The sequence below is a fragment of the Plecotus auritus genome (assembly GCF_963455305.1).
Source record: "Plecotus auritus genome assembly, chromosome: 7".
In the NCBI taxonomy this organism is placed as follows: Eukaryota; Metazoa; Chordata; class Mammalia; order Chiroptera; family Vespertilionidae; genus Plecotus; species Plecotus auritus.
In genome coordinates, this window is record NC_137774.1 from 67,574,666 (window position 1) to 67,851,605 (window position 276,940).

The following is a 276,940-nucleotide window of genomic DNA, read 5'->3' on the forward strand; positions in this document are numbered from 1 at the left end:
ATAGGGAAAATCTAAAGCAGGAATAGGGTAAGAGAAACAGGGCAACAAAAGGGGAAAAGTTAGGAAGAGAGTGATGGCATAAAGGTAGAGTTGAGATAGAGTAAAATGATGCTAAAGGAAAGATGAAAATAGAATGTAGAACACTAATCCCAAAGTAAAATAAAGAGAAAATAAAATGACACTTTAAAAAAAAAAAGGTAAAATAATAGTAGTAATAATACTGATTGAAAATAAAAATGTAATAATTAAAAAGGTAAAATCAAGTGTGGAAAAAAGAAAAAAAAATAGTTTCTTAAGTAAAAGATGAAAAAAATAAAAATGTGAAGGTCATTCACTTCCTCTACTGTTCTGTTTGGCACGCCTGTTTCCTAGTCAGGACAGTATTGAAGTTCCCTGCATTCCACTACTCCTCAGTGTTGTAAGTCAGTCCTGATTTTTAAGCAGGCAGTACCTCCTTATTTCTTCTATTCCTTTATTTGTGTTTACACAAGAGTCAATTTGTGATTCAACCCCTGGGTGGCAGTGTTTCTGGATTGACCTCTGGGTCTATAGGTCCTCTCTAGCTAGTGTTTAGGTTTTGTTTTCCCTGTGGCACTTAATACTGGTTTGGGGGAGTGGGTTGCCCCAGAGCTGGTTCTCTGATGGTTATTCCCCGCTCTGATCCCCAGGTTCCAGAAAAACAACTTTCCCCTGCAGTTTCTTAGAGTGTCCCCAATTGGGTGATCCTATGTATTGGGCTTGATAATCAGAAGCAAGGATTTAAAGAGGAAAAAAAAATAAAGTAAAAATAAAAAAAGAGCCAGAGTAAGTGTGCGAACTCTGGGGCTGCGCACAAGTCTGTGCAGTCTTTTTTCCCCTTGGGTCTAAGCAGCCGGCACACTTTTAAAATTTTTAGGCTGTCCTTTTGCACCCAGATCAAAATGGGTTGCTTTTTAGAGTTCCCTTCTGTTAGCAGCTCTGTGGACCCACTTCCACATTCATAGATCACACCAACCCCAACAGCCACAGATTTTTCTAGGCACAGACTTCACCCAGTCCTCCAGCTCGCCAGGACTAAGACCTCACCTTATCTCAGGCGAAATCTGATCTTTTGTGAGCGAGTGTAGAGCTCCTCTGAGTCCGTGTGCTTGCACCACTTGGGGACTGGTGTGGTGTTCTTGGGCTCTCAGGTGTTCGGTTGGTGCCCAGGTTGTAGATTCCCTGGGCTTTTCAGGCATCTGATAACATCCACTTTCCCCTTCAAGATGGTGCGGTCTCTGAGTCCGAGCCGGTCGCTCCATGAGGGAACCCAGCAGCAGTGGGGGCTGCCCGGTCAGAGGAGCCCCATCCAGCAGTCCCCCACAGTCTCCTGGAGTATAGCTGTTCATTGATGTTCTTATCTCCCTCTCCCTTCCACTCTGAAATCAATAAAAATATTTTTTTAAAGGAGCAGGAGAGGAGAAACCAAGATGGCGGCATAGGTAAACACCTGAACTTGCTGCCTTGCACAACAACTTCAAAACTACAACTAAAAGACAAAACGGACATCATCCAGAACCACAGGAAGACTGGCTGAGTGGAAATTCTAAACTAGAAGGAAAGAGAAAAGCACATTGAAACTCAGAGGAGGTACGGAAGGCAGAGGTACGGAGGCACGCACGTGGAGAGGGCTGGCAACTGAGTACGCAGCTGGCTTTTTCAAGCCAGAGGGAGACACAAGCTCCTGACTGCTCTGAACTTAATTACAGGCCAGACTCTGGGGACCCAGACTCATACAGGGAGAAACTGGACTGTCTGAGCAGCTTTCTCTCAGAGGTGCTTGCAGGGATTACCGTGGGACACTGAGACCTGGGGTCTTAGGGCAGGGCTGACAGGAAGCCATTGCTGTTTGCTCCACCTTGAGACTCTGCCCATACAAGCTGTGTGCAGAGGCTTTTGCATATGAATGGCCTGGTCCTTTGAAATCTAAACTTACCTATCAAACTGCAGCTGAGTCAGAGAGACCCAGAACATCCAAAAGAAGGCCCAAGGCCCCACAGCAACTTGCATTGCTTCACAGCTGGGCCTCATCTGGGCACCTCCAAAGCCCAAAGAAAGAAGAGGAATCTGCAGATCTCTCCATAGCTCCTGCTGGGTGGCCTCAGGCAGGGGCTAAATTAGCACCTCCTTGGAGATCGAAGAGCCAGTGTACCCAGGGGTCAAGGTAGGACCATCCAGATTACAACTCCTCAGATCCATAAGGGACACACTCAGGGGGCAGACTCAGTGAGCACCAAAGCCCCACTGAATCAAGTCTTGCCTCATAAGGGTGTCTCCAGCACAGAAGTTCTCCCAGCGTAGACACAGCTGATCCTCACAGCCAATTGGCCTGGAGATCAATTCCTCCCAGTGATACCAACAACAATCAAGGCTTAACTACAACAAGACTGTGCACACAGCCCACAAAGGGGTGCACCAAGAGTGTCCACGTCAGGTAACTGGGGAGGCTGAGCCACTGGGCCCTATAGGAAACCTAGCACACAAAGCCACTCTATCAACTCAGGGAAGCAGCCAAAATGCGAAGACAAAGAAACAGGTCACAAATGAAAGAAATAGAGGAAAGCAAATGACTGGATATAGAGTTCAAAACCACGGTTATAAGGTTTTTCAAGAATTTCCTAGAAAAGGCCGATAAATTTAGTGAGACCCTCGAGGATATGAAAAAGGACCAACTAGAAATTAAGCATACACTGACTGAAATAAAAAATAATATACAGAGATCCAACAGCAGACTAGAGGATCGCAAGAATCAAGTCAAAGATTAGAAATACAAAGAAGCAAAAAACACTCAACCGGAAAAGCAAAAAGAATCCAAAAATATGAAGATAGTGTAAGGAGCCTCTGGGACAACTTCATGCATACCAACATCCGAATTATTGGGGTGCCAGAAGAAGAGAGAGAGCAAGATACTGAAAACCTATTTGAAGAAATAATAACAGAAAACTTCCCCCACCTGGTAAAAGAAATAGACTTACAAGTCCCGGAAGCACAGAGAATCCCAAACAAAAGGAATCCAAAGAGAACCACACCAAGACACATCATAATTTAAATGCCAAGAGCAAAAGACAAAGAGAGTATATTAAAAGCAGCAAGAGAAAAACAGTTAGTTACCTACAAGGGAGCACCCATACGACTGTCAGCTGATTTCTCAACAGAAACTATGCAGGCCAGATGGGAGTGGCAAGAACTATTCAAAGTGATGAATAGCAAGAACCTACAACCAAGATTACTCTACCCAGCAAAGCTATCATTCAGAATTAAAGGTCAGATAAAGAGCTTCACAGATAAGGAAAAGCTAAAGGAGTTCATCACCACCAAAGCAGTATTATATGAAATGCTGAAAGGTATTCTTTAAGAAGAGAAAGAAGAACAAAAAGGTAAAGATAAAAATTATGAACAACAAATACATGTCTATCAACAAGTGAAACTGAAAATCAAGTGAATAAAAAATCTGATGAACAGAATAAACTGGTGAATATAATAGAATCAGGGGCATAGAAAGGGAGTGGACTGACAATTCTCGGGGGGAAAGGGGTGTGGGGGGTGTGGGAAGAGACTGGACAATAATTGTACAGAATAAACGGGTGAATATAATAGAATCAGGGGCATAGAAAGGGAGTGGACTGACAATTCTCGGGGGGAAAAGGGTGTGGGGGTGCGGGAAGAGACTGGACAAAAATCGTACACCTATGGATGAGGACGGTGGGGGGGGTAATGGCATGGGGTGGGGTCAGATGGGAACCGGGTGGAGAGGAGCTATGGGGGGAAAAAAAGAGGAACTACTGTAATAATCTGAACAATAAAGATTTAAAATAAAATAAAATAAAAGGAGCAGGAGAACACTTTCGGGTGTGATGGGTGTGATTACTACCTTAATGTGCTGATGGCTTCTTTGATGCATACATATGTCAAATATCAACCAGCTTTATTCATGAAAAAGGTGTTATTACATATAAATTATATTACAGTTGAGCTATAGGGAAAAAATCTGATACAAAAACTAGTAAGGATTTTATGTTGTTGGCAAACACATTGCATATATTTTTTACATAGTTAATAAAGCTTAACTTATGAATTTATAAGAAAACATAAAATTAAAAAATAAATACCAACTTATGGTAGAAGGGAAGATTACTTTTTCTGTTGTATATTCATGAAGTATCTGGATTAAATCCTTTGGAACATCACCAAATATATGATTAAACTCTATAAAAAATGGAACACAGTAACAATAAAAAAATGTATGTTAAATATACAAATGAGAATAATACATATAAAGATGTTTATAGCCCTAACCGGTTTGGCTCAGTGGATAGAGCATTGGCCTGTGGACTGAAATATCCCAGGTTCGATTCCGGTCAAGGGCATGAACCTTGGTTGCAGGCACATCCCCAGTAGGAGGTGTGCAGGAGGCAGCTGATCAATGTTTTTCTCTCATCGATGTTTCTAACTCTCTATCCCTCTCCCTTCCCCTCTGTAATAAATCAATAAAATATATTTTTTTAAAAAATAAAGATGTTTATAGATATGGACATAATGGACAGAGACAGACAAATATTATAATATTGGTATTGTGATTTCAATAAAAAATTTATCATAGATTTTTGGGCAAGATGGTGGCATAGATAAACACTGTGCTCACCTCCTCCCACAATCACATCAAAAATACAACTAAACTATAGAACAGGGGTCCTCAAACTTTTTAAACAGGGGGCCAGTTCACTGTCCCTCAGACTGTTGGAGGGCCGGAATATAGTTTAAAAAAAAAAAAAAACTATGAACAAATTCCTACGCGCACTGTGGGCCCAGGACGAGTCGGCTGCTAAGCAGGACAGGCAACGGCACCCGGTGGGCCAGATAAAAGTCCTCGGCGGGCCACATGTGGCCTGCAGGCCATAGTTTGAGGACGCCTGCTATAGAACAACCATTATTTAGAATGTCCTGAAATCAAGCTGAATGGAAGTCCTACAATTAGGGAATTAGGAGAGGCCAACAGTGTAACAGGCCAGTCATGTACCCATGTGTGGTGGATAAAAATTGAAAGGAATACCTCAACTATTGAGGTAGCAAATGGGTCTTAGCCCCCACCCAGGATTCCAGTGCCAGGGAGAGAGGTCCCTATAACTTCTGGCTATAAAAACCAGTGGAAATTGAGGCTGAGGGAAACACAGGTTGCTGGAGTCCCAGGCAGTTCCTCTGAAAACACCTGCACACATGGTAACTCAGACTTTCTCCCTCTGAGCTCCAGCACTGGGGCAACAATTTGAAAGGCATCAGAGACATATGGTGAGGAACTGAATTGTTGAGCATCAGGGCAAGACCTGGGGGCAGAGGCAGCTTTCTGCCAGATTGAAGTGCTGGCAGAAGCCATTGCTCCTTAGATAAGGCCCTCCCTCCCCCAGTTGGCAGGCAGTTGCCATATTTGAGACTTCATCAACCTGGCTCGCACTGTTTGCCCTGCCCTGCGGATTCCAAGGCCCCATCCCAGCCAACTTTCAGGCCCATCCAAGCTGTCTCCATTTACTTTTCCATATAAATGGTCTGTCTTGGTTCATGCTTCAGACTTTCCTGAAATCTCTCAAACAAGCAGCATCTGGCCTCAGCATGCCCTGTGCCTCTTACTAAGTGGCCCCAGCCCTGGCACTAGCAGCAGCTGGCCTTGGTTCTCAGCTTAGCCTTGCCCAGGCACCTCCAAGCCCTGCACAAGTAGCAGCCACCTACAAATTGCCTTGTAGCAACAGGTATTGGGTATGCATAAGCCAGATGATACTAATTTGGTTTTGTGAAACTTTAAGAGCTTTTAGGAAAGTCCAAAGCATGATACAAGACAGGCTGATTATAAGGAAAAGTTAGTTACCTACAAAGGACCTTCTATAAGATTGACAGCTGACTTCTCAACAGAAGCATGTCAGGCCAGAAGGGCTTGACATGAAATTGTCAAAATGATGAAAAGCAAGGACCTACACCCAAGACTACTTTACCCAACAAGACTATCATTTAAAAATGATGGAGAAATAAAGAGCTTCTTAGGCAAATAAAATAAAATAAAGGAGTGTGTCACCACCAAACCAGTATTACAAGAAGCCATTAAAAGGTTTTCCTGAAGAAGGAGGAGGAGGCGGTGGAGAAGAAGAAACAGAGGAACATAGTTAAAAGAATAAAATAGCAATAAATATGTACTTCTCAATAATCACTTTAATTGTAAGTGGCTTAAATGCTCCAATCAAAAGACATAGGGTAGCCCAGCTGGTGTGGCTCAGTGGTTGAGCATCAACCTATGAACCAGGAAGTCACAGTTCGATTCCCGGTCAGGGTACATGCCCAGATTGTGGGCTCAGTCCCCTGGGTACAGTGTGCAGGAGGCAGCCGATCAATGGTTCTCTCTCATCATGGATGTTTCTATCTCTCCCTCCCTCTTCCTTCCTCTCTGAAATCAATAAAAATATTTTTAAAGATATTTAATGCAAATGGGAAGGGGGAAAAATCCCAGTAGCAATATTTATATCTGATAAAGTAGACTTTAAAACAAAGGCAGTCGTAAGGGACAAAGGACACTACCCAATGACAAAAGGATAAATCCAACAAGAAGATATAACCCTTGTAAATATTTATGCATCCATAATAGGAGCACCTAAATATGTAAGGCATATCTTGATGAACATAAAGGGAGAGACTGACAGTAATACAGTCATAGGAGGGAATTTTATTTTTTTAATATATTTTTATTGATTTTTCATAGAGAAAGAGAGAGATAGAAAACATTAATGATGAGAGAAAATCATTGATCAGCTGCCTCCTGCATTCCCCCAATGAGGATCAAGCATACAACCCAGGCATGTGCCCTGACTGGGAAGCAAACCGGTGACCTCTTAGTTCCTGGGTTGATGCTCAACTGCTGAGCCACACCAGCCAGGGAAGGATAGACCACATTGTAGGACACAAAACAACTCTCAATAAATTTAAGAAGATTGAAATTATATCAAGCATCTTCCCTGACCATAATGGTATGAAACTAGAAATCAATCACAAGAAAAAAACTGAAAAACACCCAGAGACCTGGAGGCTAAATAACATATTACTAAATAATGAATGCATTAACAATGAGATCACCATAGAAATGAAAAAATACCTTGAAATAAGTGAAAATGAGAATAACCCAAAACCTATGGTTCATGGTGAAAGCAATTCTGAGAAGGAAATTCATAGCATTACCAGCCTACTTCAAGAAAAATCTCAAATAAACAATCTAATTTTACAATTAAAGGAACTAGAAAAAGAACAATAAACAAAGCACAAGTGAGTAGAAGAAAAGAAATAATAAAGATCAGAGCAAAAATAAACCAAATAGAGTCTTAAAAAACAATACCAAATATCAATGAAACCAAGAGCTGGTTCTTTAAAAAGATAAAGATTGACAAATCTTTAACCAGACTCCTGAGGAAAAAAAAGAGAAATAGCCCAAATAAATAAAATTTAAAAAAAAGAAAGAAAAATAACAACTGATACCAAAGAAATACAAAGGATTGTAAGAATATTACAAACAACTATATGCTAACAAATTGGACAATCTGGAAAAAATGGATAAATTCCCCGAAACATAAAATCTTCCAAAACTGTCAGGGAGAATCAGAATATCTGAATAGACAGATTATAACTAATGAAAATGAAGCAGAAGCCCGGCTGGTGTGACTCATTGGTTGAGCATTGACCTATGAACTAGGAGGTCATGGTTTGATTCTCGATCAGGGTGTATGCTGGCTCGATCCCCAATGGGAGGGGTGTGTGCAGGAGGCAGCCGATCAATGATTCTCTTTCCTAATTGATCTCTCTCTCTCTCTCTCTCTCTCTCTCTCTCTCTCCCCCTCTCTCTTCCTGTCTGAAATTAATAAAAACATATTTTTTTAAAAAAGAAATTGAAGCGGAAAAAAAAACAACTCCCAAGAAACAAGTCCTGGACTGGATGGCTTCACAGGTGAATTTTACCAAACATTCAAAAAACTAACACCTATCCTTCTCAAACTATTCCAAAAAATTCAAGAAGAGGGAAGACTCCCAACCTCATTTTATGAGGCCAGCATTATCCTAATTGCAAAACCAGATAAAGACACTACAAGAAACAAACATTGTAGGCCAATATCCCTGATAAACATAGATGCTAAAATCCTCAACAAAATGTTAGCAAACCAGATAAAGCAATACATTAAAAATATCATACGCTATGGTCAAGTAGGATTTATTCTGGGGGGTCTAAGGCTGGTACAATATTCACAAATCAATAAATGTGATATACCACATAAGCAAAATAAAGGGTAAAAGTCATATAATCATATCAATAGGTGCAGAAAAAAACATTTGATAAAATCCAACACCCATTTATGATTTTTAAAAACCCTCAGCAAAGTGGGAATAGAGAGAACATACCTCAATGTGAAGACCAATTATGACAAACCCACAGCCAACATCATACTCAGTAAACACTAAGTTTTGATCACTATGGCCTTGTGATATAGTTTGATATCAGGGAGTGTGATTCCTCCAACTTTTTCTTCTTTCTCAAGATTGCTGTGGTCTTTGGGGGTCTTTTGTGGTTCCATATAAATTTTTGGAGTATTTGTTCTAGTTCTGTGACATATGCCATTGGTAGCTTGATAGGAATTGTGTTGAATATATAGATTGCATTAGGTAATATGGATATTTTAATGATAATTCTTCCTATCCATGAACATGGTATATGCTTCTACTTTTTAAAAAATCTTCTTCAGTTTCTTTATTCATTGTTTTATAATTTTTCAAGTACAAGTCTTTTACATCCTTGGTTAAACTTATTCCTAGGTTTTTGGGTGTTTTTTTTTGTTTTGTTTTTTTTTTTTAATGCCATTGTAAATGGGATTGTTTTCTTAGTTTCCTTTCTGATAGTTCATTAATGGTGTATATAAATCCATCTGACTTCTGGATATTTATTTTGTATCCTGCTACTTTACTGAATTCTTTTATCAGTTTAGATCTCTTAACAGCAGAAAAATCCCTGATCACGGAGACAAGCTGATAGGTAAGGAGAAGAGGTGGACTAAAGGGTATGAGATTCCCTTTCCCAGTTCCACGCTCCAAGCTGAGAGGGTAGTCGCCATGGCGCTACCAATAAGGGGTGACAGATGAGTGATTGAGATTGTATTGCAGTGAAAGTGGGAGGGAATGTTAGAATGGGCTGTTATCCAAGGGAAAAGAGAAAGGGAATGAAAGGAGCAGTGGAAGATGAGGCTGGAGAAAAGGCAGGGGGAGGAGGGAGTAGGCCCTGCAGCCTGTTCCCAGACGTCTAGCCTCTTGGATTTTAAAACTGCTGCATTTTTCCTAGAGATAATGATCTCAGTTTCTGATAATAGCCGGACTGTTAAGTAAGCCTGTGCAGTCAAGGAAGTAGTTCTTTGGGAAGGGTGGAGTGGGGGAGGGGGGCGGGGTGAGAAGGCGCTGAGGTCAAAACAGTTTTCAGAGCATTAAAGGGGTGAGAATGTTGGCCTTGAGATCTAAAGGCTCAGTGAGGGGGTCCCTTCGCCATGTCATGTCATAGAGGAGCTTTGCAAGAAGACTAAAGTCGTGAACCTGGAGGCGAGAGTACCCAGTGAGCCTGAGAAAGGAGAAAATTTCTTGTTCAGAGGAGGGGACAGTCTTAGAGGAGATAAGGAGATAAGGCGTTTACAGTCCAAGGAATGGCTCGGCCTTGTGGGGTGAGAGAGTGAAACTGAGGTAGGTAACTGTGGTTTGGGACAACTGGGCTTTATGAGGGGATGCATGCTAGCCCTGGCCGGGCACCGAGGTAGAATGAGAAAAGAGTGAATGGGGGAATTTAGTAAGATGCAGTGTAGACGTGAAGTGGCTAATGGCTGTGAGACTAATCCGTCAACCCCCATAATAGAGACTGAGGAGTGCACAAGGGTCCCAGCGAATTCGGAGCGGGCAGAATAAGTGGCCCTGGTGTCAATTAAAAAGGAGATCAGCTTACCTACCACTAGTCATTACCCGAGGCTCTGCCCTGGTGATGTAAGTCTGTGGGGCCCTGTCAGGGCCTGGGCAGCTTCTTCGGTGGCCAGTCCCAGGGAGTCTGGGAGCTCCAAACCAGATCCAAAGGGCGGCCATGCTGGACTGACTGAGGTCCTACCCAGAGGGGCCAGACTACAGTCTGATTTCCAGTGGCCTTCCCTTCTGCACCTTGGGCAGGGCCCAGGCGGGGTTTGAGCAGGACTTGGCTCAGTGTCTTTCCTTGCTGCATTTGAAGCCTGGGCCCGGAGGAGGCTTAGCCCCTGACTTACCCGCAGTTGGAGGACCAGCACTTTGTTTGGGGTTCATGAAAGCGGTGGCTAGGAGCTGGAAGGCCTCCTTCTGGGCCTCAGCCTTGGCCTGATCTTGCTTTTGATTTTGGATTTGGGTTTCCTCATCTCTATTATTAAAGACCTTAAAGGTCAGGTTAACGAGGTCCTTTTGAAGGGTTTGTGGACCTGTATCTATTTTTTGAAGTTTGTGGCATATGTCAGGGGAGTAAAGGTGGTCAGGTCAGTGGAAAAAGAAACCTGAGATGCCTCTCAATCTGTGAGGCTGGACATAGAGAATGGGACATGGACTCAGACTATGCCCTCCATTCCTGCTGCCTCCCTCAGGGGTAGAATGGACGTGGGAATAGAAGAGGCTGTTGAGGAAGGCAGTCTTTGGGTGGCCTGAGAATGAGTGTTAGATGGGAAAGGCTGTTTTGGAGCTCATGTTCTCAGGATTTGGGCTCTCAAGGACTGGGGAGAAGGTGGCTGCTGGTTAAGAGGGTCTGAAGAGAAAGAGCCGAGGAGTTTTTCAATTTGAGAAAGATCAGAGAGTGAGAATTCGGTTGCTGGCGGTCACGGGGCAGAGATTCGGTGGAGAGCGCACAGGGGAAGGCAGGCGATTAGAATTCTCAGAGGGTAGAGCATGGGAAGTGGATTCTGCGGCAGGGCCATAAGGGAGCGGCAGGAGCAGGAGAGATGGAGATGAATGATCAGCTGGGTCGAAAGAGTCAGAAGACAGAGAAAGGGGCTGAGGACCGGTTTGAGGGGGTGAAGAGGACTTTGGGAGGAGGATCTGATGAGTGGAACATGAGGAGCAAAGCGAGGGGCGTGAGCAAGGCGGGAAGAGGGAAGAAAGCCTCTTCGTAGGGATCTCTGAGGCCTCCCTGTCCGGTTCCAAAAATTACCTAGGTCTTGAAGGATATTGAAATCGAAAGTGCCGTTTTTGGGCCACTGAGAGCCATTGTCGAGTTTACTGTGACCAGGTAGAGCTTCTTTGGTTTGATGTAGCCAGAAAGACCAAGGGTCAAGAGACTGGCAAGGAGACACCCTAAGGGTGTGTTTCAAGGGGGTTTGTACTGAGAGGACCCCATGAATGGAGGGAGGGCCACCAAAGTTGGGGAAGGAACAAGGAGCGTCCTCCTTTTCCCTCAGCCAACCTGTAGAGAGAGAGAGAGGAGAAAAGGTTCCAAGGTCGTCACCCCAGACCTTTCCCGTGGAGTAGAGCAGAGTTTCCCAGCCAGGCGCCTGGGCTTTCCTAGAACATAGAACGTGTAGCCGAATAAATGGGAAACTCTGAGGCTCTTTTAGGTCAAGGGAACGATGCAGGGTGGGGGGGTTGGGAAAGTCCCTGAAGCCTACCAGTGAGAAGGAAGCGACGAGATCCCCACGTGTCCTGGTACCGCAGAGTTTGAGAGATGTCCAGAGTGGGCCAATCAACTCAGAACCATACCACCAAGCAGAGCCAAAGCAGGAGTCAGAAGCTCAGAGCTAGGTTCGAGGATCGTCCACGCTCCCGTGCACCTCTCCTGGGTTTTGGCACCAAATGAAAGATCAGACAGAGGCAGAAAACCAGGACTACAGGCTTTATTAGAGGGGAAGGACCTGCTGGGCTGTCTCACAAGGGGAGGACAGCAACACGTGCAGAGGTGAACACACCTTTTGAGGGGAGGAATGGGAAGGAATGGGGGCTTAGTGTACTCGGCACGTGCTGATTGGTGGCTTTGTCATGGTCATATAGGGACAAGGGCTTAGGGTATTTGGCAGGTGTTGATTGGTGGTTCAATGTATAGTCCATATAAGGTGCCTGGTTAGGTACTCAGGTACGTCCAGGCCACAGGTGCAGGTTACATCATACTCCACCCACCAGTTGGGGGAAGGGAGGATCTATCAGGCGGACATCCCCTGAGGGGTCCCAGACTGCAAGAAGGTGCAGGCCGGGCTAAGGGACAAATCTCATGCACCGGGCCTCTAGTATAATATATATTATACATATCTTCACCTAAGGATATGTTTTTACTGATTTTAGAGAGAGGGGAAGTGAAAGGGAGAAAGAGAATAAAACATCAATGTGAGAGTGAAACATTTCCTCTTGTATATACCCTGAACAGGGATCAAACTCTCAAACTAGTATGTAACCTGACCAGGAATGGAACCCACAACCATTTTGGTTCATGAGATGATGCTCCAACCACCCACGCTGCCCAGCCAGGGCACAATATTCTTTTGATATGTCACCTCAGGCAAGGGAAACAAAAAAACAATAAACAAATGGGACCATGTCAAACTAAGAAGTGTTTGCATCTCAAAGGAAACTATCAACAGAATGAAAAGACAACCCACTGAATGGGAGAAGATATTCACCAATGATACATCTGATAACGGGTTAGTATCCAAAATTTATAAAGAACTTATTCAATTCAACACCCCCCAAAACAACCAATCTAATTTTAAAATAGGCAAAGGACCTAAACAGACATTTCTCCAAAGAAGACATATAGTTAATAGTCATATGAAAAGATGCTCAACATCACTAATCATCAGAGAAATGCATATTAAAACCACAATGAGATAGCACCTCACACCTGTCAGAATGGCTGTCATCAATAAATCAACCAACAACAAGTGCTGGCTAGGATGTGGATGAAATGGAACCCTTGTGCACTGCTGGTGGGAATGCAGACTGCAGCGGCCACTGTGGAAAACAGTATGGAGTTTTCTAAAAAAAAAATTAAAAATAGAACAGCCTTATGACCCAGCGATTCTACTTCTGGGAAAATACCTGAAGAAGCCTGAAACACTGATTTGAAAGAATATATGCACCCCTATGTTCACCAGAATTTGGAAGTAGCCCAAGTGCCATCAGTAGATGAATGGATAAAAAAACTGTGCTACATTTACACAAGGGCATACTACTGGGCAGTAAAAAAGAAGAAAACCTTACCTTTTGTGACAGCATGGATGGACCTGGAGAGTATTGTGCTAAGTGAAATAAGCCAGTCAGAGAAAGACAAACACCATATGTAGATTCTAATGAACAAATAAACTAACAAACAAAATAAAATGACTCATGTATACAGAGAACAGACTGATAGCTAGATGCCAAAGGGGAACTGGGAGAAAAATGTGAAGGGATTAAAAAAAAGAAAAAACTCAGGCACACAACAGAGTGGTGATTACCAGAGGGAAAAGGGTGTGGGGGGAGGTAGAAGAGAGTAAAGGGGAAATAAACAGTGATGGAAGGAGAGGTGACTTGGGGTGGTGAACACACAATATGAGATACAGATGATGTTTTATATAATTGTACACCTGAAACCTATATAATTTTATTAACCAATGTCACCCCATTAAATTCAATGAAAATTTAAAAGGTAATTTTTTAACGTTTATAGATTTACACTATTCTTAGTTATAGACACACTAGAGGCCCGGTGCATGAAATTCGTGCACAGGAGGGATGTTCCTCAGCCCAGCCTGCACCCTCTCCAATCTGGGTTTAGGCCCAATCCCACCCGGGATTGGGCCTAAACGGGCAGTCAGACATTCCTCTCACAATCCAGGACTGCTGGCTCCCAACCACTCGCCTGCCTGCCTGCCTGGTCATCCCCAACTACCCTCCCCTGCTGGCCCAGTCATCCCTAACTGACCTCCCTTGCCAGCCTGGTCGCCCCTAACTACGCTCCCCTGCTGGCCTGGTCCTCCCTAACTGCCCTCCCCTGCAGGCCTGGTCACCCCCAGCTGCCCTCCCCTGAAGGCCTGGTTGCCCCCAACTGCCCTCCCCTGAAGGCCTGGTCCCCCCCCCAACTGCCCTCCCCTGCAGGCCTGGTTGCCCCCAACTGCCCTCCTCTGCAGGCCTGGTCGTCCCTAACTGCCCTCCCCTGCAGGCCTGATTGCCCCCAACTGCCCTCCCTTGCAGGCCTGGTGCCTCCCAACTGCCCTCCCCTGCTGGCCTGATCACCCACAACTGCCCTCCCCTGATGGCCACCTTGTGGCGGCCATCTTGTGTCACATGGGGGTGGCCATCTTTGCCACATGAAGGCGGCCATCTTTTGTGTTGGAGTGATGGTCCATTTGCATATTACCCTTTTATTATATAGGATGGCCTTTCATTCTCCACAGGGGAGTCCAGGAGGTGGTGTCAGGGTTCTAGGAGAGCAAGGTGGCTGTTGCAATGCTTCCAAAGGCCACTCTCTGGGAATTCACCCCATGTCACTTTCTCCACATTTTATTGGTCAAGGCAAGTTCCAGGCAATGGGATTCAAGGGAGAGAAAGACTCTCTCAGCACCGGGTAAGAAAGGGGTTGGTTGAGGATCATTTCAAGTTGGGGTAGGGTACTCAACACAATCCGAGGTGGGGGACACAGAAAGAAGAAGGAAAACCTTGTACTCAGAGTCCTAGGAATAGCTGGGGTGTTGCTGCAAGTGCACTGGGCACCTCCCACCCTAAGCACCATGGGAAATAGGGTTTGCTTAGGAGGCTGCAAAGCTCAGTCCTCGCCCATCCTAGGCCATCCTACCCTTCCAACCTAAACAAGGAAAATGCAGGGAGAGTCAAAAAGAGTAGGAAAAGAAATAACCTACTGCTGCTGGGTAGGGGTTGGAAACCAAAATGATGTTCTAAACCTCCCCCTGAAAATCCACACCTGCCCTGTGTGGGCCGTGTTTCCGCCTTCTTTAAAGTAGACATTCTCAAATTCCACTCACTGGGAAGTTCCAGTGGCTCTTAGGTTCTTACTATTTTTAGAGCGATTCCACCTCTGCTTTGGGTCTGTCCTCTTTAAAATGTTCTGCAAGAATTTATAACTTGTTCATGCTCTTTTATTTTGAAAGGGCACCTCTTTACTACTGCTTTTTCAAAAGCTATTCACCATCATTTTCTTTGTAAAGAGATGGTGGGCTGGGGTGCTTTGCCCAGCATAAGTGGATCACATACTGGCAAGCTGGGGGTGGGGGGCCTACAATAGGCACCATTTTAATACTTATATGGAAGTGTATGTTTGGTAAGAAAACTAAACTTTCATAGTACTTCACTTAGCCCTAAAGGTGGGTAATAAAATATAATGCTTAACTACCTAAGTTTATTTTGTATTAAGATTATATTTGTAAAAAGTCCCACTGTGAGCACCACGAAGCCTCCAGTGCCCTGCATGGTCCCCAGTGCATGGACCCCAGTGCATACCTGTAGTGAAAGGATGAGCATCATCATCATCATCCTCACAGGCAGAGGTGGGAAAATACCCAGATCACCGTGAAACGCATTATAACAGGAACGATGCCTGGATCCTTGCATCAAGACCCTAATTGTTTTGGGGTTCCTGTTGCCACGTGTGAGAAACAGTGAAAGAGAGAGGAGTATTTTAGACAGGCCTGGAAGTTAGGTTTAGAAAAAAATCTTAGCAGTCAGCATCTGGCCTTTCCCGTCACACACCTTCCTCTTCAGAGTGTCATTGGAGGGGTTACTCCCTGAACAAGTGTGAGTGAGGCAACTTTCTTCTGCACCAGCCATTCAGTTCCTTCTTTTTAAAGTTAACCTATTTTATTCTGATTTTTCAAGTTGTAAAAACACAACTTTAGACCCTTATTCTGTGTTCGGCACCAGACAGACCAAACCCATACTCTGTCACGCAACACTCACTCAAATCATTGCATCTCCCCCGTTGTTGAATATATAACAAAAATTGATTATTCCCTAATGCAAAGTCAAAGGAACATTTTTTCTTCAATAATGACATCACAATGAATGGGAAGTGTAGGGACTACCCATCTGATGGTCTTGAACTTTGTGGGTAAAGACTGAGAGGTGACAGATTAGCCAGGGATTGGTCAAGAGTATTAATTACAGACTTTGAAATCTTGGACGGTGAAAGTTCATCACAGTGCCTCTTGCAAATATGATCAGTCTTTTCAGTACTGCTTTGATGGTGCTTAACCACAGTGCATAAAGGATGAGGGTTTTCATTAGAAATTACTGGTGTAATAGAGCGCATCCGAAAGGAAGAGGTATCGTTGGACTATTATTAAAATTTACAATCTTCCCCCACGCCACCTCCCCACTGAACACCTGAAATGGAATTTTGGCTGCTGCAAAGGAACTGTTCTTAACGTCATTCGTGTAGACCAGGGATGACCACTCCCATGAGGGCAAAGGTGCGGCTGGTTAAGTGATTGATGTGTTTAAAACCATGAACGTAAAACTTGAAAACCTGGGTGAACTATAATTGCATTAGTGAAAGAAATTTATGGCTGACTGAAGACGTTAAAAATGGAAGATGCCCGGCCAGCATGGCTCAGTGGTTGAGCGTCGACCTATGAACCAGGAGGTCATGATTCAATTCCCAGTTAGGGCACATGCTCAGGTAGTGGGCTCAATCCCCAGTGAGGGGGGTGAGGGACATGCAGGAAGCAGCCCATCAATGATTCTCTCTTATTATTGATCTCTCTTTCTCTCTCCCTTCCTCTCTGAAATCAATAAAAATATTTTTTTTAATGGAGGAGCATAGTGTTTAGCTGGTTATGGGAGACCAGTCCCTCTATTGATCCTTGTTGATTTTAGAACAACCTATTATTTTTGGTAGTTGTTTTTTGTGTGTGTGTTTTTTTTTTTCTGGAAATAAAAATGTCACTGACATCTAAACGTGGGAAATGAAATAAAACACACCCAATGCAGCGTCCCCAAAATCACTGGCCTGCATCTTCCCTTCCTTCTGCTGTGATGCCTTCTAGTGTTTGTCAGAATACACCTGGGGAGGGGGGCACTGGGTGTCCCTTGCTGTTAACTGAATGAAGGTGGTGGGTTCCACCTTCAGGTGGAAGATGCACAAAGGTGCCAATGCCTTTCTCACCCCACCCCCACCCCAGCAGCCGCCCCTCTGCTTGGCGTTTAGGGCGCGTTGGCCTGCTGCCAGTTTGGGGGGATTAGAGGGGGAAGCGCTGCTGGGGAGAACCAGGCGGGTCTCCGAAGTTCACCTGCTCCCACCTTCCACCAGTTCACTTGCTGTGCGCGCCGGAGGGTGGCACCCCAGGCACTTCGGAGGGTCGGGGCAGGAGAGGGCTGACGGGTGGGAGAGGAGGCGAACCGAATACACGCTGCGGCTGCGGAATGGAGCTGCCAGCTGCTTTGGAGCCCACCCCCACCCCTTTATGGAATAAGGGGGCTTCTGCCAGGCTAGGTGTCTCCGAGTTGGGAATTTCTAAGATGAATAAAGCCTTGCGAGGGTTATTCAAGATCCAAGGCGTTTACCCTCCTGGTCCCAGGAAACCCGGCGGCCGCCGGGTGTGCGGGTGCTTGAGTGCATCAGCCGCTGAGCGTGGGCCAGCGTCGGACTGTCCCTGTGTCGCGTTTTGCAGTTGCTGGATGTGTGTCACACGGTGAAGGGTGGTGCCCTGAGGCTGACCTCCGCCTCTAACATCCCGCAGGCCTCCCAGCGCGCGGGTCACCGGGCTTCTATGCCGCGCCGCACAGCCCAAGGCCCCAGAGAGGACGCGCTCTCGGCGGCCCAAGCCCGGAGCCGCGTGGCAGCTGCGTGGCGGCAGGTGGCGGTCCACCCTCATCCGGCACCAGTCGCTTCTGGCGAGGCGCGCGCCCTCCTGTTGCAGAGGCGGGGGCTGCGGCGCCGCGTCCCCTCCCCGAAAGCCGAGCGCCCGCGCCACCTCTCCGCCTCGGCGGGACACCTGACAGAGTGGGCTCCCTGCGGGTGTGCCCACGGCCCGGCCCCCTCCCCCCCCCCCGCCAGGTCTCCCGCTGGCAGGTGACTCAGGTTCTCACTGACGGTGAAAACCGGTGGTGCTAGGCGGGGGAAATCAAAGCACAGAAATCAAACGCCCGGCGGCGGACGTGGTTCAGCGACGCGGCTCCGTGAGTCAGAGCCTGCGGACGGACGGCGCGCGGGAACGTTTCCACAGCGCAGCTGTACCCTTTCCTCTAGAAGCGCAGAAGCCACGTTCAATAAAGAAATGAAGCGACGCGAAGGCTCTCCCGCGGCCTGCCAAGGCGGGAAGGCGGGGAGGCGGGGAGGCGGGGAGGCGGGGAGGCGGGGAGGCGGGGAGGCGGCCGGGCGATAGGACACGCAGGCGATAAGTAGGCTCGGAATTTGGAGAGACCACCGGCCGCGCCCATGCGCCTGGCTAGGGCAGCGGACTGACCACGTCTCAGACCCCGCGACCTATTCGGTCCCAGCATCCTCGGTCCTGCCGCTCCACACGTCTTGGAGGAGGCACCGCTCCTCCGGTGTCCAGAGCGCCCGCTGTGGCACAGCGAGACCTGATGCCCAGCGCCCTCCTCACGCCGCCCCTCCTCCGGCTCGGGCCGGGTTCGGGAGGGCCTCTGGGCGCTACGGGGCTGGACCGGAAGGGCTCGCTGTCACCCGCGCGGACCCTCAGCCCAAGCGCCCAGCACAGCCTGGGTCGCATGAGCAGCCATCGACCTCGTTAGAGCGTTTTTTCAAGTGTTCACCGGGTCGCTGGAGCCCAGAGCGCGGGGACAGCGACACTGCACGGGAGCAGCCAGCACCACCAGGGCTTCGTTCTGCGCGTCTCTTTTCCGCCCCGGCCTGCCTCGCCCAGCCCCACGGAGATCGCGAGCACCAGGGCGCACCGGGCCGCAGCCGGTTCCGTGACTGGTTCCCGGTGCCACACCCAGCGGCGACCACGCGGAATTCACCTGCGACCGCCTCCTGCGATCACGAGCGGATGCTTCAAGCCGGGGTCAGAATAGACCTCCCGCCTCTACATCCACCCCCCTGCCCTTTCCCTCCTGCAGCGAAATCGCCCGCCCCCAACCCCTGGCCACTGCTCAGGACCCGCACAGGGTGCGCGGAGACTTTAATCTGGGCTGTGCGGTCACCAGACGGTTCTTCATCTCTTTACAAACAAAAACTGACCCGGGTGGCCAGACAGCCGGACTGCACCGAGTGTTACCCGCGGAGTTGGCAAAGAGATTTCAGAGCCAAGAACTCAAATTATAAGAGAAAGTTTATTTAGAAAGTTACAGGGGTGGTAGAAATAAGCTGGTTGGGCTGCATAGGCTGGGGAAACAAGTTACAGACGCAAAAAAAGGGGGGGTGGTGGCCTGGAACTTAGGAGAAGGAGGGGCAAAGGTACGGCGCCACGCGAAAGCTACAATGCCTTTCTCCATCCCCCAACCCCTCCCCTCACCCCTCACCCCCTCCCCTCACTCCCCTCACCCCCTACCCCTCACACCCCGGCTTCTCTCCAGCACAGAACCTCTACTGAGCGGTGATCCCTTAGTGCAGTGGTCCGCAAACTGCGGCTCGCGAGACACATGCGGCTCTTTGGCCCCTTGAGTTTTTAGCAAAGGCCAGCTTAGGAGCACCCTAATTAAGTTAATAACAATGTACCTACCTATATAGTTTAAGTTTAAAAATTTTGGCTCTCAAAAGAAATTTCAATTGTTGTAGTGTTGATATTTCTCTCTGTTGACTATTGAGTTTGCCGACCACTGCCTTAGTGGACAGGGACCAGAACAGGGCTCCCAGTGAGCCCCCTTACGAGGCTAGAATCTAGCACGCACGGAGCAGGTAAAGTAAGGAACTGAAAAGAGAACTCGAAAAACAATCCTCTTAAGAAAAGAAAAGGATCGACCTGACTGGTTTGGCTCAGTGGATAGAGCGTCGGCCTGCGGACTCAAGGGTCCCAGGTTCGATTCCAGTCAAGGGCATGTACCTTGGTTGCGGGCACATCCCCGGTGGGGGGTGTGCAGGAGGCAGCTGATTGATGTTTCTAACTCTCTCTCCCTCTCCCTTTCTCTCTGTAAGAAAATCAATAAAATATATTTAAAAAGGTTAAAAAGAAAAGGATGTTAAGAGGGCGGTGCCGTCGCTGAACTGGGACACTGGGGTAGATAGTTGAACTGCCAAGCAGTTCACAGCCATCTCGCACTTCTCCCCAGCTCCCCAGCCAGAGGGTAAATAGCTTAAGTCACCCCAACTCAGGGAGATAGGGAGCAGAAATCCAATTAGTGCCATTTGTGTCCTAGCCGGTTTGGCTCAGAGCGGCGGCCTGTGGACTGAAGGGTTCCAGGTTTGATTCTGATCAAGGGCACATGCCCAGGTTTCAGACTCCATCCCCAGTAGGGGGCGTCCAGGAGGCAGCTGGTCAATGATTCTCTCTCATCATTGATGTTTCTATCTCCTTTTCACTTCCTCTCTGAAATCAATAAAAATATATTTAAAAACAAAATGATTAGTGCCATTTGCCAACCACACCCAAGGACAGATGAAGTTAAGGAAATAAATCTCATTTTGGCACATCAGCATATAGCTAATGAATATTCTATTGAGAATCTCCCTAAGACACGCCCCCCCAACTCCCAGCCTTTAAAACCCCTCAAAGTGAAGGTCCCAGTGCCTGCTCTCCCTCCCAGGAGCGCACCTGCCTCCATCAGCCCCATCATGCTGCTTACCAGGTTCCTTTTATTAATAGAAATAATTTAGTAGGAGAGCTATAGTAAAATACAGTTTTGAAACTATGGAAGATAAATCACTTAAATGTAACTAAGACATTAATTCTCAACCCACTCCCCAAATTTGTTCCTAATAGGCTATGACCTAGTTTCCTTACAGCACTGAAAGTATAAATCATCTTTAGGAAGGGGCACTATTATGGTGATTTCCTCCACGAGGACGTTCTTCACATCTAGCCTAAATCATTGTTACTTTAAGATGGGCCTAATATCTTTTATTCTGGCCCAAAAAGAGAAAGGAAACTAGCTTATGCCATTGTGATGCTTTGAGAAAAGAAAACCAAAAGTCTACTCAGCTGAACTTGAACTTAGCAAGGCTACTTGTTAGAATAACCACTTAGATGTCTTTTGTGAGTAAAATTTCCTGGGTGGTTACCACATGTCAAAAACTGTACTACATTCTGGGGATAAAATGAGAATGAAACTCGATTATCTGCTTAGTCATGTCAGCTGGGGTCACACCTTCTGAATACCCTGCCCTTCTTGAAACAGAATATGGGACTAGAACTCTCTTTCCTCTGCCAGCTTCTGCTTACATACACTCCTACAAAGTATACAAACACACTCACCTGACCACGCATACCTGCCTCTACCTTCATATGCATACACACTCATGCTCCGTTCACCCCGACGTGCACTGTTGTAGATGTACGTGTGTGTTCTCTCTTTTCTCAGCCTGTGGACAGGCCTGCAAGCCTCAGACCTAATATGGAACATGTCACAGCTTGGATATTGAACACCTTGAGCTCATTTCTGGAACCCTGGCCATCAGGAGCATACATATTTATCCAGAGAGAGAAAAATATCGATTAGCTGCCTCCTGCATGCCCCCTACTGGGGATCGAGCCCGAAACCTGGGCTTGTGCCCTGACCAGGAATTGAACTATGTCCTCCTGATTTATGGGTCGATGCTCAACCACTGAGCCACACTGGCCAGGCCTCCTTTTTTTATTTGAAATATAGCATAGATTAAAAGTAAAGTGCATAGCCAAAACCGGTTTGGCTCAGTGGATAGAGCGTCAGCCTGCGGACTGAAGGGTCCCAGGTTCGATTCCAGTCAAGGGCATGTAACTTGGTTGCGGGCACATCCCCAGTGGGAGGTGTGCAGGAGGCAGCTGATCGATGTTTCTCTCTCATCGATGTTTCTAACTCTCTATCCCTCTTCCTTTCTCTCTGATAAAATCAATAAAATATATTAAAAAAAGTAAAGTGCATAGAGTACTATTTTTTCTTTTTTTATTGTTTAAAGTATTACATATGTTAGTGCATATATCTCCTTTTTTCCTCCCATTGACCTTCCCCCAGCATCCCCTATCCCCTGTTGCATGCCCTCATCCCACCTCCCCAGTGTCTTGTGTCCATTGGTGTGTTTATATGCATGCATACAAGTCCTTTGGTTGATCTATTTCCCTCCCTCCCCAACACTCCCCAGCCTTCCCGCTGTAATTTGACAGTCTGTTTGGTGCTTTACTGCCTCTGTATCTATCTTTTTGTTCATCAGGTTATAATGTTCTTTATTTTCCATAAATGAGTGAGATCATGTGGTATTTTTCTTCATTGCCTGGCTTATTTCACTTAACATAATGCTCCCCAGGTCCATCCATGATGCTGCAAATGGTAAGAATTCCTTCTTTTTTATAGCAGCATAGTATTCCATTGTATAGATGTACCATCGTTTTCTAATCCACTCATCTGCTGATGGGCATTTAGGCTGTTTCCAAATCTTAGCTATGGTGAATTGTGCTGCTATGAACTAGGGGTGCATATATCCTTTCTGACTGGTGTTTCTAGTTTCTTGGGATATATTCCTAGAAGTGGGATTACTGGGTCAAATGGGAGTTCCATTTTTAGTTTTTTGAGGAAACTCCATACTGTTCTCCACAGTGGCTGCACCAGTCTGCATTCCCACCAGCAGTGCACGAGGGTTCCTTTTTCTCCGCATCCTCTCCAGCACTTGTGGTTTGTTGATTTGTTGATGATAGCCATTCTGACAGGTGTGAGATGGTACCGCATTGTCGTTTTGATTTGCATCTCTCGGATAATTAGTGACTTTGAGCATGTTTTCATGTGCCACTTGGCCGTCCTTCTGTCTTCTTTCAAAAAGATTCTATTTATGTCCGTTGTCCATTTTTTTATTGGATCATTTATCTTCCTTTTATTAAGTTGTATAAGTTCCCTGTGGATGTTGGAGATTAAACCATTATCAGTGATAACATTTGCAAACATGTTCTCCCATACAGTGGGCTTTCTTGTTGTTTTGTTGATGGTTTCTTTTGCTGTGAGAAAGCTTTTTATTTGCATAGAGTACTATTAAGTCTACAGCTTGCAAATAATTTACCTATGTTAAACCCCGTATTACCCAGTTGGGACTGCTATAACAAAATACCATAGATTGGGAGGCTTACACAACAGGTCTCACAGGTCTGGAGGCGAGGAGCGTGATTAGGATGTGTCTCTTTCTGATTTACAGACAGCTGCCTCCTTGCTGTGTCCTCCTATGGTGGAGAGAGTGAGCTCTGAAGTCTCTTTCTCTTCTTATAAGGGCACTAATCCCATCATAGGGCCCACCTCCAAATACCATCACATGGGGGTTAGGGCTTCAACATATGAATTGGGAAAGACACAGCATTCAATATATGACAGACACTCAGGCAGCCACCACTTTATCAAGACATAACTCCAGAAATGCTCATGCCACCTCATGCCCTTGTCCACACTCCATAAGTTAACAATCATTCTTCTGCCCTCCATCCCCATAGGTTAATTTTGCCTCTTTTTGATCTTCATATAAGTGGAATCATACAACATGTAATACTTTGTGTCTGGCTTCTTTCACTCAACATATTCTCTGTGAATGCTCTCCTTCTTGTTGCATGGATGAGAAGTTTGTTCTTTTCGCCTGCTGTATAATACTCCATTCTGTGTATCAATCACAATTTGTTTTTCCATCCTATTGTTGGTGGGCATTAGGGTTATTGCCAGTTTGGGACTATTATCTATGAGGAGGTTGAAAAATAAACAAGAGTTTCTCCTGTGGAACTTGGTAGGGCAGCCATTAAACAAAACCTGCAAACGGCCTGACCTAGAGCAACAAAGCAGTGGAAATGGGCTCATTTTGTTTGCAAGGCACACCCGATGTTGGACACCATTTGTGATGAGGAGCTGGGCCATTGACATCCTGGGGCCTCCAGATCTCTTAGAAGTCAAGGGTCCACCCAGACTTCTGTTTGGCTGTCAGTAGATACCCCAAGAGCAAAATGAGGCATAATGACATCCTCAGGGTCAAAGGTCAGGCATGGGTTCTCTTGGGAAATTCTCTTCAAATGATTCTTTCATTCTCTGATTTAAACAAATTCTTATTCTGTCTCCTTTCAAAAACGATTTGGTGTGGTTTCTATTAAGTGTCACAAATAGAAACAACAATAGGAAAACCGATTCAAAAATTATAAAACCTAAAGGAGACAATAAAAAAATTATAAAACCTATTAGGAAAATATAGATTGGAGTTGTGGGGCAGGGAGACTAACAAGAATAAAGTACAGCAAATTGCATATTGAGCTTCTTGTAAGGCAAGGCAATAAGGGAAATGTGATAATTTCATCAAGAGTATTGGAGGAGCTCTGGCCGAATGGCTCAGTTGGCTGGAGCATCGTCCCATACACCAAAAAAGGTTTCAGGTTCGATTCCCAGTCGGGGCACATACCTAGGTTGCAGGTTCTATCCCTGGTTGGGGCATGTATGGGAGGTAGCCAATCGATGTTTTTCTCTCTCTCTCTTCCCCTTCCTCTCTCTCTAAAAAAATTCAATAGAAACATATCTCAGGTGAGAATTTAAAAAAAAAAGAGTACTTGGAGGAAATAATTGCATGATTCAATAACTTTCTAGCTAGACATTTTTGCTTAAATCGTTCTTTTTTTTAATATATATTTTTTTATTTCAGAGAAGAAGGGAGAGGGGGAGAGAGATAGAAACATCAATGATGAGAGAGAATCAATGATCAGCTGCCTCCTGCATGCCCCCTACTGGGAGTTGAGCCCAAAACCTGGACATGTGCTCTTATGGGAAATCGAACTATGACCTCCTGCTTCATAGGCCCTAAGTCATTCTTTCTAATAAATTCTGTACATAAAATAACTTCTGTACAAAGCAAAGCATAGACCAGTGATCGGCAAACTCATTAGTCAACAGAGCGGCAAACCGCAGCTCGCGAGCCGCAGTTTGCCGACCACTGGCATAGACCAAGGAGGTGTTACAAGCAGTTAAGAGCACCGGCTGCAAATGCTGGTTCCACTCCCGACTGGTTGTGTGACCTTGGGCAGGTTACTTAGTCCTCTGTGTCACAGCTTTCCCTTCTGCAAAGTGGGGGTGATCATGCAAACTCCATGAGGTTACAGTGAAATGAATGAGCTAGCACAGTGTCTGGCAAGTATTGAGTACCAGCTACATTTTAGTAGCACTTCTGAAATGTCACTAAGGCACTTTTAACTTTTCAAAGCACTTTTCTGTCTGAGTTAATCTATTACAAGGCTGGTCTAGGTTAAGGGACTTAACCAATCCCACACAGCCTATTTGCAACGGTGGCTGATCTCCTTCCCTGGGTGACTGGGGGTTTACATAACCCGAAGATGTGGATATGAGGACAAGTCATTACATTGGCAGGAATAGGCAGCTCAATTTGACAAAAATGCCACAAATTAACCCTGGACCTTTCCTCTGTAATGATAGGTGGTCATTTCTGTGTTACTTTTGGCTTGAGAGTACATGAGAATTGGGCTCATCTGGCCTGAAACAGACACAGCAAATAAGCTGGGGCTTAAACTCAGCCCCCACAGCACCAATGCCCATGCTGGGAACCACTGTGCTGCTGGTGAGTTCAGCGTCTGACCTGCTGACCAGTGTCTCAGCTGGCTCTCTTCCTGCAGGTGCTGCCCAGCTACCCAATTCACGACACGGTAGGAGCACCCACCGTTTACTCAATGTTGGTACAACAGGTGATGGGTTCCCAAAAGTCCCTTCTCTCCTGGCCACCCTCCCTCTACCCAGCCCTCCCCCAGGGTCTGGTCTTCCCTCTCCTAGCCACCTGCCTGACCAAGGCCAGGGAGACCTTCTTCCCTGGCTCTGTGGATGACGCCACAGTGACTTCACAGTCCAGGGGGTGGGGGGAGGAGCCCTAGGATTGAGCGTCTCCATTCCCTCAGAGCAGAGCATCTGGAAGCTGAAAATGCAGTGCCAACCATAGCATAGCTTCATGTACTCGACTAGTTATTTATTAAGCGCTGACTGTGTACCAGGCATTGATGATACAACAATGATAAGATAGATAAGATTCCTTCCCTCATGAATAATAATAATAATAGCTAACATATATTAAGTACTTACTATCTTCTAGGGCTGTGACAAGCCTTTATGAGAATTGGTATTTTATTTTTTTTTAATTTAATAAATCTTTTTTGTTCAGATTATTACAATTGTTCCTCTTTTTTTCCCCCATAGCTCCCCTCCACCCAGTTCCCACCCCACCCTCTGCCCTTACCTCCCCGCCACTGTCCTCATCCATAGGTGTACGATTTTTGTCCAGTCTCTTCCCGCACCCCCACACCCTTTCCCCCCGAGAATTGTCAGTCCACTCCCTTTCTATGCCCCTGATTCTATTATATTCATCAGTTTATTCTGTTCATCAGATTTTTTATTCACTTGATTTTTAGATTCACTTGTTGATAGATATGTATTTGTTGTTCATAATTTTTATCTTTACCTTTTTCTTCTTCTTCCTCTTCTTAAAGAATACCTTTCAGCATTTCATATAATACTGGTTTGGTGGTGATGAACTCTTTTAGCTTCTTCTTATCTGTGAAGCTCTTTATCTGACCTTCAATTCTGAATGATAACTTTGCTGGGTAGAGTAATCTTTTTTTTTTTTTAAACATATTTTTATTGATTTCAGAGAGGAAGGGAGGGGGAGAGAGAGATAGAAACATCAATGATGGGAGAGAATCATTGATTGGCTGCCTCCTGCATGCCCCTTAGTGGGGATGAGCCCGCAACCTGGGCATGTGCCCCTGACCAGGAATCGAACCTGGGACCCTTCAGTCCACAGGCCGACGCTCCATCCAGTGAGCCAAACCGGCTAGGGCTGGGTAGAGTAATCTTGGTTGTAGGTTCTTGCTATTCATCACTTTGAATATTTCTTGCCACTCCCATCTGGCCTGCATAGTTTCTGTTAAGAAATCAGCTGACAGTCGTATGGGTGCTCCCTTGTAGGTAATTAACAGTTTTTCTCTTGCTGCTTTTAATATTCTCTCTTTGTCTTTTGCTCTTGGCATTTTAATTATGATGTGTCTTGGTGTGGTCCTCTTTGGATTCCTTTTGTTTGGGGTTCTCTGCACTTCCTGGACTTGTAAGTCTATTTCTTTCACCAGGTGGGGGAAGTTTTCTGTCATTATTTCTTCAAATAGGTTTTCAGTATCTTGCTCTCTCTCTTCTTCTGGCACCCCCATAATTTGGATGTTGGTACGCTTGAAGTTGTCCCAGAGGCTCCTTACACTATCTTCAAATTTTTGGATTCTTTTTTCTTTTTGCTTTTCCAGTTGAGTGTTTTTTGTTTCTTTGTATTTCAAATCTTTGACTTGATTCTTGCGGTCCTCTAGTCTGCTGTTGGGTCTCTCTATAATATTTTTTATTTCAGTCAGTGTATGTTTAATTTCTAGTTGGTCCTTTTTCATATCCTCGAGGGTCTCGCTAAATTTATCGGCCTTTTCTAGAAAATTCTTGAAAAACCTTATAACCGTGGTTTTGAACTCTATATCCAGTCATTTGCTTTCCTCCATTTCTTTCATTTGTGATCTGTTTCTTTGTCTTCGCATTTTTTGCTGCTTCCCTGAGTTGATAGAGTGGCTTTGTGTGCTAGGTGTCCTATAGGGCCCAGTGGCTCAGCCTCCCCAGTTACCTGAGGTGGACACTCTTGGTGCACCCCTTTGTGGACTGTTGCACAGCCTTGTTGTAGTTAAGTCTTGATTGTTGTTGGTATCACTGGGAGGAATTGATCTCCAGGCCAATTGGCTGTGAGGATCAGCTGTGTCTATGCTGGGAGAACTTCTGTGCTGGAGACACACTTATGAGACAAGACCTGCAAAAGCCTCTGTGCTCAGCTTGGATGGGGCAGAGTCTCAGGGTGGAGCAGACAGCCTTGGCTTCCCGTCAGCCCTGACCTATGAGGCCCCTGGGTCTCAGTGTCCCTCGGTAATCGTTGCAAGCACCTCTGAGAGAAAGCTGCCCTTGAGTTCCGCCCACTGCCAGACAGTCCAGTTTCTCCCCGAATGAGTCTGGGTTCCCAGAGTCTCACCTGGAACTGGAGTTCAGTGCAGTCGGGAGCTTCCGTCTCCCTCCCGCTTGAGAAAGCCAGCCATGCACTCAGCCACCAGTCCTCTCCACGCGCATGTGTGTGTCTTCGTACCTCTGCCTTTTGCAGCTCCTCTGAGTCTCAGTGTGCTTTTCTCTTCCCTTCTAGTTGTAGAATTTCCACTCAGCCAGCTTTCCTGTGGTTCTGGATGGTGTCCGTTCTGTCTTTTAGTTGTAGTTTTGAAATTGTTGTGCGAGGCAGCAGTTTAGGTGTTTACCTATGCCGCCATCTTGGTTTCTCCTCAAGAAGCCTTCGAGAATTGGTATTTTAATCTTCACAACAACCCCACTAGGTAGATACTGTTATTCATCCCATTTCAGAAGGAAATGGAAGCACAGAGAGGCTAAATAAGTTGTCTAAGGCCGCACTGCTAACAAGTGGAGGAACCAAGCCTGGTCTCAGGCAGGCTGCCTGCCACGTCTGCTCCTTTAACCAAACCAAACCAACCATGGCATCCTAGTGGGGACAAATCCTGAAGAAGTACACAAATAAAAAAGATATTTCTAGCCCTGGCCAGTGTGGCTCAGTTGGTTGCAGCACCATCCTGTACACTGAAAGATTGCGGGTTCAATCGCTGGTCAGGGCACATACCCAGAGGCAACTGGTCAACGTCTCTCTCTCACATCGATGTTTCTCTCTAAAATCAGTAAACATGGTTCTCCCTCATCCTTGATGTTTCTCTCTCTCTCTCTCCCTCTCCCTTCCTCTCTGAAATCAATAAAAAAAAAATTAAATAAATAAATAAAATCAATAAACATTAAAAAAAAAAGATATTTCCATTAGTGGTAACTAATCCTATAGAGAAAGTAAGGTAAAATCAGGTGATGGGTGAAGGATAACCAGGGGCATGTGTGGTATTCTGGACAGCAATGCACATGAAGTTGCCAAAGACCCTCCCCCCACAGGGCACAGAGCTTGCTCAGCACTCGGCCTGGTCCAAGGCAGGCACCAAGTGTTAGGGATGGGAAGAAGGGAGGGGAGGAAGAGGGGAGAGGGAGGGAGGGATCCTGGGCAGGCGCCTCCCCACACACCTGCCCGTGTTTGGCCAGCTGTGCTGATTGAGAAGGAGCCCCAGAAGAAGGTCAGGTGCGCCGTGGGAGGGGCCTTCACCATTCACCAGCCACCTGACCTTGAGCAAGTCACTCTGAGTCTCGCTTTTCCTTCCTGGAAGAACTGGGCTGGGGCAGGGCAGGGGGCAGGGCAGAGGGCAGTGCATCACGTGCGGGCTCTGGACGAAGCCCTGTGGAAGCGGCTCACACTGAGCTGTGGCTGTCTTCACTTTACAGAGCAGCCAGCTCAGAAGTGAGCCCAACATCTCACCAGTAGCCGGGGTTCTGGTGGCAGAGGTGAATAAGTGAAAGACCACCCTCGGGGGGCAGCTCTGGAATTTGTGGGGGGTTCTTGGTCGTCACAAGGGAGGCAGAATAGAACAGTGGCACACAGAATCACCCGACATCCTGCACAACGTTTGACGGTCCTGCTAGAAATTCATGAAGCTAAAACACTAACAGTGACGACCTGAGCCTCCTCCTACCCCACCTGATGCCATGACGATGGAATGGCACTGAGCGGTAAAGCCCACCACTTCGCAAGAACACCTGTTTCTGCATTTTCTCCACCTTGAATTTGCCTTGGTGTGATCTTTGTTTAAATTAAGGTTATTTTCCTCTTTCTCTTAACACCTGATCTGCTATCAGCCCAACTCTGATTTGATTCGAGTGTGGTCTAATCTTCACTTTCATTTCCTGGGTGTTAAAGAACTCACAAATCACCCAGATCTGGGAAATAAAAGCTAAATTTAATTCTGCTAGCAGAAATGCAAGCAGAAGCACTGCTTCCTGTTAAACAGAGGACAGCAGGGTTATTGCTGGGCTGGGGAAGATGGAGCTCAGGTAACTGAGAGAGGGGATAACGCTTCAACAGGCTCACAGCTCAGGGGGAATGTGAGCGGGAACCAGCACCTGGCCTGGCAGAGAAGTTCTGTCCTTGGAAACCACAGAGATAAAAAACAAACAAACAAACAAACAAAAAACTGGGGAGCTGGGAGCTGGTGCAAAAGCACCCCAGCTGAAGGTGGGGCCTCTCTGGGACAACTCGACCCACACAGATCCTTCAGGCAGGAGTGGAAAATTCCACTCTCACACATTTCGTATCTGAACCCCCTACTTTAATTCATATTAAATCGCTACAAACATCTGCTTGCTCCATAGCATCTTCTGCTTTGGTGTATCCATATTTTGCAGTACATATTATTTTATGATGAATTAATCTCTGATGGTTCCTCTATATGACAGTAAGACTCGCTCTACCGAGCTGTTAGGGGCGTGACTGACTCTCACCCAGTGCGGTGTGCACGGGCCAGGCCGGGCACTGCTGCGAGTGCCTTCCCACATGATCCTCCCACCAGCTCTACGCAGCTTCAGTTATTACCATCCTCATTTGCCAGAGGGAAACACCAAGGCACAGAGAGGTGGTGACTTGTCTGGGGTCACACAGGAATAATGGACCAGGGGCTTGAGACCCGTAACCACTCGGGTAGCCTCCTTCTCAGGGGAAGGGAGTGACCTAGGGGCCCCAGTTCAGGCCACTCAGGGGGCTTTCCAAGATGTTTCTTGGAAAAAAGGAGTGATAGGGGTGAGAACCACTGACCTAGCGCTAGTATGTTGATATCCTCTCCCCATATTCCTTACTCCGTATGCTGCCACACAGTCCTGAATCGGAGCCACAACTTGGGTGGGAGTGAGGGTCAGCTGTGTGACCATGACCCCAATCCCAGAAGGGGCACGGGCAGAGGGCAGCAGATGGACAGGAAGGAGTGAGCTGCCCTCAGGTCCCTGCTGGCCATGTTCCCAAGGACTGTTTATGGCCAGACCTTGCCAGGCTCCTCCTCCCTGAGGGGCAGGGAATCTCCTCTGTGGAAAACACCGGAGGGGGTGGGGGTGAGCCCCAGGGAGGGGGGAGGCAATGGGCTGGGACTCAGGAGACTGACTTTTCCCCCCTCATGCCGGGTGTTTACCGCAGTTCTGGGAAAGGGCCAGATTGCATCAGTCAGGGCCTGCGGGCTGGGCCACTGCCACTGAGGAGGAGACGTGGCCTTATAAGTCAGATCCAGTGAACTGGGAAGTGCCAGGAAACCAGACACAAACTAAGCTTTAGAAGGCAAGAGAGACAGCGAGGGTAAGCCAGCCATGATGGCCACCTTCCCCAGAGCAGCCAGCTCGGCCCAGCAGCCCTCGGGCCCACAGGACGAAGACCCCAGCCTGGATGAGTCGGACCTCTACAGCCTGGAGTATTCTCAGCTGGGTAAGGCCTGGCCCTGCCCCCTCCCTGGCCCCTCCACTCTGACCCTCCTTCCTCAGGCAGGGAATAGGGACTATACCCCAAAGCTCTGTAGTGACAACCCCAGCCTCCCGACTCCAACCTGAGCTCCTTCCACCACCGCCTCCCCACCCATCTCCCTGTGAGCCAGCTGCCTCCAGCCGCTCACGCTGCGCTCTTGCTGGGTTCCCAGGAGTGGGAGGCCGGAAAGGTCGCACCAAGAGAGAAGCCGCTGCCCACACCAACCGCCCCAGCCCTGGTGGGCACGAGAGGAAGCTGGTGACCAAGCTCCAGAACACGGAGCAGAACAAGCGAGGGGCGCGGCCCTGAGACAGCGGGAGGTGAGGCGCCAGGGGCCCAGAGCCCGGAGGCCCCTGCCTCGAAGGGCCAGGACTGGAGGTGCTGGTTGGGTGGGGAGGAGGGATTAAAGAACTGGTGTCTCAACACAGAAGAAAATGAGACATACATTTGACTCTGAGTTTCCTAGTGCAAAGGGGGACATACACTGAGTGGCCAGATTATTATGATCTCTGAACACATAACAATCTGGCCATTCAGTGTGTGTGTGTGTGTGTGTATTAGAGGCCTGGTGCATGAATTCATGCATGGGTGGGGTCCGGCCAGCCTGGCCGGGGGAGGGGACATGGGCGGTTGGCCGGCCTGCCTGCTGGTCGAACTCCTGGTCGAGGGGACAATTTGCATATTAGCCTTTTATTATATAAGATATACACTGAGTGACCAGATTATTATGCATTCAGAGATCATAATAATCTGGCCACTCAGTGAATAGACCCTTTCCTACTGGAGGTAAATCTGGTTTACAGAGAGGGAAACTGAGGCCCAGAGAGGGTAGGGTCTTTCTCTGGAGTCACGGAGCAAGTGATGGCAGAATCACCTAGGCCTCTGTCCCTTGCACCAACTGCTTTCCTTCCCCAGATGAGGCTGGAGCATGCACCCCACACGGAGATGTTGGCGATGTTAGCAGGACCCGGGCCCACCCGCCCACACCACTCCCAGGACTCCCCCACCTGCCTCAGGCTCTGGGGGGCCCCCAAGGGAGCACCTGCAGAACAAGGGCAAGATAGGGAGCAAGAGGCAGTGCGTGGAGTGGCAAAGCCACGGAGGTGCCCCCAAAAGAAAGATGCCGAGGAAACCGGAGCTCCTGGGGTGGCAGCAGCAATAAAGCACAGCAGCAGCTGTGAGTCTTGTCCTCTGTGTGGCTCTGCTTGTGCCGCTCCCCTGTGTCTGCGGCTGCGTGGACCAGGAGCTTTTGTTCGGGTCTGTATTTGGTTACTGTCCGGGAGCGGGTGTTTCTGACTTTGCAGGGGCCTGCAGCGGGGAATGTGTGTTGGTTCTGGTTTGGTTTGGGTGTGCGTGTGCTTTGGTACAGACAGTCCTGTGGTCTCTTCTGGGTGCAAGCACGATCCTCTGCTTCTTTTTGATCTGCCCATGACACAGTCCCCTCCCCAGCTCGGAATTACAACCTTGCTGATTATGCCGTATTCATATAAAACCTCCTTTTGGAGTGAATTATTTACTGGTGCCAAAACGGAATAAACCGAGACTTAAAACATTAAGGAACTTGCCCCAAGTGCCACAGGGCTCCCAGGATTCTTATGGTCCTCAAGTGAGGGCGGGGGCGGAGGGGTCCCTTTGCCCGGGGTTCTGGGAGGTCAGCCGGGGGAGGGAGATTCTTACCTGGTGTTACCCGTCTCAGAACCAGGTTCGAGAAGAATGTGGGGCAAATTAGAGGAGTGAGGGAGCTGAGCAGAAATATTGATTGAGATACGAGTTTGGGCCGCTGTCATGAAGATTCAAACAGAATGGGTAGAAAGGCATCGCATTGGCACAGATCAGCTCCCAGGGCAAGCACCATTTTGCTGGACCAAAATGGCAACGCCACGTGTCAGGGATTCCAGCTCCTTTAGCCCTTGGTTCTGCCACCTCAGAACATGGTTTCCACTTTGAGGCCCAAGCTGGCTGCTCCGGGGCCAGCCTGTGGGAAGAGAGCAGGGAAGGGGGGAAGGGCCACGGCAGGCCATAGCAATTCGTTTTTAAGGCCATAACCTAAAAGTAGAACACATCACATCTGCTCAGAACTTAGTTACATGGCCACACCCAGCTACAAGAAAGTTTCGGAAAATCTAGTATTTAGCTGCTTCGCCACGTGTTAGCCAAACTGGGGAAGGGCGGGTTTTATTTATTAAAGAAAGCAGGAGAGAGTGAATTTATATATTTATAAATAAATAAATAAGTGGCACCCAGCCCAACCCCAGCTGCTCCGACTGGAGTCACCTGCTTGCCTGGCTATCACTGGGACAGGGAACTTGCTGCCTGGAGCTGCCTGACTCCTTCTGAAACCTGACTCCCACCTACCCCTGAGCAAGCTTCTGTTTTCCTGGTCCTTTCTGTCTGAGCTGCCTTTAATCCTACCCATCCCACCAGGCTCAGCTCAAATGCCTCCTCGTCTTCAGTCATCCCTGACTTGCCCTCACCACCTGTCTCCTCGCCTCCCACACAGCCCGCCCCCTTCTCTGGATCTCACCCATGAAGCCTGTGCCCAGAATTCACCATCATTTGGCATACAGCTCCTTGAGATTTCCCCTCAAACTCCTCTTCCCACGTGTCACTTATTCATTCAATTAATGTTTATTGGATGCCTACTGCACTGCAGTGGCCTGGCTCAGTGGTCGGCAAACTCATTAGTCAACAGAGCCAAATATCAACAGTATAATGATTGAAATTTCTTTTGAGAGCCGAAAACCAACTTCTGCGCATGGGCCACGAAGTTTCAATCGCACTGTACATGCGCGCCCGCACGTGGTATTTTGTGGAAGAGCCACACTCAAGAGGCCAAAGAGCTGCATGTGGCTCGAGAGCCGCAGTTTGCTGACCACTGGCCTGCCTGAAGGCAAGCACTGCACGGAGGGACAAATGGGAGCCTGGTATGATTGGAACCAGACCTTAAGGCCACTTGTGAGCTCTTGAACTCAGGAGGCAAATGGCAGGGGCAGCACGAGGCAGTGAGCTCTCAGCCCAGCACAGATCTGCTAGGTCAGCTTCAAAAATCATAGCCAGCAGCTTCCATGTACTGGGCTATTACTCTGTGATAGGTGTTCTATAGGCATTGTATCATTTAATCCTTACAATAACCCTATAGGTGTACTACTATTGATCCCATTTTATAGACTAGAAAACTGAGGTTCAGAGAAGACAAGTAACTCCGCCCAAAGTCACACGGCCAAAACCTGCAGAAGCTGGGATTTTGAACTCAGGTCTACCTGATTTTCTACCTCCAGGCTTTTCCCTTTATACTACATGCCTGAGAAGAAATGTGAATACTGACAAGGAGGAATCCTAGACACTAGTTAATTTCTGGTCAATACTAGTACATCCTCTGAACCTCCGTTTTCTAACCTACCAGTGGAGAGGGTAAGACTACCCTCTCCTCTGTCTATGTCGAAGGAAAAAACAAGCTGTGAAGTGCTGTGTCCCTCGCTGGCTGTGGCCACACCCTGGATACTGGGTCCTTTGACACTTGGCCAGAAGGTCTCACATGCCACCCCTTGCTCCTAGCCTCTGATTGGCCTTCCCTGGCCACACCCTTCCCTGGCACAGCCTATGCCTGGAGGCCTTTAAGCGGGTATTCCAGGAACTAGGCAGTTCTTGGAATTACAGAATGTTTGGTCAGGAAGGATCTTGGGGTTAGAGTCTCACTCTTTTTTTTAAATATATTTTTATGGATTTCAGAAAGGAAGGGAGAGGGACAGAGAGATAGAAACATTGATGGATGAGAGAGAATCATTGACTGGCTGCCTCCTGCACGCCCTACACTGAGGATGGAGCCTGCAACCCGGGCCTGTGCCCTGACCGGGAACCGAACCATGACTGCCTGGTTCATAAGTCGACACTCAACCACTGAGCCTCGCCAGCAGGGCAACAAGAACCCACTCTTGACTCTACCCCTCCAGAACCTCCCTTCAGTTCTACCCCCTCTTCTCCTACACCCTTTCTTTTTCACCTCCCGGTTGCATGTAATATCTGTTTCCCCAAGTTCTTGGGTTCCTCCTGAGAAAGAGAGATGAGCGACCTCTCTTCCCCTCAGGGGCTTATGGAAACTTCCCCTCAGGTTGCCGAGATTCATTCAAAGGATTCCCGGCTCCTTGCAGAACCAGGGCACTTACTCTGGGCTTTGTATTTGCTTCACAAGCACCTGGCCCCCTCCTGCCCACTCCTTTCTTCAAGGCCAGCTCTTAGAAGTCGGGTTTTAAAATTTCAGAATCACCCCAAGTCGACGTGCAGCTAGCAGTACTTCAAGATGATGCTACTCATGGTAACAGCCACAGTGGCCATCCCTGCTGCTCTGCTGCAGGCTTTTCCAGCCTCGCCGTTCACGCAGCACTTTTGTGATTGCTGCCCTATGTGCATTCGCCCTACACCACTATTTACTTAGAATTCTAAACATGACCTCTACTTCCTCACCTTCTGTACTCAAATGTATTTAAAAAGGAAACTGCATAACCACCAAAGATGGAAACCAACAATCACTTGTCACAGTTAGAAGATAACTGTAAGGAGAAACGCCTAACTATCCTATCTAATAAAAGAGTAATATGCAAATTAACCATCACCCACAAGCCATGCCCACCAGCCACGCCCACCAGCCAATCAGGAGCGAATATGCAAATAAACCCAACCAAGATGGCTATGGACACAGAGAGCAAGAGGGAGGCTTGGGTTTCCCGGGCAATGGAGGAAGCCAAGCTTTCCCCCTGCCCTTGCCCGCCTAGGCCTCCACTCAAGGCTACAAAGTTTCAATGATAGAAGATACATAAACCCAAAAGAAATGGCTGCTGCCACAGAGCAAGCAGAAGGCTTGGCTCCGCTCCAGGCTACAAAGTTTCAATTGTAGAAGATAAATAAACCCCAGATACCAGGGCCTCTGTTTGGGTCACCGGGGGGGCATGGCCAGCCTGCAAACCACCACAGGCCCCTTGCCCAGGCCGCCCCACGCCCAAAGGGAACCCCCACCCTGATCTAGGACACCCTACAGGGCAAACCAGCTGGCCCCCACCCATGCACCAGGCCTCTATCCTATCTAATAAAAGAGTAATATGCAGATTGACCATCACTCCAACACACAAGATGGCTGCCCCTATGTGGTCAAAGATGGCTGCCCCCATGTGGACACAAGATGGCCGCCACAAGATGGCCAGCAAGGGAGGGCAGTTGGGAGGGACCAGGCCTGCAAGGGAGGGCAGTTGGGGGGGACCCAGGCCTGCAGGGGAGAGCAGTTGGGGGGGACCCAGGCCTGCAGGGGAGAGCAGTTGGGGGGGACCCAGTCCTGCAGAGGAGGGCAGTTAGGGGTGACCAGGCCTGCAGGGGAGGGCAGTTAGGGGAAAACAGGCTGGCAGGGGAGCAGTTAGGCATCAATCAGGCTGGCAGGGGAATGGTTAGGGGATGATCAGGCTGGCAGGCAGAAGCGGTTAGGGGCAATCAGGCAGAGGCAGGTGAGTGGTTGGGAGCCAGCAGTCCTGGATTGTGAGAGGGATGTCCAACTGCCTGTTTAGGCCCGATCCCAGTGGGATCCCAGTGGGATCCCAGTGGGATCCCAGTGGGATTGAGCCTGAACAGGCAGTCGAACATCCCTCGAGGGGTCCCAGATTGCAGGGGGCGCAGGCTGGGCTGAGGGACACACACCCCCGTGCACGAATTTCGTGCACTGGGCCTCTAGTCATTTTATAACTTTCAAGTCCACCTGTGCACGACCTACCATGACCTTGCGTATGAAGAGTCATAGGTTTTCACACTTGGAGAAGCGCTGGTTGTCCATGAGCCAGCCACCCTGCCCGGTGCTTTGCAACCTGGGAGAACGCCTCATTGTTAGCTCACGGAAGTTAAAGAAAATCCTGATGCCTGGCTCCCGCTCCCAGCGTTGCTGATTTCGTTGATCTGGGTACAGCTTAGGCCAGCCGTGGGCAAACTATGGCCCGCGGGCTGGATCCGGCCCGTTCGGCTGGAGGGTTCTCTTGCTCTTTCCTCCGCTCCTTTACTTTGAATTTATATTAGTTCACACAAACACTCCATCCATGCCTTTGTTCCGGCCCTCCAGTCCAGTTTAAGAACCCATTGTGGCCCTCGAGTCAAAAAGTTTGCCCACCCCTGGCTTAGGCACTGAGACTTTGAAAGGTGACTCTAGCCCAGCCGGCGTGACTCAGTGGTTGATCTTCGATCTATGAGCCAGAGGGTCACGGTTCGATTCCCGGTCAGGGCACAAGCCTGGGTTGCAGGCTCAAACCCCAGTGTGGGGCGTGCAGGAGGCAGCCGATCAATGATTCTCTCTCATCATTGATGTTTATATCTCTCTCTCCCTCTCCCTTCCTCTCTGAAATCAATAAAAATATTTTTTAAAAAGAAAGAAACATTATTGTAGCGTGCAGTGAAGTTTAGGACCACTGACGCCAGGCTTTTGTCTCAGATTATATTTACCAAAGACAGTCCCAGCAGGAGTTCTCGTCCCACGTGCTCTCCTTGAGGGCATGGGACTGTGTTCCTTCCTTTTGAACGCGCAAGGACCTTCACGGCTGCCTTGGCTGATCAAGTATGGCACAGGTGGTGCTATCTGAGAGTGTGTCTCCCCTTTCTCCCTGGGGTTCCTGGACCTCAGACACTCCGCTGTGCAGAAGTCCAAGATGGCACACGTGAGAGACAAGGTGTAGACACATGTTGGCGGGCTGGCCTCAGCTCAGCTGGGGTCCCAGCTAAAAGCCATCCTCGGTGTTCAGACATGTGAGGGACGGGAGCCTGCAGGGGTTCCCGTCCCAGGAGTCAAGTCACCCCCAGCAATTGCATTTTCCCAGATGAGGCCTGAGGTGTCGTGGAGCAGAGACAAGGTAATTTCCAAGCACAGAATCTGGGAGCATAAACAAAATTGCTGTTTCACAGCACTGTGCTTGGGGATGATTTGTTACGCAGCAAGAGTGTCCAAAACAGCCTCAGTGTCCCCCAGACCTATGTCCACATCCAGTCTGCAAACTTGGCTGTGACCCGGGACAGGGTAGCATTTCCCCTGCTTCTCGATTTGCACAGCTGTAAACAGGAGAGGCAAAGTGCATCCACCTCCTGGCATGGTTTTGAGAACACAAGGAAATTGTGTTTTTCAAGCACTTAGCAGAGTACCAGAGCCAGAAAAAGAACTTAAGGAGATAGCAGAGTGGCGACTAATAGCACCGAGTTTGGACTCAGACTCTGGGTGCAAGTCCCAGCTCTTTTACTGTGTGACCTCGGGCCATTTGCCTGACCTAATTATTATCACACTGACTATTTCCCAAGCCCTCTGGGAGAGAAAAGACCTGGGTCATGTGCTCATCACTGCCACAGGGTAAGCCAGGAGTCCACCGGGTGTGCTGACAGCCATGCTCAAACCTTCTAGAGAGCTCTGTGCACTTCAGGGAGTTCCTCGGGGGAGCAGGCAAAGAAGCAGAGAACTCCAGTCCCAAATCCCTGTGCAAGCAGCCAGCCTTGACGAAGGAGGCCTCTCCCGGGAGCCAGACCAAGAACCCAGGCATCTGTCCATCCGAAGCAAGCACTTCTTTTTCTTCATAATAAAAGGTTTTCCTTGCTTTTCTGATTACAAAAGCAGTTCATGTTGTGGGACCAGAAGGTGACCCCCAACCTCTGGTTCAGCCCTCCTGACTGACCGAGCACCCTCTCCTGCCAGCTTTTGCGAAACACGTAAGTTATAACATGAAAGTCCAGTTGTATCACTTCCCAGAATGCTCACACCGCTCTGTGCGCCCTCGCCGGTCTCCCTTTTCTGGAGAACTGGGTTGGAGAGTTTGGTTTAGTTTGGTTTTTAACTATTTGAGGAGATCATCATTTATTCATTCAGCAAATGTTTGAGCCAGGGAGTATTCTAAAAGCTGTGGGTACAGAGGTAAACCAGTTCCTTCCTCGTGAGCTCACATCCTAGTGCGGCAGACAAACAGTACAGGTGCACAAAGGGAACAAGAATGGCAAGGAAGCGTGCCTGAGAAGGTGGCATTGAAGCAAAGGCCAGAAGGAAGGTAGAGAGTGACTCATGATGATAGTCCTATTTTTAAAATATATTTTATTGATTTCAGAGAGGAAGGGAGAGGGAGAGAGAGATAGAAACATCAATGATGAGAGAGAATCATTGATCGGCTACTTCCTGCACACCCCCCTACTGGGGATCGACGCCCAACCCAGGCATGTGCCCTTGACCCTTCAGTCCACAAGCCGATGCTCTATCCACTGAGCCAAACCAGCTAGGGCCTGTTTATTTTCTTAAGAGCACATAGTACTGTCTTACAAACTGCATATTTTACTTATTAATTTATTGTCTGGGGTCAGGAGAGGGGACCCCTGGCAGCTGAGAAACCCAAGGCAAGGAGAGGAGCTGAGTGGCCACAGGCAGAGAGCGGGCTTGGGGTGGGCTTGAGGCTGGGCAGGGAGGCCTATGTGCTCCCACCACCTCCCCCCTCCCCACCACCCTGCTCCCCACCCTACCCCACCCATCCATCCCCATCAGCTGCTGCTCTGTTCCTGAAGGAGACGCACCCCCTGGGGCTCTGCTGCTGTCCTGTCAGAGCCACTCTGTCTCCACCTTCCTAGCAGGGCTCCCTACTGCCCATTTGACACAGGACCTCAACCACCTGCACTTAGTCCAAGCGCCTTTCGCTGCCACTTCCTCAGGGCTGGTCCCTGGCACTCAGTAGGTGCACAACAAATATCCATGAGTGAATGTGTCAGAAATAGTCTTGCTTCACACCATCCTTCTGCTGGGGACATGTCTCTTCTCATCTTTACCTGTCAGAATTCCACTGGTTCTGAAAAATGACCCTATTTGCATAATGTTGCCTTTCCACATTAGTTTCCCCTCCCTGGTCATTCAACAGGTCTGACCTCCCAGCAAGCTCATCAAGCAAAGAGAGTCGCCATCCCATTTTACAGACAGGGGAGCTGAGCCTGAAAGGAAAGTGACTTGCTAGGAGGCCTGCAGCTGGGTCGTGGCACCGCTGGAGCTGGAGCCCCTGAGCCAGGAATAGTCAGAGACTCTCACAGGAAGCTTCCTGATTCCTCACAGGAACCGCCCTGTCCCACACTCCAGGCCCCTCCACACCTCGCGCGTCAGTGCAGCCGATTTGAGGGCTGTCTGCTTCCCTGTGAATGAAAGGAGGTGAAGGGGAGTCCATGTAAGTTTTCTGCTTCTAACTGTGCTGGCTGGACCTGCTCTGCCCTCCTCCTCCAGGGCCAGGTCGGCAGTGGCATTCTGTTTCTCAGGCCAGCGAAAACAGCAGTGAGGACACTGAGGTCTTGACCAACCAGCTCTGCGAGAGGGTCCTGCTGAGTGGGCCAGTCTACCCACAAGATCTGTCACCTACCAAGGTGAGTATGAGCCAGGACAGGGGCCAAGGAGGTGAAGGGGCAGCTGACCTTTGCCCCAGCTCCTGCTCTTGCACCAAGGTCCCTGACTTCCTCTCTCCTTGCTTCCTGGCATTTACTGAGAAAGCTTGGGATGCATATTCCTACTCCTGGGCAGGCAGGCAATTCTGGAATTTGAGGGAATGGCCATGAGACTCCTGACTTGCTCTTCTTCTCTCCTCTGCCCTCTCACTGTGTTTCTGTTTCCTGCATTCTTCTTTTTTTAATTTTTTTTGTTGATTGATTGATTAGAGAGAGAGAGAGAGAGAGAGAGAGAGAAACATGTGCCCTGCCTGGGGATCAAACCTGAAACCTTGGCATATGGGGAGGGCTCTCTAACCAACTGAGCTACCCAGCCAGGGCTGTTCCCTGCATTCTTCTGATTTGTGCTGCTCACTGTACCCATCCTGGAAAGATATTGGACCATGAGTGGCAGGCAGGGCAAGTTAGGGCCCGTCACACTCTCAGTGAATACAGGAGGGGCCGTGGCTTTATCAATACAGGGCTTGGACACAGCTATTGGTTGCCTCCTGCATTATCCCTACGTGGGATCGAGCCTGGGAATCTAACCAGTGACCTCTCGGTGAACCACACCTCATCACCAACGGAGCCATACCAGCCAGGGCACTGCCCCTTCATTATGGGCCTGGTTTCTGTTTTCTGGCCCCTTCATTCCTTTGTTCATTCATTAGAGGTGGTATGACTAGTAGTTAAGAGTATGGACTCTTGCCCTACCCGGTTTGGCTCAATGGATAGAGCGTCGGCCTCAGACCGAAGGGTCCCAGGTTCGATTCTGGTCAAGGTCACGTACCTCGGTTGCAGGCTCCTCCCTGTCCAGGACCTGGTCAGGGCGCATGCATGAGGCAACCAATTGATGTGTTTCTCTCACATCAATATTTCTCTCTGTCTTTCCCTCTCTCTTCCACTCTCTCTAAAAATCAATGGGAAAATATCCTCAGGTGAGGATTTAAAAAAAAAAAAAAAGGAAAAAGAGTATGGACTCTTACCTGGCTGGTGTGGCTCAGTTGTTGAGCCACGATGAACAAGGAGGTCACAGTTCGATTCCCAGTCAGAGCACATGCCCAGACTGTGGGCTTGATCCCCAGTAGGGGGCGTGAAGGAGGCAGCCAATCAGTGATTCTCATCATTGATGTTTCAATCTCTCTCTCCCTCTCTCTTCCTCTCTGAAATCAATAAAAACATACTTTTTTTTAAAAAAAAAAAAAGAGTGTGGAGTCTTGGAACTATAGTTGATTACATTGTATTATATAATCAAAATTTGCTAAGACATTAGAACTTAAATGTTCTCACACAAAAAAATAAATAAATTTAAGAGGTGATGGATGTGTTATCTAACTCGATGGGGGAAAGCTTTCATAATGTATGCATATAGCATATTGTATACTTTACATAAAATAATTTTATTTGTCAATTACATCTCAGTAAAATTGGGAAGAAAGAGAGTGTGAATTCTCAAGTCACACTGTTCCTTCTCTGTGGAATGTGCTTGTCACTGGCTTCTTTCTACTATATTACCATCGGACTTTATCGTGATTTTTAAAATCTAGTCTGAGATTTTTTATGTTGGAAATCAGTTGTGAAGGTGGATCAAAGCAGGGGAGGGGACATGTGCTACCAGTGGCAGAAACAGAACACAAAGTGCCTTAAGCAGGAAAGAAGATTGGCTTGAGAAACTGAACTTTTCAGAATAAATTGCCATTGGAAAAGCTGGATCCAGGAGCTTAAAATACATAATAATCAAGGTTCTTGTCTCCCTCAGTAGCTCTCAGCCCTGCTTTCCCTGCACTGGCTCCCTTCTGAGGCAGGTTCACTCAGAAAGTATAGTGAACCTGCCTCAGACGGGAGCCAGTGCAGGCTCACATTCTACCAGCCTAGCAATCCCTGCAGAGAGAAAGCCTTTCCTGCCAGCAGGCCCAGGACTGACTCAGTGTGTCACGTCTCCGTCCTTGAACTGCTCACTGCAACAAGGGGCTGGCCAGGCCTGGGTCATGTGCCCACATGGGGGTGTCAGCCTCTGGGAGAGGAGAGGATAATTCCCCAAAGGAAAATCCAGGTGCTTTTGAAAATATATGTAAAGCCCTAGCTGGTTTGGCTCAGTGGCTAGAGCGTCAGCCTGCGAACTGAAGGGTCCCGGGTTCAATTCCACTCAAGGGCCCATGCCTGAGTTGCAGGCTGGATCCCCAGTAGGGGGTGTGCAGGAGGCAGCCGATCAATGATTATCTCTTATCATTGATGTTTCTATCTCTCTCTCCCTCTCCCTTCCTCTCTGAAATCAATTGTGTGTGTGTGTGTGTGTGTGTGTGTGTGTATGTGTGTGTGTGTGTGTGTGTAAAAAGAATGGTGGGCAGGTGGAAATGACAAATGGCAACTATATCCTAAGTGATGCTCTTCTCTCGTCATTCTCTCACCCTCTGACCAGTTGACCATCTTTGCTTCACGAGCTCTCAATATTATTAGCACTTCCAGTTTCCAGATCACCAGAGCACACGTTCATGTGCTCTCTCTTCCCCTGTGAGGAAGGTACTGTCATGCCCATTCTCCAGGTGAAGAAATGAAGGCCAAAAAGAGGCTCGCCAGGTGTCCCAGTAACTTGCAAACTGCCTGCTTTGTCTTACTCTCTCCGCTTTCACATATCCGTCCATTCTTCGCAGAGAGATGGCCACCTTGTGGGCCAAGACCATAGCGTCCTAATTCTGTCTTGCCCTCCGATCCAGGTGGGCACTTCCTGCAGAAGCATGGGAGTAGTGAACATGTCCATCCCGCTTGCCTGAGGACTGGAGCAGACCCTATGGGTTTGGGAAGGGCACAGGAACATAAGGTGGGAAGGCTGAGCTGCACAGGCTGTGAGGAGAAGGTGGGAGGCCAGGTTTGTTGAGTGCCAAGAAGAGCCAAACGCCCAGCAGGAGGGCTACAGAGGAAAAACACCAGCCCGGGGAAGAAAAGTCCCGGGTTGAGTCCCAGCTCTGCTCTGCCCTTTCCCATGTACACCCTCTTGAGCAAGATGCTCAAAACACACGGTGCCTCAGTTTCCCCATCTGCAGAATGGGGCCCACCTCTCAGCCCATGAGTGAAGGCAAACTTGGGAGGCTGCAGGGTGTCACGGGTCAGACAGCTCCAACAATTCCCAGGGCTGGGCGTTCGGCTCTTCCTTCTTGGCGCTCAACAAACCTGGCCTCCCACCTTCTCCTCACAGCCTGCGCAGCTCAGCCTTCCCACCTTGCATGCCCGTGGAGTTTACATAGAACACCCAGTGATGACCATCTTGTCCACGGGAAGTCCTCCCACCCCCTTTCTCTCAGCCCTCCCACATACCTGCCATGGCCTCATGGGGAAAAGAGAGGTGGGACATTTCCCCTCGCCAGGCTCCCCCTCCCAGGGTCAAAGGTGGGTGGGAGGGGTAGAAGTAAATCCTGCTAGACCTGGGTGCGGGGTGGGATGGGTGCACGTGGACAATGGGAGAGAGACCCAGTGATCATGGGACTCCAGGCCTCATCCACCCCCGCTCTCCTGGGAGGGGGTGGGCAGTGCAGTGCCTAGCCTCAGGGCCTCATAATCTATGTTCAGGAGACTCAGAGGTGTGGCCCAGCTCCAACCTCACCTCCCCCCAGCCTTCCCGCCTGCACCAAAGCCCATCTTGGTTTCACCCAGGGATTCATTCCAAGCCTCAGCGATGATGACATCACAGGGCCCAGGGATTCCCCACTTGAGTTCCAGTCTTCATTCTGTCACTGATCCACTGGGTGGCCTTGAATAAGATATTTCCCTTCCTGATTCCATCCTAATGTCACATCTGAAGCTTCTGCCTTCTGGTTCCTGAGCTCAGGATTCCCAGGCAACCCCATGGAGTGCTCCACAGGCCAGAGCTGGGTCAGGGCTTGGAAAATAATCAGGAAATGGGTGTACAGTTCTTTCTCTTTTTAAAAATCATCTAGGTTTTCATTCTCTACATAATAATAGTGGCATCGTTTGAAAATTGCTATTACTTTTCAATGAGGAAACTGAGGTCCAGGGCAGGCCTGTGACTCACCTGAAGCCCAGGGGGTTAGCTGCACACTGCAGTCCACATGGGATTCTTGGCTTCCTTTCCCGCAGTTCTCACCCCTCACCTCATCCTTTCCATTTCCTGCTGGCCCCAGCCCAAGCCTCAGCCCACCAGCCAAGATCTAATTGTGGAAACTGAGGCCCAGGTAGGCAGAGATGGGCCCATCCTCCAAGGATGTGGACAGAGGCTGGCGCTGCCCTCCCTAGCCCTCTGGCTTCTTGTCAAGGTTCTGCTAAGTTCATCAGCCAGGGCCATGTCCAGGTGCCCCAAGCCTTGGCCAGAGTGGGAGAAAGCTGACAGTGAGACCTCAGGGCGCAGGCTGGCCCCAGACTTGCTGCTCCACCGGCAGCTTACAGATCACCAACCTGAGCAGAACCTCTATGAGGCCCTCGTGGCGGAAGACAGATTTGTTGGGTGAGTTAATATGAACCTGCTATTGTCAGCTACTGGGGACACATCAGGGCACAAAGCAGGCAAAAATCCCCACCTTTCTGGAACCCACATCCTGGTACATGGTGACAGTCAAAAAATAATTGAGAAAATGTTAAATATCTAAAAATATATCTAAAATGCTATGCAGGAAAAAATGCAGGAGAGGAATAGGGAGGGCTGGCGGCAGGGTTGCATTTTTTAGGAGGGTGGTCTGTAAAGACCCTAGTTGAGAACATGGCATTTGAGCAGAGATTGTAAGGCGAGGGTAAGCTTTGCAGATATTTGGAAGAAGGGTGTTCAGGCAGAAGGAACAGCAAGTCCAAAGGCCCTGAGGCAGGAGCATGCCTGGCATGTTCTAGGAGCAACGAGGAGGCCGGTATGGCTGGAGTGGTATGAGTGAGGATAGAGGGAGCAAGATAAGCAAATGTTACATGCCCACTGACCACAAGCTTTCTGGCAGGAAGAATAAGCCATTCAGGGGGAAGCCTGTAACAAGGCCCATAAGGCAGGGAGGGCATTCTAGGCAGAGACCATCCTGGGAAAGGCAAAGAAGTATGAGGTGGCTCATCGCCTTCAAGCATAAAGCTCCAGGGGCTGGAGCAGGAGTAGAGTGGAAGTGAGAGGTGAGGCTGGAGGAGCTAGCTGCAGCCAGACTGAGAAGGGCAGAGAAGCAGCAAGGGGCAGAGGTCTCGGGGAACCCTAAGAGAAGGTTGGGAGGGCCAGAGAGCAGGAGATGGGGTTCAGGATTTGAGAGGTCAGGTGTGGCTGTGGTCAGGGAGTGAGTGGGTGGGCATGTCTCTAGGATGACAGCAAGACTTGGGGATGTGAGCAAAGCCAGCCAGAGCCTCTGTCGGTCCTCACCATGAGCCTAAGGATGTGTAGGACCCCCCGCAGGGAGCGCCAGGTGCATGGGCTGTGGGGGAATGAGCTGTCACCACTGGGGGGCACAGTCCAGGCTAGGCAGGTGCCAGCTGCTCTTCCTTGTCCTTCTCCTCCAGCAGTCCTCTGGGATTGATGCCTGGCTGGTGCTGGTACTTCCCTGGCAGTTGGTCCCAGGCTACCCTGGTGGGCAGTGCCAAGGCAGAGCTGAGGAGGCAGGGTATAGGAAGGGGAAGCCCCCTTGGTTTCTGTCTCACAGCAGGGACCCAATAGGGAAACCCCGCAGGTCCCAAAAGGAAAGTGGCAGCAGTGGGCCTCAGGGAAGACCAAGAAACCCCCATTTTCTCCCTGAAGATGGGAAATCCAGGGCGGGGCTTAAGGCAGGGCTGTGCTGGAAGGAAGATCTGTGGTTGATGCAACCCAGCCTTGACAGCTGTCTAGAGAGCAGAAACTATTCTGGAACCTAGCTGAGGCCTGGTCCTGACCTCACACAACCCAACCTGGCCACAGGCTAAACCCTAACCTGCTCATCAACTGAGCTCTTATGCCAGCCCACGCCAGAGCCCTGACCTGAGTCACAAGCTGTCAGAATCTTGACCACAGACCGAGCTCTGTGCCCTCTCTGGACTGAGCCCAACCCTAGTTCATCCCAAGTAGAGCCCCCAGGCCGTTAATAGCTCTGACCCCAAACACAGAGCCAGGATGCTGGTCCCAGACAAAGCTCTGAATCCGACCCTAGACCATGTTATGATCCCAAGTATAGAGTGAGCTCTAATTCAAGATCTGACTCTGGCGAAAGACTGAGCTCTTGGCCCTAAATGAAACTTCTCATCCAGCTCCGACCTAGGCTGTAGACTGAGCCCTGACTCTGCCCAGACTGAGACAGCTCTGCTCCACACAAAGACTCATCTCAGCTACCCAATGAGCCCCAACTTCCCTTGTATTCCCCTCCTCAGCCATCTGGTAAACCAGAAGAGAGTAAGACCCCAAGTCCCCTCTGATGGACAGTCTTCTTACCAGGGCATTCATCTTTTGAATGACAGTAGGCTGGTGATGGCACTAGAAAGATAATGACAGAGCAGAGAAACAGGAGGGAATTCGAGTCTCTGGGACCTACCAGCAAATAGAGCAGGTGGCTCACCTGAGAGTGGGGAAGTGAGGGAAAGACTGGACCTGGAGCTCAGCAGGGTCAGCAGCTTGGATGGACTGAACCCCAGCTTCCCGCCACCCCCCACCACCCGCTCTGGGAAGGGAAATTACATTTCCCCATTTTAGCAAGGGGTGGTGAGGAGGGAAGAGTGAGTTAAAGCAAAGCTGAAAGTACAAGCAGCACGGAAAGTGAAACTGGGCACAGCCCCCAGTATAAGACTCCCCCAGCCCGGAGATGGCTGGCCAAAGAGGCTGGGCCCTGCCATGGGCCAGAAGGCAGGCGACCTTGGCTGGCGTGAGTTTGAGGCCAGGGCTCGGGGCAGAGGGGTGGGAGGCTTGGCTGAGACTGGGCAGAGGATGGGAGAGCTTGACTGGTGTGGATGGGAGTGAAGGGCTGAGAGGCTACTATTTGGCAGAGACTAAGGATAGGAAGGAGGCCAGCATGAACGGGGAAGAGGGGGTGGACAGTCAGGTGGTGGTTCAGCCGGGACTGGATAGAGGGAGGATGAGACAGTTTGGTTGGCATGGATGGAGAGAGTTGGACAAGCAGGTTGACCAGAACCAAGACCGGGCAGATAAATGAAGAGCTGGGTTGGAGTGAATGAGCAAAGGCCAGACAGCTTGGCTGAGCATTGGAGCTGGCTAGAGGAAGAACAGTAGGAAGAGTTGCCATGAGTCAGGGGCTGTGGCCAAGGAGTCAGCAGCCTAACTTGGTCAAGGGTCTGTAGTTCAAAGCCTGGGAGGAGGTCCAATCTTCAGTTGAAGACTGAAGGACTCAGAGGCTGGGACCAGAGCTGATAGTAGGGTCAGAGTAGGGACCAAGGACTAAAGGATGGGGACAGAACCTTCAAAGGCCAGGACCAAAGACCCAGGACTGTCTGCCAATGGAAGGGTTTGGGGGCTCCAGAGCTCAGGCAGGAAGTGGAGGGTCAGTAAGAAATGACATAATATTCACCCGTCTGGGCACCCCTCTCCCTCAACACAGACCTGGGAAGAACCCCACTCTGCCCAAAATCTCCAGGAGATCAGAGTGGCCCCCAAGTCAGGGAGCCTGGACATTAGAGAGCCAGGCACTGCCCATCCTCTCTGGAAGTCCATGGGGGAAGTGGATCTACCCAGAAACTCACCATGGTCTTTACAGAGAGGACATTTCGAGGAGCAGAGCCCAGGGTGGGAGATCAAGAACAGACAGGGAAGAGGCAGGGAGAGGGGGGTGAACAGGAACAGACTTAGGGACTGTTTTGGTTTGTGTTTCGAGGAGAATTGTGTAACCCAGTGATTGCTAGGTTTCCTCTCCCTGAGGGAGAAACCGCTGAACGCTGCTCTCTTCCCAGAGCTCCTGTCCCATTGTGCCTCTTACTTTTGCTCAGGAAACACAGGACAGGAAGCACTTTCAGAAATCAGCTAGTCCGACTCCCCCATTTTATAGACGGGAGCCTGAGGCACAGAAATAAGAGGTGACTTGCTCAAGGGAAGAATCCAAATGAGAAACAGGCTCTACCTCCCATTCCAGGCCTCCTCCCTCTCCTGGCACCCCTATTCCTCCATCACTGCCAAGTGACCCACTCGCCTTGGTAGCAGCTGGATCAGTCTGCCCTCTGACTCCCTGGGATAGAGCCTCCGGCATTGCCAGCCCCCCCACTGGGGCCCGAGGTTGGACCATCAGAGCCACCTGGCCAAGCCTGAGGAATCCTTGGCAGAACAGTGTGTGCCTGCTCCAGGGGAGGTGGTGCCTGCTCTCAGATCCCTGGGGGAAGCTCACAGGATCTGCCTTTGGACAGACCTGGAGTCCAGTCCTGATTCCCTCACCCTCTGACTATGTACCTTGGCAAGTCAACCTCACTGAGCCTCACTTCCCTCACGTGTGAAACGGGGAGAGTAGCCCCAGGCTGCCACACAGAGTTGTGCTGTTAGTTCACTGGAAAAGTCACTTGGCCAAGGGAGTGAGCGGGGACTGTGCAGGCTGTGTCTGCCTGGGGGAAAGGGCACTTGCCTTTCAGTCACACAGATGTGCCATATGGTGTCTTCAGTAGCTTCTATCTCATTAGTGGTTTTGAGGGGTCAGTGGGTTGATATACAGGCCCATAGCACAGGTTTAGAAAAGGTATTTTCTCTTGAGTTCTCCCTTCTCTCAAGTTCTCCTCAAGCTCTCCCCTCATTTTGCCCACCCTCTCCTCATCTCTCCAGGGTTTGGCCTTTTGCTGCTCTCCTTGCTCCTGGCTCGAGCTGGTGTCTGGGGATTTCCAAGGCCCCCAGGGAGACTCCCCCTGAGCCTAGAGGAGGAGTTCAAGGTCAGCCTGCATCTTGCCAGGAAGCTGCTGTCGGAAGTTCGGGCCCAGGCACACCGCTTTGTGAGTTTCCCTAATGCAACTGGCTCTGGGGATGGGTAGATCCTCACTCCCATCTGGCCCCCACTAACAGACCTTGCCCTACAGGCTGAAGCTCACCTGCCAGGAGTGAACCTGGACCTCCTGCCCCTGGGGCAGCAGCTCCCCAATGTTTCCCTGACCTTCCAGGCCTGGTGCAGCCTCTCTGTGAGTGGAGGAGATTGCGGGGGACAAGGGGGGGCGCGGGGGGAGAAGTGAGCTGGCAATAAAGCTGGGCTGGGTGGATAGAAATGAAATCAGGGATTGAATTGAAGATAGATTTGGGGATAAATTGAAGGATACAAATCTGGATGAGGTTGAGTATGTCATTGGATATAAAAATGAAGCTGAATAAAGAAATGGAGTTAAAAAGAAGGTAAGAGTGAAGCTGGGCATGGAAAGAGGTGGGGGTGGGAATGGAATGGGATTAGGGATAGAAATTAGTATGGAAGAGGGATGAGAATGGGGAGAGGTTGGAAACAGGAAGAAGGTTGGAGATAAGAAGGGGTGTGGATTACTGGTGAGGATGGGAATGGAATGGGGTTGGGATGGAGTTGGAGATGGAATAGAGAGAATGAGTCTGGACATATGGTTGAGGAATATAATTGGGAATAGGAATGGGAGTAAAGATAGAAAAGAGGTTGGAGACAGACTGAAAACAAGTGAGGAGCTGGAGATAGGATGGGATGGTGAAGAAAGGAATAAAATGGGTTTGTGGATAGAGAGTGATAAGATAATGGAGATGGGGTTGGTGTTAGATATGAGTTCGTGCATGCAACTGAAAGTGAGGTTGGGAAAGGAGATAGGATAGAGGTCAAAGACATGGAGACTAGAATGGTGATGAGTGAAGGGTAGGAGTGGAGGAGATGAAGTTCAGGATGAGAACAGATATTCTGGTGGAGTTTGGGATGGGAATGGGACCCAGAGAGACATGAAGTGGGTCATTCTTGCCCTGTGGACCTTTTCTGACCCCTTCCCTCTGCTCCACAGGGATCAGAGCGACTGTTCTTCCTCTCCATGACACTTCGCCCCTTTCAAGCCCTATTGGGAGGGCTCGGGACCCAGGGGAGCTGGACCAGCTCAGAGAGGATACAGCTGTGGGCCATGAGGCTGGATCTCCGAGATTTGCAGCAGCATCTTTGCTTCCAGGTAGAGTACCCGCCCACCCTCCTTGATCCCCAGAGACCAAAACTGAGTGTCATTGGCTCCCTTTTAAAAATAGCCCTATGCCCACAGGTGGGGTAAGTCTGAAGGGAGATACTCCAGATCCTCTGAGTATGTATGTGTGAAGGATGTGTGTGTGTGTGTGTGTGTGTGTGTGTGTGTGTGTGTGTGTAGCTGTACCAGGTCCTGGCTCTACCTGAATCTCTTAGGGTCTTGGTCTTAAATGAGAGAACAGCTCTGAAGCATCCAGCACAGCATCCAGCACCAGCAGGACCAACAATAAAGCTGGTTCCCTTCTCCCTGTCATCCTCTGACATCATCAGGTCCTGCTGAACATGTCACAGGGAAATAAGAATTTTACCTTTATTAAAAGGAGAATCGAAAACGCAAGCAGCCGAAAGACCAGCTATATCACCTTTCTGCCCATTTCTGATCCTAAGATGACCCTTAAGAGAGGAATTTCCAGAACCCCAAATGCCCAGAGCAATCCTGGATGAGCCAGCTTCCTCCTTGAGCACCAGCTTGCTCTATGACTTCCATTTTCTTGAAGCAAAAAAAAAAAAACAGGCAGGATACATGAGGTGATGACATAATGGAAGATCTGAAGTAGGGGCTGTCCAGGGAAATCATGACTTTATGGTTTCTGATGTCATGTGGCACCACTAGGCACAGATTCACTCAGCATCTCAGCTGGACCATATTCTGACCGTGGGCCTCTCCTCACAGGTGCTGGCTGCAGGATTCAACCTCCCTGAGGAGGAGAATGAGGAGGGGAAGGGGCTGTTCCCAGGGGCCCTGGACGGCCCCTCACAGACGTCAGCCCGGATGCCCTGGCCCCAGCTCCTCTACGCCTACCAGTTGCTGCACTCCTTGGAGCTGGTCTTGTCGCGGGCCGTGCGGGACTTACTGCTGCTCTCCCAGGCTAAGAACCCAGGCCAGGCCTTGGGGTGCCCAACACTGGCCAGCTCCCAGCCCTGATGGAGTGATTTCTCAGCCCCTTCCTCACCGGTTAGGACTTTACGAAGAGTCTGGGCCAACAGGACAGCCACCAGCTCCCTGCCTTAGACAAGGCAGGACTCCACTGCCCTCCCTCCCAGACCCTACCCAATAACTTAAGGCCCCTCCAGTCCTTGCTGGGTATTTATTTCATGGATATTTATTTATTGTTCAGGGAAATGATGGTTTATTTATTGTTTCAGGACCCGCTGGCTGTCCTCAGCTAGGCCGCCATTCTGGGTGCCTAATAAAGCACTCTCACCCTCTCTCTGCCTCGGCTTCTTTTCAGAGAAGGGGTGTCTGATACCCAAAGGGGGCAAAGAATGGACTCGGCAGCCTCTGGCCACCCTGGATCCCTCTCTGCTCCTACATGTTGGGGTTCCTGGCCCACCTTTCTCCACTCTGGCTTGCTCAGTTGGTGGTTGCCACAGTAACCAGCAGAGTTCTGAGGCTGAGCTCCTATTTTGGAACCTTAAGGTGGCTGGTCCGCTTACGTCAAACCTTTGATTGTAAATGGAGTTCCATAGGCCCTCCCAGCCCCTTTCCTCCCTGCTGCCTTCCAGCCCAGAAGTTTGCCTGCCTCCCACAGCTCTCCACAGCTTGGGGAGGGGCTTGGGGAGTGGAGGCAATCGGAGAGGGAAGGCTGTGGAGACTGTCTCTGTCCCCCAGGCCTCCAGACAGCTGCCAAGAACAGAGGGGGAGGTAGTCAGGACAGGCTGTGAGCGCTGGTCCCCATGGGGCAGGCAGTCCACCAGCTGTATTGGAGAGGCAGATTCCTTAAGTTCATGATCTCCAAGATGAAACAGCAAGAAACTGAGGCCCAGAGGGTGGACATGGTGCATCCAAGTGGCCGAGGGAGGCAGGCTGAGCAGGGTTCAGCCGAGCCCTCCGCCTCTTGCTCAGGGCCTGGCTCCCGGGTCGCGATGCCGTCACTGGGGCTTTGGCCGGCCCAGTCTAGCCTGCAGTTCCTGCATCATGCTGGGGTGTGCAAAGCCAAACCTGGAGATGGAAGACAGGCCGGGAGCTGGTCTCCAGTGTCCGGAGCCTCCTGCCCAGCCCAGCCCAGCCCAGTCACTTCACCCAGCGCTTACCCTTGTCCCAGGGGCTTTCTCCTAGCTGGCACTGGGGTCCCTTCCGGCCTAGGGAGGCTTGGCTCTGGGGGTTCTGCTGGGTGGAGAAGTCTCTGCTCAGGGGCTGACAGCTCTTCCTCTGGTGGGGGGCTGGCAGGCTCCTGCTGCTGCTCAGGGGTGGGGATGCGCCGGAAAGAGGGCCTGGAGCGACGCTGTGAGGAGCTGCGGGAGAGGAGCACACGGCTCCGTGGGACAGAGACGTCCAGGCAAGACACAGGGAGGAGGGCCTGCAGGGAGGGAGCACTGGGTAGTACGGGGCTGGCTTCAGGATTCAGGCCTGTTTGGCTCTGGACCCTTCCTGGAGCCCTTACCTCACTCCAGCTGCCCTGAGCATCCCCTCGGGCAGCCTCTTCACGTGGCCCAGGGTCCTGGTTTGCTGGCTGGCCCTCCTGGCTCTGGAAATCCTGCAGGTCTTCTGCATCAAGCTCCTTGACCTCTGCCCTCTGGTGTCCACGCCCCTCCACATACTCCATGTCACAGGGCATTTGTGCCTCTACCTCAGGGCCCTGGTCCCCACGCTGCCCCTCGCTGCCTTGCCCCTGCCACCTTGCCTCCCATGCCCCAGACTCTTTTTCTGACAGCATCTGCCCTTCTGGGAACCCCTTGGCCTCCACTATGACCAGGGTCCCCTCTGCCCTCACCGCCTGGGAGCCCGAGGTGAAGCCACCCATCCCACAGCTTCCTTCTGCCGCTACCGATTCCCCAGCCTCCGCCCACTCCCCCCCTGGCTCACCCTCCCCAGCCTCAAAAGCCTCCACTTGGCCACCTCTGCCAGTAACCTCCTCCTCTGTGGAGCCCTCCAGGCCAAGTTCCTGCTCACCTCTGCTCTCTCCCTCTGCAGCCTCGATCACCTCTGCACCTCTGCCAGCTTCCTCGCTCCGGTCTGAGTCCCAGCCTCTTCCAAATGCCCCATCCCACGCTTCCCCTGTCCCTCTTTCAGGCTCTTCCCCAGTCCCAGCAGCCCTTTTATCCGCAGCTGCCTTACGCTCCACAGTCCCAGCAGCCCTCTCATCCACAGCTGCCGTATGCTGCACAGTCCCAGCAGCTGAGGAACCAGCCAGTGTGTCCTCACTGTCCCGGGAGCTCGGCGCTGCCTCCTCCAGCCTCCAGCCTCCCCTGGGTGTTCCTTCTGCCTCCCAGGACACTGCGGCCCCCACCTCCTCATCCTTGGTTTCTCTGGCATCTGACTCACCCAGGGACCAGCCTGTCCCTAACTCTGCCCCGTGCCTTCCACCCAGCTCCTGGCTCTCTGCTCCGCTCCCTGCTTCCTTTGCTTCCTTCCACTCTCTGCCTGCCTCCAGGACCGGTGGCAGTGCAGATTCTTGGCCTCCTGCAGCCTCCCCCTCCTCCTCTTCCATACCTACGTTTTCCTCCTGGGTATTCCCTCTCTGCACATCCCTTTTTCTCCGGCTTTCCCAGGCTTCTGCATCAGGCCTTCTATATCCCGTGTGCCTGGGACTGGCCTCCAGGCTCCTTTCTGCCTCCTCTTTGCTCTGGGCTGGAATGCTCCAGAGCTCTTCCTTCACCTGCTGTCCTTCCCTGGGTTGTCCCACTGGGGTCTGGAGGCCTCCTATCTGCTCAACATCCCAAACTTCAGTGACCTTGTGCTCTGGGCCACCACCCTCTACCCCAAATTCTTCTCGATCCACCTGAGCTCCCTCCTCACTCCTCTTCTCCCTGAACTCCTTTTCCGGTGTGGCCTTTGGGGTTGCCTCAAAGTCAGCATCACCTTCAACCTTGTTTGCCACTTTGTCCTGGGAGAGCTCAGCCTCTGTGGCCCAGCGGCTCTCTTTCTCCTCCTTAGCCTCCTGTGCCTGCACCACTTCCTCCAGACTGGCTTGAGCAGCCGTGATCTCTGAGTCTTGCCGTCCCTTGGCCTCTTTCCCATCCTGATCTGCCTGACCCTCCGAGTCCTCCTCTGCCTCCCACTCTGACCCCTGGCCTTCTGCAGTCTCCTTCCCTGCTGTCTGGACCTCAGCCATTTCTCCCATTCCTTCAGTTCCCAGGGCCTGAGTCTGTTTCAGGGACAGGCTCACCTCAGCCTCTCTATTTTCACCCACCTCCTCCTCCTGCGCTCCCCTGGAGGCCTCTTCTAGGGCCCAGCCTCTCCCTGTACATTCTAGGCTCCTATCTCCTGGGGCTGCCCCATTTTCTGTCTCCCTGACTCCTGGGAAGTCAGCCGCCTCCGTGCCTGAGGCTGTCCCAGCCTCCTCCCTACCTGAGGCTGTCCCAGCCTCCTCCCCACCTGAGGCTGTCCCAGCCTCCTCCCCACCTGAGGCTGTCCCAGCCTCCTCCCCACCTGAGGCTGTCCCAGCCTCCTCCCCACCTGAGGCTGTCCCAGCCTCCTCCCCACCTGAGGCTGTCCCAGCCTCCTCCCCACCTGAGGCTGTCCCAGCCTCCTCCCCACCTGAGGCTGTCCCAGCCTCCTCCCCACCTGAAGTTGTCCCACCCTCCTCCCCACCTGAGATTGTCCAGGCCTCCTCCCTTCCTGAGGTTGTCCTGACCTCCTCTCTGCCCAAGGTTGCCCCATCCTCAGATGCTGCCCCTGGGTCCTGAGTCCCCTGTGCCTCTGTGCTTTGGCCATCCCTCTCCACGGCCACCACCTCTTCTTCCCTCCCGGTCTCTTTGGCCCCAGCTCCCTGGATCTCCTCTGCAACTGCCTCCTTGACTGCTTGTTCTAATGCCCTGCCATCCCCTGCCGCCCTTTGCCCATGGGCACCAGCCTTTCCCTCAGGCTCCCTACGCCCGGTCCACTCTGACTCCACCCCTCTGACCCCCCCTGGCTCTCTTGCCCTGACCTCTTCCTCCTCCTCCTCCTCCTGTTCCCAGGTTCTCAGTGTCTCTTCTCTGTTCACTTCCTGCTCATTGCACTCCTGACTCTCCTGGGCTGGGCTGCTCCCGTCTTGGCCAGCCTCAGACCCTGCGTCAGGCTTCTTTCTGGCCTCCAAGAGGGCACTTGGTTCCTGGCACCTGGAGGCCTTGGCTTCCTCCCACGCCCCAGTGTCCTGCCTATCTCCTTGAGACCCATGGGAGCTGCCTTCTCCCCAACTCCAGGTCTGTTCTGTAGCTGAGCTTCCCTCCTGATGTCCTCTAGCCTCTCCAGGCCCTCTCAGTCCTCCATCCCCCTTGCTTTGGCTGCCTCCCACACCCTCCAGGGCCTCCTGGGCTTCCTCCTCTACACTTCTTCCTGGCCTTCCTGTAGCCACCTCCCCCAGTTCCTCAGCTGCCCATGCCTCCCTCCTCTCTACAGTGGGGACATCATCTCCCAGAAGGTAGGAGACAAAGGTGCTGAAGGAATCCTAGAAGAATGGGGAGACAAGGGCATTAAGGGAAGGTCCAGCTCTCTCCTGGGGGCCCTGGGCCAGAGGAACTCAGAATAGGAGGAGGGGTTCTGGGTCTGGGAGGAGGACAACAGGATCTGCAGAAGGAATAGGAAAGGGCCTAGATGGGGGTATGTGGATAGGATTGTGGGGGTGGGAGGATTGAAATCCAGAAAAGATGGGGTTAGAGGCTGCCTTATCGTAGGGAAGAAATCTCAAGTCTGAGAGACTCAGAGGGAGGAGGGAAGGCGAGGTCCCAGGGAGCAGGGTGAAAGTCCCTGGCATCTCTCTGCCCCTCTCACCAGTGTCCCCCTCAAGGCCTGGTGCAGCCCAGGGAGATGCAGCCGGAGGAAATCCATCTTGTCTGTCTCTGTGTGTCCAGAAAGCTGACAATGACCGTCCCCACCCACCAAGACAAGCCAGTCTTCCCCAGGACCCAAGCACTTCCTCTTCCCCTGTTTCCCCCTGACGTATCCTTACCCCAGGCTCTACCCACCTTCCGCAATGCCCACAGCAGCTTCCAGCCAAGCTGGGAAATAGGTGTGCACCCCACAGGGAACTCAGGTGCATATTGGAGCTAAAGGGCAAAGGAGGAAGCCAGAAAGGGAAAAAATGGGAGCAGGAGACCTCAGAATTGGGGGTGGGGGAGGGTGCGTGTGGCAACTGCAGCTCAAGTGACTCAGGTCTTGTATTCACACCTCAGCCATTTCCGTCTCCCCACAAGCCACAGCCACTTTGTGAGAGGAAGCTGGGGTTTGTGGTTCCTGTTTCGCCTGGTGACAAGGAGTGGGAGTGAGTAGGGGGCTGGTAAGAGCTATGGCTTCTCATTTCAAGGTCATTAATGCTTCCCCAAGGGGAAGAAGGGGCTGGATTGGTGGCTTCAATGCTGTTCCCTAATCTGTAGTCATTCTTGTGAAACAAAACTTGGCTAGGTTTTGTACTGTGGTTGTTTGTGTCTGCCTCCCACCCTCCTGTGAGTTCCTTGAGGGCAGAGGCCATGTATGACACACATGAATTTCTAGAGCCCTGCATGGGTGTAGAGCCCCATTTTTCATTGGTTGAGTGACCTGGGAAGACCAAAAGGAGCACATTTCTAACAGCAGTCTGACGGCCTGGTTGTGAGAAAGAGCTGACACAGCGGGGCACAGGCTATTGGAAGCCCATATGAGATACTAGCAGGGGAAGGAGGTGATGAAGGAATAGCAGAATGCTTCTTTACCACCTGGAGAAAGGTGAGAGAATCCACTCCTTATTTGGGACTATGTGAAGTGACATTGATCTACACCTCTTCCTCTAACCCGATTCTGGAGCCCCACTTCCTAAATTTCTAGTTAGATAAAGGAGAAGAGATCACAGAGTCAGAATCTTGGGCCTTAGAATCATCTGGTCTCAGCTCCCTGGGCGCAGGCAGGAATCCGCAGCAGCCTGCTCAACCAGCACAGGTCTCTGGTGCTCTCCTACGGTCACCTTTACATCTAACTTTGTATGATCATCAGGAACTTCCTTTTTTGTTGTTTTCTCATCTGTAAAACCGGGGGTTGGACGACTGTGATATTCTTTGGTTCTAGAATAATTTGGTAAAGGGACCTCTTAACGCCTTGGATACTGCCAATAATAATTCATGAAATCCTCTTAGGTTGGTGTTACCTTTACATTCCGTTTCTAAAGCAATATCAGGACCGCAGAAAGAAATAAGAATGGCCTGAAACTGTCCGACTTTGCTCCCAGCCAAAAACAGTCGCGACTGAAATGAGTAGCCAGGTGGCCATATTTGTTTCTGGCAAATGAGGGCCGCGAGCGCTGAAGCCGCTTACTGCCATGATTAGTGTTGGCACAATACCCGCCGCGGCTTCGGGCGCCATCAATCTAATGTCAGGGCTCTTCTTGCTGATTCCACCCACTGCAGTTTTAAGCCAGCGGTTCCAGGGTTCTCCTGGCCTCTCTCGGCGCCACACCCCGAAGCTGGCAAGGCCTAAAGCGAAGATAGAGAGAAAACGCGGAAGTGGTGAGGACCTCCGAGCACGTGATGGGGGAACCCGCTGGTGCTGTCACGTGACCAGTCGACCTGCTGCTCCTAGGTGCGGAATGTTCATCTGCTCTTAAAGGTACAGGCTGCAGGGACCCCCTGCTTTAGAGGGGCGGGGCAGAGTCCGACGGGTGGGGCTTGGGGGGGCGTGGGAGACCGCGAGATGGATCCCCGGCCTAGCGTAGTGGATTGCCGGGGCGCGAGTGCAGCAGAGAAGCGCAGCTCGGACCAGCAGTGGGGCGTTGACCCTTCTCACCTGTCACAGACCCTCACCGACCCATCGAAGCCAACTCCGAACGTTCGCTGACTTTGGGCCGCTGGGAAACCTGAACTTGATGCCATGGGAGGCTGTGCGGGCTCGCGGCGACACCTTTCAGATTCCGAGGGTGAGTAGTACGGCCCCCCTCACTGGAGTGACTGCCTCTGACCCGGACCCACCTGACAGCTCCGGAGCAGGCGCGACCCGGGAGGACACCCGTGGGGTCATCATACCCCTGAGAGGGTTGGGCATCATGCCTTCTTCTCGCCCTCCCAGGAGAGGTGACCGCCCAAGAACCTCGGGAACCTCGGCCTGCTCCGCCGGACCGGCAGGGCGCCCATTGGAAGAACGCGATGGGCTTCTGGTGAGTGGCCTGAAGAGTTCAACAGAAGTAAAATGGGGTGGGAAGAGGGAGGCCACAGGAGGAAGAGGGAAGTAAAGAGTTGAAAAAGGAGCTGGATCCACAAATATTTACTGAACCACTTGGTTTGGCCTGAGGCAATGTGTAAATTTCCCAAATTTAATCATTTACTTACCACCTTAACATTTTGGCCAGATCCTCATACCACCTGTGGGATTATTTACTTGTTTTTATTCCAACCAATTAAGCCTTTAAATCCATAAATATACGTTTTGGGGGGGTGGTTTTCAGACTTATCTGGGGATATTTTTCCCATTGATTTCTAGAGAGAGTGGAAAGGAAGGAGAAGGGAGAGAGAGAGAGAAAAAAAAAGCATCGAGTTGAGAGAGACACATGGCTTGGTTGCCTCCTGCACTCACCCCTACTGGGCCTGGGGAATCTGCCACCCTTCCCTCTGTGGGCCGACATCTAACCACTGAGCAAACCGGCCAGGGCAATATATGTATTTTTTTAAAGAAAACTTTAAATCACTACTCTATAGAAAGCCAATTTCCCTAATGCACACTTAAATAAGTGCATCGATACTTTTTAAAATATATTTTTTATTGATTTTTGGAGAGAGTGGAAGGGAGAGGGGGAGAGAGAGAAAAATATCATCAATCGACTGCCTCCTGCATGCCCCCTACTGGGGATTGAGCCCGCAACCCAGGCATGAGCCCTGACCAGGAATCAAACCTGTGACCTCTTATTTCATGGATCAACACTCAACCACTAAGCCACAAGGGTTGGGCACTTTTTAAAAGATCATCCATCACCCTAACCAGTTTGGCTCAGTGGATAGAGTGTCGGCCTGTGAACTCAAGGGTCCCAGGTTCGATTCTGGTCAAGGGCATGTACCTTGGTTTCAGGCACATACCCAGTAGGGAGTGTGCAGGAGGCAGCTGGTCCATGTTTCTAACTCTCTATCCCTCTCCCTTCCTCTCTGTAAAAAATCAATAAAATATATATATATTTAAAAAGATCATCCATCTACCTCCTAAAATTACTTTACATACTGAAAAATACTCCTAGCACCAACCTAAACATCAAGGACTTGGGTGGCAGATTGGGTTGGAAGTGACTTCCCATGTAACTCTAGTCACAAAGCCTCTCTGAGTCTCAGTTTCTCAGCAGTAAAATGGGAAGAGCAATAGTCCCCCTTCATGGGCTTGTGAAAAAGACACATGAACTCTGGCGCTGGACCCAGTTCCATTCCCATTACTGAGTGCTGCTCTGGGAGATGAATGTATGCAAACAAGATCCTTCATGGATCATAAAGGACTTTGGTATTATCTTGTTTTGACCCTTCCTGAATTCCGCCAGGTGGGAGAGAAATTTGTATCCCCACTTGACACATGAGTAGGCCGAGACCACTCAAGTAGGAAGCAGCAGACTTGGGGCCTGAACATAAACCTTTGGTTTCAAGCACCAGGAGCTTTCTACTGACTCCCAGCGCATCCAGGACAGAGGCTCCGTGGATGAGAACTGCCCCAGGAACTGTTGGGAGCTCAGAGGAACAGTCATCAAGGATGACTCTCTCCTCTTCCTGAGAGAAGTCTGGGAGATTAGATGTGAACCCAAGTCTGTGATCCCAAAGCCCATATTTCCAACCCTAACACTGAATGAAGATGAGGTCTGGTGATAGAGAAAAAAGTGGGAGCTGATTGAAGGAAAGGGGAGGATTGGTGCTAGGATTTCGGTTAGATTGTAGGCCTGAAAGGAGGTTAAGATCTGTTCTAATATGTCAATTATATCTCAGTAAAACGGGGGTAATCTGTCCTGCTCACTCCAGGCTCTTGGGCCTTTGCAACAACTTCTCTTACGTGGTGATGCTCAGTGCTGCTCATGACATCCTCAGCCACAAGAGGGCATCTGGAAACCAAAGCCATGTAAGTGACCCTCTACCTTCACACTGTGGGAAGAGATGAGGGACTCACCCTGGGGCAGAAGCTCCCTTGAAACACTCATAGAAGGGTAGCCAAGGGGTGGGGCAAGGGCTGAAGTTCCCAGTCTCCCCGATCTCAGAGCAGGAAGGGTCTTTAGGAATCAGTTGGTGCCAGGTGTAAAACTCAGATGTTGGCTGGGTAGAACCATGGTCTATGGCAGTTTCTTAACCCTCACACTGTTAACATTTGGGCTGGATCATTCTTTGTTGTGGGCCTGTCCTGTGCATTGTGGGATCTTTAGCAGCATCCCTGGCCTCTTTGCCAGATGCCAATAGCACCCTCTACCCTCCAGTTGTGACAATCAGGAGTGTCTCCAGACACTGCCAAATGCTCCTGTGGGATTTAATCACCTCTGGTTAAGGACCACTTGTCTGTGAGGATCTCGTGGGCAGCTGCCACCTTACAGGTCCAACAAGGAATTTGGCTCAAGATCAGATTTTCTGGAAACCCACATTTTTTAATGAAAGCTCCTAAATGTGTTACCCAAATAAAGTCTATTTACAGGACCATCTTTGGCCAGTGGGTCCATCTATGGAAACCTCCTCCTTCCCATTATGCACACAGAGAAACTGAGGTCCAGGAGACCAGTGCTGACTCAAGGCCATCCTTCAAGTCAGAGCAGAGCTGAGACTAGAGCCAGGCCCTGTTTGTCTACCCTCTTGCCTCCCAGGGTGAAACACTTCCTTCTTTCCCATCAGGTAGACCCAGACCCAGTCCCCACCCCCCACAATAACTCATCTCGCTTTGACTGCAACTCTGTCTCCACAGCTGTGAGTACCCATCTGGTCCTCCCCTGACCTCCAGCCCCACCCCCTCAGCATCCAGCTGGGACTGTCCTAATTATGATCATTAAGACTGCCATTCCCTGAGCCCTTTCTGTGTGTAGCTAATATTGGCTCGTTTCATCCACATAGCAGTACTGTGAGCTAGGCACTGTAATCATCCCCCATTTTCCAGATGAGGAAACTGGAGTCAGAGAATGTGAATGCCTTGACACACAGCTAAGGAGCGGCAGAGCTGGGACTTGAACCCAGATCTGAATTCAGAGCCTGTCGCAGGTCTCCTTGGCCACTTGGTTCAGAGGTTTGTCCCGGGGAAGGTCTGGGTCTCACTCTGTCCTCCTGTCCCAGGCGGTGCTCCTGGCAGACATCCTCCCCACACTCGTCATCAAATTGCTGGCTCCCCTTGGCCTTCATCTGCTGCCCTACAGGTGGGGGGCAAGGGGGCCGGAGGAGGGGCGGCTGGGATCTGTGAGGAGGCTGGGAGGGCAAATGCGGTGAGAGCCGAAACTGACCTTGCCCTTCCCTCCCCTCTCCCTCAGCCCCCGGGTTCTCTGCAGTGGGGTTTGTGCAGCTGGAAGCTTCATCCTGGTCGCATTTTCCCACTCGGTGGTGACCAGCCTGTGTGGTGAGCATGAGGTTTTGTATCAGGTGGGGGGGCCCAGAGGAACTGCAGCAGAGCATTTGTGGGAGCAGTCACCCCAACTCTGCAAAGGAAAGAGATTATTTTTGTAACCCTCAGAAGCTGCTAGGACTGCTCAAGTAGAGGACGGGAAATGAGGTCAATTTGGAGGGGTAGGTGGTGGGGGACATGGGAGGAAATGGATGGATTAGATGGAGATGGAGATAAGCAGAGGAACCAAGGCTCCATCACGGGTGGAGGAGGCATCCAGGATGAGATTTTGCTTCTGGTTTGATAACGGTAGGTGGTAGTGCCATTCATTCCCTGTGAGAGGGATTCAAAGGAGGCTTTGGTTCTACTTCAGATCTGGAGCCCGGCCCATCCAGGGATCTGTTTTTAGCCACTCTGAGCTGATGCAGAGGAGGCCATGGCCAGACACCTCCAGGGCCTGGGGTATGGGAAAGGCTAAGTATGGCCACTGTCGTGCTTGTCCTCCCCCCAGGTGTGGTCTTGGCTAGCATCTCATCAGGCCTGGGGGAGGTCACCTTCCTCTCACTCACCGCCTTCTACCCCAGGTAAGCAGGCAGGGAGCAGGGAGCAGGGAGAGGAGGTCCCACTGCTGGCTTTGGTCCTTCTTAGTGCTCCAGTGTTCTCCTTCTCAGGGCTGTGATCTCCTGGTGGTCCTCAGGTACTGGGGGAGCAGGGCTACTGGGGGCATTGTCCTACCTGGGCCTCACCCAGGTTGGCCTTTCCCCCCAGCACACCCTGCTGTCCATGCTGGGCATCCCCGCCTTGCTGCTGGCCAGGTAAGCTGTGCAGGGCTGGGAGAAAGAGGGGTTTGAGGAGACAAAACTCGATCATGATCCCAATCCTCAGATCCCTTCAGCCTTGTTATGAGGGATGTAGGTTCTAGAATCTAGACTCTGACGGGCCTGGATTTGAGTCTGGAGCAACCACATCTTAGCTGTGTGGGATGGGACAAGTTGCTTTACCTCTCTGACCCTTGGTGTTCCCCTATCTCCAACTGTGGTCATTCTCCTTGCTTCCCTGCAAGGCGATGTGTGTGAAGCATCCAGCACGGTGTGGTTCCCAAGGTGACTTGAGGGTAGACTTGATTAATGTTATGTATATTTGGAAAAAATTTTAATCAATCAAACCTGTGATTTCACAGATTATTGCTTAGGACAAGGCCATGCAGAAAAGGGGAGTCAATTGAAAGAAAGCATTAAGTAAAACATATTATACACAGGAGGAGTGTGGATATGACAAATAGCATGAAGACAAAACAGAATTGAAGTTTGGGAGGTTCTGGCTTAGCACAGAATGAACACATAATAAGCGGTAGATAGAGCAGCCATTAGAATAATATGTGAAGCAAACAGCTGACTGGCGTAGTGTGAGCCAGGCCCGGTCGAAGCAACAAGGAGACAAGTTTCAGCTCCAGGGAAGAAAGCATTTTCTACAGTTGGGGCTCTCTGGCACAGGATGGAGGTGGGGTGCCTCTCCCGCTGACTGAGGCTCTTGGCCTTCTCTCCTCCCACCTACTCCTAGCTATTTCTTTTTGCTCACATCGCCCGAGCCCCAGGACCCTGGAGGGGAAGAAGAGGCAGAGAGGGCAGCTCGGCAGCCCCTGATGAGCAGCGAGGCCCCCGAGGCCCCCGAGTGGAAGCCAGGTTGGAGACACAGGAGGTCCTCAGATTTAGCCTTCCTCCCCACAGTGCACCGTGGGAAGGGGAAGGGGATGCGTGAGAGCCAATCACAGTCAGCTAGTCAGGAAATACTCATTGGGTACTTACTCTGTGCCAGACCCTCCAGTCACTGGGTGGGCGGTGAGTAAGATAAGGAAATGAGGCCGACTCGTAAACAACTGAATCAGAAACGTGCTTTTCATATATTGGTAAGTGCTGGGAGGACATAAAGCAGTGATGTGCTAGAAAATGACAACTGGGGGAAATGGAGAGTTCTGCTTACACAAGGTGGTCAGTGAAGGACTCTTTGAGGAGGTGTTATTGGGCTAAAATTTTATTGACAAGGCATCAGCCCCGTGGACATCCAGGAGAGCAGGTTCCAGGCAGAGGAAGCAGCAAGTGCTGTGTGAACGAGCCTGGATGTTCAAGAAACAGAAAGAAGGGGCCAGTGTGGCTGGGGTGGAGATGGACAGCCATCGAACTGTACAAGAGCCAGGAAGAGGTCTTTTTTTTTTTTTTTTTTTAACCATGGTGAAAAACACTTAACCTGAAGTTCACCAGTTTAACCATTGTAACTGTACAATTCCTTGTTGGCGGGTTGATTCTTTCCCAGCAGCACCCCTTGGCAGAGCCCATATGCCAACCTCACCTGCCCTTCTCTCCCTGCTCCTCTGCAGACTCAAGCTCAAGCCTCTCCCTTCAGGAGAAGTGGACTGTGTTCAAGGTATGCACGGTGGATGGGGCCCGTCCCCATCTGTGGCCAGTGCCCGTCTCCCTGCCGACCACGTATGTTGTGTCTTCTGGCTCTTCCAGGGCCTGCAGTGTTACATCATCCCGCTGGTCCTGGTTTACTTTGCTGAGTACTTCATCAATCAGGGGCTTGTGAGTGAGGGCACTGGGAGGCATGTGGGGATAGAGATCGAGGTGGGGACCCACATGTCCCTACTCATCTCCCCTGTCTGGTCTTTGCTGCAGTTTGAGCTCCTCTTCTTCCGGAACACGTCCCTGAGTCATGCTCAGCAGTACCGCTGGTGAGAGCAGTGAGGAGGGTGGCAGGATGGGCTGTCTGCCGGGCAGGCCTGGGGTTGGAAGGGGCTGACATGTGAGTAGACACTGGAGGGCTTCCTACTCCTCCCTGCCCCTATCTCAGGTACCAGATGCTGTACCAGGCTGGCGTCTTTGCCTCCCGCTCCTCTCTTCGCTGCTTTCGCATCCAGTTCACGTGGGCCCTGGCCCTGCTGCAGGTACAAGGCCCCTGGCCCCCACTCCATTCCCACCTTCCCTCCCAGCTTCCCCAAGCACAGGAACAGAAGACCAGCAGGGCTGCGTGTCCAGTGTGTCCTTAGAGCCAGGCGAAGCTGATGTAAATCCCAGCTCCTGTGCTCAGTAGCTATGTGACATAGGGCAGGTCTCCAAACCAATTTCTAGTTTCCTCATCTAGAAATCAGGCATGGCCACCATCTACTTCTCAGGGTAGTTTTAAGAAATAGAGATGAGAAGAGGAATGAAAGAACAAGACTTTATATTGGGTCTCAATCAGTTAGAATCACTTACGTCATGATTATTTGCACAAGCCTCATGTAGAGCCACAGGCCTTCAAATAACATTTCTAACAATAAGAAAATGCAGTTCTTTTACTCTGCATGGTTAATTATAATAGAACTAGAAGTATGATTCACAAAGATTCATGCCAGAATGGGCCTTCCTTTCCCTGGCTGCTAGCATCACCTTCACTCTGGCCGGAGCCGCCTTTCCGCCTTCCCATGCTGCCCAGAGGCCCGGAGCAGCTGGGGGTGGTGTGGAATGCCTGCATCGTCGCCACCATGGCGACGACACAAGCGTCCCACCCCACCCCCAGCCACTCAGTGCCTGTGTATGCAAATTAACCTTCCATCTTTCTTGGGTTGATTTGCATACTCACTCCTGATTGGCTGGTGGGCGTCGCGAAGGTGCAGTCAATTAGCATGTTACTTTTTTATTAGGTAGACTAGAGGCCTGGTGCACAAAATTGTGCACTTGGGGGGGGTCCCTCAGCCTGGCCTGCGCCCTCTCGCAGTCCGGGAGCCCTCGGGGGATGTCCACTGATGGCTTAGGTGGGGAGCAGACCTAAGCCAGCAGTTGGACATCCTTAGCACTGCTGTGGAGGCGGGAGAGGCTCCCGCCACCGCCGCTACACTCACCAGCTGTGAGCCCGGCTTTTGGCTGAGCGGCACACCCCTGTGAGAGTGCACTGACCACCAGGGGGCAGCTCCTGCGTTGAGCATCTGCCCCCTTGTGGTCAGTGCACGTCATGGTGACCGGTTGTTCCACCATTTGGTTGATTTGCATATTAGCCTTTTATTATATAGGATCAGTGACATTGTACTCAACAGATTGTATATCTCAAGGCTGGTGAGCAAGTTCAACTACCCATGACAAAAGTAATCTACAGCTTTAAGAAAACAAACACCTTTCCCTACAACAGTCTAACAAAAGTACTTTTTTTAAATCCTCACCCAAGGACTTGCTCAGAGAGAGGAAGGGAGAGAGAAACAAACACAGTGTGAGAGAGAAACACTGGTTGTCTTCTGTATGTGCTCGGACCGGGGTCGAACCTGCCCCTGCAACCTTTTGGTGCACAGGATGACACTCCAACCAACTGAGCCACTCCGGCCGGGCTAAGAAAAGTACTTTTACATAATCAGCATGTATTGTTTCTGCAGCCCTGTAGGTAACTATTAAAATAAACTTTCAATTGCTATAGGAATGTCCTTTGCCCTTTTTAATGTACTTAAATCATAACAAGATCTAGAATAAGTATAGATTACACTTGAACATTATGGCAACAGCATGCCAATATCCTCTAGCTTTCTCCTTTATTTATGGAAGCAGTACCGCCAGCCGAGGGCTTTGTAGCTCCAAAGACCCAAATTGTTGTGTTAATAAATCTTAACTCAGGGTTCTTCATTAGATGCTGCTGACATAGAGTTTATGATTTTAGTTATAATTTTAACCAAGGCTGCTTTGTAGAAATAGGGGTGTATAAACATTTAATTCCATTACAGAAAGCGTGTAGATGAAAGTATTTGCTGCAGATGAAAGTATTTGTAGTGTTTCACAGATCACGTTAGTATTACCAGAGTCCTTTTAAATGCAGATTTCTGAGCCTCGCTCAGATGAATTAGGACCTCTGAGAGCGAGGCCTGTGGGTGACCCTCATGTGCATCAAACCGTGAACCACCGTGGTGACAACCCTGCACTCAGGATGGGACACTGGGATCCCCTGAGGGGCCAGGGCACCAAGGAGGGACCTACACCCTTGGGTGGGGTCAGAGAGGCTTCCTAAATGAGGTGGGAACAGCTAAGCCAGAGTGTCTCTGCCTCAGCGCTGGTCCCCATCATTCTTTGTGGTAGGCTGTCCGGCTCCTCTGGCCTCCACCCATTAGATGCCAATAGCAGCCTCCATTCCCAGTTATGACAACCAAGATCTCCAGACATTGTCAAACGTCCTGTGGGCAGCAAACCAAGCCCCAATGAGAACCACTGGTCTAAATGTAGCCCCTATGGGGGAAACTATTCAGGGAGCCCCTTGGGAGGAGGAATGCATCACAGGAGTAAGTGACCCTGATCCAAGCTGAGCTTTGGACAGTGGCAAAGGGATCCCACATGAGGGGAGGTGGAATGGCATTCCAGGGAGTAGGAGTGACATGAGCAAAGGGGCCAGAGAGGAGACCCACGAGGTCTGGGGTGCTGGGGTAGGGTAGAGAGAAGGGGTGACCCAGATCCTAGAGTCTGGTGGGCCAGCTGGATGTTGGGATTCGATCCCAGCCTGCCAGCCCTCCCTCATCAGTGTCTCCAAGAACTGGGGCCACTGAAGGGATGGCAGCCTCCCTTCTCCTGCTGCGAGTCCAGGCTCAGCCCTGCCTCCCACCTGCACCCACAGTGCTTCAACCTGGTCTTCCTGCTGGTGGACGTATGGCTGAGCTTCCTGCCCAGCATCTACCTTGTCTTCCTGATCGTTCTGTATGAGGGGCTCCTGGGGGGTGCTGCCTACGTGAACACCTTCCACAACATCGCCCTGGAGGTCAGCACTGGTCAGGCGAGGGCTGTGGGTGGCCTTTCTGGGGAAAGCCAGGGCAGGGGTGTGGAGAACGGAAGCCTCACCCCTGCTCCCTGCTCCCCCTCCCCCAGACCAGTGATGAGCACCGGGAGTTTGCCATGGCAACCGCCTGTGTGTCGGACACCTTGGGGATCTCCCTGTCAGGTCTCCTGGCCCTGCCCCTGCACGACTTCCTCTGCCGCCTCTCTTGACACTGGGCTTCTTGGGACACAGGATGCACTGGCAGATGGGCCAGCCAGACCCCAGGCCCACAGCCCAGGGCCCAGCCATGAGCTCTGCCCCTGGACTTTCCTGCACAGAGGGGTTTTAGAGAAGCGCCGGGTTCCGTTCCTCCTTGGTCAAGGGGCAGCAGCTTTCTCCCACTCCACACTGATCTCTGGGACTTTCTTGGCATTATGCCCTCAGAATAAATGCCTGTATTTATCGATTGATTCTGGTGCCATTTTCCTTCTTGAAAAAAAGTTTATTATAAAAGTAATACCAGCCCACTTTGGAGTATATACAGGAGAGTATAAAGACAACATTTCAGCAGATTTCTGCCTAGTCTTTCAGGCTTATTAATTCGCTCACTCGCTATGAGGCAGTCTATACACATTTTTCTCCAGCATGTAAGTTTCAAACATGCAGAGAAGTTGAAAGAATTTGTGCAGTAAGTACTCATATGGGTACTGCCTGGCTTCTACAATGATCACTTTGCTGTAGCTGCATCAGCTCTCCATCAGGCCATCTTATTCTTGTAATGCACTTCAAAGTAGGAGGCTGGGAGCTGGCTTTGGGCACTCTTCACGCTGGGTCTTTTACTCTTATGCTTGGTCAGCTGTGAAGAGCCTACACCCCAAGGCTGAGGAGGCCCAAGCCCAGACAGTGTTGGTGGTTAACATCAGCACAGCCTGGGGGCTGTAGGACATTCTGAGGACCAACTTGGGGCCTAAAGGCACCATGAAGATGCTTGTTTCTGGTGCTGGAGACATCAAGCTTACTAAAGATGGCAAGTGCTGCTTCATGAAATGCAAATTCAGTACCCAACAGTCTCCTTGATAGCCAAAGTAGAAACAGCCAGATGATGGTACCACTTCCAGTGTCCTAATCACTGGAGAACTGCTAAAACAGAGGGGTCTCTACATGTCCGAAGGTCTCATCCCAGAATCATAACAAGGATTGGAAGCTGCAAAGGAAAAGGTACTTCAGTTTTTAGAACAAGTCAAAATAAGCAAAGAGATTCTCGTTCCGTTCTCATTTTCTCTCTCTCTCTCTCTCTCTCTCTCTCTCTCTCTCTCACACACACACACACACACACACACACACACACACACACACACACCTCTTTCCTTCCCCCTTCCCTCAAGGTGAGCACCTTTGCTTTCTTTCTCCTAAGCTCCAAGGGCCTTTGCCTCTGTAACTTGATTCCTGCATCCAAGCAGCTGGCTCGCTTCTTTCACAGCTTGTTTTGTCTGTCTCTGTGACCAAAAAAAAGGAAGCAAAGAGATGGACAGGGAAATACTCATGATGTGGCCAGACATCTCTATGTACTAAAATTCATGCTGAACTTGCTGATGTCTTAGCAGGGGCTGTAGTTGACTCCATTTTGACCATTAAAAAAACAAGAATAACCTATTGACCTCTTGGTTGAGATCATGGAGCAAAAACATACATTTGAAACTGATACAAGTTTCATCAGAGGTCTTGTTTTGGACAGTGGGCATGGAATCTTACATGAGAATGAGAGTGGAAGATGCATACATCCTCAAATGCAATGTGTCAATAGAATATGGCGGGGGGGTGGGGTGGGAAAGTGAATTCTGGCTTTTTTTTTTTTTTTTTTTTTTTTACAAGAGTGCAAAGAGAGAAACCAGTAAAATCTGAAGGAAAATTCATTGAAGATAGAGTTTACAAATAGTAGAACCAAAAAGGAAATCCTGTGGAAACTGAGATAAAGGATTTGTTGTTATTCATCAAAAGGGAATTGACCCATTTTCTTTAGATGCTCTTGCAAAAGAGGGCATAGTAGCTGCACAGAGCTAGAAGGAGAAGTATGGAAAGGCTGACTCTTGCTTGTGGTGGGGCAGCTCTAAATTCGTTTGGTGGCCTAACTCGATGGGGACATGCAGGACCTGTCTGAGTATCCCTTGGAAGAAGAGAAGTTCACCTTTACTGAGAAATGCGACCAAATTAGCACACACCCACTCAAATCAAAGATGCGGTAAGAGATGTCTTGAGGGCCGTTGGAAATGCTATTGAAGGCGCTGGTGCGGTGGAAGTGGCAATGGCAGAAGCCCTGGTCAAACGTGAGCCCAGTGTAAAGGGCAGGGCCCAACTTGGAGTTCAAGCATTTGCTGCTGCTCATTTGCTCATTATTCCCAAGGTTCTTGCTCAGAATTCTGGTTTTGATCTTCAGGAAACACTAGTTAGAGTTCAAGCAGAACATCCAGAATCAGGTCCACTTGTGGGTGTGGCCTTGAACACAGGTGAGCCCGTGGTAGCAGAGAGTAGGCACTGGGATAACTTCTGTGTAAAGAAACAGCTTCTTCATGCCTGCACTGTGATTGCCACCAACATTCCCGTTGATAAGATCATGCGAGCTGGAGCGCCTTCTCTAAAAGGTTGAATTGAAGCTTTCCTTGCATCGTCTGAATCATGATGACTACAGAGTGGGCCTAAAAATAGAGCTGTGGAATTTTTGCCCAATCTTCAAATGATTTTCAATGCAATTTTCTTTTCCCATAGGAAGAAAGAGAAGACACTGGCATCTATTCAAATTTCGAAGTCTGAAATGATCATTAAAGTGTATTTTAAATTGTTTTCAGTGTATACACATAAAGCAGACCATTTTCGCCCAAAACAGGATGTTTTGCTTTAGCTTCTGTGATATAAAAATGCATGTTATCTACCTTATTAAATATCCCTTGAAAAACAAATTTTATTGGTTTAATAATGTCTCCTAATGATGTATTTTAATTTATCCAATAGTTCCCTATTAAGCATTTAAGTTTAAATATTTATGCTAATATAAATAACACTTAAGCAATTTAGTTTTTGAAAGTATCTCTGTTTCCTTAGTCTGAATTGCTGTGTCTGAAACTATTGGATCTTTCTATTGGACTTTTCATGCTTTTGAAGTAGCTTTGCTAAAATGCTCCCCACGAAAGTAGTGAGTAGAAAGATGGATGAACTAGAGACAAGGGAGTTGAAAGAGCTGCAAGTATAAAGTGACAAAAATAAATATAGAGAAGGCAGAGGTGGAAAATGGCTGAAGGCATGGAGACTAAGGGACAGATGAGAAGAATCTTCAGGTAGACCACATTTTCACACCTCTGAACCTTGCTTATACGGAAATATCCATTCCCAACCCTCCAGTGTCATCTTTTTCTCACTTAAGTTATCCTCTCCTACATGTTTTCACAAAGTCATTTTTATACAGTTGATATATCTTTGCAGTCCTCAAAGGTAGCATTGTGTCGCTAAGCTTTGTATTTTGAGGCCTTGGCAGTTGCCTACAGTGAATGTACAATAAATGTGTTTAACGTGAAAAAAAGTAGGCGGCTGACTTGAATACACTTCCCTCTGCATGCTTCAGTGTGCACATTATTAACTAGAGTCCAATATTTTTGTACAGTCCTTTCCTAAAAATATGTTTTCATTGATTTCAGAGAGGAAGGGAGAGGGAGAGAGAGAAACATCAATGATGAGAGAGAATAATTGATCGGATGCCTCCTGCACACTCCCCACCGGGGATCAAGCCTGCAACCCAAGCATGTGCCCTGACCAGGAATTGAACCGTAACCTCCTAGTTCATAGGTCGATGCTCAACTACTGAGGCTCACTGGTCAGGTTGTACAGTCCTTTTTTAGGTACAATTTATATACAGTAAAATGCACAGATTGTTATATTTTAAGTAACTGATGTGGGCTTAGCAATGTTTCCCATATTTCACTGTTACTATCTCTATCATATTTGCTATATCTATGTATACAAGTACTTTTAATATTTTTTATAAAGTGACTAACTTTTTAAATATATATATATATATATATATATATATATATATATATACTTATTGATTTGAGGGGGAGAGAGAGAGAGAGAGAGAAACATCACTAAACACACCCCTGCAGGGGATTGAACCTTAAACCCAGGCATGTGCCCTGACCAGGAATCCAACTATTGAACTCTTGGTGCACAGGACGATGCTCAACCAACTGCACCACACCAGTCAGGCTAGGTCTCCTTTATTTTCTTTCAATAATGCTTTGTAATATTCAGAGTATATATTTTACCCTTATTTGCTAAAAATTTTAAAAATATGTGTTTTTATTGATTTTTTAGAAGTATTTTTATTGATTTTTAGAGAAAGGAAGGGAGAGGGAGAGAAAGATAGAAACATCAATGATGTGGCTCAGTGGTTGAGTGTCAACCTATGAACCAGGAGGTAACGGTTGGATTCCCAGTCAGGGCACATGCCCAGTGTGAGGTGTGCAGGAGGTAGCCGATCAATGATTCTCTCTCATCATTGATGTTTCTATCTCTCTCTCCCTTTCCCTTTCTCTCTGGAATCAATAAAAATATTTTTTAAATAAATAAATAAACCTTTGTCACAGACAATAGTATGGTGAAGGCCTGGGGAGGGGGCGGGAGCAGGATGGAGAGGGTCAATGGGGGCAAAGGGGAAGGGGACATCTGTAATACTTTCAACAATAAAGATAAATTTTTTAAAATAATGAAAAATAAACCTTTGTGCATTATACATTTTCTACATATGAGTATTTGTTTAAAATAGATTCTCAAAACTGAAATTTGTAGGGATGAGCATTTTTTTCAGTTGTTGTTGCTTTAGGCTTTCTACAATGTTTTTGAAAGGTTTTTTGTTTGCTATACCAGTTTATATGCACCGTTGCTTGTCACACACTCTCTTTGGTACTTGGGGACAATCATTTTTAAATATTTGCTAAGTGAGTAAAAACATACTTAATCTTTATTATTTTAAAAATTACCTTTAACAGCATTATTGAGATACTAGAGGCCCGGTGCACGAAATTCATGCAAGGGACTCAGCCCTCGCAGCCATGGCAGCTTGCCTTGGCCCTCGCAGCCCCAGCTTCATCCGGAAGTTTGTCCAGAAGGTTGTTCGGCTATCTGGTCTAATTAGCATATTATAGTTTTATTATTATAGATAATTCACCTACAATAAAATTGGTTTTCAGCCCTGACTGGTTTGGCTCAGTGGATAGAGTGTCGGCCTGCAGACTCAAGGGTCCCAAGTTTGATTCCTGTCAAAAGGCATGTACCTTGGTTGCGGGCACATACCCAGTAGGGAGTGTGCAGGAGGCAGCTGATCAATGTTTCTAACTCTTTATCCCTTTCCCTTCCTCTCTGTAAAATACCAATAAAATATATTTTTTAAAAATTGGTTTTCACTATAATTCAAGATATGTGTGACCATCACCAGTCAAAATTAGAACACATTTATCACCTAAAAAAAAAATCCTATAACCTTTTCCTACCACCCCTTCCCTACCATTCCCCCCACAGCCCTAAGAAACCACCAGTTTACTTTCTGTCTATAGATTTTCCTATTCTGGGCATTTCCTATAAATGGAATCATAATGTGTGGTCTTTTGTGACTGGCATCTTTAACTTAGCATAATATTTTCAAGATTCATCCATGTTGGAAATCACCTTATTCATTCTTATGGTTGAATTTTATTGCACTGAGTGGATATACAACATTTTGTTTATCTACTCATCAGTTGTCAGGCACTTGGGTTGTTTCCATTTATTGGTTGTTATGAACAAGCTGCTATAAACATTTGTCAATTTTTTTTTTGTGGACATGTTTTCATTTCTCTTGGGTAATACCTAGGAGTAGATTTGCTGGCACTTGGTAATTCTGTTTGATCCTTTGAGGAACCTCCAAACTGCTTTCCAACATGGCTATGCCATTTTGCATCCCACCAGCATGTATGAGGGCTATAATACTCCACGTCCTCAGAAATACTTGCTATTTCCCTTTTTGTTTTTGTTGTTTGTTTGTTTGTTTTAATTATTATTATAGCCCTTTACTGGGTATGCAGTAGTGTCTCATTGTGGTTTTGATTCGCAATTCCCTGAGGATTAATGATTTTGAACATCTTTTCATGTGCTTGTTGGCCATTTGTACATCTTCTTTGGAGAAAAATGTCTATTCAAATCCTTTGCCCCTGTTTAAATTGGATTCTTTGCCTTTTTGTTTTCTTTTTTTAAATATTATATTTTAGAGAGAGAGGAAGGGAGAGGGATAAAGAGATAGAAAATCGGATTGTCTGCCTCCTGCCCGCCCCCAAAACCTGGGCATGTGCCTGACCAGGAATTGAACTGGTGACCTCTTGGTTCATGGGTTGACACTCAACTAGTGAGCCACACCAGCCAGGCTATCTTTTTATTTTCAAGTTGTAAGAGTTTCTTATATCTTTAAATAAAGTGTCTTATCAGATGTGTGATTTTCAAATATTTTCTCCCACTTTACTTTCTTGATGATGTCATTTGCTGCACAAATATTTTTAATTTTGATGAAGTTCAATTTATGTATTTTTTCCTTTGGTTGCTTGTGCTTTTGAAGACATATCTAAGAAACAGTTGCCAAGTCCAAGGTCATGAAGAATTACCTCTATGTTTTCTTCTAAGAGTTGCATAGTGTTAGCTCTTACAGTTAGGTCTTTGGTCCATTTTGAGTTTTGGGGTTTTTTTGTGTGTTTTGTTGTTGTTGTTTTTTTGTTGTTTTTGTGTGTGTGTTTTTTGTTTTGTTTTGTTTTGCATGTGGTGTGAGGTAGGGGTCTGTACAGAAAGAGTTAACATAACAGGCTCAAACAGCTAACCTTGTAAAAGCCTGCTTGCAAAAAATGGCCCTTGGCTGGAGTTTGGAAACAGATTGCAGGCTGTTTCCCACCCTTAACTGATAAGATGGGCTTGCTGTGCCTAAATTGTTTATACAAACAATGTGGTTTATGCTGAACACCTGCTTTCCTTCTGAAGACCTGGAATTTTGGTACTTGCTAGGCAGAGTGCCCATGTGACCAGCCCCAATAAGAATCCTGGCAGCCGAAACCGGTTTGGCTCAGTGGATAGAGCGTCGGCCTGCGGACTGAAGGGTCCCAGGTTCGATTCCGGTCAAGGGCATGTACCTTGGTTGCGGGCACATCCCCAGTGGGAGGTGTGCAGGAGGCAGCTGATCGATGTTTCTCTCTCATTAATGTTTCTAGCTTTCTATCCCTCTCCCTTCCTCTCTGTAAAATATCAATAAAATATATTTAAAAAAAAAAAAGAATCCTGACACTCCCAGAAAGAAACTCACTACAGACTGATTCATTTGCCTCTCGGCATGACCATTATAGCTTGTCTCATTTTCGGTTCTTATAAGTGTATTTCTAGTATCACATGATCTCACTCATCTAGAGGAAATAATGAACAACATAAACTGATGAACAAAAACAGACCCGGAGACAGGGAAGCATTGATCAGACTGTCAAACCTCAGAGGGAAGGTAGGGGAGGGTGGGGGTAAGGGGGGGAGATCAACCAAAGGACTTGTATCCATGCATATAAGCCTAACCAGTGGTCACGGACAACAGGGGGGTGGGGGCATGCGTGGGGAGGGGTTTGGGATGGGAATGAGGACAAATATGTGATACCTTAATCAATAAAGAAATTAATAAAATAATAAAAAAAAAGAATCCTGACACTGAATCTCTATTGAGCTTCCCTAGTTGGCAACATTTCACACATGTTGTTCCAACTCCTTGCTGGGGGAATTAAGTATACCCTACTGGCCTCACTGGGAGAGGACCCTTGCAAGCACATGTCTGGTTTCCCATGGACTTCATTCATACCGTGAGCCTTCTTCTGCCCTGTGCTTATTTTGCTTTGCTTTCTTTCACTCTAGTAAATCACAGCCACAAGTATGACTCTGCTAAACTATGTGAGTCTTTCTGCACATTCATTGAAATTGGGTGTGGTCTTGGGGCCCCCCAACACAGGGTCCAACTTCATTCTTTTGCATGTGGATATCGAGTTGTCCCAGCACCATTTGTTGAAAAGATTTTCCCTACTACTTTGTTTTGGTATCTTGTTGGAAAAAAAAATCAATTGACGGTAAATGGAGGGGCTCATTTCTAGACTCTCAGTTTGATTCTATGCCAGTAAAACACTGTCTTGATTACTGTAGTTTTGTAGTGAGTTTTTGAAATTGGGAAGTGAATCTTCCAACTTTGTTCTTCTTTTTCAATATTGTTTTATGAATTTTAAGATGAGCTTGTCAATTGCTTCGAAGAAGCCAGCTGTGATTTTGATAGGGATTGCATTAAATCTGTCGATCCGTTTACAGAGTATTGCCATCTTAACAATATTAACTCCTCTGATCCATGAATATGGAAAGTCTTTCCACTTATTTAGGTCTTTGCTGTATGTGTTTTTTTAATGGTAGCCACTAGACACATGTGACTATTAAACATATTAAATGTGGCTAGTCTGAATTAAGATGTACTTTTTTAAGTGTTTTTATTGATTTTTAGAGAGAGGGGAAGGGAGAGAGAGATAGAAACATCGATGTTGAGCTGGCTGGTTGCTCAGTGGTTAGAGCATCGGCCCATGGATGGGAGGGGCTTGGGTTTGAATCACCATCAAGAGACATACCTCCATTGCAGGTTCAATCCTTGGCTTCAGTCTGGCACGTGTGGGGAGGCAACTAATCGATGTGTCTCTCATATTGATGTTTCTCTCTCTCTCTCTCTCTCTCTCTCTCTCTCTCTCTCGCTCTCTCTCTCTCTTCCCCCACCCTCCTTCTCCCTTCCTCCCTTCCATTCTGTCTGGAAGATCAATAGAAAAAAAAATATCCCTCAGGTGAGGATTTAAAAAAAGAAAAACTGATGATGAGAGAAACATCAATCGACTGCCTCCTGCATGTCCCCTACTGAGGGATCGAGCCCCAAATCCAGGCATGTGCCCTGACCGCAAATCAAACCAGTGATCTCTTGGTGCATGGGTGGACTCTCAACCACTGGACCACGCCGGCTGGGCTAAGTCTCCTTTATTTTCTTTCAACAATGCTTTGTAGTTTTCAGAATACACATTTTACCCTTATTTGTTAAATTTATTTCTAAGTATTTTATTCTTTTTTTCGTACTTTTATAAATGGAATTGTTTTCTTTTTTTAATAATTTTTTTTATTTTTCAGTTACAGTTGACATACAATATTATAATAGTTTCAGGTGTACAACATAGTGATTAGACATTTACAAAACTTATGCAGTGATCACCTGATAAATCTAGTACCCATCTGACACCATATAGTTATTACAATATTATTTAACTGTGCTATATTTTACATCCCCATGACTATTTTGTAATTATCAATTTGTACTTCTTAATCCATTCCCCCATGCCCCACAAGCCTCCTCCATCTGGCAACCTGCAAAATGCTCTCTGCAGCCCTAGCCGGTTTGGCTTAGTGGATAGAGCTTCAGCCTGCGGACTGAAGGGCCCCAGGTTTGATTCCAGTCAAGGGCACATGCTTGAGTTGTGGGCTCAATCCCCAGGAGGGGGCATGCAGGAGGCAGCCAATCAATGACTCTCTCTTATCATTGATGTTTCAATCTCTCTCTCCCTTCCTCTCTGAAATCAATAAAAATATGTATATTTTTAATGTTCTCTGCATCTATGAGTTTGTTTGTTCAGTTATTTTTTTTAAATATATTTTATTGATATTTTACAGAGAGGAAGGGAGAGGGATAGAGAGCTAGAAACATCGATGAGAGCGAAACATCGATCAGCTGCCTCCTGCACACCTCCCACTGGGGATGTGCCCGCAACCAAGGTACATGCCCTTGACCAGAATCGAACCCGGGACCCTTCAGTCTGCAGGCCGATGCTCTATCCACTGAGCCAAACCGGTTTCGGCCAGTTATTTTTTTAATTAGATTCCACATAAAAGTGAAATCATATGGTATTTGCTTTTCTCTGTCTGACTTATTTTACTCATGTTGTTGCAGTTCCCTTTTATGGCTGAGTAATATTCCATTGTATATATGTACCACTTCTTTATCCCTTCACCTATTGATGGACACTTAATTTGCTTCCATATGTTGACTATCCTATATAATAAAAGGCTAATATGCAAATCAACTGAACAGCAGAACGACCAGTCACTGTGACATGCACTGACCACCAGGGGGCAGACGCTCAATGCAAGACCTGCCCCCTGGTGGTCAGTGCACTCCCACAGGGGGAGCGCCGCTCAGCAAGAAGCTGGGCTGACTGCTGGCAGTGCAGAGATTGGTGCAGGCCCCAATAGCTTGGCGCCATCAGTGGGTGTAAGTGGCAGCTGCCAGCCCAATTGCCCTTCAGGGCTTCTTCACCTCCCGCTGTTCCTGAGGGGCTATAAATCGGGGCAGCAGTTGCTGCTCGTACCCATTGCTGGTGCTGGCCCCAATCGCTCCGGGAGCAGGGCTTCTAGCAGGCAGAGGACCGGGGGCCACAGCAGGAGGGGCCGGGTGGGGGCACGGAGAATGGGCTGAGACCCACCCCTGTGCCCACTGCAGCCTCGTGGCCCACAGTTCCTTTCAAGCTGCACAAATTCGTGCACTGGGCCCCTAGTCTATATATATAAAAGCCTATGACTCACACTGACCACCAGAGGGCAGATGCTCAACACAGGAGCTGCCCTCTGGTGGTCAGTGCACTCCCACAAAGGGAGCCAAATGCCAGGCTCATGACTGGTGAGCCTACTACCAAGCAGCCGTGGCTGCAGGCAGGCACAGCAGGGCCAGGATGAGCAGGAGCGGTGTGGCGCCAGGCCCGGACTCCTGCTCCGCCCCGGCTGCCTGCCACGGCCTGATCCCCACAGGCTATGCTGAGGGACCCCACCGATGCACGAATCTGTGCACCGGGCCTCTAGTTGTAAATAACGTTGCAATGAACATATGGATGCATATGCCTTTTTGAATTAGTGTTTAGGGTTTCTTCGGATAAATACCCAGAAGTGGAGTTGCTGGGTCCTTCTTGGTTTCTTTAAAGTCTATTTTGTCTGGTATAAGTATAGCTACCCCAGCATTTTTGCTTGTTTTTTTCCATTTTCACGAAATATCTTTTTCCATCCCTTTACTTTCAGTTTGTGTGTCTTTTTTAAAATATATTGTTATTGATTTCAGATAGGAAGAAAGAGGGATAGAAACATGAACAATGAGAGAGAATCATTGATCAGCTGCCTCCTGCACGCCCCTGCACACCCCACTGGGGATTGAGCCCGCAACCTAGGCATGTGCTCTAACCAGGAATCAAACCCTGACCTCCTGTTCCATAGATTGATGTTCAACCACTAAACCGCACTGTCCAGGCAGTTTGTATGCCTTTCCATCAGAAGTGAGTCTCTTGTAGGCAGCATATGTAAGGATCTTGTTTTCTTATCCATTCAGCCAACCTATGTCTTTTGATTGGAGTATTTAGTGTATTCAAAGTAATTGTTAGTTATTGACATTTTTATATTCATAGTTTTTTCTTCTTCTTAAAGAAGACTCTAACATTTTTTGTAATACTGGTTTGGTGGTGATGAACTTCTTTAGCTTTTGCTTGTCTGAGAAGCTCTTTATCTGTCCTCCGATTCTAAATGATATCTGTTCTGGGTAGAGTAATCTTGGTTATAGGTCCTTGCTTTTCATCACTTTGAATCTCTATAGCTGCCACCAAAACAAAACAAAAACAAACAAAATCCCTTCTGGCCTGGCCATTGTTTTTTAAATTTCATTTTTGAATTGTTCATTACAAGTGTATAAAAATACAATTGATTTTTATCAGCCAATATTTTACCTTCCAATTTTGCTGAACTTGTTATTAGTTCAAATAGGTTTTTATAGAATTCTTAGGATTTTCTATATACACAATTATCTCCTCTGAAAACCTCTCTAATCTGGATGCCTTTTATTTCTCTTTATTGCCTAATTGCCCTGGCTAGAACTTCCAACACAATATTGAATGTAAGTGGCAAGAGTGGACATTCTTGTCTTGTTATCATCTTAGGGGAAAAGCTTTCCATCTTTCATCATTAAGTATGATGTTAGCTGTGGGGTTTTTGTAGATGCTTTTTATCCTAGTGAGGAAGTTCCCTTTGAATCCAGGTTTGTTATGTGTTTTTATCATGAAGGGGTTTTGGATGCTGTCAGTTTTGTTGGGATTTTTTGTTTGTTTTTGTTTTGTTTTGGTGGCAGCTATTGAGATGATCATGTGGTTTTTGTTCTTTATTCTACTGATATGATGTATTACATTAATTCATTTTCAGATTTAAACCTGCTTTGCATTCCTAATAAACCCCACTTGGTCATAGTCTGTGTATTAGATTTTCTAGTGTTTTGTTGAGGAGATTTTTGTGTCTCTATTCGTAAGAGATGTTGGTCTGTAATTTCCTTGTGTCGTTTTTGTCTGGTTTGGTATCAGGGTAATATGGGCTTTATAGAACACGATGGGGAATATGCCCGTCCCTGTTTTTTGGAACAGTTAGTGAAAAACTGATGTAAATTCTTCTATAACTGGTTGTAGACTTAACCAGTAAAACCATCTGGATCAGGCCTTTTCTCTGTGAGGACTTTTGCTACATGTGGTTTTTAAGCTCTTGAAATAACTGAGAAATTGAACTTTTAATTTTATTTAATATTAATTAGTTAAGTTAAATATAATAAGCCACAGGTGGCTATTATTTACTGTACTGAACAGAAGGGGTCTAAAGAGTGGTTCTCCATGGAGTGGCACTGGCCCGCTATGGTCATTTTGAAAGTCCGCAGGTGTTTGAATCTCACTGTGAATAGAGGGTAAGATTCAAGCCATCCTTCCAAGTGCATTATCCTATATAGAGAATAATTGTCCTACTCCTGAGTGGCTTTTCAGTACCCTTCCCCGCCCCCTCAGACATCTAACAATACGAGCCAAGAATCTAACTTCATTTTAGACAAAGTATATCTTGCTTGGTTTTAATATACACTGAATTTTCCAGGAATTCAACTATGATGTACACTGAAGGACAACTGTGTTTGATTTGTTGGGATCTTAACTAAGAGCTGTTCACTCTCCATGGAAAATCCCCTCACTGAAGGGAACACCCAGCAAACCTCATTGTTTTCTAGCTGCATTGTAGCTGCCTCATTCGTTGTAATTCTGAGTGATCAGTTGTCCCCCTTATCCAAAGGGGATACATCCAAGGCCCCCCTATGCATACATACCTATGATACATTTAATTTATAAATTCGGCCTAGGTGGGGGAAGAGATTAATAATGAAATAAGCCTTAGCCAGTTTGGCTTAGTCACTAAGCCTTAGTGGATAGAGCATTGGCCTGCGGACTGAAGGGTTCCAGGTTCGATTCCAGTCAAGGGCACATACCTGCGTTGTGGGCTCAATCCCCAGTAGGGGGTTTGCAGCAGGCAGCCAACCAATGATTCTCTCTCATCATTGATGTTTCTATCTCTCCCTCTCCCTTCCTCTCTGAAATCAATAAAAAAATATATTTTAAAAAATAATGAAATAAAACATTATAACAATATATTGTAATAAAAGTTATGTGAATGTGGTCTCTCTCAAAATATCTTATTATACTATACTTACCTTTTCACTCAAAGGAAGCAATTGATGGCTTCTCTGTGGCATATCTGAGTTGCCAGCATCACTACTCTTGCACCTTGGGGCCATGGTTAATTAAAATAAGGATCATGAGCACAAGCACTGTGACACTGCGACAATCGATCTGATAACCAAGATAGCAGCTAAGTGGCTCATGGGCAGTAGCATATGCAGCATGGAGATACTGCATAAAGGCATGGCTTAAGTCCCCACAGAATGGATATTTCACCATGCTACCCAGAAATGATGTGCAATTTAAAACCTGTGAATTGTTTATTTCTAGAATCTTCTATTTAACATTCTTGGAGCAGGTTTGACCATGAGGAACTAAAATTACAGAAAGTGAAACCATGAATAAGAGGAGACTACTGGCCCTAACCAGTTTGGCTCAGTAGATAGAGCATCGGCCTGCGTACTGAAGGGTCCCAGGTTCGATTCCAGTCAAGGGCATGTACCTTCGTTGCAGGCACATCCCCAGTGGGGGGTGTGCAGGAGGCAGCTGATTGATGTTTCTCTCTCATCGATGTTTATGGCTCTCTATCCCTCTCCCTTCCTCTCTGTAAAAAATCAAAATATATTTTAAAAAAAGAGGAGACTACTGTATATAAAACTGCTAAGTATACATACAGCATGGGGCAAAAGCAGGTTTACGGTTGCGAGTACATGAAACAGTTAGTCTTGTATTATTATTTAATTATTTTCCATTTGAACAACTGTAAGCCTACTTTTGCCTCACCCTATTTATACATACCTATTTCAATATCCTATCTAATAAAGACTGGATATGCTAATTGACTCTCATGCCGTCGCAAAGATGGTGGCACCCACAGCCCATAAGGAGGAAATATGCTAATTGACTGTCATGCCCTCAAAGATGGAGGCATCCACAGCCACAAGATGGCGGTGCCCAGTCCCCTCAGTCCCGCTAGGGCGGCAGGCATGTGGCAAGGCCAGGCCCGCCCCCGCTGTGTGCCTGCCTCAGGAATCCCCCAATCCCTTCAGCCCCCCAGCCACCCAGGGCCAGTCCAAGGTGCAGGCAAGCCTTGGATGGTGGCTGCCCAGCCAAAGCCCGAGGTGCAGGCAAGCCTCTGATCTGGGCTGCCCAGCCACCCAGGGCCAACCCAAGGCACAGGGAAGCCTTGGCTGTTGGCGGCCTAGCTCCCCAGGGCTGGCCTGAGGCACAGATGGTGGCTTCCCAGCCGCCCAGGGCTGGCCCGAGGTGCAGGCAAGCCTCAGATGGCAGCTGCCCAGCCACCCAGGGCTGCCCGAGGCTCAGGTAACCAGAGCCGGCCGAGGCTTGTGCTGTCAGCAGTGGCAGCGGCAAAGGTGTGATGGGGGCGTTGTGTTCCCCTGATTGCTGGGTCACCTCCCGCCCCTGAGGGCTCCCAGACTGTGAGAGGGGGCAGGCTGGGCTGAGGGACGCCCCTACAGTGCATGAATTTTCATGCACCAGGCCTCTAGTGTCAAATATTAAAAAAAAGTCTAACATTTTTTTCATATTATAATTATCTTGTCATAAACCTAAACTATGTCATTTCAAGTAGATGCAAATCTCTAACTTCTCTATATCTTCTAAGGAAATCATGTCTCAACATTTACATAGTTAAGTACATGTTTTTATTTTTAAAAATCCTTTCTCTCCTTTATAAATATACTTAGCATGGCAGTATTTATTGAAGCTGAATATATACTTACCCTATGACCCACCTATCCCACCCAAGAGGATAAGTATTCATGTCCACAAAAAAACATAAAAAATGTTGATAGAAACTTTATTCAGAATAGCCCCAGACCAAAAGCAAGCCAAATCAAAAGGAGAATTAATACATTGCAGCATAGTCACACAATTGAAGACTATTCAGCAATCAAAAAGAAGCAACCACAAGTACATGTAACAACATATATGAATCTCATAGGCTTCTGAAACAAGCCAGTCACAAAAAATAGACATGCCTTATAATTCAGTTTATATGAAGCTCAAGAACAGGCAAAACAGCCCTGGCCGGTGTTGCTCAGTTGATTGGGTGTTGTCCCGTACACCAAAAAGGTCATTGGTTCCATTCCCTGTCAGAGCACATGCCCAGGTTGCTCAATCCCTAATAGGGGGCGTGCAAGGGCAGCTGATTGATATTTCTTTCCCTCTCTCTTTCTTTAAAAAAATCAATTAAAAATATAATTTTTAAAGCAACAGTTGGGCCCTAGCCAGTTTGACTTAGTGGATAGAGCATCGGCCTGTGGACTAAAGGGTCCCAGGTTCAATTCCAGCCAAGGGCACATGCCCAGGTTGCGGGCTTGATCCCCCCCAGTAGGGGGCATGCAGGAGGCAGTCAATCAATGATTCTCTCCCATCATTGATGTTTCTATCTCTCTATCTCTCTCCCTTTCTCTCTGAAATCAATAAAAAAAAAATCTATATAAAAAATCAACAGTTGGTATACTTAGCTCTATGTATGTTGTCTTTCAATAATAATAAGAGCACATTATTGAAAACATACTATGTGAAATGCATTGAGGGGGATACTAAGATGTATAAGAAGATACTATCCCTGTCTGGAGCTTGGGACAATTTGGAAAAATAAAACACACACAAAATAAAATAGTATGAGACAGAAGTTAAATTATCTATGACTTTCATAAAGTGTTTCAAGATATTTGCTGTTTTTTTAAAAAGATATTTGTTTTTAAAATGAGACATTGGGGGAGTGTTATCTCAATTCATTGAGGTTCTGCTTCCCGGCATATGTTGACAGTTTGGCTCAAATAAACTCACAAAAATTCTTTACAGGTTTCAATGTTTGTTCATTTTACGTTAACATTACTTGGCGTATTAGGCAGGATTCCAAAGAAGACTCGCCCAGGATCTTCCCTTGGACTTGGACTTGGTGCTAGGATCCAGCAAAGGGCCCACTGAGCCTGCCGGTTCTCCGCCCATTGGGTGAACGTGGGTGAGTTGTCTCTTGGATCCAGGACCTTCCCTTGCTGTGGTAGAGGGTCTGACTTTATCTGAGCTGTGTTTTAAAATCCTCGAGGTGGAACCAGGGTTGACAGAACCCAGGTTAGGGGTTGACAGAACCCAGGCTAAGGTGGGACTGGAGGAAAAAAAAATGGGTGGCTGGTTTTGATTTTGGCTTTTCAATTGGAATTGCTGAGACTCTGAGGGAAAATAACCTTTGCTGTATAAATGAGCTGAACTCATTTAGCTCTGAAGATGAATGGGGCAACATTTCTTTTTTTTTCTTTTTTTTTAGTAGTCTGATTCGGGGGTGTTCTTAGGTGACTAAGAATCTTTGTGGAGGTGTCAGATATGCAGGAGCCCCGACGCAACTGTTAACTAAATGGCTCATCTAGGGGGCCACCATAGGCTTGGTCTGCCCGGGCCCCGAAACTTCCCTGTGGTTTTAGACAGCCGGGAGAGAAACTGAGGCCACATTTGATCCACTACATAACATGTCTAAAGTTTGCTCAGACTACAGATATCCAAAAAAAAAAAAAAAAATTTAACGTGGGAAATTGTGCCTCCAAGTCCAGAAGCTCCCAAGATCCCAGCCCTCATTTAATACCCCTGATAGGAAACCTTTACTTGCAAGTACTTTACAGAAATGAGAAGATTTAATTAGAAAATATTAACTGAGAGATGGCCAAAAATGCAGTTTGTTTGAGGTACCTATGTTAATATTTTGCATGCAGAAATTAGAAAATGCCGGCTCTGAAATTAAATTGAATGAGTATATGGGAAACATATCTTGATTTGGAAATTAGAAGCTTCTAAGGAAAAGCAAAGAAAAAAAATTTTCTTCCAGTAAGATGGCAATTAATAAAAAATTTAGAGACTGTCTCAGAACTATTTGAAGTTAATAAATGTCTACACCCTGTTTTTCCCCATAGGAAGCATGACTCTGATTTAGAGGCAACAAGAAAAGACCCCAACCCATTTTTTTGAATAGTCCATTGGGAATATACTGAAATTCTAGAGAGTGGCAGTTCCCGAACCAGGGACAAAAGACACTGCTTTGGTAAATTTTAATGCTGGAGATTCTTTGGTGTAAACTTTTAGTGTGTTCTGCACGCCTGTATAAGAGTGTTGATGTTTTTGTGTCTTTGTTGTTGTTTTATTTGTTGAAAGAAGAGGCAAGTCCCGCTCTGGGGAAGCCTAGTTGTGTGTGGTGGGGTTGAAAGCTTGAGAGAGATTGCAAGAACGTCCCAGCAGCTGCCAAGAATTCTTAATCTTGGGGGCTCTTCTTGCTCTCCCTCTCAGGGTTCAGGCGCCAGAAACAGCTAGTGAGATTTCTGTCTGTTTGTCTGCAATATAATTGTGGCTGTCTATCTTTTAGGGATTTCGGTTTGCTCTTTCCTTATTTATTGTGAGAATAAACAAACCATCTTTTCTGTCAAAGAACAGTTTAGACAGCCTCCATTTGGACTGTGTGACTTGGCAGCCGCCATGTTGGCCACATGGCTTGCCACTCTGCTGGGGGCCACCATCTTGAAACAGCAAAGGCCAATCCCTCCCTTTGAATTAACCAATCCAATCAGGAAAGACCCTGCGCCTGTGCTCCAATCAAGAGCAAGGGACAGGTCACGTGCATTGCTAAGGCACTCTGCTTCAGAAAGGAACTTGCAAAGATTCTCAGAGCCAAGTTCAAACAGGAAACTTTAGGGGGGTAGCATGTGTCCAGTCAGGGACACCGGGTAAGCCAAGCATCATGATTCCCTGTGGGGGCCTCTGCCAGTGATATCTGGGTGTTTGCGTTTCACATATTGGGAGTTTATGAATTATTTTCTTTTTTAAAAAATATATTTTATTGATATTTTACAGAGAGGAAGGGAGAGAGATAGAGAGCTAGAAACATCGATGAGAGAGAAACACCAACCAGCTGCCTCCTGCACACCTCCCACTGGGGATGTGCCCACAACCAAGGTACATGCCCTTGACCGGAATCAAACCTGAGACCCTTCAGTCCGCAGGCCGACGCTCTATCCACTGAGCCAAAACAGTTTCGGCATGAATTATTTTCAATGCTCAATACACTGCTTGCAATAAGCCATGTGCCTCATTTTAAAATCTTACATATTATTCTTTATATGCTGAAATTATAATTGAATCTAAAGGTATACAAATTTTATATTATTCTCTATGTCATTTTACAGGGATTATTACTTACCAAGAAATTGTTGTCTTGAAATGTTATATTTTATAGAAAAGCAAAGTTTTTTATCAAATCTATAACCATGCCACTTTTAAATTTTTGTCATTCGTGGACAGCTTTATTCTGATGTATTTGTAGGTATATTATATGTCTAGAAAAATCCATGAAAAGGACTCAGACTTATTCTAAATTGCAGGCTTCTAAGCAGGTCATATTTTTTAAAATATATTTTATTGATATTTTACAGAGAGGAAGGGAGAGGGATAGAAAGCTAGAAACATCGATGAGAGAGAAACACCGACCAGCTGCCTCCTGCACACCTCCCACTGGGGACATGCCCGCAACCAAGGCACATACCCCTTACCGGAATCGAACCTGGGACCCTCCAGTCCGCAGGCCGACACTCCATCCACTGAGCCAAACCAGTTTTGGCAGCAGGTCATATTTTTGAACTGGATGAAGATTTATAGAACTTCAAGGAATAACTGAATTCAAAAACTACTGGCAAATAATTAGGATAAACAAAAATAACTATGGGACTAAATGAATTGAGGATATTCTTATGACTCTGTTTAAAATATTGTTGACTTTTAAATCTTTTGTTTCCCGAATATAAGGAAAAGTAAAGAGCGGACATTCTGCATTATAGGAACTAACAAATTGGTAACAGATTCATTTCACAGTGCGCTCCCCGGAGCAGAAGTTTTCAAAGATCATGGCTTACAACCAGGAGATTTAGTGTGTTGGAAAAGACACCAAATAAAAGACTCTCCAAACTCGTTGGAGGGGACCTTACCAGGTATTACTAACTAACCCATGTGCAGCTAAACTTAAAGGAGTTAGCTCATGGATTCACATTTCTAATTTTAAAAAAAGGCACCTGACTGTGAATGGATGTCTACTCCCATCTCTGACATTCGTCCACAGTGGAGATCAAAGACTTTTCAAGGACGAGAAGCTGCTGACTACGGAGGCAGACAGCTATCCCAAGACGACATCAACAAGGCCTGTATGTTCACAAACTGATATTGCTTGAACTTTGTTTTTATATCATCTGATTGTTATTGATTGAATGTACATAAAATTATTTTCATATTATTATTATCCTTATGGTTCCCTAGTGGAAACAATATCTACCTCCCCAGACCTCCTCCCTTATTAGATATGAAAAATTTAACTTGGATACCTGCTAATCTTTCCCACCTACTACACAATGATGTTCTGATTATCAGGTATGATAGTGAAATTAATGCTTTGTTAGCCACACATTGGTCTTCTCCTACTATCAATATAAGCTTTGTTTTGTTTTTTCCTGGCTATATCTACTATAAAGGATCCCTTTAGGAAAATACCTTCAAGAATACCTCCCTGGTATTTCCACTGGTTAGAATTGTATTTGGATCTAATCTAGATGAATATTGTATAGCTATAGAGATGGGTGATGAATAGCTAAGAAAAACACCCAGATATGATAGCCAAAGGCTTGCAGCAGCCTGTCCTATCTGTCATAGTATATCATGTCCTTGGACTCACCAGCCATGCTCTTATGGCTGGATGTCTGTGAATCAAGAAAAAAATCAATGGATCCTATTTCAGAAATTATTGGGATCACTTGGTGGGTAGAGATGTCTATAATTACCCCACCGTCCTTGCGTCCTGGATGCTTGTGAGAAGCCCTATGGAATACTCAAACTCTAGCTCATTTGGGGGTCACTTCACCCATTTAAACTATGGCATGGGAAATTCAACATTTTGGGGTCCATTCAGTATACCCTAACTGCTCCCAAGCCATAACTACCCAATGGCAAAAACATTCCTGGTGGATCCAACAACATTGGCCCCCAAAGAAGCAAAAGGGGAATACTTGGAGGAGTAGGGGCTGGCCTTGGTATCCTGGGACAAGCTGAACTTGCAGCTAATGAAGAACGTCATTCTTTTTTTTTTTTATCTCAAATAGGTCATATAGAGGGAATGCTGTTTCAGGAAGGAAAAAGGGTGGGAAGCAGCATGGAAAGACAATAAAGCCTTAGTTTCATGGATAGAACAGACTCGACAGACTATAAAAACTCATGCACAAACCCAACAATGGGAACGTGCCTGTGCCCTAACTCAACTGGGCCTGTTGTCTATGCTAATGCAAGGAATCTGAAGTGGCTATGAAACAATGACCAACTATAATGGCTGCAGGAGCCCAGGCCAGACACTTACGGGACTCATATGGTTCCCCAGGAATTTGAAAATTTTGAATGGGAAATGTGATCTATGACGTTGTGTTTTAAAAGCCCAGGTGCCAGTTAAATCCTAAGTTAAAATTCCCAATAGTTCAACTGGCTGGCGTAGGGACCATCCTCAATAATACTAGAATACTTCCAATGGGAAGTAGATGGGCCATATTTAAAAATAAGCAATGTGAACCCATCTCACTGTCTGTGAAAATTGGAAAGGTGAATGGTTATGCCCACAATCCATTGGAATACTGAATTCACCCAGTCCTGGCCTATTGTATCTACCCCAACAAATAACAATATATGGTATATGACAAAGGGGTGTTTTTGCTGGGAAGGGTTAAAAAACTCTTCTGGCCCTAACCGGACTGGCTCAGTGGATAGAGCGTCAGCCTGCGGACTGAAAGGTCCCAGGTTCGATTCCGGTCAAGGGCATGTACCTTGGTTGCGGGCACATCCCCAGTAGGAGGTGTGCAGGAGGCGGCTGATCGATGTTTCTCTCCCATCAATGTTTCTAACTCTCTCCCTCTCCCTTCCTCTCTGTAAAAAATCAATAAAATATATTTAAAAAAAAAAAAAACTCTTCTGTTATACTAAGCGATTTTACTGTAATAACACCAAGTTTACATTAAATAATACTGAAATATGGTGTAATACTGAAATTATAGGCAGCATGACTTTGCCTGAGGTTCATAAAACCTATAGTAATATTGATACTGAAAAATCAATGTATTAGGAAATTGAACTTGATCCTCCCCGAGAAGTCATTTCTATGGCAACTAATTGGCCAGAGGAAAAATTAGAGCTTCTAGATAATGAAATAGTAGAGAGTCTTAATTCATCTGGCCAAACATATCATAAGGTACAAATGATAGTGGATGAAGGAGGAAAACACAATAATTAGCTTAATTAAAAAAAATTATGATAATACATGTAAAGGGTTTTTCAGTTGGCTGGGATACTTGTCCACCTTAGACTTTTCCTTGTCTAGTATTAGACATTTTCTCTTCCTAATCAGTGTTATTGGTTTAGTATTGCTCCTTTTGTTCATGATATATAAATGTTATATTAGATGCAGAAAAGCAAAACGTAAGACAAACAGCAAAAAGACTCGGATCATGGTGGCTCAAAAATTAGAAATGATCCAGAATACTTTTTAACAAGGACATATAGGATCTGACTGCCTCCCATTTACCTGCCCTTTAAAAAAAAAAAAAAAAATATATATATATATATATATATATATATATATATATATATATATATATATATATATAATTCGACCTTAAATGCCATCTAGGAATGAGCCTTCCTAGCACCGTGGGACTCCATTATCCAACCAAAAGGTTGGCCATCAATGCATCCTTTGGATTGATTTATGACCAAAAGGGGGATGTGTGGACAAAAGGGGCCACATGCTGCCCCAACAAGCTCAGGGAAGGCCTGCATGGAAGTCTTGCAAACTCAGAGACCTAAAAAAAAACACGAAAAATGGTCTGAAAATTAAATATTTAACTACAAACAGGTTATAGTGGGTACAGCCGTGGGCAAACTACGGCCCGCGGGCCGGATCCAGCCCGTTCGGCTGTTCTATCAGGCCCACGGAGCCGAAAGAGCGGAGGGTTCTCTTGCTCTCCCCTCTGCTCCTTCACCAGCAGCAGTGTTAACATGGCAACGTCGGGAAACACGGCTGCAGCTCCTTCTTCTGAGTGGGCGGATTTATATCCGCCCATTCAGTAGAAGGAACAACCTCTCAATCTTCCAGAGGCTCCTTGTAATGCCCGCGGACGCGTCCCCGGACATCACCCTGGGAATGCGTAGACACGTTATCGTGGTGATGTAGGGAGACACGCCCCTGGAGAGCACAGTATCAGAGCATTAGCTAAAAAGGAGACCAACAACACTGTTCCCACTGAAGTTGATGTTTTAAAGACCAAAAACCTTTCAACCCAGTCTACATTGCCATCTACATCTACGTCCCGGGCATAATTTGGAAGTTGCACTAAAGAAAATGTTTAATTTACTGTTTACACATTTTGTTCTTTTCTATTTGTTTTAGTTTTAAATTATTTTATTATATTTAAGTTTAATTTGAAAGGCTTTTGTACCTTTCCTTTGTTAGGCAATTTTATTTTGCCTTTGCCATCTTCAATATAAGGTATGTTATTGTGCTATGATTCCTCCATTTTTTGAAGTTTCAAATTATAATAATTAGTGTTTACGTTCTTCTTGTTAAAATGTTTGAAATGAATAAAACTATTGAAATTAAAAAAAAAGACCGTACCCTTTTATGTTATGATGTTTACTTTGAATTTATATTAGTTCACACAAACACTCCATCCATGCTTTTGTTCTGGCCCTCCGGTCCAGTTTAAGAACCCATTGTGGCCCTCGAGTCAAAAAGTTTGCCCACCCCTGTCCTAGGCCGATATTTTCCCTGACAAAGATCAACTTAGATCTTTACTGAGCCGATTTGCCTTTTTGCCTCTAAGATAACATATCTGTGAGATGTCTAGGTAACTTGTAACTTCCCTTTTTCTGGAGTCCCTGGGGCACAACCAAATGTGGTGGGCACCAGGACAGATACCACAAATTCCTTCATTGTCATGTTAATTGTTCCTGCACTCACCTAAGTATGTGTCCATCATTTTACTTTTTATCCAATCCCAGGGGTTTCCCACCGTTATGCTTTATCCCACCTCCTTAATCCATCACCAATGAATTTCATGTAACCCACCTATGTCCCTCCTTTGATTGCAATGTATAAATACAAATGTATAAATACAAATGTATAAATACAAATGTAACTAATGCCATTCTCCGGAGCATTATCTCAATTCATTGAGGTTCTGCTTCCAGGCATATGTCAAAAGTTTGGCTCAAATAAACTCACAAAAATTCAAAAATAAATAAATAAAATGAGGCATTGGGTCTTCCAAAGCTGAGACCTCAGTAGCTAGAGATAAGTGAATACTTAGGACTTAAGTCCCAGAGAGGAGCCCTAATTCTACCCCTTCTTTTCCCCCCATGCTGCATTCTCTGCCTCCTCTCAATCCACTCTTTTTCCACTATTATGATGAATCCTGCTATGGTCAACATTAGAAAATAAAACAATGCCTCCAGAAAAATATTTTGTGGCCTCTAAATTAGAGGACCTACTTTCAGGGCCTCACTCTGACACTAGCTCAGCCATCACCTGCCCTTGCAGAGTCTTGGTTTTCTCATCTGTAAAATGAGGTTAGTAATAGCTGCTCTTCCTGCCTACCTGAAGTTTGTCATGAGTTTCAAATGCCTTTATGCATTTTAAATTGCTATTTGAACGCCATAATGACCATCATCATGCTGCTTGTTGGTTGCATTATTACAGGCACTTGCAAAGAAGCAACCTGCTAAGGGAAATGTGACGCCCACATGAACCGGCGACACCAGACTGATCAAAGCTCCTCCAGGGTGTACTTCCTGCTCTGGACCGTTAAGGACCCCATTAAGATCCAGGCCTTAACTAAATTCACCTATTTAACACACCCATGTTCTGTCCTTCTAGTGTGGCTCAGTGGTTGAGTGTGGACACATGAACTAGGAGGTAACAGTTCCCGGTCAGGGCACGTGCCCGGTTGCAGGCTCGATCCCGAGCAGGAGGCGTGCAGAAGGCAGCCGATATCAATGATTCTCTCTCATTATTGATGTTTCTCTCTCTCTCTCTCTCTCTCTCTCTCTCTCTCTCTCCCCCCCCCTCTCTGAAATCAATAAAAAACACATTGAATAAATCAATAAAAACACCCATGATCTGTTTTTCACAGCCGGTGCCAAGCCCTGGGCATCTCTCAGAGCAAGAGAAAGACCCACCACAAGAAGCAAAAATATGCCAGCACTGAGATTGCCCCGCTGCACACACACAGTCCGCGAGCAGGAGGCAACAAGAAGTACCGAGCCTTGTGGCTAGACGCGGACAACTTCTTCTGGGGCTCCGAGTGTTGTACCGGCAACACAGGGATTATTGATGTGGTCTACCATGCATCCAACCGCGAACTAGTGCGCACCAAGACCCTAGAAAAGAAACAACTGGTGCTCATTGACAGCACACCAAAGCAAAGCGGTCGAATCCCACTAGGCACTGACCCTGGACCGCAGGGTGGGGGCCACGCCAACCTCTGAGGAGGAAGAGATTTTAAACAGAAAATGATCAAAGAAAATTCAGAAAAAGTATGATGAAAGCAGAAAGAATGCCCAAATCAGCCGTCTTCTTGAGGAGTAGGTCCAGCAGGGCAAGCTGCTTGCGTGCTTCTCTCAAGAACAGGCCAGTGTGGCCCAGCAGATGGCTCTCTGCTGGAGGGCAAGGAACTGGAGCTGGAGCTGAGGGAAATCAGGCCCTGAAAGGCAAATAAATCCCCGCCCCCATCTTAGCCCATGTAATAAAGGTGTTCATTGTCCTAAAAACCACACAGAAGAAAAACACCCATGTTCTGCTTGGCTCCAGTTATGCAGCCTAGTTATGCTTGTAAAGGAAGACATTCTCAGGTTTTCTTTACTCTGCTGCCCTCATTCCCATCCATCCTACTCACAAGAGCAAGTTGTGGCAACTCAAAAATTGTTAGGGTATAGCTCTAAAAGAGCAAAGCTCTCAATGACTTCCATGGCTGGAAGATCATGTTCGGGTTGGAAAACAGGCTAGCAATGTAAATGTGAGCAAGTCACTTGACCTCTTAGTATTTCAACATCCTTTTCTCTAAAGTTGGGACAATAATACCTGCATCACAGGATTGTTGTAAAGATTTTTTTTTTATTGATTGATTTCAGAGGAAGGGAGGGAGGGAGGGAGGGAGAGGGAGAGAGAGAGAGAGAGAGAGAGAGAGAGAGAGAGAGAGAGAGAGAAATATCAATTTTGTTGTTTCACTTATTAATGCATTCATTGGTTGATTCCTGTATGTGCCCTGACCAGCACTGGTTACACAGGTGTGCTAGCTTTGTTATAACTCATCAAGCTGTGTACTTATGATCTGTCACTTAACTATGTTACATTTTAATAAAAGATTTACTAAAAAAGCCTCCTTTCTGTTAAATTGAAAATTTTCATAATGACTTAGTAAAGCATTAGTGAAAAACAAAGAGTTTGATATGATTTTTCCTTTGCAAGCGATCAGGGTCTTGAGAGTAACGGGAGACCACTCTAAAATCAGTAGCTTTGCCAAAACCGGTTTGGCTCAGTGGATAGAGCGTTGGCCTGCGGACTGAAGGGTCCCGGGTTCGATTCCGGTCAAGGGCATGTACCTTGGTTGCGGGCACATCCCTAGTGGGAGGTGTGCAGGAGGCAGCTGATCGATGTTTCTCTCTCATCGATGTTTCTAACTCTCTATCCCTCTCCCTTCCTCTCTGTGAAAAATCAATAAAATATATTTTAAAAAATAAAAAATAAAAAAATAAAATCAGTAGCTTTACTTTAGTATGAATTTGCATTTCTTCATGTTTCGTGATGGTGATCTTTGTCTCACTCAACCTGCTTTACCCTTTACTTCTGGCTCCCTTGGCAATTTCAGTGTATTTCATTTCTGTTTTGGGAGGTGAAGAGGTTGATTTCAGAATCAAATGCATCTTTAGGGAGAGAGGGAGGGAGGAAAGGAGAGGAAGAAAGCTGGGGAGGAGAAAGAGGGAGGGAGGAATGAGAACAGGGTTTATAGGCCAGGATGTATATAAAGGCCCTGCCATATTCTAGCCCCAATATACCAGCCATTGAATATGCCCTGAGTTTTCCTGTCCCCAGGATTTCATTCATACTGTTTTCTCAACCTAAAGTTGCCTCCTTCTTTCCCCTGAACTTCCCACTTTTCCTTCAGCGCAGCATTGTTCCTCCAATCCTAAACACAGGCCCAGACACGCAGCAAATGCTGAATGAATGAAACAACCTTAAAAAAATGTAAAACAGTCTCTGTGCTGCTAAAATCCCTGCTGATGGTTTCTCCAACCCACCTGTATTTAAATCCACAGGCCTACAAGGATTTCTTGTAGAAGAATTGTCTACTTCTATACTATTAATGTCTTGCTCACTTTGCTGATAGCATACAGGCCTTTTCTTTTATTTCTCGAACCTGGCCCAGCTCTTTTCTGCTTGAGGGCCTTCACACTTGCGGCTCCCCTTAGCTAGGAGCTGAGAACCTTTCCCTAGATGACCTTCTGTATGGCTCCCTCCTTCCTATCATGTGGATCTCAGCTGAATTGTCACCTTTTGTGAGAGGTCCTGACCTTCCTAATCAGAAGAATCTTCCTAACCAATCTCTCTAACTAGTCACTTTAATATCTTTATGGTGCTTATTAGAATCTTAAATTATCTGTTTATTTGTTAGTTGACCAGTCCACTATAATATAAATTCCTTGTGAAATTAGGGTCCTTTTCTGTTTTGTTCATCACTGCATCCAGTGCCTTGGACACCTGCTGGTTCATAACAAATGCTCAGTAAAGAAGTATTTGTGGAATTATTTACTACATGTTTATTTTGTACAAGGCACTGTCCTAAATGCTTCATATATACTAAGTAAGTCATTTAATTCTCATAACACCCTATTAAGTCAGTGCCATTATTGTCATTTTACAGCTTGGGTAGACTGAAGCATAGAGAGGTTAGGATATTTGCCTAAATTCAAACATTAACAAGTGACCAAGCTGCTATTTGAATTCAAAGTCTGACCAACGAAGTTTGCTCTAGTTTCAAAACACAGCAGCTCATCAGCATCACATGCACTTTTTTAAAAGATATTTTTTATTGACTTCAGAGAGAGGAAGGGAGAGAGAGAGAGAAACCATTGAGCCACGCCGGCCGGGAACGTGCACCCTTTTAAAAAAATAAACTCTTGGCCCTGAGACTCTGATTCCACAGGTGAGGAGTGAGGCTCGAAATCTGTGAGTAATAAAGGATGACAACGCGCCGCCCGATCTGGAAATGTAGAGGTACCGTACTTCCTTCCCAGGGCACATCGGGCCTGTCCCCGCCCCCTGTGTGGCGCGAACGCCATTGGGAGTTGTAGTTGTCGGGTATAGTTTGTCGGCGCCCCGGAAGTGACGTTACTGCCGCCTTCTTTCCTCTCCGCGTTTCCGCTGTTTCGCGGTGTGCCTCGCAGGCGCAGCCGGTAGGTATTTCTTGTCCGCGTGTTTCAAGAAGGAGGGCCTGGGTCGGGGTACGCGAAGGGACGGTGCTGGGTGACGGCCGGGAGGCGACGGCTCGGGCCCCTTCTCGGGGAGCTTCACTCCGGCTCTCCCGCAGGTCCGGCCGCACCCGCCGCAGCCCTCAGCGCCGTCGCCATGTCGCGGTTTTTTACCACCGGTTCGGACAGCGAGTCCGAGTCGTCCCTGTCCGGGGAGGAGCTCGTCACCAAACCTGTCGGGGGCAACTACGGCAAACAGTGAGTTGGAGGGCTTGCGTCATGGTGCCCACTCGGGGAGTGCGGGTTCGCAGGCGTGGGAAGGCCGTGCGTGTGCGGGATGGGGGAGAAAGGAGGTGGGAGCGGGGAGGTTCTCTGGGAGGCGGCGAAAGCGAATTCTGAGGATGTTGATAGTTTAAGGGAGCGGAACAGTATTGGAGGGACAGCCTTCATGTTTAGGGTGCTGTGAACTGGGAACCCACCGGATACAAGGGATGTCCGAGAGGTTTCCCGTTGGCCCGGCCTGTTGCATCAGCTTCCTAACTGGCCTCCTTGTCCATAGCCTTTGTACAACCCCAACCTCCTCTCCTCTGTTCGGCATCGGACGCCAAAAGTCATTATTCTTGCCACCAAAAAAGCTCCTTGCTGTGGCTCTGAAGCCCAGCCACTTGGCGCTGCAGGCAGGGACTTAAAACATCTCTTTTATTCCTGGTGTTTACCTCCGCTTAAACGTCCTTCCCCACCCTGCAAATTAATAATTCTTTTCACCCTTTGAAACAGTGGAATGTTGTTTCTCAACTTTCTGTCATACACCATGGCACCATCATCATCTTTGCCACATGCCTGTCTACTGTTTAAAAATATATATTGGAAGGCTCTGGTGGGATCGCTCAGTTGGTTAGAGTCTCCTCCTGACACACCAAGGTTGGGGATTTGATCCCAGGTCAGGTGAACCAATGAATGCATGAATAGGTGGAACAACAAATTGATGTTTCTCTCAAGTCAATAAACAAGAAAAATAAGTAGATAGATATAGCGTCTGGCACAAGGATGATGTGGTGGGGAGGGGATTTGGGGGAAACTGGTAAGATAGAAGAGAGATATTGATAGCTGAATGCTGTCTGTGGTGTGTTTTCTCATTACTGAAGAAAAATACGGGTTGCCCAGCCTTTGTGGTCTGGCAGTTGAGCATCGACCTATGAACCAGGAAATCACAGTTCGATTACCAGTTAGGGCACATGTCTGGGTTGGGGCTCGATCCCCAGTGGGAGCCATGCAGGAGGCAGCCAGTCAATGATTCACTCTCATCAGTGTTTCTGTCTCCCTCTCCCTTCCTCTCTGAAATCAATTTGAAAAATTAAGAAAAAAATACTAGCAGTAGAGGTGTTAAAGCCACTGAGACTTTCTTTTTTCTTGGCCTCTCACACTCTGGGACACATTGTTTTCTAGGACCTAGTTCAGGTACCACCTTCCTGAACACTTGCCCATTCATTCTAGCTAGAGTACCCCTTTTTCAGCTTCTTTCAGTACTTCTAAGTGGCTGTCTTCAGGTAATTAGTTTTGTGGCATAGTACACAGGCACCTTTGTTTACTTTTGAGAGGATGGAGATCTTTGTGTGCTCCACAACATTTGACAAAAGGCCTTACTTGAAGAAGGCTTAAAAGATTGAGTTGTATATGAGGAGGCTATGAAGAGGAAGGATCAAGTAGGGTGAGTGTTGTACCAATGGCCTAAGTTACTCAGTTCTATATTTCCCCATCTGAGAAAAGAAATGGAGATCACTTGGAAAGACCGGAAAAAGAAAGGGAGATTAATGGTCTCTGTTCCTTCAGGCCATTGTTGCTGAGTGAAGATGAAGAAGATACCAAGAGAGTGGTTCGAAGTGCCAAGGACAAGAGGTGAGGCCATGGGGAGCCTCTGGAGTAGTGGCAAATTGGATGGTTGGTGATGGTGAATGTATCCAATATGCAGTTGGTCTCTCAACCCAGGTTTGAGGAGTTGACCAACCTTATCCGGACCATCCGTAATGCCATGAAAATTCGGGATGTCACCAAGTGCCTGGAAGAATTTGAGCTCCTGGGAAAGGCATATGGGAAGGCGAAAAGCATTGTGGACAAGGAAGGTGTTCCCCGGTTCTATATACGCATCCTGGCTGATCTGGAGGACTATCTTAATGAGGTGTGACTCCTGTGGGTAAGGGGATCCAGAAGGGGATTGTGGACCTGGGGCCTGCTTCTAACCCACTTCAGGGATCATATCTCCTCTTGGTGGTTTGCCCTATACACAGTATTTCCCAGAACACAAGGAATAGGGAGATAAAGTAAGGAGAAGGACCTTTTTTAGCCAAGAATTTTAATTGTATTAATTTTTACATTATCTCTTGGTTGTGATTTTGTACTTTTAGTGGTGATATGTAAAGGGTCTTTTAAAAATAACGTGTAGCCCTAACCGGTTTGGCTCAGTGGATAGAGCGTTGGCCTGTGGACTGTAGGGTCCCAGGTTCGATTCCGGTCAAGGGCATGTACCTTGGTTGCGGGCACATCCCCAGTGGGAGGTGTGCAGGAGACAGCTGATCGATGTTTCTCTCTCATCGATGTTTCTAGCTCTCTATCTCTCTCCCTTCCTCTCTGTAAAAAATCAATAAAACATATTTTTTTAAAAAAAAAAAATAAAAATAAAAATAACGTGTAATAAGTAGTACGGATGGTGTGCAGATAGACTAAAAAATGGTGGTAAAGCCTGAAATTTAGGAAATACTATTTAGTCTCAGATTCCTTTCTTCTCTCCACTTTCCTTTAGCTATGGGAAGATAAGGAAGGAAAGAAGAAGATGAACAAGAACAACGCCAAGGCCTTGAGCACTCTGCGCCAGAAGATCCGAAAATATAACCGAGATTTTGAATCCCATATTACAAATTATAAGCAGGTGGGGGTGCTAGACACAGATTTTGTGAACTGTGGGAACAGTGACCTCATGACTGAGACAGAACATTTGCAAATGGGAGATGTGACTGGAGAAGGAGTCATGACAAGACTCTAGGGTGGAGGGGTAGTATGGTGTGGTGGTTGGTAGGCATCCTTAATTACTTTCTCATTTATTTCCCTCCTTAAAGAACCCTGAGCAGTCTGCAGATGAAGATGCTGAGAAGAATGAGGAGGATTCAGAAGGTGAGAGAGAACACCCTTATTGCAAATGGTTAGGAAATCTAAAGTTAGTGGTTCCCTTGGCCTGGTTTCTTGGTTGTCCTTCAGCCTTGCTCTTCCCACCAGGCTCTTCAGATGGGGATGAGGATGGAGTCAGTGCTGCAGCTTTCTTGAAGAAGAAATCAGAAGCTCCTTCTGGGGAGAGTCGCAAGTTCCTCAAAAAGATGGAGGTCAGAGCCAGGGTTATAATGAGGGGTGATTTGCCTCCCATGGGCCATTCTTAGGAGAAGAAAAGACTCATACAACCCTAGGGTTAGGAGGGGTTGGTTTAGTGGAATCTGGTTTGAGAACAGACTTCCTCTTGGATTAGAGCACTGAGTGCACTGGAATATGGAAAACTAGATTCTGGGGCAAGTCACTACTCTCTGGTCCTGGTGGTCCAATCTAGCTCTTAATATCCTGATTCCATGAAGAACCACTCTTGTTCTGGTCCTATAAGCCTCTGAACCCTGTGTTATGGGAGCAGAGAGACTAATCAGTCTCCCCATCTTCTCCCTACTGATCCTTCTTTCCCTCAGGATGAAGATGAGGACTCAGAAGATTCAGAAGAGGATGAAGAGTGGGACACAGGCTCAACATCTTCTGACTCAGACTCAGAGGAGGAAGAAGGGAAACAGACCGTGCTGGCCTCAAGATTCCTTAAAAAGTAAGAAGTGGTACCTCGCTACAGTGGGAAGAGTAGGACACCTTTAATCTTCTTGAAGGTGGTTGCTTCTTCCATGGAGTCCTTTCAGGTTGTAGATGCAGCTGCTCCTTTTTCACAAAGGGATCTCAAGTACACTAGAGTCAAGTACACTAGTTGGCTAAGCTCACAGAGCTAATGTGTCCTGAGGGTTGGGTTTGAAGGCTCCAGAGTCCAAATATTTAATGATGACATTATTCACTACACGTGGACTGAGTGTAAATTTCAGTTGGGCAACGATTAGTTGTGCAGTGCTGGACAAGCTATATAACATTTTCGGTCTCTAGTTTCCTCATCTGTAAAATGGGATAGTACTTAACCCCGTCTCAAGGATAGCTGCAATACAGAGAGGTGATATAGAGAAATGGGAACTCTTAGTGATGATAGCTATTATTATCTTTATTTCAGAGATCTTCTTAGTGTATACCATAGAACTTAGTATATATAGCAAGCCTTCCCGAATTTTACTGGGACAGTCATAGAATGGGAAAGGATTCTGATTTGGATTCTGGTCTCAGCCATTAGTGTTTTATTTAGTAGCTATTCAACTTGGGGTAAGTTACTTAACCTCAGGTTTCAGTTTGCTCCTTTGAAGTCAGAGTGGTACCTGCCCCTTTGTACTACAGATGAGTCAAATACCAAGTTCTAGTAAACACTGCTCATTTATTTATTTTTCATTGATTTTAGATAAAGGAAGGGAGAGGGAGAGAAAGATAGAAACACTCATTGATCAGCTGCTTCCTGCACTTCCTCTACTGGGGATGGAGCCCGCAACCCTAGCATGTGCCCTGACCGGGAGTGGAGCCATGCCCTCAGGGCTCAACCACTGAGCAACACTGACTGGGCAACACTGCTCTTTTAGTAGGCAGAACTATTGCTGCTTTTTGTGTTGCTTTACTGCTTTTAAAAGTTGACATTAGCCCTGACTGGTTTGGCTCAGTGGATAGAGCATCGGCCTGCAGACTGAAAGGTCCCAGGTTCGATTCCGGTCAAGGGCATGTACCTTGGTTGCGGGCACATCCCCAGTAGGAGGTGTGCAGGAGGCAGCTGATTGATGTTTCTCTCCCATCAATGTTTCTGACTCTCTATCCCTCTCCCTTCCTCTCTGTGAAAAATCAATAGAATATTTAAAAAAATAAAAGTTGAGGAGAAACCAAGATGGCGGCATAGGTAAGCACCTAAACTGCTGCCCCGCACAACAATTTCAAAACTACAACTAAAAGACAGAACGGACACCATCCAGAACCACAGGAAAGCTGGCTGAGTGGAAACTCTACAACTAGAAGGAAAGAGGAAAGCTCACAGAGAAGGAGCGGCAAAGAGCTGAGGTACGGTGACATGCGCGCACAGAGAGGAAGGGCGGCGGAGTACCTGGCTGGCTTTATCTGGCGGGAGGGGGCAGGAAGCCCCCGACCACTGAACCCCAGTTCCATCTGCACTGAACCTCAGTTCCGGGCGAAACCCTGTGGACCCAGGCTCATACAGGGGGAGTTTGGACTGTCGGGTGGAGAGAAAGGCACATGGAGACTCAGAAACTCGGAGACTCAGGGGAGCCGCGGCGGCAGGGGTCTGGAGGCGCGAGTGCGCACAAGGACTGACTGTGGAGGTTACCACAGGCTGTCCCTGGCAGAGGGGAGTCAGAGGCTTCTAACTGCACTGAACCGCAGTTCCAGGCGAGCCCCTGGGGACCCACCCTCTTACGGGAGAAATCTGGACTGTAAGGCGGAAACTCGGGAACCGCGGAAGGCAGAGGTCTGGAGACTCGCGAGCAAGGGCAGGGCTGACGGGAAGCCAAGACTGTCTGCTCCGCCCTGAAACTCTGCCACTTCCAAGCTGAGCACAGAGGCCTTTGCAATCTGGCAAGGCTAATCCTATAAGGCTGTCTCCAGCACCAAAAAAACTCCCAGTGTAGACACAGCTGATCCTCACAGCCAACTGGCCTGCAGGTCAATTCCTCCCAGTGATACCAACAACAATCAAGACTTAACTACAACAAGGCTGTACACACAGTCCACAAAGGGGTGAACCAAGAGTGTCCACCTCAGGTTAACTGGGGAGGCCGACCCACTGGGCCATATAGGAAACCTAGCACACAAAGCTACCCTACCAACTCAGGGAAGCAGTGAAAAATGGGGAGACGAAGAAACAGATCACAAATGAAAGAAATGGAGGAAAACAAACGACTGGATATAGAATTCAAAACCACATTTATAAGGCTTTTCAAGAATATCCTAGAAAAGGCCGATAAATATAACGAGACTCTCGAAGAATGAAAAAGGACCAAATAGAAATTAAACATACACTGACTGAAATAAAAAATATTATACAGAGACCCAACAGCAGACTAGAGGAACGCAAGAATCAAGTCAAAGATTTGAAATACAAAGAAGCAAAAAACACTCAACCAGAAAAGCAAAAAAAAGAAAAAAGAATCCAAAAAGTTGAAGATGGTGTAAGGAGCCTCTGGGACAACTTCAAGCGTACCAACATCAGAATTATGGGGGTGCCAGAAGAAGACAGAGAGCAAGATACTGAAAACCTATTGGAAGAAATAATGACAGAAAACTTCCCCCACCTGGTGAAAGAAATAGATTTACAAGTCCAGGAAGCGCACAGAACCCCAAACAAAAGGAATCCAAAGGGGACCACACCAAGACACATCATAATTAAAATGCCAAGAGCAAAAGACAAAGAGAGAATATTAAAAGCAGCAAGAGAAAAACAGTTAGTTACCTACAAGGGAGCACCCATATGATTGTCAGCTGATTTCTCAACAGAAACTATGCAGGCCAGACGGGAGTGGCAAGAAATACTCAAAGTGATGAATAGCAAGAACCTACAATCAAGACTACCCAGCAAAGCTATTATTCAGAATGGAAGGTCAGATAAAGAGCTTCACAGATAAGAAAAAGCTAAAGGAGTTCATCACCACCAAACCAGTATTATATGAAATGCTGAAAGGTATTCTTTAAGAAGAGGAAGAAGAAAAAAGTAAAGATAAAAATTATGAACAACAAATACATGTCTATCAACAAGTGAACCTAAAAATCAAGTGAATTAAAAATCTGAGGAACAGAATAAACTGGTGAATATAATAGAATCAGGGGCATAGAAAGGGAGTGGACTGATAATTCTCAGGTGGAAAGGGGTATGGGGGTGCAGGAAAAGACTGGACAAAAATCGTACACCTATGGATGAGGACAGTGTGGGGGGAGGTAAGGGCAAAAGGTGGGGTGGGAACCGGGTGGAGGGGAGCTATGGGGGGAAAAAGGAGAAACAATTATAATAATCTGAACAATAAAGATTTATTAAATTAAAAAAAAAAAAGTTGGCATTAATGCTGCTTCAGTGAGTAGGGAGTTCCCTGATGCTAAAAGGGCCTAGATATAGGCATTTTGTTGAGAAACTTTTTTTTTTTTATTCTTTATTGTTGAAAGTATTACATATCTCTCCTTTTTCTCCCATTGACCTCTTCCCCAGCCGTTCCCACCACCTACTGCCTATTTTCATGGGGAGAAGCTTTTTTTTCACTATGTGCTTCAGGGAACACTGTGGTCAAGTCTGGGAAGTATTGCATATATGATCTCTTTTTACTCAGAACACTTCTAACACCATATGTGTGGGGGTTTGTCTCACACCAACCAGTTCTCCAGCTCCCTGGACACCAACTAGGTGTGTTCAACAATTCAATTCAGTTCTGGCGCTAACTACCCAGAATTAGTGTAGACCTCACAAGTTAAGGTTTCAGTCCCACAAGACTGCCCACCTCAGACACCAGTTGCAAGTCCCAAGTTTGGTGCCTGTACTTCTGGCCAACCAGCTATAAATTCAAAGTTCCCACAATCCCTTCCTCAGGTTCAAAAATAGAATGACTCATAAAACTTAGGAAAGCCTTTTTACTAGCCACCAACTAATAAGCTTAAGATTGTTCCCAGGTCAGTGTGGACAGAGCAGTTAGTATCAGAGAACAACTATATTTCTTATGGATTCTCTGGGAAACCTTAGAGATTAGCGGTGGAGCAGCATGACAGGCTATTTTGTTGTCTGCAGGGGCCTGGGTACCTCTGCTTTATTAGACCAGGCCATATTGTTCCCTTCCTAAGAGTTTCTTAGTGGGTGTAAAATGGTGACGTACCTTGGAAAGTCGTCCAGCAGATTCAGTGCTTAGTGGTCCTTGTGGTTATGGTTAACTTTAGGTCATTCTTGTAGAGTGTAGCTTGGTTGCAGGACTCTGCAAAGGAAAGGAACTTTGTGGGAGGAAGAAGCCTTAGGGAGAAGGGGACTGGTCTTTGATTTCCTGCGTCTCCCGGCAGAGCCCCGGCCACAGAGGAGGACAAGAAGGCTGCTGAGAAGAAACGGGAGGACAAAGCCAAGAAGAAGCACGATAGGAAGTCTAAGCGCTTGGATGAGGAAGAGGAGGACAATGAAGGCGGGGAGTGGGAAAGGGTCCGAGGTGGAGTGCCCCTCGTTAAGGTGAGAATTTTAGAATTAAAATGAATTGGGAAACAGTTTGGAAGGGCATACAGGCCCAGTCTGGTTGGGTTGGGAGAAAAGTTAAGGCAAGAACGGATTCCTGTTGGCTTGCACATGACAGGATCTGTGTTGCCTAGGAGAAACCAAAAATGTTTGCCAAGGGAACTGAGATCACCCATGCTGTTGTCATCAAGAAACTGAATGAGATCCTACAGGCACGAGGCAAGAAAGGAACTGATCGGTGAGATTCGTGGATCCGGGTTGTGGGACTACAGGTTGAAGGCTCTCTTCTCTAAGAAACAGGGTGGAGGTTGATGTATAAATAGTGCTGTTTTGGGAAGGTGTGTGTGTGGCTCCATAGAAGGAATGGTCTTCGTGAACCATCCCAGTCCATTTTTCTGCTGTTTACTTTCCCTTTGACTTTAAGCCAATCACTTGTCCTTTTAGGACTGTTTTCCCCATCTATAAAATGGGAATAATGCTCACCTTCTTTAGTCATTCAGTGCCTAAAGAGGATGATAGCTTGTTAGCATCAGTGTTGTTTCTGTTTGAAATTTATAAAGGAGAAGCAAGTATACAGGAGGTGAGGATGGGGTATTAGGAATGAGGCTGCCTCACTTGTCCAAAGGAAGCATGCTGTATGGCAGGATGAGATTTCTGACTTGTCTTTGATGCCTCACCCTGTTCTGGACCTTCTAGTGCATCCCAGATTGAGCTGCTACAGCTGCTGGTTCAGATTGCTTCTGAAAACAACCTTGGGGAGGGTGTCGCCATTAAGATCAAGTTCAATATCATCGCCTCTCTCTATGACTACAACCCCAACCTGGCTACATACATGAAGGTGAGGGCAATATAGAGGAGCGTTCCAGGGCTGAGCTGGTGGATTAGGGGAAGGTGCCTAGTGTCTTAAAACTCAAGGGCTGTGGCTCTAGCTGGTTTGGCTCAGTGGATAGAGCCTGTGGACTGAACAGTCCTGGGTTCGATTCCAGTTAAGGGCACATACCTGGGTTTCAGGCTTGATCCCCAGTGGGGGGCGCACAGGAGGCAGCCGATCAATGATTCTCATCTTTGATGTTTCTATCTCTCCCTCTCACTTCCTCTCTGAGATCAATAAAAATATATTTTTTAAACAAAAAACAACAAAAACCCTCAAGGGCTGTGGAAACAGTCTTAGTAGTTGAAGGCTCTGTGTGTTCTGGTGAAGGGGCTTTTGGGAGGCACCTGCTCATTCCCCCTGCACACCTCTGACTGCTATCTGATCTCTTGGCAGCCCGAGATGTGGCAGAAGTGCCTGGATTGCATCAATGAGCTGATGGACATCCTGTTTGCAAATCCCAACATCTTTGTTGGAGAGAACATTCTGGAAGAGAGTGAGAACCTGCATAATGTTGACCAGGTAAAGAGAGGAATTTGCAGGCTAATTGGAGATGTGTATGTTGTCTGCTTTGAGAAAGCTTGGTGGAAATAATGATTTAAGTTTGGACTGAGGTATGGGCTGGTTGTTTACTACTCCTTTACCTTTTCAGCCACTGCGTGTCCGTGGCTGTATCCTAACTCTGGTGGAACGGATGGATGAAGAATTTACCAAAATAATGCAAAATACTGACCCTCACTCCCAAGGTGAGCCTGAGCAAGCATGGGCGTCAGTGAGAGGAAATGTGCAAGAACTAAAACAGGATTATACTAAAAGCATTTGGAAAGCCAGTTTTTTCCCCAGAGCATTCACTCTGGAGGAGGACTCTGGTGGGCCTGAGATACTGGATCCCTCTCCCATAAGTTCTGATTCAGTTGGGCTGAGTGGGGCCTCATATTTGCATTTCTCACATGTTTCTAGGTGGTGCTATTGTTCTGGGAACTACACTTTGAGAATCATTGGGGTATGGCCTCTGCCCATTTGGCTTATTTAGCTTGGATCAGGACATTGGGGTGGGGAAAATACAGGACATTTCCAGAATAAAACGTGAATGCCCACATGTGCCCACTGAGTCAAGGGTGTTGCAGCTAGACGCCTTCATGCTCATGGAGTTTACATTCAGTGCTGGGGATGGCAGTAAACCTATGGTCTTTCCAAATAAACAAATGAGGTAATTTTAGGTGATATAAACTGAATTAGAAATTCAAATTGGGATCTGAGATAGAGCCTGGAAGAGTAGCAGTTTTAGATAACGGTTGAACAGAGCATCCTTAGGTAGAGGCCATTTGAGGTGAGATCAGAATGAGGAGGGGGGGGCTTAATCGGGGGAAGAATTAGCAGAAGAGAACACCTAACAGGAGGAAGAGAAAGTGAGCTTGATGTGTACCAGGACAGGATCTGATGGGTGCGGAAAACATACATAGGCAACTGGATTGGTCAGGGACAGATGACTGAGAAAGCCTGGGCGCCTGGCTGAGCTGAGGGTGGTACTCTCCCTGCCAGAGTATGTGGAGCACCTGAAGGATGAGGCGCAGGTGTGTGCCATCATTGAGCGTGTGCAGCACTACCTGGAAGAGAAGGGGACTACTGAGGAGATCTGTCGTGTCTACTTGAGGCGCATTCTCCACACCTACTACAAGTTTGATTACAAGGCCCATCAACGGCAGCTTACCCTTCCTGAGGGCTCCTCAAAGGTGAGTGCTTGGCCAAGGGGGAGAGGGATATATCTGTCTGTCCTAAATATCTGTCAGGTGTTGATGGCAACCCTTCCATTCCCTGTTAACTTCCTGAAGTGGAGCAGGGAGGGAAAATGGGAACTAGGGCGAGGCTGGGTAGAATCTCATTTGGTTGCTAATGCCTAAGCCATTTAGACCCATCGTCTTTGTCTGTACCTCCTCTTCCCCTCACCAAACAATTACATCACCCTGCTCCCCTGCCCCCCCCAGTCTGACCAAGATCAGGCAGAAAATGAGGGCGAGGACTCAGCTCTGCTGATGGAGAGACTTTGCAAGTACATCTATGCCAAAGACCGTACAGACCGAATTCGCACGTGCGCCATCCTCTGCCATATCTACCATCATGCTCTGCACTCCCGCTGGTACCAGGCCCGTGACCTCATGCTCATGAGCCACCTACAAGACAACATTCAGCATGCAGACCCTCCGGTACAGGTAGGATGAGGAGACACTCTGGCTTTAGTGGCAAAGGGAAGACCAGGCCAGGTCCCAATTGGGGCAGAGTGGCTCAATCAAATTAGTCACTTTGGCTAATTCAGATATAAGTAAACCTTTGGTCTTTCCCAGTTGCCAGCATTCTTTGATCCTCCTGCATATTAAAATTTTATTGTACTGGTCCAACAGCATTAGAGTCCTCTGCGATAGAGATTTGGGTTCAACTAACATTTATTATTCCTACAATGTGTCTACTTCAGAACATTAGGTGATCATCTTGTTTAAAAAGGTGAAAAGAACTATTTAAGAAGTTGTCAAACCAATTGGAAGACAGGGATCCAAATGTAGTGTGATGTGTTGGGACACAACAGTGGAGCAACTAATTTTGTGTGTGTGGCTGTATTGTGAGGACATTTAAAGCTGTGTCTTTAAATGTGTGCTTAAAATAATCAATATTCATTTGGTGAACCTTTCTGATGGTGGTTTTTAAATAGCACTTTCATTTGTTCTTTTTTACTTCATTGTATGGATCTTTTTCTTTTAAATTACAATTTACTTTTATATTAGTTTCAGGTGTACAAAGTGTTTCCCCCTGATAATTCTGGTGCCACCTGGCACCATACATAGTTGTTAAAAGATTATTGATTATATGTTCTCCGCTGTACTTTACATCCCATGACTATTTTGTAACTACCAATCTGTATTTATCAATCCCTTCACCTTTTCACCCAGTTCCCTAATCCCTCCCCTGTGGCAACCATCAGTCTTCTCTGTATCTATGTACCTATTCTGGTCGGTCGGTCGGTCGGTTGGTTGGTTTGTTTGTTACATTGTTCTTTAGATTCCACTTATAAGTGCAATCACATGGTATTTGTCTTTCTCTCACTGATTTTACTTCTCTTAATACTTTGTAGGCCCATCCATACTGTCACACATGATGAAATTTTTTTTGTGTGTGTCAGAGTAATATTTCATTGTATAAATGTACCACAGCTTTTTTATCTGCTTGTCTGTTGATGGGCACTTGGGCTGCTTTCATAGCTTGTCTTTTGTAAATAATGCTGCAATAAACATAGGGTTGCATATATTCTTTTGAAGTAGTGTTTTGGGTTTCTTCTGATATATTCTTGGAAGTGGAGTCACTGGATCATAAGGCAGTTCCATTTTAAATTTTTTGAGGACCCTCCATACTGCTTTCCACAGTGGCTGCACCAATCTGCATTCCCACCAACAGTGCACTAGGTTTTCCTTTTTCTAGATCCTCTCCAACACTTGATTTATTGATGGCAGCCATTCTGACAGTTAGGTGATATCTCATTGTGGTTTTAATTTGCATTTCTCTGATGATTAGTAATGTTGAGCATCTTTTCATGTCTATTGGCCATCTGTATGTCTTGTTTGGAGAAGTGTCTATTCAGGTCCTTTGCCCACTTTTAAATTGGATTGTTTGTTTTTTTGGTGTTGAGTTGTATGAGTTCTTATAAATTTTGGATATTAATCCCTTATTAGATGTATCACTGGTGAATATGCTCTCGTTCAGTGGGTTTACTTTTAATTTTATTGATGCTTTTCTTTGTTGTGCAAAAACTTTAGTTTGATGTGATGTAGTCCCATTTGTTTATTTAGTCTTTTGTTTCCCTTTCCCAAGAAGATACATCAGAAAAAACATTACTAAGAGAAATGTCCAAGATTTTGTTGCCTATGTTTTCTTCTAGGATTTTTATAGTTTCAGGTCTTACATATAAGTCTTCAATCCATTTTTAATTTATTCTTGTGTATGGTGTAAGAATGTTGTGCAGTTTCATTTTTTTGCACATATCTGTCCAACACCATTTATTGAATAGACTCTTTAGCCCCATTGTATATTCTTGCCTCTTTTGTTGAATATTAATTGGCTACAAAGGTGTGGGTTTATTTCTGGACTCTCTATTCCATTGATCCATATCTGTTTTTATGCTGGAACCATACTGTTTTGATTACAAGTTCTTGATCTGTTTTTGTTTTGATAGATTGCTGGTGTATTTCCAGTTTTTAAATGAAGCTGCTGTGAACAACAATATACAAGTCTTTGTGTGGATATATGTTTTCTCTTGGGTAATACTTAAGAGTAGAATTGCTGCATCATAGTGTAGGTGTATGTTTAGTTTTATTAGAAACTGGGGTGTTTGGTTATGTCATTTTATATTCCTACCAGTAATGTGTGAGTGTTAATATTTTATATTGTAGGTCTTTATTAATTTTAGCCATATCGGTGGTTGTGTAATGGAATCCCTTGGTGTTCGTTTGTATTTCCCCAAAAACTCTTGAAATTGATTTTTTTGTTGTTGTTGATTTGTCCTTTATATGTCTTCTTTCACGAAATGTCTGGTCAACTTTTGCTTATTGTTTTTGTTAATTCTCACCAGAGGATATCGATTTTCAGAGAGAGTGGAAGGGAAGGGGAGAGATAGAAAGAGAAACATTGATGCGAGACACATCAATGGGTTGTCCCCTCTCCCCCCACATGCCCTCCTGGCCAAGTATCCAGCCTGCAATGGAGGTATGTGCCCTTGACCGGAATTGAACCCTCGACCCTTCAGTCTGCAAGCTGATGCTGTGACCACTGAGCCAAACGGGCTAGAGCAACTTTTGCCTATTGCTTTTAAAGATTGGATTGTTTGTCTTTTTTTTTTTTTTTAAATATATTTTATTGATTTTTTACAGAGAGGAAGGGAGAGAGATAGAGAGTTAGAAACATCGATGAGAGAAAAACATCAATCAGCTGCCTCTTGCACACCCCCTACTGGGGATGTGCCCGCAACCAGGGTACATGCCCTTGACTGGAATCGAACCCGGGACCCTTCAGTCCGCAGGCCGACGCTCTATCCACTGAGCCAAACCAGTTAGGGCTGTTTGTCTTTTTATTATTGAGTTGTAGGAATTCTTTATATATCCTGGGTGCCAGTCCTTTGTCAGGTCAAAGTTTTCCAAATAATCTTCTTCCATTTTGTGCTTTGCCTATTCATTTTCTTAACCATTCCTTTTGGTGTAGTCTGGCTTAGCAATTTTTTTGTTTATAGTTATTTTCGGGGTCCCAGTGACAGAAACCTTTCCTACTTGCAATTCATGAAGATATTCTTTTTTTTTTTTTTTTTTTTTTTTTTTTTTTTTAAGTTCTTAATGGTTTTAGCTTTCACATTTAAATCTGATTTTTGCATGTGGTGTGAAGTCAGGGTCAGAGATGGTCTATCCCCATTGTATTGCTTTGGTGCCTTTGTGGAATACTACTTGACCCTTAAAGTATGAGTGTGTTTCTGGGCTCTCTATTTCTGTTCCATTCATTCATGTTTTTGTCTGTCTTTATGCCATTCTAGTACTGTCTTGATTGCTGTGCCTTTAGAGGAACTCTCAAAGTCAGGAATATGAGTCTGCCATCTTTTTTTTTTTTAATGATTTGGATATTTTGTGATCTTTTCATTTCCACATAAATTTTAGAGTCAGCTTGTCAGTTTCTACAAAGACACCTGCTGGGATTTTATCGAATCTATAAAACAATTTTAGGAAAATTCACGTTAAGTAAACATTGACCCTTTCAGTCTTACATGTTATCTCTTCATTTATTTTCTTCAGTTTCTCTCTGCAATGTTTGAAATATTAGACATCTTTTTAAAAATTTTTCCTGAATATGATGTGATACTTGACGCTTTGGTAAATGAATTTTTTTTTTAATTTCATTTCCAATTGTTAACTACCAGTATATCCTATCATTTTGCTAAATTCACTTAGCTCTAGTACAGTCATGCGCTGCTTAATGAGGGGAATACATTCTAAGAAATGCGTTGTTAGGTATAATGTTAGCTGTAGTATTTTGGTCAATATCCTTTCTCAGATTGATCCAAGTTCAATGAGAATTTTTGTCAAAACAGATATTGAATTTTGTCAAAAGCTTTTTCTGCATCTATTAAAATGATACACAGTTAATTATGTCTTTTAAATGTTGCTAGATTCTGTTTACTAATAATTTTTAAGGCTCTTTGCATCTGTTTATGACTGGTATTGACCTCTCTGTGTTTGCTGTTATTAATACTTAGTCTTTCCCCTCTTAAAAAAGTCTGTGTTGCTTATAATCTAAACTTCTTAATTAGTGGCAAGTCCATTTTTCAGTTGCCGAGGTCAGAAACTTTGGCATCATCCATGATCCTTATTTTTCTCTCACATACTACATCTGCTTCCCCAGCCATTTCTGTTCAAAATCGTTATCTGACCACTTATCACTTTCAGTGCTACCCTCTGGTCTAAGCCACCATCATCTTGGTCTCTCTCTGCTTCTGACCTTCAGGCTCTTGTTTTAAAAAACAAAACAAAAAACTATTGGGGTTTTTTTTTTACATGTGTCCCTTCCCCCCCCCCCCCCCCATTGACCGCTTCTAGCCCACCCCCTGAAGGCTATTCTTAATACAGTAGCCAAAGTAGCCATATTAAATTAAGTCAGATTATATCATTTATTTGCTCAAAACCTTCCCATGGTTTTCTTTTTTTTTTTTTTAGTAAATCTTTATTGTTCAGATTACAGGTGTTCCTCTTTTTTTCCCCCATAGCTCCCCTCCACCTGATTCCCCACCCCACCCCATGCCCTTACCCCCCGCCACTGTCTTCATCCATAGGTGTAAGCTTTTTGTCCAATCTCTTCCCGCACCCCTCACACACCCTCCCCCCTGAGAATTGTCAGTCCACTCCCTTTCTATGTCCCTGATTCTATTATATTCACCAGTCCATTCTGTTCTTCAGATTTTTTATTCACTTGATTTTTAGATTCACTTGTTGGTAGGTATGTATTTGATGTCATTTTGTTGTTCATAATTTTTATCTTTACCTTTTTCTTCTTCTTCCTCTTCTTAAAGAATACCCTTCAGCATTTCATGTAATCCTGGTTTGGTGGTGATGAACTCCTTTAGCTTTTTCTTGTATGTGAAGCTCTTTATCTGACCTTCAACTCTGAATGATAGCTTTGCTGGGTAGAGTAATCTTGGTTGTAGGTTCTTGCTGTTCCTCACTTTGAATATTTCTTGCCACTCCCTTCTGGCCTGCATAGTTTCTGCTGAGAAATCAGGTGACAGTCTTATGGGTGCTCCCTTATAGGTAACTAACCATTTTTCTCTTGCTGCTTTCAAGATTCTCTCTTTGTCTTTTGCCCTTGGCATTTTAATTATGATGTGTCTTGGTGTGGTCCTCTTTGGATTCCTCTTGTATGGGGTTCTGTGTGCTTCCTGAACTTGTGAGTCTATTTCTTTCACCAGGTAGGGAAAGTTTTCTGTCATTATTTCTTCTAATAGGTTTTCAATATTTTGCTCTCTCTCTTCTTCTGGCACCCCAAAAATTCGGATGTTAGTACGCTTAAAGTTGTCCCAGAGGCTCCTTACACTATCTTCATATTTTTGGATTCTTTTTTCTTTTTGTTTTTCTGGTTGGGTGTTTTTTGTTTCCTCATATTTCAGATCTTTGGTTTGATTATTGGGGTATGTTGATCTACAGTTGAGTTTCTGTATATTCTTTATTTCAGACAGTGTATGCTTAATTTCTGACTGGTCCTTTTCCATTTTTTTGGCATTCTCATTAAGATCCTTAAAGGTCTCACTAAGTTCCTCAGCGGTTTTTAGAAGATTCTTGAGTAACCTTATTAATGTGGTTCTGAACTCTATGTCGTCCAGTAGTTTGCTTTCCTCCATTTCTTTCATTCATGACATGTTTCTTTGTCTCCGCATTTTGCTGCTTCCCTGTTTTGATGGAGTGGCTTTGTGTGGTAGGTGACCTATAGGGGCCAGTAGCTCAGCCTCCCCAATCACCTGAGGTGGACGCCTTTGGTACACCCCTTTGTGGGCTGAGTGCAAAGTCTTGGTGTAGTTAAGCCTTGATTGCTGTTGGTACACTGGGAGGAATTGACCTCGAGGCCAATTGGCTGTGAGGACCTGCTGTGTCTATAATGGAAGAACTGCTGCGCTAGAGACACGCTTATGGTGCAGGACTTGTTTCAGTGGGGCTTTGGTGCTCACTGAGTCTGCCTCTTGAATGTGTCACTTATGGATGTGAGGAGTTGAAATCTGGTGTCTCGCACTGACCAGTAGGTACACTGGCTTCTGGATCTCCAATGGGGTGCAGGTCAGCTACTGTCTGAGGCCACCCAGCAGGTGCTACAGCGAGAACTACAGTTTTCTCCTCTTTGCTTGGGGTTTGGAGGTTTTGGAGCTGTCTGACCCAGGCTGCAAGTTTGCTAGGTTAAGCTGCGATAGGGCAGGTCATTCATATGCTAAAGCCGCTGCTTGGAGCTTGGGTGGGTTTGTAGATTGTGCGGGGCGGGGGTCTCAGGGTATGACTAGGCTAGGACGTGGCAAACAGCGATGGTTGCCAGTTAGGCAAACAGCGATGGCTGCCAGTTAGCCGGCTCTGCGTCTCCGACCGCGTCCCCGCGTCCCATGCCCCAGCACAATAAACAATTATTCCTGTGCGCAGCCCTGCAAGCAAGCCTCCCTCACTTTCCGACCCCACGGCAGACAGTCCAGCTTCTCTCCGTAGGAGTTTGGGTCCCCCACATCTCCCCAGAAACTGGAGTTCGGAGTAATCGGAAGCTTGTCTCCCTTTGGGTTGAAAAAAGCGTTCCCAGTCGCCTGTCGCCAGCACGATTCACGCGCCTCCGTACCTCAGCTTTTCAGTGCTTGTGCACCCCTCAATGCTGTTTGCTCTTTCCTTCTAGTTGTAGAACTTCCACTCAGCCAGCTTTCCCGTGGTTCTGGGTGATAGACGTTTTGTCTTTTAGTTGTAGTTTTGAAATTGTTGTGCGAGACAGCAGTTTAGGTGTTTACCTACGCCGCCATCTTGGATCCTCTCCTTCCCATGGTTTTCCATCTTAAAATCCTTTACCTGGCTTACATGGCTGTGTGCTTGCTCATCCTCTGGTTTATGATCACATCTTTTCTATCAGCTGTGGCCATTTCACATTCCTGTTCCTCAAGTACACCTGGCACAACTCTTACACATGGCCTTTGCCTTTGCTTTTTCTTTTTTCTACAATGCTCTTCTCCCAGTTATCTGCAGGACTTGTTCCCTCTTTTACTATTAGGTATTTATTTAAACACTAGAGGCCCAATGCACAAAGATTCGTGCAAGAATGGGTCTTCCTTCCCCTGGCTGTCGGCACCGCCTTTGCTATGGCCAGAGCTGCCTTTCCATCTTCCCACGCTGCCCAGAGGCCCGGAGCAGCTGGGGTGGTGCAGAACGCCCCCAGCTGCTTGGCCCCTGCATATGCAAATTAGACCATCATCTTTGTTGGGTTAATTTGCATACTCATTCCTGATTGGCTGGTGGCATCGTGAAGATGCAGTCAATTTGCATCTTACTCTTTTATTAGTGTAGATTCCCATCAAGATGTGGCCTTCCCTAGTTATCCTATATAAAATTGTGAGCTCCCACCACATAAACTCCCTTAATTTCCTCCTCTGCTTTATTTTTCTCCTTAGCACAAGTCCCACCTGTATATGGTGGTTCTTTCTCTTCCACACCCTTTCCCTAGAATGGAAGCTCTGTGGTGGAGCAGGGCCTTGTCTATTTTGTTCTCAGTCCCATCCTGTTGCCTAGTGCTTACCACATCAGTGTATCATTCGTTGAGTATTTGTGTATTTGTTGAATGAACAACTTGGAATGACTTGCCCCGTCACTGTCACCTCTGAGTGCATCATCCTTTGCTCCCAGATCCTGTACAACCGCACCATGGTGCAGCTGGGCATCTGTGCCTTCCGCCAAGGCCTGACCAAGGATGCTCACAATGCCCTGCTGGACATCCAGTCAAGTGGCCGGGCCAAGGAGCTCCTGGGTCAGGGTCTGCTGCTGCGCAGCCTCCAGGAGCGCAACCAGGAGCAGGAGAAGGTGGAGCGGCGCCGGCAGGTGCCCTTCCACCTGCACATCAACCTGGAGCTGCTGGAGTGTGTTTATCTGGTGTCTGCCATGCTCCTGGAGATCCCCTACATGGCCGCCCATGAAAGTGATGCCCGCCGACGCATGATCAGCAAGCAGTTCCATCACCAGCTGCGGGTGGGCGAGCGACAGCCCCTGCTGGGTGAGTATGAAGCTCTGTAGTGGAACAAACTTCACTTTGTTCCTTGATTACTTTTTTTTTTCAAGTGTTTTTATTTGAGAGAGAGAAAGGGAGAGGGAGAGATGGAAACATCAATGATGAGAGAGAATTAATTGGTTGGCTGCCTTCCGCACACTCCCCACTGGGGATCAAGCCCCCAACCTGGGCATGTGCCCTGACCGGGTATTATACCATGACCTCCTGCAGACCAGCCAGGCTGTTCATTGATTACTTTTAAAAAAAAGATTAAGAGAAGCTAAAGGTAATAATATGATTCCATTTGATTTAATGACATCTTCATAGAGAACCTTAAGGCATCCTTTTTACTTAATAGTTTCTGTAATGTCTCACCATAGGATACATTGTTCTGTCTTACAAATTAAGCTCCCTGCTTTGTTATTCTCCATTTCAGTCTGCTTGTCAGTCTTATCTTTCTATAGAATTTATAATGCCATACACCCCCCACACCTTTAGAGGTTCTTCATTGCCTACAGAGTAAAGCTCACTCTCCTTAGTCACTAAGTCAAACTCATGACCTGTTTCCAGTGGTATTTCTTATTTAATATAAATTTACATAGTACTTTTTTTCTGCCTGGCACTGTAAAAATAATTTATTCTTTATTACTAATAACTGTAATGTAGATACTATTATTACCCCCTTTTTCTTGATTAAGAAACTGAGGCACAGAAGTTAAGTGACTTGCCTAACTTTAACATAGCTAATGTGTGCCTCTCTAACCTTTTTTCCTCTTTTTCCCCTTCATACGCATTATTTTTTTAGCCAACCAACTAGACCCTTGGCATTCAAGAATCTAACATTGGCCCCTCTAATCACTTCTGAAAGATCTGATCCATCAATCCAGCAGTTGAGTGAGTTGTGATTTCACTGGTAAAGGAATTTGAATTGTGCCCTTCCAGTGGGGTGGAAGGACTTAGCAAGTGAGTCAGGCTTACTGTTCACAGCTGCATCCCTTTATAGATTTGTCCTCTGCTGGTTGTGTATGTGGTTCTGTTGAAGTGCAGGTGCCCCTTAGGCAGATTTTGTTTGGCTTCTGTAGAGATACTTGCTTTAATTGGAAATTTCCAGTGAAAGCCTGTGTTTCCAGCATCTCTTAGGGCTCGCTAGTTCACCACAGTTCCTACCATTGTGCGTCAGTGCCTGCAATGGAGCCAGAAGCCAGTTTCTATTTCAGCTCTACACTATTGCTTGGTTTGTAGAGAAATACCCTTTGAACCTCTAACCTTGCCTAATTTTCAGAAGTGATCAAATGGAAGCTAACACAAAAGGGTTGTGTGTCTTTCCTTATACTTATCCCTATCCATACATTTCTATCTGGGCCTAAACCGTGAACATGCTTAAGCTTGTTGTCCCTGTTTTAGGTTTTGCCCTGCTCATGGTTCCCTTCATCTGCCATCCATTTCCAGTCTTGGAGCTTTCATATTTTATTGTCTACCCTGAATTCCAGCTACTCTTATTTGCCATGTCTATCTTCCTGGCTTGTTTCTCACAACTGTATTTTGGGGCCCAAGTCCATCAGCATATCAAACCCATGATTTATTAGAATTTAAATTTAAAGTGAGGCTAAATATTTTTAAGAAAAGGAGTGAGCCACTTTAAAGAAAAATAAACTGATAACAGTGTGATATATAGTAGATATGGTAAAAATCATGAAGGTGGTATAAGAAGGAAGGAAGTTGGATAACTACCATTCCAGTTGCGATGTTAATTTTTTTAGGTCAAGAATCCTTATAAGAATCTGATGAAAACTGTGGACCCTTTTTCTAGGATAATACACATAAGGATACACAAAGCAATTTGTCAACATTTTCAAGGAGGTCACTAGTTCCCTAAGCACATCATGGACTGATTTAGTCTAAATCTAAATCAACTTATTCTGATGGTACAGGACTTGTACAATCACATGGCTATTTAGTGGAGAGATGGGAAGATCTCCAGGCTGGTTGTTGGCTCTTCTGGCCTGTGTTCCTCCTTGAACAGTGCTTGCTCGTGGGGGCCAGAACCCTGGTGCCGGGTTTCCTAGTCCCTGCCTCATTCCCAACCTTTCAGGCCCCCCTGAATCAATGAGGGAACATGTGGTCGCTGCCTCCAAGGCTATGAAGATGGGTGACTGGAAGACCTGCCACAGTTTTATAATCAATGAGAAAATGAATGGCAAAGTGTGGGACCTTTTCCCTGAAGCTGACAAAGTCCGAACCATGCTGGTTAGGTGAGCCGAGAAGGGAAATGTGATGAGTGGGGAATAAAAGACTGGTTGGTCTCTTTCCCTGAAGATCTTTTCTTTATCCCATAGGAAGATCCAGGAAGAGTCACTACGGACCTACCTCTTCACCTACAGCAGTGTCTATGACTCCATCAGGTAGGATGAGCCCTGAGGAAGCAGAGCGGCCCCAGCTTTGTGGTCGCAGATCCTAGTTGCTCCCCGTCTTCTTTCTCCCCAGCATGGAGACACTGTCTGACATGTTTGAGCTGGACCTACCTACTGTACACTCCATCATTAGCAAGATGATCATTAATGAGGAGTTGATGGTAAGGGCCAGGAGTGGTAAATGGGCAGGTGAGTCATGGGAAGTTTGGAGTGGAGGGGTCTGATCTGTGTCATGTCCCTATCTCTGGCTCACTCCCATCAGGCTTCCTTGGACCAGCCAACACAGACAGTGGTGATGCACCGCACGGAGCCCACTGCCCAACAGAACCTGGCTCTGCAGCTGGCTGAAAAGCTGGGCAGCCTGGTGGAAAATAATGAGCGGGTGTTTGACCACAAGCAGGGTACCTATGGTGGCTACTTCCGAGGTAAGTGGTTCCATCCCCTTTGCTCTCCCAGCGTCCTGGCTCCCTTACTGTCTCTCCCATGGCATTCACTCCCTCCCCTTCCCATCTCTCTTGCAGATCAGAAGGATGGCTACCGCAAAAACGAAGGCTACATGCGCCGGGGTGGCTACCGCCAGCAGCAGTCTCAGACAGCCTACTGATCACTTCTGTCCCCATGGCTTAGACCATTCAACAACCTTTAAGTCCTAAACCACACCCCAGTCATTAAAGGTCTATTTAAACTTGTTATAGTCCCTGTTTTGCCTGCATGTCGCCACAGAGGTGTGTTGGCAGTTCATTTGCTAATTTTATTTCTTAGCTTCTACCATATGACAGGCACAAAGCAGAAATAACTAGTACATATTTCTGACTTCAAAGAGCTTTCTGCTCTTTTGCATTTAACAGAAAATTGTAGCAATGTGGTAAGTTATAACAGGTGTGAAGGAAAGGTGTGGTGGATATATTGAGCAGGATATGACTGGGGCATAAATATCAGAAAACAAAACAGAGTAGGCAGTAGTAATGGCTGGTCCTTGCAGGTGGATGGGTGGTGGTGCACCATCAAGAAAAGGAGAATTTGCCTAAACCTGTGTGAAGTTGGTCCTTGGACCAGTGTGGGCCTGCAATTAGAGAAACTTAGCCATTACCGTAACAGTGAAGCATGTGATTGTTTACCTAATTTGTGTACTGTTTTCAAAAGTGTTGATTTACAGTAGATTGGAAGCTTTTTTAAAAGAATCCATCATATTTGAGAAGCATTGATGTAGGCAAAGGAGTAAGAGCAAGTGCAAAGGACAGTGGTTTTTATTAAAGTGTATGTGTAGAGGACAAAGACTTTAAATACTTTGGATTTTTGAAAACAAAATTCACAAGTGGATCCAGTTTTAAGAATGGTAATGGAGCAGCATTGTAAAATACGAAGTTGGAGGCAGAGGGCCAATCAGAAAATAAAAAGCATCTGAAGCCAGGATGGTTAGGATCAGAGGTGAGGGATTGAAGAGGGATATAGGTAACAAGCTGGACTTTCTGACCAATTGAACCTGAGAGTAGTAGGAGTTTCTTGACTTAAGAATGACAGATTCTCCTGATGGGGATATATAGGTAATAGAGCTGTTATCAAGAAGTAGTTGGGATATTCTTTGTGTTCAGGAACACAAGAACAACAGGATGCAGGGTGGGCTGATATGTTGAGTTTGAGGTATTTGGGGCATAAGCAAGGCAGCTGGAAATGAGATTAGTATGCATATTAATTAGGCTGTAAGCTATGCTGCTATAACAAAGGGACTCCAAAGTAATGATGCAAACAAAATAGAGTCCCTTGAACAACATGGGTTTAAATTGGGCTGTTCACTTATCCACAGATACCAAGGGACAACTAAAGTTGGGGGAGGGGGGGCGCGGGGCGGGGTCAGAAGTTATACACGGATTTTCAACTGCATGGGAAGTTGGCACCCTAACTCGCATGTTGTTCAAGGGTCAACTTTCATTTACTTCTCATGTGACAGTCCAGGGATCAGGGAGTGGTCCAGGCTTAGGGTTAGACAACTGTGTTAAACAAGATTATCTAGAGATTCAGGGTTCCACTGTCTTACTGCTCCACCATCCCCTCCCCCAGGTGGTGGTTCTCATCTACATGGTTAAAGCTGGCTTACCCGCCCCACATCCTTGTTCAAGCCCATAGGAAAGGGAAGAGGAAGCAGAGGGCCTGGAAACTGCACTGATACAATTGGCTAGAATTTAGTCTCATATGCTTGCTACCCTGTGGGGAACACTAAAATGCCTCTAGCTGAATAGTTGTGTTTTCATTAAAACTTGGAGCTCTAGCCGGTTTGGCTCAGTGGATAGAGCGTCAGCCTGGGGACTGAAGGGTCCCGGGTTCGATTCCGGTCAAGGGTATGTACCTTGGTTGCAGGCACATCCCCAGTGGGGAGTGTGCAGGAGGCAGCTGATCGATGCTTCTCTCTCATCAATGTTTCTAACTCTCTATCCCTCTTCCTTCCTCTCTGTAAAAAATCAATAAAATATATTTTAAAAAAAAACAACAAAATTTGGGGAGATCTGTAAATAAAAGACAGAGAGTGGACACGGGACAATTATTAGTCTATCACAGAAGGGAGGAAACAAAAGATTTTGAAGTGAGTGGTTGTCAAAAGTATGGTAGTGGGTCCCGGCCTGTGTGGTTCAGTGGTTGAGTGTTGACCCATGTACCAGGAAGTCACAGTTCGATTCCTGGTCAGAGCACATGCCCGTGTTGTGGGCTTGATCCCCAGTAGGGAGCGTGCAGGAGGCAGCCAACCAATGATTCTCATCATTGATGTTGTGCTCTCTCTTTTTCTCTATCCTTCTCCTTTCATCTCTGAAATAAATAAAAATATGTTTAGAAATAAAAAAAGAAAAGTTAGCCCTAACTGGTTTGGCTCAGTGGATAGTGTCAGCCTGCGGACTGAAGGGTCCCAGGTTCGATTCCAGTCAAAGGCATGTACCTTGGTTGCGGGCACATCCCCAGTAGGGGGTGTGCAGGAGGCAGCTTAATGCCGGTGTGTGTTTCAAACTAATGAGTCCAGAGATGAAACATAATTTTGGAAGGCATTTTGAGGAGCCAGAGAAAACAGCTAAAGAAACCAAGTTCTTCTGTCTCTCTGGACCCCTTGCTTTTTATTAACACAAATTGTCCTAAAGCAAGGTAGATATACATATCAAAAGGCAAGGTTTAGTATACAGAATCCATTGTCAGATTGGGGGAAACTGCCTATGGCTGTTTAGGTGTTTGGCCAGCAGGAGGCAATAACAGGAAGATTGAAATGCCCTCAGCTGTCTGGCAGCAAGCAATCATTTATGCATCCTTTTCAGGTTTGGGGAAATGCCCTCAGCCACTCCAGATGATTCAGCCCTGCTGACATGCTGGAATTAGCTTCCGGCAGCAGCTGATCGATGTTTCTGCCTCTCTATCCCTCTCCCTTCCTCTCTGTAAAAAATTAATAAAAATTTTTTTAAAGAAAAGTTAGTCTATGCTAGGCTATCTATCCATGTGTGTCTCACATCAAAGTTCATCTCCTTCCCTTCCACTCTAAAAACCAGTGGGAAAAATATCCTCAGATGAGCATTAACAAAACAAAATTTTAAGCAATTTAGATGAAAAAAAGATAGTGTTTTGAAAACTGAAATTTTCCAGCATGAGTTTGAGCATATTTAGATGAAACGCAGTAGTTGTGCAAATGAATGCAGATTTGAGCTCACAAAATTAACTTCTCAAGATGAGTTAATTGTACAGATCCAGCTGAAACAGTAGTCCTCTATGAAAACGAGATCAGATTCAGGAGTTCTCAAAAGCAACTCCCCAGCAAATCTAAAGGATAAAAAACAATTTTTCAAATCTGGATAAACAAGAATGAAGCATTTGTTGTGAAAATTAAGCTCAGATTCATAAATTCTCAAAACTAACTTCCTGCCATGAAGTTGAGCAAACGTAGCTGACACAGCTCTTTTTGTGAAAGCAAGTTCAAATTCACAAATTCCTCTCAGATGTAACCTCCCAGCATCAGTTTGAGCAAATTTAGATAGAAAACAACAGTACTGGCTCTGGTGAAAGTACAGATTTATGAGTTCTCACAAATTGCTTTCCAACCTCTGGTGCTGGCCAAGACTTTAGCACACCAAAGCATCTCTCTCCCACTGATTACAACTGAAACTTGGGGAAAATAAAATTACTTGAGGACAGGAAAGTAAGAGCAGATTAGGGAAAGGAGTCCAAACTTAAATAATCCATATGGAAGTGTTTCCTGGTATTTTCTTTTTCATGGCTTTTACCTGAGGTCAGGTTGCAAAACCCTAAAAGAACCCATCTTAGCTCTGGCCAGATGTCCAGGGGAAGGGACCCTGTGAACTAGAGAGCATAGTATGAAATATATTTTTTTCTCCAACCTTTAAGGCAGGCAAAAGTTGCAAGACAAACAGTTTGGCTCTGGCAGCTAAAACTTTCCCGGCAGAGCAATCAGGAAAAGGGGACACTCAGAAGAAGGGTAATCACCATTTTTCTCTTCCTGTTTCACCAAAGGGTAGCCCTGCCATAGAGCTGTAACAGTAGTGGTGTTACAGGCGGCTAAAACTTCTACAGAGCCCTGTCTTTCTGACTAGAAGTTAAATTGCCTGCTGAAACAAAAATATTCATGAGGGGATTTTAACAGAATCTTGAGTCTCACAGCATAATAGTCAAAATGTCCAGGATACATTCCAGAATCACTATGTGACCACTTCTCAAGGGAAACATCCATTGACAGTTGCCAACCCATATCAAAACTATAGAGCAGCTATTATAACAGTGCTACATGAAATAATATAAACATTTTAAATGGAAAGATTTCTTAGATCCTCAACAAAATACAAGCAAACTAAATCCAACAGTGTATTAAAAGGATTATACACACTAAATCCAACAGTGTATTAAAAGGATTATACATAATCTGGTCAAGATGTCAGCATAGGTAAATGTGCTCGCATTCTCCCACAACCACATCAAAATTACAACTTAACTACAGAACAGTCATCATTCAGAACCTGCAATCTAGCTGAATGGAAGTTCTACAATTAGGGACTTAAAGAAGAAGCCACACTGAGATTGGTAGGGGTGGAGATGTGGAATGCCCTAGTTCCACACCCCCATGTGGCAGATAAAAATTAGGAGGGATATCTTGGCTGTGGGGGTACCCCCTGAGGAGCAAATGCTCCCAGCCCCATACCAGGCCTCCCAGCCCAGGGTTTCAGTACCAGGAAAAGTACCCATCACTTCTGGCTGTGAAAACCAGTGGACATTTTGGCTGAGGACTGCTAGAGTCCCAGACAGTTCCTCTTAAATGCCCCAGAATAATTCAAAGACCTACATGTAAGGACTAAACCTGTAAAACTCTTAGAAGTAAACATAGGGGAAAACAGTCACAATACTGGGTTTGGCAACCTTTGGATATGACACCAAAAGCACAAGTAACAACGAAAAAGCAGACTGGACTTCATTAAAATTTAAAATGTCCATCAATGGTCACTATCAAGAGAATGAAAAAGCAACCCACAGAATGGGAGAAATGTTTGCAAATATATCGGATAAGAAATTCATATCCAGAATATATAGAGAACTCCTAAAACTCAACAACAAAACTCCATTCAAAAATGGACAAAGGACTTGAGTAGACATTTCTCCAAAGATATACAAATGGCCAATAAGCACATGAAAAGATGCTCATCATTAATTATTAGAGAAATGCAAATCAAAACCATAATGAGACTTCACACCCATTAGGCTGCCTATTATTTAAAAACCAGCAACAAAGAGTGTTGTTGAGGATGTGGAGAAATTGAACACTCATGCATTGCTGGTGGAAATGTAAAATGGTGCAGCCACTGGAAAACAGTATGGCAATTTTTCAAAAAGTTAAACATAGAATTACCATGTAATTTGACAATTTCATTTCTAAGTATATACCCCAAACAAATTGAAAGCAAGGATTCAAAGAGTTATTTATACATCCAGGTTCACAGCAGCATTGTTCACAGTAGCCAAAATGTGGCAACTGTCTATAAATGAATGGATAAGCAAAATGTGTTTGCAGCCAAAATGTCTAGTATACAATCCAGAATTACCATGTGACCACTTATCAAGGGAAACATCCATTGACAGTTGTCAACCCATATCAACACTATAGAGCAGCTATTATTACTACATGAAATAATATTTAAAAAGACAAATACTGTATGATTCCACTTATATGACATACCTAGAGTATTCAAAATCCTAGAGACATACAGTACAATGGTGGTTACCAGGGCCTGAAGGGAAGGGAGAATGGGGACTTACTGCTTAATGGGTACAGAACTTCAGTTTTGCAGGATGAAAAGAGTTCTGGAGATAGATGGTAGTGATAATTGCACAACAATATGAATGTGCTTAATACTACAGAAGTTCCAGAGAGATACCCCAGCTGTGTGGTTTGCCACTGAAAACTCTGGGATCTAAACCTCAAGCTGGACCCCCTCCCCCCCCCAGCAGAGAGCACCAGAACTGAGAAAGGGGCTCACATAACATCTGGCTGTGAAAAACAGAAGGGTTGCTGTCTGCCAGGGAGAGCCGGCTGGAAATGCAGGCACCCTCTTAAAGGGCCAATACACAAAATTTCGTGTGTAGCCACTCACCTTGGGCTCCAGCAGAGGGAGGGCAGAGTGGGCTGGAGCTGTGTGAGCATAAGCTAGGGTTGAGGGCTGTGGGGTTAGAACTTGGAAGGCAGGCATCCTGGTTTCCTATGCTGAGTCATTCCCTCATGCTGTGGAGGACACCTTTCTCAGACGGACCTTTGCTATCCAGGTTCTTTTTGACTGGGGTCAGGCAGTTGCCCAACCCTGTGGAGTGTCTCAGGCCCATAAAGAGACTGAGAACAAAAATTAGCCTCCAGAGAGAAGCAATTTCCCAACGCTGTTGGAAAACCTCTCACCCCACCTGTGGACGATAGCCTGAGGCTACTCAAGACTGAATTCAGTCTGCAGGCAGAGGCAGGTCTCTGGAGGCTTTGAATCTTTGTACTAGAGGTTGGGAGGTGTAGCATATCTACCTAATACATAGTCACAAACCCAAATAGGCAGCCAAAATAGACAAAAACACAACCCCAAACAAAATAACAAGAGAATTCTCCAGAAGAGCTAAATACAATGGAGATTATAAAATTTATCAGACATAGAGTTCAGAATAATGATGGCAAAGATGCTCAACAGCATGGAAAAAAGATACAGTAACTAAGAAGATTGACATAGCACTAATAAAGAACACAGTGGAAGGAATACACAGCAAATTAGAGGAAGACAAGGATTGGATCAGTGAATTAGCTGGTTTGGCTCAGTGACTAGAGTGTCAGTCTGTGTACCAAAAGGTCCCAGGTTCAATTCCAGTCAGGGGCATGTACCTCGGTTTCAGGCTCCTCCCCAGCATGGGCCCTGGCCAGGGTGTGTGCAGGAGGCAACTAATTGATGTGCTTCTCTCACATCGATGTTTCTCTCTGTCTTTCCCTCTCTCTTCCACTCTCTAAAAAAATCAATGGGAAAATATCCTCAGATGAGGATTAACAAAAAAAAACAAAACAAAAAACAGGAAGACAGCTTAAGGTAGCTGTGGGACAACATGAAATGTAACAATATTCACATAATAGGTGTGCCAGAAGAGAAAGAAAGTGAGCAAGGGATAGAGAACATGGTTGAAGAAATGGCAGAAAAATTTTCTAACCTGATGGAGGAAAAAGTCACACAAGTCCAGGAGGCGCAGAGAACCTCAAGCAAGAAGAACCCAAACCGGCCCACGCCCAGACACATCATAATTAAAATGGCAAAAATTAAAGACAAGGAGAAAAAAAGACAAGCAAGAAAAAAGCAATGTTACCTACAAAAGAACTCCCATAAGGCTGTCAGCTGATTTCTCATCAGAAACTCTACAGGCCAGAAGGGAATGGCATGAAGTATTCAAGGTATTGAAAAGCAGGGATCTGAAACCAAGATTACTATATCCAACAAGGTTATCATTAAAAACTAGAGGCCCTTGCCAAAATCGGTTTGGCTCAGTGGATAGAGCGTTGGCCTGCGGACTGAAGGGTCCCAGGTTCGATTCCGGTCAAGGGCACGTACCTTGGTTGCGGGCACATCCCCAGTAGGAGGTGTGCAGGAGGCAGCTGATCGATGTTTCTCTCTCATCGATGTTTCTGGCTCTCTATCCCTCTCCCTTCCTCTCTGTAAAAAATCAATAAAATATATTAAAAAAATAAAAACTAGAGGCCCGGTGCATGAAATTCGTGCACGGGGAGTGTGTCCTTCAGCCCAGCCTGCACCCTCTCCAATCTGGGACCCCTCGGCTAAATGGGAAGTCGGACATCCCTCTCACAATCCAGGACTGCTTGCTCTCAACAGCTCGCCTGCCTGCCTGATTGCCCCTAACCACTCCACTGCCATCCTGATTGAGACCTAACTGCTCCCCTGCTGGCCCGATTGCCCCTAACTGCCCTCACCTGCTGGCCTGGTCGCCCCCAAATGCCCTCCCCTGCAGACCTGGTTGTCCCTAACTGTCCTCCCCTGCAGGCCTGGTTGTCCCTAACTGTCATCCCCTGCAGGCCTGGTCGCCCCCAACTGCCCTCCCCTGCAGGCCTGGTCACCCCCAACTGTCCTCCCCTGCAGGCCTCATCACCCCCAACTGCCCTCCTATGCCGGCCCGGTCACCCCTAACTGCTTTCCCCTGCAGGCCTTATCACCCCCAACTGCCCTCCCCTGCTGGCCTGATTGCCCCCAACTGCCCTCCCTTGCAGGCCTGGTCCCTCCCAACTGCCCTTCCCTGCTGTCCTGACAGCCCACAACTGCCCTCCCCTGCTGGCCTGACGGCCCACAACTGCCCTCCCCTGCTGGCCATCTTGTGGCAGCCATCTTCCCAAGAGAACTCAGCCACCTCACTGGTTTTGCATCTTTTGTTGTTGTTAGTCCTCACCCGAGGATATTTTTCCATTGATTTTTCAGAGAGTGGAAGGGAGGGGAAGAGACAGAAACATCAATATGAAAGAGACACATCAATTGGTTGCCTCCCGCATGCACCCCAACAGGGGCCAGGGATTGAGCCTGAAACCGAGGTACCTGCCTTTGACCGGAATCAAACCCAGGACCCTTCAGTCTGTGGGACGATGCTCTATCCACTGAGCAAAACCCACCAGGGCTGGTTTTGCAACTTTAAGAGATGCTGAGCGCTCCCAACTTGCAGAAGTGGACCACGCCCTCCAAAGCCACATTGTCATGGTTGAAATAGAAGCTCAGACAGAGGTAGGTGTCGGAGGTCGCAGATGCAGGGTGACCGGGTGAATGATGGCGGTCTCCACCTCAATGGAATAATTCTGACGAATTTGGGAGCTCATGGTTGTCTGACAATAAGAAGTTAAGTCAAAAAACAGTGTTGGCTGGTCTTGGAAACTGAGGTGTTCTGAAGGTGGTGACTGGAAAAGAGGTTGGAGGGTGGTTGGGGGCTGGAAGAAGGGGCAAATGGGAGAGATTACAAAGGTCACAAGGAAACTTTTGGGGGGATAGATATGTTCACTACTATGATGGTGTGATGGTTTCATGGGTGCACACATGTCAACATATAAAATTTTACACTTTAAATACATGCAGTTTATTGTCTGTTAATTATACCATAATTGCACTGTTATATTTATTTATCCTCACTCGAGGATATTTTTCCATTGATTTTTTGAGAGAGTGGAAGAGAGAGGGAAACAGAGAAATATTGATGTGAAAGAAACACATCAATTGGTTGCCTCCTGCACAAGCCCTGACCAGGGCCCCAGTCCGGGGAGGAGCCTGCAACCGAGGTATGTGCCCTTGACCAGAATCCAACACGAGACCCTTGGGTCCACAGGCCGACGATGCTCTGTCCACTGAGCAAACCAGCTAAGGATCAATTACACTGTTTTAAAAAATTAATTCTGAGAGTTTATACATTACAATGACTATTGAATTCACAATTTCACAAGTTTCTTATGTGTAATTCTGGGCACTGATTAGGAAAAAATGGAATTCTGAAACTTGGAACAGGGATGTCTTTTTAAATTTTTTCTTTTCGTATTATTATTTTTTAAATTAATTTTACTGATTTCTGAGGACGGGAAAGGGAGAGACAGAAACATCAATGAAGAGCCTGGCCAGCGTGGCTCAGTGGTTGAGTGTCGACATATGAACAAGGAGGTCACGGTTTGATTCCTGGTCAGGGCACATGTCCGGGTTGCAGGCTCAATCCCTAGTGTGGGGCGTGAACAAAGCATTGGATCGATGATTCAATTGAAACCCAAAGGCTTAGGGAGGTAGGAATATTAGAGCATATTTATCATGTGAAATCAACATACTCATCCCCTAAGGATATTCCACCAGGTCTAAGAGACTCTTCCTTCACTACAGCATTGAAAAATACACTAGTGAGGAAAACACCAGCAGCATTGAAAAGCTCTGTTGTTGCTGTTTGTGTAAGCCAAGTATTACCACAGAGGATGCCACCTCCCAAATGGGCTCCCTGATTTCAGTGGGGATAATGAGAATCTGCAGTAGCAGAGGCCAAATGACAGTATTACCACCAAGGCAAGATGGATGCATCTGCTGTAAAGGGCAGCAGAGACACACCCGCAATCAGACTGTGTTGGCCCCAGTAATCTTTGGCGGCAGTTAATTTGTCATCATGTTCCTAAGAAAAAATATGTGCACAGCCTGCTAAAGAATGGGGGAAAGAGAGAGAATTGAGTGATCTATGAAAGAGTAAAAAAAACAAAAACTTGGTCTGGTAGCCAAAATCCTGACTTGAGCAACCACAGTGGAGAGCCATGGTTTCTCCAAGTTCACAGACCTAAGTCAGCATGGATCCAGAGCCCCTTGATTGAAGGGGAGGTTCGGTCTCCTTGAGGAAGGAATTGAAAATACCCACACCTTTCGAGGACTACTAGATACTGGCTCTGAATGGACACTAGTTTCTGAGGATCCAAATACCACTGCGGCCCATCAAAGTGGGGGCTTAAAGTGGTCAAGTAACAGGTGGGAGTCTTAGCTCCAGCCCAACTCACAGAGGGATCAGCTGATTCATGGTCCCACTCTGTGGTTATTTCCAAGTTCCTGAGGGTACAACTGGAATAGATATTGGTGGCAACTGGCAGAATCCCCACACTGGGGATGGCCCATGGAGTGAGGACATTATTGCAGGAAGGGCTAAGTGAAAGCCCCTGCAACTTCCACTCCCTATCAAGATATTTAACTGGAAGCAATATCACATCCCTGGGGGAATTGCAGAGGTCAATGCCATGCTGGGAGACTTGAATGGGCAGGAATCTGACCTGTGCAGGCATCAGATGGAATCTTAAAGCATGACTGTGAACTCTTGTAAACTTCATCAGTTGGTGACTCCAATTGTAGCTGCTGTCTCAGATGCAGTGGTGTCCTTACTGCAACAAATCATCATGGTCCCTGGTATGGTGGACTGGCTTAGTAAAGACTCAGTTATATTTGCAACAACATGGGTGGAAATGGAGAACATTATGCTAAGCAAAATAAGCCAGTCCGAGAAAGATAAATATCACATGATCTAACTCATGTGGGATATAATGATCAACATAATTTGATGAACAAGAATAGATCGATCTAGAGACAAATGGTAGGGAAGTGAGGGTGTTAGAGAGCAACCAAAGGACTTGTATGCATGCATATTAGCATAAACAATAGACACAGACACTGGGGCAGTGGGGGCTTGCCTGGGGTGGGAATGGCTGGGGGGGGGGTCAATTAGGGAAAAAGGAGACATATGTAAAACTTTAATTAAAAAGAAAAAAGACTCAGCTATAGATCACTCAGGAGACCACACTCTGAAAGGATAGGGTTGTTTTGAGTCTAATAGCAACAGTAGGAGTGATCTGAAGGAGGATGTTTATCCCCAGTACATACTTTCATCAGTGACCATTATCTGGTGCTGTCCCCACTACAGTCAGACTACATGGGTCTGAGAATCATGGAAAATACATCTTGCTCTTCTATTATACTTAACTAGAGGTCTGGTGCACAAAATTTGTGCACTCAGGGGGGTCCCCTCAGCCCGGCCTGCGCCCTCACAGTCCGGGAGCCCTTGGGGGATGTCTGACTGATGGGTTAGGCCTGCGGGGAGCTGGAGAGAGCAGGAGGCTTGAGTTGCAGGAAGGGCTAAGTGAAAGCCCCTGCAACTTCCACTTGGCTTCCGTGGCTGCCGCCATTTTTGTTGGGATTTATTTATCTTCTATAATTGAAACTTTGTAGCCTTAAGTGGAGGCCTGGGCCAGCCAGGGTGTGTGGAAAGCTTGGCCTCCTCCTTTGCTGGGGAAACCCAAGCTTCCTGCTCACTCCGTGGCCACAGCCATCTTGGTTGGGTTAATTTGCATACTCATTCCTGATTGGCTGGTGGGCATGGCTTGTGGTGTACAGAGTGATGGTTAATTTGCATATTACTCTTTTATTCGATAGGATAACCCACTTGTAGAATTTATGCTTACCATCTTGGCAACTTTGAGCTCTACTGAATATATATGGTGTCCTAAAATCCTATCTAATAAAAGAGTAATATGCAAATTAACCATCATTGCGCTACACCCATAAGCCACGCCCACCAGCCAATCAGGAGCAAATATGCAAATAAACCCAACCAAGATGGCTGCTGCCATGGAGAGCAGGAGGGAGGCTTGGGTTTCCCTGGCAATGGAGGAAGCCAAGCTTTCCACCTGCCCTTGCCGGCCTAGGCCTCCACTCAAGGCTACAAAGTTTCAATGGTAGAAGATACATAAAACCAAACAGAAATGGCGGAAGCCACGGAGCTGGAAAGAGCAGGAGGCTAGGGTTGCACCCAGTGATGGAGGAAGCCAAGCTTTCCGCACACCCTGGCCAGCCCAGGCCTCCGCTTAAGGCTACAAAGTTTCAATGATAGAAGATACATAAATTCCAATATAAATGGCTGCTGCCACGGAGTGAGCAGAAGGCTTGGCTCCGCTCCAGGCTACAAAGTTTCAATTGTAGAAGATAAATAAACCCCAGATACCAGGGCCTCTGCTTGGGTCGCCAGGGGGCGTGGCCAGCCTGCAAACCACCACAGGCCCCTCACCCAGGCTGCCCCACGCACCAAGGGAACCCCCACCCTGATCCGGGACACCCTTCAGGGCAAACCAGCTGGCCCCCACCTGTGCACCAGGCCTCTATCCTATCTAATAAAAGAGTAATATGCAGATTGACCATCACTCCAACATACAAGATGGCTGCCCCCATGTGGTCAAAGATCCTGCCCCCATGTGGACACAAGATGGCCACCACAAGATGGCCACCACAAGATGGCCAGCAGGGGAGGGCAGTTGGGAGGAACCAGGCCTGCAAGAGAGGGCAGTTGTGGGTGATCAGGCCAGCAGGGGAGGGCAGTTGGGAGGGACCAGGCCTGCAAGGGAGGGCAGTTGGGGGCAATCAAGCCTGCTGGGGAGGGCAGTTAGGGGTGACCCGGCCAGCAGAGGAGGGAAGTTGGGGGTGACTGGGTCTGCAGGGAAGGGAAGTTGCGGGGGACCCAGGCCTGCAGGGGAGAGCAGTTGTGGGGTACCAGGCCTGCAGGGGAGGGCAGTTAGGGGTGACCAGGCCTGCAGGGGAAGTCAGGGGCAAACAGGCTGGCAAGGGAGCAGTTAGGCATCAATCAGGCTGGCAGGGGAGTGGTTAGGGGGTGATCAGGCTGGCAGGCAGAAGTTGTTAGGGGTAATCAGGAAGGCAGGCAGGCGAGCAGTTGGGAGCCAGCAGTCCTGGATTGTGAGAGGGATGTCCGACTGCCTGTTTAGGCCCGATCCCAGTGGACATCCCTCGAGGGGTCCCAGATTGGAGGGTGCAGGCTGGGCTGAGGGACACCACCCACCACGCCCCCATGCACGAATTTCATGCACCGGGCCTCTAGTATATATATACACACTATAGTAGCTGATTAGCTCAATTTTGAAAATGATATGTATTTTAACAAACACTGCCTTTATAATTATTCAAAGTGTTTGTATACATTTTGGGGACATCCTACATATAATCTATAAACTTGAACTATTTAATAGTAGGTGGCATGTATCCTTTTGCACATAATACTTCATTGCATATTTACTATGCATAAATGCTTACATATTTACAGCCATCACACTCAGAAATAGTAAAAGGATATAATACTTTATAGCCTATACTCCAAATTCATCAGTGTCTTTTATAGCAATTTTCCCCCTGAATTTATGCCAGGATCAAGTATTTCATTTAGTTTTTAGCCACTTTAGCCTCCTTTAATCTGGGATGTTTCCTCAACCTTTCTCTCCCATGCCATGGACATTTTTGAAGAATAGCCTAATTATTTCTCCTGTATGTTTCTTCTATGTGTATATGCACATATGTGTATGTATACTAACAGTATGAATGCATGGGTTCTTTTATTCAGTGAGTTATCATCTATTACTGTACTTTTTTTGATGCTCAAATTGTGCCAGATTTGGCTTTTTCAAGCTGGCTCCTGTGTCTTTTTGTGGCCCTTATAATTTTTTTTTAATACTTATTTCCTAGCCCAACAAAATGTCCCAAGCTTATCTGCTATTTTCCTTGCTCCTGCCCAGGCTGCAACCAGCCATTTCTTCAAGGAGTCCTGGTCCTTTCTGTGGAACATGTAGAAAGCAAGATCTGGGAACTAGGCATGTGTAAGTGTACCTATCTTATTTTTTCCATAAATTCTATGCTTCCCATTCTAATCCCCACTAAATTTTTTTAAAATATATTTTTATTTATTTCAGAGAAGGGAGAGAGGGGAGATAGGAACATCAATGATGAGAATCATTGATCGGCTGCCTCCTGCCTACTGGGGATTGAGCCTGCAATTTGGGTATGTGCCCTTGACTGGAATCGAACCTGGGACCCTTCAGACTGCAGGCTGACGCTCTATCCACTGAGCCAAACCAGCTAGGGCTCCCCCCCGCCTTTTAATATATTGACCATTAACATGATTTAAAAGGTCAAAACATACTCAAGGAAGTTCACCCTCCCCAGTCAGAGCTCTGTAGCTTCTTTCAAGAATGTAACCCACCCAACCAACCTGGCTCAGTGGTTGACCATTGACCCATGCACTGAGAGGTCACTGATTTGATTCCTGATCAGGGTACAGCCTGGCTTTGGGGCTCAATCCTCAGTAGGTGGTGTTCAGGAGGCAGCCAGTCAATGTTTCTCTCATCGACATTTCTCTCTGTCCCTCTCCCTTTCTCTCAAAATCAATAAGAACATTTTTAAAGGATGTAACCCAACAACCAATGATCCTTCATTTTCCCTGCCCCTCATAGGTAACCAATTTTATTAGTTTGGGGGTTATCCTTCTTGAGTTTTTCCTCTGCAAAAATTTGCAGACACATTTCTTTTCTTTTTTTTAATCCTCACCTGAGGACATGCTTAGGAGATGGTAGAGGGGAACATCGATTGGTTGCCTTCCATGTGTGCCATGACCAGGGATTGAACCTAAAACACAGGTATGTGCCCTGACTGGGAAGTGAGCCGACAAGCTTTTGGTGCACAGGACAATACTCAGGCAACTGAGCTACTCCAGCCAGGCCACACATTTGTTTTAAAAAATTCTTTGTTGCCCTAACCTAGTGGTCGGCAAACTGCGGCTTGCGGGGCTTAATCATAAGGAATAACAACAGCCTGTAATTATTGGAATCAAGAGTCTAGGTCAGTGGTCGGCAAACTCATTAGTCAATAGAGCGGCAAACCGCGGCTCACGAGCCGCAGTTTGCCAACCACTGCCCTAACCGGTTTGGCTCAGTGGATAGAGCGTCGGCCTGCAGACGCAAGGGTCCCAGGTTCGATTCCGGTCAAGGGCATGTACCTTGGTTGCAGGCACATCCCCAGTAGGAGGTGTGCAGGAGGCAGCTGATCGATGTTTCTCTCATCAATGTTTCTAACTCTCTCTCTCTCCCTTCCTCTCTGTAAAAAATCAATAAAATATATTTTAAAAAAACATAAAAAATTCTTTATTGTTTAAAGTATTACATAAGTCTCCCTTTCCCTCCGTTGACCTCTCCCCAGCTGCTCCCACCCCCAGCACATACCCTCACCCCGCTACTGTCAGTGTCCATTGGTTATGCTCATACAAGTCCTTTGGTTGATCTCTTAACCCCCTGCCCCCCTACCCTGCCTTCCCTCTTAGGTTGGATAGTCTGTTCGATGCTTCTATGACTCTGGCTCTATTTTTGTTCATCAGTTTATGTTGTTCATTACACATTTGTTTTATTTCCCCTTCTTCCTTGCATAAAAGGTAGCATCGTTTATACTATTGAATTTTGCTTTCTTCACTTAATATATCATGGAAATTATTCCATACCAAATCAGTGATATATTTTCTAAATTATATATAGTAAAACATTTCATTCACTTACCAGTTGAATGTTTACCAGCCACTGAGTTAGACACAGATAGGGAAATGAGTAAAATACAGTCCTTTAATGACGTTAGCCTCCAGTAGAAAGGAGAGCACATAAGAAACCATCAGTGCTCAGAGAGCCTGGAGAAGGAAGCCAATGGCAGGATGTTCAAAAGGACTGACACCTAAGCTTGAAAAATAAGAAAGTAGGTGAAAAAATAGCACGTGTAGAGGCAGAGTTGAGTAAGGGCAAGGCATGTTGTGGAAATGGAAGTTTAATGGGGCTAAAACTTAAAATTTGAGTGTGGAAGCAGGATGTAGAAGGGGGAGGCAGAGGTGCCCATAAGGAGGCTGGAGAGGTGGCATGGCACCAGGTGATACAGTTAATCCCAGGAGAAAGCTGGACTGTGTTATTCAGGCATCCAGGAGACATGGTCTTTAAAATACCACTCGGATTCATTCACTTAACAAGTATTTTTTTAAATATATTTTCATTGATTTCAGAGAGAAAGAGGTAGAAACATCAATGATGAGAAAGAGTCATTGATTGGCTGCCTTCTGCATGCCCCCCATGGGGGATCAAGCCTGCAACCCAGGTATGTGCCCTTGACTGGAATCAAACATGGGACCCTTCAGTCCGCAAACTGATGCTCTATCCACTGAGCCAAACCAGCTAGGGCCACTTCACAAGTATTTAATTGGCTGCCTGCATTGGCCAGGTCCTGCAGAAGGAGCAGTAAGAGTAAGAAGACAGAATTCAAGGAACTCTTAGATAAAGTGAGGCAAATGGCTGGGCAAACACACAGGAAGGGAGACTAACACACTTGAAGCTAGGAGTGAGGCAGGAGTGAAGGAATACTTCTCAAAGAGTAAGGCAGATTTTTATCTAGGTGTGTGGGTGTTTGGAGGAGAGGGTTGGAGAAGCATTCTCATGCTAATGCCCAGAGTGAAGAGAGACTGAGATAGTAAACGTTTCCCTGGGACTAAGACCACAGACCCATCTCCCATTCTCCACATAGCAATGAGTAATCCTTGATTTTACTTTACTTTTATTGATTTTATTAATCTTCACCTGAGGATATTTTTTCCATTGATTTTTTTTTTAGAGAGTGGGAGGGAGAAAGGGAGTAAAGGACAGAGGGAAGAAGAGAAAGAGAAACAAACACTGACGTGAGGCACATGGATTGGTTGCCTCCCCACGCCTTACCCGACTCAGATTGAAACTGCAACCCAGGTACATGCCCTTGACCAGAATGGAACCTGTGACTCTTCCGTGCTCAGGCAGACGCTCTAACCACTGAGAATAACAGTCAGGGCTTATTCTTGATTTTTAGAGAGAGGAAGGGAGGGGAGAAACATTGATCCATTGCCATGAGTAACCCTTTAAAAATACAACTCTGATTTCTTCATTTTATGTAAAAGGCTGCTTTAAGGTTAATGTCTGTCTCTTTAAAAATCTTAGGTTGCTTACCTCTCCAGTTTTTGTGTTGTTGTTTTTTAACTTCATCCCCCTTTAATTGTATTTTCTTAGCTCGTCCCATCCTATTCCCCCTGTCTAGAAATCCATTACCCAACACTTGATTAGGTGTTACTCCTATCTGCTTTCATAGTGCCCTGTGCTTCACCTAATGTCATCGCATTGTCTGAATCTACCACTGGTTTGAACTCTGAGGGCAGAAAGTGGGTTTAATGACAGTTGTATACGGAGCATCTAGCCTAACGTCCCAATGCCTAATTTTAAACGAATGAAGGCTGTCTTTACTGCAGAGTGAGGTGCAGCATTTTGAACTAGACCCTGGGATCTTCGGCCTTCAGAGCTGTCTATTACTACAGTTTAAGGGTTCATTTCAGGGCTTGGAGAAACAAGCCATTTAGGTTTAAAATCATTGAAGTTTAAAATTATTTAGCATTAGGAATAGATTTATCTGCAAAGATCGGCGTGCTCAAGCTGATAAATTTAAAGCCCATCGTTTTTTTTAAAGCAGATAAGGCCGAAAGTAGCTCCTCATGAGACCTACCAACTACCAAAGAACAGCAGCTTGTCTAGTCCCTGGATTTTTTTTTTTTTTTTTGCACTTTGACCCCGCCCACGGGGCCACAAATGGCGGAAGGACTGCACGCTACGTCGTGACAGCTCACCTACTGCGGAGGCATCTCAGGCTACGCCAGCGGCGTGGGCGGGGCAGCCGGCTCTTCCTTCCTGTCGGCCGTCTCGGCTCCTCCCCCACAGCTTCACACGCTCATTGTGGAGCGACCGCGGCCGGCAGCCTCTACAGCTGTTAGAGAACCAGACTCTTAAGTCCTTGGCGCGCGTGAGCGCCCGCGCTGCCCCTTACCCACTCCAAAGGCTGGGGGCACGCGGTCCACCTTTATTCTCTCTCCTCCCGCCCCAGCTAACCGCCCCTGCTCGCGCGGACTCCACGCCGCCGCCGCCGCCCGCCCCTCCCCCTTCGGTAGCTCCCGCCCGCGCGCTCCTCCTCCTCCCCGGCGACGCGCACGCGCGCCAGCCCGGCTCGCGCCCTCTCGCTTTCCTCCGGCCCGCGAGACCCCCTCCCCTTCCGCCTCGCGGCGCTTCCTCGCGCTGCGATCTTCTCTATCCACCCCGAGACTGCGGGCCTTACCCCCCCGCCCGGCAACGGCGGGTCCCCAGCTTCCCAATCCCCTTCGCTTCCCGCGCTCTCCGGCGGGGGCCCAGCCCCGGCCTCCTCTCCCTCCCTTCCCCCTAATTCCCCTTCCGGACGCTGCCATCATGTTGAAGCCTCAGCCGCCACAACAGACGTCCCAGCCCCAGCAGCCGCCCCCCACGCAACAGGCCGTGGCCCGCCGGCCTCCCGGGGGCACCAGCCCTCCCAACGGTGGCCTCCCGGGTCCCCTGGCCGCCTCCTCGGCTCCCCCAGGACCTCCCGCTGCCGCTTCCCCCTGCCTGGGGCCTGCGTCTGCTGCCGGGAGCGGGCTCCGCCGGGGAGCCGAGGGCATCTTGGCGCCGCAGCTGCCGTCACAGCAGCAGCAACACCAGGAGAGGCCAGGGGCAGCGGCCATCGGCAGCGCCAGGTGAGGAGGGTTGGGTTTCTGGGCGCTGGAGCGCAGGCTGCGGGGCAGCAGCGGCTCGGTTCCGGCCCGCCAGTCTGGACTTCAGTACACCGCGCGAGTCGGGCTCCTAGCCTGGCCACCTTTGAGGGAGGACGGGGGAAGCCCCCCTTCCCCATGCGGCTGGGGATGGGTCCTAACAGGTCAAAGGAAAAAGGGTCCCCCCACAGCCACCGGGACATTTAAGGGCCATGCTCGGCTCTCAGCCTAGTTAAGGCTCGCAGCCTGGGCCTTAGGGGCAGGCGGGGCGCACCCCGCTAGCGCATCGGAACGAGGAGTTGGGGGGGTGAAGAGGTGATCGGGGTCCCCAGCTCCATTACCACGAAGGGTCTCGCGGTTCCCGGCTTCAGCCAATGGGGAGTCAGCTGCAGGAAGGGGTCCGGGCCGTAGCCAATGAAGGGGGGCGCGCGGCCCACAGTTTGGCCAATGGGGAGGGAGGGACTTGGAGCGGGTTGCCACCTCCCCCTTCCTGGTCTGGCCAGTAGGAGGGGAGCTGGGTGGGCGGGGGGACGGAAGGAGAGAAGGGGGGGGGGCGGGTTGCGGCCCGGGAACCTCCCGAGCGCGCGTGCCCTTTGCGTACGTGCGCGTGGATTCTCTGCCTTAAGACCCAGGCATTCACAAGCCCCAGTAACGGGGCAGTGGCTGGGAGTGTGCGTGGAGGGGTTCATGGCTGAGTGGTAGACACCACTCGATTTGTGTATGGGTTAATGCAACTGAGCGTGGTGGTAGACGCAGGCGCAGTGGATTCTGATCGCGGGAGGGGGTATTTTGAAGAGGCCCGTGGGTCTTAGTGCGCAGGCGCAGACCGGGCGAGGCCTCCCGGTGGATACCTTTTGCGGCTGCGCTGTCCCCCCAGCCCCGCCAACGGCCCCCTCATCACCCTCCTCAACTGCCGGTTACATCAGCCAGCGAGGAGCGGGGTTATTAGACGATTGACGACCCTCTCAGAGTGGGTAACTGGCTGATGAGTAAAGAGGCCGAGAAGGTGGTTGTAGACGGTCTACCGTCCTCCCAGGAATTGGGGCGTAAGGCCCTGAAAAGGATTGTCTTTTCTGTTTGGGAGGTAACGTGCCTGCGCTAGGTACTTCCGGGTCTGTACTCCCTGAGCTTTACTCTTACATCTGAGATGGATTATTATCTAATGCCGTAGCAATGGTCTCTTGGAAGGATGCAGCCTTGGCCCCTTGGAGAAAGGGAGACAGTGGTTGTTGATTGAAGTCTATTTTACTGGCATTTGGAGGAAATGTGTCTAGTGGTTTATAATGTCTGTGCCTATTTCTTCTATAAGGTGAAAGTTTGAAAATCTTCATGAATTTTAGCCTAGATCAGCATTTTCACATAGTGTGTGGTTCTAGGATACCAAGTCCTTTAAAATTAATTGTCTAAGAGGGATTGAACAGATTTCAATAACTAGTTTCTTATTTCCTCTTATAGGGGACAAAGCACTGGGAAGGGACCCCCACAGTCACCGGTGAGTTGCCCCCCCCCCCAAAAAAAAAAAAGGTACAGAGACCTAAAAGATGCATATGTATGAATAGAGGACTGGTTAGGTACAGAAATAGTCAGGTAGGCTCAGAAGGGCAGGGGTCCCAGCTCATACAAGGTGGGTGGGAGTATGGAAGTACAGATTTTTAGAAGGAAGGTGAGATGTTGACTGGCTATTTATTTCTACCTCCTATGTTACTGACAGGTATTTGAGGGTGTCTACAACAATTCCAGAATGCTGCATTTCCTTACAGCTGTTGTGGTAAGTAGGTACTTAACCTCTAGGTTGTTTGAGGGATGCCATGCATCTGTTTGATTTTCTTATTTTTCATACTTTCCTAGGGCTCCACTTGTGATGTAAAGGTGAAGAATGGTACCACCTATGAAGGTATCTTCAAGACTCTGAGCTCAAAGGTCAGTGTACTTAAATTAGCTTATTTTTGGAGTTGTGTGGAAAGAGGGAGAATGAAGTAGGTTCACTGAAGATGTGAATTGAGTGGTGTTGGACAACATTATGGCTGTTAACTCATTTCTTCAGGCTTGCGCTGGATTTCAGTGCTGCAAGCAATGAAAGGCATAGGTCTGAAATTTGAGGGCTGGATACTCTAATGTAAAAATTTAAAGTGTAAAATTTTAATTTGGGGACTTTTGCTAAGTTCTGTGGCTGATACTGAGAAGATGTTATGCATGATGTTGGGAAGTTTAGAGAGGTAAAGAGAAAAATAGTCATATTTGCCTTCATGCTTCTTGATATTGACCTTGGGTGTTGGAAAATGGGACTTTTTTTTTTTTAGTTTGAACTGGCAGTAGACGCTGTGCACCGGAAAGCATCTGAGCCAGTAGGTGGCCCTCGTCGGGAAGACATTGTGGACACCATGGTGTTTAAGCCAAGTGATGTCATGCTTGTCCATTTCCGAAACGTTGACTTCAATTATGCCACTAAAGGTATTGTTCCATGCTCTTACGTCAAACCCACTCTGTGAGTGGAGAGCTGAGAGCAGTTACATTATGCTTGACTTGCTCCTATAACCATCCATTTTACTATCTTACTTGTTTTCTGAGGAAGATGACTGGATTTTTCTTGAGAATGTGTCTTGATATGTAAGATAATATGGGATGAATTTGGCCTTTGTTGTAGCTCTTCCTGTTTGCTTTGTTTTCAACTCCTTGCTGCTTCTGAACTTACTAAGATGATAAATTTTATGCTGTGCCTACACAACCCCCAAACTGTGGCACACGTAAACTTTTCTTTGCTTCTGAACAATTCATGGAAAGGGGGGCATTGGGGGAAAGCCTGTGAGATACCACATGATTCCTGATCTTCATCTCTGCGCCCACAGATAAGTTCACTGATTCAGCCATTGCCATGAACTCGAAGGTGAATGGGGAACACAAAGAGAAGGTGCTTCAGCGCTGGGAGGGTGGTGACAGCAACAGTGATGATTACGACCTCGAGTCTGATATGGTACAGTCTCCTTCCCCAAGACCCTGAGAGCTGGGCAGCTCTGCTGCCAGGGTGTGGGTTATGGACTCCACTGTCATTCTTGGAACTGGGTTGCTTCGGGGCGGGGGGTTGGGGGGATCATTTACTCTTGCCTATTCACGACATCAGATTCCAAATGGAAAGGCACAGAACGTAACAAAACAAAAATACCTGTGCTCCCACCATCTGTGATTGACAATTGTTAATATTTGCTTCAAGTCAACTTAACACAAAGTATAGACAAGAGTGAGTACTGTGTAGGCACATTTCTCTTCCAAAGAAACAGCTACTATACTTTGAATCATTTAAAATTCTCGTGAGAATTGCTGTTTAATTTGTACAACAATTTCCTTTTTCTGCCTGTTTTTGAATGTTTCGTGTTGCTCCATAGATCTAGTTTATTGCTTTTAACTGTTGTGTACTGTTCTACATATGAACCTATCTATGAATACCCAAACTGTATTTCTCTTTTTCCCTACTGATCTGTGCTTGTCATTATAGTTGCCTTATTGAATTTTTAGAACATGCACATATACCAAAATTTCTCTGGGATATAAACCTGAAAATGGATTTCTTAGATTTTATGACTTCAGTTTTATTGGTTATTGTCAATTTGTGCTGCAGTTGGTAGTTCTAGTTGGCATTCTCACCAGCCTTGTCCCAATTTTTCCACTTATGGTATGGTCAGATTTTTAAATTTTTTAGTCTGATGGAAAATGATAGGTCATTGTTGCTTTCCTCGCTGGGTTTTAAAACATTCTCCCTCCTTCCTCCTAGTCCAATGGATGGGACCCCAATGAAATGTTCAAGTTCAATGAGGAGAACTATGGTGTAAAGACCACCTATGATAGCAGTCTCTCGTCTTACACGTGAGTGTCTTGGTACTCCCCATGTGGTGCAGTTTGAGGCATGGAGTCACCAACAGAGGGGCAGGTCTCTAGGTGGAACATCGCTTTTTTCACGCTTTTCTGGATGTTCAGATTGCCCTCTCCCCACTCCTGTTATATCTTGTGAACTGCTTTCAAAATTTGCTTTTAATCTTGATTCCAGGCCACCTCCTGAGTAAAATTAACTGCTTGCCCATTTGTCCATACTTTTCTTCTAGAACTTAAAATGTACTTAAATATGTGTTTCAAGTGTCCCCTTCAATCATAGATGCCTTGCTGCTCTGCCTGGGACTTAGTAGATGTCCATTAAATATATGCTGGGTTGTGATAGGACTGATAGAAATTTTTTTCTTTTTTTCCCTTTGTCCCCTGGCACTGGGATGGTGGTGGTCTCTGGTGGTCTTCTCAGGGTGCCCTTAGAGAAGGACAACTCAGAAGAGTTTCGTCAGCGGGAGCTGCGTGCAGCCCAGTTGGCTCGGGAGATTGAATCGAGCCCCCAGTACCGCCTGCGGATTGCCATGGAGAATGACGATGGACGCACTGAAGAGGAGAAGCACAGTGCAGTCCAGCGGCAGGGTTCAGGACGGGAGAGCCCCAGTTTGGTGTCTAGGTAATTCCTGGGGGCAGCCTGGTATGTTGGGGCTCATTGTATGGGCCAAAAGTTTTGTACACTCTTTTTTATATATATATTTTATTGAATTTTTACAGAGAGGAAGGGCGAGGGATAGAGAGTTAGAAATATCGATGAGAGAGAAACATCGATCAGCTGCCTCCTGCACACTCCCTACTGGGGATGTGCCCGCAACCAAGGTACATGCCCTTGACTGGAATCGAACCCGGGACCCTTCAGTCTGCAGGCCGATACTCTTTCCACTAAGCCAAACCAATTAGGGCTTGTACACTCTTGTTTGAGCCTCACAGCCATATAAAATGTAGGTTAGTTATTCCCAATTATTATTTTAGGAGATTAAAATGTAGAGTGGTTAAGTGCTTTACCCATAGTAACAAGACTAAAGTTAGAAAAAGATTTTTGTTTCAGAATTTTGATATATATTCTTTCTCTTTTTTCTCTGCATATTCATCTATATGCATCTCTTATTCCTCCCTTTGTGAAAATAGAATCAAACTGTACTTGATGATCTGTATCTTGTAAAAGATGCACCTTGACCTACTATGTGGTACTGCTTTTCTCATAGGACAGGGGTGGAAGAATTATGGAATATTAGCTTGGTTGGTCGGGTTAGGGTTGACAAAATGTAAGGTCATAAGCCTCTAGCCACAGAACATTTAACTAGGACAGATCTTCAAGTGGGGTAGTGCAAAAAGCTGGAGCCAGGCAGAGAGAGACAATGTGAGGGTGTGTGTGTGTGTGTGTGTGTGTGTGTGTGTGTGTTGGGTGGAAGGTGGCCTTTAGAAGGAAGGGCTTCATCTTTCCAAAATGTGTGGATTTTGTGGCTACTTGACCTCATTTGAACTCTTCCCTCCACCCCCAGGGAAGGAAAGTATATCCCTCTACCCCAACGAGTTCGGGAAGGTCCCCGGGGAGGAGTTCGATGCAGTAGTTCTCGGGGCGGCCGACCTGGCCTTAGCTCTTTGCCACCCCGTGGCCCTCACCATCTTGACAATAGCAGCCCTGGCCCAGGTTCTGAGACACGTGGTATTAATGGAGGTGAGTTGTGAAGCAGACATGTTGGGGACAGGGAAGGATAATTGAAAGGAATGGGTTGGAAGGATGATGGATTTGTGGTAATGTACTAGCAGGTACTCTCCCTCTTTTTTTCCCACCTTTAAAAAAAAATAGGCCCTTCCCGCATGTCCCCTAAGGCACAGCGGCCTGTGAGAGGTGCCAAGACTCTGTCTTCACCCAGCAGTAGGCCTTCTGGAGAAGCTTCTGTTCCACCTCCGCCTGCAGGTACAGTTCAGCATGTCACAAGAAGAGATGGGTAGGAATTTGTAGAAATACAAATGTCGGTTGTTAGAATACTGGGCTGGGAGACAGTTCAAGATGTAAAAAGCATTTTGAAAGGTTTGGGTTTATACTTTTTAGCAAAGAATTTTTCAGTTTCCCTCATGCAGAAACCCCAATATAGTGATTCATGGGTGTGTCTGGATTTGTGGGTGTGTCTGGCTGGCAGATAACTTTGTTTAAATTAGTTGCCAACACTTTAAAATAGGAGAAATCAGACAATTTCTAATTTTATTGAAGTACAGGAAGTTCTGCCAACACTGACCTGTCCTTTTGTTGTTGTTAATCCTCACCCGAGGATATTTTTCCATTGATTTTTAGAGACATTGGAAGGGAAGGGGAGAGACACAAAGAGAGAAACATCAATGTGAGAGAGACACATCGATTGGTTGCCTCCCACACACACCTTGACTGGGCTGGGGATTGAGCCTATAACCAAGGTATGTGCCCTTGACCAGTATCAAACCTGGGACCCTTAGGTCTGCAGGCCGATGCTCTGTCCACTGAGCCACACCGGCTGAGGCAACACTGACCTCTCTCGCTGCATTGCTGCAGGTGTCTGGACTGAGTCACGACTGCCCTTTTTGAGTCTTTCGTGGTGCCCATGAGGCCATCTCACCTGCTTTGCCCTTCTAGGCATTTAGGTCTGTGAACTTGTATATAAAAGAGTGGATAAACTTTCATTGGTGTTTTTAGTAAGTCCTTTGTACCCATTGATAACTGACCAGCAGTAGCCATTGTGCAGCTTTCCCTTTTCTTCCAGTGGGCCGGATGTACCCCCCACGCTCTCCCAAGTCGGCTGCCCCTGCCCCAGTCTCAGCTTCCTGTCCTGAGCCTCCCATTGGCTCAGCAGTACCAACCTCTTCAGCTTCCATCCCTGTGACGTCATCAGTTGTGGATCCTGGAGTAGGTTCCATCTCCCCAGCTTCTCCAAAGATCTCACTGGCCCCCACGGATGGTAAGAGCCAGATGGTTCAGGGCTGTGGACAATGTGAAGTGTGGTTCTGGGAAACAGGACCTTCAGGTGTCTCTCTTCTTGCTCAGTAAAAGAACTCGTGGCCAAGGACCCTGGAAGAACTCTGGAATCCCAGGAGCTGTCCCGGATATCTGGGAAAGGTGAGGATTGTTTTTTTTTCTGCCAAAGTATAATGCCCCTTTGATTAGGATAGCATTTCAATTAGAAAGTTGTTGGAATTCAAAAACAATGTCTATTCAAAACAAAACAAAAAAAACAGTCTATTAGGCCTTGGATTCTTCTTCTGTTTTTAGATTTTTGTACTGTGGGCTACTGGCACTGTGTAGCCACCTTTGAAAAAAGAAATGTATATTTTCTCTTTTCACTGTTTCTCATAGTCCCTGGCCTTCAGAATGAACAGAAACGCTTTCAACTGGAAGAACTGAGAAAGTTTGGGGCCCAGTTTAAGGTGAGAAAAGTGTGGGAATGAGTTCTAGGATGTTAACAGGATGAAGGTGAAGTGGGTCTGGGCAACTTAAAGAAGAGGCACAGGACTAGGTGGGGTAGAAGAGATAAGAGCAAGGGTGAAAGAAGGAAGCAAGGCCTTGGGTCTGGACCGGTGTTGTATGTGTGATTTTTCTTCTTCCAGCTTCAGCCCAGTAGCTCGCCTGAGACCTGCCTGGATCCTTTTCCTCCCCGGATCTTAAAGGAGGAGGCCAAAGGGAAGGAGAAGGAAGTTGATGGTCTATTGACTTCAGAGCCCATGGGGTCCCCGGTCTCCAAGACAGAGTCCTTATTGGATAAGGAGGACAAACCGCCCCTGCCACCAGCAGGAGGCACGGAGGGGCCAGATCAGCTCCCACCACCTTGCCCAAGCCAAACTGGCAGCCCCCCAGTGGGCCTCATCAAGGGAGATGACAAGGATGAGGGCCCTGTTGCCGAGTGAGTTGGGCGGGAGGTGGGTGGGTGTCGGGTGATGGGGGGCAAGCCATGAGGATTTACTTTGCTTTTCTCTCATAGACAAGTGAAGAAATCCACATTGAATCCTAATGCCAAGGAGTTCAATCCTGCAAAGCCTCTGCTGTCTGTGGTGAGATGGGGTAGCATCTTCCATAAAGGAGACTTGGGAATGGGGTAAAAGCACTGGAGGGAAGAGCACTTGCCACCAGGCAGAAGATGTGTGAAAGTGTGTAGGCTGATTTGGGAAAAACAGACCAATTTCAGGGCTGGGTGGCAAAGGATTGTGATGTGTCCGACAAGTATTGGTTTGTTTCTCTCTGATACTTAGCATTTGGTTCAGGGAATGTCTGAGTGTTGTAGTTATGAGCATGAGCTTCATTTGGACTCACTGACTTGGCTTAAAACCCTGTACTTTTTTATAAGCTTTGTGATCTCGGACAAGCCACTTACCCTACCTCTCTGCTTCAGTATTGTCAGCTATAACTCGAGTGTGTCCACCTCGTAGGGTTGACGTGAGGCTTAACCAAAATAGAGTGTAGAATGTGTTTGGCACACAATACTCCATCCATAAATGCTGTTGCTGTATAGGCAAGGGGGTTGCTATGAGTAATAGGAAAATCGTAAGATATTTTATACACGTCCTCCCTTGTCTCTTACAGAATAAATCCACTAGTACCCCAACTTCTCCGGGGCCCAGGACTCATTCTACTCCCTCCATCCCGGTGCTGACAGCAGGCCAGAGTGGGCTGTACAGCCCCCAGTACATTTCCTACATACCTCAGATCCACATGGGACCAGCTGTTCAGGTAAGAGAAGGGGCTCGGTGGGCCCAGTGTTGTAAGAGGTTTGGTTGGGCTGGCTGAGGGACCAGGTCAGACCTGTTCTGGGTATTTGTAAGCAAGTCATTCAGCCTTATCTGCATTACTGTCCCTAGGCACCTCAGATGTATCCATATCCTGTATCCAACTCAGTGCCTGGACAGCAGGGCAAGTACCGGGGAGCAAAAGGTGAGCAGGGTCGGGAGGGGCAGTCGGGACTGCCCAGTGCCTCCTGGCAGATGGAGCTTGAGCTCTGCACTATTTTTTCCCTGCCCCCAGGCTCCCTGCCTCCCCAGCGCTCGGACCAACACCAGCCTGCCTCAGCCCCTCCAATGATGCAGGCTGCCGCTGCTGCTGGCCCACCTCTGGTGGCTGCTACACCTTATTCTTCCTACATCCCCTACAACCCACAGCAGTTCCCAGGCCAGCCCACCATGATGCAACCCATGGCCCACTATCCCTCACAGGTGACTGAAGCACGGGAGGGACATGAGGGTACAGAGGCCTTGCTAGAGATCCCATCTCCACCTCCCAGACACAGAGGAGCTGGGTGAGAGAGGCAGTCGGTGTTCTGGGTGGTGGTGCCAGGCTGGGGATTCAGTCCTAGCTCTAGTAGGATCTGTTGCAAGGCACCTAAGACCCAAGCCCCAGACAAAATAAAAATTAAAAGACAGCCACCACCCAAGCCTTCACTAAAGTGTCAGTAAAATAGCACCTACGCAGTTAGGTTATTTGTGAATGTCCAGCAAGGTAGTTGTGACAAGGCCCCAGAGCATTGCTGTGCAGAGGTTGTGCCTTCCAAGTCCTATGCTGACCATTTCTCTTTGCCACTTCCAGCCGGTGTTTGCTCCCATGCTTCAAAGCAACCCACGCATGCTGACATCGGGGAGCCATCCCCAGGCCATTGTGTCGTCCTCCACTCCTCAGTACCCTTCAGCAGAGCAGCCCACCCCCCAAGCCCTTTATGGTGAGTTCTGCTGGACCCTCTCCCTCCAGGCTGTGCTCCTCAGTCCCCTCCAGTGTGCTCAGCACTGATTATCTCTCTCCTTCCATCTGTAGCCACTGTTCACCAGTCCTATCCACACCATGCCACGCAGCTCCATGCCCACCAGCCGCAGCCGGCCACCACGCCTACGGGGAGCCAGCCACAGTCCCAGCATGCGGCCCCCAGTCCTGTCCAGGTGCTTGCCGTAGGGGAGCTGAGTGGTTGGGGCAGGAGTTGGGGGCTGAAGGAGAGTGGTAGAGCTTGGGGTATTTCCCCAGCGGTGAGGATTAGGGGTCAGTGGGTAGAAGGCCCTGGGTATCAGAGGAGTGAGTGGCGCTTAACCTTTCCCTCCCTCTGACAGCACCAGGCAGGGCAGGCTCCACACCTGGGCAGTGGACAGCCACAGCAGAATCTGTACCACCCAGGGGCCCTGACAGGCACGCCTCCTTCTCTGCCACCGGGACCTTCTGCCCAGTCCCCTCAGAGCAGCTTCCCCCAACCAGCTGCCGTGTATGCCATCCATGCCCACCAGCAGCTGCCCCACGGCTTCACCAACATGGCCCATGTTACCCAGGTAAGAACTCAAGGAACCTGCTTTGTCTGGGTCTGTTTTACCATGAGGACCTGGGCCATGAGACTGTCCCATTCCTGAGTCCCTGGTGCCAGGCTGCCTCTACATCATGCTCCTGACGCTAGGATTCTTGGCGCCTTTGTCAGGCTTCTGTGGTGCTCCTAACTACTTTGTGTTTTCTGCAGGCCCATGTCCAAACTGGAATCACAGCAGCCCCGCCCCCACACCCTGGGGCTCCCCACCCGCCCCAGGTGATGCTGCTGCACCCACCCCAGAGCCATGGGGGACCCCCCCAAGGCGCAGTGCCCCAGAGTGGGGTGCCTGCACTCTCAGCTTCCACACCCTCACCCTACCCCTACATCGGACACCCCCAAGGTGAGCAGCCTGGCCAGGCGCCTGGATTTCCAGGAGGAGCCGATGACAGGATTCGTGAGTTCTCGTTAGCTGGGGGAATTTGGCATGGAAGAGCTGATGGGCTGCAGGTGGGGCAGGATGCACGGGTTCTGGGTGGGGAGTGAGGGGTCTTGGAGGCAGGGCTGTCCCACAGGGCGCCTGCCGACCTGCACCTGTCTGTGAAGTATGTAGGGTGGGCAGAAGCCACAGTCGCCGCCGCCAGGGGCTTGCTCCTGGCTCTGTCCTTTGCTTCCCTCCGTCCTCGCTCAGTTGTGATCCAGCAGCCCCCCTCCCCACTGCCTCCCCAGCTCTCAGTGACCCCGACTGTCTCCTGACTTAGCCGAGGTAAGGTCAGCGCAGCAGACAGGGCCAGGCTGGGGTGTTGGGGGGCTGAGCTGGGCACACGAGTAAGGGCTCTGGCTCACTGGGAAACAGTGTTTGATTTGTGCTTCTGACAGCCCCATGAGACACCTTGAGGAGGCCGCTCCTACCCACACTCCCCCCACACCCCACACTGGACGGCATTGGATGAAGGGACAGCTGCTTGGGTTCTAATGCTCCTGCTCTCTTCTCTTTCCCCTCCAACCAGTTCAATCTCATCCCTCCCAGCAGCTCCCCTTCCACCCCCCGGGGAACTGAAGATTGTCCTGGCCGCGACCTGAGACCTCCATGAGTGGAGGGAAGAGTGATCTCTATGTCTCTTCCCCCAGCAGCTCGGACCAGTCCCAGCTCCCCAACCCCACCCCACCCCTTTCCCTGGGGGAGCTGGGGAATTCCTGCCAAGCACCTTGAATGGGAGAGGCCTCAAAGTGGGTGGGCCAGGGTCCAACGGGGGTGGGGGGGTTCCTGCTCTGCCCCTGCCCCTGCCCCTGCCCCTGCCCCACCCCATCTTGCCCTCCCATCCTCTATCCCCCACTGGAGACGGAAGATCTTTTATTTTCTATTATTTATATGTCAGACTTGGGCCCCCTGTTCTTTCTTCCCCATTAACTCGAGTGACCTGCGTGAGAGACAGATGCCCCACAAGGATGGTTGGACAAGGACTTTTACTTTTTATTACATAAAAATATTAAAAAAAAAATTAAAAAAATAAAATTTTAAACTAACTTAACCTGACTAAAGTTTACTTTTTGGAGAATACAGTTAAGATTGTGGCCATCAGTCTTAAATGTGGTGTGATGTGGTTCCCAAGGTGGGCCCTTCAGCCTGAGGATGCTGCCCTTCTGGCTCTACTGCTGTACAGGTCCTCCAAATTTTCTCACCTCCAGATTGGTCCTCATGAAGTACATCTACTGATTTACACTTCAGTGTGTTTGGCCACTGGAAATAAAGGTTTGACTGGTGAATGGTCTTGGGTATGGGTGAGACCTATAAAAATGAAGTTGCAGTGGGAAAAGGGGAGAGGGCTAGGTTGAGGGGCCAGGTTATGGGGAATTGGAGGTAAACTAGGACAAGAACCAAGCATAGTATGTAGAAAAATCAGGCTTCAGAGGTTTGGGGATTTTTTTGTTCCAGGCAGCAGTAGGAATTCTTTTTTTCACCTGGCCTTGGTTTTGTCTGTGAAAAAGATTATTTCACCCTTAGGGAATTACAAGGACTGGTGCTTAATTGTAGGCAGGGAAATTCCAGCTCTGAGCAAAGCCAGAGAAAATTGGCTGGGACTGGGACAGGAAGAATGAAGATGAGATGTTGGGAAAGAATTCCCAGGATCTGAAAACTGGTGGGCATGGGGTTGGAGAGGGAGGAGAAGTTTTGAGGTCACAAAGAGCTCTCTAGGGGATGTCAGTTGGGGTTCTGGGGGCAATGATGGAAGCAGGAAAACCTTTCTGAGAGGGAGAGAGAGTAACAGCAATAGGGCCTCTTGCACGCCCCCACTGGGGATCAAGCCTACAACCTGGGCATGTACCCCAACCGGGAATCCAACCAGCAACCTGGGCATATGCCCTGACCAGGAATCAAACCTCAACCCTTGGTTCATACGTTGAGACTCAACCACTAAACCACACTGGCCAGGCAGACGTGAGGATGTTTGAAGTGTAGGTCTCTAGTACTGTGAATGATGTAACTCCAGGTGTTAACTAGTACTTTTTTTTAATACATATTTTATTGATTTCAGAGAGGGAGAAATGATGAGAATCACTGATTGGCTGCCTCCTGTACGCCCCCTACCAGGGATCAAGCCTGCAACCTGGGCATGTGCCCTTGACTGGAATCGAACCCTGGACCCTTCAGTCCGCAGGCCGATGCTTTATCCACTGAGCCAAACCACCTAGGACAAGTAGTAGTACTTTTAAAAAAAGTAATTTTTTACATTGGTGTGAGAAACGTCTATTGGTTGCCTCCCATACATACCTGAACTGGGGACCGAACCCACAACCTGGGGATGTGCCCTGACCAGGAAACAAACTGGCGGCCTTTTGGTGCATGGTACACTTAACCAACAACCACACTGGCTAGGGCCCTAGTAGTCCTTTTGATGAGTTAAGAATTGCAGGTTGGTTTTATCTTACTCCGAAGAGCAGAAATCTCAAAGTTGGGAGCTTATACTCCATCCAGCCAGGAATCCCCCTCTTAATCCTAAATCCTTCCCTTGAGCCTGTTCTCTGGAGTCAGATCAGGTTCCGAGTTTTTCCAAAGAGCCCTCAGCCTCCCCTCTCAGGACTGCTTAGTAGGATGTCTGGGATATACTCATTTGTCAGGATCCAAGTTTGAAAGGTGTACCCATTATTCCTTGCTGAATGTTATCTCTTTTTTTTGTTTGTTTCGAGGCAGCATCCTGGTCAGTAGGTTCCTTTTTTTTTTTTTTAATATATTTTACTGATTTTTTACAGAGAGGAAGGGAGAGGGATAGAGAGTTAGAAACATCGATGAGAGCTGAAACCGGTTTGGCTCAGTGGATAGAGCATCAGCCTGCAGACTGGGGGGCTTGTGGCTCCCCCGTTTTTATTTTTTAAATATATTTGATTTTTTACAGAGAGGAAGGAAGAGGGATAGAGTTAGAAACATCAATGAGAGAGCAACATCGATCAGCTGCCTCCTGCATGTCCCCCACTGGGGATGTGCCCACAACCAAGGTACATGCCCTTGACCGGAATCGAACCTGGGACCCTTCAGTCCGCAGGCCAACGCTTTATCCACTGAGCCAAACCAGTTAGGGCTAAAATATATTTTTATTGATTTCAGAGAGGAGAGGGAGAGAAACAACGATGAGAGAAAATTATTGATAGGCTGCCTCCTTCATGTCTCCCTACTGGGATCAAGCCCAGGTATATGCCCTGACCAGGAATCGAACCATGACCTGGCTCATTGAGCCACACCAGCCTGGCTCTGGCTCTCTTTTTATATTCCTCTATCGTTCCAACTTAAACAAAGGACACAAAACCAGGCTAGCTTACTATTCACAGAACAGTTTATTGACCTACCTCACCTGGCAGGCCATGTGGCCCTTCGGGCCAGGAGAAGTGATAGTCTAGTTGCAACTCTGCTGGGTTGCAGCCTATGCCCTGGGAAGGGGCATGAGAAACAGAACACTGGCCAGCACAGCCCTGCATACAAGAGCCTGAGCAGAGGTCCGCACTCAACTCCACTTGATGTTCTTGTCCTCCTCAGTCATGGCTGTTGTGTCAGTGACGAGGCCAGTGCCAATGGTCCGGTTGCCATCTCGCAGAGTAAAACGCTGGCCTTTTTCTAAGATCATTGGCTGCCGCAAGATTAGGCTAAGCTTCAAGTCCTCCCCAGGCATAGCAAGCTCCTGGAGGGGATAGAATCGTACATGGCCTTCAAGATGTCTTTATCCCAACTGTTTTGTTGGCTACCAACCAAAGTTAATGATTATGGGGAAATGCAGCAGGATGATTATTTCTGGGAACAGCTTCATCCCAGCTATCAGGCAGATGCAAACAGAATATGCAAAGGCAATAAAAAAAAAAAAAAAAAAAAGGACCACTGATCAGTATTCCTAAGGTATGTTCTTAAGGGAAAACGTTTAAATTTTGGACTAAGGAGGTCTCTTAGGAACTTCTCTAAGCCCTACGTATAGTAAAACTCAAGAAGAAATACCCTTTTCTGAGAAGTCTCTGGGTAAATGGTAATATAAATTTTTCAACTATTTCAGCCTAGGGAATAGTGGGTGAGGACTCATTCCTCCAAAATCCATTGGTCCAGACCTCCATCACTAGGTTTATCTACATCATCAGCCAGCTTCTCTTCACCCAAAGAAAAGTCACCCACATTGTCACATCTTTGGAACTGTAAGTGAGGCAGGCCTAATATGAAGAGTGCTCCTTCACATCCCATCCCTATGCCCACCATACCTTCCCTGGAGGCAGGATGACACGACAGGACATGTCCCAAGTCAGGGAGAACATGACAGGCATGAAGTGGGATACAAAGGGCTTGTGGCGGCCACCTTCCTCTTTGGTGAGGATGTAAACCTGGAAAGGAGAGCAAGTGGCTAGAAGCACTGCCTCTTGGGGGCAAGCCATCTCAATCAGCCCTGTCCACTGCCTGAAGCCTCACCTGTGCCTCCACCTTCTGGTGGGGCTGAATGGAACCTGGTTTGGCCATTACCAGGCCACGTCTCAGGTCCTCCCGCTTCAAGCCTCGAACCAGGGCCCCAAGATTATCACCTGCCTCTGCCCTCTCCAGGCTCTTGTGGAACATCTCAATTCCTAGGAGGAAGAAGAGGAGACAAGGACCTCTGGAGCAAAGGGAAGGCACAGGGATCTGCAAGGCAGAGGTCATCCTGGAGCCAGCCCCTGGGTCTCGAGGCTTTCTTCCTATACCTGTTACCACAGTGCGAATGTTCTTGTTATGTCCCAGGAACTCACACTCATCTCCCTTCTTCAAAATTCCACGTTCTAGAGTACCTGTCACCACCGTGCCCCGGCCTGGGAGGGAACAAGAAAGGATATTAGGGACCTTGGGCAAGGCTCTTGTTAGGGAGAGAGAATGCAAATGAGCACGGTCCTCACCAGGGATAGAGTAAACGGACTCTACAGGAAGCAGGAAAGGCTTCTCTAGGTCCCGGGTGGGCACTGGGATGTGAGTGTCCACAGCATCCAGCAGCTTCTGCACAGACTTCAGGCCTAACTCAGGGTCACGTTGCTGGAAGGGGTGGGGGAGGGGTATGACAGGACTCGGAAGTTTCCATTTTGCTTACCAAGAACTACTAGTACCCCCCAGACTCAGAGCACAGCTCCAGATGCCTATCCCGCCCCATCCTCTGTTACTACAGCCCCTGCCTGATCCTGCCTTCACCTCAAGGGCACAGAGGGCAGAGCCTACGATGACCGGAGTCTCCTCCCCTTTGTAGCCAAACTCAGTGAGCAGTTCCCGGATCTCCAGCTCGACTAGCTCCACCATCTCATTGTCCTGGACAGCATCTGCCTTGTTCACATACACCACAACATGCTCTACTCCAATCTGCAGATGGGAAAAAGGGAGATGGTGTCCTAAGTGGCCCAACTCCCCCCTCTTCCTCTTTCCACTCCCACCCAGGCTCCACATACCTGTCTGGCCAGTAATAAGTGCTCTCGCGTCTGGGGCATGGGGCCGTCATTGGCTGCCACCACCAGGATGCAGCCGTCAAGGGGGGCAGTGCCTGTGATCATATTCTGGGGGGGGGGGAGGAGGAGGAGGAGGAGGAGAGGAAACACAGCCTCGTTCAGTGACCTCAGCTGCACATCCATCTAGCCAAGCACAGCAATTAGGAACTGAGGCTCACCTTTCTCTGCCATCTCACCACCCACTTTAAGTGGCCATGCCCACAAATGCATGATATCAAACCTATACATCTTGAGTATCTTAAGCTCCTCCCACAAGCCTAACATTTCTCCTGACAGGAGGCAGCTCCTGGCCTGTCCCCAGAAATGCTCTCACCTTAACGTAATCTGCGTGACCTGGACAGTCTGTGTGGGCATAGTGGCGGGCAGCAGTGCTATACTCCACATGAGCTGCATTGATGGTGATACCGCGGGCTCGCTCCTCCGGGGCATTGTCAATCTCTTCATACTTCTTATACTTGGCCCCACCTCCCTCAGCTAAAACTAATCGGGGAAGGCAAGAGAACACAGCTCTCAGCTCTAGTTCCAGAGGTAGAGGCCCGGCTTCGGCACACCCCCCCGGCCCCTCCCACTTAAACAACCTTAAAAGGACAGCCTGGGGGATGGACCCTCCCTCAACTTCTGCAGAGATAACCAGTCAGAAAGAAAGAAGGGCCTGAAGGTCCTGCTCAGCGACTTTCTAGGGCAGAGATCCTCAAACTTTTTAAACAGGGGGCCAGTTCACTGTCCCTCAGACCGTTGGAGGGCCGGACTATAGTTTTAAAAAAAAAACTATGAACAAATCCCTATGCGCACTGCGGGACCCGGACCAGTCGGCTGCTAAGCAGGGCAGGCAGCGGCACCCGGCGGGCCGCATGTGGCTCGCAGTAGTTTGAGGACCCCTGTTCTAGGGTAAAGCCTCCGCTTACAGAGCGGTCCCTAACGCTACAGGGAGGCCATTAGGGTCCCCCAATTTATGCACCACTAAGTTCTTCATGTTCAGGGGAAATCTGTCTCCTGAACAGAAATCTTCCAACCCCACCTCCCGCCCACTTGAGTTCTGGCTCCTCGGGCTACACTAAACACCTCCAGCAGCCACTGTGCGGGCCCCGCCTCCCTGGCTCCAGGTCCCGCCTGCAGAGCGGGCCCTGCCGGATGCCCCCTCAGCAACCCGCTTACTTTTCGTGATGGCCGCGGTCAATGTGGTCTTGCCGTGGTCTACATGGCCGATGGTACCCACGTTCACATGGGGCTTGTCGCGCACATAGATCTTCTTGGCCTCCACGGCCAGGCCGCGGCACAAGAGGGTCAGTGCCGGGGCCGTCAGCGGCCGCAACAGGCCCTGCAGTAGTGGGGTCGGGCCGGCGCCGAGACCTGCGGGGCAGAGGCGAGGCGTGGAACCAGGGCGCGGGTCGGAGCTCGGCCACTCCCGACAACCACCACGTGTCCCCGGACCCCCAAGTGTCATCGTCCGCCCCGCCCCCTCACCGCTGAAGAGGGGCGTCGCGCGCAGCAAGGTGGTGACGGCCATTGTGGTCGTACTCATGCCCCGAGAACCGGTGCGAGGTACCCAATGCCCGCGCGTGCAGAGGGCAATTGCGACTGGAGGTTACTTCCGGCGGAAGTGAGGACCAAGAGGGCAAATCCGGGCACCTCTAGCCACCAATTTTTATGGTAATCTCCGCCGACTTCCGGGCGCGGGCCGGAAGACGTCAAGGAAGGTAAATACTGGAGCGCGGGGGCGGGGAAGGATGGAGGTTTCCACACCCATTCAGGCCCCGCGGGAGGAGGGAGCACGCAGTTCTCTCCGGCGCCGCCAGGGGGAGATGTGAACGTCCCATGATGCACCAGCGCCCGGAAGACCTGTGGACTCCGGGGTTCCCGAGCAGCGGGCTGCATTTAGGGAGGAGTTAGGTACGGGTAGTCCGGATCCGGAGGGCGGCTCCCGGCCTCCGCAAGGCAGAGGCGGCAGAGGCGGCAGAGGCGGCAGAGGCGGCAGAGGCGGCAGAGGCGGCAGAGGCGGCAGAGGCGGCAGAGGCGGCAGAGGCGGCAGAGGCCGGGACTGCTCAGGAACGTCCACGACTCGAACCCCTGGAGTCCGACCCACTGCGCGGGTCTGTCGATCGGGAGGTGGGACGAGGCCCTGCCGCCAGGCTGAGGAAGAGGGTCCTAGGCACCTTGCGGGGGTGGGGCTCAGGTAAGACCCATCTCAATGCTGAGCCTTTGTTTTTTTATCTGTAAAATGGGATTACAGTAGTAATATCTACCGCATGGAGAGACCCTGCTCTAGGAATGAATGAGCTGGAGAAAAAGCAGGAGTGGAGTCCTGAGGACTCCTGGTCGCACAGTCCTTAAACCTCAAATACCTGCCCTCCTAGCCCACAGCCTGCGGGGACAGCCGAAGCCTTGCCATTCATCTCTGTCTCACTTCAGCAGTCCAAGAAATAATTCCCTTGTTGATTGCCTCACCCACCCACCCAGTTTTACTGATGACACCAAGGGTGAGGGACAGCCTCAAGTACCATTAAGAGCAGCTTGAGCCCAGCTGGCCTGGCGGGGTGGTTGAGCATTGACCTATGAACCAGGTGTGGACGAAAGGGGCCACATGCAAACCTGACAAGCTCAGGGAAGGTCTGCATGTCGGTCTTGCAAACTCAGAGACCTAAAGTAACAAAGGACGGTCTGAAATTAAACTTTAACTAAAAGCAGTTATGGTGGGTGGTTACATCCTAGGCCTATATCTTCACTGACAAGGTCAACCTTTACCTTAACTGAGCCTGTCTTTTTGCATCTATAATAACATACCCTTGAAATGTCTGGGTAACTTGTAACTTCCCTTTTTCCAGACCCCTTGGGGCACAACCTAATTTGCCTGAGCACCAGGACAGATACCACAAATTCCTTCATTATTATGTTAATTGTTCCTGCACCCACCTAAGTATGTCTATCATTTTACTTTTTATCAAATCCCAGGGGTTTCCCTGCTCTGCTTCCTCTCTAGTCTATCACCAATGGATTTCATATAACCCACCTACATCCCTTCCTTTGATTGCAATTCTATCTAATAAAGAGGGAATATGCGCCCTGACTGGTTTGGCTCAGTGGATAGAGCGTCGGCCTGCGGACTCAAGGGTCCCAGGTTCAATTCCGGTCAAGGGCATGTACCGTGGTTGTGGGCACATACCCGGTGGGGAGTGTGCAGGAGGCAGCTGATCGATGTTTCTCTCTCATCGATGTTTCTAGCTCTCTATCCCTCTCTCTTCCTCTCTGTAAAAAATCAATAAAATATATTTTTTTAAAAAATAAAATTAAAAAAAATTAAAAAAAAAGAGGGAATTGCTAATTAACCATCACTCCGACACAAAGATGGCTACACCCACAACTGAGGCCAAGTTCCCATAAGGAGGCTTAACGAGCAATCAGCAGAGACCTGAGGCTATGCCCTCCCCCACCCCCGTGGGGCTTGACAGGGGACCTCAGGCTGTGCCCTCCACCCAGCAGGGTTTGACAGGGGACCTCAGGCTGCGCCTCCCACCTTGGCACCAGGCCAGGGGACCTAAGGCCACGCCCCTCACCCGGCAGGGCTTGGTGGGGGACCTCAAGGTGTGCTTCCCGTCCTGGTGCTGGGCTAGGGGACCTCAGGCTGCTCCCCCCGCCCCAGCGCCAGGCCAGGGGACCTCTGGCCACGCTCCCCACCAGGTGGGGCTTGACAGGGGACTTCAGGCTGCGCCCCCCACCCCAGCACTGGGCCAGGGGACCTGAGGCTGTGCCCTCCTGCCTGGCGGGGCTTGACAGGGGACCTCAGGCCATGCTCCCCACCCAGTGGGGCTTGACAAGGGACCTCAAGGTGCACCCCCATTGCCGGGTCAGGGGAACTCAGGCCGCGCCCCCCGCCCAGCGGGGCTTGACAGGGGACCTAAGGCTGTGCCCTCCTCCCGGTGCCAGGCCGGGGGACCTGAGGCTGCGTCCCCCGCCTGGCGGGGCTTGACAGGGGACCTCAGGCCATGCCCCCCACCCAGCAGGGCTTGACAGGGGATCTCAGGCCATGTCCCACACCTGGCAGGGCTTGATGGGGGATCTCAAGGCATGCCCCCCTGCCCTGGTCTGGGCTGGGGGACTTCAGGCCACGCCCCCCATCCTGGGCCAGGCCAGGGGACCTGAGGCTACGTCCCCTGCCCGGCAGGGCTTGACAAGGGTGGGAATGGCCAGGTCTGGATCTAGCCCAATGGGGGGAGTGGGCGGCCGGGTCTGGATCTCAGCAATTTTGAGGCGAATGTGGGTGGGCGGGGACTAGACTCTGGGTCCCGTGGTGTGCCCCAGACTCTGACAGGAGGAAGGTTTTCATATACATTTTACTAATTTTCTTTCATCTCTGACACTTCTATTACAGAGAAAGGGCAAATAGCAATATTAAATTATTTCCTCTAATTAATCTCCTTTTAATGTGCATGAATTTCGTGCACCAGGCCACTAGTTTATATATGTAAAAGCCTGAGTGACCAGCCTGTAGCTATGATGCAGACTGACCACCAGGAGGCAGATGCTCAATGCAGGAGCTGCCCCCTGGTGGTCAATGTGCTCTCACAGGGAGTGCTGCTCAGCCAGAAGCCCAGAAGCCAGGCTTATGGCTGACGAGTGCAGCAGCAGTGGTGGTAGGAGCCTCTCCCTCCTCTGCGGCAGCACTAAGGATGTCTGATTGCCAGTTGGACATCCCCCAAGGGCTCCCAGAATGCAGACTGGAGAGATGGCGCAGGCTGGGATGAAGGACCTCCCTCCCAACTCCCCACCAAAGTTCATGAATCCCGTGCACCAGGCCTTAGTTTTCATGATAAAATGAGGAACTTGCTAAGACTTATGTCCTGAATCTTCTTAGGAAGAGGCTGGTACAGTATAAAAAGGCGTGTGTTTTTTTTGATGTTGTTGTTCCTCAGTCACTCCACTCCTGGAAATCTACCCTATGACACTATTGACCACTATTGGGTTGTGAGATTTTTAGGGGATGGTAAACTTCTTAAAGAAATACTTTCCTTTTTAGTGTTGCTGTATCAATTTTAATGTGTATTTGCTTGAAAAAAAGACTGACATAAGTAAATACTGTTAAAAATGGATCACAACAAAACAGTAAGAAAGCCCACTGCGAGACACAGCTGATCCTCACAGCCAACTGGCCTAGAGGTCAATTCCTCCCAGTGATACCAACAACAATCAAGGCTTTTAACTACAACAAGGCTGTACACACAGTCCACAAAGGGGTGCACCAAGAGTGTCCACCTCAGGTTAACTGGGGAGGCTGACCCTCTGGGCCATATAGGACACCTAGCACACAAAGCTACCCTACCAACTCAGGGAAGCAGCGAAAATGTGGAGGCAAAGAAACAGATCACAAACGAAAGAAATGGAGGAAAACAAATGACTGGATATAAAATTCAAAACCACATTTATAAGGCTTTTCAAGAATATCCTAGAAAAGGCCAATAAATTTAGCGAGACCCTCGAAGATATGAAAAAGGACCAACTAGAAATTAAACATACACTGACTGAAATAAAAAATATTATACAGAGACCCAACAGCAGACTAGAGGAACACAAGAATCAAGTCAAAGATTTGAAATACAAAGAAGCAAAAAACACTCAACCGGAAAAGAAAAAAGAATCCAAAAATTTGAAGATAGTGTAAGAAGCCTCTGGGGAGAGACAAAATGGCGGCGGAATAGACGGACGTGTCCTGAGCCTTGTCCCGGAGCAAATAGAGGGAGCAGCTGAAACGAGTGGAATCCAGCCCGAATTGGCGAAGGAGGCGCAGCTGGTGAGACAGTTTGCAGCCTGGAAGGGCAGAGATCCCCCCCATAAAGCAAGACACGCATGAAAAACACACATGGTGTCTAAATAAGACAAAGGAAAATCGTTTGGGCAAAAATTAAAAGGATCCCAAATCAATTATATAGAAAAGATTCCTTTATTAACTTTTGGTCGAGAATATGTATATTTTCAGAAAACAACTCCAAGACCATGTGGATTCCTGCAACAGAGAGGAATTGACAGGTCTGCTCCAACCACGAAGACAAGAGGAGAAACAGTCCAGAGATGGGAGACGCTGACGACGCCTTGCCACGCTAGCAGTCAGCAGCTGTGCGACGCAGCAGGTTACCTAGGACCAAACCAGAGAGGGTCGGACCTGCATTGCCACCATGTGCCCACCATCCAGATATCATTGCTGACATGTACACATAAGGAACTGTTTGACGTTGAAATGGGGACTCAGAACTGTTGGACATTGAAATTGGGACTCAAACATTTTTTGTTATTATATGTTTATTTCTAGTCTGCAGAGGCAAGATTTTTTAAAGGAAAGAAATGGGGGGGGAAATAGATACAGAGGCAAAGAAGCATTGAACAGACTATCAAACTACAGCGGGAAGGCAGGGGAGGTTGGGGCGGGGGGAGGCGGGGCTGTATGAGATCAACCGAAGGACTTGTACGCATGCATATAAGCATAACCAATGGATACAAGACACTGGTGGGGGGGGGGCAGGTAAAGAAATGTACTGGGGGGAAGGGGAGGCCGGGGGGAGGTCAATGGAGGGGAAAAAAAAGGAGACATATGTACTACTATTTGTAATACTTCAAACAATTAAAAAAAATAAAAATAACAAAAGAGAAGCCTCTGGGACAACTTCAAGCATACCAACATCAGAATTATTGGGGTGCCAGAAGAAGACAGAGAGCAAGATACTGAAAACCTATTTGAAGAAATAATGACTGAAAACTTCCCCCACCTGGTGAAAGAAATAGACTTACAAGCCCAGGAAGTGCAGAGAACCCTATACAAGAGGAATCCAAAGAGGACCACACCAAGACACATCATAATTAAAATGCCAAGAGCAAAAGACAAAGAGAGAATATTAAAAGCAGCAAGAGAAAAACAGTTAATTACCTACAAGGGAGCACCCATACGATTGGCAGCTGATTTCTCAACAGAAACTATGCAGGCCAGATGGGAGTGGCAAGAAATATTCAAAGTGATGAATAACAAGAACCTACAACCAAGATTACCCAGCAAAGTTATCATTCAGAATTGAAGGTCAGATAAAGAGCTTCACAGATAAGAAAAAGCTAAAGGAGTTCATCACCACCAAACCAGTATTATATGAAATGCTGAAAGGTATTCTTTAAGAAGAGGAAGAAGAAGAAAAAAGTAAAGATAAAAATTATGAACAACAAATACATATCTATCAACAAGTGAACCTAAAAATCAAGTGAATTAAAAATCTGAGGAACAGAATGAACTGGTGAATATAATAGAATCAGGGGCATAGAAAGGGAGTGGACTGATAATTCTCAGGGGGCAAGTGGTATGGGGGGTGCAGGAAGAGACTGGACAAAAATCGTACACCTATGGATGAGGACAGTGTGGGGGAGGTAAGGGCAGAGGGTGGGGTGGGAACCGGGTTGAGGGGAGCTATGAGGGGAATAAGGAGAAACAATTGTAATAATCTGAGCAATAAAGATTTATTAAATTTTAAAAAAAGAAATATAAACTAATATAATTTCAAATAGCAAATAAATTTAACTAATCAAAATATTTTCTTAATATGTACCTTCAGTTGGTACTTTTTAAATTAAAATTTTAAAACACTGAGCTTCTGTAATTCTAAAACGCATGAAATAAAATGTAATTGTTCATAATTAAGTTACTCTTTTCAGGAAAATAACATATTAAAAGCCACTAAGAGAGGTGATAACTATTTAAGTGGAAATGTATTTGTGTGTATGTGTGTGAGTGTCTGCACTCCTTAAAGTGTCATAATATTCCATTGCTTTTTACTTTCACTTGCCATTTTTTTTGGCGGGGGGGGGTGCGTGGAAGAAAAATACAGGATCACTAAGCATTAGGAAAAATTCCTTCGTATAAGTAACAAATAAAATGTGTCTACTGATCTCTACCTGTGTCCTATTACCAAAAAAAAAAAAAAAAAGAAAAGAAAAGAAAAAGAAAAAAGAAAGCCCACTGCATGGGAGAACATATTTGCCAATGATATTTCCGATAAGGGTTTAATCTCCAAAATTTATAGAGAACTCATACAACTTAACAAAAGGAAGATAAACAATTCAACCAAAAAATGGGCAAAGGATCTAAATAGACACTTTTCTGAAAGAGGACATACAGAAGGCCCAAAGACATATGAAAACCTGCTCAAAGTCACTAATCACCTGAGAGATGCAAATCAAAACAATGAGATACCATCTCACAACTGTCAGAATGGCTATCATCAACAAATCAACAAATGACAAGTGCTGGTGAGGATGTGGAGAAAAAGGAACCCTCGTGCACTGCTGGTGGGAATGCAGACTGGTGCAGCCACTGTGGAGAACAGTATGGGGTTTCCTCAAAAAGTTAAAAAATGGAACTCCCATTTGACCCAGTAATCCCACTCCTAGGAATATATCCCAAGAAATCAGAAACACCAATCAGAAAGGATATATGCACCCCTATGTTCATAGCAGCACAATTTACAGTAGGTAAGATTTAGAAACAGCCTAAGTGCCCATCAGCAGATGAGTGGATTAAAAAACTTTGGTACATCTACACAATGGAATACTATGCTGTGGTAAAAAAGAAGGAACTTTTGCCATTTGCAACAGCATGGATGGAATTGGAGAGCATTATACTAAGCAAAATAAGCCAGTTGGAGAAAGATAAATATCACATGATCTCACTCATATGTGGGATATAATGATCAACATAATTTGATGAACAAAAATAGATCCAGAGACAAATGGTGGGGGAAAGGGGTTAGAGAGCAACCAAAGGACTTGTATGCATGCATATTAGCATAACCAATGGACACAGACATTGGGGCAGTAGGGGCTTTCCTGGGGTGGGAATGGTTTGGGAGGGGGTCAATTGGGATAAAGGAGACATAAGTAAAACTTTAGACAATAAAATAAATAAATAAATAAATAAATAAATTTATTTATATATTTATTTTATTGTCTAAAGTTTTACATATAGACTGTATATAAAAGCCTAAGCTAAGCAACTGTGATGACCGGATGACTGGCCGGTAGCTATGACACACACTGACCACCAGAGGGTGACGCTCAATGCAGGAGCTGCCCCCTGGTGGTTAGTGTGCTCTCACAGCCTACCTCCCTCAGCTGGCCAACCTCCTGTGGTCCCTCCCCCGGGACTGAGCAAGACGGCCCAGTCACTGGCCAGGCCGAGGGACCCCACCCATGCATGAATTCGTGCGCTGGGCCTCTAGTCCTATATAATAAAAGAGTAATATGCAAATTGACCATCACTCCAACACACAAGATGGCTGCCCCTATGTGGCCAAAGATCCTGCCTCCATGTGGACACAAGATGGCTGCCACAAGGTGGCCAGCAGGGGAGGGCAGTTGGGAGGGACCAGGCCTGCAAGGGAGGGCAGTTGGGGGCAATCAAGCCTGCAGGGGAGGGCAGTTAGGGGTGACCAGGCCAGCAGAGGAGGGAAGTTGGGGGCAACCAGGCCTGCAGGGGAGGGCAGTTAGGGGTGACCAGGCCTGCAGGGGAGGGCAGTTAGGGGCAATCAGGCTGGCAGGGGAGTGGTTAGGGGGTGATCAGGCTGGCAGGCAGAAGTGGTTAGGGGCAATCAGGAAGGCAGGCAGGCAAGCAGTTGGGAGCCAGCAGTCCTGGATTGTGATAGGGATGTCCCATATTGCAGAGGGTGCAGGCTGGGCTGAGGAACACACCCTCCCCGTGCACGAATTTCGTGCACCGGGCCTCTAGTGTGTGTGTGTGTGTGTGTGTGTGTGTGTAAATGAATGAGTTTTTAAAACAATACTTGATGACATTATGGGTGATATGAATATATGACAAATTTTGTGGAAGGTGGTACATAAATAACTGAGATTAGAGAAACACAGTGCTCACAAAAGTCCAAAGGGAGGAAAGTTCTTATAGAGCTGTTGATGTAGCGGCCTCTGTAATAGTCAGGAGTTCTGATTTACAGGTGACAGAATTTACATTGGCTGATTTAAGTGGAAAAGGGATTTGTTTCAGGGTATTAGGCAGCTTAAAGAATTGTGGGATAGGCTGGAGAAATAGCTCCCAAGCCATAGAACTGATCTGATAAGAAAACTCTTGTCACCGCCACTGCCACCAAACACTAAATGCCAGGACTTAGACTTCTCTACAACAGCTACTGCTGGTGCACTGAAAACTCTGCTGCATCAAGAAAGGGACCTCTCTCCCCGCTCCTCCCCGCCAAGCCTGGCAAATTCAAAGTCTCACATATGTATTGGAGCAGGCTCAGAGATGTATTCTTTGATGTTGGGGGCAGGACTAGTAACAGGAAACTTCCCCAGATGCCTGTGACCAATGTCACAGTGAAAGAGTGGAAAGAACACAAATGTCCCGTACGTGGATATGGTAGCATTAACTTTGGCTTAGCCACTGCATGAAATATTGGAGTGGGTTCAAGCTTGCAGAGACAAGGGTTGCCAACCACCTGTGTAAAAGCTAGTGAGCCATGCTAAATGAAGAGGAAGGCTTGCTGCTATAGAAAAATAGCATGCATATAAGCTGGGGGTGAGGAACAAAGGAAGTCGAAAACCATTATGACTTTAGGAGACTGAATTTGCTTAAGGAGAGAGATTGTTCTCTCTTTCAAACATTTTATGTGATTATAGTTAAAAAAAAGAAACGTTTTTTATGTAAAATCTTGAACTCTTTAAAAAGACACTGTTGAAATCACATGGCCTTCTGCCCCCTGCCCCTCCCAAGAGTCCATTCATTCTGCTATGTGGGTGACACTTTGAGTTCCTGCTTAATAACCATTTTCCATCTTCCTGTAGGCAGGGCTCTGATTTTGTTCGGAGTGGCCCTTTTCCCGTTCCAGGAATAATTCCTGACAGGTCTGGTCCACTCTGGTGGTCCTATTCTCCTGGCCAGGCGGTTTGTTTAGGGTTGGTTGCTACTCCTATGGAGCCAATGATTAGTAAGAGGTCTGCTTATGGGGCTTCCACATTCTTAAGGAAACACCAAAGAAATGGACCTTCTTTTGATTCTGAGTGGTCCTTGGTCTGGGTGGGAAGCCTAGAACTCCTGTGCCCATTTTGTTCCCAGGCAATAATGCAGCCAAAATCCAGAAGAGAGCAAAATAAAGAGGATCTTAGAAGGCTGGACTCCTTGCGGTATGTAATGACAATGTTCTTATTGTTTAGCCCAGACTATGTCAGAGTTGTCTGTTATTTGCAGCCAAATACATCCAAACAGATACCCTTATAGTGCTTGTACCCTGAGACATACTTCTGGTTTCACTTCTGTGAGACAGTGACACTTGAGTAGGCCAGGACTGGGCTTTCTTTATCTCCATATCCTCTGTGCCTGGCCACTGCAGTCCTCTGTGAATGTTTGCTTTGAATTAATGAGACTTCCTGTTGCAGAAGACCAAAGAAAGCCAAGGACACTTCAAAGAAATGGAGGGACACTGTTTAATACACTGGCAGACTCAGGGAACAGCCTTCCAAATCTGAGTGAAGGAACATGCATGGGGCCCTCCCTTATATCTCCCTGTGGTCCTTGTCCCACAAACATAGATTATGCTTCCGGTCCTTTTCGCAGGCCTTGCAAGAAGGCCCCCAGGTGTTGGGGGTCTCCAGGCCATATCTGATGGTCTGGCCTGGTGCCAGTGTTAATAACCCTCCCTCCAGGATAGTGCACTGTTCACAGTAACAGGTTCTGCAAAACCAGTATCTGGGAAGGAGATAGGGACTTTATTATAGGTTATCAAGAATGTACACTGAGCTTGCTGGCATGGATTCAGATCACTATCCCCCAAATATCAGGGTTACATTGGAATTAGCCCTTTTTAGCCTTCTCATTCCAAACTGAAGGGTGCCACTATGTGGTGCCCCAGACTTAACACATCTAAAACAGGTTCTCAGTTCTCTTCCACGCTGTCCTCCCACATCTAATAAGCAGCATTACCATCCAACCTTCGACTCACTCTACCCCTAACCCAGTACCCAGTCCTGCTGGTTCTTGCTCCAGAATATATCCTGAATGTGACCATGTCTCCCTAGCTCCACTGTGGACACTGGGGTTCAATATGGGATCATCTCTCATCTAGGTTATCTTAAAGGTTCTCCAATGGGCCTCTCAGCTTCTACTCTTTAAAAAATAATAATTTTTATTTATTTTAGAGAGGAAGGAAGAGAGAGAGTTAGAAACATGAACGATGAGAGGGAATCATTGATTGACTGCCTCCCACATGCCCCCCAATGGGGATCGCGCCCACAACCTAGGCATGGACCCTGATGGGGAATCGAAACGTGACCTCCTGGTTCATAGGTGCCCACTGAGCCATGCTGGTTGAGCATCAGCTTCTACTCTTATTCTCAATACCTGTCAAACCCATCCTCCACTCAGCAGCCACATCAGTCTTTAAAATATGGGTGAAAAATTAATCCCCCTTCAATGACTCCTTATGACACTTAGTATAAAAACCAAACTCGTACTTGAAATGGATGAACTGTATGGCAGGTAAATTATATCACAATAAAGCTGTTATTAAAGAATCCAAACTCCTGTGGTCTACATACCTGCATGATCTGGCCCCTGCCTACCTCCTTGGCCCATCTAGTATGATTTTCCTCTCCCTCCCTCCCAGCCACACTCGCTATCACTCTGTTCTGCAAACATCCCATCATTGTTTCCACCTCAGTGTCTGATGTTTTTTTGTTGTTGTTGTTAATCCTCACCTGAGGATATTTTTCCATTGATCTTTTAGAGAGAGTGGAAGAGAGGGAAAGACCGAGAGAAACTTCGATGTGAGAGAAACATATTGATTGGTTGCCTCCTGCACCCACCCCAACCAGGGTCTGGGCCAGGGAGGAGCCTGCAACCAAGGTACATGCCCAAATCAAACCCGGAACCCTTTGGTCAGCAGGCTGACCCTATCCACTGAGCCAAACCGGCTAGGACTTTCATCTTTTTCCTGTAGCTTTCCCCATGGCTTGTTCTTCCTCCTCATTCAGGTCCCACCTCTTGTATCTAAAGTAATGCCAGGTCATCCTTTTATCAAGTGTCCCCTTTGATTTTCTTCATTGCACCTAAAGATCCAAAATTAAAAAGTTTGCTTGGTGGTGGTGGTGGTTTTCTGTCTCACCAGCTCATGACAATAAGAACTTATTTTTTACTCTTAAGTACAGTGCCTAACAGGTGAAGAAGTATTTGTTGAAGGAATTATGTGTTGAATCATTTCAGTTGAGCATTTGTGTTGGGCTTGTTAAATTTTCTGATGTTTTCAATAGAAAGCAAATTTTGTATTCACATTCATTTTAAAAATAAAGATGTCGCCATAGCCAGTTTGGCTCAGTGGATAGAGGGTCAGCCTGCCGACTGGAGGGTCCCAGGTTCGATTCTGGTTAAGGGCACATGCCCAGGTTGTGGGCTCGATCCCCAGTAGGGGACATGTAGGAGGCAGCGGATCAATGATTCTCGGTCATCATTCATGTTTCTATTTCTCGCTTCCTCTCTGAAATCAATAAAAATATATTTAAAAAAATAAAGATGAGTCACTAACTTTTGGAGCCTCTGTTATCTATAACATGAGGATGGAGTAGCAAGGTTAAACTGTATGATTTCTTAGATTTATTGTAACTGACTTCTAAAAGGAGGTTGTAATTGAAATGAGTACTGGACTGGCCAGCAACTTAATGGAAAATTGAGGACCAGGACCCAGAGCTTTGTCCTCAGTGTCACTAAACAGATTTTTTGGAAGCTCAAGGCCATCCTTCACTCTTCCCTACCAGCCAGCCTGGCAGTGCTTCCTCAGAAATCTCTCTGGACATTCTCCTTGGTACTAGCCCCACTGCATCACCCTGGCCAGGTCAGCATCAGCTCTCCCAGACACTGCAACAGTCTCTCTGCTTCCAGCCCCCAAACCCCAGGCCCATACTGGACCTGGATGCCCTTCCAAACACAGAACTTTGATCATACCCATATCACTCAGATGTGACTGGAGACATTCTAATTGAAAACACTTAGTGAATGTCACACAAAAGCTACTAAGGAACAGGCACTTGAGAGGTGGCCTAGGTGGTTCGGCCACACCTGGCTTCCTGGAGGGGAACACACTTTGAAGCCTGAAACAAGAGGGAAGAAGATTGACAGCAGTGAGGGAAATGGTGTGTGTCGTTCAGAGGTAGAGCCGAAGTAAAGCCCGAGTACTTTAGGCTGTCAAACTGTCCTGACAGAACAGAGGATGATTTGGAGGGCCAGGAGGTCTAGGCCAAAGCACCAAGGCTGATTTTGACATCCCAGGAAAGAAAACAAAATACAAGAAATCCCCTTCTCTTGGGGTGAGGGTCAGGATGACCTCCAAAAGAATCCCACAAGCAACCACTTCCCTTCAGTCAGACCCTGTTTTTCCTTTAAAGAACCACCTTCTGCTATGCTCAGCCCACCCCAATCTCAGATGGGTCCATGATCGAGTTTACAAATTAGCATAATCTATCCCTCCAGGTTACAAGTATTGGTTCAGGGTTAGTATTCTGTTTCAACCCCAAATAGTGTACTAATGAAGTTCAGTTCTAGCACTAACTGCCCAAAGTTAGTATAGACACAAGTTAAGGGCTCAGTCCTTAACAAGACTGTCCCCATTTCAAATGCCAGCTGCAAGTGGAATCCCCCAGCCACCTGCACTTCTGACCAACTGGCTACAGATCTGGGAGTTTCCCATGACCCCCACTCCCTGTTTGATATTTGCTAGAACAGCTCAGAATGCAGAAAAGCGCTATGCTTCACGATTACAGTTTTATAACCAAGTCAGGAACAGCCAAATGAAGAGACACATAGGGTGAGGTCTGGGAGGTTCCAAATACAGAGCGTCCATTCCCTCTCCCCATGGAGTCAGCATATCATCCTCCTGGAACATCAATGCATTCACCAACCAGGAAGAACTAGTTGGGCTTCACTGTCCAGAGTACTTATTGGGGCTTCATTATTTAGGCATGACTAATTAAACCATTACCATATGACTGAACACAATCTCCACGCCCCCTCGCTTCCCTCCTTGGATGCTGAGCTAGTGCAAAATCCCAACCCTCGCCCTAACCGGTTTGGCTCAGTGGATAGAGCGTCGGCCTGCGGACTGAAAGGTCCCAGGTTTGATTCCGGTCAAGGGCATGTACCTGGGTTGCTGGCACATCCCCAGTAGGGGGCGTGCAGGAGGCAGCTGATCCATGTCTCTCTCTCATCGATGTTTCTAACTTTCTATACTTCTCTCTTCCTCTCTGTAAAAAATCAATAAAATATATATATTTTTTAAAAATCCCAACCCTTGTATCACAACATTGGTCTTTGCGGTGACCAGCCCCTATCCTGAAGATATTTAGGGGCTTGCCATGAATAACAGATACTTCTATCACTGGAAATACCAAGTACTTTTAATCCTCCGTGCCAGGAACATGAGACAAAGATCAGACAAGTTCTTTATTATACAACATGTTTGTTGGGTGACCCACGCTGAGCTGATGAAATTCAACCCGATTGCCTTCGTTGGAGCTGTTGGGAAAGCTAGGACCTTTTTCTGCTAGGGTTGTTATTCTGGTAAGCTTGCAGCTGCAGGCAGCCATATTGCTACCTCTGAGAGTACAACCTGCCTGAGAATGAAGATAGTCAGGAAAAAAGCAGAACTAAGAGAAAGAGACCAAGTTCAAATGGACATTGTTTGAGCTTTTGGCTCTAAGCATGCCTGAAGTTATTCTATCTTTGATTTTTCAATTTTGTGAACCAACAAACCCCCCCCCCCTTTTTATGTTCAATCAATCTTAAATTGGAGTTTCCATTGTAGCTGAAAGCATCCTGTGAAGTACATGCCCTCTTACTGAGGAAGACGTGTTTCTTACTTCCTTATTAATATCTTGGCTTAACCTGGGCCCTGGATCCCATTCCTTCCCACCTTCCCCAAAACTCATTCAATTACCATCCTTTCTACTGGCTCCTTTCTCCTTAGACTTTTGACATAATTAGGTCTTCCTTGGGATATAAACAGGCAAATCTTTTCTTCCCTTTCTAACTACAACCCACCATATCTCTTTCCTTCCCTTTTTGGTCAAACTGAGATAGTTCTCCACATCCCTCCTCCCACTTATTCACCTTCCATTTGTTCTTCAATTCTCTACCATTTGGCTTCTGCTTCCACCACGTCCCTAAAATTATTCTCACCAAGGTCACTCAGCAATGGTAGTCATTATAGAAGACAATAGCAGTATTATGGATCTCTGTTTATCATTTGTTTTTGCCCATCCCAACCCCCCCCCCCCCCCTGCAATATACACTCTATACTCCCACACCCCCTGGTCTTTGGTGTGTGGTTTCTAACAGAACTTCCAGGTGGTTTTTCTTTCTTTTCTGTTTTTGTTTGAGGAATGTTGGAGGCTTTGCCTTGGAATTGACATCTCCCAGGGGCAACCCTTGGTCAATAGCTAAGGGGTGTTGGTATATGTAAGGCCCACTTCCCTCATTTCCTGACAAATCTGAGGCATAACTTAACATCCAAAGCTCCCCTGTGGTGAAGCTGCCTGAGATTACCTGCTTGCTTGGTTTCCTCTCCTGCTTTCCCCACTCCCTTACTGGTTTCTTCTCATAGCACTTTTTAAATAAATTATTTGCACACAAATCCTCATCTCAGGGTCTGCTTCTGGGAAACCTGATCCAAGACATCATCTCTGCGTATTTTTTACTCCTCTTTGCCTCGTTCCCCGGAATTAGGCTCTGGCCCTCCTCTTTCTACATATATTACTTGGACAATGTCATTCATATCTATGGTTTCAACCACTATCATGTCTGATCACCACTAAAGTGCTTTGTGCAGTTCAGACCATCGGTCCATCTCTGCTGAAGAGCTCCACTTGGTTGGCCACAGACCCCTCCTGTACTAATACAGTAGTCACTAGCCACATGTTCTTTGTGACAAGCAGTAAAACAGACATGAGCAGAGCAAGGGCAGTGGGCCAGGTGCAGGTCACTAGGGTGGAAAGCCCCAGGTGCCTAACAATAGACAATCAATTAAAGGGTGGGACCCTGCTCCCAGGATGACTTTTCCTCCCCTCGCATATCTCTCGTCATGAGGTTTGGACCTCCTAACCTTTGCTCTCTAGAGATATTATCTATGCCTGAGTTATATTTCAGCTCCAGGCCCAGATAAGCAAAACCAGCCAGGCTGATGTGCTGGCCAATCCATCAGTGGAAACCACAACCCTGAAAGGATACACCTGGAAAGCTGCTGAATATCCTATTGAGATGTTAGGGGACCTCCCCTAACATCTCCACCCATAGAACCCTCAGGAAGAAGCCCCGTGTGCTCTGCTAGCCCTGCCTCCCCATTCTGCCCCCATTAGCCTCCTCACTCCCAAGCTCCAAGGGCCCTCCCTTTACCTTCATAGCTTATTTCCTCAGCCCATTTCTTCTAGTAATTACTTCTACACTCCTTTACCAAATAAATGTTATCTTCACTCTAAATTCTTTCCTAGCCAGAAGCCAAGTACCAAGGTTGCTGAACCCAGGTTTGGTTTAACCCCCCTGGACAGACACTTGGTGCCATTCCCACGGTCCACAACACTTAGTCACACTAGCTACATTTTAAGGGCTCAATAGCCACATGTAGCTAGTGGTTACCACAATGGACAGTGCCAATATAGGACATTTCACTCATTGCAGAAAGTTATTGGGACAGCTTAGACACATTTCCAAATTTAACCTCATCACCAGCCCCTTGCTTTCCTTGTATTCCTCCACTATCCCTATCCTAGAAAATTGACGGGCCAACTACAGAGAAAGTGTGTGTCCAGGTACCAGGAAGATGACCACAGAACTAAAATCTTTTTCATTGATATCTTCCTCTGAACTGGGAAGATGGATGGACAAAGATGGAGACATTAACAAAGGCTGTCAGCTGATGTTTGGTTAGAGCAGAGGCTGGGGGGATCAAGGTTGGCTAGGCCACAATGAATTTTTCCAACTGCATCAGGCAGCCTCAGCCTTGCACAAACATTCTCGTGTGAGTAAAGGCATTTACCCATCGCCAAACTTGGGTTACTTGCCTCTGTATTCCAGGATGAGCACTGAATCCAAACCAATAAGCTAAAGTCAGTTCTGGAAATATTGCAAATCTCAGAAAAGAGGCATACTCCTACTAGAGTTGCTAAGCTATTAGGACTTAACGTTTGGCGCTATGGAAAGCCATTTTGCTGCTGAGAGGAGAGCCTGCCTAGAGTGAAGCCAACTGCGTGGGGAAAGCCAAAGAGCCTTGAGAAGGAGAACCACAAGTTCCTGGTATCTTTTGGCCTTTTTATTAGGTAGTCCGGAAGAAGCTTAGCCTACTCTGGAATTTTCAATTGCTTAAGCAAATAGGTTCCCTTATTGCTTAGGCAAGTTGGGGTTGGTCAAAGAGAAACTGGACTGAGAGAGGTCTCTTTGTGCTCGATTTAAACTATCCTCTCTACACCTTAATGATTCTCAATTTCTGTATCTGGCAAGGGCAGTGGGCCAGGTGCAGGCCAGTGGGCCTTGATGGCTCTCCTGAGCTCCAGACTGTAAGTCCACCTGCCTCCTTAAGTCCACAAACACGTGCCAAACTGACAGTATTTCTGGTTCTCTCCCCCATCCCTGCCTTTATTTCCCAACTCGGAGATGGAGCCTCGTCCAAGCTCTAGCCAGGTGTCCTCAAACTGCGGCCCGCGGGCCACATGCGGCCCACCGAGAACATTTATCCCGCCCACGGGGTGCCGCTGCCTGTCCTGCTTAGCAGTGGACTAGTCCGCGGCCGCAGTGCGCATAGGAATTTGTTCAGTTTTTTTTTTTAAGCTATAGTCCGGCCCTCCAACCGTCTGAGGGACAGTGAACTGGCCCCCTGTTTAAAAAGTTCGAGGACCCCTGCGACCGTTTGCTCAAAGAAGCCAAGGTCGCAAGTTCAGGCTCCGCCTCCTCGCGGGGCCTTACCAAGGTCACCCCAATCTTCCCGGGACCAGTTCCTTGGTGGCGGCATCCGCGCCGCCGCTGGGCCAGGCGCTCTAGGCTGCCGCGCGCGGGCCCTTCAAAAAGCCTTCTCAGCTCGCTGGTTTCCGGCCCCCGGTGACCACTCTAGTTTTCAGCAGGCCTCGCGACTCTACCCACTAGAGTGGCTTCTCTGAGTTTGACTGCTCTCCTTGGTCCCGAATTCCCTCTGCGGGACGCAACCCTCCCCACGGCCGCTGTGTCCCCGAGACCTCCGGGAGCGCACCCTCCTCGTCTCCAGGGCAGAGCGGAGTGGGAGGAAAGCGGAAGTGAGCGTGAAGGTGCCCTTCCCTCTCCGCTCTTCTCTATGGTCGCTTCCTCCGGTGACGGGAAAGGGGTCCCGGAGCCTGCGCAGAGCCGGGCTGGGAGGCCGTCGCGGGGTGGGGGGAGGGGCAGGGAGCGGGAGCTGCCGCCGCCGCCGCCGCCGGAGCTAACCGCGGGGACCGAGATGCAGGTGGGACCGGAACCGGAACCCCCCTCTCCAAGTCCTCCTTTCCTCTCCGCGACCCGGCTGGCGCCTCCGAGAATCCCTGGGTGGGAGCGGGCGTGGGGGCCCCCAAGGCCGGGGGGCGCTCGGCGCGGAGAGTGCAGGAGGCGGGGTGGCCCCTAGGAGACTGCGGCCCCGGGGAATGGGTGGGTAGAGGGTGTCCGAGGAGTAGCGTCGTGTCGGTGGGCTGCAGCGGGCCCGGAGGTCCGAGCCAGGAGCGGAGCCTGCACCCTCCACCACCCGCCCTTCGGGGAATATCAGAACTGAGCCAAGAGGCAGGTGCACCGGGCAGATGGGTCTGAATCCTGTTTGACAGAAGAGAAACTGAGTCACCAGCTCAGGAGCCGCAGGGTCAGCGGGCCTGAGGGCGCTGTGTCAGCCTGTGGCGCGGAGGGTGGGGTGGGCCTGTGAGCGGAGGTGGCCTCTGCCTGGAGATTGGTTTCTCTTCTGTGTCCGCACCTCTTGGCTCGGGTCCCCTCTGCTCCATGACTCTGGCATCTCCTGGCTTCTTCGCGTTGGTTTGGGATGGTACCTGTGCTTGGAGCCATCTGAGTGTGTAGGGCCTAGGCCAAGGAGGAAGGGGAGGGGGTGCTGACTGTATGTCTGAATAGGAGTCTGAGGTTTTGGGGAGACTTTCCTAAGCTACCTTCACCCCAGTCCTGGTGCCAGTCATTGTCCAGTATAATATGGGAGAGGAGCATTAAATTCCATGTCCAGCTCTGTTATTTGCTAGTTGTAAGACCTCGGGAAATCTCTTCCTTCTCTAATTTCTCTTTTAGAAGATTGGAACCCATAAAGATAGCAATAACGGTAGTCATTCATTTTGTGCTTACTTTGTGCCAAGCACTGATGTATTCCGCTTAATTCTCCCAATAGATACAAAAACAAGCTTAGAGAGGACATATAATTTGTTCAAGATTACACAGCTAATAGGTGTCCGACTGGATTTCATCCCAAGTCTGACTCCGTAACCCATGGCCTTAACCAGCAGACTAGCCAGCCTTTAGGGCACACTCCCCAGTGAAAGAAGAGGGAGGTAAAAAGTCCGAGGGTCCCCGCTCCCTGTTTTATTTCGTTTGTGGCCAGCAAAGACTTGCCCTGACCCAGCCTCATAGCCTTTCCTCACCTGGTGCTGCTGCCTCTGAGCTCCAGACTGAAGGGGCAGCAAAGAAGTGGGCTGTGACCATTCCAAGCCTTCTTCACACAGGGCTTGGGTGCTGGGCCCTGGGGTCAGCTTTCAAGACAATTGCTGTTTCAATCCATCATCCATCCATCCTCCTCAATGAGCAGCCTCCCTAAGAGCTGGACCTCGGGATACGTGAGGCAGGGTCTCTGAGCTCTGTAGGCCTAGCTCCTCTGAGAACTGGGGCAGTGAGCGGCTATGACTGAGGTTGGTCCAGCGAGTCCCTGAAACTTTTGAGCTTCAGTCTCCTCATCTGTGATAGAGGTGATTAAAATCTCCCACAGGGAAAGGTAAGAACAGCACTTGCGAAGCATATGATAAACATCAAAGGGTCTGTTTTAGAGAAGGGAGATGACTTTTTAGAGGAGGGTGCTCCACAGCCCTTTATCACTCCTGGAACCAAAGCCTGGGAAAGTGGGTTGGGAAGGCAGCAGGGTGGGTGCAGCTAGGCACTGGGGAGCTGGTTGACTGGGGCTTGTGGGATGCGAGGGTCTTGGAAAGGGTAGGGAAGCAGTTGATGTTCTTCCCCATTGCTCTGATGAGTCTAGACCAGAATAGGGAGTCTGGCTCGGGTGGGACTCTGCCCCCAGTCCCACCTCAGCAGTGACTGTGTATGTGCCTCTCTTTCTTCTGCAGCTGCTGCCGCTCACCCCGTGTCTTCTGGCCGCTTCCCTCTTTGCTGCCCCTCCCCACAGGCTTCCCCTCTCCACCTCCTGGGGACCATCATGAATGGTGCCCCTACCCTGGAGGATGGGGCCTTCCCCTCTCCTCCTCCCTTGCCACCACCCCCTCCCCCTAGTTGGCGGGAGTTCTGTGAGTCCCATGCCCGTGCCGCTGCCCTGGATTTTGCCCGCCGTTTTCGCCTGTACCTGGCCTCCCACCCCCAATATGCAGGGCCCGGGGCCGAGGCTGCCTTCTCCCGCCGTTTTGCTGAGCTCTTCCTGCAGCATTTTGAAGCTGAGGTGGCCCGGGCCTCTGGTTCCCTCTCACCACCCATCCTGGCTCCTCTGAGTCCTGGTGTGGAGATCCCACCACATGACCTGTCCCTTGAGAGCTGCAGGGTGGGCGGGCCTCTGGCTGTGCTGGGCCCTTCTCGATCATCTGAGGACCTGGCCGGCCCCCTCCCTTCCTCGGTCTCTTCCTCTTCTACAACCTCCTCCTCGAAGCCGAAGCTAAAGAAACGCTTCTCCCTCCGTTCAGTGGGTCGCTCCGTCCGAGGTTCAGTCCGTGGCATCCTGCAGTGGCGGGGCACCGTTGACCCTCCCTCCCCAGCTGGGCCCCTGGAGACCTCATCAGGCCCCCCAGTGTTAGGTGGCAACAGCAATTCCAACTCCTCTGGTGGGGCTGGGACCATTGGCAGGGGACTGGTTAGTGATGGAACATCCCCAGGGGACAGATGGACTCACCGTTTTGAGAGGCTGAGACTCAGTCGGGGAGGAGGGACCTTGAAGGATGGAGCAGGGATGGTGCAGAGGGAAGAGCTGCTGAGTTTCATGGGGGCTGAAGAGGCAGCCCCTGACCCAGCTGGAGTGGGCCGGGGAGGAGGGGCAGCTGGGCCTACCTCAGGGGGAGGAGGGCAACCTCAGTGGCAGAAGTGTCGCTTACTACTTCGAAGTGAAGGAGAAGGAGGAGGAGGAAGTCGCCTGGAGTTCTTTGTACCACCCAAGGTGAGACCCAAAGAAGGGGGGTGACTGGGAGTGAATGGGTGAACTGCCAAAGTGGTAATAGCCCACATACATAGCTTGGTTTACTTTGTTTTTGTTTGTTTGTTTGTTTGTCTTTTATATTTTGATTTCAGAGAGGGAGAGAGAGGTAGATACATCTATGATGAGAGAATCGTTGATCAGCTGCCTCCTGCCTGCCCCCTACTGGGGATCAAGCCCACAAACGAGGCATGTGCCCTGACCCGGAATCCAACCGTGACCCTGGTTCACAGGTTGATGCTCAACCATTGAACCAGACCGGCCAGGCTTTGTTTTTTTTTGTTTGTTTGTTTGTTTTTGTTTTATTTTTTATTTTATTGATATTTTACAGAGAGGAAGGAAGAGGGATAGAGAGTTAGAAACATCGATGAGAGAGAAACATCCATCAGCTGCCTCTTGCACACCCCCTACTGGGGATGTGCCCGCAACCAAGGTACATGCCCTTGACCGGAATCGAACCTGGGACCTTTCAGTCCGCAGGCCGACGCTCTATCCACTGAGCAAAACCGGTTTTGGCCAGGCTTTGGTTTTTAAAGCTAGCTCCTGGCCGAAACCGGTTTGGCTCAGTGGATAGAGCGTCGGCCTGCGGACTGAAGGGTCCTGGGTTCGATTCCGGTCAAGGGCATGTACCTTGGTTGCGGGCACATCCCCAGTGGGAGGTGTGCAGGAGGCAGCTGATCAATGTTTCTCTCTCATCGATGTTTCTAGCTCTCTATCCCTCTCCCTTCCTCTCTGTAAAATATCAATAAAATATATTTAAAAAATAAATAAATAAATAAATAAATAAAGCTAGCTCCTGACTCTGAGCTAGTAGATGTGAGCAGGACTGAAAGAGTAGTGTTACTCCTTTTGTCTAATGCCCGTAGGATGTAGAAGGAAAGATGAATCTGGAGGGAAGGGAAAGACGGTCTTTACCACCAAAGGTCTGGATCTTGTTCTCTTCCCACCTAGGCATCTCGGCCTCGGCTCAGCATTCCCTGCTCTACCATTACGGATGTGCGGGCGACCACAGCCCTGGAGATGCCTGATCGAGAGAACACATTTGTGGTTAAGGTGGGAGCCGTGAGCCCCCCTTCCCCCTTGGAGCACTCATGTTAGGGGGAAAGCATTCAGTACATAAGAGCAAGGGGCATTGGTGGAAGGAGGTGCATGCATGTCAGGTTCCTTGAGCGTAGGTCCCTGAAGCTGCAGCTTTTCTGGGAGCAGGGGAGAGAGGCAGGATGTTTTTGTTCTCAGTAGGGGTGCCTTAAGGCCTTAGGAACTGGCAATGCCGATGGACCTTCTCTTGTCCCATAGGTGGAAGGCTCCTCCGAGTATATCCTGGAGACAGCTGATGCTCTACATGTGAAGGCCTGGGTGTCTGACATCCAAGAATGCCTGAGCCCGGGGTGAGGAACCTCACTTCTGCACTGAGGAAACCAGGGCTGGGGTGGGAGCAGCCTGGCCCCTCCCCTGGTGACATTTCTGCCAGCACCATTTCCCTGTCTCTGCAGGCCCTGCCCTGCTACCAGTCCCCACCCCATGACCCTCCCGCTGGCCCCTGGGACCTCGTTTCTTACAAGAGAGAACACAGACAGCCTGGAGCTGCCCTGCCTGCACCACTCAGAGAGTCTGCCCAGCCAGGATCTACTGCTGGGACCCAGCGAGAGCAACGACCGCCTGTCACAGGGTAAGGTAGACCTTAGAGAGCTGTGAGCCTCAGACTGCCAGGAAAGACCCCCTGCTTTTGGGCTCCAGTGTAACCCCCTTCCTGCCCCTCGGCTACCCACCCCACCCACCAAATGTTTGTCTTTTGTCCCAGAACATGCTAAGCCACAGTTGGCCCTTTAGGACCATCAGCATCACCGCTCACACAAGCTCCAAGGAAACCCCTCGCCTACCTTCCCTGCCCAGCCTTGTCACCTTTCCCGTACGCCTTGGGCAGACCACCACTCTGGCTGCAGATACAGTTCTCGTCTCCAAGCTTGCAGAACACTTCGTACACATCTTTGTTTTGCTCTTACTCTGTGTCTCTGTGCATGTGTCAATGATACCAATTTTCTTTTGACTGTACTTCTTAGCCTGACTAAGCACGTGCATACCCTTACCCACACACATAAGCACAGAGACTAAATCTACCTGACCCCAGCTCACCTTTCTAGATTCCACTACACCCTTTCCTCATGAACCTCCATTCTGAGTTTCAGTGTCACAGTGCCTAGCATATAACTATAGGCTGTGTTCGGTGAGTAAAACTAATGATAGAATCTTAAAGCTAGAACAGACCTTACAAGTCATCAGTTCTAATCCCCTCTGTTCTCAGGCAGCTAACAGCAAGGAGGAGAAATGGCTTTCCCAATGTCACCTGAGAGTCACTAACAAAGATGGGCCCTGCCAGCTTGATGCCTGAGCCCCTGCACACATACTCATCTAAGCGGTGACTGTGTACAACATTCCCGCCTGCCACTCAGCAGACATTCAGGAATGCCCTAGTACTTACCTGACTCTGCCAGGCTCGGGCAAGATGGGGGATGCAGACATGCCTGAAATTAGCTCCTTGCCCTCCATGGGCTCACAGTATAGCTGAGGAGACAAGACATCTAAAAAGCAGGACTTTAAAATGAAGAGTTTGTGCTTTGTGTTCTCTGAGCAGCACAAGCAAGAAGAAAGTGCCTTGGGAGCTCAGGGGAGGAAGAGAATCAGGGCTAGAAAGAGGATTTTTTTAAAAAACATTTTTTCATTGATTTGAGAGAGAGAGAGAGAAACAGAAACATCAATGATGACAGGGAATCATTGATTGTCTGCCTCCTGCATGTTGGACCGAGCCCAAAACCCAGGCATGGGCCCCTGACCGGAATCGAACCTGGGACCCTTTGGTCCGCAGGCCAACACTCTATCCACTGAGCCAAATCAGCTAGGACAGTGGTCAACAGAGCGGCAAACCGCGGCTCGCGAGCCACAGTTTGCCAAGCACTGGGCTAGGGCATAGAAGGAGGATCTTTGATGCCTCTGAGAGTTGGAGGCTTTGTACTATTGAACAAAAAAAGGACCCCCCCTCTTTTTTATTTTGCAAGGGCCTGGGCAGGACCCCCATTAAAAAAAAATGTTTTTATTGATTTCAGAGAGAGGAAGGGAGAAGGAGAGAGAGATAGAAACATTAATGATGAGAGAGAATCATTGATCGGCCGTCTCCTGCATGCCCCCTACTGGGGCTGGAGCCTGCAACTGGACATGTGCCCTGATGGGAATCTATCCATGACCTCCTGGTTCATGCGTCGATGCTCAACCACTGAACCACACTGGCCAGTCAGGTTGAGACCCCCTTTAAAAAATTTGTTTGTTTGTTTGTTTTGTTAATTCTCACCTGAGGATATTTTTCCATTGATTTTAGAGAGAGTGGAAGGGAGAGGAAGAGACAGAGAAACATAGATGTGAGAGATATACATCAATTGGTAGCCTCCTACACACGCCCTGACCAGGGCCAGGGATTGAGCCTGCAAACAAGGTACATGCCCTTGACTGGAATCGAACCGAGATCCTTCATTCTGCAAGCTGACACTCTTATCTACTTAGCCAAACCAGCTAGGGTGAGAGACCCCTTTTTAATGCAAAAATATTTGTCTCCATTTCTACTGGCAATTCAAAAGATAGAGGCTCCATGGCCAGTGTGACTTAGTTAGAGCATCAGCGCTCACATCAGTGGGTTAGGGTTTCAATTTCCAGTTAAGGACACATACCTGAATTGCAGGTTTGGTCCTCTGTCCTGGTCAGGGCACGTGCAGGAGGCAGCCAGTTGATGTGTCTCTCACATTGATGTTTCTTTCTCCCCTTCCCTCCTTTCCTTCCACTTTCTAAAAATCAATGGAGCCCTCGCCTGTTTGGCTCAGTGGTTAGAGGGTTGGCCTGGGACCGAAGGGTCTCGGGTTTGATTCCTGGTCCAGGGCATGTACCTCAGTTGCAGGTTCCCCAGCCCTGGTAGGGGCACATGCTGGAGGCAACCAATCAATGTCTCTCTCATGTAGATGTTTCTCTCTTTCTCTCTCTTTCTTTCTCACTCCCTTTCTCCCTCTCCCCCCCTCTTCTCTCCTTCCCATCTCCCTCCCTCCCTTCCACTCTCTCTAGAAATTAATGGAAAAAATATCCTAGGGTGAAGATTAAAAAATAATAATAAAAATCAATGGAAAGATATTCTCAGGGAGGATTAACAACAACAACAGAAAAGGTAGAGACATGCCAAAACCGGTTTGGCTCAGTGGATAGAGCGTCAGCCTGCGGACTGAAAGGTCCCGGGTTCGATTCTGGTCAAGGGCATGTACCTTGGTTGCGGGCACATCCTCAGTGGGAGGTGTGCAGGAGGCAGCTGATCGATGTTTCTCTCTCATCGATGTTTCTAGCTCTCTATCTCTCTCCCTTCCTCTCTGTGAAATATCAATAAAATATATATTAAAAAAAAAAAGAAAGAAAAAAAGAAAAAAGAAAAGGTAGAGACACTTTTGGATTCTAGGACCTCCTTTCAGTAACTGTAATCCCTGAGCAGTGTATGCAACCTAAGTTAGCCATTGGTGGAAAAATATCAGGATCCCTGCCTGGAGAAGGATCCAACATTTCAGCCATCTGACCCTGCCAGTCCGGGGCGGACTAGTGGGAGGTGGCCCAGGCAGACCACACCTGTCAAAGAGTAGCTTCTCTGGTCCTAGCTGGTTTGGCTCAGTGGATAGAGTGTTCAGACCCTGTAGACTGAAGGGTCCCAAGTTTGATTCCGGGCAAGGGCACATGCCCAGGTTGCTGGCTTGATCCCCAGTAGGGGGTGTGCAGGAGGAAGCTGATCAATGATTCTCTCTCATCATTGACTTGAGGCCCAGTGCACAAATTCATGCACAGGTGGGGTCTGGCCGGCCCACCCTGATCAGCCAGGTGGGAGGGGAGGGGCCTTGGGCAGTTGGCTGGCCCCGTCCCCTGGTCAAACTCTCAGTTGAAGGGACAATTTGCATATTAGCCTTTTATTATATAGGATGTTTCTATCTGTCTCTCCCTTCCTCTCTGAAATCAATAAAAATATGTTTGAAAAAAAAAAAAGTAGCTTCTCCAGTTCTCAACTTTGCCCTCCTGTTTTTTTCCAGGGGCATATGGGGGCCTTTCAGACCGCCCTTCAGCATCCATCTCCCCTAGTTCTGCCTCCATTGCTGCCTCCCATTTTGACTCAATGGAACTGCTTCCCCCAGAGTTGCCACCCCGCATCCCCATTGAAGAGGAACCCCCGGCTGGGACAGTTCATCCCCTCTCAGCCCCCTACCCACCCCTGGACACTCCAGAAACAGCCACAGGTACCAGAGGTGTGAGTGTGTGTCTGTGTGCAGGCATGGTTGCCCACCTCCTGAAACTTGTCCTGGGATCCTGAGGGAGCTGACCCAGGGAGAGGGAAGTGACCCAGGAAGGGGAAGCAAGGCTTTTCTCCCAGGATGGGGGAGGCTTCCTTGACACCCAGGTTTCCCTCCCTCTCTCCTTCCTGAAGGGTCATTCCTGTTCCAGGGGGAGTCAGAGGGAGGTGAGGGGGAGCAGCCCCTCTCTGGGTATCCTTGGTTCCACGGGATGCTCTCTCGACTCAAGGCTGCCCAGTTAGTACTGGCCGGAGGCACCGACTCCCATGGTGTTTTCCTGGTACGTCAGAGTGAGACGAGGCGGGGCGAATACGTCCTCACTTTCAACTTCCAGGGCAAGGCCAAGGTGAGTGACTGAGGAAAAGGCCTGTTCTTCGCAGGGAGCTGGCGGGTGGAGTGGGGAACGTTGCCATCGGGGAGATGTGTTCCGTAATTGGCAGGGGCTTGGGCTCCTGCCTCACCTTGCTCATCCTGCCCTCAGCACCTGCGTCTGTCGCTGAATGAGGAGGGTCAGTGCCGGGTCCAGCACCTGTGGTTCCAGTCCATTTTTGATATGCTCAAGCATTTCCGGGTGCATCCCATCCCTCTGGAGTCTGGAGGCCCCAGTGATGTTGTCCTTGGCAGCTATGTTGTGTCCTCCCAGCGGCAGCAGGGTGAGCAGAGCAGGTCTGCAGGGGAGGAGGTGCCCGTGCACCCAAGAAGTGAGGTGTGTGTGCCAGAAAGGTGGGGTGGAGGCTTTGTTGGGGAGAACAGGGAGAGAAGGGGTCTGTGGGTTGAGGTTTCAAAGGGAAAAAAGTATGCCGAGGCGGTAGGAAGGCAGAGGGCTCCTGTTGGAGCCGGGAGGAAGTTGAGAGTGGGTTGGTGCATTCCCATTCCATCAGACTCCTCTGTTCCATCATTTGTCTGTCTCCTAGATACACCTCCCCTTGTCTTTGCCCTTCCTCATCACCTTGCCTTGGGCCTGCCCTTTTGGGGAATGCTCTGTTTGATCCCCCTCCCTCTTCCCTTAATGTTTGATGTCCCTGTCTGATCTCTCCCTTTTCCCCACCCCCACGTCCCATTTGTCCCCACGTTGCCCCTCCCCCCCAGGCCGAGAACAGGCCGGGAGCCATGCAGGGGTGTGCGAGGGAGATCGATGCTACCCCGATGCCTCCTCCACCCTCATGCCCTTCGGAGCGAGTGACTGTGTGTAAGTGTGGTCCTCCTCTCACCTCCGCCCATGATCCATCTTTCATGGATGGGGGGGTTGCTAAGAAGATGGGATGTGGGGAGATAGCACATGGCTCCTGGGGGGAATAGTGAAGGGGAGGCTGCTGCAAGAGCTTGCCTCCCTCCACAATTAGTCTGTCTTCTTACCATTCCTATCCAGAACCGAACACCTCCCACGACCCACCCCCACCCCCTGAACCCCCCTCATGGACAGATCCCCCACATCCTGGGGCAGAAGAGGCGTCGGGGATGTCAGAAGTGGCAGCAGCAACAGCCACAGCAGCCAAAGAGAGGCAAGAGAAAGAGAAAGTGGGCAGTGGAGGGATCCAGGAAGAGCTGGTCCCCGTGGTTGAGCTGGTCCCCGTGGTTGAATTGGAAGCGGCCATGACACCAGGCATGGAGGTCCAGGGAGGCCCTGGATCTGGTGGGGTCCCTGAAGCAACACCGATGGTGCAGCTCCAGCAGTTACCACTAGGGGGTGATGGAGAAGAAGGGGGCCACCCCAGAGCCATTAATAACCAGTACTCCTTTGTGTGACACCCTACCCCGACCCTTTCTCCACTTTCTTGCTCCTCAGCCCTCAGTTCCTGAGACGGGGGCTGAGCAGGGACATAGAGGAGCGGTAGGAATCCCCTCCCCATATGCTTCCTTACCCTTGATGGCCAAGGGCATATATGTTGGTACAAGAAGAGGTTCAAGAGTCCCGTTAACTCCCCAGTTCATACACTACAGGTGCCCCGTCCCCTGGGGAGGGGATTTGGGCTCCATTACCTCTCCAAGGGGCTCTATGGTCAGCCCCACCCCTGGGGGCCATTTCACCATTATCTACCCCTCAGCCCAAGGAGGGGTGAGGGGGAAGGGCTGTCAGTTAATATTAAGGTGGTTGTTGTTGTTGTTTTAAACAAAATGGAGAAGCATAAATAAATAAAAGGTTTTATCTCAGTTCATTGTGGTGACTGTGGCCAGTGTTTGCAGTGGGGGCTGGGACAGGGGGTTAGGAAGTTAGCCCACTCGTGTTGTGAGCCCCAGAGCTGAGCGGCCAGAGGGCTGGTCAGATGAAGTCCCTGTTGCTCCCTAGTCCTGCACTTTCTATCCATTGCTTCTCGGGATTGTCCTGTGTGTTGAGCGGTAAGTGCAGAGCCAAACAGCGCTTCTCGGGGTCTCCGGGCAAGTTCTCTTAATGGGACAGGACAGTGAACAGCAGGATCAACTATCTCCAAGAACCCCTCCTGCCCTGCATTCTTCAGTAAGGCTTCCTACCTTAGGGAGAAAGCTGGCAGAGAGGCCGTGGGGCTGGGACGGCATGGGGGCTGTGTTGGGAGAAATTTCACACACAGTCTGGCTGCAGAGGGGCCCAAGGTCAGGCTGACGCTCCCCCTTCTCAGAGCCAAGCTGGGGAGGTGGAGGATAGATGGCAAAGAGCATTGGCTTTGCCTCTCATTTGCTGTTCCCATCCCATCAGACTCCACTCCAGGCCTCAGTATCCTCATCTACAAAATAGGTGGGAGCTACTGACATTGCTTGCTTGACCTGGATAATGTTTCCATTGAAATTTCACATAAAAGTTCAGATTATTGGTTTTTCTTGAAAATCAGATGATCCAGCCTCATGAGGTTGGTCCACCTTCCGCATCTCCATCCCCGTAGAACACTCACATGACGTGCCTACCCTGTATTGAGTTTGCAACATCTCCCGCCCTCCTTGAGTCCCTCCCACTCCCATCCAAGTCCTCTAGCCCAGGCTCTGCTCTCGGGGCTGTGCTGTGCCCTCCAGTGGAAGGCACCCTTGGGCTGCCCAGCGCTGCGGGTGGTGGGTGCCAACAAGGAGGGGCCAGATTCTGGAGACTCACCTTTTTTGTTGTTAATCCTCACCCCGCATTGATTCTTAGAGAGTGGACGGGAGGGGGAGAGAGAAACATTGATGTGAGAGAGACATTGACTGGTTGCCTCTACCACGTGCCCCAACTGGGGCTGGGAATTGAACCTGCATCCCAGATACACACCCTTGATGGGGAATCAAACCCAAAACCTTTCCATGAGAGGGCCAACACTAACCACTGAGCACACCAGCTATGGCAGACTCCCACCTGTTTTGCTTGGCCCTCTCCCCTCCCCACCTCCATCCAGCACTGCCTTTTATCATTCTGCCTCCCTTTTCCTTTTATGCCCCTCAGCCTCTGCCCCCACCTCCTGGCCCTACCCATGCTTATGACCTTGCTATTCTGGGCCTGTCCTGTTGGGAGATGGACAGGAGACAGCTGGGTTCAGGCCACCCGGCTTTGGGCTAGCCAGGGGAAGCCTGCTGGCTTTCCCATTTCTATCTAAGCCCTGGGACTCCCCCAAACCTTGGCCTTAGGAGACTGGGGATGGAATTGGCCTTGCTAAGGTGAGGATGGTTTGGGAATCTAGGTGCTATGTATTCTAAAAGTGAGATGGTGAGGAAAGACTATGGCACCCCAGTGTAGGCAGTGTAGGGCCTGATCCCCTCCTAATCTAGCAGCAACTGGTGCTGCGAGGCTCCCCTCCCCTAAACTCTGGCAGCCCTCTGGGGCTTGTCTTCTGAAGATGGGTGAGGAGGGTACATGGACCCCTCCTATACTCCCAAGATTTGCATGTCTCGTCTGGAGGAACGTAAGAGACGATTTCCCTGTAAGCCCTTCTGGATGGTTCAACTTGAGTTCAGAACTGGAACTGGTCAGGGATTGGCCAGGCTCTATTTCCATATCCTTCAGAGTTAGACCTCCCCCATTCTAAGCATCCAAGACAGGAAGGGAGAACCACCTTGCTTGGAGACCCCCAGTGGGAGGAATCCAAGAGAGTGAGCGCCTCATTGCTCAGCCTTCCTCCATCCCTGTTCACACCCTGATGATGATCGTTTTGTGGCTCTTGGCTGGTGGCTTTCCCTCTCTGGCTTCAGTCCACCCTCTGGGAAGTGGAGGGAGGTAGAAATGACTAACCTTAAAGGGCCCTGTTGGCAGCAGCATCCTGTAAAGCCTGCCTCCTTTCCTCAGCTCTCAACTCCCTTGAAGCTGTGATCAGTCCAGTCTTCTCCCCCTTCTCCATGTTTGGGCATTCCTGCTCCTTTAAGACAGTGCTTCTGTCACTCCTCCAGGTAGTGGTGGGGAGAAGCCAGCCAGCGCCAAAGGCTTGGCAGATGCTGAGCCTGGCTGGCCTAAGAAGGTGGGTGGTGGTGGGCCAGGTGGAGGTGCCTGTCCATGAACACTCACAGCCCATTGTTTGAGCCCCCTCCCCCTGGTCACAGCAGGATTCTGCCTTGAGGGGAAGTTTGTTGGGACCATGAAGGGGGGGGCGGGCGGAGCACCATGTCCTTAACTCACCCTGGACTGGGGGAGGAAGGGATGAGTGTGGGGGACCTAACCCACTCCTGCTGGCCTACCCACTCCCCGAAAGTGGGGCTTCCCTTTCCTTGGCCTCGCTGCCTCCTATGCCATTGTGACCCCCACCCCCATTGTCAGGGCCTGAGCACCAGAGAGGGAAGCAGCCAGAACCCAGCAGTAGTCTATAGTCCTCACTGTTCCAGGAAACTGAGGCCTAAAGCAAGGAAGGCCTTGAGGTCAGGGTCACGAGGCTGCTTCCCCTCCCTGACATTTCGCTATGAAGCCTCTCCGCCCTTTCCCCACTCACACCCATGCTGCCCTCCTGCTCCTCCAGAGCTGGGTGGGGGTCGGGGGCTCAGAGCAGCTGCTTCTCTGAGGAAGCTGACGCCAAGGCCAGCCGCTCAGCAACAGCTTGTGGCTTTGCACCCAGCCCTGGGCCCCCACCCACCTGGCTGCCACATGCCAGCCCCCTGCTGTCCCTTTCCCCCCTGCTCCTCAGACTTCCCTCTGACCCTGGCAGCTCTGTCTCTGCCACCCCCAGCTCTGTTCTGTCCTTATTTCCCCTAGATCTGTCCCCATCAATCTGTCCTCCCCACGCCTTTGGTCTGGAGCCTCTGCTTTATTTATCCAGCTTCCCCAGGCCCCTCTCCTGCTGCCTGGATGCGCTTCTCTCAGGCCTCTTCCAGTGGGGTGGCCTCGAGCCTGAGCACAGAGCTGCCCTCCCTCCCTGTGAGGACAGATACTTCAGGGCCAGGTGGCTGCAGACACAAGCTGTCTGGGGTCTGCCAGGTAAACCCCTCGGGTTGAAGAAAGCAGTGAGGGATAAGGTAACCCTTATTCCATGACTTGGGGTGACCCCCACCCCCATCCTGAAACATTTATCCCTCCCCCTCTGCCATCAGCACATTCTCTAGCCTCTTGGGTTACCTTGCTGCCTGGGTATCCCGTTTTCTTGGGAGGGGATTCACTATTAGGGATGGGGGGGGCCTGAAGGCTATGTTCCCAGAGGCTTGGTTAGAGCGATGGAGGCGGGGAGTTTAGGGGAGAGACAGGCAGTCCTGGCTTTGCTCACCAGGCCTGGACACTAAATCCCTTGTTGATGGCTGCAGCAACCCCTCCCTAGGGTAGGGTTACCATCTTCTGCTCTGTCCCCTTGACCCTCTCCCCTCCCTGCTTCCCTTGTTCCCCTAGAGCCACTTCCTCTGGCCCCCAAAGGATGTTCTCCCCTCCTCAGTCCCCCTAAGGTTGGAGTATCTCTGCTGGCCTTTAAGCAAACTGAGGTGAGGAAGGAGACTGGCAGGAGAGATAGGGTCAGGGTGGATGAGACCGGAAGGGGGTGAGGAAAGTGAAAGGTGAAGGACAGAGTAGAAGTGGGCTTCAGGGAAGAACTGGAGGGATGAGTTTGGAATAGGAAATTCAGTGCCACTGAGGAAGTTGAGGCAACTGGGGGAGGGGTCAGCAGCAGAAGACAAGTGAAGTCCCTCCCTACCCCCTCCCCTGTGGCTGGGCCACCTCAGCTTCCCTCTGAGTGACACCTCGGGCTGCAGCCCCACTGTTCCCCCTCTGTCAGCAGAAATATCTCTCTTCTGACCCCTCCTGCTGGAGCCTCTGCCAGCCAATCCCTGATCTGGGGGAGGGGGGAGCCTGCCCCCCCCCACTCCCTCATAAGGACCAGCTGGGGGTTGGGGGGGTGGCCAGCTGCTGCAAGTGGGACGGGGGTCAGAGCTTTGTGGAGGGAAGAAAAATCTGGGGGGGGGCAGGAGTCAAAAAGGAAGAAACCCAGACAAACAGGCAGGTGAACACACTGAGGAAGGCCCCCCACACGTGGAACCCCCCCAGAAGAAACACTGCCCCCTGGCCCCCAGGAAGGGAGCACAATGGAGGCTGCACACTCCAAGAGCACAGAAGAATGTCTGGCCTATTTTGGGGTGAGCGAGACTACAGGCCTCACCCCGGACCAAGTGAAGCGGCACATAGAGAAATACGGCCCCAATGGTAAGTGTCCTTTGGAGAGCTGGCAATGCCCTCGCGCAGCCCTGCAGCACCCACTCACACGCGCGCGCACACGCGCGCACACACACACACACACACTTGCATGGGACTTAGGGAAGAGGTGGGCCCTGGTCCAATGACTACACGGGGGCAGGGAGAGGATACTGGCAGACAGGGGCCCTGAGACACGGAGTTTGGGAGGTTTTATGGGTGACCTTGGTGAGCCTCAGATGCCCTGTTGGTGGCCTGATTCTCCTACCTTAGTCACAAATTCCAGGGTGTGGGGGCATTAGACTGAACCCCAAATGAATATGTCCTTTTTTTTCTTTTCCCTGGGTAGAGCTACCTGCTGAGGAAGGTAAGTTACTGGACTCCCTCTCCCCTCTGTGCCCCACTTCCTTCTCCCTGCCCTCTCCCTGCTCACTCCTGGGGCAAAGACCCCTCCCCAAAGGTTGGAGCTTGGCTGGGGGCAGAAGTTTCCAGGCACTTTCTCCTTGAGGCATCCAGCCCTTGAACAACTGCCCACCACTTGGAGGAAGGAGCCTGTTTTTGGAGCCCTGGCAAGCTCCCTCCGCCCTTCTCTAAGTGCCAAGTGGCCTGCCCATCACCCCAGAACCTCACAGCTCCAGGCTGGAAGTCAGGGCACTTCCAGTCCCTGGACCCCTGCTTGCACCGAGTCCCAGCGGTTCACCCACCAGACCTGAACCGCCAGACCTGAACCCGGGGGCCTCCCCTTGCCTCTTCCTCCAGGGAAGTCCCTGTGGGAGTTGGTAGCAGAGCAGTTTGAAGACCTCCTGGTGCGGATCCTCCTCCTGGCCGCCTGCATTTCCTTTGTAAGTGCGGGAGGGCATGGGGGAGGGCGGGGGTGTGGGTGGGGGATCTGGGGAGCCTGCTGAGTGTTGGCTCGAATCAGAGGCTGCTCTAGTCCAAGCCCTCAGCATCCTATTCTACAGACCAGAACTGAGGGGGTGGGGTGGGACTGGTGTGCGTCCTCCTCTGTCCTTCCCACACCCCGCAGGCAGGTTTTATTTTAAGCTTTAAGGGTGTTCTCAGCCAAAACACTGAAGCTAAGCCATTCCCGAAGCTTCAAGGGCTCTGAAGGCTCGGGTTACCCCCTGAGCGCAGGGCTCCCCAGCTCAGAGACTGCTGCCACCCCAGGCACCACTGCTCCCTGCTGCCCGGGGGCCCACACGCCATTCCACCAATCCCCGAGCAGCCTCGTGCCCCTGGCCCGCCCCCTGGCACTGATTGGGCGAGGCAGACTCCCTCTGAGAGGCGGGAAAGAGCTGCTGGTGCGAGGGTGACCCCTCACCTGCCTCTGGCCTTCCAGCCCCATCAGGGCTGGAGCTCCTGAGACCCCTCCTCACCAGCATGGCTAACCTTCCCAGGCCCCTCGCAGCCTCAGGGCTGACCCCTCCTCAAGGCCCTGGCACCCACCTTCTCAGCAGTCCACCCCGCATTTGAGAGTTTCTTCCTTAACTTAGTCCCCGATGGAAGAAAGACTCTGTAGGCACACGTCTCCCTGTCCCCCGCTCCTCAGTGGAGGCCTCGCGGCCCCGAGCACTAGCTGGCAGGGCCTCCTTCTCCCTTCTCAGATTTGCTCCTTGACATTTGCCTGTGGCTGTCGCCTTTGCCTGGCAGAGGCAACAGCTGGGGTGGGGTGTGTACAGGAGGCGGGTAACTCTATCCCCTCTCCTTCTCCCTCATGAAATCGGAGCTTCCAGCCTTGGCTGGGGGAGGGGTGTGGGTGGGCCAGGCCATTGAGGACCACGGGGTTCTCCTAGGGGTTTGGTTCCCATGAGATGGATGTGGCTGTGGGGGGTCGTTGGCCTGGTGTCCCTGAGCTTTGTTTACAAGCCAACAACTCAGTCAGGGAAACCTGCAAGCGTCCCTTGTCAGGCCCTGAGTTGTGCGTGCCTGCCTGCCTGCGCCTGCGCCGGTGAGCATCAGCAGGGCAGTGCTCGCGTGGCACGGGCCTGGAGTGTGGAGCCCTATGCCGTGGGCGATGCAGTGCCCCGTGGTCCTGCCGCTTGCTCCTGCACGTGTTCTCACCTCCTTTGCTTTCCTTACCTGTTGGAGGGGCTCCAGCTCATCATTCTCCCTTTCCCTGCTTCCCAGGTGCTGGCCTGGTTTGAGGAAGGTGAAGAGACCGTCACTGCCTTTGTTGAACCCTTTGTCATCCTCTTGATCCTCATTGCCAATGCCATCGTGGGGGTTTGGCAGGTTAGCCTTGACCCCACCTCACTCCTTCCCATCCTAACACTGAGCAGGAGGCCAGCCTTCCCCTACCTCCCCTCCATCACTTCCCCTGGGCTGGCCTTGTTCTCTGGTCCTATTGCTGCATTTGCACATGGGGCAGAGTGTTGGAAAGAGGGGGAGACTGTTGCTCCTACTGTCACTGGCTGGCTGTATAGCCCTGGACAAGTTCCTCATCTCTCTGAACCTCAGTTTCCTCATCCATAAAACGGGGCTAGTAGTCCTGCCCCAGAATGGTGAAACGTAACAAGGTGATGAGTGCAGAAGTGCCTGGCCCTGTGCCTGGCATATAGAAGGAGTTCAGTAAATAATAGTTTTGAGTTCTTCTTTCTCTTCCCTTACTACCCTCTACTCTTCCTGTCCCCTGCTTTCGGGTTTTCTTTGATTCTCTTTTCTTTTCTCCCTAAAAGCCCCTTAACTGTGTCAGCCATAAGTGAGTTTCCTCGTACACACTGGGGTTTGTCTACTTCCCTGTGCCAGGAGCCAGGGCTGCAGAGCCTCCCTCCTCCTCTGTGAGATCCCACTGCCCCCAGGACTCTGGCTCCTGCTCTGCCGTCTCTACACTCCACCCCCCAGACCCTCCCCAAGCAGTCCCCCCTCTTCCCACAACCTTCCTCCCTCTGATGCTCCTCCTGTCGTCCACCCTGTACCGCAGGAACGTAATGCAGAGAACGCCATTGAGGCCCTGAAGGAATATGAGCCCGAGATGGGGAAAGTCTACCGGGCTGACCGGAAGTCAGTGCAGAGGATCAAGGCTCGGGACATTGTCCCCGGGGACATTGTGGAGGTGGCTGGTGAGTGATGGGATTGAGTGGTCCAGAGTAGGAGGCCTTGGGTTCAAGGCCAAGAAGATGTATATGTTGGGGGCAAGGACTGGTCACTTCCTGATTCTGGGTCCAGGAGGTAGCCAGGGTGGTGGAGTCTTTGCTTCTCCTTCCAGACTCCTCAGGAGGTCACCCCAGGGCACTGTCGCCGCAGCACCCCCTCCCTGTGAGAGCCTCACAGGAACAGCCAGTCCTGTCCCTGAAGCTGCAGGCAGACCCCTTCTCCCCCGCCTCTCACCCAGTACTTGCAAGCAACAGGTGGAGCCCAGTCCCTGCCAATGGCCCCATCTCCACCCCCTCCCGAGGCCTGGCTTCCCTCCTTCCACCCCCCAAGCTTGGTCAGCCTTAAATCTTGACCTCTCTGTGCCCTTGAGGCCTCAAAGGGGAAGGAGCGAGGGTTGAAGGGAGGAAGGGGGGCCAAAGGCTCAAGCCCCCGACCATGTAAGGGAAACTCAGCCCCAGCAGAGAACACGGGACCTGGGAGGAGAGCTCAAGGAGGGCCCCGCCTCTGTGCGGAGGGACACTTAATGCCCGACAGGGAGAGGTGGGGGCTGGGTGGCTAAGATTACTGGGATTCTGCCCCCTTCAGCGGTTTTTATATTTGCCCTGCACAGGCCTCCCCACATCTCCAGGCCCCTGGCAGAGGGGAATGTATCTTTCTCAGTGGGCTTCCCTCCTAGACACCTACGTTGTCACCATGGGAAACTTGGAGAAAGGGAGGGAGGGCAGGCTGAAGACCCCGGTGCCCCATCGCTGTCCTGCTATGGTGACAGTTTGGAGTCTGTGCCATGAATGTCTATAAATATCGCTTCGACTTGGGTGACAGTGTGTCCCGCCCAACTCCATGGCCAACCCTGTCCCTCCTCCATCAGCTTCCTCTGGCACAGCAGGAGGGATCTCAGAAACAAGGGAAGGAGAGCATTCAGACCCTGTCCCCAGAACCACCCTTAGGACTAGGCAGGGTCAGGCAGAGGGCCTGGCAGACACGTAGCCTCCTCAAAGGCCTCGAGTCTGGTGGGGCGTCCGCCTGCAGCCTCCCCAATGGGCTTCCCTGACTGACCCTTCCTTCTGGCCTCCCCCACAACTTCTCAGCCCACTGCTGTGTGACTTCCCCATCCCCCTCTCCTCGCGGCCTGCAGACCTCCCCTTCTTTTCCACCATCTCCCAGTGCGCTCACCCGTCCCCGCTCTCCCTCACATGCTCAGACTGGACAGCACGTTTCGGATGTGCGTCTTCTCCAATGGACTGTGCCCTCTGCCTCAGCCGCTCCTCTCTCCCCTCCTGCGCCTTCCCTCCTCACACCTCCTCTCACGCACTCTCCCTTGTTTCTTGCTCCATCCACCCTCAGTCTTGGTTGACACTGATTTTTCTCAGTTCCCATATCTTCTCCTGACTCTTCCTACCTGCCCTGGCTGTTCCACTCCGTTCTCTTCCCCGACACACATCTCTCCAACTCGCTGTTTCCTCTAGTTTTCTTGCCTTTCCCGCCTCGCCTTCTCACTTGCCCGCCTCTCTGTTGTGCTGTCTCCCATTCATTTTCCCTTCAGTCATTCAACATACATTTATTCAGCTGCCAGGCCTCCCTTCACAGGGCTCATAGCCCGGTGGGGAGAAAAGCTTTCAACGAGGGGGACAGTGGCATGCGTGTTAAGAGGGAGATGCTGGGGCTACAGGAGCACATGCTGAGGGCATGACTCAAGCCCAGGGTGGGCACCCAGCCCAGGTGACCTCGCCAACACCTGAAGGATGAGGTGAGGTAGTTGGACAAAAATTGCGATTTTCTTAGGAAGGAAGAAAAATACTTTCTCAACTAATTTCAGTCTACTCTGTCCACAGTGGGGGACAAAGTCCCTGCAGACATCCGCATCCTCTCCATCAAATCCACCACCCTCCGGGTTGACCAGTCCATCCTGACAGGTGTGGTGGCCGGGGTGGGAGGGTGCCTCGGGGGAGGGGGGAGGATGGGCGAGTAGGAGCCGGGTGGACAGACAGGGATGCGATTCCAGGTGAGAAGAGAACACCCAGCAATAGGGCCCTTCCTGGCTCCGCAGTGGCAGCAGCTCAGCATTCACTGCTCAGCTTTGTTCACGGTTGCAAAACTGAAACACAAGGGTCTGGGAGAGGGCAGGACGTTTGTGCCCCTTCTCCAGGCGGCCGTTGATCCGTCCCTTCCACACAGACATACGGACACACTCACCCAGGGAACTATCCTGTCTCTGCAAAAGTCCGCGAGTAAGGAACCATAGGTTCTAGGACAAGACAAGGTTCAGATGCACTTAAAACACCACTGCTTCTGGGTCTCCACTGGGACAGAAGGTGGTGAAGAGCCAGCGAAGGTTCCCATGGCCCAGGAGGCGAGGCCTGGTACCATGCACTGCCCACCGGGGGAGTGGGGGAGGCTCCACGGGTGGGCCTCCCTCCCAGGAGCCTGGCCCCCCCATGGGCAGTGCATGGTACCCAATCAGCTGACTGATTTCACCAGGACCTTTCCTAAGTGGACCTAGTACCCTCCCCGTTTACAGAGGACCGAACAGGTTAGGTCAGTGGTCGGCAAACTCATTAGTCAACAGAGCGGCAAACCGTGGCTCGCGAGCCGCAATTTGCCGACCACTGGGTTAAGTGATCCTGAGACATGCAGCTTTAAGTGGGGAAGCCGAGGCGTGGGTCCAGGTCTCTTACTCTAAGGGTAATGAGTTCCCCGTTTGCCGCCAGTGGCTGCTCCCAGAGTCCAGACTTCCTCCAGGATCACTGCTCGGTCCTTACCAGGCCTGTGCTGCCGCACAGGGAGCGCTAGGGCCAGGGAGTGTGGGGTGTCATCTGAAAACCCCCTTCTCCACAGGTGAGTCCGTTTCTGTCATCAAGCACACAGAGCCTGTTCCTGACCCCCGAGCTGTCAACCAGGATAAGAAGAACATGCTCTTTTCGGTGAGCTATGCGGGCCAGCTGGTCTGGGCGAGACGTGGAGGTGTGAGAAGAAATGAGTCCCGCCCTCGCTGGTTTGGCTCAATGGATAGAGCATCAGCTTGCGGACTGAAGGGTCTCGGTTTCCATTCCGGTCAAGGGCACATGCCTGGGTTGTGGGCTGGATCCCCAGTAGGGGGCGTGCAGGAGGCAGCCAATCAATGGTTCTCTTTCATCATTGATGTTTCTATCCTCTTTCCCTTCCTCTCTGACATCAATTAAAAAAGAAGATCTTGTATAATCTAGCTGTTTAAATTTAAAATAATCATTTCCATCCTTAAAAATAAAGGTTCTTTTTATCCTTAAAAAATAGAAAAGAAATGAGTCTCGCAGTCAGAGTCCTTTGTCTGATTCCTTGCCTTGTCTGTACCTTCCAGGGCACCAACATTGCAGCTGGCAAGGCCATCGGCATCGTGGCCACGACTGGTGTGAGCACCGAGATTGGGAAGATCCGAGACCAAATGGCCGCCACAGAGCAGGACAAGACCCCTCTGCAGCAGAAGCTGGATGAGTTTGGGGAGCAGCTCTCCAAGGTCATCTCTCTCATCTGCGTGGCTGTGTGGCTTATCAACATTGGCCACTTCAACGACCCCGTCCATGGGGGCTCCTGGTTCCGTGGCGCCATCTACTACTTTAAGATCGCTGTGGCCCTGGCTGTGGCTGCGATTCCAGAAGGTATGGTGGTCTCTCGCCCCATTTGCTAATCTCGTCAATAGGGACCCTTTTTCCAAATAAGGTAACATCTACAGGTTCCAGTGATGGGGCCTGATATCGCTGGGGGCCATTCCTTCCCATCTCTGTTATTGACCCCTCACTCCGACTTTTCCCCCCACAGGCTTGCCTGCAGTCATCACCACCTGCCTGGCCTTGGGCACCCGCCGGATGGCAAAGAAAAACGCCATCGTGAGGAGCTTGCCCTCTGTCGAGACCCTGGGCTGCACCTCTGTCATCTGTTCCGACAAAACAGGCACCCTCACCACCAACCAGATGTCGGTCTGCAAGGTCAGAGAAGCACGGCCCTCCCGCTCAGGCGCTGCCCAGTGAAACGAGGCTCCGCAGATAGGGTTGCCCCTTCCTCACTCACCACTTCTTATTGACCTGGAAGGAAATGCTCAGAGGGCAAGACGGCGTGCCATCCTGCAAGCTCTGCAGGGGATCCAAGAGGCCCCACTGCCCCGGCCAGAATTTGCCCTGCACTACCTCTAGTCCCCCACACAGCCCCGACGGGGAACGGTCTCACTTACCCCACTTTCCAGAGGAGGAGGCTGAGGCTCTGGAAACTCAGTGCCCAATTAAGAAGTAGCAGAATTGAGTTTCAAACCCAAGTCTGTCTGGCCCAGCTGCTGCCTGTGCCCTAGACTGCCTTCCAGAATGGTCGTCACAGCAGGGCCCTGGGACCCGGCCACTCTCACCTCGAGCAGCATTTCCCAAACCAGGGCTCTCCGTCTCCCTGTGCCTCAGGCTCTTCGGCAGTCTGGACTTCTTCTCAGTATAATATTTTAAATGTATAAGATAAATACTTAGGGCCCGAGCTGGTTTAGCTCAGTGGATAGAGCATCTGCCTGGAGCCTGAAGAGTCCCAGGTTTGATGCCCGTCAAGGGCACATGCCTGGGTTGCGGGCTCAATCCCCAGCAGGGGGCGTGCAGGAAGCAGCCAATCAATGATTCTCTCCCATCACTGGTGTTTCTATCTCGCTTTCCCTCTCCCTTTCTCTCTGAAATCAGAAAAATATATTTTAAAATTAAATAAATACTTAGGATTCTGTTTTAAAAATAGAGCAGATCACAGAAGAAACCAATGATTTAAGCACAGTTATCAAAATATTTTAAAAACAGATTTGCAATTTGGTAACACTTCTGCTTCTTTATTAATTTGTTTAAGTAGCAAGTCTGGCAGTGGGTCTAAGAACTACCGTAATGTTGAAGCTGTGGTTCATTGCCTGCATTCATAATTGGAAGGAAATGCTAAATGTCAGTTAGAGAGAAAACAAAAGATGTCTTCTTTTTTTCTTTTTCTTTATTTTTAAGTATGAGCATTTTTTTTTAATTGATTGGTTTGAGAGAGAGATGTTGGTTTGCTGTTCCACGTAGTTATGCATTCATTGGTTGATTCTTGTATGTGCCATGACCAGGGTCGAACCTGAAACCTTGGCGTATCAGGACGATGTTCTAACTAGATACTGGCCAGGGCTTGTCGTCGTCGTCTTCTTCTTCTTCTTCTTCTTCTTCTTCTTCTTCTTCTTCTTCTTCTTCTTCTTTTGCCATCAAAGTTCACAGACCCCCTGGCCAAGAATCCCCGACCTGAACAGAGCTCTTGGAATAGCATGTCCATTAAATAGAAATTATTGTTCTGGGACTTGGGGACTCTGTGGTCAGACCAGGGCAGGAAGGGCTGTACCCTTGGCCCTTGGGGAGGCCCACAGGCCTCTTGGCATTTGAAAGCCTCGGAGAAGGCTGACTGTAAAGAGGGTGGACTTCACTTTGTTTAGCCCAGAGTTCCCCAAACTTACTTGACCACAGACCGCTTTGTCTTGGAACATGTCTTAATGCCGTCCCTTCCACACTTGCCCTGGTTTAGTGGGTGCTCCCCTCTGAGCACTGCAGATGCTGCTCCTTCCATAGCACCGGCTTCAGAGCCAGGCCACAGGCTTGTGCATCTGGGCTCCTGTTGTGTTTCATAAAAATGAATTCATTGCCCACATTCAAAGTCCAGAGATTTCATAGGAAAATAACCAGAATTTCTAACTGTTCCTGCAAAACTAGAAGATCTGGCCCCAGTGGCTGGAGCTACCTATGGGTCCTGTGCAAACAGGTGGACTGTAGCTCCAGTCCCCACCACTTACAGTGCACGTCTTCACTTCTGTGCAAAGGCCAGTAACCAATCCTGAGAAGACTGCAGGGGAGCGGTGGGAGAGAGAGGATGCAGGGAGGGACAGAGGCAAGACGGGGGCCTGGTAGAAAGTTCATTCCGTTTGTGCAGGTGGCGGGCAAAGGGACATTCCGAGCCTGGGCCCCTCGGTGCCTTCAGTGGCAGGGAGCCAGGCGTCCGCACAGACCCCTCTCTCTCCCGCAGATGTTTGTCATCGACAAGGTGGAAGGAGACTCCTGTGTGCTGAACAAGTTCTCCATCACTGGTTCCACTTATGCTCCTGAAGGAGAGGTGTAAGTCCCTCAGCGTCCCACCTCCTCACGCCTCCGCACACCCCCCTTCCTCCCTGGGCTCCCTCTAGTTGTGTCTTCCTTTCTCTCTCTTCTTCCTTCCCTGACCTTGTTCTCTGTCCCACCTGATCTCCAAGTGGGTTGCCATGGTCCCTACTGTGCCTCACTGCTCTCCCCTGGCTCTCTCTACATTTCATTCCCTATTCTTCTCCACTTGTCTCTTTTCCTTCCTTCCTCCCCATCCCGCTGCCAGCTTGAAGAATGATAAGCCAGTCCGGGCAGGGCAGTATGATGGGCTGGTGGAGCTGGCCACCATCTGTGCCCTCTGCAATGACTCCTCTTTGGACTTCAATGAGGTAACCTTGACACTCCCAAAGCAGCCCTCCTTCCCCCGCCAGCTGGCTCAGGCACAGGCATCCTCACCAGGTCACCAGGCAGGGGTCACGGGAAGGGGTCCCTCGTAGCAAGTTCTTTCCTCGGTGTAAGGGGAAGGGAGTGGCTTGCTCCTTCCTATTCTAGGTGGAAGGTGGGTGGGATTGGTGGGAGCAAGGGGCCAGGAGCCCAGGGCACCTACTTCCTCTTCCTCCTCTGCCCTCTCAGGCCAAAGGTGTTTATGAGAAGGTAGGCGAGGCCACCGAGACGGCACTCACCACCCTCGTAGAGAAGATGAATGTGTTCAACACGGATGTGAGAAGCCTCTCGAAGGTGGAGAGGGCCAACGCCTGCAACTCGGTGAGTCTGGCTGCTCCCTCCCACGGGGTCCTTCTTCACCCCCATCGCTTGGGCCAGGCAGGACCCCAGGAACTTCAGGAAGCAGAGGCCCCCTGTCAGGCTGGGGAGGCCCTTGTGTCCCATGCTGGCACCCCAACCAGTATAGACCGGTGGGCACTCCTCAGCTTCTTTTGGTCAGGCTGCCTTTGAAAAGAACCTGCTGTCCCTGGACCAGGAGCTGCAGCATCCCTTCTTTGTTTAAGATCACTTCCTCCTGCCCCTCCCTAGTTGAAAAGGGATGGAGCTGGACACAGAAACCACCTGGGGCAGTTATTACCCCTTTGTCTCTTAGGAACACACTTGCTTTAATTATATCTCGAAACCTGATTTAGGATTTGCGAGATGTGACCACTGCACATTCTTTCACTTCCCCTTGGTCTGTTTCCCTCACTCTGAGTTCTTGCTATTAATATTTACTCAGTGTCTACACCGAATTCCTCTGGGGTGTTATGCTCCCCACAGTACCCAGTCTTATATGCGAGATGCTCATATACATGTCAGTAGACATTTTTTAAATTTTCTGCTTTTGTTTTATTGAGGTAAATTCACATAACAAAATTCACCATTTTAACCATTAAAGTGTACATTTCAGGGGCTTCCAATACATTCATGATGTGCAACCATCACCACTATCCCTTTTTTTTTTTAAATTTAAATTCTTTATTGTTTAAAGTATTACATATGTCTCATTTTCCCCCTGTTGACCTCTCCCCGGCCATTCCCACCCCCAGCACATGCCCTCACCCCTCTACTCTCTGTGTCCATGGGTTATGCTTATATGTATGCATACAAGTCCTTTGGTTGATCTCTTACCCTCCCCCACCCCCCGTCTTCCCTCTGAGTTTGGATGGTCTATTCGATGCTTCTGTGTCTCTGGATCTATTTTTGTTTCAGTAGATATTTGAAACCTATTTTAATCATTTACAAATGATAATTTAAAAAAAATTCACAAATGATAAGGTAAACATCAACTTATTTTTATTTTATTATTGTTATCTTTAGTTTTATTTTATTTTATGGAGAAATATCCATGATGCATTTGGTGACAGGCTCTCATTCATTTTTATGGAACACTTATTATTTCATGCCAGGCACTAGGTCTGCACTGTCCCAAGCACATGTGTTTGTTTAAATGTAAATTAATTAAAAATGAACATAAGTGAAAACTCGGTTCTGCAGTTGCACCAGCCACATTTCCCATGCTCGGTGGTTCCTGGTAGAGAACATGCCATCATCACTGACTGTTCAGTGGGCAGTGCTTTCAGCCAGACACTGTAACGCAGTGGCCGTGGGATTCTCGCCCGGTGTGCTGTGGGTGCCACTCAGCTGACAGCCTGGGGTCCGCGCAACCTCCACAGCCTTTTGATTATGCCTGGGACTCCTCCCTTGTAGCACAGCGTCAGCGCTCTTTTCCTCCAGCCTCATGTCTGCCCTCCTGCTTCCTGTCTCCTCTCAACAGGTGATCCGCCAGCTAATGAAGAAGGAATTCACCCTGGAGTTCTCCCGGGACAGAAAGTCCATGTCTGTCTATTGCTCCCCAGCCAAATCCCGGGCAGCCGTAGGCAACAAGATGTTTGTCAAGGTCAGACATTGGAATGTGCCCCAGACTTCTCTGTCTGGGCCTGAGCCCCTTCTCTCCCTGCCCTCTCCCTGTGCCCCGGAAAGAAGACAGTCGTCTCTGAGTGCTGGTCTGGTCTCCTAGGGTGCCCCCGAGGGGGTCATTGACCGCTGCAACTATGTGCGAGTCGGCACCACCCGGGTGCCGATGACAGGGCCGATGAAGGAGAAGATCATGACTGTGATCAAGGAGTGGGGCACTGGCCGGGACACCCTGCGCTGCCTGGCTCTGGCCACCCGGGACACCCCCCCGAAGCGAGAGGATATGATCCTGGAAGACTCTACCAAGTTCATGGACTACGAGGTGAGCAGATGGAATCCCATTGTCCCAGCGTCGTCTGCCTCACCCCCTCCTCCACCCTGTCCTTTCCTACTTTGTCCCGGGTCCTAGAATCACAGGATGTTAGAGTTTGAAAGAACCTTAGTGCCACTTTGCATGTGATCGTGCACCTGTCCATGAGGAGGTAAGGCGATGAGCACACAGAGCAGAAGTCAGCGCACATACTCGGGGCAGCGGACACGTTTCCATCGTGGCTTTCTTGACGCAAGCAGCAGCACATCGGCCTGCATTCTGGCACAGGCTCCTTTTTTCTAGTGGACTGGCTCTCTGAATAGCACCAAAGTCCACTCCCTTCACTTTATGGAGGGGACTCTGGCATGCCGTTCACACAGATATACTCCAAGTTGTAGACCAAGTGAATGGCCCTTCAGAAAGCAGAAACCACCACCCTCACCCCCAGCTCAAGTTCTTCGGTGAAAGACACAGTCTGCCACTTACAATGGGCTTGGCACTGCCAAGCCTGCAGGTAGACGTGTAAACAAGGCTTCCTGCCTCACTGAGGGTTAGACACTAGGCCCAGTCAGCTCTCCCCATTCAGACCTTTCTCCCCAGCTCCCGAGCGCTTCCTCCCGGCTCATTTTCAGAGCCCCTCACAGATCCTGTCGCTCTCTGCTGTCTCCCCAGACGGACCTGACATTTGTTGGCGTGGTTGGCATGTTGGACCCTCCCCGAAAGGAGGTCACAGGCTCTATCCAGCTGTGCCGTGATGCCGGAATCCGGGTGATCATGATTACTGGGGACAACAAGGGCACAGCCATTGCCATCTGCCGACGAATTGGCATCTTTGGGGAGAACGAGGAGGTGACAGACCGAGCCTACACTGGCCGGGAGTTTGATGACCTGCCCCTGAGTGAGCAGCGGGAGGCCTGCCGTCGCGCCTGTTGCTTTGCCCGCGTGGAGCCTGCCCATAAGTCGAAGATTGTGGAGTATCTGCAGTCTTACGATGAGATCACCGCTATGGTGAGGAGACAACAGGCCTGCCCAGGCGGGGCCTGTAGAGTCTGGCATGGGGCTGTCTGCTTAGGGTCCATTGAGACGGTTGTCTTCAGGAGCTAGGAGCATGGCAGGGAGGAGCTGAGTGAGGGCCCTGGTCAAATCCAAGAGGCAGGTGCGAGGGGCCAGGTCCCACCTTCTCTCTCCCCGCAGACAGGTGATGGGGTCAACGACGCCCCTGCTCTGAAGAAGGCTGAGATCGGCATTGCCATGGGCTCCGGCACTGCCGTGGCCAAGACCGCCTCCGAGATGGTGCTGGCTGATGACAACTTCTCCACCATCGTGGCTGCCGTGGAGGAGGGCCGGGCCATCTACAACAACATGAAGCAGTTCATCCGCTACCTCATCTCCTCCAACGTGGGCGAGGTGGTCTGGTGAGCAGCCAGGGGGGGCGCCCAGGAGGACCCAGCCCGGGTGGGGGAATGGCCACGGGTCTGGGAGCAGACGGACATGACCACCTGCTTCTGGCAGCATCTTCCTGACAGCCGCCTTGGGGCTGCCTGAGGCCCTGATCCCTGTGCAGCTGCTGTGGGTGAACCTGGTGACTGATGGGCTCCCGGCCACAGCCCTAGGCTTCAACCCACCGGACCTGGACATCATGGATCGCCCCCCCCGGAGCCCCAAGGAGCCCCTCATCAGTGGCTGGCTCTTCTTCCGCTACATGGCAATTGGGGGTGAGTAGGATGAGACCCCCCACAATCCTTTCCAACCCTCCAAATGGACCCATCTCCAGGACCCCAGCCCCTCCAGTGTAGCTGCCCCAGTTGCTCCTTCTCTGCCAGCTGTTCACAGCCATCGGTCTTCCTGATGCCTCCCATCGCCCCAGCCCCGACCCCCAACTCCTCATCTCTCCACCGCAGGCTATGTGGGTGCGGCCACTGTGGGAGCGGCTGCCTGGTGGTTCCTGTATGCGGAGGACGGGCCTCACGTCACCTACAGCCAGCTGGTAGGGAGGCTGAAGAGGGAGGACGGAGGTGGACGGGAAGCAGAAGGGGGGCCCCGAGGCCTCTGCGGGACCCCAGTTCCTTCCCCTCCCCCTGCAGACTCACTTCATGCAGTGCACTGAGGACAATCCCGACTTTGAGGGTGTGGAGTGTGAGATCTTTGAGGCCCCTGAGCCCATGACCATGGCCTTGTCTGTGCTGGTCACCATCGAGATGTGCAATGCTCTCAACAGGTAGGACCTGCCCACCCCCGCCTTTTCCTCCACCCCTCCTCTCGCCTCACCTCTCTTGTGTCTCCCACCCTTGCCTCTGCCCGGCCTCCGCTGGCAGCCTCTCTGAGAACCAGTCCCTTGTGCGGATGCCACCCTGGGTGAACATCTGGCTGCTGGGCTCCATCTGCCTCTCCATGTCCCTCCATTTCCTCATTCTCTACGTGGACCCTCTGCCGGTGAGCCTCCTCTGGCCGGGCACCCGTTGCCCACCGTAGAGCCTGTGACTACACGGGCTCAAGAAGGGAAGGAGGCTGGGCAGTGCTGGGTACTCAGCGGGGCACTTGTCCTCACTGCCTTTGACCCCCCCTCAGATGATCTTCAAGCTCCGGGCCTTGGACTTGACCCAGTGGCTTATGGTCCTCAAGATCTCATTGCCTGTCATCGGGCTCGACGAACTCCTGAAGTTCGTTGCTCGGAACTATTTGGAGGGTAAGCGGCTTCCCTCCTCTGCGCCGTCAGCCCCAGGCCCTGAGCACAGCCTCTTCCCTCTGCGCTGCGAAGGCGCCCGCCCCCACCCTCTTCCTTTTCAGGTGGGCGTGTTCTGGGTCCTGGCAGGACCACTGTCCACCAGGGAGGCGCACCAGGTCCTTTCTCCCCTCCTCCCTCCATGCCTGGTGCAGACACCTTCTCCTTGGTGCCCCACTTCCTCAGCCCTCTAGGCCCGCCACACCCACCCTCCCCCAATAACGGCTGTCTCTCTGTCCTCTCTGGCCATAGGATAACCCGTTCCCCCTCCTCCATCTCTTTGAACCGTGTCACAGGTATCGCCCCCCTTCTTGTCCTTGCCCCCAGCTGCTGTGCCCCCACCTGACCCCTCTCCCCCTCGGCTGGCCTCCGAGGTCACTGCGCTCGCACACTGCCACTGCCGCGCTTCCAAGCAGGGGTAGGCTGCTGCCCTCACTCTGCGGGCTCGCACTGCCCGGCCTCTGGGCACACTGTCTGCTGGGCTGCGCTGCGTTGCGCTGGCTGGGCGCTGCGCTGTCTGCCGCTGGGGCTGCAGTGGTTGGGAGTGGGATCTGGGGACACAGGTGGGTATGGGGGTTGTTGAGCGACCCTCCAGGTGAGTCTGCAGGTGTTGGGAGCCTGGAGCCTGGGAGGGACTCTTCTTCTCCCGCCACCTGCTTCAACCCTTCCTTTTCTCCCTCCAGATCCAGAAGATGAAAGAAGGAAGTAACCAGTCCTTTTGCCCCTTCTTCCCCATCCTGATAGTGACACCTTTAGCCAGAGCTGTGGCACAGACCCCACACTCCTCCCCCTCGACATTCTTTATAAACACAATGTCCCCTTCCCTTTGCCTCCCCACCCAGCCACCCACCTCCCTCTTTCCCTGTAAAAACTTCCCTTCCCCAGCCACGTGGGGCTTGCAGGGACAAGGCGACCGACTGAGCTGAGCTGCTTATTTATTGAAAATAAATGACAGAAAAGTCTGGCCTTGCCTCCATGCACATCTTGGGCCTGGTCGAGCCCCTAGGTACAAGCATCTTCGTGTCATGCAGTCCAGAAAGCAGCCGTCTGACCAGGATGCACATGTGGAGGAAGGCTCCACGCCACCACCCACAGCTTGGCTGGGACTAGGGAAGGGGCAGGGGAGGGGCCGGTAGTCTGCTTGGGGAACAGGGGCACCAGGGTGGGACCCAGGAGGCAGCACAGCAGCCAGAGCGCCGCAGGGCTGAGCCTGCACCTTTGGTTCAGCAGGGAGCTGGGACCCTCACCCAGTGTCATCCTGGGGAGCAGAAGGCCCAGCCACTCCCAGGAGGAGACCCTGGCAAGGGGGTGTGGCCCTGTCCCCTAACCCCAGGCTGAGAGAGAAGGAAAGACTCCATCCCGAGAGCCCCAGAGCCTAGGCCTCCTGGCTCTGCAGTGGAGAAAGGCAGTCTCCCCGAGGGTGGGGCTGGCCCTCAGCTGTCCTTGATGTCCCCGATGTCCCTGAGCGGCGCCTCGTCCAAGAGGCTGCGCACCTGCTCCAGACTCTCTGCCTGGCGGATCTGCTCCAGGCGCACCTGCGGGCCCAGTGAGGAAAGCAGAGGCCCTCGGTGGGCAAATGTAGCCCCGCCTCCCCCATCCCGTAGTGACAACAGGTTCGAGGAAGAAAGGGGTCCTGGGAGGGCAGCCTGAGGAAGCGGGGCGGGGCAGGGCAGGTGATAAATGGCACGCAGCAGGTCTGTGTGCCTGGCCCTGATGACAAAGATGGATAACAGAGCTTTAACGGTTGGAGCAGGAGCTCAGAGGAAAGAACCACACCAGCCAGGAGGAAGAGGACTCCTCTAACTTGGGCCTGTCCTTGCATGACCCAGGACACGTCACCTGGAGTCACGGCAGCCTGGTGGTGAGGGGACCTGCCATACCTGCAGGGCCTGGGACAGGCGCACGAAATCCCTCTGCACCTGCTCGCTGGTCTCCAGCTCGGCCTGCAGCCGCAGCACCTTTGCCCTCTGTTCTGAGAGGAGGTCTGTGAGCTGAGCCTAGGGGACAGGATGAGGCTGGAACTTGGAGCCAGGCAGGAGGGGTGGCCCACTGGAGGGTCCCTCTACACCAGCCCTGACTGACCTCTTCTGTGGGGCCTGACCCCGGTGGCTGCCCCGAGGCTTCCTGAGGCAGACAGAGGGCAGAGGGGCTGGTTAGGGTCTCCCCAACTCTGCCACCCCTGACCATCATCCTGCCTGGCCTTACTCTGCCTCACCTTGCTCTGTTCCTGATGGATCCGCTCCATCTCTGTCCTGAGACTGCACAGGGAGGCTAGGAAGTCAGGCAGGGACAAGCCGTCAGGCCCACACTCTCCTCCTTCACCAGCCCCAGCCCCAGCCCCAGCCCCAGCCCCGCTGGCTCCAGCCATACTCACCCTCTAACACCTCTGTGTGGGAAGGAAAGAGAGAGCGGTCAAGGCTTGTTCTCACACCATCTCTCTCCCCTCCTAGCACCCAGGTGGTCCCCTATGGGGAGGCCAAACCCCTGAGAGCAGGAGTGTGGGAGCTCATCTCTCCACTCACCTGTCTCCTCCCTCTGCACCCTCAGCTGCCCCTCCAGGCTGGCCCTCGCCGCCGTCTCTTCCTCCAGCGCCTCCCGCAGCGTCACGATCTCAATGCGAAGGCGTTCGGCCTCGTGCTCCCGGGCCTGCTGGTGGGCCCTGGCCTCCTGCCCCATGCGGAGCACCAGCTGCTTCAGCTCCTGGAAGGGCAAAGCACCTGCTGGGTGTGGCAGCAGGGGTCACCCGCCATACAGGGAGTGTAGGGAGGGGGAGGAAGGGAGAAACCTGTTAAAAGGGGGGACAGCCCATCATGGGGCAAGGAGACAGCACATGACCCAGCAGTGAGCGTTCCACAGCAAGCACGCGCCCCGGCGGAGGTCCCTGAGGAATGGTGCCAAGGTCCAGATTACCCTGAGCAAGATACCCTTTTCCTAACGCTCAGAAACAACGAACTGGTCAGCAATCCACTGCTTAGGGAGGCATGTGCATATAATAAAAATGGCACCAAAATAGAGCAGGGGGTGGTCCAATTCAGGAAGGTGGGAGCAGAGCCAAGCAGTAAGGGTCCATGTGAGGAGATACAAGTTGTATTTTCAGGATGGGCAAGGGCTCCCGGTGACCGTCACTTTTTGTTAAAATCCTCACCCAAAGATGTTTCATTGATTTTTAGAGAGAGAAACACTGATGTGAAAGAGAAACATCAACTTGTTGCCTCCCTTATGCACCCCGATCTGGGATGAAACCCGCCTGGGTATGTGTCCTGACCAGGAATCAAACCCACAACCTTTTTTGGTGAATGGGGCAATGCTTTGAGCCACTGACCCACCCGGCCAGGGCGACCTTCATATTTTTAACAAATTAATAATATCAACCAAGACCATGCACAGATCAATGATGACAGCCTGTTATGAGCCCAAGATTATGATGAATTCAACTTTGTGGATCTCGTGTCCCTTAAAAATAAACCAAATTACTGCTTCTTTCACATCAAGCATTCTGTGAGCTCATTTTCTCTTCATGCCGATGCTGGCAAGGGGGCTTAGTCCCATTTCAGGTGGGGAAACAGCCTTAGAAAAGTCAAGTGAGTCGGCCAAGGTGACGCAGTGAGAACACAGCAGCCTGGACCTGTCCCCCAGTCCCACAGGGAGAAAGTGCCACCAGGGTGAACCCCAGGGTCCCGGTGCCTGCATGCCCCCCCTTACCGGGACTGAGCTGGGCATTGACTCCTCCTGGCCCTCCTGCTCCAGGACCCGGGGGGCTGAAGACTGTGGCTGCTCAGCCCGGAGCCCTTGGTTTTCCTCGGTCAGCCGCTTTACCTCGTGGCTCAGGCACTTGTGGGAGGTGGCCAGCTCTGCCTGGGGATGAAGCGTTAGTGTGCACGATGAGGGGACCAAGTGTCTCCAGTCCGCTGAGAGGACAAAACCTGACCCCTCTTCCTTCACCCTTCTCAGTGACTTGGGGGTCACACAGTGGCAGCCACCAACCATGTCGGCTGCTTTATTTGGTCCATGTTGGTTGTTGTTTTTTTACTTTAAATTAGTTGCTAAGTCTAAAAATTGGTAGACGACTCACAAATATCTAGATTTCTGGCTTCTCTTGACAAACAGAAAACCTGGCAGCACTGAGCTCGAATTCCCACGTGGCGGAGTCCAGGGAAGCCACCCCCTACGCACCATTTCTCGGCTCCCAGGTTGCTCCTTCCTGCCTCGCACCTGGCCCAATTCAATCGTCTGCAGCTCTTGTCTGGTCTGGGAAGTATCTGGTCTCGCGATCCCTGCTTTTACTCTTCATGACTCTAAGCTGGGCCCACTGTCTCAATTTCATGGTGGCAAGGCTGAGGCTCTCAGCCTGTGGGATCAGCTCAAGGTCCCGCAGCAGGTGCGCCGTGGGCTCTCTCTGAACACAAGCCCCTGCTCTGGCCACTGTGCCAGGTACCCTGGAAACCCTTTCACCCACTTGGCACCAACTCCCGCGCAGGACAGGTGCCTCAACCTTCCATGTGACCCCCTCCACCAATTCCCGTCACACTCCCCTCCCTCCTGCCCCAGCCCCCAAGCCCTCACCATCTGCAGCTGAACCCGCTCCTGAGCCTGGCTCACGGTCCCCTGCAGGGTCTGCAGCAGTTGCTCTGAGTTCTGGACCTGCGCCAGGAGCACCTGCATCTGTGGGTGGCAGGAGGCAAGGGTGAGGTTGGGGCCCAGGAGGAGGCATGCAGCCAGAGGCCCTGCTGGGCTAGAGCAGAGGCTGGACCCACCTGCTTGGCACAGTCCTCATTGCTTCGCCTCAGGCCCTCTTGCAGCTCATCCCGCTCACGGCCGATGCTCTCCAGGTCCTTTTGCAGCTGCCGCCCCTGCCACAGACCCAGCCTCAGTCTCAACCTCCAGGGAGGCCTCCCCTCACCATGCCTCTTATGCCTCGCGCCTCCCCGTCTTTTTTTTGGCATCTCCGTAGGTGGTGCCATTATCCTCACAGTTGCTCAAGCCCAAAGCCCAGGAATTGATGTTGACTATTCTCTTTTTTCCACTCCCCAAGTCCAACCCACCAGCAGGCCCTGCCAATCTGCCTCCAAAGTAGATTCCACATCCACTTCTCTTTATCTCTGCTGCCATCTCCTGGTCCCAGTCACAACCTTCTTCTAAACTATGTCAAGGCCCTAGCTTGGCTCAGTGGATAGAGCATTGGCCTGCGGACTGAAGGGTCCCAGGTTCAATTCCCGTCAAGGGCACATGCCAGGGTTGCGGGCTCAATCCCCAGGAGGATCATGCAGGAGGCAGCCGATCAATGATTCGCTCTCATTATTGATGTTTCTATCTCTCCCTCTCCCTTCCTCTCTGAAATCAATAAAAAAACACACACACAAAAAAACTATGTCAAGCACCTCCAACTAGCTAGCCTGCCTCTCCTGTTGCCCTCCCCCCACTACAGCCCATTCCTACACTGAGGCCCAAGTGGTCTGTTGAAGCCTAAAGCGGAGCAGGCCTCTCCATGGTTTAAACCCCTCAGAGGCCTCCCACTGCCCCTTGTCTGAAACACTCCGTGCACCGAGGCTGACCTCCTGGGGCCTGCCTTCCTTTCTGATCTCATCTCTCTTCTCCCTCTCGGTGGCCTTCCTGTGCCTCAGCCATACCATGGTCTATCCATCCTCAGGGCCTTTGAACTTGCAGTCCCTTCTGCCCCCTCTTTGAGGAGTGCCTCTCTGTCACCATCCAGGTTAGTCTCCAGCACTGCATGACCTGTTCCTTTGTCCTGGGCCTCACCTGGGGACACTGACCTCCTCATGTGTCCATGTGCATGTGTGGCCTGGCTCCCTCACTTGGTGGAAGCACCAGGAGGGAGGGAGTTTTCTCTTCACTGTGGATCCCCAGCTCTGGCTCAGCCTGGGCCCAGTACGTGCTCAGTAAGTACTGGTGCAAGGAGAGGTGGACGCATGCATGCAGACAGGCACCCTACCACTCCACTCACCTCCATTTGCAACTGCTCCCACTGGGTGTCTGGGACAAGCTGGTAACCAGGAGGGGGCAGGTAGATGCCCTCAGGGACCAGGGTGCCCGTGGACACCAGAGAGGCCGTCTCTTCCTGCTCGGGGCTCAGGCCCTGGCGGCCACGAGGCAGGGAGGTGCTGCTGCCGGGCCCACCGCCAAGGGAGAAGGAGGAGATGGAGGCGCTGTCATCACAGTTGTGGGCGAAAGCCTCGGCCGCTGCACCCCCATCTCCGCTCAGCTCCTCGAGAGGCTCCAGCGGGGGAGACAGGTCCCGGGAGAGAGGCAGCAACTCCGTGGAGCCATGCAGGGAAGGGGGGTGCCGGGGACGTCCCTAGGGAAGGGGGTCAGGGAAGAGGCTGGGGACAGGGTCCTGCGACGCCCCTCTTCCCTCAGTGCCCCCTGGCCTCCCCTCACCTGGATCTCTTGAATCAGCTCCTCTGCCCTCAGCAGCTTTGCCTTTAGCTCCTCTATCTCCTGCTCCATGGGCAGCACGATCTCTCGCAGCTTCTCTGAGTCCTCATGGGCCTGAAGAAGGGGCAGGGTTGGGCAGCGACAATTGCCTTCAGGTCTGTTCAGAGCTTTCTTTCCAAGTACATCAGCCCCTCTAATCCTCCCAAGAAAGCCCTGTCCACCCCCATCTGAGATCACAGAGGGTTTGGAGCTCAGACCTGCCCCAGGGCACGTGGTAGATAAAGGGGCCACAGTCACGGCTATCTTCCCACCTGCTCACCATATTTCCTCCCCAATATCCAGTTTCCTTTTATCACAGAAACTAACATTTAATTTGGGCACATAGCCTATATTCTAGAATACATCCACATTTCTCAGCTTCCCTGTAACTAAGCATGGCCACGTGATGTAAGTTTCAGCTAAGGAGATGGAGGCAGGTGCCATGTGCAACTTCAGGGCAACTCCTTAAAGGGAGGGTGTGCATTCCTCCCCCACCCCTCCCCGCTGGCTAGAATGTGCACAGGGCTGGCACTCAAGCAGGCATCTTGGACATGAGGCAGTAAGCGACCTATGGCTACACAGCAACACAGAAGGAGCCCGAGTTCCTAATGACTTTTTAAAAAATTCTTGTAAGAGTTTATGTGAGCCAAACGGATGACATACACTGGGGAGCAAGATCTCAATCGCTCTGGAGAACAGCTTTGCAGCTTCCCTAAGAGTCGAGCTGCCATTTCAGTCCTGGAAACGTCTACCTCTGGACCTTGAGAAAATAAACATCTATCTTATTTAAGCCACTGTTGACTTGGGTGTCCAAACCTCATCCTAACTAATATGCCCTCCCACACTCCAATCACCAATTGCTGGCTATTCCTTTTTGGTCTCTTTTCAAGTTTGGGGTCCTGCTGAGCATAACAGCTCCAGGAGGATGAACCCCAGCTCCTCTGTCCTAGGACAGCCAACTCTAACCATGTCACTGCTATTTCATCTCCCACGAGTGCTAGGTCAGCGAGAACGGCCCTGATGCCCTGGCTGGTGTGCGAGTCAGTGGTGAGAGCATCGGCCCATGGACCAAAGGATCTCATGTTTGACTCCTAATCGGTGCACATACCCGGGCTGCGGACCTGATCCCCAGTCAGGGTGTGTGTGGAAGGCAACCAATGGATGTTTCTCTGTCACACTGTCTCTCTCAAAAAAAAACAAAAAAAACCAACAAACCACAAGCTCAGTCTAACCCTCCAAATCTCATGTGAACCCTGGCAACAGACAGGGTAACCCTGTGTGGCCCAAACAAAACACTCTGGATCCCATCTGAAGCCTTGGAATCCATACTCTGCAGATCCCAGGCTGTGGACTGACCATGGCCACATGCAGGAGCTGGGCCAGGACTGGAACTGCCTGACGCCAGGCCTGCAGCCCCTCCCACTGTCCCAAGTGGCTCTCCGTCAGCAGAGCCCTCTCCTTCCCCACCCTGGGTAACTGCTCCTGGAGGAACACCCCGAATGCAAGCCGCAGCTTCTGCTGGGAAGGTGTGGGTTAGACACCTTCCTTTCTTGGGCTCCTGTTTTGACCTCTGTCTAACCGGGCGACTGACTCGATCTCCCTGAGCCTTGGTTTCCTTATGCATAAAATGAGCTAAGTACCTACCTCACAGGGCTGCTGTGAGGATCAAGTGAGGTAACAATATGAACCTGCTTTGAAAGATGAAGATTTGGTAATATGTGCTTCCTACTATTATAAATAACGAAAACAACAATAAAGGAAGTGATATGCTATTTTTAGAACAAAAACTTTAGAACCAGATGGCTTAGATTTTTAAGTCCCAAATCTCCTTTCTGGGTGCAAAACCTGGGGAGAATTATTGAACTTCTCTAAGCCTCATCTTACTCATCTGTTAAATGGATCAATGGACCTAGTTTTCAGGGGAAAGACTAGGGAGCCTGAATCTGTCAAGCAGTTATCAGAGTGCCTAGTGCTTGAGCGGTATCCTTAAGGGTTAGCTCCCTTTCCCTACATGACTGTCCTTCATGTTGGAGGTAAGTGAACATAGTAAAGCCACTAGTAAGCGGCAGGCCAAGACCCTGCTAAGTGTGGAACTAGCATCTGCGACACCTAGAATGATGACTGGGTGCCCTGATCCCAATGATCTGGGAGTGGCACACCAGCACCCCTCTGTCCCACGGCCGCCCATGGGGTCAGGGGGAGGCTATCCCAAACCCAACCTTTTCCATCTGCTTCTCCAAGGAGTCCAGGGGGTGAGCCCGGGACAGCAGCTGCTTCAGGCGGCCCAGCTCCCGCTCCTTCTCCTCGCAGTCCTGCTGCTGCTGCTGTCGCTCCTGCTTCAGAGAATTGATCTGGGCTTCATAGCTGCTGATGGAGTCTGGCAAGGTAGGAAGGCGGAGAAGAAAGGTCAGTGCACGGGGCCCCCCTGTGGGTGAGCAGGGGGCTCCCCAACACTAATGCACTGGGCGAGGCAATTTACCACGGTGACTACACTAAGACGGTGGGCCTTGTGGAGAGATGGTTCTGGACAGTGTTAGCCTCTCCGCATCCGTGTCCTCAGCTGTGAAATGGGGACACTAATGACTACCCCACTGTGTTGCTAAAGGATCGAAGATGACATCTGCTGGGTCTTACACATAATGCTGAGGATATGATACCTAGTCCATAAATAGACCAGTAACAGCATATACAGATACGTATGAACATACACCAACAAAAATCAATATCTAACATAATGTATTTACTTGTTATTTTCATACTTATTTTGGTGTATACTAACATTAGAAGTAAACATTCTGCCAAATCCAAAGCTCAGCCAATAGTCAGGCAGCACAACTTTCTCAGGAGAACGAATGAGAGTATGAGAAGAGTTCCAGTCACTGCTGAACAAAGCTGGAATGATCCATAATAGACAACTGGTCTGCTAACCTTTTTCGTCATTGTGTATAATTCACATCTCAGTAGAAAGGCTAACAAATATTTTTTAAAATATATTTTTATTGATTTCAGAGAGGACGGGAGAGAAAGACAATCATTGACCAGCTGCCTCCTGCGTGCCCCCTACAGGGGATCAAGCCGGCAACCCAGGCACGTGCCCTTGACTGGAATGGAACCCGGGACCCTTCAGTCCGTAGGCCAATGCTCTATCCAAACCAGCTAGGGCGAAAGGCTAACATATTTTAAGTGCCTCAGGTTTTAAAGATTCTGCAGGGGAAAAAATAACATCCTTCAGTTTAGAACCTACAAAAGCTTGTTTATTTTGATTAATGCACTTTTTAAATATATATTTTATTGATTTTTACAGAGAGGAAGGGAGAGGGACAGAGAGTTAGAAATATTGGTAAGAGAGAAACATCGATCAGCTGCCTCCTGCACACCTCCTACTGGGGATGTGCCCGCAACCAAGGTACATGCCCTTGACCGGAATCGAACCTGGAACCTTTCAGTCCGCAGGCCGACACTCTATCCACTGAGCCAAACCAGTTAGAGCTAATGTACTTTTATTTACTAACTTTTATTAATGTACTTTTTATTGCATGGTGTGAACTAAGTTATTGCTTACAAAAATTTGTAATATATCCTGAGCCCGGCCAATGTTGCTCAGTGGTTGAGCATCAACCCATGAACCAGGAGGTTACAGTTCAATTCCCGGTTGGGTCACACCCCCAGGGGGGATGTGTAGGAGGCAGCCAATTGATGATTCTCTCTCATCATTGGTTTCTATCTCTCTCTCCCTCTGCCTTCCTCTCTCTAAAATCATAAAGAAAAAAAGAATAAATTTATAATATATCACCTTAAAAAAAAAAAAAAGGTTTTGCTGCCAGACTACCTGGGTTCAGATCTGTAGCTTTCTAGCTGCATAACCTTGGGCAAGTTATCTAACCCCCCTGGGCCTCAGCACTTCCTCTGTAAAATGGAGATAGATAATAGTTCCTACTTCACAGAAATTGTTATAAAGGTTAAATACTCATAAAGCACTTAGCTCAGTACCTGGCATATATGTGTTAGCCATTATTATAAACGTTGTTGTGATGATATGTTCAATAAATGTTTGCATTATTATTATCATTGTCATTATGATGATGATTTAGGATAGCTTTTCTTATAGGGACAGAAAGTTTCCTTTAAAATAAATGTATGTTTGGCTCAGTGGATAGAGCATCAGCCTGTGAACTGAAGAGTCTCAGGTTCAATTCCGGTCAAGGGCATGTAACTCAGTTGCAGGTTCGATCCCCAGCCCTGGTTGGGGTACATGTGGGAAGCAACCAATGTGTCTCTCTCACATCAATGTTTCTCTCTCTGTCTCTCCCAATCCCTTCCACTCTCTGTAGAAATCAATGGAGCCCTGGCTGGTTTGGCTCAGTGGATAGAGCGTCAGCCTGTGGATTGAAGGGTCCTGGGTTCGATCTCGGTCAAGGGCATATATCTGGGTTGCAGGCTCAATCCCCAGTAGGGGGCATGCAGGAGGCAGCTGATCAATGATTCTCTTCATCATTGATGTTTCTATCTCTCTCTCCCTCTCCCGTCCTCTCTGAAATCAATAAAAAATATATTTTTAAAAAAGAATTTTTTTTTTTTTTTTGCCAAAACCGGTTTGGCTCAGTGGATAGAGCGTCGGCCTGTGGGCTGAAAGGTCCCAGGTTCGATTCCGATCAAGGGCATGTACCTTGGTTGCGGGCACATCCCCAGTGGGAGGTGTGCAGGAGGCAGCTGATTGATGTTTCTCTCTCATCGATGTTTCTAACTCTCTATCCCTCTCCCTTCTTCTCTGTAAAATATCAATAAAATATATTTAAAAAATAAAAAAGAATTTTTTTAAAAAGCTTCCTTAAAATAAGTAAATAAAATAAAAAACAATGGAAAAATATCCTCGGGTGAGGATTAATAAATTAAATGTATGTACTTTTTTAAAAAAGTGGACCTATTTAAAGAACAAATATTAAGCAGATAACAGGGCAAGTCATACAAGGAGACAACCACGTTGCAGAGGTAGTATGTGGATGCCTGAGATGTGGGAATTACAGTCCCAGAAGTCTGGAGGTAGAGCAGCTGTTAAAAAACAAGTGACACGGTGGGGTGCGAATTTTAGAATGTGTACTCTGGCCCAACTGGCGTGGCTCAGTGGTTGAGCATCTCCCTATAAGAAGGAGGTCACGGTTTGATTCCCAGTCTGGGCACATGCCCGGGTTGTGGGCTCAATCTCCAGTGGGAAGTGTGCAGGAGGTAGCCACTCAATGATTCTCTCTCATCACTGATGCTTCTATCTCTCTCTCCCTTCCTTCCTGAAATCAATATAATCAATAAAAATGCAGTTAAAAAAAGAAAGTGTACTCTGGAAGCCAATGTCCAGGCCAGGTTATAGAAGGAGACCTGTGAGAAGGCTGGAATAACAGTCCAGGGGAGTTGTCCAGAGCTTGGCTGTGGGAGCAGAGGGGGGGACAGGACTGGAAGCTATTTCAGAGACTGGCCTCTAACTAGAGGAGAAGGGGGAAACAGAAAAAGAAGCTACAGGATCTTGGGCAATGGATGGTGCTGCATCCCAAGTACATACAGGGAAGCCAATGCACGAGTGTGTGGTGGGGGCAGGTGCGGATGTAAGGGTACGTGGGGAAGGGGAGACCAGAAACCAGAGGGTCAGACTCCAAAGATATAGGGCCCAACGCTGAGTCCAGAGCCCAGAGGCTCAAACGAAGGAGCTTCAGGGAATTGAGAAGTTGCTCATCTTCAGGGCTGATCAGTGAGGGACAAGAAATGACAGGGGGCAAGGGAACAGGTAGAGCTCAGAGCTACACTTAGCTGCAACTGACAGCTCTGCCAGCACAGGCAGTGCCACTGGGCAAATTAGACAAGGATGCCCCTTCCTTTGCTCCCATAGGCCTGCCCTGGGCTAGGCTGCCCTGCTAACTTACCCCACCCCCCAAAGAGGGACCCCTTGACCCTCTTCTGGTCATGCACTCCCCTCTATGGCGCTGATGGAGAGTCTGTGAAGAGACCCTGACTCACCTTTCAGGATGGCCTGAAGGGAAGCAACCTCCTCCTGGCACTGCCGCTGCACCGCAGCCACAGCCTCGGCCTTCGTGCTCTCGCTCACCTCGGCCACAGCCTTCATGGTCTCCATTTCTGCCAGGGCGCCTGCCAGCTCAGCTCGAAGTCGGCAGAGTTCCCCTGACTCAGCCTCAGCCTCAGCCTTTGCGCCCTCCTGGGGCTGGGGATCAAGCACTGTGGGGAACAAGAATCAGCCTCTCTTCCCCTCACTCCAGAATCCCCAATAACCAGGCCACCAAACCCCAAAGTCCAGCAACCTAGTAATACTGCAACCACGGTCCCCGCCCCCTTCCCCAGACCCGCCACGCTTACCAGACCCGCCTTCTTCTCACCTAATTCGACTTGTAGTTTATAGTCCCGCCTCTTCCCAATCCCACGGTTCACCCAATCCTCTTTCCTCTGACATGACCCCTCCCTTCCAACGTCCCCGCCCCTTGCCCACCTGGCCCCGCCCATATCTCCTCACGGGGCCCCACCTCTCAGCTGGTCCTACCCATGGAATCGTCAGGCCACGCCCACCCGCCGGTGTTTACAGACCCCGCCCCTTTCTCCAGTCTCCCCCTATCCAACCCCCACCCGCCGGCTGCTGAGCTCGGCCCCGCCTCCGGCTTTGCCGCCCTTCGCATGCACCGACACGTCCTCACGTACCGGTCCCCGGCCGCCGTCTCCCGCCATCCTCGCCCGCGGCCGCCGGCGCAGCTGCCGCCATTGCCTCCGCGCAACGGCGGGATCCCGCACTCCCGGGTGACCGAGCTCACCGCTTCCGGGTCCTCTCGGTTGTTTCCGGATCCGCTCGGCTGTTTCCGGATCAGCCCCGCTTGAAGCTGAGGCTGGAGGTGGGGAGGAATTGCCGAGCGTCGGCCGAAGAGATCCGTGTGGACGCCTGGCCGTGGTCCCAGGCCCCGCCCCTCTTCTCCTTCCTTCCTGGGGAGCGCTCTTCGAGGGCACTACTTCTTCAAAACCCCAAGTTCTTTTCATCAAAAGCTTCCTAGTGTCTCCCTGTGACCTTGGAAGCTCTGTTCAAATTACACCTCGGAGATGGCCGCCGGCCTCAGCCGAGGGTGGGCGAAGCTCTCGCGGTCTCCCGAGCCCGGAGCCGGCTCCTGGCTGGCCCCTGCCGCCCTTCCGCTGGGGCCTGGCTCACGTTACAGCGATTATGGCCAGGCCTCCTGCACCTCCGCCCTCGTGGGGCGTCCCTCGGGGCAGGGCTGGGTCGGCTCCACTTTTCTGGGCGCCCAGAGTCCCCGCGTCGTCAGTCAGTCGTTTAAGTCTGGCGCTGAAGGTCCCCACCCCACTTTGATATTCAACCATTCACCGCTTCCTGCTAATACCCCCTCCCCGTCCAGTGCCTCTCAAATCCCTCCTCTCCTCCCTCTGCCGTTGCCCTAGGTCAAGCTCTTACCTGTGACATCCCCCCTTGGACGGTAACAAGAAACTCAAACTTAGGTCCAGAGCTTTGATTCCCCTTCTCTCAACCCGTCTCTCCCTCTGTAAAGCACTCTCCAGGGGCCTGGAAGTCCTGTAAACTCTACCTCCAAAGGACTGAGTTGCAGAATGTGTCCCTTTTTCTTCATCTCCAGGTCTAAAACCCAGCCCCAGTCGCAATCATCTCTCTCCCGAACTTCCAAAATGTCTCCTAACTGCACCCCCGTGTGGCCTTTAGGCTCCTTGAGTTATTCTCAAAGCAACTAGAGTCATCTCTGTGAAACACATCATGTCACATCCCTGCTTAAAATCTAGTTCAGTCCAATTTGAAAATGGGCAAAGGACAGGAAGGGACATTTCGCTGATGTCACAGATGGCATATTTGCACATGGAAAGATGTTCAACATTATTAGCCATTAGGGAAACGCAAACTAAACCACAAGTAGATATCACTACACACCTCCCGGGATGGCTAAAATAGGAGAGTGAGAATACCAAGTGCTGGGAAGTAGATAAACGGAATTCCTCATATATTCCTGATGGGAATGTAAAATGGTATAGCCACTCAGTATGACAGTTTCTAACAAAACTGAACATGACCTTACTGGAACACCGAGCTTTAAACTGCAAGGTCTCAGCTCAAAAGTCACCTCCTCAGCCGAAACCGGTTTGGCTCAGTGGATAGAGCGTCGGCCTGCGGACTGAAGGGTCATGGGTTCGATTCCGGTCAAGGGCATGTACCTTGGTTGCGGGCACATCCCCAGTGGGAGGTGTGCAGGTGGCAGCTGATCGATGTTTCTAGCTCTCTGTCCCTCTCCCTTCCTCTCTGTAAAATATCAATAAAATATATATATTTTTTAAAAAGTCACCTCCTCAGAGAGGCCTTCCCTATCCACCCCATCCAAAATAGCCATCCCCAATCACCTGTCCACCATTGGATTGCATTAGAGACTTCTCACCACCTGAAATTATTTATTGGTTAACTTGTTTATTACCTGTCCCCCTCTACCCTTCTGTGGCCCCAAAACTTGAATCAAAGCTCCAGGGGATCAGGAACCTTGTCTTTCTTGTCCCCTGCTCTTTCCCCAGCACCTAGCACAGTGCCTGAGAAATAAACATCTGGTGAATCAATGAATGAACACTCTCCTTACGGACATCTCTGGTCTCCCTCTGAATTCCCCTCCACACTGCAGCCAGGGGGAGTTTTTAGAAAGTGCAAACCTGGCCAGGTCAATGCCTGGCTTATAAATCTCCAATAGTTCACTGACCTCAGCAGCTTCTTGTCCTCAGGACACCCTGTGTGTGTGGCACGGTTGCTTGGAAGGGGGTGAAATGATGACTAGAAATAAAGCTCCAGTCAACTATCAGGCTGGGGGTTTACCCTGAGGCCCTTAGAGTCACTGAAGTCCATTGAGCAGGGGAAGCATATGACTAAGACCAAGGAAGCTCTCTCTATGGCGTGTAGGTGGGAAGCAAAAGAGGTAGAAGACAGAGGACCCTCCCCCCCCCCCCCCACACACACACACAAAAGATGGGAAGGGAAGAGTCCAAAAAGGGGAGAAAGTTGGTTCTAGAAATAGCTAGGCTAGAAAGTGACGCGTTGGTAACCGTGCGTGGCGGGAAGAGAAAAGGAGGTTTTCTTTCACTCTTCCTAACTTCCTTCCTTTATACAACAAAACTTACCAAACACCTTCTAGATGTCAGTGAACAAGACAGTAAAGATCCCTCTTGTGGAAGAGGGGACGTGCTGGGGCAGGAGGCACGGGAGAAGACTAACAAGCATACTTTGGAATGGGGGTAAATGCTGGGAAGGAAATAAACAGGGTCAGGGACAGCCTCTCACAGAAAGCCACACTTGAACTGAGACTGAATGATGGGAAGGAGCTGTTCAGAGGGGCAGAGGGTGGAGGTGGGGTGGGAAGTGGAGGTGTGGGGAAGTGGAGGTGGGGTGGAGGTGGGTGGGGAAGTAGAGGTGTGGGGGAAATGGAGGTGGGGTGGGAGTGGAAGTGGGTGGGGAAGTGGAGGTGGGAGTGGAAGTGGAGGTGAGGTGGGAGTGGAAGTGGGTGGGGAAGTGGAGGTGGGTGGGGAAGTGGAGGTGGGGTGGGAGTGGAAGTGGGTGGGGAAGTGGAGGTGGGTGGGGAAGTGGAGGTGGGGTGGAGGTGGGGTGGGAAGTGGAGGTGTGGGAAAGTGGAGGTGTGGGGGAAGTGGAGGTGGGGTGGGAGTGGAAGTGGGTGGGGAAGTGGAGGTGGGTGGGGAAGTGGAGGTGGGTGGGGAAGTGGAGGTGGGGTGGGAGTGGAAGTGGGTGGGGAAGTGGAGGTGGGTGGGGAAGTGGAGGTGGGGTGGAGGTGGGGTGGGAAGTGGAGGTGTGGGAAAGTGGAGGTGTGGGGGAAGTGGAGGTGGGGTGGGAGTGGAAGTGGGTGGGGAAGTGGAGGTGGGTGGGGAAGTGGAGGTGGGTGGGGAAGTGGAGGTGGGGTGGGAGTGGAAGTGGGTGGGGAAGTGGAGGTGGGTGGGGAAGTGGAGGTGGGGTGGAGGTGGGGTGGGAAGTGGAGGTGTGGGAAGTGGAGGTGTGGGGGAAGTGGAGGTGGGGTGGGAGTGGAAGTGGGAGTGGAAGTGGAGGTGGGGTGGGAGTGGAAGTGGGTGGGGAAGTGGAGGTGGGGTGGTGTGGAGTTGGGGTGGGAGTGGAGGTGGGGTGGGAGTGGAGGTGGGGTGGGAAGTAGAGGTGGGGTGGGAGTGGAGGTGGGGTGGGAGTGGAGGTAGGGTGGGAAGTAGAGGTAGGGTGGAAGTGGAGGTGAGGTGGGAGTGGAAGTGGGTGGGGAAGTGGAGGTGGGGTGGGTGTGGAGTTGGGGTGGGAGTGGAGGTGGGGTGGGAAGTAGAGGTAGGGTGGGAGTGGAGGTGGGGTGGGTGTGGAGTTGGGGTGGGAGTGGAAGTGGGGTGGGAAGTAGAGGTAGGGTGGGAGTGGAGGTGGGGTGGGAGCGGAGGTAGGGTGGCAGCGGAGGTGGGGTGGCAGCAGAGGTGGGGGGCAGCGGAGGTGGGGTGTAAGTGGAGGTGGGGGGCAGCGGAGGTGGGGTGGGAGTGGAGGTGGGGTGGGAGTGGAGGTGGGGTGGGAAGTAGAGGTGGGGTGGGAGTGGAGGTGGGGTGGGAGTGGAGGTGGGGTGGGAAGTAGAGGTGGGGTGGGAGTGGAAGTGGGTGGGGAAGTGGAGGTGGGGTGGGAGTGGAAGTGGGTGGGGAAGTGGAGGTGGGGTGGGAAGTAGAGGTGGGGTGGGAAGTAGAGGTGGGGTGGGAGTGGAGGTGGGGTGGGAGTGGAGGTGGGGTGGGAAGTAGAGGTGGGGTGGGAGTGGAAGTGGGTGGGGAAGTGGAGGTGGGGTGGGAGTGGAAGTGGGTGGGGAAGTGGAGGTGGGGTGGGAAGTAGAGGTGGGGTGGGAAGTAGAGGTGGGGTGGGAGTGGAGGTGGGGTGGGTGTGGAGGTAGGGTGGGAGTGGAGGTAGGGTGGGAGTGGAGGTAGGGTGGGAGCGGAGGTAGGGTGGGAGCGGAGGTGGGGGGCAGCGGAGGTGGGGGGCAGCGGAGGTGGGGTGTAAGCGGAGGTGGGGGGCAGCGGAGGTGGGGGGCAGCGGAGGTGGGGTGGGAAGTAGAGGTGGGGTGGGAGTGGAGGTGGGGTGGGTGTGGAGGTAGGGTGGGAGTGGAGGTAGGGTGGGTGTGGAGGTAGGGTGGGAGTGGAGGTGGGGGGCAGCGGAGGTGGGGGGCAGCGGAGGTGGGGTGTAAGCAGAGGTGGGGGGCAGCAGAGGTGGGGGGCAGCGGAGGTGGGGTGGGAAGTAGAGGTGGGGTGGGAGTGGAGGTGGGGTGGCAGCGGAGGTGGGGGGCAGCGGAGGTGGGGTGTAAGCGGAGGTGGGGGGCAGCAGAGGTGGGGGGCAGCGGAGGTGGGGTGTAAGCGGAGGTGGGGGGCAGCGGAGGTGGGGGGCAGCGGAGGTGGGGGGCAGCGGAGGTGGGGTGTAAGTGGAGGTGGGGGGCAGCGGAGGTGGGGAGAGCGGAGGTGGGGTGTAAGCGGAGGTGGGGGGCAGCGGAGGTGGGGTGTAAGCGGAGGTGGGGGCAGCGGAGGTGGGGAGAGCGGAGGTGGGGTGTAAGCGGAGGTGGGGGGCAGCGGAGGTGGGGGGCAGCGGAGGTGGGGTGTAAGCGGAGGTGGGGGGCAGCGGAGGTGGGGGGCAGCGGAGGTGGGGTGTAAGTGGAGGTGGGGGGCAGCGGAGGTGGGGGGCAGCGGAGGTGGGGTGGCAGCGGAGGTGGGGTGGAAGCGGAGGTGGGGTGTAAGCGGAGGTGGGGGGTAGCGGAGGTGGGTGTAAGCGGAGGTGGGGGGCAGCGGAGGTGGGGAGAGCGGAGGTGGGTGGAAGTGGGGCAGCCTCCGAGTGTTTTTTAGGTCGACGAGAAGCCATTGCGTGGTTCTAAGCAGAGGACGGTTGTGCTCTAGCAAGACTTTGCTCCTGAGGCAGCTGGGAAGCTAATGGCAGGATTAGAGATTCTGTTGAATGAAAGGCAAAAAAACCCACAAAAAAAACATAAAAAACAACAACAAAAAGTCCTGCCTCCTCACCCTCTTCATTCCCCAATGCCCACTCTTCCCCCTGCCAGCCCCCAAAGGGAAGTGGGGGCCCTGACAGATGGGGGGTCCCCTGGGGTTTGCCCTAGGCAAACAGGAAGCCACAGCCCAGTGAGGCAGCTCTGGGAACCAGCCACTAAGAAAGCAGGTCTCCTGGGTCCCTAGCCTCTTTCCCTGAGTGACTGCAGCCGTGCAGACACCGATAGGCATACACACGTACACCTAAGCGGGGGGGGGGGGGGGGGGGGGGGGGGGGGGGGGGGGGGGCAGGTAACACCCTACCTGTGGGCCTCAATGTCCTCATTTCTAAATGGGTTCCTTCCATAACTGAAGCAGGGGCTTCGTAGGAAAGAACTGGGAGAGAATGGGGATTGATCATTGGTCGCTTCTCAGGCCCACTGCAACGGAGCTACAGTGGCAGCAGTCTGGCTTGAGCTCAGCATTAATTGGTGCTCTCATTAGCTGGGTGCTGGGCTGAAAATGCCATGTGTCTATTGTCCTGCTTAATCTTCATAAACAACACTTTAATAGTACTATTATTACCTCCAGTTTACAGAGAAAGAAACGGAGGCTTAGACAGACGAAGAAATTTAACCAAGTAGTAGAGGCGGAGGATTCAAACTCAGGTCTGCCAGATCCCAAAATATCTGTGACAGGCTGGTTGTATAGAAGTGACAGTGGGCTAAGAAGTATTGGTTGAGTGAGTAAATGAAGTGTGGGGGGGGGGGGGAGGGAAATGGAATTAGAGCCTGAGGTTGAAGGAGGGAGGAGTGGAAGAAGGAGGGAGCCCCTAAGACTGGGTCCACTCATTCAACAAACATTTATTGGGCACCTTCAGTGTGCCAAGCACTGCTCAGGGCGCCATGCTACAGTGGTGAACAAGACAGTCTGTGCTGCAAGGGGCTTCCTCTCGTCGGGGGAACAGAAAGTGAGCAAATGGACTCAAGATCATTTCGTTTCACTGGTGGGATGGAAATAAAACAGGGTAGCAGGGAGGAGGGGACTTTTGTGGGTCTGGAGAGGTGCACGGAGAAGGGGGCCTGAGGCGTGACCACCCCTTCCTCCCCGGAGGGGAGGGGACTGCCCACCCACCCCCGCAAACACCTATGGTTCAGTGCCCCGCAGCCCCCCACCTGCCCCAGCATCCCCTGCGCGGGGAAGCTGGGTGCCTCGGAGAGTCTGGCCACCATGCCACCTCCTCTCCTCTTCTTCCTCCTCTTCCTTACCCCGGTGGGAGTCAGGCCCCAGAAATCACAGCTGGTGGAGGCTACAGGTATGACCGAAGGGCACAGATGGAAGGGGCCAGGGTTGGACACCTGGGTTCAGGCTGGATGCCCTTGGCCAAGTAACTTACCCTCTCTGAGCCTCCATTTTCTTAATTGTAAAATTCAGGCCAGGGCTGAAGGATGCTGAAGGCTCATGGCTCCCAGTCGGTGGGGAATGGGGTCATTGGGTTTGTAACCCAGCATGAGGCATGAAGGGGGCTAGCTGCTCCCCCTCCCCCCCCCTGCTCTCTTTCCGCAGAGGGAGGCAGTGCTGTGCTGCCGTGCCTTTCCTCAGATGATCCCCCGGATCAGCTGGCCTGGTATCAGGCGTGCCAGTCACAGCAGAACCAGAGCCGAGGGCTGCCAGGCCTGGGCATCCAGGTGGGGCCCCCTGGGCATCCTGCTGCTCATCTCCAACATCTCTGACCAGATGGGGGGCTTCTACCTGTGCCAACAGGGGCCCCCTTCCGAGCAGGCCTGGCAGCCTGGCTGGGCAGTCAGCGTGAACGGCAGCGGTGAGGTCTAGGGTGGGGCAGGGCGGGCTGGATGAGAAGAGGGAAGGCCAGCATGGAAGGAGGATCTGGAGGGGGTGGGGCTGGAAGGCCTAGGATCAAGCAGGAAGCCAGTTGTAGGTGGCTCCTGAAAATGCCTACCGCTTTGTGACTTTAACACTGAACTGCTCTGTGTCTCTCTGTCTCATTTCTCTGGGAGACGCTGCTTCTCTGTCTCTCTCTGGATCTTTGTTTCTGTTTACTTCTGTCCTTCTGGGTCTCTGGGTCTCTTTGCCTTTCCTGGATGTCTCTGTATCTGATTCTGGGTCTCTTCCCAGGGGAGCTGTTCCGTTGGAAGGCTTCAAACCTAGATGACCCAGGCTGTGACCCAGGGAACAGGTCCACAGAGGACCCCAGGCCCTCTTCTGATGGCCTCACAAGCTCCCAGCTATATGTATGGACCAAAGATCACCCTGAGATTTGGGAGAAAGACCCTGCATGTGCCCCACCTAACAGCACTTCAAACCAAGGTAAGATGCTAGGGAAATGCCAGGAAGTGAGGGGGCCAGGGATGGAGGATGGTGATTGGGAACTGGAGGGTTGGTTTGTGGGGGAGGAGCCTCTAAGGCCTACACTAGCCTTGCCTCTCCTTGCCCCAGACCTCACAGTGCGCCCTGGCTCCACACTCTGTCTGCCCTGTGGGGTGCCTTCTGCTTCTGTGGCCAGAGGACCCATCTCCTGGATCCACGTGCACCCCGGAAAGCCCAGCATCTCATTGCTGAGCCTGAACCTGAGTGAGGAGGCTCCTGTCAGAGAGATGTGGGTCCTGGGCACCCTCAGGGGAGGGGCTGTTCTGTGGCTGCATCAGGCCACAGCTCGAGATGCTGGCACCTATCATTGTTACCATGGCAACACGACCGTCGCGATGCAGCTGAAAGTCACTGCCCAGTCAGGTAGGGTTTCTCCCAATTGTGGGGCCTGTGTGCAGAGCTACTGGGAAGAACTGGAAGCCAGCCCACCTTGGCTCCTCTTGGCTAGTACAGCCGCGCCTGAGACCCAACCCCTAACTGGACATTGACGCCACCTCTTTCCTCCTTGCTTCCAAGATACTGCTTTTCTGGGTCTCCTCCTGCCCCTGGCTGCTCCTTCCCGTCAGCTTTGGTAGAGCCTTCCTCCCCCACTCCTCACCTTTGGAGTCCTGAGCCCCTTCTTATCCCTGTTTACACTCTCGTTCTTGTCTACACACTCTTCCTATTGGACCTCCTTTACTCTCTTGGCTCCTCGAACCACCAGGCCTTGGTGACTGGCTTCTGGGCTCCATACCCCTACACCCAGCCATCTCCTGGAGTTGCCATTGGATGTCCAGTGGACACTATAGCTCAACATGTACAAGAAAATGAAACTCAATGTGTTCCCTAAGCAGAGTCTTCTGGGAGACCCTGTGGAAGTGAAGAATTTACCACTTGCCCACATGCCAAAACCAGGAATGTGGGCACCCTTCCTTTGCCTTACCTCACCCATCAAATTTGTTACAATGTTCTGCCCATTTTCTTCCCTAATACAATCCGACCATGCTACCCTAAACAATTCTCAAACTCAATCTCAACTTCCACTCCAAATTTACCTCAGCACCTCGCTGCCTCCCACCTTCAACTTTGTGAACTCAACTCTGGCCTCCACTTTGACTGTGGCTGTTCTTTTATATATATATATATATATATATATATATATATATATATATATATGATTGATTTTTACAGAGAGGAAGGGAGAGGGACAGAGAGTTAGAAACATTGATGAGAGAGAAACATCAATCAGCTGCTTCCTGCACACCCCCTACTGGGGATGTGCCCGCAACCAAGGTACGTGCCCTTGACCGGAATCAAACCTGGGACCCTTGAGTCCGCAGGCCGACACTCTATCCACTGAGCCAAACCGGCTAGGGCGACTGTGGCTGTTCTTAACTTCAGCAGAAAGCTGGTCATCATCACCTTAATCCTAACATTTCATGGTTTGCTTCCTAGCTACTTCTCCAGGCCCTGTGTCAGGCTCTGAGGCACAGTTCCGGTCTTCAGAGGGAAGGAGGAGAGCCCTCCTTGTAGCTTGGGACTTCGAGGATCGGTGTCTTGCCATGTCCCCCAGATTTATGGCCTTTTGAGGTCTTGAGACCAGGAAACAAGATGCCAGTCCTGGTCCTGGTCTCATAGCTCCTTCCCCCAGCAGTACGGCAGTGGTTGCTGGAGGCTGGTGGCTGGAGAGTCCCTGTTGCGACTTTGGTTTACCTGACCTTCTGCATGGGCTTGGTGGCGGGCTTCCTTTATCTGCGAAGAGGTGAGTCATGTCCCCCAAAGGGTCTGCCAACCTTTACACCATCTCCAGCAGGAGGAGCCCACACTGGCCAGTCTTACACCGTCTCTCTCCTCCCCCACAGACTTTACAGTCCTGCCCCCCACTCCTTCTCTAAGTGCCCTCCAGACTTCCCCAGCCCCTTGGAATTTGAACTCCCAGCTCCTCCATTGACCCGAGAGACCTCCCCAGCACCCCCAAAATCTTCACCCAGCCAAGGAGCTCTTCCTCTGACCATTCCCATTAACTCCCACCAGCCCTGACCCTGAGGAGGAAAAGAAAGCGAATGACTGACCCCACCAGAAGGTAAGAATGCGGGTACCCCCGCCCCCCAGAATCCCACTCCTGCACTTTCACTGAATGCTTTGCTTGCTGTTTCCTCTGCGGAGGGCGCCTTTATCTCTGCGGTGGGAATGCTGCCCCACCTTCCAAGCCCAGCACCAACGCTACCTCTTCGTGAAGACCTCCTTGGAGCGACCCCAGAGCCCTCCCTGCAGGCTGTCCTGGGACCGAGCAGCTGATTACAAGTGACCACCTTCTAATCTCTGAGGGCCTGGCCTGCATCCTAAGTGTGTCTCCCAGGCCCCTCCAGGCTAGGCCTAGCGCAACCCCCCTTCCTCCTCCAGGTTCTTCAAAGTGACGCCTCCCCCGGGCAACGGGGCCCACAACCAGTACGGGAACGTGCTCTCCCTTTCCACGCCCACGGCTGGCACGGGTAGGAGGCCGGGCAGGGTCACCCGGCTAGGGCCCCCTTCCCCACCTCTCAATCCCCAGAGCTCCCAGCCGGCCCCTGCTCCGAGCTCCGCCGTCAGAGAAGAGCCCGCCTGTGGTGGGGGGGGGGGGGGGGGAGGGGGGGCGGAGTCCCGGCCAGATGTGAGCCCCGCCCTTAGGACCAAGGCCCGCCCCCAGGACTCGGGACCGAAGTTCTGTTCCGAGAACAGAAGCGCGCCGGGAACTGGAGGCCATGTCCCTGGTTCGGATCCGGTGCCTAGACTCGGAGCCCTCCCGCCAATCCTGAGCATCCTCTCCCGCCGCCCCGCCGCGCAGACCTTAGCCCTGACGCCCCACGTCTCCTCCCTCGCCCCCCACACTGTCCCTCTCGCAGGACGCTCCCACCGGTGGGCTGCAGGCCTGGCAGCCGCCGTCCAGTCCTACGGAGGAAACCCGTACAACGAGGTCCAGGAGGCCGGAGCCGCAGGGTCCCGGAGCCCGACGGGGGCAGCTGGTGATGGTGCAGGGTCTTTACTCATATGTGGGGGTGTCGGAGTCCTCTGTGGCAGGAATAGTTAACTGGGGCCCGGAGAAAGGGGGCCGTGACTCGGTCCCACCCCTACCCCCAAATCCCAGGCCCAGACGAAGAAGAAGGGGAGGCCTATGAGGAGCCGGACAGTGAGGGGGGCTCCCAGTTCTACGAGAATGACTCCAACCTGGGGCAGGACCAGCTTTCCCAGGGTAAGATTGCCCCCCGCTGCCTCCCCCACCTCCTCAGCGGGGGCTGTGGACCCTCGCTGGACCCCTCTCCCTCTCCACCAGATGGTAGCGGCTATGAGAACCCTGAGGACGGGGCCGTGGGTCCTGAGGAAGAAGACTCCTTCTCCAATGGTAATTTGAGGTCCTCCTGGAGCCTCAGAGATTTGGGAGGACCCACGGAGCTCCTACAGGGCAGGAGTGGTCCCTGAAATTCTCTTTTTTTCTGCAGCATCTGAGTTGTATGAGAACGAGGATGAAGAGCTGGCCCAGCCAGTGGCCAGGACAAAAGGTGTGTGTGTGAGGATGGTCACATTCCTGAGAGCATGAGTGGTGGTGGTGGTGACGGTGTGTGTGACTTGGAGGCCAGAAGCAATAGTGACTCCCCTCTCCCTTCTTCAGACTTCCTGAGCCCCCCTGGGACTGCCTGGGACCCCAGCCGGGAGGCAACATCCCTCGGTGAGAAATGCTTAGGACCTGCCCAGATTGGGTTGATCTGGTCTCAGCTCTAATTCCAGGCAGAACGTTGACTTTGCTTTGACCCCAAACCCAAGCCCAATCCTGATCTTAGATTTGGCTCTTACCTATAACCTCAACACCTCCCCCAACCCTAATCTCGACTCCAGTATTTGCCCCATCCCTAACCATGAACATCAACCCTGATCCCAATCCAATTCCAGCCTGGACTTTGACCTCCACCTCACCTCAGCCCCAATGCAGACCTTAGCTTTGACCCCAGCTCTCCCTATAACCTCCTCATAACTCTAACTTGGACTTTTTCCAATTCTGTTCTTTATTTTTAATATGTATAATTTTTCTTTTTTCATAACTTGACTTAAAAGTGGGTTCTTTTTTTTTTAAATATATTTTATTGATTTTTTACAGAGAGGAAGGGAGAGGGATAGAGAGCTAGAAACATCGATGAGAGAGAAACATCGATCAGCTGCCTCCTGCACACCTCCCACTGGGGATGTGCCCACAACCAAGGTACATGCCCTTGACCGGAATCGAACCTGGGACCCTTGAGTCCGCAAGCCGACGCTCTATCCACTGAGCTAAACCGGTCAGGGCAAAAGTGGGTTCTTTGTTTTTGTTTTTATTTCAGAGAGGAAGGAGAGAGAGAGAGAGAGAGAGAAACATCAATGATGAGAATCATTGATCAGCTGCCTCCTTGCACGCCCCACACTGGGGATTTAGCCCGCAGCCTGGGTATGTGCCCTTGGCCGGAATCGAACCTGGGACCCTTCAGTCCTCAGACCGACGCTCTATCCACTGAGCCAAACCGGCTAGGGCTCCAATTCTGTTCTTAACTATTTCTCTGACCATGACCATAATCTAACCCAGTGGTTTTCAACCTTTCTGATGCCGCGACCCTTTAATACAGTTCCTCATGTTGTGGTGACCCCCAACCATAAAATTATTTTTGTTGTTACTTCATAACTGTAATTTTGCTACTGTTAATGAATCGTAATGTAAATATCTGTGTTTTCCAATGGTCTTAGGCTCTACAGCCAATGGTCTTAGGCTCTACCGCAGCGGTTCTCAACCTGTGGGTTGGGACCCACAGGTTGAGAACCGCTAGCAGGGTTGCCTAAGACCATCGGAAAACAGAGATATTTACATTACGATTCATTAACAGTAGCAAAATTACAGTTATGAAGTAGCAACAAAAATAATTTTATGGTTGGGGATCACCACAACATGAGGAACTGTATTAAAGGGTCGTGGCATTAGAAAGGTTGAGAACCACTGATAACCCATACCTGACTGAACCCTAAAATTAGCAAGGACCCCGAACCTGATGCTGACCCTTAGCACTCCTTCCTAGTACAACATGGGTCAAGCCTTCCACCTCTCCCTGCCCCTCAGGCTCCCTCCATATCTTAGGCTGCACTTCCCTTCCCCAAACCCCCAGCGTGGCTCCCAAACCTCCAACTCTCCATCTCCTGCCCACACAGGGTCCCAGTCCTATGAGGATATGAGAGGGATCGTGTATGCAGCTCCCCAGCTCCGCTCCCTTCGGGCCCAGCCTGGTCCCAATCATGAGGAAGGTGGGTGCTTCTACTGCTGTCCCCTGTTGTCCTCTGAGGCTGACTCTCTCCCAGCCTACTCCCAACTCTGTTTCCCTCCTTCCTGGTCCTAACCAGATGCAGATTCTTATGAGAACATGGATAATCCTGATGGGCCAGAACCAGCATGTGGGGGAGGGAGCCACAAGGGTACCTGGAGCACCCGTTGATTCCCTTCAGGTAAGCTGGGAACTGCCCTCTATGAAAGGAGGGAGATGATGACAGGGATGGAAGTGGGGGTCTGGCACTCAGGGAGGGAGAGGAGAAAGGGTTCCCAAGGCCTGGTGGGCAAGGGGAGGGCTTCTGGACTCTTCCCCATCACAGTTTCTTCCGCATATCCTGGGCCTCCTCAGGTTCCTGAGACCCACACCTGCCTGAAATCTGGGGACCCAAAGCAGATGATGTCAACCTCGAGCGACGCTGCTCAGTATATGTGTACCTATGTGTGTGTGTGTGTGTGTGTGTGTGTGTACACAAGTGAAACGTCAGTCCCGTTTGTACTGCCCAAATAAACTCCACGAGCTGTTCCAATCCTGTGATGTAGTGCCCTTGTGTGGGAGGGGAAGGGAAAGTGAGGGCAGTGCATTCCCATCCTCTCTCAAATCCAGTAGCGGAAGGAGAGTTGCATCTTGGGCACAACAGGGCCTTTTTCTTCTTGTGTCTTGGCCTACACCCATCTCCCCTACTTGCCTGCCATTCCCACTGTCAGTTGTTCAGTCATTGTTCATTCAGCAGTTGTATGCTGGGTGTGCAGTGAAAAGGAAGCAATCCAGGAATTGGCAGCCATCACAGGCGTTTATTGAATATCTACTATGTTCTCACATCAATTATTTAATCTTTACAATAACCTCCCCAAGTTATTGAGTACTTACGTGCCAGGATTGTATTAAAGTATTCCACATGTTTTACATATGTATTATGTATACGTGTGTTTATGTATATTAGCTAATTTTATCTTCACAAACATCTCTATTTCCTATATGAGGAAACTGAGGCAGAGAAGCTAAATAACATGCTCAAGGCTTGCCTAGTTAGTAAGTGCCGGGGCCTGGACCTGAACTCTGGCAGTCTGATTCCAGAGCCTAGACTTAGTCTTTTTAAAAATATATTTTTATTGATTCCAGAGAGGAAGGGAGAGGGGGAGAGAGATAGAATCATCGATGATGACAGAGAATCATTGATCGGCTGCCTCTTGCACGCCCCACACTGGGGATCGAACCCACAACCCAGGCATGTGCCCTGAGTGGGAATCGAACCGTGACCTCCTGGTTCATAAGTCGACGCTCAACCACTGAGCCATGCCAGCTGGGTGAGCCCACACTCAATCTTGACATTCTCCCCTCCTAGGTGCAATTCTGCAGATGGGAAACTGAGTGCCAAGGGTCAACTAACATGTCTAAGGTCACACAACTAGCACTTCACAGAGCTGGGTCCGAGTCCAGAAATCTGGCTGCCATTCTAGCCACTGTGCCCACCACCTGATCAACTGCCTACTTCTGATATAAACCACGAGCAAAAAGACTTCCAGAACTAAAAGTCTCAGGCCCTGAAACCATTACGTAGCAAGCTCCGCTTCTCAGGCGAGGGTGGAATCAGCCGACTTCTGCCTGTCTCCCCAGCTCCAGTGCTCTTCCGAAGCCGAGGGCTGACTGAAACCCAGTCCCTCATCTGCTTAGGAAGTGTCGATGTCTTTGCAAGACTGACTAGACTTTTCAGTATCTATGCAGGGGTCCTCAAACTTTTTAAACAGGGGGCCAGTTCACTGTCCCTCAGACCGTTGGAGGGCCGGACTATAGTTTAAAAAAAAACAAACTATGAACAAATTCCTATGTGCACTGCGGGCCCGGGACCAGTCGGCTGCTAAGCAGGACAGGCAGCGGCACCCGGCGGGCCGGATAAATGTCCTCAGCAGGCCGCATGTGGCCCGCGGGCCGTAGTTTGAGGACCCCGGACACAGTTTTATTTCTAGAATTATTTTTCCTAATGTACCAGTTCTTTCTTCCTAATGTCCTATTTTTGTTTTAAAGACTCTATTCCTTCTTTGCCTCTGACCCTTTAAAACTTACTTTACACTATTATTATGTGCTGGGCATTATTCTAAGAAGTGCTTTATGGGAGCATCTCGTTTCATCTCTATAACCTCTTAGGTCCACAGTGGTTCTCAACCTTTCTGATGCCGCGACCCTTTAACACAGTTCCTCATGTTGTGGTGACCCCAACCATAAAATTATTTTCGTTGCTACTTCATAACTGTAACTTTGCTACTGTTATGAATCGTAATGTAAATATCTGTGTTTTCCAATGGTCTTAGGCAACCCTGCTAGCGGTTCTCAACCTGTGAGGAAGGTACGCTAAAATTATTGTCAATATACAGCTAAGAAGATTGAGGTACAGAGAAAGTAATCAATTGCTAACTGACCTTAGGCAATATACCTCAACTCAATGACCCTCAGTTTTCCCCATTATAAACAGTGGTAGGGAAGGGGCATGGCCTGGTTATCCGTACATGGGGTGAATGCTCCCATGGCAGTGTCACCGTGGAAGGCTTCTTTGACTTCTGTGTTTCCTGTCTGTAGGAGCCCCATGAGTTACCTGCGCCCCACTGCCGCCCCTGGGGCCAGCTTGCCGTTGGCTTCTGCCACAGTCTTACAGGCTATACAGGTTTGACCATTTTATTCATGAGTTTCTCAGAGCAGGTTTTTGCACCTGAGGTTTGGTCTGAATCCAGGTTCATACTCTGATTTTCTGCCGTGACTGTTCCCATCCATGGCACGTTGGGTGGCTTGCTCCCATGTTGCACCCCGAGGCAGGTGCACGGATTTTTTTCTCTGTCTTCTGTGCCTGGAAGAGACAGCCTCTTCTCAGTTCTCAGCCTTGTGCAGTGCACTCACTCTCAGCTCTCTGCTGTCCCAGGCCTCCACCTTGACCTCTGTTCCCATGTGAGTGTTAAAACTCCATCCTAGGGATCCCAGCTTCCCGAGGGCTGCTGGATTTCATCCCCCGTCACTGTTGTGGCTTTGCTTTCCTTCTTTATTTTTAGCATCAGGAAGATTCTGTCTTGCTTTTGAGCTCAACTATCTTTAATATATATATATATATATATATATATATATATATATATATATATATATATATTTGGCCCTAGCCTGTTTGGCTCAGTGGATAGAGTGTCAGCCTGCGGACTGAAGAGTCCCGGGTTCAATTCTGGTCAAGGGCATATGCTCAGGTTTCGGGCTCCATCCCCAGTGGGGGGCGTGTAGGAGGCAGCCGATCAATGATTCTCTCTCATCATTGATATTTCTATCCCTCTCCCTCTCCCTTTCTCTGCAAAATCAACAAAAATATATTTTTACTTATTTTTTAATTTTTGCATTCTTTTTATTTTTAAAATATATTTTTATTGATTTCAGAGAGGAAGGGAGAGGGAGAGAGAGAGAAACATCAATGATGAGAGAGAATCATTGATAGGCTGCCTCCTGCACGCCCCCCACTGGGGATGGAGCCCGCAACCCAGGCATGTGCCCTGATAGGAATTGAACCTCAACTTCCAGGTTCATAGGTCCACTCAGCCACACCGTCCGGGTGGAGCTCACTATCTTTAAAAACAAAGCAGGACTCCTTCTTATACTTTGTGTAAGGTATGTTTGGGGTGTGGGTGGTGGCACATGAACCTCCAGCATTTCTTTGGGCTTCTGTCTTGAACACAGTCCCCATGGCAAAAAGTAAAAAATAAAAAAATACAAATCCTAGATCCAGCTTAGCAGTCACACCCTTACCTTCCCCTTCAGCTAAAATAAGCTCTGCCACATTGCCATAACCCTTGCCATTCCCTACTACCTATCATTCAGGCTACTTTGTTCCTTAAGTTTCCTGCCTGTGCCTGATACATTTGAGCACGCGACTCCTGGTGAAAACATCCTGCCTTCTTTTTTTTTTTTTAAATATATTTTTATTGATTTCAGAGAGGAAGGGAAAGGGAGAGAGAGATAGAAACATCAATAATGAGAGAGAATCATTGATTAGCTGTCTCCTGCACTCCCCCTACTGGGGCTCGAGCCCGCAACCTGGGCATGTGCCCTTGACTGGAATCGAACCTGAGGCCCTTCAGTCCTCAGTCCGACGCTCTATCCACTGAGCCAAACCAGCCAGAGCCATCCTGCCTTCTTCTTCTTTTTTTTTTTTTTAAATATATTTTATTGATTTTTTACAGGGAGGAAGGGAGAGGGATAGAGAGCTAGAAATATCGATGAGAGAGAAACATCAATCAGCTGCCTCCTGCACACCCCCCACTGGGGATGTGCCCGCAACCAAGGTACATGCCCTTGACCGGAATCGAACCCAGGAACCTTCAGTCCACAGGCCGACACTCTATCCACTGAGCCAAAGCAGCTAGGGCCATCCTGCCTTCTTGAAAGTGAATCCATGCTCGAGTCTTCTCTGTGTCCCGGGTACCCAGCCAGGGGATGGCAAAGATCAGAAGCTCAGGAAATGAGGGAGGGAGGAGTGGATAAAGGTCTGTGGAAAGTCCTGCGATTCCGGGTGCGGAGGAAAGAGACACTCCGAGGGCTCCGCCACCCAGGGAAGTCTCGGGGCAGCTGAGGAACAGAGGGGTGCCCACTCCAGCCCGGGTGCTGGAATCAGACTTTGAGTTCAAAGCCCCTTTCTAGCTGTGTGACCCAAGCTCTTTGTGCTGCAGTTTCCTGGTGTAAAATAGTGATGATCATTGCAGCTACCTTAGTGAGCCTCTGCTGTAAAGCACGCGGCAGCGGCACAGAAGCGCTCAGACAGTAACCATTATTTACTTATTTACTTATTTATTTATAGGAAGGGAGAGAGATTGAGAGAAACAATTTGTTGTTCCACTTATTTATGCATTCATTAGTTGGTTCTTTCATGTGCCTTGACCAGGAACTGTACCCACAGCAGTGGCATATTGGGACGATGCGCTAACCCAGCCCAGGGCTTAATCATTATTATTATTATTTGGCACTTATTAAGGGCCTACTGTGTGCCAGGAGCCAGAGGGCACGTAGACCATTCAGATTGGGGCTTCCTTCCAGGCAGGTCTCTACCAGGAGGAAGCCATACCCAGAGCTCCTCAACTCCCCTTGCTAAGTAAGACCTGGTTTTACAACAGGGGCTGGGCCACTTACAGCAAGGTTTAGGGAGATGACTTGGGGAAGCTGCAGGCACATAGGGCGATGCCCAGCTTCCCTCGTTTGCAGTGGCTCCCAGAAGGGCCCAAGGCTGGCAGAAGGGCTTAGGTGCCATCCCTATGTTTCTGGCCTGGCTGCAAAGAGTGGCTGACGGTTTCCTGGGAGTGGGAGGTCTTTGGTGTCCCCTCTGCCAGAGCCTGGAACCTTCGTTCCCTGGGAAACAGTCCTACCTGCTGGGATGTGTGCCTTTAGCCTGGGCCTGGGCGAATCCACATGGAGGATTTGAGGTGTAGGCTGACCAAGTTGGGGTATCTGAGTGGGAGATATCAGTGTGGCGAAGTAGGTGGACAGGATAGGATGTGAGTGGCGGTTGCATCCTGGATGAGTGTGCAGAGTACATGTTATGTGAAGAGTATGTGTGGGAGAGGCAGGTAGTATTGAGTGTATGCTGTGTGGGTATCATTTATGAAGTGTAGTGTGGGATGTGTGGTGTGAGGTGTCCAGTCAGAGGTGATATTGGAGATGTGACGTGTTGAAGGCATGTGTGTGCTGTGTTTTGGATGCATGTGGTGCAGGAATTGTGAGTAAGGTAGATACGTGGAGGACATATAGCCTCTGAGGTGTCAATGTTGTTGGTGGGTTCTGGGGAAATACAATGAGAAAACAAAATCTTCTCCCAACCCAGAAACCCTCTCTGCAGATGTAGTAGAGACAGAAAACATTAAAAAAAAAAAAAAAGCATTAAATCAGAATGGATGCACATCACAGGCAACCCACTAAGAGATTGCAAAGGCAGAAAGACATTCACCTTTTGCATAGCCAAACAGGTACAACCCATCATCCTGTTTTTGTTGTTTTTTTCCAACATGAGGCTTTTATTGCATCTTTAAAATCTTGCAAATGAGTGTGACAAATCATTCAGCATCTGGGTGTTTCTGGAGCTGGTCAACTTAGATCTCATTCATCAGCCTGATGAACTGTTCCTTTTTGAGAAACATAGATGCCAGCCATAATTCTTCTGATATCCTTGTTTTTAACTTTGTGGCTTGCTGAATCAAAGCAGCTGAATTTGATACAAGTTCAATGTCATTTCCTTCGAGAATCAACTCATCTTTCTGGGCCTGAGATACTGAACGAGCAATGCCTGACCTCATCCGAACCCTACGGATGTATTTTTCACCCAAGAAATTTCTGATTTCAACAAGAGAACCATTCTCCTGAATAACAGCATTGATGGGGAAGTGAGAGTACACGGAGCTCATTCTGTAACGGAAGCTCAGTGTAACACCTTGATCATGTTCTGTACATGACTGCAGGTAGCCAGTTCCATTCCATTTCCCCACCATTTGTCAACATGGAGCTGCTTCTTTTTCTTTCTGGGGAGACTGAGCTCTGTACCGATGTGACTGAAGTCCCTTCGCAGGGTGCCTGTGAAGCCCTGCACAATCACTATGCGTCCCTGCAGGGGGACGCCCACATTTTCTGGGATGTCGACAGTCTGATTGCTGAGAATGGTCTTCACCCTCGCAGTAGATGCGGCGAAGAGCCATCATCCTGTTTTTTAAATTTTTATTTATTAATTTTAGAGAGTGAGAGGCTCCACTTATTTATGCATCCATTGGTTGATTCTTGTATGTGCCCTGACCAGGGATTGAACCCGCAACCTTGGTGTATCCAGACGTAACCAATTGAGCTACTGTCAGGGCCAAGATAAAATTTCAAAATCCGTATCTTGTTTTCCAAATAAGCAATGAATATGCCTCAAGTTAGCGGACTTGACAACACCTTTAGTTGCACATAGTTCATCCTAACTTTATAATGGTAGTTGGCTTTTATGGGGGGAAGGGAGAAACAAACTTCTCGCGTGAGGAGGCAGTTGTGTACACTGCAAGGCCCTGAGCAGTTATTCTCCCCCAGGAACTGAGGGATAGAGAGGGATCTTCCTTGATGTTGCACTTCAAAAGGATGGCTCCCAATCCTTGAGGTCCTGTTTGAGGCTGGCAAGAGGCTCATTTAGCAGTTATAAAGATTTGCATGCACTTTAAAAGTTCTGAAAGAAAAGGGAGCAGGGAGGACTCACGTTCCTTATTTTCAAGAAGGATAATTAGCCATAGCTGGTTTGATTCAGTGGATAGAGCATCAGCCTGTGGACCGTAGGGTCCCGGGTTCTATTCTGGTCAAGGGCATGCACCTCGGTTGTAGGGCATGTACCTCGGTTGTAGGCTCCTCCCCGGCCTGGGACCTGGTAGGAGCTAGTGCAGGAGACAACCAAACAATGTGTTTCTCTCACATCAATATTTCTCTCTCTTTTTCCCTCTCTCTTCCACGGTCTCTAAAAAAATCAACCGAAAAATATCCTTCGGTGAAGATTAAAAAAAAAAAAAGGAGAATTGAGGCTCCTATTTTTCATTTGTATTGTTCTGGGAGGATACTGCATGGGTGTGTTATGGATGGAAGTGGAGTTCTTGGGGTGCCGCCAGGAAAAGAGTTTCCTGAGACCCCCTGGGAGGATGAGGTTTCATGGAAGGTTTTATTGATAATGTAAAATTAAGGGGGTTCCCCTTCAAGGTCCCATCTCTGTCCACCTCACCATGGAAGAAGTCCATTCTTGTCTTTAGCAGGGCCAGAATTAAGGCCACTGCCCAGAATTTCTGTTCCATATTAAAGTACAGTGCAGCCCCACCCCATTTGGGTCAGTGGTTAGAGCATAGGTTGGGCCGTGTGCAGGAGGCAACCAATTGAGGTGTCTCTCTCATGTCAATGTTTCTTTCTGTCTCTATCCCTCCCTTCCACTAAACAAATATCCTTGGGTGAGGATTAACACACACACACACACACACACACACACACACACACACACACGCACAATACAGTCCAGTCCAGCATTTGGCTCGCTTAGCTTGTGTTCCCAGCTGCAGTCCATTGCGTGTGGAGTCTGTTCGGCCATGGGCCTTGGGGCTGCTTAATGCCACATGGCTATGGAGGGAGAACACGTGAGCCCATGGACAAGTGCGGGGCGCGGAGGAAGAGAGAGAAAGCATAAGAAAGAGAGAGGGAACTCTTTTTGTCTGGAGATTCTACTTTATTTTTAAAATATGTTTTTATTGCCCTAACCGGTTTGGCTCAGTGGATAGAGCGTTGGCCTGCGGACTGAAGGGTCCCAGGTTCGATTCCGGTCAAGGGCATGTACCTGGGTTGCGGGCACATCCCCAGTGGGGGGCGTGCAGGAGGCAGCTGATCGATGTCTCTCATCGATGTTTCTAACTCTCTATCCTTCTCTCTTCCTCTCTGTAAAAAATCAATAAAATATATATTTTTAAAAATATGTTTTTATTGATTTTTCAGAGAGTGAGGAAGGGAGAGGGAGAGAGAGAGAAACATCAATGTGAGAAAGAAACATCTATTGGCTGCCTGATGTGGGGCAAAACCTGGGCATGTGTCATGACCAGGAATTGAACCTGCGACCTTTTGGTGCACAGGGCAATGCTCAACCAAATGAGCCACACTGGCCAGGGATTTTAACCCTCCAAGATTCTGCATGCTTCTGAGGGAGTCCACCCCCCTAGCCCAGTGGTCGGCAAACTGCGGCTCACGAGCCGCGGTTTGCCACTCTGTTGACTAATGAGTTTGCCGACCACTGCTGTTCCCCAGGCTAGACTAACAGGTAGCACCTTCCCTAAGTCGCCTTGACTTCACTTTGCATGTGCCCATCTTCCCCTTTGTTTGTTTCCTTCCCTCAGAAATATGTAGGGAATGGACTGGTGGTTCCCTGGGGAGCATGAAGCTGTAGCTTCCTAGTGAAGCTGCCCAGATGACCATACTTACAATGTTTGGCCTCCCTTTTGCTTGCTTTCTTTCTTTTATTATTATTATTTAATTTTTTTTTGAATTGATTTTTTTTTAGAGAGAGGAAGGGGATCAGAGAGAAAAAGTGAGAGAAAGAGAGAAAAACCATCGATTGGTTGACTTCCACACAAGTCCCAACTGGGGACTGAACCCACAACCTGAGAATGTGCCCTGATCAGAAATCAAACCGGCCACCTTTTGGTGTACTGGACGATGCACCAACCAACTGAGCCACACTGGTGTGGGTTCTTTCTTTATTAATATTAACCAGCTAATTACAAGAATAACAGGTATATGCAGCTGACATTGTGTGTGGAATGTATCTGTCAGGATGTCTGGTGTGAGGGAGGGTTTGTATGACTTTGGAGGCAATTCGGAGAGTTGAGTGGTATTAAAGTGTTAGTCCAGAGTGTTTACTGTGTGGATTCTGCATGTGAGGAGGGTGTGTGTGAGAGAGTGGGTGACACATGGAATTAGTTCAGAACATGATTGGGAGAAACACTAATGGGGACATCATGAAGTATGGGGCCTAACTCTGTGATTTCATTTTTCCCCCCAAACCAGTAGAAAATTTTTATGAGTTTTTTGAGCCAAACTGACCACATATACTGGGGGAGCAAGATCTCAAATACGCCTCTAGACTCTGGCTTGATAGCTCAGTTGGTTAGAGCTTTGTCCTGATAAGCCAAGATTGCAGGTTTCATTCCCAGTCAGGGCACATGTGGGGCTTGCAGGCTCAATCCCCAGTAGGGGGCATGCAGGAGGCAGCCAATAGATGTTTCTTTCTCCTGGATGGTTCTATTTCTCCCTCTCCCTTCCTCTTTATGAAATCAAGAAAAACATTAAAAAAAACCCACATGAAATTTTTAAAAGAAGAATCAACCAGTGAATGCATAAAAAGTGGAACAACAAATTGATGTTTCTTTCTCTCACTCTCTAAAATCAATAAATAAAAATTAAAATAAAAAATATTTAAGATGCTTCCCTTTCCTAATTACACTGAACCTTTTTTTCTGACAAAGGCCATTTGGATATTTATAACATCACTAGAGGCCTGGTGCACGAAATTCGTGCACGGGGGCGGTGTGTGTGTCCCACAGCCCAGCCTGCACCCTCTCCAATCTGGGACCCCTCGAGGGATGTCCACCGGGATCGGGCCTAAACGGGCTGTCGGAGATCCCTCTCACAATCCAGGACTGCTGGCTCCCAACCGCTCGCCTGCCTGCCTTCCTGATTGCCCCTAACCGCTTCTGCCTGCCAGCCTGATCACCCCCTAACCACTCCCCTGACAGCCTGATCGACACCTAACTGCTCCCCTGCCGGCCCAATTGCCCCTAACTGTCCTCTCCTGCTGGCCTGGTCACCCCCAACTGCCCTCCCCTGCAGGCCTGGTCACCCCCAACTGCCCTCCCCTGCTGGCCCGGTAACCCCTAACTGCCCCCCCTTGCCAGCCTGGTCGCCCCCAACCGCCCTCCCTTACAGGCCTGGTCATCCGTAACTGCCCTCCCCTGCAGGCCTGGGTCCCCCCCAACTTCCCTCCCCTGCAGGCCTGGGTCCCCCCCCAACTGCCCTCCCCTGCAGGCCTGGGTCCCCCCCCAACTGCCCTCCCCTACAGGCCCAGTTACCCCTAACTGCCCTCCCCTGCTGGCCTGATTGCCCACAACTGCCCTCTCGTGCAGGCCATCTTGTGGCGGCCATCTTGTGTCTACATGGGGGCAGCCATCTTTGACCACATGGGGGTGGCCATCTTGTGTGTTGAGGTGATGGTCAATTTGCATATTACTCTTTTATTAGATAGGATTCCAGGGCCATACAAAATTAACAGTCTAAAAACTAGCTTTAGCCCTGGTCGGTTTGGCTCATTGAATAGAGCGTCGACCTGCGGACTGAGGGGTCCCAGGTTCGATTCCGGCCAAGGGCACATGCCCGGGTTGTGGGCTCGATCCCCAGTAAGGGGCGTGTAGGAGGCAGCCGATCAATGATTCTCCTCATTGATGTTTCTATCTCTCTATCCCTCTCCCTTCCTCTCTGAAATCAATAAAGAAATATATTAAAATAATAATAATAATAATAATAATAATAATAATAAAATAAAAACTAGCTTTATATATGTGATCATTTAATTAACTCACCCCTAATGCTTTGGCAGGGCCAGACCAAATCTTATACGGGGAGGGGTGGTGTGTGTGTGTGTGTGTGTGTGTGTGTGTGTGTGTGTATACATTCCCCACTCCTAGTAGTGCTTGAGGACTACAATTCCCAGGATGCCTGACTTCACCAAAGAGGAAAACGGAAGTCTTTAATGGGCGGGACTGGGAGAAGGCTGGTTTGAAAGAGGGGCAGCCCAGTCAGTGGGTGATCCCGGTAGAATTGAAACCTACACTAATTACCTCAAGGCTCATTGGAATCTTTGGCGCCTTGGTTTCAGTGGTGGCTGTGTGATGGACGGGTGAAGGGACCACTGAAAAGGCAGGAAGGCGGATCTAGAGAGTATGGGCGGGAGGAGTGATGACTAGCAGGCGGTTCCGCCAATGAACGGCGGAAGTCGCGGGAGGGGGCCGGGCGAATAACCTAGAGGTGGGCGACTTTAGCGGTGGGGTCAGTGCCATGGCGGAGCCGGTGAGGAAACGGGGCCGGCGCTCCAGAGGCGGCGGTGTCGGCCGAGGAACTCGAGGGGCCTGGGGCCGGCGACCTGGCGCCCGGCGGTGTCCAGCCCGGCGCTCCGTGGAGTCGGTGCTTGTGGACTTGGTCAGCGACAGTGATGAGGAAATCTTGGAGGTTTCAACGGCGCGTGGCTCAGCGGACCCGGTCGAAGTCCCGCTCCCGGAGTCCCCCGCGCCGGTCGCGCCCCCCGACAACCGGGACGACAGCGACAGTGACAGCGAAGGGGCGGACGCACGGCCGGCTGGAGCCCCTCCGACCCTGGTCAGGCGGCGGCGGCGGCTGCTGCTGGATCCGGGGGAGGCCCCGGCGGTTCCGGTGTACTCCGAGAAGGTGTAGCCAGTTCCCGGGGGGCTGGCGCAGGAGGGCTGGGTTGGAGTACTGAGGGTAGGTTTGGGGGGTGTTCTTGGGGGACTGGCCCAAGCAGGGCCTTGGAGGCAGAGAGATGCAGGGTTCCTGGGGTTTCTGCAGACTGGGGAGATGAAGGGGTTTGAAGTGTGCAGGGAGCTTGGGATTCCCGTCGGGGGCATAGATAGGCTATGGGGCTGGCATCCCTGAGGAGGGTCTGGGACTGGAATTTGGGGCATGTTCGATTTTGAGATTGGAGCCCATTGCTAAGGATCCAGGAAGCTGGGATGTTGGGGGCTGGGGGTTATAGAAGTTCAGAGAGAACTGGGGGCTCCAGGAGCCTGGAGTCCCGGAATGGTAGATGAGCTAGAGGGCTGGGATTCCCTAGGAGTCTAAGGTAGCGGGATGGCTGGCAACCAAGTACAAAGGTAGAACTAAACCTGCATCCTCAGAGTGCCCCAGGAAAGGACGTGTGGGGGTCAGGGCATAACAATTGTGGATCCTGGGAAAGAGTTCCGGAAGAAGGCTGTGGTGTCTGTATCCTTAGGGAGGACTTGGGAGCTGAAGGAGGCCTGGATGTGAGGGAAGAATTACCCCTTTTTCCCTTTCAGCGGAGGGAGGACTTGGGGCTAATCCTCGTTTGTCTTTGCAGGTGAAGAGCAGCCTCCAGCTCATCCCAGATCACCTGCCCCTCCTGAAACTCTGTCCCCCAGGGGCTGAGGAAGGTAAGGAAGGGCTTCCAGGGAGAGGCCAGGGGAGTTGCCTGAGGCTCAGGGGACGGAGTAGGAGAGATGGCTCCTGTATCCCAGCCAGAAAAATGCTCCAGTCTGGGAAGGAGCTGGCTTGTTCATCAGAAGGCACAGGAAGTGCTGTCAAACCACCCTTCTTCCAACTCCAATAGGTATAGAGTGTGCTGACATACAGATTTCCAGGTGCCATCCCTGGAGATTCTGGTTCTGCAGTCTTGGGGACAAGGGAGGAGGGGAAGGTGATGAGAATCTGTAACCTTGTTACAGCTGCACAAAGTTCTTTGGAAACACTCTGGAGCTAGCAGGATGTTCTTTGAGTCTTATCCGGGCCGCCCAGCCTTCGTCCTCCCCCAGTGATGCAATTTTTGCAACCCATCCAAGGGCAATGACTGGAGCGATCCAGTGGGCAATTTCAGATCTAGGGCCAAGACTTATATACTGTGAGGGAGTATGGTAGAGTGAAGAGCTGATTTAGGAACTAGCTGGTCTGGGTTTGTAATTTTTTTTTTTTTTTTGGGGGGGGGGCGGTTCTGGTTTTGAATCCCAGCTCTACTCATTAGCTGAGTGGCCTTGGGCAAGTTCATCTCTCTCTTTTTTTTTTTTTTTTTAAATAAAATATATTTTATTGATATTTTACAGAGAGGAAGGGAGAGGGATAGAGAGCTAGAAACATCGATGAGAGAGAAACATCAATCAGCTGCCTCCTGCACACCTCCTACTGGGGATGTGCCCGCAACCAAGGTACATGCCCTTGACCGGAATCGAACCCGGGACCCTTGAGTCCACAGGCCGACGCTCTATCCACTGAGCCAAACCGGTTTTGGCGCAAGTTCATCTCTCAATGCTTTAATTTCCTCCTCAGGAAAATGGAGATAATAGTGGACCTATGTCAAAGGATGTTAGTGAGAATTAACTAAAGAGAACATCTCGGAAGCCCTCTCTTGGGCTACATGTATAGTTCAGGACAGTATCTGGCATGTAGAAATGCTATATAAATGTACCTTCTTCCTTGTTCCTCAAAATGTGGGCCCAGCTCGAGCCCCAGTGCGTGGGAAGCACACCAGCCTCATACTCAAAATGTGGGCCTGAGAATGTCGGCCATCTCCTGAGAGCTTGTACAAAATGCAGAATCTCAGGCCGCTGGCAGCTGCCATATTTAGCTCGGACAAGGTTTCTTTACAGCAGCACTACTGACACTGGGCTGGATAATTCTTTGTTGTGGGGCTGCTCTGTGCATTACAGGATATTTAGCAGCATCCTGGTCTCCTACCCAGTAGATACCAGTGTCACAGCCCAAACCCCTCCCCCTTGCATTGTGGCAACCAAAATATTCTCTAGATAGTGCCCCATATCCTCTGGGAGGCAAAATTGCCTCTGATTGAGAACCACTGATCTAGGATTTATCATCATTGTTTTGTTTTCAGAGTATTAGTCTTTATAGTTAACTGGAGGTCTGGTGCACGAAATTCATGCACGGGGCAGGGTGTCCCTCAGCCCAGCCTTCACCCTCTCCAATCTGGGACCCCTGGAGGGATGCCCGTTTAAACGGGCAGTCGGACATCCCTATCACAATCCAGGACTGCTGGCTCCCAACTGCTTGCCTGCCTGCCTTCCTGATTGCCCCTAACCGCTTCTGCCTGATCACCCCTAACCACTCCCCTGCCAGCCTGATTGATGCCTAACTGCTCCCCTGCCAGCCTGTTTGCCCCTAACTGCTCTCCCCTGCAGGCCTGGGTCCCTCCCAACTGCCTTTCCCTGCAGGCCCGGTCGTCCCCAACTTCCCTCCTCTGCCGGCTTGGTCGCCCCTAACTGCCCTCCCCTGCAGGCTTGATCGCCCCCAAATGCCCTCCCTTGCAGGCCTGGTCCCTCCCAACTGCCCTCCTTTGCTGGCCATCTTGTGGTGGCCATCTTGTGTCCACATGGGGGCAGGATCTTTGACCACATGGGGGCAGCCGTCTTGTGTGTTGGAGTGATGGTCAATCTGCATATTACTCTTTTATTAGATAGGATAGAGGCCTGGTGCACAGGTGGGGGCCAGCTGGTTTGCCCTGAAGGGTGTCCCGGATCTGGGTGGGGGTTCCCTTGGGGCATGGGGCGGCCTGGGTGAGGGGCCTGTGGTGGTTTGCAGGCTGGCCACGCCCCCTGGTGACCCAAGCCGAGGCCCTGGTATCTGGGGTTTATTTATCTTCTACAATTGAACCTTTGTAGCCTGGAGCGGAGCCAAGCCTTCTGCTTGCTCCGAGGCAGCAGCCATTTCTGTTGGGATTTATGTATCTTCTATAATTGAAACTTTGTGGCCTTAAGCAGAGGCCTGGGCCGGCCAGGGCTGCAGAAGCTTGGCTTCCTCCATCGCCGTGGGCAACCCTAGCCTCCTGCTCTTTCCAGCTCTGTGGCTGCCGCCATTTCTGTTTGGATTTATGTATCTTCTATGGGCGGGCCAGGGCTGAAGAAGCTTGGCTTCCTCCATCGCCGTGGGCAACCCTAGCCTCCTGCTCTTTCCAGCTCTGTGGCTGCCACCATTTCTGTTTGGATTTATGTATCTTCTATCATTGAAACTTTGTAGCCTTGAGTGGAGGCCTAGGCTGGCAAGGGCAGGTGGAAAGCTTGGCTTCCTCCATTGCCGGGGAAACCCAAGCCTCCCTCCTGCTCTCTGTGGCCGTAGCCATCTTGGTTGGGTTTATTTGCACATTCACTCCTGCTTGGCTTGTGGGTGTAGCGGAGGTACGGTCAATTTGCACATTACTCTTTTATTAGCTAGGATGATGGCCTTTTATTGGTGGCAAGCAGGTAGAAAAGAGTTCTATTCTAGAATAATACCTGGTTTCTGATCATTTCACAATGCATACAAAACTGAATTATGTTCTACATCTGAAACTAATAAAATGTTATCTGTCAATTATACCTCAATAACAAAGGGAAAAATACCTAGTTTACTTTTACAAGGAATTAAGTGATTGAAAGAAAGTTACTAAAATAACAATGCAAAGAGATATGGCAAAATGTGATGACACATGGATAACATTTGAGAAACATGGGCTTAGAGGGTCTGTACTCCTTTTTTCTTTACCTTATTCTCTCCTTGCCCCAATGCCCTACTCACATAGTCTCTCTGCCCACCAAATTGAGTGCAGGAAGAAAATGGAAACATTTTAAAATATCATACTTTGATAACATCTATTTTAATGTACGTGTTACAATATGCATAATAGTATGTGCATGTGTACTAATAGTATTATACTCATAGCATTAAGTAGTATAATAGCAGTATTAAATGTATACTTTCTGGGTTGTGTGCTTGGTGTTTTCTTATTTGTGGGGTACATGCGATCACAAAGGTGAGAACACTGCTGCAGCTGCAGTGGGCCACACTTGCCACGGTGTCTCACACCTCATGTCGCACGCACGAGGCTCGGATACGCTCCTGCTCTGATCTTTTAGACTCCAGCTCATGCTTTTCTCTGAGTTAAGCATTTCCTTTTTGACCCATGCCCCCTGAGCACTTCCACAGGATTGTGATGGAGTCCTGGAGTCCTGTGGGGCTCCCACAGTCTGCTCCTTCCTGAGGACTTCCTGAAGCCCCACACTTGTGTCTCCTCTCCTTGGCCTCTTGCTGCCCTCTCTTGGCTAACCCTTTATACTCTCTCCTCTGTCCCCAGAGGGGGATATGGCGGACTCTAGCAGTCCCCATGGTGAGGATCTCCCAGGCCCAGATTCTCCCTGGAAGAAGAAGCTGAGGAGCAAGGCTGAAGAAGAAGAAGAGAAAAGGACGGTGTCTCTGTGAGTGAGGCTGGGCACTGAGGCCTTAAGAGTGGGAAGGGATGGGAGGGGTAGGCTGAGGCAAGCAGGGCCCTTGGGTGGCTCCTGAAGGGTAAGGAGAAGGGATGGAAGGAATCTGAGGCTCAGGTGAGGAATGAAGCTCTTGGGGGAAGAGGTGGGCCACACGAGAGATGGCAGTGAACCTTCAGGGCCGCCTATGGGAGTGGAGTGTTTTTTCTTTGTGTCTGCAACTGTGGTAATGCAGGGGTGAAGGGTGTGGCCCTGTGGTTCACATCCAACCAGCTGCCTCTTAACTGTCCTCCCACTGCTTGCTGTACTTTCTTCTTCTGTAAAATAGGGAGAACAGTGGTACCTGTCAGAATTTTTCAGTAGATTAATACTTGGCACACTGGCTGGTTGGCTTAGTTAGTTGGGCATCGTCCCATGCACCAAGAAGTCACAGATTCGATTCCTGGTCAAGGCACATGTCTGGGTTGTAGTCTTGATCCCCAGTAGGGGGCGTGCAAAAGGCAGCTGATCAGTGGCTACCTCTCATTGACATTTCTCTCTCTCCTCTCCCTCTCTCTTTAAAATCAATAAAAACATATTAATAAAAAGAAAAGTTAACACTGGCATATAGTAAGTGCTCGGAAGTGATTACCGTAAGAGTTAGGCATTGTCGCCCTGGCCGGTGTGGCTTGTTTGGAGCGTCGTCCGTACACTGAAAGATCGCGGTTCCATTCCAGTCAGGGTACAGGCCCAGGGTGCAGGTTTTGTCCCCAATCAAGGTGGGTACGGGAGGCTACTGATCAGTGCTCCCCCCCTCCCTCTACCCCACCCACCACCTTCCTCTAAAATCAATAAACATATCCTCGGGTGAGGATTAGGGGAAAAAAGAGGCATTTTCTTCCCTGTAAAAATGATACTCAGGTCTTCCTGTCCTTTCCCCTCTTTGTCTTCAGTAAGGTGGATGTTACGGAAGGTGTTCGTTCCCTCTTGATTCTCTGACTCCCCCTCTGTAGCCCATGAGGAGGGGTGTGAGACCGCGGTCTCTCCTCTTCCTCCATCTTGCCTTTCTCGTCTCTCTGCAGGTCTCAGGACACCTCTCCTTTGCCCTCACCTCTGCCAAGGACCAAGAGCAGAAAACATACTCGAGCTCTCCAGAAGTTAAGGTGCCAGGGGCAGGAGGCCCGGCTGGGGTGGAGAGGGTCAGTGTGGAGGCCCCACCCAGCTGACCCAAAGTCCTTTTCCCACCTCAGGGAGGTGAACAAGCGCCTCCAGGATCTTCGTTCCTGCCTGAGTCCCAAGCAGCGTCAGGGCCAGGACCACCTGAGCCAAGATGATGAGGTGGTCCTTTTGGAGGGGCCCGTTCTCCCAAGGAGCCCTCGACTCTTCCAGCTCAAAGTCCGGTGCCGTGCTGACCTGATTAGATTGCCCGTCACCATGGTAAGCGCGTGCAGGGCCTGTGGGAGGAGGGTCCCAGGAGAGGCCGTGGTCAGGCAGAGGGGACTGTCTTCCTTTGCCCATCCCACTCTTTGAGGCTCCATGCCTTTGTGCTCACTATTCCCTTTGTCCGGATTGTCTTTTATTATCTCTCCCCTTTCTGGCAAAATTTCCACCCATTTTTCGAGAAGGAGTAAGGAAAAGGGATAGAAGGAGTCCTGGGTCTAAGCATCCTAAGGAGCTTTACTTGGCAGCCTCCTTCCCAGGATATGTCTCCTTCCCTCCTTCCTTCCCTCAGACCCTGCGCTTTTCTCTGACTTCGTGCTCTCACTACAGTACACACGCAGACTCTCAGGTGTGCTCAGCTCCCCCACCTTCCCAGTGAAGGCTACTCTTTTTGTAAGGATGACTCCACCCAAAAATAAGAATGATAACAGCAAGGAGCCATAGCCATGCATTGGTAAGCAGCTAAGCCAGAGCTTGCAAACTGCAGCCCGAGGCCTTGTCAACAGGGCATCTTCCTTTTTTACCTGCAGAGTGCCTTTAAAGCATAGGAGTTTACAGCAACAACAACAGAAAAGCCCTACCCAGTTTGGCTCAGTGGATAGAGCGTTGGTCCTTGGACTTAAGGGTTGCTGGTTCGATTCCGATCAAGGGCACGCATCTGGGTTGGAGGCTCGATTCCCAGCCTGGTCCGGGCTTGTGCAGGAGGCAACCAATCCATATGTCTCTCTGACATCGATGTTTCTCTCTCTGTCTCTCCCCCTCCCTTCCACTCTAAAAATCAATGAAAAAATATTCTTGGGTGAGGATTAACAAAAAGCAAATATACAAACAAAACAGGATTGGTTGCCAGCCTTTGCAGTAGGTGATTTCATGCAAAGGTCTGGATGTCTGGCTTCTCTTACATAGGAAGACATAGTCACGGGCAACATCGATCTGCTGCCTCCTGCACAGCACCTGCCGGGGTTGAGCCTGAAACCCTGACATGTGTCCTGACGGGGAAATCAAACCAGCAGCCTTTTGGTGCGTGGGACAGCACCCAACCAACTGAGCCACCCTGGCCAAGCCTCGGCTGGCCTGCTTAGATGGGGCATGTGAGCTCCGCTTTGCTGCAACCCGCACCCTCCCCTTTTTTCTCCTAACCCATGGTTGCTTCATTTCTTTGTGTTACTTGCCCAAACCCTTATTGACATGATTTTATTCTGTATTTTCCCAGGTAAATATGACGAAACTCCCAGCTGAGGAGCTCGAGTAGCAAAAGCCACAAACTTGTGTTGGGGGGCGGTGAGATGGGGACTTCAAGGCAGGAAGGCCTCCTTGCTTCTTATCTCCTTCCCCAGTCGGAGCCCCTACAGAGTGTGGTGGACCACATGGCCACCCATCTCGGGGTGTCCCCAAGCAGGATCCTCTTGCTCTTTGGAGAGACAGAGCTGTCCCCTACCGCCACCCCCAGGACCCTAAAGCTTGGAGTGGCTGACATCATTGGTGAGAGGAGGGCAGGGTGGTGGAGCCTTGAGGAGGCTTTTGCTGCAGAGAGGGGATTAAAGGAAAGGCCAGGGTCGGGGGCTTGCTTCCAACGCCAGCGCTCTGATCCTGCCTCCACAGACTGTGTGGTGCTGGCGAGCTCCCCTGAGGCAGCAGAGACCGCCCACCTGCTCCAGCTGCGCGTGCAGGGGAAGGAGAAGCACCAGATGCTGCAAGTCTCGCTGTCCCGAGTGAGTGGGAGAGATGGCTCTCCGCGTCCCTCACCCTTCCTCTGCCTCCTCTCTTGGCAGTTAACTGCGGATGGATTCCTTCTAGTCCTGATTTGCTGGAGACACTGCCCTCCCTGGCCTTGGGTTCCCGCCCCTCCTAGAGAGTGGGAAAAGCCCATCATTCAACTTCCCTCCCCATTCTGCTGGGAACCTCTGCTCTAGTCTCCTGACTCCTTCCAGTTAAAATAGAAAGGACCTTTGGACAGTAACCACTAAAATCCATCAAAATACCAAATTAAGGCCACACTTGTAAGTGATATTGAGGGCACTGAATTTCACAACAATCTTATGGGAAAGTAGTTACCCTCATTTAACAAATAAGGGAATTGAGGTCTAGGGAGGTGGGTGACTTGCTGTATTAGTGTCCTAGGGTTGCTGTAACAAACTACCACAAACTGAAAGGCTTAGAACAACAGAATGCATTCTGTCACAGTTCTGGGGGGTAGAAATCGGGAGGTAGAAGGCGCCAGCAGGGTCACGCCCCCCTGAGACTGTGTAGGATCCTCCTTGCCTCTTCCAGTTGACCCTTGGTGTTCCTAGACTTGCCCTGCCTCACTGCAGTCTGCCTCTGTTGTCACATGGCTTCTCCCTGGATGTCTGTTTTCTCTTCTTACAAGGACACTGGTCATGTTGCATTAGTGCCCACCCTAATCCAGTATGTCCTCATCTGAACTTGATTACATCTGCGAAGGCCCTACTTCCAAGTAAGGTCACATTCACACCTCCCAGGGGTAGGACCACAAGGTACCTTTTTGAAGGGGACACAGTTCAAACTGTAATACTTGCCTAAGGACACACATCCAGTCAAGGGGTAGAGCCTGCCTCCAGCGCCATCATTCTGACTCTGGAGTCATCGCGATGTTTGCCTCTAGTGGTAGGTGAGGAGACGGACTTGGAGAACCTTCCTGACGCTGCGCTGCCGTCCTACGCTGTGGGCTCTGTGGCCTGGTTCCCTAGAGAGGAACCAACTCTCCTGGCTTCTTTGTCCACTCGCCCTCCCCTCCAAAGGCAGGACTTTACTTGTCCCCTTGTCTTCCCTGTCCCAGTCCTCTGTCCCTATGAGTTCTTCCCAGCGCCTTTCATTTACATCAGCTTTTCCTGTCTATCCAGGACTCTCCTCTCAAGACCCTCATGTCCCACTACGAGGAGGCCATGGGACTCTCCGGCCACAAGCTCTCCTTCTTCTTTGATGGGACAAAGCTTTCGGGCAAGGAGTTGCCGGCTGATCTGGGCATGGAATCCGGGGACCTCATTGAAGTCTGGGGCTGAAACCCCACTCCCTGTTGGGAGGCCCTCATGGGACCCCCACTACTGGACTTGGACAACAGCTGTTCCTGTGGCCCTGAAGGGCTAGCGGAAGCTGAGGTAGAACTTATCTTTAAGCAGAAGCAAAACCAAGGCTTGGTATTTGACCCCCTCCTCTACTGACTTTAGTTTCACACTGTTAGTGCCCTGGTTAGTTGTGTTTGTCATTGCTGCCCGGGGTGGACTGTGGATCCATGCACATGGTGTGCTGAGCTTTGTGACCCCCCCGGGACATTCCCTACCCCACCTTTTCACTTCCACCATCACCCTTTCCTTCACTAAACTGCTCATGTTTGAAGAGGAAGTGGAAATAAATGAGGGTTGAAATGGGATTTCAGCCCTGGGATTGATGCCACACCTAGGACAGCAGTGGCCATAGTGTCATTTGGGGATAGGTGGTGAGGTTTGCTTGAGGCACATACGCAGGAAAAGAAATGATCCAGCTCACACAGGCAGGAGCTTTCGCACAGGCAGACGGGGCTACTCATTGAAGGATATCGAAGGTTCTCGGCCTTGGAGTCCAGCTCACCCAGGACCTTTAGAGCCCCTTCCTGAGGCGCACACATTGTTGAGGGCATAACTGAGCACAGGAAGCCTTTGTTTTGGACCTCAGGTCCTAGTCCATGCAAGGATCTCATGAGGGCCCTGGTTTCATGGCTTTTCTCCCCTTCACGCCATCCTCTCCCATAAACACCCACTCTAGGATGTCGATTACCTGTCTCTGAATATGAATGTATCCTTGTAAACGCAGTGCTGCACATGTGAATATCCTTCTTATGTGTGTGGTGTGCTGTGATCTGTGCGGCTCCTTTTCTCACTCAACATGTGTTGCTTGTTTTACATCGACCTCGTTGCTTTGAACTGCTCTACGACATTCCACAGTGGGCGTCGGCCGTGTGTCACGTGCACATTCACTGGTGGCCCCCTAGGTGACTCCATCCCTCGGTACCTACAACCCCTTGGCACATAGACAAAGCCACGACGAATATCCTGTTGTGTCCCCTTCCACGCTGGTGTGGCAAGTTCTCTGGCATAGACACCCAGGATGGGATTATGGGCCAGGTTAATTTCTCTATGTTCTACCAGAGTTTTCTTTAGATGGTCACTGAACCTCCACTGGACGCTCCCCATTTCTCCCTCCCACACTGGTACTTTGATTTCCCAGTTTCTCTTTTTGCCAGTCTGCTGGGTATAAAGTGGCACTGTGTTTTAATGGACATTCATTTCATTCCCAGGAATTTAGGAAATTTCTTCATTTACCTGTCAGCCTTTCTGGTTTCCCTTTCTGTAAGCTGTTCATTTCTCTGTTCATTTCTTTGTTTATTCTCAAGAGTTGCTCATATATTCCTGGGCAGTTGCAAATAACTCAGAATGGCACTTGGGTTTATATATCTAGGAGTGCCCTTTACTGAACAGACATTTTTAGTTTTAATTTAGGTGAATGAACTGTTTTGTTCGTAATTTGTTGCTCTTGGGTTTATTTAAAAGTAGGTAAGATATTGTGCATTTTCTTTTATTAGCTTACTGGCTCTTTCTTTCACATGTAGGCCACGAAGTGGGGCTGATGTCCCGCTGGTGCGCACTGGCACTGGCTGTGGCTGGTGTCTGCCCTGCATGGTTACACATTTCTTCTTGTTGGTTGATTCCAGGCTGTACTGGCTGCTACATACTGAGGATGACTTTTAAACTATTTAAAATTCACATTTGTATATGAGATCCAAATCTTATTTTCATTATATAATGAGCCAGTTTCCTCAGTGTCTACTAATAAAGCCATTAATTTTCCACTAGATGTGGTATAATTTTGGCAATAGTGTATCACATTCTTAAAATATTTTTTTGTTAGAATGTGGCATTCTTTTGACCTTGTATTGTAGGAAAGAAACCTTTATAACATTTAAATAATATATAATACAGTATAGCTCTCATTTTTTTCAGATCTTTTATGTCTGCTAATAACTTTGAACACATTAAAATTATATATTCAGTCTGAGCAGAATAAACGGGAATACATTCCACTCGTGTGTACTTGAGGATTTCTGTCTTTGTGGCCCTCATGGGACCTCCACACAGTCTGTGACTAAGACATTCGTTGTCCCCTCACATCCATTGCTCCTCCTTCCAGGGTAACAGAGACTTCAGAATGAAGCCAGCACTTCCCAGTCTCCATGTAGCTGGGCATGGTGGAGTGCTGGTTCAGGCTCCTGGGGTGCAAGGGGTGGAGGGCCGCCAGTTCCAGGATGCAACCATAGTGGGCAGTGCCTGCCCCTCCCCTTCGCTTTCTTCCTGGAAGGGGAGCAACCCAACTGACAGGAGGTGACCTTGGGTGGAAGCCACACAAGGAAGGTCAAGGAGAGGCTCAGCCTTCAAGCAGCATTTTGCCAGCCCTGTCCTCCTCTGGGCTACAAGGGGAAGGGGAACTTCTGTCTTGTTTAGATTGCTGCTACTGGAGGATTTCTGTCCCTTGTAACCAAACCCAACTCTAGCCCCGGGGTGTTGCTATTGCAGGCAATATTGTAGTTGTTAGGTCCCCGAAGGAGGAGGAACACAGGAGGCCAGAATGGTGAGGGATTACACATTTACTCAATCATCCGCACACCAAGTGGCTGAGCCTGCATGGCTCCAGCACCCAGCACCGGAGACAGAGACAGCGACTGGCTTTTTCTGGGCGAAGACTTCTTTATGCATACCTGGAGGGGAGATAATGGAATGTGGTCACTGCAAGGGAAATGTGGTCTCAGCAAAGGGAATGTCCATAGTGAAATGACCTGAAAAGCCAGTTCCTGGGGGAGGGGTATCAATTCAATTGCTTGATCAAACCTAGCAGCAGTGAGCCTCTTTGGGAACCAGGTGAGAGCTCAGGCTTGTATCCAGGAGTAGAATCACTGGCCACTGAATGTGCACCTCCCAGTTTCTCCTGAGTGCTGCCCGATTTCTGACCAAAGTGGCAGGACCTCTGTAAGTCCATAAGCAAGTGGTAGAAGGTTCAGTTTCCTCTTATCGTCCCCAGCCCTTAATCTGGTGAGGATGTGGGAAAGAACTAAAAAAACTTGCATTTCTTCTATGAGGAGATTATTCATCCTTTTGATTGAAGAGATTGGTCACTTGTCAGATGATCTTTCTAAAACTCCTGTTGCCCTGGCCCCTGTGGCTCGGTTGGTTGGGTGTCCTCCCATGCACCGTCTGATTCCCAGTCAGGAAACATGCCCAGGTTTCAGGCTCGATACCTGGTAGGAGGCATGCAGGAGGCAGCCAATCAATGTTTCTCTCCCGCATTGATGTTTCTCTCCACCTCCCTTCTCTCCCTAAAAAAATCAATTCAAAAAATTAAAAATAAAACTCACCTGCTTAGAAACCTTCAAAACCATAGTGAGCTCTTACTCGGTGCCACACACCAAGCCTGGCACTTTTAATCTCATTCATCCTCAGAGCAATCCTCACAGGTTTTGTTATCACAGATGGCCCCCTTATCTGCAGTTTTGCTTTTTGAGGTTTCAGTTACCTGTGGTAAACCTCGGTCTGAAGAAATTTAATGAAAAATTTCATGCCCTGGCCAGGATAGCTCAGTTGGTTCGCTGTTGTCCCATGCACCAAAAGGTCGCCGGTTCGATTCCTGGTCAGGGCACATGCCCACATTGCAGGTTCAATCCCTAGTCAGGGTGCATGCAGGAGGCAAACTGGTCTATGTTTCTCTCTCACATCAATGTTTCTCTCCCTCTCCGTTCCTCTCTCTCTAAAAATCACTTAGATGATTCTAAAGTCTCTGTTCCCCTGGAAGACATTTAAAAAAAATATTCAGAAATAATAAGTTTTAAATTGCATGCCATTCTGAGTACCTCACTTTAACATCACATAGGCATTGTATAATTTCACTTCATCATAAGAAGGGTGCGTACAGTACAATAAGATATTTTGAGAGAGACCACAGTCACATAACATATTACAGTATAGTCAGGTGCCCCTTAGCGACAGGATAATGTTCTAAGAAATGTGTCATTTCCTTGTGTGAGCATCACGGAGTGCACGTAACCACACGTGTGGCATAACCTGTACACCTAGGCTGAATGGGACAGCCTATTGCTCCCAGGATATGACTCTGTATGGCACGTCACATGTAAAGCAACATGAGATTAAATCAGGCACAAGAGAAGACGTTGCTATCGAGTTAGTTGTTAATCTCTTTCTATTCCTAATTTTTAAATTAAACTTTCATAGGTATGTATGTACAGGAAAATATATCTGTAGGGTTCAGTACTAGCCCGGTGTCAGGCATCCCCTGGGGGTCTGGGAATGTGGAGAAGGAGAGACTTCTGTATTCTGATTTTACAGAAGAGAAACAGAAGCGGGAAAAGATTAATTAACCTGCCCAGAGCACACAGCCACTGAATGCCGAGCCAGATGGAAAAGCAGGTGGGCCTGACACGGCTCAGAGTTCTTGATGAGGCCAGCACTTCTCACACTTCCATGTGCACACACGTCAGCTGGGGAGCTTGTGAACATGCACATGTGGGCTCAGCGGTTCTGGGGTGGGGCCTGAGAGACGGCATTTCTAACAAGCTCCCAGGTGTTGCAGCACTGCTGACCATACTTTGAGTAGCAAGGTGTAATTTTGCCTTTTTTCTAAAGCCTCCCACCTTTAATGCCTCCCACCTCCCCAACCGGCCCTTCCTTCTATCAAACCCCCCATGTTCTTGTTCATGTCCCACCCAGAAGGGGTCTACTACATGCGCCTCAAAGGGGTCTAGCTCAGCATACTCCGACATCCACTGGTCTGTGTCTTTCTCCCCTCCTAGACTGTAAGATCCTTGAAGACAAATACAGTCATACACTGTTTCATGACACTGAAGGATGGGCCACATATACAATGGTGCTCCCATAGGATTATAATGGAGCTGAAAAATTCCTATTGTCTAGTGACATGGTTGCAGCCGCAATAAAGCCAAAGTCATAGTGCTTTCTTAAAAGAATGACACCTCCCACAAAGAGCCTCGGGTATTGCAGAGGCCATAGTTATAGGAGGTGACGGCTCCATGCCCGTGTTGCCCCTGGAGACCTTCCAGCGCACAGATGTGGCGTGGGAGACAGCGGTACTGACGATCCTAACTCTGTGTGGGCTTAGGCCAATGTGTGTGTTTGCCTTCGTTTTGTTTTTTTTTTTTTTTAAATATATATATGTATATTTTATTATTGATTCTTTTACAGAGAGGAAGGGAGAGAGATAGAGAGCTAGAAACATCAATGAGAGAGAAACATCGATCAGCTGCCTCCTGCACACCTCCCACTGGGGATGTGCCCACAACCAAGGTACATGCCCTTGACCGGAATCGAACCTGGGACCCTTCAGTCTGCAGGCCAACACTCTATCCACTGAGCCAAACCAGTTAGGGCTGCCTTCATTTTCTTGTTTTTATTTTTTATTTTTTTTTTAAATATATTTTATTGATATTTTACAGAGAGGAAGGGAGAGGGATAGAGAGCTAGAAACATCAATGAGAGAGAAACATCAATCAGCTGCCTCCTGCACACCTCCCACTGGGGATGTGCCCGCAACCTAGGTACATGCCCTTGACTGAAATCGAACCCGGGACCCTTCAGTCCGCAGGCCGACGCTCTATCCACTGAGCCAAACTGGTTTCAGCAACTGCCTTCGTTTTTTAACAAAAAAAGTTTTAAAAATAGAAAAAGCTAAAATAAATAAATAAATAAAAAATTAAAAAATAAGAAAAGCTTATAAAATAAGGATATCAAAATAATTTTGTACAGCAGTACAATGTATTGTAAGCTAAGTTATTACCAAAAGTCAAAAAATTAAAAAATTAGAAGTTTATAAAATAAAGTTACAGTAAGCTAAGGTTAATATATTATTATTATTTTTTTTTTTAAAGGATAGCTTTTTTTTTTTAATAAATCTTTATTCAGATTATTACAATTATTTCTCCTTTTTCCCCCCATAGCTCCCCTCCACCCATTTCTCACCCCACCTTCTGCCCTTACCTCCCCCCCACTGTCCTCATCCATAGGTGTATGATTTTTGTCCAGTCTCTTCATGAACCCCCCATACCCCTTTCCCCCTGAGAATTATCAGTCCACTCCCTTTCTATGCCCCTGATTCTATTATATTCACCAGATTATTCTGTTCCTCAGGTTTTTAATTCACTTGATTTTTAGGTTCGCTTGTTAATAGATATGTATTTGTTGTTCATAATTTTTCTCTTTACTTTTTTCTTCTTCCTCTTCTTTAAGAATACCTTTCAGCATTTCATATAATACTGGTTTGGTGGTGATGAACTCCTTCAGCTTTTTCTTATCTGTGAAGCTCTTTATCTGCCCTTCAATTCTGAATGATAGCTTTGCTGGGTAGAGTAATCTTGGTTGTAGGTTCTTGCTATTCATCACATTGAAAATTTCTTGCCACTCCCGTCTGGCCTGCATAGTTTCTGTTGAGAAGTCAGCTGACTCGTATGGGTGCTCCCTTGTAGGTAATTAACTGTTTTTCTCTTGCTGCTTTTAATATTCTCTCTTTGTCTTTTGCTCTTGGCATTTTAATTATGATGTGTCTTGGTGTGGTCCTCTTTGGATTCCTTTTGTTTGGGGTTCTGTGCGCTTCCTGGACTTGTAAGTCTATTTCTTTCAGCAGGTGGGGGAAGTTTTCGGTCATTATTTCTTCAAATAGGTTTTCAGTATCTTGCTCTCTCTCTTCTTCTGGCACCCCCATAATTCTGATGTTGGTACGCTTGAAGTTGTCCCAGAGTCTTCTTACATTATCTTCAACTTTTTGGATTTTTTTTTTTGCTTTTTGCTTTTTCGGTTGAGTGTTTTTTGCTTCTTTGTATTTCAATTCTTTGACTTGATTCTTGGGTTCCTCTATTCTGTTTCTGGGTCTCTGTATAATATTTTTTATTTCAGTCAGTGTATGTTTAATTTCTAGTTGGTCCTTTTTCATATCTTCGAGGGTCTCTTTATATTTATCGGCCTTTTCTAGGATATTCTTAAAAAGTCTTATAACCGTGGTTTTGAATTCTATATCCAGTCGTTTGTTTTCTTCCATTTCTTTCGTTTGTGATCTGATTCTTTGACCCCGCATTTTCACTGATTCCCTGAGTTGGTAAGGTAGATATTTGTGCTAGGTTTCCAATATGGCCCAGTGGGTCTGCTTCCCCAGTTAACCTGAGGTGGACACTCTTGGTGCACCCCTTTGTGGACTGTGTGTGCAGCCTTGTTGTAATTAAGTCTTTATTGTTGTTGGTATCACTGGGAAGAATTGACCTCCGGGCCAGTTGGCTGTAAGGATCAGCTGTGTCTATGCTGGGAGAAGTTCGGTGCTGGAGACAGCCTTATAGGATTAGACTTGCCAAATTGCAATAGCCTCTGTGCTCAGCTTGGATGGGGTGGAGTCTCAGTTTTGGCTTCCTGTCAGCCTTGCCCTTGCGCGCATGTGCGCTTTCAGTCCTCCGCCTTCCCCAGCTCGAGTCTCCGCCTGAGAGTCCAGACTCCCCCCACAAGAGCGTGGGTTTCCAGGGGCTCGCCTGGAACTGGGGTTCACTGCAGTCAGAACTGGGGCTCAGTGCCGTCAGGAGCCTCTGACTCCCTTTCACTAGGGAAAGCCTGTGGCAACCTCCACAGCCTTTGTGCGCACTGGCACGCGCACACGCGCTTTCAGTCCTCCGCCTTCCCCGGCTCCCGAGTCTCCGCCCGAGAGTCCAGACTCCCCCACAAGAGCGTGGGTCCCCAGGGGCTCGCCTGGAACTGGGGTTCACTGCAGTCAGAACTGGGACTCAGTGCAGTCAGAATCCTCTGACTCCCTTCCACTAGGGAAAGCCTGTGGCAACTTCCGCAGCCTTTGTGCGCACTGGCGCGCGCGGGCACTTTCAGTCCTCCGCCTTCCCCGGCTCCTGAGTCTCCGCCCGAGAGTCCAGACTCCCCCCGTAAGAGCGTGGGTCCCCAGGGGTTCGCCCGGAACTGGGGTTCAGTGCTGTCAGAACTGGGGTTCAGTGCGGTCGGAAGCTTCCTTCCCCCTTCTGCCAGAGAAAGTCAGCCAGGCTCTCAGCCGCCCTTCCTCTCTGCGCGCACAAAGCCCCTTTGCCGTACCTCCAATTCTCTGTGAGCTTTCCTCTTTCCTTCTAGTTGTAGAATTTTCACTCAGCCAGCTTTCCTGTGGTTCTGGATGGTGTCCGTTCTGTCTTTTAGTTGTAGTTTTGAAATTGTTGTGCGAGGCAGCAGTTTAGGTGTTTACCTATGCCGCCATCTTGGTTTCTCCCAGGTTAATATATTATTGAAGAACATTTTAAAATAAATTTGGTATAGCCTGAGTGTGCAGTGTTTATAAAGACCACAGTACACCGGGCCAGTGTGGCTCAATGGTTGAGCATTGACCTATGAACCAGGAGGTGGCGGTTCGATTCCCAGTCAGGGCACATGCCTGGGTTGTGGGCTCCATCCCCAGTGTGGGGCATGTAGGATGCAGCCGATCAATGATTCTCTCTCATCGCTGATGTTTCTATCTCTTTCTCCCTTCCTCTCTGAAATCAATAAAAGCATATTAAAAAAATAAATAAAGACCACAGTAGTGGACAGTAGTCTAGGCCTTCACATCCACTCACCCACAATAAACTCCAGTCCTAAATGCTCCATTCATGATAAGTGCCCTACGTAGGTATACTGTCTTAATCTTTTATACGTACGTTTACTGTACCTTTTCTGTGTTTAGGTCTGTGTAGATACATAAACACTTACCCTTGTGCTATAACTGCCTACAGTATTCAGTACAGTAACGTGCTGTGCAGGTTTGTAGCCTAGGAGCCTTAGGCTACACCACAGGGCCTGGGTGTAGCAGGCTGTGCCATCTGCGTCTGTGTAGGCGCACTCACTCTGCATGTCTCCGTGATGAAATCACCTGATGACCCGTTTCTCAGAATATATCCCCTTCATTAGGCGATGCATGACTGTACTATATGTCGTTCTTCTCAAAAATCCACGCTCTGTGCCTGGCACAGGAGTTATCTAGCAAATGTTTGTTGAGTAAAAAAATAAGCTCCTTGTCTCAAAGAATCCCACTACCACCCATCTCACTGCGTAAGCCAGGAACCTAAGTTTCACTCTTGACACTTCTTTCCCTCCATTACCAAGTCAACTGAACTCCCCCGATGACTCTCAAAGCAGTTTCCTCCCTCCCTCCATCCCATCCTAGTGCCACAGCCTCCTGACAGTTGCTCTGTGCCTCTCTGGCCCTCCGGTCAATCTACACGGCAGCCAGAGTGATCTCAAATGCCAATTCGATTTTAAAATAAAGAAGATCCTTCACATGGCCTCGACCCTACCCAGCCTGACCCTGGTGGCTCCCCTCTGGCCTCTCTCACTGCTCTTCACACTGCCTGCTCAGATCCTGGTGTTCATTATGCTTCCTTCTGTGGCAGGGTCTCTGCATACCGCCTGGACCAGAGGTCGGCAAATTCATTAGTCAACGATTGAAATTTCTTTTGAGAGCCAAATTTTTTGAACTTAAACTTCTTCTGAGGCCACTTCTTCAAAACAGACTCGCCCAGGCCGTGGTATTTTGTGGAGGAGCCACACTCAAGGGGCCAAAGAGCCGCATGTGGCTCGTGAGCCGCAGTTTGCCGACCACGGGCCTGGACTGCTCTCTCTTCTCTTCCTGGGAGTCAATGATTACCCCTCCCCACATCTGAGCCCAAGGACCATTTCCTAAGAGGCTCTCAACCTCCCTGACCTGGTTAAATGTCCCTGTTATCAGGTCCTTATAATACCCATATGACAGATTTCACTTTTGTGGCACTTGTCATAAGTGAACTTTTTTCCAAGACAACATATGCTTATATCTCAAAAACCACAATTTCCAAAGCAAATAGAGCAAAAGTTGGGCCCCAATTTAAACCAACAGAACTGAACAGACATTTTTCTTCTTTTAAAATATATTTTTATTGATTTCAGAGAGGAAGGGAGAGGGGTAGAGAGATAGAAACATCAGTGATGAGAGAATCATTGATCAGCTGCCTTCTGCATGCCCCCTACTGAGGATCGAGCCTGCAACCCAGGCATGTGCCCTTGACTGAAATCAAACCTGGGACCCTTCAGTCCGCAGGCCGACGCTCTATCCACTCAGCCAAACCAGCTAGGGCCAGACATATTTCTTTATCTGACTTTAAATAAATTTAAATCAAGAGATCCATCAAATTTTAAAAAGCACCTGTATTCAGAGAAGAGCTGAATATTTTCCCCATTTCGCAAAACCAATTAGCATAAAAATATTTGCCTTTACAACCTGAAAGTCTTGTTTTCATTGATGTCCAGTGGAGACAGAGCTTAAGGTTCTGAAACATGAAGCATCTCCTGGAACAATGCCAATGAGGGGTTTTCATGACAAAACAGTTTCTGATAAGGTTCCTTGGGGGCCCCATGCTTTCCCCATGAGACTCCAGAATTTCAGCCCAGGTCTGGTTGCCAGAGGGGTATTGAAGCAACATTTGCATAGAACTATACTAATTTTATTTAGGGTATATGTTTATTAGCTGTATCTTGAGATTGTGGCAGGCCTCTGTGGGGTTCCCCAACTGAGACCACCAGAGGGCGCAAGAGCTTGGGTCCAAGTCCGTGGTGAGGAAAAACCGCTCCCGCCGCGGGGGGGCTGGGGTTCTGGAGAGGCTTCCTTTAATGTCTACGGGGATAGCTTAAGGGTTTAACAGGCAGCTGGGTTGGGGGATCCGACAGGAAAGGGACCCAGCGTGAGGCCAGGGTTGGGGACCGCTGCTCAACATTCATTCATTCGACACAAGCCCAAATCAGACACCCAGGAAGAGAGAATAATCACTTCGAGGGAGAGCAGTTCATTGGCATTTCTAGGGAGACTTAGTATTTTCAGAACCTCTAAATTTACTTATTTACCGACTTGAGAGAGATTTCTTTGCTGTTCCATTATTTATGCATTCCTTGGTTGATTCTTTGTATGTGCCCTGACCGGGGATGAGCCCACAGTGGCATATCTGGAGGAGCTGCCCAGCCAGGGCCCGAACCTTTCAACATTCCTTTATCTCGTTTGGGAAGAAGTCAGCCAAGAGGGTGTTGCAGATAAGGAAGCTGAGATTCAGAGTATTGGCATCTTCACCAATTCCCCTGACTGCCTTTGGTTTTGTTGTGTTTTTTTTAAAACTGAGATAAAACCTTTTATTTATTTATGCTTCTCCATTTTGTTTAAAAAAACAACCACCAGCACCTTAATATTAACTGACAGCCCTTCCCCCTCACCCCTCCTTGGGCTGGGGGGTAGATAATGGGGAAATGGCCCCCAGGGGCGGGGCTGACCATAGAGCCCCTTGGAGAGGTAATGGAGCCCAAATCCCCTCCCCAGGGGACGGGGCACCTGTAGTGTATGAACTGGGGAGTTAACGGGACTCTTGAACCTCTTCTTGTACCAACATATATGCCCTTGGCCATCAAGGGTAAGGAAGCATATGGGGAGGGGATTCCTACCGCTCCTCTATGTCCTTGCTCAGTCCGCGTCTCAGGAACTGAGGGCTGAGGAGCAAGAAAGTGGAGAAAGAGTGGGGGTAGGGTGTCACACAAAGGAGTACTGGTTATTAATGGCTCTGGGGTGGCCCCCTTCTTCTCCATCGCTCCCTAGTGGTAACTGCTAGAGCTCTGACTGCCTTGCAACGGCGGTCTTGGCGCGACGCCGCCGCAGGTTGCTTTCGCAGCACAGCAGCAGAGGCGTTCCGGTGCGCCAGGGTCCTGCGGAGTCTGAGACACGCTCCCCGGTTACCCAGGCAACAGGGCGGCAGTCACGTGGGGCAGGAGCCTGAGGAGAAGTCTTGGGAGCATGCGCGGCCCTCGACCTCAGTTTCAGCCGTCGGGAGGCGGGTCATGTGTCAAAGGCTTGCACGCGGTGGCGTCGGCAACCCAGGCTGAGTCGTCACATGACCGGCTTTTAGACATCATGGCGGCGGCCGTGGTGCAGCGCTGGGGTTGAGCTACAGCGAGTGTAGTGGGCTCCTGCCCGGGGTGAGGGTGGCTCCCCCTGGGGGGTGGGGAGGATCAGGCCCTGCTCGGCCCTCCTCAACCCTATCCGATCATCCGAATTCCACGCGTCCCCTCCGCGCGGTGTCTGCCGGGTCGGGGAGCAAAGCCGGGCCCGGGTTCCATCCCAGCCGTGCTCTGGGCAGGCTCCTGCCCAGTTTGTGCGCGCACTTCCCGCGCCCGGGCTCCCTCCAGCCTCCTTTCTCCAGCCTCCTCTCCTCGCAGGTAGGATCGTCGGTGGGACCAGAGCGCGGGCGGGCGCGGCCCCTGGGACCATGGCTGGGTCCGAGAACGAGCCCTTCCTCAGCCAGGCGGATGACACTGACGACGGGCCGGTGCCCGGCACCCCGGGGTTACCGGGCTCCATGGGGAATCCGAAGTCCGAGGATCCGGAGGTCCCGGACCGGGAGAAACTGCAGCGCATCACGGGCGTGTCTGCGGCCCATTCGGCTCTCATAGTGGCCGTGCTGTGCTACATCAACCTCCTCAACTACATGGACCGCTTCACCGTGGCTGGTACTGACTTCTGGGAGGACCAGGGGGAGGGAGCGGGGTCCCAAAGGTGGAGCTGCCTCGCGGATCCCATCCTGAGTCTTCTTCCCAGGCGTCCTTCCGGACATCGAGCAGTTTTTCGACATCGGAGACAGTAGCTCCGGCCTCATCCAGACCGGTGAGTGAAGGCCCCTTCTGGGTGCACAGCACTATTTTTCCTTTTCTTGCCCCAGTAGGGGCCGCATGGGCGGAGGAGTAGGGGCCACAGCTAGGGGAAGAGATGGCCCAGATGCTGCTCTGAAGCTGTTTTGGTTAGTTAGCACACCTCATTTAAAGAGCAGCCAGCTTAGTGTAATGGTGAAGACAAACCTGGGTTTAAATTTCAGCATTCTGCTCACAGTGTGATGGTAGGCAAGGCCCCCAACCTCGCTCTTTTTTGGTGGGTGCGATGGAACTAGTAATAACCCAGACCACCTCATAGGGAGGATTAAATGAGATGATGCCCCCCCGCTGCTGAGAACATGGCAGGAACCTAATAAGTAATGGCAAAGAGGGTGTCTGAAATGGGGAGAGGTGAGTTTTATTTGTTCAGAACTTTGGGATTTGTGAGAGAGGGAAAGACAGGGCCCACTCCTCGTTTCCTTCCCTCCCTCCTTCACTGATTTCCTGAGCAACTACTATGGAGGAAGTGGTGATGGCACCCACAAAACTTGTCCAAGACCTTTTATGCCCATTGTCTTCAAAGCGTTCCATCAGCCAAGGAATAGATGTTATTCTTATTTGATAGAGGAAGTGGCTAGTATCATCTACATTTTTATAAAGAAACTGAGGCTTGGAGAAGAGTTAAGACTTGACTCGGGCCACACCACAAGTGAGAGGCAGAAGAGGAGTTTGAATCCAGGTCTTGCAATGTTCTTTGCTCCAGTCCAGGCCAATAAGGAACTGGAAGTATTTAAGGCAAGGTCTAGAGAAATGAGAATGGGATCATAGGTCACGGTCTGCAAACCTCTAAAGAGTTGTAGAGTTGGAGAAGAAGGCAGCCCATTCACTTTTTCATCCAACACATGTTCATTGAGCGCCTGTGTTATGCTAGGCCAGGTGTTAAATAATGGAAACACAGCCATGGCAAATAGGCAGTGACTGTGTTCATGGAGCTGACATTCTGCCGTGCCTGAGGGGGCAACAGTGCATAAAAACCTAAACTGATACTGAGATAATTTTCTGTAGGAATAAGCGTTACGTAAAAGAACACAGTAGATGCGGTAAAGACTGCATGTGTGGTGGTTGGAAAAGTGTCTGAGCTGGAACCTAAACTTGCTAAGCTCTGTGAAGCTCAGGGGAGAGGAGAGAATGTTCTAGAGAGAAATGACGGCAGTTGCCGAAAACCCAAGATGGTATTGAGGTTGGCCATTGGGCCAGTGGAGTACAGAGAAAGGACACGATGTGCATGAGGTTGGAGAGGTAGGGGGCAGTTAGATCAGACAGTGCAATGTGGGCCATGGTATAGAGTGTGGATTTTGTTTTTGGCTGGATGGGAGGAGGTGATGAGTCAGCTGGTCCATCCATTCTACAGTGGAAGGTTTGAAAGACACTGAAAATGGGGTTGGACTGGCCCTGGCAGGAAGCTTGGACAGTTTCAGGGTTGGGAGTTATTCCTGCCCCTCCTCACCCTCCCTGAGCTGGGATGGGGTAGGGGCACGGGGGCTGGGCTGTGACTCTCTGCTTCCCCTCAGTGTTCATCTCCAGTTACATGGTGTTGGCACCTGTGTTTGGCTACCTGGGTGACAGGTACAATCGGAAGTATCTCATGTGCGGGGGCATTGCCTTCTGGTCCCTGGTGACACTGGGGTCGTCCTTCATCCCCAGAGAGGTGAGGTCCCACGCTGGCTCCTGCTTCCGGCCCCCCCTCTCCCCCATCAGTCTTTGCTTCTGCTCTTTGGAGCCATGGCAGACTGGGCCGGGGGAACTTCTGCATCTTCCTTGGTCCTTGCCATCTTACCCCCTGCTTGCCTGAGTTAATCTGCCCACCCCGTCCTTCCCCCTTTTCTTTCAGAGCCTTCTCTCCATCATCCCCGTCCATGGCTTCTTCCACTCAACACCTAAACACTAGCATTTCTTTCTCTCCCGTGGAAAAGGCTCACCTAGACCGCCCTCTGTCCCCCTTCCCCTTCCTGGTCAGACTTCCTGAAAGGCCCCTTGACCGAGCTCCAGTCTGGGTGAAGGAGCAGCCAGGGAGAGGCTCTCATTTGCCGGCACTTCCTCTCCCCCTTGCCCTTGAGCACTGCCGGCTGTGAGCTGTCCCCACTCCATTGCCAAAGTCAACAGGGACCTCTCGGTTGCTAAATGTAGCTCCTACTTCCTAGTCCTCTTCTCACTAGATCTCCTGGGAGCCTCTGGCTCTGTTGACCCACTTCTTCCTTCCGGCAACCCTTCTAATCTCCATGACGCCATCCTTTGGATGTTCCTCCTGCCTCCCCAGCTGTTGCTTCTTTGCTCTTTTAAACTCTCCTCTGTCTGTTCTCCTCTACACCCCAGAACGCTGTCCTCAGCTCTAGGCACTCATGACACACTCCTTGGGTGACGGTACCCTGTCCCTAGCTGCGGGGGTCTTTGCTAAACAAGTGAAATCCCACCTAAGATGATGACACACTATTGGGTGGGGTAGGCAAGATAGAAATTAAGATTTATTTTGCACTTACTGGGCACAAGGTAATGAATAGATCTTTTATTATTCAGTCCTCACAATAGTTATGTGAAGAAGTTGTTGTTATCCCCCTTTTTCAGATTAGAAAACTGAGGCTCAGAAAGGTTACGTTGCTTTCTCAAAGTCACAGCCAGTCAGTAGGGGAGCCAGGATGCAAGCTCAGGTCTTTGTGATTCTAAAACCCTGGCCTCTCCCACCATCTCTGCCACCTCTCCAGAACTGGCTGGTGAGGTAGGCTGGGAGGCTGGCTGTAGGGTGGGTGCCACCCCCCACCCCGGTCTCGTTCCCTAGCAATTCTGGCTGCTCCTCCTGACTCGGGGCCTGGTGGGGGTCGGGGAAGCCAGTTACTCCACCATCGCGCCCACCCTCATCGCTGACCTCTTCGTGGCAGACCAGCGGAGTCGGATGCTCAGTGTGTTCTACTTTGCCATCCCAGTGGGCAGGTGAGTGGGCCTTGGGCCTGCCTGGTGGGGAGGCAGAAGGGCCTGGCATTGGGCATGACTGACCAACTGTCCCTTCTCTCCCGCCCTTTCCCCCAGTGGTCTGGGTTACATTGCAGGCTCCAAAGTGAAGGATGTGGCTGGGGACTGGCACTGGGCTCTGAGGGTGAGTCTGATTACAGCCTGGGGGGAGGTCAGCAACATGTTCACTGATTCCCCCCTTTTTACCTTCAGACACCCCATTTTCAGCAGCGTTTACTCTGCCAAGCCTGCAGGAGGCCTGGCTGCCCTCCGCACAAAGCCATGTGCTCGACAGAACTCTTGGTTATAGGTGACAGAGCCCATTGTAAGTGCAAGCACCCAAATGGGATGGCATCGGCTCTCAGAAAGGAAAGCCAGGGGGACCTTCAGGTACAGCTGGCTCCAGGCGCCCACAGACAGGCATATGACCGCCCTCCTGAGCTCTGCTTTCCTCTGTGCTACCTTTGTTCTCAAGCAAGTGGACACTCCATTTAGAAACATTGGCCCCTGAATCCTTGAGCAATAGTCCTGGATAGTGTCTGGTTAGGTAAACATGGGTCACATGCCTGCCCTTGATGGAATCAATCCCTAAGGCTGGGAAGTTGGCCAAGTCTGGGTTACAGGCCCTGCTCCCTACTTGAACCATGTGGATTTAGAGAAGTCGAGGGTGTGTTTTCCCAAAAGAAAGTTAGGGTGCTGTTACCAAGTGAGGAGCAGTCAGGCTTGCAGAATTGGGAGTGGCCCCTAGTGGCGCTCCCCCTCCCCAGTGGCAGGCTCAGCTCCCTTGAGCAGGCACTTATCCCCGTTTGAGGTCTTGGGGCCTGAGTCGCCCTTACACACTTTCCCTTTCTCCCAGTCCCAGGGTTGAGTGTGTCTCTTGCCTGGGCCTGTCCTGAAGCCACACTCTCCCCAGGTGACACCAGGCTTAGGAGTGGTGGCGGTGCTGCTGCTGTTCCTGGTAGTACGGGAGCCGCCAAGGGGAGCTGTGGAGCGCCACTCGGACTCACCACCCCTGAACCCCACCTCGTGGCGGGCAGATCTGAGGGCTCTGGCTAGAAAGTGAGTTCAGTTCCATCCTAACCCCACATCTTAGATCCCCAGGGAGGCCCTGGCCCTGACAACTGGGTTGAAATTTACATGGGGGTCTTCATTCTTTTAGAGAGAGAGAGAAAAAAAACATGGATTTGTTGTTGCACTTATTTATGCGCTCATCGGTTGCTTTTTGTATGGGACCTGACTGGAGATCGGACCCCATAACTTAGGCATATGGGGAAGATGCTCTAACCAACAGAGCTACCCCGCTGGTCTTCGTTTTCTTTCCAATCTGGCCCAATGTCAGGGCCAGTAATTCAGTCACTACCACCCCCTGTGGCAGCTGCTCGAATTACAGGCCCAGATCCTGGGAGCCAGGACAGCCTCCACACCCAGTGCCCTGACCTTAGAACAGCCTTGGGCAAACTACGGCCTGCGGGCCGGATCCGGCTGTTCTATCCGGTTCTCTTGCTCTCCCCTCCGCTCCTTTACTTTGAATTTATATTAGTTCACACAAACACTCCATCCATGCTTTTGTTCCGGCCCTCCGGTCCAGTTTAAGAACCCATTGTGGCCCTCGAGTAAAAAAGTTTGCCCACCCCTGCCTTAGAAACATCAGCCAGGAAGGGAGAACAGAGTCCCCTACCTGGACCCTCAGTGGAGTCTGACTTCCTCCCTCCCAACCGTCGCTGCAGCCCTAGCTTCGTCCTGTCCTCCCTTGGCTTCACTGCTGTGGCCTTTGTCACGGGCTCCCTGGCGCTCTGGGCTCCTGCATTCCTGCTGCGTTCCCGTGTGGTCTTGGGGGAGACCCCGCCCTGTCTTCCTGGAGACTCTTGCTCTTCTTCTGACAGGTACCCGGATGGGGGCTGGGATGGATGGCCTGCAGGTGGCAGGGGGTGTCGTGGAAAGAGGATGACCCAGGCTCAGACAAGGAGAGTTTGAGTCTCAATTCCACAAGCTCCTTTCCTCTCTCAGAGTTTGTTTCCTGGTCTGGGAAGTTGGTGATAGAAACTTAGTGAACCGTGGCTGTTGTGCTGGATAGACCTGGGTTGTGAGGGTGCTGGGATGGACCATCTGCCTCTCCAGGCCATAGGAGTGAGGCTAGGGGGCTTTGCAGGGGGACAGACTCGTCCCCATGTCCCTCCTTCTGCCCCCAGCCTCATTTTTGGGCTCATCACCTGCCTGACTGGTGTCCTGGGTGTGGGCCTGGGCGTGGAGATCAGCCGCCGCCTCCGCCACTCCAACCCCCGGGCTGACCCACTGGTCTGTGCTGCTGGCCTCCTGGGCTCTGCGCCCTTCCTCTTCCTGTCCGTGGCTTGTGCCCGTGGTAGCATCGTGGCCACTTATGTGAGTAGCCAGCAGGGTCCTGGGGAAGGAAGGGGCACTGGGGCAGGACTGGGGCAACCAGCATAGTGGTGCACAGCCAGCTCTGGAGTGGGAATGCCTGGTTTTGGATCTCAGGTCTTGCCCTTCTTAACTGTGTGACGTTGGGCACCTCTCTGTGCCGTTTCACCATTTGTAAAAGGGGAATGATAATGGCTCCTGTTTCATAGTGGTGTTGTGAGGACTAAATGAGTTCATGGATGGGCCTCCATGTGTTTGCTCTTGTGATGAGCTCAACCCTGCTTCCCCCACGCCCTGGTCCCCCAGGTTTTCATCTTTATTGGGGAGACACTGTTGTCTATGAACTGGGCCATTGTGGCTGATATTCTTCTGGTGAGTATGTGGGCCGATCCAGGGTTGGTTCAGAGGCTGCTGGGAGCAGGGAGCGGGTGTGGGAGGCCTTACTTGCCTTGAATTGTGGCCTTTACCCCGTCTGGCCCCAGAGTGACTTCGCCGTCCAGCCCCAGATGGGCCTATAGTCTGGTCTGCCATACCCTTTACCCCAGCACACCTCTGAGCTGGGGTTCACCTCTGACCTCTGACTGGGTTGAAGCCTTGGCCTCATCTTTGCCCTGTCTCCGGCCCTCCCCCCGCCCCCCAGTATGTGGTGATCCCTACGAGGCGCTCCACCGCCGAGGCCTTCCAGATTGTGCTGGCCCACCTGCTGGGTGATGCCGGGAGCCCCTACCTCATCGGCCTGGTGAGCACTGCCCTCTGGCTGGGCTGGGGTGGGGTCGGGCACCCTGGGTTCCTGGCACTGGCTGGCGGGCAGTGGCCAGGGGCCTGAGCCTGGGCGGCATTGGAAGGTCAGGCCCCAGCTAGACTTCCTCTGGGCCACGCACCCCTCACCTTGGGTCCTCATCTTGATGGAGGATTTGTCTTCGTGAGTTTTCACATGAGACCTGGACCTCTCCCTGGGGGTCCAGACACCCTTCCCTTCCCGGCTCCAGTCTTTGTTCTTCTGGAGTTTGGGGCGCCCTTTCCAAGACTCTTTCTCCTGCTTTTCCTTTCCTGTCTCCCCACAGATGTCCGACCGCCTCCGCCGGAACTGGCCCCCCTCCTTCTTGTCCGAGTTCCGGGCCCTGCAGTTCTCGCTCATGCTCTGCGCCTTCATCGGGGCCCTGGGTGGTGCGGCCTTCCTGGGCACCGCCATCTTCATTGAGGGAGACCGCCGGCGGGCCCAGCTGCATGTGCAGGGTCAGTGGGGCCTTCCTGCCCAACTTTAGGATGCTGCCTGCTTGTTCGTTCGCCCGTGTGTCTAGTCCTGTGAACTGGCACCTCTTGCTCCACAGGCCTCCCTCATCCGCTTCAGGTCTGCCTGGCAACAAGCTGGTGTCCTGCTGTGTCCACAGCTCTGGGGCCCCATCCATTTCCCACCACCCGTGTGTCCCTCCCAGGCTTTGTGTCTGTCTGCGCATCCAACCCTGGCTCTGACCCCTCCCTCAACAGGTCTGTTGCATGAGGCCGGCCCCGAAGATGACCGCATTGTGGTGCCGCAGCGAGGCCGCTCCACCCGGGTCCCTGTGTCCAGTGTGCTCATCTGAAGGGCTGTCGCTCACCTACCTGCACACTGGCCACAGCTGGCCTCAGGCCGCCCCAGCAGGCACCCGGCCCGAACCTCGGCCTGGCCCAGCTTCTGAGAGGAGCCTTGGGCATGTTCCAGGTCCCACACTACACGGGCAGCCAAGGGCGGGCGATGGGGTGCAGGAGGGATCCCCTCCACTGGAGCAGCCCCAAGGGCTCGGTGCTATTTGTACTGAATAAAATTTGTAGCCAGAACCTAATTGCCTGCTTGAGTCTCTCTGGGTGCTAGTGACCACCCCCTGGAATGTGGGATGCCCCCCTCCAGCCCCAAGGCTCCTGGTGGCTGGTGGTCACTCCTGCGGGGCTCCTGGGCTGGGTGAGCGAGGCTGCAGTGAGCTGGCTCCCTGTGACTGTGAGTCACGCCCCTGTTTCCCCCAGAGCCCGCCCCTGTTGGAAGGCCAGCTGGGGTGAGGGGTGTGCCCTGTGCCGTGGTGTTAGCCTCCCTCTGCTACCTCCTTGAGCCCCGCTGTGGAGGCTGTTGCTGGCTGCCTGCAGCTGCTTGTCCTTGCCCCACTGGTGTGAGTGCCCCTTGTCCTGGAGACCAGCAGACCTAGAGGACCTGGGTGGCTCATCAGGCCTCCTCCACTCTCCCCACTGCTGGGTGGGGGTGGGAAGGGGGTAGGTGCAGCCGGCTGAGGAGCCTGATGATTTCCTGCCCTCACCCGGCGCTCACCACAGCTTCCTGCCGCAGGCGGGAGGGCAGGCGCTGAGGAAAGGCGGGCGCCGAGCCCAGGGGCAGGTAGGCCTGGGTGCAGGGTCCACACAGGGTGGCTGGTGCCCCAGACTCCAGCCCAGGCCCTGGCCTGATTGCCCTGGGGTCAAGGGTCTTCCAGCCAGCATTGAGGCGCACTCAGCCCAAGGCAGGGCGAGGATCCAGGAGCCCTCAAGGAGGGCACGGCTGCCCCCGCCAGGCTCCAGCCTGGTGCTGCTGGGCCCCTCTGCCCCGGCTGCCCAGCGCTTGCTCTGCTGCAGCTCTGTGCTGGGGGCGTACAGCGAGCAGCAGGTCTGGTCCGAGCTCTGTCCTGCAGATGGAGGCGGCCATCCTGCTCCCCTTGGTGCTGGGCCTCCTGCTGCTGCCCCTCTTGGCTGTGCTGCTGATGGCACTCTGTGTGCGCTGCCGAGAGCTGCCAGGTGAGTGGGAGCTGGTGGGGTGATCAGATGCCCGGACACACGGACAGAGATGCCTCACTTCATCTGTCCTTAACTCCTGCGTGCCCCTGACTCTGTTACCCTCTCCCTCTGTTACCCTTTCCCTGCCTCACTGGCCGTCTCTTCCGCAGACACCTATGACAGTGCTGTGCCCGACAGGTGAGTCTGCCCCCCCTGGCCCGGGCAGCTCCCTTGATTCCTTTGTGGGTTGGGCCGGGGCGTCTCCTGGTCCCTTACCCGCTGTCTCTCCTGCCAGCCTGCCAAGTAGCATCGTGATCAAAAGGCCTCGTGAGTACACGGAGGTCCTCTCCCTTGGGGTAGGGAGGAGAGAGTCCCCGGCAAGTGAGCAAGTGTGTGCCTTTGTTCAGGTTGCCCCGGTGGCTGCCCACATGGCCATGACCTGAGCTGGGGCGGGGAAGGCTATGGGTGCCCTCAGGCCTGTCCAGGGCACAGGGGTTTCAGAGGGTTAGGCCACTGTTGAGGCCTTGAGGGTAGGGGCATTGTGTCTGGAGTCATTCCTTCAGCTTGGTCCTGTGTCCTCAGCCATACTAGCCCCCTGGCCACAGGCTGCTGTGACCTCCTGTCCACCCTTGAGCCAGCCAGACCTGCTCCCCATCCCGTAAGTAACCCCTCCCCTCCAATTCCCCCTCTCTACCCCTCACCTCCTGGGATTGGAGGCTTCTTTCCCCATTGCAACCCCTCTGGCCCCAGAGCCCCAGCCCAGGCATGACCTCTGACTTTGACTCTCAGGAGATCCCCACAGCCCCCAGGGGGCTCCCACCGAATGCCGTCCGCTCGGCAGGACTCCGATGGCAGTAAGCTGGAGCAGGGCGCCCGGGCCTGGGGCTGGGCTGGCGGAGGATGTGCCCCCTCTCGCCTGGCTCAGTCTCCCTCTCGCCCTCTCTCTGTAGCCAACAGTGTGGCCAGCTATGAGAATGAGGGTGCGTCTGGGCCCCGGGGCCCTGGGCAGGGAGGCTGGGCCTGCCCTGGACTGGGCTGACCCTGTGTCCTTCCCCAGAGCCGGCCTGTGAGGATGAGGACGACGACGAGGAGGAGGACTATCACAACGAGGGCTACTTGTGAGTGTCCCGCTGGGAGGACGGGGCCGAGGCCGTGGCCTGCGCTCACCCATCCCTTGACTTTCCCTCAGAGAGGTGCTTCCTGACACTGTCCCGGCCACGTGCACCGTGGCCCCAGCAGCTGCTGCGCCCAGCAACCCCGGCCTCCGAGACAGCGCCTTCTCCAGTGAGTCGCCTTCCGACGCCCCAGCTTCTCTGCTCTCCGGGCGTTTCTGTGATGCTGCCACCCCGCTGTCTTCTCTCTTCTCTTTTCCTAGAACTCTGTCCTTCAGATAGTGGACTTCCTGCTCCGACCTCCTGAATGCCTCACTTGCCTCTCTTCTGCCTTCTCCTTTTATTGTCTGCAAGATTCCCTTGACTTTATTCCTCATTGGCCCTGCTCCTAGACTGTCCTTTTATTTCATTTATTTCTCCTATCGGAAAGCTCTTTCCTGATTCTCGAATGCTCCTTTTTCATAGCTTCCTGTTCTTGTTCATGGAGGCAACGTCACCTTGTAAATCCTGAAGGATATTGATTTTAGGTTCTTTTTTTGTGTCTTTGTGCGTTTGGAATTTTTCTTCTGCTTCCTGCATGGTCTGTTTCCTCTGAGCTGCTTTTCCCTCTTTGTTTGGTCACATCCTGCCTGTTAGGCATTCTCCTCCGTGTCTGTAATCTTCAGTGTCCCGTGACTCTCCTCTCTGTACATGCCCTGGGCCTCCCTGCTACACACTGGCTTCATCTGCCATCAGATTCCCAACTGTCACCTCTCTCCTGAGCGCCACACCATCTGCCCAGGCGCTTCTCTTCATTCATTCCCTTACTCATCTCTGCTACTTACTGGGTGACTCTGATAAAACAGCTAACGAGGGAGAGTCATGATGAAAAAGCTAACATTACTGAGGACCTACTATGCCCTACTAAGAGTTTCACATGTATGAGCTTGTTAAACCTCCCAGTTCCCAGGTGCTGCAGAGCCTGTTCCTCCCTCGTGTACCTCAGCTACCCCGTCTGCTCGATGGCAGCGTTGGTTTATTTAACAGACTCCCAGCTCCCATCTGTGGGGACAGGTCAGAAGGAGGGACAGCCACACTGAGGCGGAGAGAGGCAGCTCTAGGACAGCACACCTCATGCTGAAACACAGGCAGCACTTACTGCTTAATATTCACACTTAGTAGTCACAGCGTTAGTCCTCGCAGCACCTCCATGAGATGGGTAGTTACTCATCCGATTTTACAGATGAGAAAACGGAGGCCCAGAGAGGTTGAGAGCCGGTCTGAGGTTACGTGGTCAGTTAGTGATGAAACTGGATTTGAACCTGGGCCGTCTGGCTCCAAAGCCTGTCTTGTCCACATCCTCATGGAGAAACAAGTCCACACATAAAAGAACAAGATCATATCAGTGACAAGATGTGCTACGAAGGGACTAGGACAAAAGTGGGAGGAAGGGCCAGCTGGGCGATGGCCCCTCTGACTGGGCCCAGCCCTGGGGGTGTCTCCCTCCACACATGCCACCCAGCCCCGCCACTCTGAGCTGCCCAAGCCGGCCGCTGGTGTCTGCCGTCTCTCCTCTCTCAATCGCATTCCCTTTCATCAGTTCTGGTCAAATCGCCCTGTTCTCTCCATTGCCACGGCCTTTGTTTGCCCTCCTTCAGGCCATTGGCTGCGCTGGTGAGCACCCTCCCCGCTTCCCTCTGGGCCCACTGTGGGACGGTCTCTGGGTGTCTGTGCAGGAGTCTTGGCTGGTTTTTTGTTAAGTCTGGGGCTGTGGCTGGGAACTCCGGGGTGTCTGCCCAGGGGCCCTGGGTAAGGCCGGGCCCGCGCTTTTCTGTAGTGGAGTCGGGGGAGGACTATGTGAACGTTCCCGAGAGTGAGGAGAGTGCCGACGCATCTCTGGGTGAGTGGCTGGTGCCCCCAGTGCCCTCCCTTCTCCTGGCCCTGCCACCCCACCCCCACTGCCAGTGTGGCCGTGCCCACACCCCTTCTGTGGCTCTGTCCCCCTCGGTCTGGTGTCCTCTGCTCTCTCACCTCAGTGTGGCTGTCCCTCCTTCTGACCTGTCCCCACAGATGGGAGCCGGGAGTATGTGAACGTGTCCCAGGACCTGCAGCCCACTGTGAGGACTGAGCCCGGTGTGTGCTGGGGGAGGGTGGGAACGGGGGGCTCCCTGGGTGAGGGGGACAGTTTGTGAGGTGAAGACCAACCTCCCCTCTCCCTACAGCCACCTTGAGTTCCCAGGAGGCAGAGGAAGAGGAGGAAGAGGGTGCCCCAGATTATGAAAATCTGCAGGAGCTTCACTGAGGCCTGTGAGAGCCAGGCCCTGCCCTGCCCTGCCCCGCCCCGCCCCACCCTGCCCTGCCCTGCCCTGCCCTGCCTTGGGTCTGAGGGCTCCTGACCCTCCCTCAAGACCCTGCCCCACCTCCTCAGCCTCTCCTCCCTGATTCTGGGGACCCCTCGGGTACCCCTTTTCTGCCACCTCCTGACCATGGCCCCTCTGTCTCTCCCTGCCCTGTGTTTCAGCATGAGGTGTGCTGTCCTCGAGCTGCCTTCCTGGGAGGGCTGAGCTGGGCAGCTGGAAGTGGCTCCGGGAGGCCCACGTGGCACCCCACCCTGGCTCCAGCCTGACAACAGCCTGAGAATTTACCCCCTAACTTATTGTCACTTTGGGGTCCAGTCTGGGTGCCCCCAACGCTGCACCTTCTGACACAGCCTGAGAATCAAGGGCCTTGGCCCCCGGCCCTGCTCTGTTCAGAATAAAGGCTGGTGTGGTCTGTAGCTCTTGGCTTTGGGGACCCAGTGGTGGGGTCAGGGTGAGGGGGGGCAGAGGGTCTGCATGTGTGTGTGTGTGTGTGGGTCCCCATCCCCCACAGGGTCTCCAGCTCCTCCGGGTCCTGGCCAGCTGCTGTGTTGAGCAACTGAGAGGCCAGGACGGGTCGCCTTCTGAGCAAGGCCAGTGTGACCCAGCCTGGCACTTTGGGCCCCGACGCACGTCCATGAGACAGTGCACAGACGGAGGCTGTGCTGGTGGGAGAGCGGCGGGAAGTGCACTGGGCGGGCTCTGGAGCAACCCTCCCTGCCGGCCCGCTTCCCTGTCTTTGGAAGAGGACTTGATGACTTTGAAAGGTTTTGTTAGTTTTTACCTTTTGTGGTTCTCAATAAAACAGAACTTAAAAATGTTCTAAGCTGGCCCTGGCTGGTCTGGCTCAGCGGATAGAGCGTCGGCCTGCGGACTGAAGGGTCCCGGGTTTGATTCCAGTCAAGGGCACATGCCCGGTTGCGGGCTTGGTCCCCAGTGGGGGGTGTAGCCGATCAATGTTTCTCTCTGATCATTGATGTTTCTCTCTCTCTCTCCCTGTCCCTTCCTCTCTGAAATCAATAAAAATATTAAAAAAAAAACAAAACTGAGCAGCTGAAAACTTTCCAGACTAGGGTGTACAGACGGCTCACCTGGAGGTTTTTCCAAAAAGCAGACTCTGACCTGGTAGGTCAGGCAGGGGCCTGAGGCTCCACTTCCAAGGAGCCCCCAAGGGTTCTGATGCTGCTGTTCCAAAAACCACGCTTTGAGTAGCAGGGTGGGTACCCTGCAATGGCTCCTGCGTGGGCACGTGACCCAGCCCGGGCCAACGAGGACCGGCCTGGGACTTGGGCAGGAAGTGCTGGGAAGGAGAAGCTCTTTCTGTTCCTGGCGGTGAAGCTGGAGGGATGTCGCCCTGGAGCCCCCACCTGGAGACCTGCTGAGAACGAAGCGGACATGGAGGGCAGTGGCCCCGAGTGGGGCGGGCCCGCTCCTGCTCAACCCTGAATCGGTCACACCTGGAGCATGACATCCTCAGACTTCCCAGTTACATGGCCAATAAATGGCCAGTTTTCTCCCACTGGCCTGACTGGGGTTTCTGTTGCCTACAGCAAAGTCGTCCTGAGTGATGAAGTTGTTGGTGTCCTCTGTGGGCTCCAAAGATAACAGCAACCGCTTCTCTTTATGGAGCTCCTGCTCATTTTCATGCTTATCTCCCTTATTCCTCATCACTCGCCTGTTGCTGGTTACTGTAGGGGTCTCCGTGTCACCGGGGAGGAAACACAGGCTCAGAGAGAAGTGATATGCAGTGTCGGCTGCCCCAAAGGGGGAAGCCCTCACAGGCCCAATGGTAGAAGTGAGGGAGGGGTTGGACTGGCTGGACATCAACAGGTGGAGCGAATCATTTACTTGGGGGGATGGAAATGGCCAGAGGCATCTTTGGGCTGGGCTGAGGGACAGAATTGGTTTGCCATCCAGGTATGTTGGTACTACCACCTGGGAGAACAGTGTAGCAGCATCAGTGAGGCTGCAGATGGTGTGTCCCTTTCCCAGCACGTTCCTGGGCAGAAACCTGACTGGCGCGAGGGCTAAGGGGGCAGGTATGAGGCTCCGGGCAGCACTGTAATGGCTGGTCACCAGCAGAATGGACACGCACCAGGGGGACTCACCAGCGGATAAAAATGAACAAGACCAGCACCTATCACCGAATAACTATCACCAACAATGTGGGGTGAGAAAAGGAGAACAAGTTATTTTATTTATATAAAGCTAAAAAAAAAGAAAAATCTATACATTGTTTAGGGATACGCATTATGGCAGGATATCAGGATAGGCAAAGGAGGGAGGAATCCCAAATTCAGAAGCGGTGACCCTGGGGCAAGCGGGGGGTGGGGGGGGGAGGGTGTTGGGAAGGAGTTCAGGAAGGCCTCAATGAGAGAGAGAGAGAGAGAGAGGGCGGGGGGAGACATTGATTTGCTGTTCCATTTAGTTATGCATTCATTGGTTGATTTATTTTTTTTGGCTGATTCTTGTATGTGCCCTAACGGGGATCGAACTCAGAACCTTGGCGTAGGGGGGACGATGTTCTAACCAAGTGAGCTGCCTGGTCAGGCTCATATGCCTTATTTTTAAGCCGTGCTGGGTACACAGTGTTTGGTATATGATTCTCGTAAGTATTTCCATAACTGAATGATTTCATAAGAAGAAGGGAGACCAGGGCCCAGGTAGGGAATGGTTGGGGGCGGGAGGGTGGGGCAGCTCTAAGAGGCTGAGTCACTGGTCTTTCTGGGGTTGAAATGGCACCCGGGACTTAGGAGCAGTCTGTGC

At 49.7% G+C, this 276,940-nt stretch overlaps 14 protein-coding genes, 1 long non-coding RNA gene and 2 pseudogenes across 55 annotated transcripts; 12 read left to right on the forward strand and 5 right to left on the reverse strand.

Moving 5' to 3' along the window:
* Nucleotides 1-31,125: 31,125 nt before the first annotated feature.
* On the forward strand, nt 31,126-42,297 carry NUPR1 (nuclear protein 1, transcriptional regulator). Of its 3 annotated transcripts, XR_013961129.1 has the most exons (5): nt 31,339-31,501; nt 31,710-31,857; nt 32,453-32,714; nt 40,435-40,731; nt 40,820-42,297. XR_013961129.1 is itself a non-coding variant. In XM_080678816.1 (3 exons), the coding sequence occupies exons 1-2, from the start codon at nt 31,387-31,389 to the stop codon at nt 31,844-31,846; spliced, it is 252 nt and encodes an 83-aa protein (XP_080534942.1). In that variant the 5' UTR covers nt 31,126-31,386; the 3' UTR covers nt 31,847-31,857; nt 32,453-33,790. The 3 variants fall into 3 exon arrangements, 1 of the variants encoding a protein (XP_080534942.1); XR_013961128.1 differs by lacking the exon at nt 32,453-32,714 and having other exon boundaries at nt 31,147-31,501; nt 40,820-42,172; XM_080678816.1 differs by lacking the exons at nt 40,435-40,731; nt 40,820-42,297 and having other exon boundaries at nt 31,126-31,501; nt 32,453-33,790.
* Nucleotides 42,298-45,276: 2,979 nt separating this feature from the next.
* Nucleotides 45,277-52,275, forward strand: IL27 (interleukin 27; the record flags this gene model as incomplete). The annotated part of the gene is made up of 6 exons (XM_080677425.1): nt 45,277-45,437; nt 45,815-45,831; nt 49,671-49,834; nt 49,919-50,017; nt 50,840-50,998; nt 51,740-52,275. 6 exons carry the CDS (start codon nt 45,277-45,279, stop codon nt 51,989-51,991), a joined length of 852 nt encoding a protein of 283 aa, XP_080533551.1. The 3' UTR covers nt 51,992-52,275.
* On the reverse strand, nt 51,740-56,818 carry APOBR (apolipoprotein B receptor; the record flags this gene model as incomplete). 3 transcript variants are annotated; one of them, XM_080678797.1, is made up of 5 exons in its annotated part: nt 51,740-53,008; nt 53,101-53,366; nt 53,451-55,319; nt 55,644-56,438; nt 56,762-56,818. In XM_080678797.1, the coding sequence occupies 5 exons, from the start codon at nt 56,816-56,818 to the stop codon at nt 52,939-52,941; spliced, it is 3,057 nt and encodes a 1,018-aa protein (XP_080534923.1). In that variant the 3' UTR covers nt 51,740-52,938. The 3 variants fall into 3 exon arrangements, with proteins under 3 accessions (XP_080534923.1, XP_080534921.1, XP_080534922.1); XM_080678795.1 differs by having other exon boundaries at nt 53,451-56,438; XM_080678796.1 differs by having other exon boundaries at nt 52,147-53,008; nt 53,101-53,173; nt 53,451-56,438.
* A 1,275-nt stretch (nt 56,819-58,093) lies between these two features.
* On the forward strand, nt 58,094-71,184 carry CLN3 (CLN3 lysosomal/endosomal transmembrane protein, battenin). Of its 4 annotated transcripts, none has more exons than XM_080678812.1 (16): nt 58,094-58,564; nt 58,751-58,871; nt 59,021-59,108; nt 60,937-61,033; nt 61,789-61,860; nt 62,221-62,300; nt 62,412-62,497; nt 62,994-63,066; nt 63,154-63,297; nt 64,043-64,164; nt 64,857-64,903; nt 64,993-65,061; nt 65,155-65,210; nt 65,330-65,423; nt 68,102-68,242; nt 68,350-68,705. In XM_080678812.1, the coding sequence occupies exons 2-16, from the start codon at nt 58,826-58,828 to the stop codon at nt 68,467-68,469; spliced, it is 1,335 nt and encodes a 444-aa protein (XP_080534938.1). In that variant the 5' UTR covers nt 58,094-58,564; nt 58,751-58,825; the 3' UTR covers nt 68,470-68,705. The 4 variants fall into 4 exon arrangements, with proteins under 4 accessions (XP_080534938.1, XP_080534940.1, XP_080534941.1 ...); XM_080678813.1 differs by having other exon boundaries at nt 58,402-58,537; XM_080678814.1 differs by lacking the exons at nt 68,102-68,242; nt 68,350-68,705 and adding an exon at nt 71,003-71,184.
* LOC308253402 (T-complex protein 1 subunit zeta-like) lies at nt 69,786-70,944 on the forward strand (annotated as a pseudogene). The gene has a single exon. The product of its transcript is annotated as a T-complex protein 1 subunit zeta-like (transcript).
* Nucleotides 71,185-96,041: 24,857 nt separating the features above from the next.
* Nucleotides 96,042-120,815, forward strand: LOC308253400 (eukaryotic translation initiation factor 3 subunit C). Its single transcript, XM_080678811.1, has 21 exons — nt 96,042-96,396; nt 96,531-96,669; nt 98,242-98,307; nt 98,398-98,587; nt 99,209-99,334; nt 99,522-99,576; nt 99,679-99,782; nt 100,131-100,258; nt 104,608-104,767; nt 104,905-105,008; nt 105,467-105,608; nt 106,038-106,163; nt 106,294-106,387; nt 107,184-107,374; nt 107,627-107,851; nt 115,574-115,937; nt 118,024-118,183; nt 118,268-118,333; nt 118,416-118,503; nt 118,605-118,767; nt 118,864-120,815. Exons 2-21 carry the CDS (start codon nt 96,569-96,571, stop codon nt 118,944-118,946), a joined length of 2,736 nt encoding a protein of 911 aa, XP_080534937.1. The 5' UTR covers nt 96,042-96,396; nt 96,531-96,568; the 3' UTR covers nt 118,947-120,815.
* LOC308253405 lies at nt 104,430-138,258 on the reverse strand. Its single transcript, XR_013961130.1, has 3 exons — nt 138,151-138,258; nt 136,883-137,019; nt 104,430-104,525 (listed from the first exon to the last, which is right to left on the reverse strand). It is a non-coding gene; the product is annotated as an uncharacterized lncRNA (long non-coding RNA).
* Nucleotides 137,352-149,395, forward strand: ATXN2L (ataxin 2 like). 13 transcript variants are annotated; one of them, XM_080678803.1, is made up of 24 exons: nt 137,352-137,794; nt 139,265-139,301; nt 139,521-139,577; nt 139,658-139,729; nt 140,110-140,260; nt 140,656-140,780; nt 141,576-141,667; nt 142,095-142,295; nt 143,179-143,354; nt 143,487-143,597; nt 144,415-144,609; nt 144,696-144,767; nt 145,005-145,075; nt 145,256-145,548; nt 145,627-145,696; nt 146,226-146,372; nt 146,501-146,573; nt 146,664-146,851; nt 147,222-147,351; nt 147,444-147,565; nt 147,731-147,943; nt 148,126-148,315; nt 148,519-148,678; nt 148,923-149,052. In XM_080678803.1, exons 1-23 carry the CDS (start codon nt 137,493-137,495, stop codon nt 148,671-148,673), a joined length of 3,243 nt encoding a protein of 1,080 aa, XP_080534929.1. In that variant the 5' UTR covers nt 137,352-137,492; the 3' UTR covers nt 148,674-148,678; nt 148,923-149,052. The 13 variants fall into 13 exon arrangements, with proteins under 13 accessions (XP_080534929.1, XP_080534935.1, XP_080534931.1 ...); XM_080678809.1 differs by having other exon boundaries at nt 148,642-148,678; XM_080678805.1 differs by lacking the exon at nt 148,519-148,678 and having other exon boundaries at nt 148,126-148,369; nt 148,946-149,395.
* A 2,091-nt stretch (nt 149,396-151,486) lies between these two features.
* On the reverse strand, nt 151,487-155,502 carry TUFM (Tu translation elongation factor, mitochondrial). Its single transcript, XM_080679646.1, has 10 exons — nt 155,365-155,502; nt 155,056-155,250; nt 154,214-154,380; nt 153,844-153,948; nt 153,593-153,757; nt 153,307-153,439; nt 153,118-153,222; nt 152,852-153,003; nt 152,647-152,766; nt 151,487-152,084 (listed from the first exon to the last, which is right to left on the reverse strand). The coding sequence occupies exons 1-10, from the start codon at nt 155,420-155,422 to the stop codon at nt 151,911-151,913; spliced, it is 1,374 nt and encodes a 457-aa protein (XP_080535772.1). The 5' UTR covers nt 155,423-155,502; the 3' UTR covers nt 151,487-151,910.
* A 275-nt stretch (nt 155,503-155,777) lies between these two features.
* SH2B1 (SH2B adaptor protein 1) lies at nt 155,778-183,802 on the forward strand. Of its 11 annotated transcripts, none has more exons than XR_013961077.1 (11): nt 173,255-173,375; nt 175,228-176,258; nt 177,246-177,347; nt 177,591-177,682; nt 177,788-177,963; nt 181,394-181,597; nt 181,786-181,997; nt 182,133-182,357; nt 182,741-182,840; nt 183,021-183,153; nt 183,438-183,802. XR_013961077.1 is itself a non-coding variant. In XM_080677824.1 (10 exons), exons 3-10 carry the CDS (start codon nt 175,317-175,319, stop codon nt 183,395-183,397), a joined length of 2,277 nt encoding a protein of 758 aa, XP_080533950.1. In that variant the 5' UTR covers nt 155,778-156,073; nt 164,987-165,054; nt 175,228-175,316; the 3' UTR covers nt 183,398-183,542. The 11 variants fall into 11 exon arrangements, 8 of the variants coding, with proteins under 8 accessions (XP_080533950.1, XP_080533954.1, XP_080533949.1 ...); XR_013961078.1 differs by lacking the exon at nt 173,255-173,375 and adding an exon at nt 174,741-174,881; XR_013961079.1 differs by lacking the exon at nt 173,255-173,375 and adding an exon at nt 174,741-174,881 and having other exon boundaries at nt 182,133-182,304.
* Nucleotides 183,803-187,886: 4,084 nt separating this feature from the next.
* ATP2A1 (ATPase sarcoplasmic/endoplasmic reticulum Ca2+ transporting 1) lies at nt 187,887-203,797 on the forward strand. Of its 3 annotated transcripts, XM_080677821.1 has the most exons (23): nt 187,887-188,192; nt 188,530-188,547; nt 188,940-189,022; nt 190,308-190,412; nt 191,101-191,239; nt 193,106-193,186; nt 194,109-194,194; nt 194,608-194,905; nt 195,066-195,232; nt 197,304-197,392; nt 197,643-197,745; nt 197,990-198,121; nt 199,620-199,742; nt 199,863-200,081; nt 200,742-201,077; nt 201,264-201,484; nt 201,582-201,784; nt 201,971-202,056; nt 202,154-202,287; nt 202,385-202,502; nt 202,638-202,755; nt 203,044-203,087; nt 203,475-203,797. In XM_080677821.1, the coding sequence occupies exons 1-22, from the start codon at nt 188,075-188,077 to the stop codon at nt 203,046-203,048; spliced, it is 2,982 nt and encodes a 993-aa protein (XP_080533947.1). In that variant the 5' UTR covers nt 187,887-188,074; the 3' UTR covers nt 203,049-203,087; nt 203,475-203,797. The 3 variants fall into 3 exon arrangements, with proteins under 3 accessions (XP_080533947.1, XP_080533946.1, XP_080533945.1); XM_080677820.1 differs by lacking the exon at nt 203,044-203,087 and having other exon boundaries at nt 187,890-188,192; nt 203,475-203,762; XM_080677819.1 differs by lacking the exon at nt 203,475-203,797 and having other exon boundaries at nt 187,890-188,192; nt 202,638-203,105.
* RABEP2 (rabaptin, RAB GTPase binding effector protein 2) lies at nt 203,709-216,936 on the reverse strand. Of its 5 annotated transcripts, none has more exons than XM_080677833.1 (14): nt 216,671-216,936; nt 215,917-216,098; nt 215,227-215,442; nt 211,443-211,600; nt 209,188-209,298; nt 208,754-209,104; nt 207,546-207,641; nt 207,355-207,453; nt 206,494-206,646; nt 205,310-205,491; nt 205,007-205,062; nt 204,874-204,915; nt 204,672-204,788; nt 203,711-204,326 (listed from the first exon to the last, which is right to left on the reverse strand). In XM_080677833.1, the coding sequence occupies exons 2-14, from the start codon at nt 215,975-215,977 to the stop codon at nt 204,115-204,117; spliced, it is 1,854 nt and encodes a 617-aa protein (XP_080533959.1). In that variant the 5' UTR covers nt 215,978-216,098; nt 216,671-216,936; the 3' UTR covers nt 203,711-204,114. The 5 variants fall into 5 exon arrangements, with proteins under 5 accessions (XP_080533960.1, XP_080533959.1, XP_080533956.1 ...); XM_080677830.1 differs by lacking the exon at nt 216,671-216,936 and adding an exon at nt 205,166-205,177 and having other exon boundaries at nt 205,314-205,491; nt 215,917-215,992; XM_080677832.1 differs by lacking the exon at nt 216,671-216,936 and adding an exon at nt 205,166-205,177 and having other exon boundaries at nt 204,672-204,915; nt 205,314-205,491; nt 215,917-216,043.
* A 5,529-nt stretch (nt 216,937-222,465) lies between these two features.
* CD19 (CD19 molecule) lies at nt 222,466-229,445 on the forward strand (the record flags this gene model as incomplete). Its single annotated transcript, XM_080678034.1, is given in 16 exon segments — nt 222,466-222,550; nt 222,802-222,926; nt 222,928-223,057; nt 223,372-223,563; nt 223,693-223,986; nt 225,254-225,364; nt 225,637-225,685; nt 226,006-226,094; nt 226,485-226,604; nt 226,727-226,831; nt 226,913-226,981; nt 227,079-227,138; nt 227,249-227,305; nt 228,805-228,897; nt 228,994-229,095; nt 229,269-229,445. Coding segments are annotated over 15 exon segments (1,671 nt in total). The 3' UTR covers nt 229,086-229,095; nt 229,269-229,445.
* Nucleotides 229,446-235,028: 5,583 nt separating this feature from the next.
* On the reverse strand, nt 235,029-236,994 carry LOC308252667 (large ribosomal subunit protein uL6-like; annotated as a pseudogene). The gene is made up of 2 exons: nt 236,938-236,994; nt 235,029-235,587 (listed from the first exon to the last, which is right to left on the reverse strand). The product of its transcript is annotated as a large ribosomal subunit protein uL6-like (transcript).
* A 3,217-nt stretch (nt 236,995-240,211) lies between these two features.
* Nucleotides 240,212-251,963, forward strand: NFATC2IP (nuclear factor of activated T cells 2 interacting protein). Its single transcript, XM_080677309.1, has 8 exons — nt 240,212-240,911; nt 241,579-241,651; nt 245,332-245,452; nt 246,523-246,603; nt 246,691-246,877; nt 248,218-248,362; nt 248,483-248,592; nt 249,742-251,963. The coding sequence occupies exons 1-8, from the start codon at nt 240,525-240,527 to the stop codon at nt 249,898-249,900; spliced, it is 1,263 nt and encodes a 420-aa protein (XP_080533435.1). The 5' UTR covers nt 240,212-240,524; the 3' UTR covers nt 249,901-251,963.
* A 9,810-nt stretch (nt 251,964-261,773) lies between these two features.
* SPNS1 (SPNS lysolipid transporter 1, lysophospholipid) lies at nt 261,774-269,811 on the forward strand. 3 transcript variants are annotated; one of them, XM_080679376.1, is made up of 13 exons: nt 261,774-261,945; nt 262,186-262,476; nt 262,565-262,630; nt 264,186-264,322; nt 265,448-265,599; nt 265,696-265,762; nt 266,531-266,676; nt 267,345-267,500; nt 267,807-267,996; nt 268,300-268,365; nt 268,634-268,732; nt 269,058-269,229; nt 269,482-269,811. In XM_080679376.1, exons 2-13 carry the CDS (start codon nt 262,236-262,238, stop codon nt 269,574-269,576), a joined length of 1,587 nt encoding a protein of 528 aa, XP_080535502.1. In that variant the 5' UTR covers nt 261,774-261,945; nt 262,186-262,235; the 3' UTR covers nt 269,577-269,811. The 3 variants fall into 3 exon arrangements, with proteins under 3 accessions (XP_080535502.1, XP_080535504.1, XP_080535503.1); XM_080679378.1 differs by having other exon boundaries at nt 261,851-262,185; nt 262,268-262,476; XM_080679377.1 differs by having other exon boundaries at nt 261,865-261,945; nt 262,190-262,476.
* A 493-nt stretch (nt 269,812-270,304) lies between these two features.
* On the forward strand, nt 270,305-275,205 carry LAT (linker for activation of T cells). Of its 2 annotated transcripts, XM_080678661.1 has the most exons (12): nt 270,305-270,747; nt 270,897-270,924; nt 271,022-271,053; nt 271,309-271,384; nt 271,516-271,580; nt 271,677-271,706; nt 271,784-271,844; nt 271,916-272,010; nt 273,655-273,717; nt 273,888-273,950; nt 274,040-274,124; nt 274,339-275,205. In XM_080678661.1, the coding sequence occupies exons 1-11, from the start codon at nt 270,645-270,647 to the stop codon at nt 274,117-274,119; spliced, it is 696 nt and encodes a 231-aa protein (XP_080534787.1). In that variant the 5' UTR covers nt 270,305-270,644; the 3' UTR covers nt 274,120-274,124; nt 274,339-275,205. The 2 variants fall into 2 exon arrangements, with proteins under 2 accessions (XP_080534787.1, XP_080534786.1); XM_080678660.1 differs by having other exon boundaries at nt 271,516-271,706.
* Nucleotides 275,206-276,940: the final 1,735 nt, after the last annotated feature.

Coding starts and splice junctions, on each gene's coding strand:
- ATP2A1 (XM_080677819.1), top strand. CDS start 188,075: ATGGAGGCTGCACACTCCAAGAGCACAGAAGAATGTCTGGCCTATTTT. Junction 197,746..197,989: donor CCTCTTTGGACTTCAATGAG/GTAACCTTGACA, acceptor CTGCCCTCTCAG/GCCAAAGGTGTTTATGAGAA. Junction 202,503..202,637: donor TCTACGTGGACCCTCTGCCG/GTGAGCCTCCTC, acceptor ACCCCCCCTCAG/ATGATCTTCAAGCTCCGGGC.
- LOC308253400 (XM_080678811.1), top strand. CDS start 96,569: ATGTCGCGGTTTTTTACCACCGGTTCGGACAGCGAGTCCGAGTCGTCC. Junction 118,184..118,267: donor GTCCGAACCATGCTGGTTAG/GTGAGCCGAGAA, acceptor TTTATCCCATAG/GAAGATCCAGGAAGAGTCAC. Junction 118,504..118,604: donor TCATTAATGAGGAGTTGATG/GTAAGGGCCAGG, acceptor CACTCCCATCAG/GCTTCCTTGGACCAGCCAAC.
- SPNS1 (XM_080679376.1), top strand. CDS start 262,236: ATGGCTGGGTCCGAGAACGAGCCCTTCCTCAGCCAGGCGGATGACACT. Junction 268,366..268,633: donor TTGTGGCTGATATTCTTCTG/GTGAGTATGTGG, acceptor CCCGCCCCCCAG/TATGTGGTGATCCCTACGAG. Junction 269,230..269,481: donor GGCCCAGCTGCATGTGCAGG/GTCAGTGGGGCC, acceptor CTCCCTCAACAG/GTCTGTTGCATGAGGCCGGC.
- ATXN2L (XM_080678800.1), top strand. CDS start 137,493: ATGTTGAAGCCTCAGCCGCCACAACAGACGTCCCAGCCCCAGCAGCCG. Junction 145,549..145,626: donor GATGAGGGCCCTGTTGCCGA/GTGAGTTGGGCG, acceptor TTTCTCTCATAG/ACAAGTGAAGAAATCCACAT. Junction 148,370..148,518: donor AGGAGCCGATGACAGGATTC/GTGAGTTCTCGT, acceptor CTGTCTGTGAAG/TATGTAGGGTGGGCAGAAGC.
- NUPR1 (XM_080678816.1), top strand. CDS start 31,387: ATGATGGCCACCTTCCCCAGAGCAGCCAGCTCGGCCCAGCAGCCCTCG. Junction 31,502..31,709: donor CCTGGAGTATTCTCAGCTGG/GTAAGGCCTGGC, acceptor CTGGGTTCCCAG/GAGTGGGAGGCCGGAAAGGT.
- SH2B1 (XM_080677824.1), top strand. CDS start 175,317: ATGAATGGTGCCCCTACCCTGGAGGATGGGGCCTTCCCCTCTCCTCCT. Junction 176,259..177,245: donor AGTTCTTTGTACCACCCAAG/GTGAGACCCAAA, acceptor CTTCCCACCTAG/GCATCTCGGCCTCGGCTCAG. Junction 181,598..181,785: donor CACTCCAGAAACAGCCACAG/GTACCAGAGGTG, acceptor TCCTTCCTGAAG/GGTCATTCCTGTTCCAGGGG.
- NFATC2IP (XM_080677309.1), top strand. CDS start 240,525: ATGGCGGAGCCGGTGAGGAAACGGGGCCGGCGCTCCAGAGGCGGCGGT. Junction 246,604..246,690: donor CGAGCTCTCCAGAAGTTAAG/GTGCCAGGGGCA, acceptor TTCCCACCTCAG/GGAGGTGAACAAGCGCCTCC. Junction 248,363..248,482: donor TGGAGTGGCTGACATCATTG/GTGAGAGGAGGG, acceptor CTGCCTCCACAG/ACTGTGTGGTGCTGGCGAGC.
- CLN3 (XM_080678812.1), top strand. CDS start 58,826: ATGGGAGGCTGTGCGGGCTCGCGGCGACACCTTTCAGATTCCGAGG. Junction 61,861..62,220: donor GCAACTCTGTCTCCACAGCT/GTGAGTACCCAT, acceptor CTCCTGTCCCAG/GCGGTGCTCCTGGCAGACAT. Junction 68,243..68,349: donor TCCACAACATCGCCCTGGAG/GTCAGCACTGGT, acceptor CCCCTCCCCCAG/ACCAGTGATGAGCACCGGGA.
- TUFM (XM_080679646.1), bottom strand. CDS start 155,422: ATGAGTACGACCACAATGGCCGTCACCACCTTGCTGCGCGCGACGCCC. Junction 155,251..155,364: donor CGCGACGCCCCTCTTCAGCG/GTGAGGGGGCGG, acceptor TCTGCCCCGCAG/GTCTCGGCGCCGGCCCGACC. Junction 153,949..154,213: donor GTCACGCAGATTACGTTAAG/GTGAGAGCATTT, acceptor CCCCCCCCCCAG/AATATGATCACAGGCACTGC.
- LAT (XM_080678660.1), top strand. CDS start 270,645: ATGGAGGCGGCCATCCTGCTCCCCTTGGTGCTGGGCCTCCTGCTGCTG. Junction 271,054..271,308: donor CATCGTGATCAAAAGGCCTC/GTGAGTACACGG, acceptor CTGTGTCCTCAG/CCATACTAGCCCCCTGGCCA. Junction 273,718..273,887: donor GAGTGCCGACGCATCTCTGG/GTGAGTGGCTGG, acceptor CTGTCCCCACAG/ATGGGAGCCGGGAGTATGTG.
- RABEP2 (XM_080677832.1), bottom strand. CDS start 215,977: ATGGCGGCAGCTGCGCCGGCGGCCGCGGGCGAGGATGGCGGGAGACGG. Junction 209,299..211,442: donor TGGAGAAGCAGATGGAAAAG/GTTGGGTTTGGG, acceptor CCCCTTCTTCAG/GCCCATGAGGACTCAGAGAA. Junction 207,454..207,545: donor ATGAGGACTGTGCCAAGCAG/GTGGGTCCAGCC, acceptor TGCCACCCACAG/ATGCAGGTGCTCCTGGCGCA.